This window comes from Vanellus vanellus (genome assembly GCF_965231255.1).
Source record: "Vanellus vanellus genome assembly, chromosome: 2".
In the NCBI taxonomy this organism is placed as follows: domain Eukaryota; kingdom Metazoa; phylum Chordata; class Aves; order Charadriiformes; family Charadriidae; genus Vanellus; species Vanellus vanellus.
The window spans coordinates 71,533,155-71,821,512 of record NC_138906.1 but is presented as its reverse complement, the minus strand read 5'-3'; the positions used below and the strand labels follow the sequence as shown (position 1 = coordinate 71,821,512).

Below are 288,358 nucleotides of genomic sequence, written 5' to 3'. Positions count from 1 at the left end.
TTTTAAAGGATGAATCCAAGGCCGTGTCTGAATTATGTTGTTCTGAACCAGCTGAGTTGGTTGGCAGCGACAACTTCTTTTCCCATCCTGCATAGGGATGTAGGATGAAGCGTGGAGAACCTTGATGAAGTCTGTTGCTGACATTTAAATAAATTAATGATGTACTCTGTATACAAACAAGATAAGCTGATGTTTCGGCAGTGATGGGCCTGATTAGTTTTTAATGATGATGAAGCCAGCACTTTATTGGTTTGTGTGGAGCTTTTTAAGCCAAATTTTCAGTGAGCCTGTTCACGTGGAAACATAATGCTTTTTATTGGTATATTCAGCTATGTGAAGGTGTGTAGATACTGGCTAAATCTAAAGTACGCATCAAACACATGCTCCCAGTTGTCCCACCAGCAGACTTCATTCAGGGAACAAATGTGACTCCCTGCATGCCTACACACCTGTTTCCTTCCCAAATAAACCACAAAACTGAAGATGGACAGGCAATGGCGTGCGTCTGGGTCTCTCCTGGACATGTCACAAGATGTCTAGCAGCTTTATACACAGGAGCTGAGTAGTGCCTCCAGCTCAGTTAATTTAGACATAGCCACTGCCATTTTCCTGTCTGCTGCACTCCCAATGAAGGGGAGTTTCTGTCCTTCTGTGACGGTAGCTACGAGGGAGCTGCTATTTTATGAGAGCAACTGATGCAACACATTAAGAGAGCAATTTTAAGATGGATACATTACTGTTACTCTTCCTTGATTTGTTGCTTTTCTAGCTCTTGATATTGTCAGTCTGAAAAAGAGTGGATACTTTTTGTGTGTAGAAAAAAAAAAAATTCTGTTTCCATATAGTAAAGGGAAAGTAGGAATGTTCAAGTCTGCCTGGTAGCTTCAAGAAACTCATTGAAATTCATATTATTTTATGATGCTGTGAAGACGTGGTATTAGGAAAGCATTAATCTGGACCAAAACTACAAATAATCGATTCACATGTCATTCTTAAAGCTTAAGTGACTATTAAAATGCAGATAATTTCTCTGAGTTGGTGAAGTAATTTCAAGTCCTTGAAGGGGAAATGTTAAGCCAATTAAGGGGACAGGTGTAAGCTGCTCAAAAGCCAACAAAAAGATAATGTTTTTCTCTTAATTCCCTTGCCACTCAAGTGTTGCTTGCAGCCCCTCAAAACTGGCATAGACACAAATAATTTAGATGGTCTATCATTTATATACTATTTGTGCTTATTTTTATTAAATAGCAGGTGATAACGTGGGAATTTTGATTTTTATTTCTCTATTACATCAAACAAAGGTTCCGCAATACGAAAACTGCCAATTTACCTTCCTGTCTGGAGGTGGGTAAGAAATATTTTTTGTCTCCTACTTCAACACAAAAATCTCAAAATTGTTCCCATACTCCAAAAACAACAACTAAAAACTCACATTAAGACATTGTGATAGGGCAGAAACATGTTACAAGGCCACTGTTACTCACTTTAACTAAAAGGATACTTAATGCTATCAACATACAGCATAATATCCATGAACATTGACATAAATTAAGCATGTTCAGTGTTGTACTTGAAGACCGCTCCCATAGGGCGTTTTGGTTAGAACCTGAGACAAAGGGTATTTTGTTGGTAGTTATATGTCCCCCTATTTTAAAGGCTGTGATAAAACATGACAAGTTTGGAATCAGGAACTTGTGTTTTGTTCAGCTCAGGTGAGGATAGTCATATTTTACAAAATTCTCAAGTAACAAGAGCAATGAAACCTGATTTCCTAAGGATGTCTCTTGTGGCTGGGTTCGCTGGCACCTCACACAGTGTCAGTTCCAGCTGACGCTCTTCCCATTTGGAGTGCTTGTAAAATATAGGCTCTCCCATATGGACTCCCCTGTGCCTCATAAGGGTAGAGCTCATGCTACAGTGGGCGCTCCCTTTACAAAAGAAAGAAAATAAGTATCCTTTGGTCTATTTAGTATCATTCCCATTTTCCCTCTCCCTAGCAGCAGCAGCGTACACTGACAGCTGACGCTGACTCGCTCTCGCTCTCGAACCTGCAGGAGAAAACACCGATGTTTCGAACGGTGTTAGCTCATCCTGTTCTTTCCCAGCATATCATATCACCTTCACAACTGGGAGAAAGATCCCTTTGCTTTTCACATTGAGGTACTAGGACATACATAGCATTTAAAATGTAATATTAATTTGCGGTGCTTGCCGATTGCAGCCCATTTAGCACAGGGAGAGAATACTACCTGTGTGAGTAAATCACAAATGATGTGACAGATATTTTTTAAAAGTACCATGTAACAATGCATCAATGTGTTCTTCTTTTACAGTGCATTAAAAGAAATCTTACCCTTGAACTGTTGAGAAAATAATTTATCCGGAGTTTTTTTTAAAGCCTGATTCAGTCCTCTTAACATAATTTCCTGAGCTTTGAACTCATTGAGTCTTCTAATAATGTCCTTAAATGAGGGAAGGAGGTAATTTTCTCTCTCACTGCCTTTAGGGGATCATCAATCATGCATCACTCATAAGTGTTAGCATTGCACCATGGCTGCCTGTTTTTCTGGGTTTTTTTTGTTGTTGTTTTTTTTTTTTTTTTTAAAGAAGCCCAATCATGCATGGAGAAAGAGCTGTAGAGTAAAAGTTTCTATTTATAAATTGCACAGTCTTTGTGCAGAATTGCTGTACCTCCTGCAAGGCAATTTTAGTATAAAGACTTACAGTGATTCAGATCCCTAGCTACATTTCTGTAAGAAGCAAATTCCATGGATTTTATAAGGACAGATTTATAAATGAGTTGTACTGTGATAGTGTCACAGAAGATGTGCTTATTAAGCCAAGGGACGATGCAAGTATTGAGCTATTTGAAAAGCCAAGCTACTTTTATTTAAATCCCAAGAAACAGGCACCAAGATATTAAGAACTGGTTTGACTGAGCACTTATTCTCAAACATTTGCATATTCAGTTAATTTCAGTATTAAACCACTGTCAAATTAATATAGTAGCCTTTTCCACTTGAAAAGCGGATTAAATCACACAAAATGTGATGATCTTCATCTGAGCCCTCAGCTGACTTTTCCCACATTACAAAAATCAATATTTGCTTTTCCAGAAAGAATTGCAAGTGGCAGGAGGTGATTAGGAGAAACGAAGTCTGAATACTAACTGCACCCAGTGGCAGTAAATGTACAGGAGGGAAGAATGAAAACATTCCTGAACCTCACTGTTTGTTGAAAATAACAAGCATTTCCATATTAGGCGTTACTTCTTTGGGGAAAGTAAATCAGAGATGGAACAAAATACCCCTGGCGCGTTCCTGCTTATTTACAAAGTCCTGTGTCCTGAATACACCAGTGCACAGCGAGAGGCAACGTCCCCGCTGGCCGCTCGGAGGCCCCACAGCACAAAGTGCTCGTTCGGGGTCACACTCCCAAGGACTGTTCTCTGCTTCTTTCACCCACTCTTTCCACTTTCTTCTTCCCTTACTCTCACACACCTTTCCATTCAAACAACACTCCCTGAACCTCACTCGCTCCTGCAATAGACATTTCTACGTGGCCTCACACGAACCTTTGCTGTGGGCAGTTGCGTGCCCGTGTTTTGGCATGGGAGACACTATTGTTTCATAAAGATACTCGTTGGTTTCTAAACGCTTGTGGAAAAAGAACACGTCTTTTCCCACTGTGGTTTCATTACACTTTAAACCAGTCTTTCGTGAGGTAAATATAGCAGCAGCAGCAGCAGGGAGCAGCCTACACTTGAGGCTAGCAGTCTCACAGAAAGGCTCCGCGAACACGACTCCCTGCTTTCTCTTCTTTCCTTGCAAGACTTTAAAACCTGGCACTGCCTCGTGCCTGTCAAAAGACTGCTCTGTAAATCCATTCTGAGCAAAAAGGAAAATATAAGTAAAATGCACATGTTCACCAAGTCTGTTTTTTCACCTTTTGAACTCTAGAACAGCTTTTTAAAGCAATCAGCTCTAAGTGCAAACGATACCCTGCTGCCACTTCGCCTCCTTTCCCAAGAAGCCATTTGCAAAGTATTATTTGTTTATTTCTCTCAGGACAGAAATAAGCATTAAACATGGGAAAGTTAATACACTTCATAATGATAAACCAGGGGTTTAAATGAGCACGAAAACTTGCTGAGGCAAAGCCTTTAAAATGATTTTAAAGCTCTAATAGGATCCCTTGCATGCATTTGAAACGTGTATGCACACAAAGCACTGACCCAGGACATTGTCACTGCTGTTTCTATTATCATTATGACTTTGCAAGCTGTGTCTTACTAATGAGCATTCAGTACAGTGCTTTACCTATTGTGGGAACGGCTGTATCTTCGACGTGTCCCCCCTTTTTCTGAGAACCATCCCCTAATAAGTATGACACTGCTGTGAAATAAGGTACTACGACATATAACAAGAAGCCCAGAGTGGAAGATTTCATATTGATAAAACAGTCCAGCATAACACAGAGATACCTGTGCTACCTGAATCACAGAATCACAGAATAGTAGGGGTCGGAAGGGACCTCTGAAGATCATCTAGTCCACCCCCGCTGCCAAAGCAGTTTCACCAAGAGCAGGTAGGACAGGAACACATCCAGGCAGGTTTTGAATATCTCCAGAGAAGGAGACTCCACAACCTCTCTGGGCAGCCTGTTCTAGTGCTATGTCACCCTCTAAGTAAAGAAGTTTTTCCTCATGTTTAGATGGGATTTCCTGTGTTCCAGTTTGTGCACGTTACCCCTTATCCTGTCGCTGGGCACCACTGAAAACAGTCTGGCCCCATCCAGGGTGTAAAGAACCCACCCTTTAGATATTTATGAGCATTGATGAGAACCCCTCTCAGTCTTCCCCTCTCCCAGCTAAACAGACCCAGGTCTCTCAGCCTTTCCTCATAAGAGAGATGCTCCAGTCCTCTGACCATCTTCGTAGCCCTACCCTGGACTCTCTCCAGCAGCTCCCTGTCTTTCTTGAACTGGGAAGCGCAGAACCGGACACAGTACTCCCGGTGTGGCATCACCAGGGCCATCCCCCGACCTGCTGGCCACACTCTTTTCAGTACACCCCATGATACCATTGGCCTTCTTGGCCACAAGGGCACATTGCTGGCTCATGGTCAACCTGCTGTCCACCAGGACTCCCAGGTCCCTCTCTGCAGAGCTGCTTTCCAGCAGGCCAATCCCTAACCTGTACTGGTGCATGGGGTTATTCCTCCCTAGGTGCAGGACCCTACACTTGCCCTTGTTGAACTTCATTAGGTTCTTCTCCGCCCAACTCTCCAGCCTGTCCAGGTCTCACTGAATGGCAGCACAGCCTTCTGGTGTGTCAGCCACTACTCCCAGCTTTGTCATCAGCAAACTTGCTGAGAGTACACTCTGTCCCCTCCTCTAGGTCATTGATGAATATGTTGAACAAGACTGGACCCAGTACTGAGGCCTGGGGAATACTACTAGTTATAGGCCTCCAACTGGAATCTGTGCTGCTGATCACAATCCTCTGAGCTCTGCCATTCAGCCGGTTCTCAATCCACCTCACTGTCCACTCATCTAACCCACACTTCCTAAGCTTACCTATAAGGATGTCATGGGAGAAAGTGTCAAAAGCCCTTCTAAACTTGAGGTAGACAATGTCCACTGCTCTCTCCTCACCTACCCAGCCAGTCATGCCATCATAGAAGGCTATCAGATTGGTCAAGCATGATTTCCCCTTAGTGAATCCATGTTGACCACTCCTGACAACCTTCTTTTCCTCCACATGCTTAGAGATGACATCCAGAATGACCAGCAGAAATCAGCATGGGCCAAGTATGGTACCTCCCCATGAAAAGAAGGGAGACATTGAATTACCTCTTCCAGAATTAGGTAAGAAGACTCACCTCAGGATACAGAAGAAAAAAAAAAAAGTGAAGGATCATTGTTTTTAAGCATGAAAATACTTGGTGTCCATTTCCTTTGCAGCCAGCCACCCAATCATGCATGTGGAGAGCACACACATGAGTTTTCCTCCTTGCAGAAGAGAATGGAGAAGATATACCAGTCAGTACACCAGGCTAACACTATGGAAGCACTTAGCCTGTCCAAGAGAGGTAAAAGATAGTCAGCAAACACAGTCTTGATTCTGTAAACAGATGCCACAAAACTGTGCGTACACAGGGAAATCCCCTTTTAAACATTAGATGAAGAAGTCCTGCAGCAGGCAAACCTCCTACTTTATTTTTCATGATTCCGCTTAATTCCTAGGGTCCCCAAGGACAATACAGCTCCCATTGCTCTGTCTTTTCTCATCCCAGAGGCATACATGATGCAAAGCTGTATACATGAACAGTCTGAGTTGGACAGTGCTTTCAGAGGCACAGGCCTTTTTGACTCCTGTAGCACTCTGAGTCTCCCACAGGACGGCTAATGCCACCGGCACTATTGATGCAGTACCTTGCCTGAATATGTGTTGCTTCCATGTGAAGGCACAAGTTAAAGAGGTTTCCTGGAAGTCCTAGTGTATCTGTGCAGACACTCGCATGCCTAGTCCCATGGAGGGAAGCAATCTATTGCAGATCACAGACGTGATTGGCTCCTTATCATGTACACCTTCCCAGCTCCGGATCTTTTTTTCATGCAACTTTCTTCAAATCAAGACTTTGTAATTGACCCTGCCAGCCAGAATTGCAATGCTTCAGGTTTCTTTCTTCTACCTTCAGGTTTTGTTTGGCTCCAAATTCATCTGTCAGGCAAACAAAGATGAAAAGAGAAATAATGTGAGCTGCTTAGCAGGAAACTTTATCCATTTAAAGCAAATCTTCAAATAGTTATTAAAATGCAAGCTTAGCTTTTCTTTTCTTCTGCTGCACAGAAGCAGCCTCAGTGAGGCAGTCACTATTGCCTATTTACAGAGCAGATTTTTCCCATTCTAATGTTTGTTTTAATGGCTGTTTCAAGTGCAGCAAATAACCAGTGAGCAGTTAAATTTTGTGCCTGTGAGAGGGCTCTTATGTGTTGAAATCCTACAGCATGTTCACTGTTAAGTCAGTTTCTAGGCTCTACCCAAACTCTGATATTCTTTGTTTTCCGCATCCACATTCTGATCTCCATCACACATAACTCTTTCAAGTGGTCTACACATATAAATGCTAATTGACTACTGCCTAAACCAAAACTCATGAACAATTTCAATGCAAAGACTTGCACTGACCTCATGGATCAGAACTTTGATGAACAAAAAACCTTATAATGGTAGACTCACCTGAAGAAAAACTGTCTCTGTTTAAGTTAAGTGAATTCCTTTTTCCCTAAAGCAATTATCTCCGAGTTCAACAAAAAGAATGTTAGACATTTAAAAAACATTTCTAAAAAAATTAAAGACTTATTCTTTTAAGAGTACGTGCCCTACATCAGAAAACATCTTTAAAGTAGAACAATGCTGTTTGGAAATACGAAATGAAATTTTTTTCTCCTAAGACAACGTCAATTTTTTAAAACAAATTGAGCCTTCTGAAGATGGTCAATATTGTTGGAATGTCTTCCTGTGGATACAATAATCAGTGAGCCATCATGCCAGCCAGTTTTACTGAAAGGCTCAAAATGTGCAGGATCTACTTATTAGCCACTTATGTAACAAGGTGTCAGGCTGATAGAGGCCACAACTACTCATCTGCAAATCTACGAACCATTTCTCCTAAGAAAAGGAAATAAATGAGAAAGGCTGATTACATACCTAACCAGGTCTTGCAGATGCAGGAACCCATAAAAGCATGAATATTTACTATGGGAACCTGAACAACGGAGCGCTTTTACCATCCACTAATGTGACAGTACTTGGGAGAACTATTCTTGCTCCATTTACTATTTTATAGGCAGAGACTGGTGGTTGTAACAGGAACTATCAAACAGATTTGATTTGCAGGTTTTTTGGCTTCTAGGAGTTGTGAAAAGTTAGCAAAAAGGAGCTGTTTTTCTACCTTCCTTGTTGCCACAAGTACCTAATGTAGGAACAGTTCTCAGAAACAACAGGTGCAAATGGTACGTTTTGATTCTTCTGGCTGCTACAAGTGAGTCTTGTTTTACTGGAATCAGCAAGATCACCACCGACTGAAAAATATTCTAATTAATCTGTGTTACAATAACTCTTCTCATTTTTATATGTTGATTGCAGTTTAGGAAAAAGTACACAGAAATTCAATAATAAACATTTTCTGAATTTAAAATTTAAATAATTGTTGAAAAAAATATTGAAAAAAGTGCCACAAATCAGATCTTTAGGAAAAAAGCCAAACTGCAATCAAACTAGGAGTTGCGCTTATGTAGAGCCTTGTTCCATAATGAATTAAGAGGTTTTGACTTCCAGAGAGAACATGGCATAAATGACCTTTTCTATATATCTACTTTTGTTTATGGGTAACTGACTGACTGACTGGTTCTGCTTGACCTCCCTTATTCCATTAAAATTTTAACTACTTATTATTTCAGTTCATTTGCTTTTTACCAGCTGTATCTTTCTGGAAATGTGCATAAGTAGCGTACCCATACTGTATTTCAACATCTTATTCAAAGACACAGTACTGTCATCCCCAAATAACGCACTTCTACGGAAATCTGTTCCACTCCATGTGGCTATGCTAGCAGGAGTTTTCTGTTTGCATTTTTTTTTAACACAGATCAAGTCATTCTTCTTAAAAGGAATCATAGCCTTCTGTGCTAAAGTTGCATAAATACAAAGCTAGGTACAAACAGAACATTTTCAGACAACATTAATTCCTCTACCGCCCTGCAGGAATCACCCTTTGTAAATATATTGATTACCTAGAAATATAGTGAATCTCTGCCTTGCTGAAAGGCGGAGTATCATGGCATGACTTGGCGTGGTGTGCAACTGCCATGCTAACCTGTTGGAGAGAGCTTTCTCTCCCTCGGTGAACAAGCCTGAATCTTGCAGTCTACCACCCGCCCCTGCCAGGTATCCCACCTCTTCACTCTAGTCCTTTCCTGCGTGACATTTTAAGAGATAAAAAAGGCATCATCTCACCCATCCAACTGCTCGTTCAGCCACTTCACTGCACCAGTGGAGAAGTGTTCCACTGCATGCTACAGGTACAGCACGAAATGTGAGGAGGAAGAGCAGGACGGGAGAGGAGGGCTCTGCCCACAGCACGACTGTAAGCTGGCTACAGCCTGGTTATTACTGACAAACAATTTCACCTTAGATTCGCAATGAATAGTTTCTATGCTGGTCAATCTCCCCAGCCCAGGACGTTTTCTGAGCAATAAGAAAATATAGTCTGCTGCCTCCCTGAGGCACGGGTCAGGGATATCACCAAAAGACTCCCTAGCCTGGTTCAGCCCTCGGACTACTACCTGCTGCTCCTGTTCCATGTGGGGGACAACAAATGTGCAGATCGGAGCGCGAGGATGATTAAAAGAGACATTAGGGCCTTGGGACAGTCACTAAGGGGATCTGGAGCACAGGTTATTTTTTCATCCCTACTTCCTGTTACAGGCAACAACATTGAAAGGAACAGACGAGCTCAGTCTGTTAATGCACGGCTCCGTGGCTGGTGTCACCGCCACAATTTTGGGTTTTTCAAAAATAGAATGGCCTATGTGGCACCAGGCCTGCTGGCAGCAGATGGGGGTTGCCTCACTCAAAGGGGGAGAAGGGTTTTCGCCCAAAAATTAGCAGGGCTCATTAACAAGGCTTTAAACTAGACTCGACGGGGGAAGGGGGCATTATCAGATTTGCCCGTGACCAACCAAGGGATGTTGTACCAAGGATAGAGGAATGGGGTGCTAGTCAGGGCCTGCAGCCATTCGCTCCAAAATGTGCTGGCTATGCTGCAGCATGTTCAAAGACTTACATAGAAAAGCCAGGAGCTCCTGGACCAACAGGAGCCAATGGGGAGGCACCGTTAATACACGGCATAGGAATGCCGCCTGGAGAGCAGCACAAAGTAAATACAGCTACTCCAGCCAAGTCAGCCTCAACAAAGACATGGCTGAAGTTCATCTATGCAAATGCACAGAGTATGGGGAACAAACAGGAGGAGCTAGAGATGTGTGCACACCTCCAAGGCTACGATCTCATTGGCATCGTAGAAACTTGGTGGGATGACTCCTATGACTGGAATGTTGCCATGGAAGGCTACAGGCTCTTCAGGAGAGAGAGGCAAGGGAAACAAGGTGGTGTTGCCTTATATGTGAAGGAGCAGCTGGAATGCATGGAGCTCAGCCTAGGGATGGATAAAAAGCCAACTGAGAGACTATGGGTCAGGATTAAAAGGAAATTGGGAGAAGGGGACATTACAGTGGGAGTCTGCTACAGGCCACCCAACCAAGAAGACCGAGTGGATAAAGCCCTCTATAGATAGATAGGGGCGGCATCATGTTCACAGACCCTGGTTCTCATGGGTGACTTCAACCACCCCGACATCTGTTGGAAAGGTAACACAGCCAGGCATAGGCAATCCAGGAGGTTCTTGTATTGCACTGATGACAACTTCATTCTCCAAGTGGTTGAGGAGCCAACAAGGAGAGGAGCTATGCTGGACCTTGACCTTACCAACAAGGAGGGGCTGGTAGACAGTGTCAAACTCAAGGGTAGCCTTGAGTAGAGGTAGAGACCATCAAATGGTCGAGTTTGAAATCCTCGAGGCAGCGAGGAAGGTGCACAGCAGGCTGACCACCCTGGACTTTGGGAGAGCTGACTTTGGCCTCTTGAAGAATCTGCTTGGTGTGGTGCCATGGGATGAAGCACTGGAGAGTAGGCGGGTCCAAGAAAGTTGGTTAATATTCAAGAACCACCTCCTCCAAGCTCAGGGGCAATGCATCCTTACAAAGAGGAGGGCAGGGAGAAAAGCGAGGAGGCCTGCATGGATGAACAAGGAGTTCCTGGACATGACCAAAAGGAAAAAGGAGGCCTATAGGGAGTGGAAACAAGGGCAGATAGCCTGGGAGGTATACAGAGGAATAGTTCGAGCAGCCGGGGATTGGGTTAGACAAGCTAAAGCCCAGATAGAACTAAATCTGGCGAGGGACATTAAAACAAACAAAAAATCCTTCTTTGCCAGTGAGAAAAGAAAGACTAGGGAAAATGTGGGTCCTCTCCAGAAGGAAACGCAAGAATTGGTTACCCGGGATAGAGACAGAGCTGAGGTACTCAATGACTTTTTTGCCTCAGTCTTCACTGGCTATGACTGCAGCCGCACTGCCCATGATGCAGAAGGCAAAGGCAAGGACTGGGAAAATGAAGAACCACCCACTGTAGGTGAAGATCAAGTGCAACACCACCTGAGGAATCTGAAGGTGCACAAGTCCATGGGAGTCCCCGGGTCCTGAGGGAGCTAGCAGATGAGGTCGCTAAGCCACTAGCCATCATATTTGAGAAGTCGTGGCAGTCTGGCAAGGTTCCTGCCGACCGGAAAAGGGGAAACATAACCCCTATTTTCAAAAAGGGAAATAAGGAAGACCCAGGGAACTACAGGCCAGTCAGTCTCACCTCTGTGCCTGGCAAGATCATGGAGCAGATCCTCCTGGAAACTCTGCTGAGGCACATAGGAGGTGATTGGTGACAGCCAGCATGTCTTCACCAAGGGCAAGTCATGCCTCACAAATTTGGTGGCCTTCTATGAAGGGGTTACAGTGGACAAGGGAAGACCAACTGATGTCATCTACTTGGATTTGTGCAAAGCATTTGACACTGTCCCACACGATGTCCTGGTCTCTAAATTGGAGAGACATGGATTTGACAAATGGACCGCTCAGTGGATAAAGAACTGGCTGGATGGTCGCACTCAAAGAGTTGTGGTCAACAGCTCGATGTCCAAGTGGAGAGCAGTGACGAGTGGCGTTCCTCAGGGGTCGGTACTGGGGCCTGTACCATTCAACATCTTTGTCAGCGACATGGACAGTAGGATCGAGTGAACCATCAGCAAGTTTGCCAATGATACCAAGCTCTTTGGCGAGGTAGACACACTGGAGGGGAGGGATGCCATCCAGAGGGACCTGAACAGGCTGGAGAGGTGGGCCCAAGCCAACCTCATGCAGTTCAGTAAGGCCAAGTGCAAGGTCTTACATCTGGATTGGGGCAATCCCAAGCACAAATACAGGCTCGGTGGGGAATGGCTGCAGAGCAGCCCTGAGGAGAAGGACCTGGGTGTGCTGATTGACGAGAAGCTCAACAAGAGCCAGCGGTGTGTGATCGCAGCCCAGAAAGCCAACCGTATCCTGGGCTGCATCAAAAGAAGTGTGGCCAGCAGGTCAAGGAGGTGATTCTGCCCCTCTACTCCACTCTCGTGAGACCCCACCTGGAGTACTGCATCCAGCTCTGGAATCCCCAACATAAGAAGGACATGGACCTGATGGAGCGTGTCCAGAGGAGAGCCACGAGGATGATCTGAGGGCTAGAGCACCTCTCCTATGAGGAGAGGCTGAAAGAGTTGGGGCTGTTCAGCCTGGAGAAGAGAAGGCTCCGGGGAGATCTTATTGCGGCCTTCCAGTACCTAAAGGGGGCCTACAGGAGAGCTGCAGAAGGACTTTTTACTAGGGCAAGTAGCGATAGGATAAGGGGGAATGGGTTTAAACTAGAAGAGGGCAGGTTCAGATTGAACATTAGGAAGAAGTTTTTCACTTTGACGGTGGCAAGGCACTGGAAGAGGTTGCCCAGAGAAGTTGTTGAGGCCCCATCCCTGGAGGTGTTTAAGGCCAGGCTGGACGTGGCCTTGGGCAACCTGGTCTAGTGAGAGGTGTCCCTGCCTATGGCAGGGGGTTGGAACTCAATGATCTTCAAGGTCCTTTCCAACCTAGACCATTCTATGATTCTATGAATCTATGATTCTGTGATTCTATGATCCTATGAATATTCTCTCCTACGTGGCTGAAAAGATATTTGAGAAGATAGGCTGTGCAGCATGCTGCTGTTGATGTGCAATAGCACAGCACAAGACAGTATCATTACCCCACAAGCACACCTTTGAATGCTCTCTCTTTTGCAATGGCCCCTTTGCAGTCTTACCCCCACCTTCTATTCTTTTCTTCACAACTACTTTGATTCTTAAAGTCTGGCTCATCTGAGCTTTCCATGCAGTACATGATCCAGCTGGAAGCCTTCTCTTGTTCTTGCTTTCCAAACCCCCGGATTTTCTCTAGCTCAACACATTTCTCTTTGGTCTTCTGTTTCTCTTTTTGCAGTCTAGAGTCAGGCTTCTTTCTGTTCTTTCGTACTTACTACTCTTGCTATAAACACCTTCTCATCTGTAACCTGCCATCTGAAACAGATGGACTCTTTCTCTCTGCCTCATCAATTCATTCCCTTTTCAAATTTCAATCAAAAGCATAGATTTTCTCCCTGTCCTATATCTTTTAATTTTTTTCTTTGTGTTATCGGCTTTATGCCTGAATGCCTTAATTAATTCACTGTTGAATGTCTCTACACAATGACTTTCTGTAATTTATAATCTGCTGTATCTGTGAGGGGCATTTCAGAGTGTATTATTTATGACATTTTCTGTAAAACACAGTACAATTGTATTCCTGTGGTCTGCCAATAAATCAGTCTTACCTATAACAAAGTTATGTCCTAGAAAGAAAGACTGTATATCATGTCCATACAACAGAATTAATGATTCAGCTGCCGTAGAGTATACCAAATTAGCTTGTCTTTTAAAATTTTCAAATAATATTTGGATCATCTGAAGGGTAGAACTCATTTCAGGTAAAAGCAAGGTATTCTGACCAAGTTAAATGAGTAAACATTGCTTAAGTTGTGATCAAGGCTCTCTGCTTACTTTCATGAACTATTGGTATGTATTGGAAACTGTATTTTAAATTTACTGTACATTGAACTCCAACTCCTACCGAACACCTGATAACTTCACAAGTGGCCTCTTTGCAGACACAATCAAAGGACAAAAAGCAAATGACAATGATGGAAGACATCAGATGTGTCTGACCCTGTACCTTAGGGAGCCGCTGGTCTTTGCTGCACACTGACAATTTCATGGTCAATGCCATTATGTCAGTAAGTCGCACAGACTATAAAAGTATCGTCCCAGAAAAAGTATTGTCCACAGATGGGAGACACAGAGATGTTCACACTGCGCTTGCCCACACACAAATTGACATGGGGATAGCATTTTACTTGCTAGTTTCTTCATTAATTAATCCAATTTAATTTTTTCATAGAAAGCTGAAGAATGACAAAAATTTTGGACAACTGCTTTTATATTTTACTGGATTTAATTTTGCCCGTGGCGTAGTAACTGATAAAATAAGTACTATTCTAGGTCACACTCCCTGGCAGTAATCTTTCAAGAATACATTCTCTGGGAGGGAAGCAGGAGACAGAAGATAAGGAAATCAGTTCAGCAGAAAAAGAAACCAGGCCACAACATACTTATCAGAGGCAAGAAGGTCAGATGGCTGGGCAAAAAAATGCAGGGGAAAAAAGAAGCAGACATTAATGTATATGTGGTGTGGAGAAAGGATATGCAGGAGAAGAATACCTAATCAGGTCCTGGAGACTGCTGTTAATGTTTCTCAAATGGGAAAAAAAATTGCTACTCATCTTGCTTTAGATAAATGAGGTAAATATGCTTTAGATAAGGCTTTTAGATAATTTTTTTAGAAATGCTTTAGGTAAAAGAGATAAATGTATTTATTTGTCTTCTAGTCTTAATTTACCACCCATTACTGTGGTTGACACATGGATGACATGGGCCTGTGAGGGGAAATATCCTCTCTGACGTGTGGTTGATTATCTGAAAATGTGAGAATCCCTACACAGCTCCTTTCTGCTTTTCAGAAGACAATAATGTCTTCCTTACAATGCAAAGGTTTTAAAAGAAGTGAAAGAGTGGTCTGGTCCCCAATTTGTTGCTCTGGTAATTCTAAAGCACCTTACCACCACCATGGGAATGGCATGCCCTACCATTCAGGGGAACGGATGTAACCGGTGGAAAGGACAAAGGCCGTTTGGCAGAGCCCTGTAAACGTAATGAGGACAACCAAAACAGATGCAGAGAGAAGTTTTCTGTACCAGTGCTCTTACAGCACTGAGCAATTTATTGACACACCTGCACTGACTGCGTCGCAGGGGCAGGGACTGATGGAGCTGGGCTGAAATGGGACTCCTGGGCCATGGGCAGGAGTTTCCCTCAGGGCCTTCACAGAAATAACACAATCAATCTAAAACAGTAACTATACATTAAACTCTCCATTTAAAATTTTCTTAGGTAACAAAGAAACATACACTGTTTGAGTTTCTATCAACTATGTACCACACATCACCAGCATAAAAATTCTGTCATATGTTGTTTTGAGGTATAAAATATCTAAGCATTTAGCGGTGTTTTGTACTACGTAACTCAAAGCATACACAGGGCTGATTACAGCAAAAACACTCGCAGCTGTGGGCTGACAAAGCATGCCCATGACTGTGAGAAAAACCTATTTGGCAACTGAGAGGAGCTTGTCTTAACTTGTTTTGCTCATTTTCTTTTAAAGATGATGTTTATTGTCACAGAAACACAGAATAATTATGTTTCTACAATCTGCGAGTGAACAGGCCTCAGGGAAAGAGGGAGGGGAGTCCAGCTCGCACGGCTGGAAAAGGCGGCTCCCCGCCTTCAGGAGCTCACTGAAGGAGAGCAAGGCGACTTCGATGGCTCCCAAAGAAGAGGAGCTGCTCCAGCCAGTGCCTTGCAAGGCAACTGTCCTGCTGAGTTGGGAACCCCAGCCCTGTTCTTCTCACTAAATTTCAGCACGCTTTTTTTCTAAAGACTACTCTGCTCAAGGAAGGAAAATGTGTGCATGGGCATGAGTGACCAAGCAGTAGCAAACAAATAAACAAAAGTGGGAAACCCTGTTCTGCAAAAAGTGAAACTCTCTCTCTCTCCATCGTCTTCCTGAGCAGCCATTCCTCAGGATCCAATCCTTTCTCTAAAAGGCCTTTTAATTCATAAGTTTTCCATCCTTAAATGAGGTAGCCTCCCTGACTCCTCCTCACAGCTTCCATGATGAGTCTTGGCCATCAACCTACCTAAAATATGGACTTAAAAAAATGGCTTACCTGTAGCAATACTCCATATTTTGTCTACTCTTATTTGAATAATTAATCTTCAAGGCATAACAAAGTTTCACTGATGGCTTTCTGCAAGGCACAAAAATTTCTCCTGGCATTCCCAGCCTACTTCAGTAAAGGTGAAGCTGTAGTGTGCTCACTAAATGCTCACAATACAAAGCAGAGTTTGTAATTTAATACAGATTCAAAATAGCAAAGAAAATTCACGTTTGTAGGTTGAGGTTTCCTGAGCTGCCACAGAAACTCTGAGGCAGTTATGCAGCTTTGCCACAAATGTACTTAGAACATAAATCCTGTGATTCCGCTTTCATTTTTTATTATTACGGGAATTTTGTGTATTCTCTGGGAGTATCTTTATTCTGAATTATTTTCTTTTATGGAAGAATGACTAAGGCACTTGTAAGGGCCATTAGAATTATCAGAGTTTAACAAGGATCTGTGCATGTTTGCATAAATAATTAGGTTCAGAACAAGTCTTCCAGATGAGGACTCTATATTAGCACTTGCAAAATGCTCACACCATGTTTCTAGTGCTTGTGTTTGGTTCTAATTTAAAGTTGTCTCAATTCAGTGGCATCAATTACCATTTCCAGTGACACAACTTTTCATTCATGTGTTCAAAATAATTATTTTTGCTTGTCATTTCAGTTCTGAGTCCCCATCTGCCCACCCTTACCCCCTAGAGAAGTATGATTCAGTATCCCTGATGGGAGAGGTGCGGCTCACAAGAGAGCATCTGTCAACAGGACATTATGGACGCTGGAAAACATGGACTGTTTGGCAGCTAGAAGAGCTCAACAGAGAGACAAGCGTACCGCTATGCAGGATCAACTCTACTGAAGACCCAGCAGGGTCACTTTTTATCATTCACACCATCATGTGTTTTTCCCTCTGCTTGCAATTTTATCATGGTATAACACAATACATTATACACCAGCAGACATTTCAGGGTAGTTTGGTTTATCTGGATGAAATACATGTTTATGAAGAGAGCTGGAACACCTTAGGAAGGAACTTGTTTTTCATGGATTTGTGTCCAGAATACAAAACAGGTAAGTGATTGTGGAAGTTTCTGCGGGCAACTAGTTACGTATTGTTGACTTTCCTGGCTTTTGGGACCTATAAATATCCAATGGCTAGAGAGACTGGAAAATGATGAGACGCTTTTCTTTCACTTTTCTCTCCACCCTTCAGAATGGCTCCAAATATACTTTAGATTAGGGAAAGTTGTTGGTCATGGACTATTTTTTGCAAGCACTCTCTTCATGTTGTCTGATGACCTTCTTTCTGATATCCATGCAGTGAAAGGCAAGTGAGAGGTAAGGTTTCTCTCCAACTCCTTATGGCATGGACTAGAATAGAGTGTAAGAATAGGAAAGTAAGCATATGGACAAAGATGGTGGGGATTTCCACAGAGGAAAACAAAACTGATACGGGAGGACATCAGCCCACGGTCCTCCAAATAACCACCCATCAACACAAGGAGGAAGTCAAAAACAGGGAATGCAAACAATCTTGTAGTATTTAGACCAGAACGTACTTTTGAAATGTCATTGCACTTCCTCAGATTTTTTTATTGGCTGAGAATTTTCTACTTTGCTATTTCTAGCCACTCATACTTGGATCATGGGCATAAAGGAGTGAATGCAGAGCAGGCAGAGAATGACCCTGTTCCCAAGATGGAAGCCTTAAAATGCACTCCAAAGAGGAGGAGGGAAGAAAGTGATGAAATAACAGTAAAGAAGAAATAAGAACACGATCCTAGTCCTATAAGCAATGGGTCATACCAAGTGCATGTATCTATACATGATATACAATCACAAGTTCCTAGTCACTGGAAAAAAATTATGGAGATTCTTGAATACTCTTTCAGAATGGTACAGTATCCCTTTCCCATATTTTTAGATGGACCTTCAGACTACCCATTTCAGCATGACAATTTCTCAGACACAGTGGGAGGAGGGGTGGAAACAGTCTGCAGCACAAAAATGAAATACTGGAAGTACTACTATTACTGAGATAAAGGGATAGCAATATAATGTAAACAAACAATTTGTAAGAGTTTTGAAAGCAAGCTCCCATCTGTTCTGGATACACAGAAATGATGCAGAAGGGACTACAATTTACAGAATAAATGGTAGTACTGTTAACCTCAATTTAACAGGAGAAGGAAAACTGTTATACTTGTCAAACGCCATAGCATTATATAAATGAACCACAAAGAGCAGAAAATGAAGACACAGAAATAAGCTGGTATGAGTTATTCCACAAAGAAGCTGGGGCCAGAAGTACCACCTATACAGGTATGCCTGATACGTTTTGTAAACCCAGTGCTGAAACATACTCCGTGGTAAATAAAATACAATAATTCCCCAAATTCTTCACATCTTCTGAGAAAAAAAAAAAAAAAAGACAAAAGACTTTTAAATACCTAATATAGTAAGGATTCTGTCAGTAATCCATATTCACTCTATAGCAGCTGCTGTGAATCACTGTGTTTCTCACTCATAACCCCTGTGTTTGGGAACACAGGTCCTCTCCAGCAGGGCTGTGCGAGTAGTGTGGCATTTGTAACAGCACTTAGATGATTTGGGAGCACGGGTCCCCCTTAAAGTCATGGCACAGACAAAAGAATTTAATCCACCATCACAGATGCAGGATTCCTGTTCTAAATGGATTGGTGACGAGAGCAGCTGGATTTACAGACATCAGAAAGAGTTATTTCATTCTGCTAGTTGAGAGGAAAGAACATTTTCCAGTTCTTCAGCAGAAATACACTTGCTGAAGTCATTAGGATGAAATAGGTCTTACCCTTAGGAAACTAGACCGACCACAGGGATGTGCATTTGGCCTGTTTCATAGAGGTGGCTATTTTCCTGCAATTACCCGGGAAAGGGAAAGAAAGAGAGGCTTTGATGCAAAAGGTAGAACCACAAATATTACAGACTGATTTACTGAATAAAGATTCATATTGTACATGAAAAAATAATCTTTTTTTTCTTTATTATACAATAATTTTCCTCTTAATGCAATTGTTGCAATTTTTCTGTCGATTTGTGTTACTACAAGGTAACTGTTGTTGAATTTAATGGGTGTGCCAAAAGGATGTTGCTTGGGAGGCTGTACAAAAACCTTCAAAAGGCGCAAAGGGCATTTGTACATGGGGAAAAACGGGGAAACACATTTCTGCTAGAATTCAAAGGCTATACTTGCCCATCAATAGCAAGCAGAGGTTTTACAGCAATATGGCTCATCTGGTAAGAGAGAGGTTTAATTGGGTGCCATCTCCACATTGCCAAACATTATAAGTCAAAGCTATAAAAATCATTACTTTAAAAAGAGACATTTTCTCCTGTGTTTCAAGAAAATACTTGGAACTTTCTCCACAGAGGTGGCTTTTTTGTAAGTTTTTAAAAGATTTTTTTTTGTTAAATGCTACCCAGCATTGTGACAGTCTCCACCACGCGTTAGAAACTGGCAATGCTGGTGACCTGCATCAGTATACAAGGCTCTCCAGCCTCTCTGTGGCAGCCCCAAATACATTTTAAGTGCCACGAGGGATCATGTAGAAGGTGGCTGGGCTACTTCCATCCAAAAATGGGGAGCACCTCATTTAAGAAAAAAGATTAATCTACAAATCAGTTTCTTTGGTTTGAAGTGAATATTATGAAAAAATGCAGTTGCTCAAGTATCCTGTTCCACCATATCCCTGCCCTTACTGGGACACCTATACAGCAGTGAAAGATTCTGATCCCGGAGGCTGGTGATCAGTGGCACAAAGTCTAGTTGCAGGCCAGTAATTAGTGGTGCAGGCCAAGGGTCATACAGGGTCCAGTTTAATATCTTCGTTAGTAAACTGGATGATATTTAACATCTTCATTAATAAACTGGATGATGGGGCAAAGTATACCTTCAGCAAGTTTGCTGATGACACCAAACTGGGAGGAGTGGCTGGTACACCAGAGGGTTGTGCTGCCATCAAGCACAACCTTGACAGGCTGGAGACATAGGCTGACAGGAACCTCATGAATTTCAACAAGGGGAAGTGCCAAGTCCTGCACCTGGGGAGGAACAACCCCATGCACCAGTATATGCTGGGGGCCCACGCAGCTTGGCAGAAAAGGACCTGAGGGGGGTCCTGGTGGACACCAAGTTGAACATAAGCCAGCAATGTGCCCTTGTGGCAAAGGAGGCTGATGGTATCCTGGGCTGCATTAGGCAAAGTATCAAAGTAATGCCAGCAAGTCAAGGGAGGTGATCCTTCCCCTCTGCTCAGCACTGGTGAGGACACACTGTGCCCATTTCTGGGCTCCCCAGAACAAGAGAGAGATGGACATACAGGAGAAAGTCCAGTGAAGGGCTACAAAGATGATGAAAGGACTGGAACACCTCTCCTATGATGAAAGGCTGAGAGAGCTGGGACTGTTTCACCTACAGAAGAGAAGGTTCATGAGGGATCTTATCAATGTTTATAAGTACCTCAAGGGAGGGTGTAAAGAAGACAAGCCAGGCTCTTTTTGGTGGTGCCCAGTGACAGGATCAGAGGCAATGAGCACAAACTGGAACACAGGAGATTCCCTCTGAACATCAGGAAACACCTTTTCACTGTGATTGACACTGAGTATTGCCAGAGGCTGCCCAGAGAGATGGTGGAGTCTCCCGTCTCCCTCCTTGGAGATACTCAAAAGCCACATGGACATGGTCCTGGGCAACCGGCTCTAGGTGGCCCTGCTTGAGCAGGGGGGTGGACAAGATGCCCTCCTGACATCCCTGCCAACCTCAATGTTTCTTTGATTCTGTGATTCTGTATTTATTGCTTGCCAGGAAAGGTTGGTACTATCTTTGTCTCTGTAGGTGATTTCCACTCACACCAGAAGGCTCTTATCTTTATTATGACAGTGCCATATACAATATTTCCAACTCCTAAATTATTTCAGTTTCCATGTTTACTGTCAGTAGAGAAGAACACATTGGCTTTATCAGCAAATTGGCAATGTACTTTCAGGACCTTACATATTGAAACATGCTGCTTCTAATCCTAATGGTCAAGAATTTGTTGAAAAACACACACTGCTGAAGTTTCATTAGGTTACTATATTTCATCTTAAATTATGTTTCTTTCGGGAGACACCTAGCACCCCAATGAACAATAACAGATGTGACTGTTTCGGCTCAGTAGCAGTCACTAGATCTATACAAATTCCTGGAGGATGCTTTCACCAAAACAAGATTTTGTTGTTTAATAGTAGATTATCACTGACAGTAACTGCTGCTGCTAACTGCCCATTAAATCTTTTAACACACAGGATACATACTTAGGTGCTGAGTCCTGAACAGCTTCACGTGTGCTATCTAATACCTGGAAGTCACCGAAGGAGCATGTTTCTGCTGTGTTGAGGGTAGGAAGATGCCTGAGATAATTCATTACACAAGAAAGGTGGGGAAACTGGCTTATAAAGGGTGATGCACAGGGAATGACCAAGGGGTGGTGGTGCTGGAGAAGCCAGGTGCTCTGAGCCAGAAGGGTGGGGAAGATGCTTGGGGTAGCTTCCATTTACAGGACAGATACAAGACACTGGGAAAAGGAGGTATGAGAGAACATAGCTTCATGCTCTGACAGAGGTGTCAGCAGAGCTGCCAAAAGCTGCCCAAAGTAACCACTGGCAACTTTACAAATGGAAACCGGTACATTCACAAGACGCAAGCACATGATTCTTAAAGATCACCCCATATTACTGAGAAATGTAGGAGTTTCTGAAAGACATATTCCTGTGCTGTAATAGCTATATCAAGTAATTCACACTAGATACGCCTTTCAATACAAGAAGACATTTCTCCCAGACATCTTGACAGTGAGATATAATCACCTGGCTGTAAAATGGCTAGTGCAGTCCCAGTGCTTTCTTATCAGCACTGGAAAGTTTATGTGCTAGACTAGGAAAAAAACTGATTCAGAGAAACAGTGACATAAAAGAATCAAAGCAGCAGTTAGATAAAAGACCACTGAAAATTATGTGCAGATATTTCTCTAGTGTTCCTTTCTTTTAAGGACAAACAATACAAATTCTTTAGCAGAAGACATGTAAGGCTTTATTTTAATAGGCAATGGTGATCACATCAACATAGTGTATTAAAACAGCTAATTTATGTGTATAGTAGTCACTACACCTGCACAGACTAGAATTTGCATAGTCTAATATTTATATATTTGCTTAAATTATACTAAGACCCTTAACATTGTCAGTATGGTGTAAATTGGCATCTACATAAATGAAAGTAAGCCCACTGCTACCTAATTTGCTCATGCAAAGGAGACATGCTCTCAGATATTGTCTATGCAATTAAGAACAGCAATACACATTTTGGTAAAGAAACAGTTTGTTTAGATCATATTAACTGAAAATGCAATGATTGTTTTATCACAAACAAAAAGTAGACCTAAAATAAAAAACACATAAAAAGACTATACACCATGAATATACGCCATGCTTATTCTGCATTGCAGTTCTATCCTGAAACTTTAGCACTTTGCTGCAGTATTTACTATATATCTTTTATGTTTAATGCAACACAAAGCCATCGTATTTAGAAGCAGTCCCTAGCTTCAAGACCTGATTCTCTGCTCTGTGAAATTAGGAGTACTTCAACTGAAAGAAAAATCAGTCACATAAAACCTGCATCCAAATTTTCTTGAAACCTTAGAGCTATGCTCTTGGCTCCCCTAAAGTGAACATAAAAATGCATGCTCAGTTTTCTGAAAGCACATCAGGAACATTATTTAGGCTACATGGCAAATAAATTACACTGAAGAAAAGACCCACAAGATCCTGGAAATTTTATTGCTGCAGACCTCAGTCCTGGGGAAAAAAGAGATAATTCTACTGACACATACTGAAAAAAGACCAACCCACAGTGTTTTACGTAGGGTGTGTAGAAAAGGAAGGGAGTAAAGCTGATGGTGGGAAAACAAGTGTAATATCTCATTACAAGGGAGTTTGTTATTATTACAGCCATGCATAGGCTCTTATGTGTGGACATTCGGGATACAAACAAGCACAGCATTAGAGGAAGCCCACATTGCAAGATTATTGCGATACTACCCTAAAAGAACTTCACAACAAAATCTGTGACCATAACAAAAGGGTTCAGAGAACTGTGTGATGATAAGAAATAATAGAAAAATTTGCATCTGGACAAAATAGTCCATGCCATAATTCACAAAAAAAAAAACCCAAACAAACCAGCAGCTAAGAATAAATGGAGCAAACTAAACCAAAAATGCAGTCCAGCTTTTGCATTCACTTCAGTCAGTTGATGTTTCTCTGACACAGTTCCACCGGCAATGTAATACCAGGAAGCCATTATTACAACTCCCACCCTACACCACTAGCCACGACCGCAGGTTTTCTCTCATACTGCTGTTCACAAGCTGGTATTAAGTGGCTGGTAATCTACACATTAGCTAGCATATTAGCAAATAGTGAGGTGCGATAGGGGCAGATCTATAGAGCCAAAAGGTGGGTGCTGAGACCTGCCACCCTGCAGTATGTGTATCTGGAGGCTACTACTGTGGCTTACCTCTAACCTGGTTCCAAGGGCTAATGCTCATTAGTGTCTGGAAGGTACTAGGTGCATTCCTAGAGTGCATCCTTGGGCTTACTCACTTACAATTTACTTCTGGAGTATCTGCATATAACATAAATTCCTGAGCTCCCTACAAAGATGCTATTTTTCATAACAGTTAGGGTACCTTTATGAAGTGCAATTTGATGCCATGGATACTCAAGCTGTTTCTGAATTAACTAGCTCAGGTACCAGCTACTCAGGCCCTTGCTTGGATATACAACAAGTAAATGTGAAAATGCCTTTCATTCTCTGATTAATCCTTGCACAAACTCCAGGAGAAATCTCTGTCATAGTGCTCTGGGAGGATGACAGTTTCTTCTCTCATGAACCACCAAAGCTGTTTACCTTTTTGAATAGGAGACAGAGCAGGGGAATAGACAGGTAAGATTAAGAAAACTTTGGGACTCAGAAGACTTAGGCTCCAATGCAAAACTGTCTCCAGTTCTGTTTGACTTTATTATAACTGTAGGGAATTATTTTGCTGCATTATTTTGTTGTAAAGTAGTGTGTTGGATCTATTTTTGACACTGGGTAAGTACATTTCACTGTTAATTTGGAAACCTCAAGGAAGCGTGACTCAGAAATGGATCTGTTTGATGCTTTTGGGCAGCTTTCATGTACTCTTGATGAGAATATTTGGATCTGGGTAGAGTCTCAAGTAATTTGAATAGGACGTTTTATTTGCCTGATTATGTAGGCTCTTCAGAAAAAGATGCAGTAGTTCAACTTAGCTCCATTCAGTTCCACTCCATTAAAAAAAATAAACAGATTTTTAAGATAAATAATCCCATGACTACAAGATCAGTCAGCTAGCAGGTTCTACACCATTCAACACCTAAAATGAGATGGTGGAGTTCAAGTTCCTTACGGTGGTGAGTAGGGCACACAGTAAGCTTGCTACCCTGGACTTCAGCAGAGCAGACTTTGGCCTCTTCAGGGATCTGCTTGGCAGAGTACCATGGGATAAAGCCCCAGAGGGAAGAGGGGCCCAAGAAGGCTGGCTAATATTCAAGGACCATGTCCTCCAAGCTCAGGAGCTATGCATTCCAATGAAGAGGAATTCAGGCAAAAATGCAGGGAGGCATTTGAATAGATGAACAAGGAGCTCCTGGACAAACTCAAACAGAAAAAGGAAGTCTACAGCAGGTGGAAGTGAAGACAGGTAGCCTGAGAGGAGTACACAGAAATTGTCTGAGCACCAGGGATCAGGATAGGAAAGCTAAAGCCCAGACAGAATCAAATCTGGCCAGGGATGTCAAGGGCAACAAGAAAAGCTTCTACAGGTACATCAGTGACAAAGAGAAGACTAGAGAAAATGTGGGCCCACACAGGAAAGAAACAGGAGACCTGGTCACCTGGGACATGGAGAAGGCTGAGGTACTCAACAACTTTTTTGCCTTGGTCTTCACCAGCAAGTGCTCTAGCCACACCACCCAAGTCACAGAAGCCAAAGGCAGGGACTAGGAGAATGAGGAATTGCCCACTGTAGGAGACCAGGTTTGAGACCAGCTGAGGAACCTGAAGGTGCACAAGTCCATGGGACCTGACGAGAGTCATCCGCAGGTCCTGAGGGAACTGGAGGATGAAGTTGCCAAGCCACTATCCATCATATTTGAGAAGTCGTGGCAGTCCAGTGAAGTTGATGCCGACTGGAAAAGGGGAAACAAACCCCCCATTTTAAAAAAGGAAAAAAAGAAGGCCAGCAGAACTACAGGCTGGTCAGTCTCAACTCTGTGCCCGGCAAGATCATGGAGTAGATCCTCCTGGAAACTCTGCTAAGGCACATGGAAAATAAGGAGGTGATTGGTGACAGCCAATGGTTTCACGAAGGGCAAATTGTGCCTGACAAATTTGGTGGCCTTCTATGATAGCGTTATATCGTTGGTGGATAAGGGAAGAGCAACAGACACCATCTACCTGGACTTGTGCAAGGCATTTGACACTGTTCTGCACGACACACCTGTCTCTAAATTGGATAGAGACATGGATTTGACAGATGCACCACTCAGTAGACAAGGAATTGGCTGGATGGCTGCACTCAAAGAGTTGTGGTCAGTGGCTTGATGTCCAAATGGTAAGCAGTGACGAATGGCGTTCCTCAGGGATTGGTACTTGGACCAGTACTATTTAACATCTTTGTTGGAGACACGGATGTTGGGATTGAGTGCAACCTCAGCAAGTTTGCCGATAATACCAAGCTGTGTGGCGAGATAGACACGCTGGAGGGGAGGGATGCCATCCAGAGGGGCCTGGACAGGCTGGAGAGGTGGGCCTGTGCGAACCTCATGAAGTTCAACAAGGTCAAGTGCAAGGTCCTGCATGTGGGTTGGGGCAATCCCAAGCACAAATGCAGGCTGGGGGATTAAGCAATTGAGAGCATCCCTGTGGAGAAGGACTTGGGGGAGCTGGTTGATGAGAAGCTCAACATGAGCTGGCAATGCACACTCACAGCCCAGAAAGCCAACCACATCTTCAGCTACATCAAAAGAAGTGTGGCCAGCAGGCCTAGGGAGGTGATTCTCCCCCTCTACTCTGCTCTGGTGAGACCCCACCTGGAGTACTATGGCCAGCTCTGGAGCCCCCAACATAGGAAAGACATGGTCCTGTTGGAGTGGATCCAGAGGAGGGCCACAAAGATAATCAGAGGGCTGGAGCACTTCTCCTATGAAGACAGGTTGAGAGAGTTGGGGTTGTTCAGCCTGGAGAAGAGAAGGTTCCAGGGAGACCTTAGAGCAGCCTTTGAGTACTTAAAGGGAACCTACAGGAAAACTGAGGAGGTACTTTTTACAAGGGTACGTAGTGATAGGACAAGGAGGAATGGCTTCAAACTGGAAGAGGGTAGATTTAGAATAGATATTAGGAAGAAATTTTTTACTCTGAGGGTGGTGAGGCACTGGAACAGGTTGTCCAGAGAAGCTGTGGAAGCTCCATCTCTGGAAGTGTTCAAGGCCAGGCTGGATGGGGCTTTGAGCAATCTGGTCTAGTGGGAGGTGTCCCTGGCCATGGCAGGGGAGTTCGAACTAGATGATCTTTAAAGTCCCTTCCAACTCTAACCATTCTATGATTCTATGATTCTATGATAAAAGTATAAGATCTGTAGGCATTCTGAGAACTTGTGATGCAAGCACATAATAGTGGATAATAAAGGTGAAAGAGAAATCCGCACTGCTCTACTACCACATAATCTTCACCTCCCTCTCCACCTACAAAGAACTTGCAACCTTTATGTATGATCTCAAATTTGACTCAGAAAGCAAAGACAGGATTTGGGCTTCCTCTCCCAGCCAATGTGGAAATGTTTTGTAGTTCTGCTCCTTTTTTGATAAGTCCAGAAAATGACCAGACCAACTTGAGTGTGCAAACCGGCACTGAAATATAATGCAGCAGTTCTTGTGTAGTGTAATATACCTTTCTTCCCAGAGTTTTGTGAACTTTTTTCTTTATAGAAACAGACATAAATAACTGTTGCATAATAACATCTCGATAAAGCAGTCCACTTTAATGCCATCATCCTCACTGGAATGAGAAGTGATACTGTCTTGCGCTACTTAGTTTAAAAAAACCTATACTTGATGTCCTTCAAAAAGATAACCAAACATGTGGCATTTGATCACAGTAATATGGTGATACTTTGTGATGCTACAAAGATTATTAGTTACACGTTTATGAGATCCCTCTATTCCTGTCAGCAAGCAGATACCAGATACCTGAATTAAAGTTCATTTTCTAATTGGTAAACATGTGTTTCCACTGTGCCTCACATTGGCCTAATTATCCTTAATTAATTCTTCCTTGGTTACGTTGCTGAAGAGAGTGGGTATTTGCAGAAACTTTACTTTGTGCCGATTTTAAGAAAAGGAAACAAAAACATCAGGAAAACTTTAAAATAATTTTTCCAGCATAGGTAACTTATTGCTGGTTGCTGTGGCAGTTCAGCTAACTGCATTTCAACATCTAACTTTTGACGTTTGATTAAGTATCTTGTTCAGTCTTTAGGCAAAACTCTACTTCAGTCATTGACATCTAACAAGAACTTCAGAATTGGGTCATTAATACAATTCTGCAATTGTGGGGAAAACACATACACGTCTTCCTCCACAGCACAAAGCCTAACTTTGAAAAATCTGCCCTAGCAGGCACTTTGCTAAAGGCCTGTGTGTGACATTTTGTTTTTTCTTCATTTTTTTGGTGACTCAGACGGAGTGCCTGAGACAGACAGACACACAGTGTCTGAAGATGATTATAAGCCAGGTGGGAAGCATTGTCTAGAACCCAAAGCAAAAAACAGCTTATTGACTTAAATAGATAATAGTTGGATTGTTGAGATTTGTTTGTGGTTTCCAATTACAATGGGCAGAATGGAGATTAATTCTATCTATAAAATATTAATGGCACTTAAGTTCTTCAGGCAAGAACATAGTAATAACTGGCATTTTCTTTTTTTGTAGATTGTTATATTACCGATGCCCTCCAGTTATTTTGCTCTAAGTTGAGACCACCCCCCTGTTATTAACTCACAGCCGGCATTCAAATTGTCATTTGCATAAACTTTGACTGCCTCTGGCAAGAAGACAGGAGAAATGCCTTTTCTGAAATCAGCAAACAAGTACTTTTCCAAAAATAAAGGATCGCAGCCATTTTTTAGTTTCTGAAATAAATTAAGCTTTCAGCCAATGTATCAAATTAGTATACATAGAGAAAACCTCAAAGAGAGCAAACTGTATTATAAATACAGTAAGTGTTGTTAAGGGGCATTTGAATTGGCATATTAAATTGAATTAAAATGCAAGAGCATCCGGACACAGGACTAATTCTTGTAAAGGTATTCTCTAAGGACTGATGTAGGAAGTGAGGCACCAGAACGAACTTGCTGATCATGATAATGCGTTTTATTCTACCTCCATTTTTTGCTTAATGGCAAATATACATTCTTGCCAGACTAATCTCTCATTCTAAAAATTATGGGTTTCAATTAGGGCAAAGGAAGGTAGAACTGCATTAAAACATTGCTTCAGTGTACATATAAACATACGTACATATATGTACATATAAACAGTGCGCATAAAACAACTTTGAAAAAGAAATATATAGTTGTGGTTTTCTCCATGCCTTCCTTCCCAAACTACTCCTGTATAATACGTTGTACAGTATTTTAAACCTCTAAAAAGCGAATGACATTTTTCTCCATTCCTCTTCTTGTTTGCCTTTTACTTCATAACAATAAGTGCCTTTCATATAATAATAATAGCAATACTAGTAAACGCTCTTACATGTTTTGGACTGAAATCAAAGATTACAGGGCCTCTAGGTTATGGACCATTTTCACAGGCCAGAGTCTAAACCGAAAAACATTCTCTGGGTTTACACTGACATAATTGAGATGGGAATCAGATGCTGTTCTATAACTAAAAGCCCAATTATGCCAATCAAATATATCTTCAGGAAGCTGGAAAGCTACATAAAACTTGATCATCCTGCTAATATTAATATATAATTAGTTAATAAGCCCCTACAGAGGGGAAGTCATTTAAAAATTGTAGTGCGAGCTGTATTGCATTTTAAAGACTAATGTCACTTACAAAAAGGTGCATCTATCTAGGGTTTTTTGAATTGACATTGCACTACTACTTTACTTTGCAGCAAGCTTAGTAACTCATTTAGGAGCTGCAAAAAGACAAGTTCAGAGAGAGAAATCACAAGTCCATTATGTATATGAAGTCGTTTTTCATCATGGATATTTTATGAGATTTTTATCAAGCTGTAACAGATGGTGAAACTTTTACTTGGGCTAAAAAGAATTTATCTTTCAAAAAGTAGTTCTATTTGATTTCATCAAATACATTTTCCACACATGAAGAGATTACAAAACATCTTAGTCTTCTGACTCTTGAAAGCTCTTTGACATGTAATATTTTGTCAGAAAATTTTGACACAGAGTCAAAGCCAGCTGAGTAGAATCAGATTAGGCAGAAAATGATGCGTGGACTCTTAATCTATAAGAAAATCTGGATGTTTTTGTAAAATGTAATAAAATAAAAGATGGAATAAACGCATGGAAATCAGCATTTGTGTCTTATTACTAAAGAAATGTATTTATCTTGTAAAAAGGAGAATAATAAGTAGTCAGTAAACACGTTCAGTCTTTGGATGTAGTAGACTATCCTTAGTAATATGGCTATTAACAGAACATGATTTATCTCAATTAACGTAGCTGCTATTCAGCTGTCTATTCCATAAAGATGGCTGTGTGCATTCACGAGCTTCCACCAATAGAAATTCTCTTGTCTAAAGAACCCCCTTAAGAGTTTTGAACCATTTTTTCCATTGATGATGTTTTTGTTTCAAAAACTTTTCCCATACTTTCCCCAGCTCTAATAGCTGATAGAATGGCTGAAGTAGAGACTAAATCGGAGACTTAGTAGTGCCAAAATAGTCCAACATCACTTCCCAAACTGGTTCTACCATGGACAGACTTCCTCATATCTATTCCTCTCTAAAAGATGCCCTGATTTCCCTTATCCTTGTATGTCTTGCAGTTTTGAAGACACACAGAATGTTTTGTGTTAAAGGCTTCAGTATCAATATCACCGCCTCTAGTGGTGAGCCCTGGATAAATGAATTCACCCTCTAGAAAGAAATTAATTAAAACCAGGTCACAATAATTGAGAAAAAATTAGATTATAGACTGAGGGTAGGGAGGAAGAGGTAGTTAAAATAAAAGGAAGGAATCCCTAACATACTCGCAACAGCAAACCCATCTCCTTTGATGCATCCACAGATAGCTATAATACTAGCTGTGTGTGGCACAAACAGCCCACTGGTATAAAGCCACTCAAAGGTCATCTCTTTGGCATGCAACCCACAGAAAAGCAAAAACCTGACCTTACTCAAAATACTGTTAAATACCCAAAGCAATCCTGAAAGTTCTGAGATTTGCAAAGGGGAGAATTACTTTGCATCTGTGACTATTCACTTCTAGAAAATTCACTGTGCATGTTTTTACTAGAAAGAGAAAATGACTTTTATTTTTTCCTACAACAAGATTTGTCCTCACCAGTTTGGCTTTTCTCAACCCAACTTAGCAGTTAAATTGAAACACAAACATTGACTTTGCAAACACTCGAAGTAAAATAAACCTGATCACACACGTTCTTACTACTTCCCCCAAGAGAAACTGCAGTATAGAAAAACTACTCTCCTTACGACTTGTGCACACACAACGTAGTGTCATGGCAGAGAGAGACAAACCATTTAGAGGAGAAAGCAGGCACAGTACAGCCTTCTAAATGCCCAGCTCCACTTGGGCCAATGCACACCAGGAATATTCCTGCATTGCTGTTCTCTGCCCGTACTCTGAGGGAACACCACAGCCGCTCAGAGCCAGGCCAGGTACCTCTGCCTCATGCTGTGCAGTGCAGGATAGGTCTGTCACTATTTTAGCAGTTTGTTTAAAGCTCTTCTTCCTGATTGTTACGGTCACAGCCCCTTTGTGACAGAATTCAGCGGGACAACACATTTCTAGTCCTTCTGCTTCGAAGGGCTCAAAGATCCAAGGAATTATTTTCAGTTCAGCTCAGCTCAGTTCTCTCATTGCCGTGTAAACCTACACAGCTTGGAATTCTGCATTGCAGCTCACGCATCCAGTGAAACACCACAAGCACTGAAGTATTTCCATGAACTTGACTCCCTGTTCTTTTTTCAAAACAAATCTGTAAAAGAGGATAAAATCTTGCAAGAGAAAGAGACCCGAATCCCACCCTGACAAGTTAAAATATATCCAGCTGTAGTTTTGAAACTCTTAAAATCACACTCATTTCAGATATTTTAATTTTTTTTTCTATTGATGTTAAAAGTAGTGTCCTCCATAGGACAATAGTGTCCACAATAGGCTTTTAAAACTTTGCTGCTTTACAACACCTCTAGGGTAGAGAAAAACATTAGTAGCGTAGATTAACCAAGTGGATGGCATCCATGTCTCCACAAACACTTGAAGTACCTCAGGCTAATGGAAAATTGACTTAAAAAATGAGTTAGAATAAGCCATATTAAAAGGCTAGTAAAGAAAAAAACGCATCATCCCCTTGCCTATCCTTGCAAAAACAGACCCTCTGAATGTTCTAAAAGAGAATATTCACATGGGTAAAGTTACTCATCCTTGAAAGTGTTCAGAGCTTCTAGGACATTTTATTTTGTGAAATTTAGAGTGCTAAGGGTAAGGCTGTGTTTTCTGTTTTCCCTTGGTAGTCACTTTGCTCTCTTCCTGCAACTCCAACAAAGCAGAGAGAAAAAAATACATGATATAGAACATATGAGCTGAAAGGCCCCTATTCACAGTGAGAGTTGAAGAAAAGTGTAGTAGCCAAAACTGCACATCTGCTTGCAATGCCTACATTTCAAGTTGGCAAACTCCCTATGAAGGTTACTCTCTAAATATACTGGCCAAGATTTTGAAACACTGCTATATCTGCCTTTAAATTATGCTTATTCACAGGTTCAGGAAGGATTTCTCATTCAAATAAAAAGTAAGCATGTATTTAGACGCTCTTACAATCCCTACATGAAGTTCTTTTTCAGATTTTCTAGTTTAGCAGTGTTTATTTTGTCTGTGCCTAGTTTTTACTCTAGGTCTGTGGATTTTCAAGTGTGCAATCAGAGATGCAATCACACTGCAGCCTTTGCCTCCACATGGGACTAATAGAAAACCACTATAATAACCCTGTTAACTCCTTATGCCTCTGCTAATCTTATCCGAAATAAGAAGTACATTTTAAATTATTTTCCTTCGTATTCCTCTCATTGTTTATGGGACTGAGCCTTTCCTTTTGTTTTGTTTTATGAATGTCATGTTTGTTTTATGAATGATCATGGTCATGTTCTCTTTTCTGATCCTATCCTCTCTCAAACTTAGCTGTACAAGCTCCTGCACAGTTGGTAGACCCAAAAAACCCCCTCAGGAGATGTTGCAGTAGGGAATTACAAAAGTCATGTTCTTCATTAGAGTTTCTGCTCTGGATATGTTTGTTCCTGTACATTGCTGAACAGTTTGAACAAAATCCTTTCTTCGTAATATCCTTAATTCACACTCTTTATATTTTTACCCCCAACTCCTAATCCTGTTGTCTCTTTCCACTCTCTCATCTTCCTTTATACAATCATCCTAGGACAATTCAACCTGACAGATAAATTGAAAAATACCCCCTGTATTATAAAAATGTCATGTCCTCTGCAGCCACATCTTGGCCTATAATAAATTGTACTACTTCCTTCTCGCCCTTTCTTTTTGTTTTCTGTTGAGAGCGTGAGATCATCAGCTAAAAAGTCTACTATACCGCCTTTACACAATGTCTGGCACAGTGTGGCCCTGCTTGGAACTGTCCCACAAATCCCACACTAATTAATCCTTTGGTATCTACCTGCTAAGCCCACAGGAATCAATAGTCCTATTGATAACACACTCGGGAGAAGAAAGCACTTCACCCTCTGCATTTAGAATGCAGAGGGGCAGTGACCCAGGTATTCTCTTTTCTTTACTACCAATTTCTGAGTTTGCTTGCTCTGAGGCTCCTTTTTGAAGCTACCTGAGCGGTTGCCTTTAACTCCAGCAGGTAGTGACAGATAAAACATGGAAAGTACATGATATTCCTGTTCTCTTTGATCTGTTACCCTGAGACACAACCTTACGTACTGGGGTTTGATATCACTAACCTCTCCCTGACCTGGGGCTGACATTCTTTCAAAATTCTGCTTATTTATAAGTCCACTGAATGTGGAGTTTCACATGCTGTCTACTTGGCATCTTCCACTGAGCAAGTACAGCCATCTGTTTTAGTTCGTCATCGTACCAGTCAAACATTATAGACAACTTTTTTAACATTAAAATGCAAAGGCCTCCACATAGCAATGAGGAGGAAGAGAGAATAAATTAGGCAATGCTTAGAATAGGAAAGAGAGCAACCCTCAGATAAGCTATAGATACTACATTTTCATTTGAATGCTAGCATGTCGCTAAGGAGGTGGGCAGGAAGAGAATTTGGAAAGGGTATCTACCTTAACAAGCAGGGTGAGAGAAGCAGGTTGCCAGCTTCCCATCAGTCAGACTTCGGTTCAGAACTGAGGACAACATCCAAAATACAAGATGATGTTTTTTATCCCAATCCTCAACTCAAAGCATCTGGGATACATTCTGGGAAAGTTAAGTAAGAAAGACTGAAGATCTGTAACATAAACTCACACATAGATAGAGAGAACTGAAAAATTTGCTTCAGGTCACCCACCAGATCAGGAGATGTAGCAATGCCTTTCTTATCCAAATCAACCACCATGTTGAAACAAATCTAAATAGCTGCATTATTAAATACTTGCAGGATCGTGTCCACAGATTGCAGCCGTAGAAGCAGAGTTGCTCCACGGATACTCCACACAGAGTCCTCTGTTACTAGATTGTCATACTTCTGCTAGAGGCAGAACGTGTAGGTGTGGTGCTGAGGGACATGGTTTAGTGGTAACTTGGCAGCGCTAGGTTGACGGTTGGACTAGATGATCTTAAAGGTCTCTTCCAACCAAAACAGTTCTATGATTCTGATTCTAATACCAGAAAGAAAGCAAACAGCAGTTACAATAAAAGCTGCTGAAAATTCCAAACTAATAATTTAATCTCCCGTAAACAAAATTCCTTCAAAATGAAGACGTTTAGAAATAGCGGGCTAGCAGCCCTAAGCATGCTACCGTCACCACCAGAGAGCTTCATCCTCTGGGGAATTAGAAGTACTCATCTATGCTTCTTGCATTATAAGCCAATCTCATTATGCCTTCCTGCTTCATAATTATAGATCTTATTAACAGAGATGAATTTGATTAAAAAAATAGGCATTACAAATAGCACAGTTTTCAAAAGGAGAGGGAATAATTTAGTTTTGGATGCTAGTGAGAATGTTTCTTCATTTACCTCAATCAACAACACCTTTGTTATTGTTAATATCATTAAATTAGATGATTTAATGAGAATGTCATTAGTGCAGACCATTTCTGAGAATGTAGAAAAACTCTAGCTAGCTAGAAATAATCAGTCAGATCTTAACCTTTTCTAGACAACGCTGACTTCAGTAGAGCTGTAAAAGTTCATACTGGTTGAGTGTCAGGCACAATCTAATATCCAACGACTTTTGGATAGATCCGAGCCTTTTCTATTAAGTTTTCCATTCTGAAAATGGCTAGTAATAGCAGGCTGCAGCTTTCAGTTTTCATTATCTAGTAGTTCACCTACTTTAAACAACTGTGATTTATATTGAAAGCTCCAGACAGTGTGTAGCTACGATAGCCCAAGTGTCATATAACCCCTCAAAACTATTTCCCTGTAGTGCTTGCAGTTTGTACCTCACTGGCGGCTCTGATTTTGGCTTTTTTTGAAAGTGCCTTAAAAGAAACAGGGGGAGAATATTCACAATTTCCAAACTCTTTATTGAAACTGTAGTTTAGTTAGAAAGTTTACATTTAGTTAATCGCCACCTACCTAGCCTCAAATTCCTTTTCAACCGTTCCGTTTGTGGAAAGTGGGACAAGCAGCATGTTAATTATGACAGGGTGATGTCCAGGTGGCTAGAGCATGTGGTCTGTCAAGTGCCACCACTGCAGTGGCACATCAAACAGCCCATCTGTGCCCAGAAAGGCCACAGCATTTGCCTTCAATCTGTAGTGAGCTAGGAAGCTTAGAAGTACATAAGGTCCCAGTGCATGTACAAAACCAGGATGTGACTAGTGCCCAACAGCAAGGTGGGTTGGGGGAACAGAGAGCGGCTTATCAAGCCTACGAGAAGCAGGCCTTGTTCTGCTGTTTTTTTGCTATCATAGCTCTCCTTGAAGATAGTGAGAGCTATGACCGTGTCTTTCTACCTGTGGGCCCCTGGGCACAGTATAATCTCCCTGAACTCCTCAAAGAATTCCACATTTGAGTCTGTGGGATGGAAAGGGATCATTTACATAGTGACAAACCAGTTGGTTTTAAACTTGTTAAAGAAATGAACTGGCAGAGTTGGGAACTGACCACAGCTTGTGGTTGGGTCCCACTTTTGAAAAGGAGTATCATACAAAGTCTTCAGCCACTGAGAGATGGAGAACAGGAACTGGGAAGTCTCTTAACATCAGTTCTGAGTGACTACCTTTACTGTTACAAAGAGTCCTGGCCACACCATGTATAATATTGAGATTATTCTGATATACAGTTATTATTCTTATATACAGTTATGGAATCATAGAATCATAAAATATTTTGGGTTGGAAGGTACCTTTTAAAGGTCATCTAGTCCAACCTCCCCTGCAATGAGCAGGGACATCTTCAACTAGATCAGGGTGCTCAGAGCCCTGTTCAACCTGCCCTTGAATGTAGCCAGGGATGAGGCATCTGCCACCTCTCTGGGCAACCTGTTCCAGTGTTTCACCACTCTCATTGTAAAAAGTTTCTTCCTTCTATCTAGTCGAAATCTATCCTCTTTTAGTTCAAAGCCATTACCCCTTGTCCTATTGCAACAGGCCCTGATAAAAAGTTTGTCCCCATCTTTCTTATAAACCCCCTTTAAGTACTGAAAGGCCACAATAACGTCTCCCTGGAGTCTTCTCTTCTGCAGGCTGAACAACCCCAACTCTGTCAGCCTGTCCTCATAGAAGAGGTGCTCCATCCATGTGATCATTTTTGTGGCCTTCCTCTGGACCTGCTCCAACAGGGCCATGTCTTTCCTGGGCTCAGGACTCCAGAGCTGGACACAGTACTCCGGGGAGGGTCTCACCAGCATAGAATAGAGGGGCAGAATCACCTTCCTTGACCTGCTGGCTACACTTCTTTTGATGCGGTCCAGGATACGGTTGGCTTTCTGGGCTGTGAGCGCACATTGTCAGCTCACGTCCAGCTTTTCATCCACCGATACCCCCAAGTCCTTCTCCACAGGGATGCTCTCAATCCCTTCATCCCCAGCCTATATTGATACCAGCGGTTGCCCTGACCCAGATGCGGGACCATGCACTTGGCCTTGTGAACCTCATGAAGTTCACATGGGCCTACTTCTCAAGCCTGTCAAAGTCCCTCTGGGTGGCATCCCATCCCTCAGGCGTGTCAACAGCACCACTCAGCTTGGTGTCATCTGCAAACTTGCCAAGGGTGCACTCAATTCCACTGTCTATGTCATTGATGAAGATATTAAACAGTACGGATTACTGGTATTTTAGTATTAAAGGAAGGAAAAGAATAAGAAACTGTGTTTGGTGTAAATGCAAGGCATTGGTACCAGGGGAGTTGCAGGGGTGGTCTCTGTGGGAAGAGGTGAGGGACTGCTCTGTGCTGGATGTGCTTTTCCAGCCTCCTCAACAACAGATTCACAACAGGTCAAAGCTGTACCCATCAGTAAAGTTGTTTCTGGTGCAAAAACATATTTACGAAAGCGCAAAAAATGCTGGAGAGGCACAGGAAGAGGGAACAAAAAGAGTGAGAAACACCAGAGGAAACACCAAGGTCAGAGGAGGAGGAAGAGGTGCTCCACAGTGCTGGAACGAATATTCCCAGCAGCCTGTGAAAAAGCCCACATCAGAGAAGATTTTACTGGCAGAAACTGCACCCTTTCGAGAATTCATGCCAGATCAGAGGAAAAGCGGGAGAAGAAAGGAACGGCAAAGAGAAAACCACTGTTTACTGACTGTAACACACCACCCCATCCTCACCTGCACCCCTCCAGGACAGGGCAGAGGAGCTGGGTGTAAAGGAGTGAAGTTGAGCATGGGAAAAGGGGGAGGAAAGGTGTTACAACATTTGTCTTTGTTTCTCCTTAGTCAAATCTATTTTAATTGGCAATAAATTTAATTGATTTTCAACAAGTTGAGTCTGTTTTGTCCACAACAGTAACTGGTAAGCAATCTCCCTGTCTTTATCTTAACCCACGAGCTTTCTTGTGCCTGTTCTTCCTATTTTCTCCCCCTGTCCTACTGAGGAGGGGGGAGTAAGTGGGTTGCTGGGTAGGAGTTTGGTCCTTAGCTACAGTTAACCCACCACAGAAACACACAATTAAAGCTCTTTAATCCCAGAAATCAGCAGGCATCCATTACTTCAGCTCCAATCATTTCTGCATGTCTCTGAAAAGCTTTCATAATAGTTATTGTGCCTTATACTCAAGATTGTTTCGATGAAAGACAAATTGCTTTAGGTAAGACAAAGCATAATTTTCCTGCTATCAACAAGGAGTCCAGCTTCAGTATAGCACAGACAACTGCTACAGTTTATAGGCAGTAAAGTAATTTTGTTCAAGTGTTTATGAATACTGTTCAAGTTTTGTGAATATGTATATCAATGTCCTGGTTTAATCTGGGAAAGAGTTAATTTTCTTTCTAGTGACTGCCCTGAAAGAAATGTCAACAATGCATATTGTTTTAGTTGTTGCTAGGTAATGTTTATGCTTTTGAAGGACTCTTTTCAGCTTCCCATAGAAACTGAGAAGGAATATAGACAGAACAACAGAATGGCCAATAGAATATTCCATACCATAGGCTTCATGCTCAGTACATAAATGGGAGCCTGGAGGAGAAGGGTCCAATCACTCTCTGGACAGTGCCAATTCACCAGGTGCTGAGAGTGACTTGTGTCATGATTATTATTGTGATTATTTTTGTTATTTTCCTTTTCCATTATTGTTCTACTAAACTGTCTTTATCTCAACCCATGAGAGTTGTTTTTTTTTTCTCTTTTCCCTTTCACCTCCTTTTCTCCCTCTTCTCCCCACCCTTCTGGGGGAAACAGAGGTGAGCAAACGGCTGCATGGTCCTAGTTACTGGCTGGGGTTAAACCACACCAAACAAGTAACTTGGACAGCTGATAAATGGAATGAACTCAATCAAGCTCTACGCTGTACAAAAAGAAGAAAATGAAACATTCATTTCTTAAAAGAAGGCACCACAAGAAATAAGCAAATTAAGGATAATTAATATTCAACTCCACTCTTTTTCTTGTTTACAAGAGATGGCTGGAAAATTTCTTGAAGAACAGGTTTCAAATCATAAATGCCGATTTGACAGAATATAATTGGAAGAATGCATCTATTCACTGGAGTTGCTCAGCAGGAACCTTGTTCAGCTGTCAGACTCTGCAGGCCAATGAATTTCTGCTAGATGGCTCCCCTGCTCCAGGGAAGAGGAGGACTTCTGCTGTGTCTGAAGCCTGCAAGCTTCAGACTTTCAGGTCACTGAGACAGTGAGAATTCCTTCTGCAATGTCTGGAATGTAGCATCTTGAGATCACTTAACACAGATGCAGTACTGGAAAAAAAATAACACCACCTTATGTACACAAAGACTCTCTAGGTGCAAGGTGGCCTTAGACAAAAATGTGTACTGCTTTGACATTTCAGGTCTAAATGGGTTCCTTAATGAGAAGAGTTCTGTTAAGAAAAATGCCTTGTGCCTGTTTATCAGTGGCTCTGACCACACACCACCTTTGTTTTTAACCTCATGCAACTTCAAAAGTCCTTGGAGAGATGCAGCTGTTAGTTCATAACTTGAGTATTTTGCTTTGCTGCATCAGGATTCATCCTTCACTTGCTCTGGAAAAGACAGTATAATAGTATTTTAAAACCATATTCCATTAAGTTACACTTACGTAACCTCACTAACTTCAATAGGGATCAAAACTTTGCAAATGGTTCTCCCTCTAATGATGCTACAAAATTAAGTAATTCTGTTGCCCTGAGTAATTTTATTCAGAACTAATGGTTCTGATAATTTTATTAACTTTGATGGCCTTTCAGATTCTTTTTTTTTCTGATATGACAGTAACTTTGAACCTGATTTCCCAAGGGAGTGAGGCTTACGCAACTGTACCGTGAGGCCTCCCCTTCCAAAACCTGTGAGTCCACTGAACGTTTCAGATTTCAGAAAGGTACATAGTTCTCCAAGACAGTAAATTCCTATCCATTTTGTGAAAACTGATTGCTAGAGATGGATCAAAATTAGCGCTACCACTAAGGAAAAGCCTGTTGCCGTTCAGCCAGTTGGCCAATCACCATGGATATAATGAACAGGCAATCAGCACATGATTATTTCAGCAACACCATATGTTGCCACATTCTCAGCCAAACTGGCAAAAGACATGGGAAGGAGCTGGAAAAAGTACTTGAGCACTGAGGACGGGAAGGATTGAAGAATGTGGAGAAAAAAATAATTTAAAAAACTTCATTAGTTCCACTGTCCACAGAACAAATTACTTTGGTATCTTAAAACTGTAGATTTTGCCTTGGATAAAGGAATGTATGAATCTCTTTGCAGAAGATGTATATGTACTTCAGCACAAGCGGTCCCTGCCTTTTAGTCTGTATTTCTTTAAGTGATGATTTATTTATAATAAGGTGCATTTTACTGGAGAGAAAAGAGCCTATGTTTCATTTCTGAATGGAATGAAAAGCAAGTTGTTCTGCTTTATAGTACCACGGAAATGTAAAGTGAGAGCTGTTGAAGAGGATTTTCAAACAGGAGAATGAATGGAAGTAGGTAATGCATTCTTATTCTGGTAATGACAGAATGGACTAATGGCATCATCAATATGTGTATGTAAACTCAATTCATGTGAACTCAATAGAATCACTACATTTTAGTAAATAAAGTTGGATTGTTTTTCATCTCCAAATATCTGTTCTTCAACCTATCTGACAATTTGAAGACACTGAATGGCCTATTTAAAATAAAATAATTTATTGAAAAATAAAATTAAGTTTCTGGTATAAATTTGATAGCTAAGATTTTCTTCTGCTACTGCAAAAATGAAAGTATTATAGTCGTGACATTAATTTATACGTGTATACACATGTATACCTACATACATAAAATATGATGTATATTACTTTTTTTTCTTAGTCATATTTAGGCTTTGCATGGGAAAAAAAGCATGGAATCTCATGCTGAAATAAATCGTTGGACTAACATGAATATTTAAGGATGAGAATCTTGATGAGACCTGATTTCTAGTTATACAACAATTCCATCAGTAATTGTTGAATATTTAAAATCTCGTATGTTTGTATGCATTTGAGTCTTCATTTACTGATGTTCAGAAGGCATTTTCAGAACCCTCAGTATCAAATGAGCTAATTTGAAATTACTGAATTACTCCTAGAGACTGATGATTTAGTGGAAACAAAAAACATAGCACTGCCTGATTAAAGCAATACAGTAAAGGTATTACAGTAAGAATGCTATTACAGTACGAATCAAAGAATCACCATTGTAGTTCATTCTTCCACATAAAATCTGGGGCAACCTCTGCTTTCAAAGATTTGTGTCTTCAGTGAACAGGCTACTTCCAAAAGTTCTACATATGAGTAAAAAGGAAGTACAAATGAAGTCATAAATGGTCATAAGCTGAAAACTTAATATGGTATTCCAAGATTACACAGACATCACCAAATCACAAAAAGGTTGAGGTTGGCAGGGATGTCTAGAGGTCATCTGGTCCAACCCCCCTGCTCAAGCAGGGCCACCTAGAGCCGGTTGCCCAGGACCATGTCCCCACAACTTTTGAATATCTCCAAGGAGGGAGACGGGAGACTCCACCATCTCTCTGGGCAACCTCTGGCAATGCTCAGTCTCCCTCACAGTGAAAAAGTGTTTCCTGATGTTCAGAGGGAATCTCCTGTGTTCCAGTTTGTGCTCATAGCCTCTGGTCCTCTCACTGGGCACCACCAAAAAGAGCCTGGCTCTGTCTTCTTTACACCCTCCCTTGAGGTACTTATAAACATTGATAAGATCCCTCATGAACCTTCTCTTCTGTAGGTGAAACAGTCCCAGCTCTCTCAGCCTTTCGTCACAGGAGACATGCTCCAGTCCTTTCATCATCTTTGTGGCTCTTCACTGCACTTTCTCCTCTATGTCCATCTCTCTGTCCATCTCTCTCTTGTTCTGGGGAGCCCAGAACTGCACACAGTGCTCCAGGTGTGACCTTACCAGTGCTGAGCAGAGGGGAAGGACCACCTTCTTTCACCTGCTGGTAACACTCCTCCTAGTGCAGTCCAGGAAGCCGTTAGCCTCCTTTGCCATAAGGACATGCTGCTGGCTCATGGTCAACTTGATGTCCACCAGGACCCATCATGTGAAATGATATTCATAAAATATATTTTCTTCCTGTTCAACATATTGTTTAAATACGCAGGGTGACTTTGCAACATCAAGGCAGATAATGGAATCACGGAGTTTTCAGAGTTGGAAGGGACCTCTAGAGATCATCTAGTCCAACTCCCCTGCTAAAGCAGGATTGCCCAGAGCACATTACTCAGGACTGCATCCAGGCGGGTCTTGAAAATCTCCAGAGAAGGGGACTCCACAACCTCCCTGGGCAGCCTGTGCCAGTGCTCTGTCACCCTCACCGTAAAGAAGTGTTTCCGTGTATTTGAACGGAACTTCCTGTGTTCTAACTTGTGCCCATTACCCCTCGTCCTGTCACTGGGAACCATTGAGAAGAGCCTGGCTCCCTCCTCCTTCAACACACCCTTCAGATACTTGTACGCCATAATAAGGTCTCCCCTCAGCCTTCTCTTCTCCAGGCTAAAGAGTCCCAGCTCTCTCAGCCTTTCCTCATAAGGGAGATGCTCCAAGCCCTTAATCATCTTAGTTGCCCTTTGCTGGACTCGCTCCAGCAGTTCCCTGTCCCTCTTGAACTGGGGAGCCCAAAACTGGACACAGTATTCCAGTTGTGACCTCATCAGTGCAGAGTAGAGGGGGAGAATGACCTCCTTTGACCTACTGGCCACACTCTTCCCTATGCAGCCCAGGATTCCATTGGCCATTTTGGCGACAAGGGCACATTGCTGGCTCATGGATAATTTACTATCTACATCTAAAGATGTGAGCTATGTCTTTAATATTACTGCTATGTACTGACAGTGCTAATACGAACAGCAGCGTTTAAGTCTGTTTACGGCTTACTCAATAAAATTAATTTCCTAGGTGAAGCTGCTGGTTGCAGGATATACCTAAGCAAACAAATAACTTGATATTTTGTGAAGCTAACAGAGATTCAGAGATGGAAGAGCAAGGGAGTCTAAGCTAAACTTTTAAAGCCAGACCTTGAATACATATCTTTGGACTGAAACAAGTTTCTAGTTTGAAGACCTGAGAGCAGTTCATAGTCCTTGTATTTCCCTATGATACTGCTGGAGTCCAAAATTAATCTAAACAATAATACCATGCTGAAACTCTTAGTTTATCACATAATTGTTGGAGGCATGCTGCAAAAATGCCACAGAGCTGCTCTATGAGAACAAGTGGATATTTGGCTACTAGACATAGAATCATAGAACCATAGAATGGTTTAGGTTGGAAAGGACCTTGAAGATCATCGAGTTCCAACTAAACATACATAACATACATGGATAACGTACATGCATGTAACATACATGTGAGATTGGGGGGTTAAAAGTTGAATGCATGAATTATTGAAGCAATATTTGATACACTGTGCTGAAAGAACGTAAATAATTCCTGAAAGAAGTAAAATTCCTTGTTCTAAGGGAATGTTGGAAACACTCTGTCTTGGTTTATTTTTATTGTCCTTTCCCAGTAGAAAGGATGTATGATATTCTTAAAGCATTTGAAAGCCTGGAACTGTCTTAGAAAAGTATATGCATTGGGGAAGTTTTCTGGTTATGAATAACATTTACAACTCTTCTGAGAACAAAAATAATATTTTCAAGCCTTACTCTGCCACAAACATTGTTTATCTCTCCTACTGGGAAAAGGCAAGGTTTCTGATGCATCTCTAAAGGTAAAGTATTTTCTCTGTCTTGGTTTAATACAGACATTTTGCTGAAGGCTCTTTAAGCCTCCCACGCATTCCATGTCAGAGGTTTGGTCTGAACATTAACCTCACTCTCTCTCATCCATGGAAAGTCTAAACCGTTAAGACTTCCTACAGAAGCCAATACTATATCTCACAGCAGTATGCCATCAACAAACAGGTCCAATCCATTTTTTTTCCATTTTGCCTACTGGGATATACAGGCCAGAATCAACAAACATAGTGCCTTAAATTTGGCAATGAAGTGCTCTTATTTTCAGATACAGCAGAATGTGCACACCCCACTTTTAACAACCTCAAAAGCCAGGTCCGTAACTACAGGCACCTACGTACAAGAATTTGGCCTCTCTGTCTCAGTGTTTTTCATATGAACAATGTTTGCCTATGCAATGCACCCTGATATCCAGCAATGACAGCTAATTTACAAATGAAAAGTATAACTAAAAAAAAAATAAAATTGGGAGAGAGCAAGTGCTTTAGATCAGAACTTGCCTATGTAATTCTCAGGTCCACCCTGAAGCTATGTAATTTGAAATATGAAGTACTTTCCATGAGGATGAGGTACTTCTGCTGTAGCTAGTAAAGCAACTCTGAGTTGTCACAACAACTGTAAATAGACAGATAAAATAAATCAAACTGACAAAATGCACTGTGATAAGGAAGTTCTGCAACAGTATAAGAACCATTATGACTATTTCATTTCATTCAAACTGAATTATGCTCAATAAATAAAACTTAACATGATGATTAAAAAAAAGCTCTGTCTCCAAGCTAGTTACAGCGTAAGTGGATTAGATTCTACGCATAATGGACTAGTAAACAGCAGACCCATATAAACTGAGGAAAGAGAATTCCATTTCAAATGCTGAAACAGTATGAAGTTGACAATTGCACAGAGTTATTAGCCAAATGCTAGGCAGTCAGCCAGAAGGCTTCAACAAAAATTGCCTTAAGTAAGAGCAGCAAACAAGGGGAGGAGCTAACGGTAAAAAAAAAAAAAAAAAAAGGCAATTAAATTAACTCATGGGATGATATTTGTCACCAAAAAGGCCAGAATAACAGATGACTAAGATCTTGTTAACTGAAAAAAAAAAATCCAAACCCCAAAAGCTGATTTAATGTAAGAGGAAGTCAGTGAAATTAGCAGTTTAGTACCAAATACAAATCTAAAAACTCCTCCATTAACAGCAAAGGGACAGCCATTTTATTCTGTTAGTCTGTTGTAATTCCCTTTAGAGTTCACTTGGCTAATGAGCGATTAATGTCTGCGTGTATAAAACCAAAACTGTGTGCTAATTGGGTTTGGCTGAGCTAATTGCCTCTGATCAATAAAACTGACGCATAGTATGCTTGTCCTTCAAGAATCTCACTCTGGGCCTCATTCCACTTCCCTCAAACCATGCTTCTGACATCCAGGGGAGCAGAAATTGGTCACATTAATAGAAAACGAAAAGTAATACAGAGGAACTTAAATAGAGCAGTAAGCACTGGGGAAACGTGTATTTTATTTGACTGAAACCCCCTTGTGCTTCATGACACATCCCATCCACTCGCAGCAGTTTCCTAGCGATTTTGCAGTCCTTTCTCTAAACATCATTTCTGTCGCTTCACTTAGACCAGCACAGAGACACCAGTAGAGCCTCCTAGTGCTGACACAGCTTACAGCAATAGAAGGGGAGTCCCTCCCCGAACACCTCCAAAAGACATAGACTTTGCTAAAGTTCTCTCCTACCGCCACCCCCCGTAAGTGGAGCTACTGTCACACCAGCATTTTCTGGCACTGCAATGACAAGGAAAACACACGACTTTTTCCTCAAGCAAACCAATTATGCTTTATGGCCTAGGGGAACATCTAATCATACGATACAATCCCTACTCTAGTAAAATTACACACAAGAACAAAAAAAAAAAGCAGATGCAGATGACACAACATAACTACTTAATACTACTCCAAATATTATTGTACAGCATTCATTCATTCATTCATACTTAATACATCTTTTTAATTTCCTCGACAACAAGGTAAAGATTAGTTACACAAGCTATGCAGTTTTTGTAAGTACATCTAATTAACAGGCTAAGCCTGCCTGATAGAGGCAGATCATGGGATCCTCCTCCTGAAAACACAGCAGCACAGCATCTTTTGAAATCAGCTTTTATGAGGTGCATCCCCTCAGATCATTTCAACAGTAGTGACAATGTAAGAGAGTCATCAGAAACAGCATAACCTAGTATTTTGCTAGAAGGCAATGTGAGGCTCTTCTCTCTGTTTTTTTTTTTTCCAAAGATCATCTGCATTGTCCACAAAAATACAAGTGAACAGCATAACACAGATTTCCTCATCCTGCTTAACCAGGAGAAAGGAACTTATGAAAGCAACACTGTGAGTATGTCAGATACCAGGTGGCCACTACATACGGAGTCTGATGCCATTCAAACCGGTAGTGGTTTTTAAGGTGTTCTTCTGAGATGAAGCAAGCCATGAACTGTACTTAATACATTATCAGTAGTATTTTGGTCATTTAAGATACATGCACTTTGAGAGAAATGAATACTAGTGTATCTCTATTTTGTTTTTCTATACACAGCTGTGCCCTCTAGTGGAACTGGCTAATTCACTACGTATTTTGTCCTTTTCTGAAAATCGACACATACTATCTGAACTACATTCAATAGCTGGAGTTATGAACCTTGCTTTTTTTTAGGAAGCTGTTGTATTAACTCCAGATAATTTAATTATACAGAAGTTTCAAGATACTGAGAGAATCCAAATTAAAATGTTTTAAATAAAGTCCTCATTTTGGAAGTATCCTTCTTATTAGTTGTCATTTTGATAGAAGAAAATCCTGTTTTGTGGTCTTTTAGATAATGTCACAGATATGGTCAATTCAACTAATTTGGGAAGAGACAAAATGAATTGAAGTAGTCTTGAGCCATTGCTGATCTATTCCAATGACACTTTCTTAGCAAAAACACATGAAAAAGACAGAAAACTTCCGTAAGAGTAGAAAATACAGTTTCAGACCCAACTTTCATTTGCAAGCTCACTGGTGGAGAAATAGCCAGAGCACACGATCTTATTACACAGTACCACACCTGACAGGCTTCAAGCAGCAGCAGGTTTTGTCTTTGGCTGTCTCACTGACAACTGCAGCGCTGAGAAGGGGATGGTCTTGGCTGGCTATTTAAAAAAAAAGCAAAGAGATAAAAGACTAGGAATTAAGTGAAGGCAGAAAAGAGGATGTGGGGAAAGAAAGATAGCAGGAGCCCATGTCCTGCATTCTAAGTAGTTTTCAAGCTCTGCCAGCTTCAGTGGTGACAGCAAAATTATTGTTCCCATTTCTGTGACTGAACACAGCCATGAAGGAAGATTAAGAAAATACAAAGTCATGAACTAAATCCCGGTGGGTTTCAGAAAAGGAGAGGTACAGCAGCCATGTCGATAAGGTCACTCCTTTCAGGATGTGTTTTCCCACTATATGCAGTCAGGTATAACTTCAGGCTGCCCCTGGAAATGTCCATCCCCAGGTAAGTGCTCCCTTCCCCAATTACCAGATTTAGCAATGAAGATCCTGCAGAAGGGATCTGTTTAGCTTCCTAACTCTGCTAAGCCACCAATTCCCCCTACCCTCAATTTTTCTCTACAGATCAAAAAAGTAGCAATTCATCATGTGTTCAATCACCAGATATGATGCAAGGACAGTGGGAGATGAGGACCACGGAATTTCACCATTACTTATCTCTATCACTATGATGTGCCCCTCTCCAAAGTCTCTTTCACAGAAACAGGGAAACTGAAGTAACATGTTTTGATTATTTGTACTCCAGTTAAGACTCATTTCCAACACATCTATCTATGGACTTACCTATGGACCTGTTGGCATGAGTCCAGAGGAGAGCCACAAAGATGATCAGAGGGCTGGAGGACCTCTCCTGTGAAGACAGGCTGAAAGAGTTGGGGTTGTTCAGCCTGGAGAAGAGAAGGCTCTGGGGAGGCCTTCCAGTATTTAAAGGGGACCTATAGGAAAGATGGGGAGGGACTGTTTATCAGGGAAGGTAGTAATAGGACGAGGGGCGATGGTTTTAAACTGAAAGAGGGTAGATTTAGAGTAGGTATCAGAAAGAAATTCTTTGTTGTCGGGGTGGTGAGACACCGGAACAGGTTGCCCAGAGAAGTTGTGGATGCCCCATCCCTGGAAGTGTTCAAGGCCAGGTTGGATGGGGCTTTGAGTAACCTGGTCTAGTGGAAGGTGTCCCTGACCATGGCAGGGGGGTTGGAAAGGGTCCCTTCCAACTCGAACTGTTCTATGATTCTATCTGGCCTCACCAATTCAAACTCCATTTTATTTTTTTAATCATTACCTTAGTGCAGGGTACTACTGTCACGCCCCACTCACAAGAGAGGGGGGGAAGTGACTCAAATTCGCAAATCCCCAACAGTGTGGACTAGGTTGAGACAACTCTCAAGGTCCGTACAAAAACATTTATTAGATTCCCACAGTGATTAATATATATCTTAACTACGTCCACGATAATTGGTTAGGTATATAGCAAATTTTTGCAAACGATAAAACAAATTATGGCAAGTGGTAAAGTATGCCTTGCGTTACTTCACAACAGATACATAACAAATTATACCATGAATTCTAGCGAGTGGTAAGGTATGCCTTGTGTTATGTACTTAACTTCAAAAGAAAAAGAGAGGAGAAACCGAGGGACAAAGAGAGAGAGAGAGATAAAGAGATCACCAATCCTGGTTCCAGCGTTGGTCCAGCCAACAGGGGTTTCTGGTTCGTAGGAGTGCTCCTCTGTGGATATCCGGGGAAAAAAGTCTCCCTCCAGGGAAAAAAAGAGGTCTCCAGGGGCACTTTCCCGTTTTATGTTTGCGGTATCAGTACGACCCGCCCCACTGTTATGATGCTCAGGTTTCTCTCCCCCCCCCCCCCGCCCAGGTGGCGTGTAGCATGATTTGGGTGGAGAGATGAGTCCTATAGTCATGCATGTTTAACATGATCTCAATAATCTTAATTAGCATATGCAGGGTGTGAACTTTAATATGCATTTCATGGATAATGAGGCAAAGGTCATTATCAGACATGGTAGCCTCGAAAACAAAGAAACTAACAAGCTTCACAAGTCGAGCAGAAAGCCTTGTCTTCACAAGACTTCCCCCCCAGACGCATCCTGTGCTGTCCAGATGAGTTTTCTCTCCTGGGTCACACAAGAGATAAGAAGGTGTTAGCCTTGTCAGTTCTTTGAGCACAAGGCCTACATTGTCCAGACTCCACATTATCCACCCCTTGGCTACAGCCATATCACAAAGTCCTTGCGAGTGTTTGAGACATTTCTCAGTGAGACTCAGAGGGCCTCCCCCGTCTTTTGTCTCTCACCATTTGTTTCAGGGAATTTACAAGTCGTCTCTTACAACTACACACACAAACTTAGTTTGGACTAAGCCAATCTTCAAATTTTCCATTGAAAAATATTAAATATAGAAATATAAATATCTTTCATGCTGTCAGAAAGGTGTTCCATTAAAAAGTTAACATCTGAAACAAGTCTTTGAAGATACATTAAGCCTGGAGATTAAGTCCCTTACCTGTTCTTGTGTGAACTGAACTAAGAATATTTTTTACTTGTGGGACAGAAATTATTCTTCCAGTTCTCACTAGGATTAGCAATGATTACTGTCTATATCTTCTTGTGCTAGTTTCCAGGAAAATTAAAAAAAAAACAACCCTCAACCAACTTGCTCTATAGAGATAAAAAGATATTGTCTATTCATATAACATAAAAGCTTTGTGTCAGCTGCAGAGACTTTATTACATCACTAAAGCCCCAAGAGTTAGTATAGGTAAGGGCAGGAATTAACTCTTACTAGGAAGCTAAAAAGATTAATTTGGAAAAGGGAACTCTTAGAAGCTGCTAGAAATGGCAGAGGCCTCAGGGTAATTGAGACTATGACAGACAGTTCTTCTGATGTAATGCTCAAATTTAGTTTCCCCTTATGTCACGTGACCCTGCTGAAGCTTTGGGGACATAAAACTCTTTGATAGATACCAACCTTTTTTTTCAGCATGCAGTGGAATTGCTGCAAGAAATGCTGAATCAGACCTTAATACATACTTTTATTTTAGGCTTTATCAACGAAAACGGTAGTAGTAGAGCTTTAGAATTAAAGCTTATCTCAGGTATTTCTAACAACTTTTAAGCTTTGTATCAGGACAGAACTAGCTAGAAAAATAAACTATATATAGAGTGCAAGAGATATAATGTCCACTAGTCAACTTTTAACCATATTCTACAGATCTTTAAAAATAAAAAAAAATATTAAATTTGCACCCAAAACCTAAAGACAGATTGTTAAACCATGCTTATGGTTTAACTGTAAGCCAACCCTCCCATATTTTTAATTCTCCTCACCTATCCCACTGCATGTGTGATAATGACAAAAGAAGATTAAAGGAAGTACTGTATCATTTGACACAAGCTGTTTCTAGAGAGCCCCATTGATCAACACTTCAGTAAACTTCCCTTGCCTCGTGTTAAAGCCTTGAGGGCACTTAATGGCCCTGACTAACCCCACCTTTGGCTTCTATACACACCATATAACTATGGGCCCAGGAACCCCTCCTAAGCTTAGACCCGGGCCTTCAGTCTCTGCTTGAGCTTTGTTGTAGGAGTGCTGGTCTCCAGCAGTGCCCTCACCCGACACCTTAAACCATTCACAATTGCATACAAAACATTTTTACTAGTTTTTGATGTGGGAAGCAGAAGTTGGATTTAAACTCATGATGCATGTATTTCTGAAAAAGAAGCAAAGGAGCTAATATTTTGTTCTGATGCAGAAAATCTGAGCTTTGCTCCCTGCTTTAATTGAATGGATGTTGTGTGTTATTTTGCACCACTTGAATTATTTTGCAAGAAATTGAAAACTGCACCAAGAATGAGAAAAATGTTTAATGAGAGCAGAATTCAGTTCTGCTGGACTTTGGTATATCTTCCAAGTTAAACAAGGTCTGATATAGCATTTCCACTTCAAGCATTTAAAAATTATATGAAGGCCAAAACAGTTTCTACCAGCAAGACTCTGAGAAGAGGACAAAATTATTTCCACAAACCTGAGAAACTTTGAAGGGCAGATAGTTTTGTTTACTATTTTTAGCCAGTTTGGAAATGTCATATTGGAGGCTATTGAGCTAACCACACTCAAAAGAAGAGATCAGGCAGACATCTAAACAAACTAAATATCACATCAGATGAGCAGAATGGGGAAGTATTTAAACTCATTTTCACTGCAGAGCTTAATGGGGATGAGTCTAGTCTCTTTGCAGTATCACTCCCTCAGAACAGTCTTAATGCAAAGTCAATCTAAATCAGAGTCACTAAAGCCTAGGAAAAGGTGTGATTGTGCAAAGGCAGGACTAGGGATGACTTTAGTCGGCTTAAGGTGTTACAGAAATGTAGCCTAGCATGCCTCTAAGGGCTACTGATCTAGAAAAGTAAAGAAATCTTCACTTGCCACTAGGGTTATCCAGTCAAATATATTTCTGTGCTTTTTGCTTTAAATATTTATTGCTACCAACTAACATCACTGTTCTTTACAGATGTGCAAAGCACAGAAAGCTTATACTTTTCTTTTAGAGACTGGTACAGCCACTTACAGAATACCTGCGCAAGATTTTACCTGTGCTAGTATCAGAGAAGCAAAAGAATAAACTAGGAAGTCCTGGCTTAAATTCAGGTCATAATGTCAGATAACCAACTATCAACTACTTAATTACTAAATGAGCACAATAGGTCATTAATATTAAAAAGTTATTTAGCATTAATTTTATCTCTAGAAAACTTCATCCAAAGCCCCTGACAGAATTTTAGGTGGCACTATGTTGAATTAACACCTGAAGGATCTGTTCCTGTCCCAGAAGCTTGCCTTGCTGTCTGAAGAAGTAATAATCTCTGTTGTCTCAAGGAGATGAACAGTTTGTTGTCCCAAATCTGAGTTCTTTACCCGATGCGTAAGCCAATAACACACAGAGCAGAAGTATTTCCAAGTTTATTCCATTAATGCGCAGAAATGGGGTGTTTGTCCCAAAACAGGAGCACACCTCAGTTTCAATAATCTCCACTTTTATACATTCATTATTACATATTCAAACAATACATATTCGTTGTTATTTCCTTTAATGATTGGTTGAGATTTCTTCACTTTCTATGTGAATTAGTGCGCAGACTCAGTTTTCTTCTTCCATTGTTCTCTTTTGAGTAAGTGGTATCATTTGGGTAGGTGGTCAATGAGTCAGTGGTTGTGACCTCCCCCTGCCGAAATTACCTTTTACCTGCTTCTCCTCTGATCTTGGCAGTTCCAAGTGGTTTTCTCAGTTTGCTGACCAGGCCTACAGTTCATCACTCTCTTGACAGGAATAGCCTGTTTATCAACAATACTACATTGTCTGGTGGTTAGTTCCTTAATTGAATCATAGATAAATCATGTCTAATTGCTATTTCTCTATTTTAATATTAGGTAAATAATTAAATAGGGTTGGGGCAGTACAGAGGAGTTGAGCAGCAGCAGGTTTCCTTGGTTGCTCCAATTACATTCATTTTCCTAGTTTATGTCAATTTTACTACAACAAGCTATCATGTCACATAAATGCTGTTTGTTAAATTAATTACTATTGTATATTAATATTAATTAATTTGTATAAATATGTAACTTGCGTAGGGACCAGAATGAAGCCATGTAATTCAGCTTCACTGATGGAAATGCTAGAGCTCTGCATTTTCTGGACAATCTGCAGAATGTCCAGATCAGACCAAAAAGAATAAGATGTTTGGAAAGTAACTACAAGTTTAAAAAAAAAGAAAAAAAAAAAAAAAAAAGGAACCAGGAGGAACCAGGCTTACTCATTCTGGAAACAAAAAAGATCACACTAAACATGTGAGCTGATAACTTAAGGAGCTTGCAGAACCTCCTTCCTTTGAAGTTCCTAAGAACCAGTTAAACAAAATTCCACATAGTGTATTCATAATTCACCATGGCCCTTAAGCATAGCACGTGCTTTTAGAAGTCTCTTCCACCCCTGTGTTTCTAGGATTACTGTGACTGTTCACACTATCTCAACACATTTATTTTCCGAGGTTCTACACAGAGATAGCAATGGAATTGTACAAGACAGCAGTGTTTGAATAGTTTCTTCTTAACTGCAAAAGAAGCAATGGAGTCCAAAAGTGTTTACTCACTGTGAATTATTAGAGCCACCGCTGGCAAAAACACTCACAAAAAATTGAAAATATGTAATACAGAAAAAATTCCTGTCTTCTCAAAGGAAAGGTGAAAATCAAAGGTTAAAACACCTGCCTTGTTTTCGGAAAACTTTAACTCCCAAAACATATATATTACCTAAGGCCAGATTGCACAGATTTTGTCAGCATTTGTAATGCACGTCTGTGAATACATCAAGAAAAACTTGTTGCTTCAAGTCCTTCCCCTCTTAGTCTGGAGACCTAACTATCCAGCGAAGTCTCTACTTTCAGGTATTATTGTTAGGCCAAGTAAGAGAAAAATACTGTCTAAATGTCATATGCTCTTTTACAGAACTTCATATGCAATCTGCCATGAAAACAGTGTTTCTGACCTCAAGAGGAGGCAAGTTACATCAGTTTCAATGCTTGGAATGATCAACCCAATCATTTTTCTTTTAGCAGGCATTTAGCTCTTAACTTGTATTAAGGCCACAGAGCAATACTGGTTTTCAATAAGCCACATCAGAAACAACCTACAGGTCCCACATTCTTCTAAAAGCCCACAAGCAGAGAATAAATAAGATTATGATGTCAATTTTCCAGTGGATTGAATAGACTTCTGCAGGATTGAACAACACACCCAACAGTCCCCCTCTGCATACATGCTCCTGGTAAGAAATTATTTCACTGCTCTCCAATTATTTTTTTTAAACAAAACTGAATTGGTTAACAAATAAAGTGTTTTAACTTTGAAATCTCAACTTTCTTTAAAAACTGAAGTCTCAAATAAAAGGAAATTTAAGATTTCCCAGATTCACCTAAATACTGGGTCCACATTTCTCAAACATTAACTGAAAACACACAGGGTGGGAGACTCTTTTTCTATTACTGTGACTATAAATATAGTCATCTGGACAGACTGGCCAATCGTTCTGAAAAGGTCCGATTCTACTTCAAGTTGTCTCAAGATCAGTTCAATGCCTCACAACAGTTACTATTTGAATAGATAGTACCAAAAAGCTTAACTAAAACTTTTTGCTGCATTATTTAGTATTTGTAATAACTAACAGCCCTCTTTTTTTTTTTTTTGTCATTCTTTTTAAGAACCACTAATATCCACACAAGCCTGATAGTCTCCAAATAAAACAGCTGTAGGCTGCATACAAACTCACAGTTCAGCTACCTGCTCTGCAAGGATTTTGAAACCTGCCCCTTACTCCAAGAACTCAGCAACCCCGGGGAGAGACACAGTGTTTTTGCTTTCCATACTTTTTTTTTTTTTTTTTTTACATTTTGTTGCAAAGCCCGAGTTCACTCCGACGCGACTTTCGCTGATGTCTAAACCATTAAGGCGAGGGTCCCCACCTGCCAAGGAGCTTACTGCGGTTTATTACAAGGCCTCTAGCTGCAGCTTCAGGGATCCAAATGCGTCTCTATCCTTGAAGAGGCCCGACCTTTGAACGTCGTTCTACCCAGCCGCTACTCGCACCCCGGGAACGCAAAAACAAAGATCCCAACTCTCCTCAGCAGCCCCGCGGCGCCCCTTACTTTATGAAGCGACCGGCGCCCATTACTCGGCTCGCCGCCGCCGCCACCTCCTCGCGCCAGGCCCTGGCCGGAAGCGAGGGGGCAGGCCTTCCGCTGGGCGCGAGGGCGGTGGTTAATCGTCGCCGGCTCCCGCACGCGCCTGGTACCGCCCACGGCCTGAGGCGAAGGGGGGGCGGGAGCTGAGTCCCGCTCCGCCCGGCCCCGCGTCCCGCCCCGCACCCCGCCCCTCCGGCCCGGCGCTGGCCTCCGCAGCCGGAGAAGGCCGGGACGATGCTGGAGACGCTGCGGGAGCGGTTGCTGAGCGTCCAGCAGGACCTCACCGCCGGGTGAGTAGCGCTTCCGGCCCGGCCCGGCGGGGCTGGTGCGGGAGGGGGAACGGGAGAGGGACTCGCGCCCCGCGGCCGGGTGGGGAGGGGGAAGCAGGTGACCGGGGGCTGAGGGGGGGGAGGGGGAGGCGGGGGCTTGGCCCGGCGGGTGGGAGGAAGAGGAGGAGACTGGGGAGGTGGCACCCCTGTCGGGGTCCTTTCCGCTAGCCGCGGCTGCCCACTGCCGGCGGCGGTGTCCCGCTAGGTGCCGGGAGGGGCTGGAAATGCAGCCCCTGGGTCTAATCCACGTCCCTAGTCCTTTCCCGCCGGGGTTGGGTGGCTCATGGCGGGAGGCTAGCGAGACCCGGCAGCTGCGCGGCAGTCTGCAGCTGCGGTCGGGAGCCGAGGGGAGGAGGTGCCGTGGGGGAGGAGGTGCCGTGGGGTTCGGGAGCCAGCTGCGGTCTGGGGAGAGAAAGAGGGAGAGAGAGACTGCTGTTGTGAGAGAATGAGGGAGGGAGATGTGAATGGGATCAGCTAACGCGCTTGAATTTTTTATGAAGTAACTGACCTTCAGAGTTTTGTAGATTAACGTGCTTGCGTAAAGAGCATCGTTGTACTCTATTCAGCATATGAAAAGCTTTTCTTTCCTTGGAAGATGAGTTACTGTCACTTGGGGAAAAGAAGCGCAGGAGAAGCGGAAGGAGCAGTCCCTTGCCTACATTAAAAAGTAGAAAGATATTCTTCCTACATTGCCTCACAAGGCTTTTTTTGGAGAGGCCCTGTATTAATGCTGTTCTTAGTACGAGCAGGTGGTGCAAATGAGCATTGCTGGAAAGTCAGTAGATGGCCAGAGAACAAGGTCATATCTGTGCTGCAAAACTGTTGGCTCATAATGAGCCACAGGAGAGTATCGTGTTGTAATCAGTTTCTTTTAGAAATTATGTTATGGCTGCCTTATAACACCCCGTCATAAATATTTATATATAGTGATGGATGTGTATATACTCTAGAAACTTAAATACTTTATAATGGCTCATTTGCACCAGTATATGATGGTCCAGAGAAATTGATAGAATAAGCTACCAGTCAACCAGATAAATTGTTTATATGCCATCTGTTTCAACAAACAGTAATTGACTATTAAAATGTCTTAAGAGTACAGACTAAGGCATTGCTTTATTGCTGTCTGTCTTTCTGTTTTGCTGTTATTTTTAGAAACTCTCACAGGGTTTGATGCATCAATACAGTGTAAGGTTCTTTTGAAAAAGGGGTTTTTCACATGATGAAAGAAGACAAGAGAAAGGTCATAACATGCTGGGTCCTGTGGTCCTTTAACTCTGTATCTCCATGTATTGCTGCTGTGGAGTCAATGTTTCCATGTAGCCTCTAATTTACCTTCCTTGTATTGCAGTGTTTTCTCTTTTGAGAACAGTCTGATTTCATCATTTCTATCTTTGTGTTCTGGCAGCTCCATTAATGTGCCCTTCTTGGAGTGTCCCTTCTTTAATTTTTTTTAATCTGGGATATATTCTTTGTTGCCATTGGAAACCTCTGTCTTGGAGCCATAGTAGCAAAGGCTGTGGAGAGCATCGGGTTTTTTCCATCCCCATGGATGCATGCCAGAACATGACTTGCCCCATTTTGCCTCTTTTCTCTTCCTAGACAATGCAACTGCAATACCATAGTGTTTTGGATTACCCTGTTCCCTACACTACCAAAATGGTAATAAAAGTAATTTTGTACTGTTAGGGCTTTAGCTCAAAATGGTCAAAACCCAGAGAAAGTATTTCAGGTGTCAAGAATGTTGGGCCAGTTGTGGCCAAATTGTTAACTACACATGAATGGTTGCAAAGTGGAATAGTTGGACTTCTTGAAACATAGAGAAGGAGAAGCTTTTCCAGGGCTTCTAAGGAAAGAATATCCCTTCCAAAGGAATAAGAAGATGTTTATGTACAGCTGAAAAAGATTAAATCTGGGGTTGCATAATCTACAGAAAGAGCAGTTTAGGGTTATTCGCCATTTCTGTGTACAAAGAAATGAGGTCCCCTTTTTCCTGCTCAGCTGTGTCTCCTGACTACTTCTGTATATCCTGTGAGTGAGGTATCTAGATTTTGACCTGTTTACCTGCAAGCAGTCTTCTGCAGGAGGAGGAAAAAAAACCCCCAAACAATAGTGAGCTGTGTTTGTCTGTGCGAGGGCAGTAATTTGTGCACTTCTGCCAGCTTGAGTGATGTGGCTCACAGTATCTCTACTTGGTACAGAGAGCACTGCTGGAAGGGAGCCAATTGTGTAGTCTAGTGATAAATCCCTTAACCTTTACTTCTAACTGCCTGGCAGATATTCCCGTAAGAGAACTGGTAGTTGTGACCCAACGTTTCCCTGTATGAAGAGGAGTACTGCTGTTGCATGCTGGGGTGCATACTGGGGAACGTGTCAGAGGAGTGGGGCAAATTGCAGAGATTTCTGCAACAGTGTTCTTCCTCAGTGTGCTGTGGTTCTTGCTACTTGACTATTATGAAAAGCTGTCTAACAGGGAGTGGAGACCTGCCTTAGCATGTCTTTTCTCAAATTGCTAGCCACCTATTTTGCTGTAGAGCTTTGAGGTTTCTTCTTTGAGTTCCTGGAAATTTGTGGTGGTGAAGACTGGGGGAATGATTTGGATTACCCTAGAAGCAGCCTGAATAACTATATTTTAGGGTGTTTCGTAGTCACTGGGTCACTCAGGATTACGTATCTGTGTGTCACGTCTGCAGGTTATCTATCTCATAGTTCATTTCCATCTTGCTCATGTCTGTATGTCCTTTATTTCTTCCTAACCCTTGCTGTCCTGGATGGCTGGGACTCCAAAGGCATAGAGGCTGAGGGTATCCATCATTTTGGTGGTCAGAGAAGAGCAGGTTTTGGTTCTCACTCTGCCATGCCAACTTGACTAGTGTATACGGGTTGACTGAAAAAGAGTAGAGTGGAAAAGAGCTCTGTGTTGTGTGGGAGGGTCATTTGTTGTTGGTTGGGGTTTTGTGTTTGTTTTGTGGGTTTTTGTTTTGTTTTGGTTTTTTTGTTTTTTTTTTTTTTGTTGGGGTTTTTTTTAGGAGAAAGATACCAGTCAGTTTGAAATTCACCATAGGTGAAACAAGCCTCAGATATGCTCAGTGGCAGCACACTGGTGATGCTGCTGGAGATTTTGATAGTTGATGGAAGAAAAGTTGTGCTTGTGCTAGTTTTGTGTTGGCAGACTTATGGCAAGTGGGAAATGTCTCTACGACAGCCATGCTTTTCCTTGGCACATACACCTTCTTGTAAAGGGTGTTCTTCAGGACTGGATTGATTATTTCTATGCAGATCTTTAATACCTGTCTGCTAAGGAAACAGTACTGAGAGCTGGATGACTTGGATGTATAGCTCCCATTAAACTTTTCATACCAATTTACTTGATGCACTTGTAGGAAAAAAATCTCAATTTAGAAGCAGTGTATGTGGAAATAATTTCATATGATAGTCTCCACAAAACTAAGTGAAATTTGATTTATTTATGAAATAAGCTGAAACAAAATTAACTATGACAGACTGGAATTAACACATTATGTGTTCAAACAAGTTGTTCTCTGTTTTTGGTGTTGGAAATATCTGATGGTTTTGTTTTGATTTATAGGTTGAAGACTTTGGGCGACAAATCAAGAGAAGCAAAAAAAAGCAGGCAGAGGTACTTTGGAACATCTTAATGTATAGCATTGATCTAGAGTGTTCTTGTTAAAGAAGAATTTGAAAGTGGCTCATATATATGAGCCAGTTACAAAAACATTTGTATGTAATTTTACAGAATATTTTTTTGATAACAGAAAAGCTTAACCCTAATATTGAGGAAATACTTTGCTTAATAGAACTTGATTGATAGGCCTAAGTATTTTCTGATGACATCAATCAATTTATAAATGACTATTGAAATGATGTGAATATTTAATGTTGTTGTAATACTTTATAAAGGATTCAGGTTGTAGTACACTGAAATGTAATTATTTACAATCTCTGAATCTCCTACTAAAATTGTAATTCAGGTTTTTTAGTGCAAGAACAGAACTGAGCCTTTATATTGTGGAAAATATATGTGTAATGGAGTACTTCAATTATCTGTTTTCATCTCTGTTGCAAGATCTAAGAATTGTGGTGGGTTTTTTATCCTCTTGTGTTTTAGTATATTGTTCATTCTTTCAATCTGTGTAAACTATAGTGAAAGACTACTATCTGTAAATTATGTCTGTGAATGTTGCTTCTTCAAATAAGCTCAGATGTTTAGCGTAAAGCATGTTCTTACTAAAACACAGTGTGTAGACAGAAATTAGTCTTAAAACAAGCCCTGACCAAAAAATAAGGCATCTGAAATAAACTGTATTAAGTTCTGAAGCTTAGTGTTTGGATGAAAAGGATTTTTTAACACAAGACTGGTTGTATTGACAAGACACAGAAACTAAACTAAGAATAGGTGAAAGTTTGAATAAAACTATTTTAGGCAACTGCCTTCTTTGTATCTTTCCAGTCTGTAATGTTTTGGTTCATCTGATGTACTGTAAATATCCATCACTTTTTCAGAAAAGCACTGAACAAACCAATTGGATCATCACAAACAGGGGAATGTTGGGGTGATTTCTGTTTTGCTGATAAAGTTCTGGGACAACTATAGCTTAGCTTGATTGTAAGGATGGCTGAGAGTTTGTGTGTCAGGATCAAAGGAGAGGCCAGTAAGGGTGCTGTTGCAATGGGAGTTTGTTACTGACCATCTGATCAGGGAGTGGATGATGTCTTCTCTGAACAACTTGAGGAATTCTCTGTATCGTTAAAACCCCATTCATGTGGGGGCCTTTAACTTCCTTGACATCTGGTTAAAGAACAGCACTACAGGATGCAGTCCAGAAGAATTTTGGAGGGTGTCAGGGATAACTTTTTAATACCCTCCTCATAACTTCTTTGGCATGCAGGATTAGCCTTAGGAAAGCCAGAGCTCACCTGCAATTGACACGAGATGTCAAGAACAAGAAGAGCTTCTAGCCCTGCATTGGTAATAAAAGGCTGAACAAAGAAAATGTGGTATTGTTGATACATGGGGTGGATGATGGAGTGACAGCATATGTAGATGCAATTGAGGTACTGAATTCCTTTGTTGCTTCAGTCCTCACAGACAAGGTCTCCCAGTCCTCTGTGCTTAGTGAAAAGAAAAAATTGATCAGTAGTGGATGAAGATCAATTTGGGGAACTCAATGTATAAAAGCCCATAGGACCATATGCGCCAAGAGGTAGTTTATGGAATTCAAGAGGTACAAATCCAAAGTCTTTCCCTGTGAAGAAAGTATCCCCTGCAACAATACAGACTGGGGCTGACTGACTAGCTGGAGAGCAGCTTTGCTTGGAACGATCCTGGGAGTCTTGGGAGACAGCAAGCTGAATGTCAGCCAGCAGCATGCCTGGTAGCAAGGAAAGCAACATCTTCCTGGGCTGTATGAGCAAGACCACAGGCAAGAGGATTGAGGGGGGTGACTATCCCCTGCACTTGGCACTCCTTAAATCACATCTAGCTACTGTTTTGGGCCCTGATGTAAAAAAGACATTGATAACCTGGAGCAAGTTTAGTGGAGGGCCACCAAGATGGTTTGGGTTGGAACTCTCTGCATATCAGGTTATCAGGGAGGTAGAGCCAGACTCTTGATACTGGTGCGTGGTGGCAACACGAAAGGCAATAGGCATAAGTTGAAACAACTGAGGTTCATACAGGAAAAGGCTATAAGGTAAAGCTTTTTCCTCATGAGGGCAATCAAGCAGTGGAACAGGTTGCTCACAGAGCCTGTGAAGTTTTTGTTCTCTGAGGTTTTCAAGTTGCAACTGGTCAGAGCCCTGAGCAAGCTGGTCTAATCCCATAGCTGGTCCTGCTTTGAACAGGAGGTTGCACTAGAGACAGCCTGAGGTCCCTTCCCACCTCGCCCATTCTATCACTTTTCCCTTGGTTTAAGGAAAAAAATAAAAGGTTCCATTTACGGTATTTGGTTTTTTCCATTAAAATTGTTTGGATGACAATGCAAAGCAGTCTATTTTGGTAACATCAAGATCTTCTCATAATACATCCTTAAAAGTGCTACACTGTTAATTTTCTTTAACTTATGATAAATTGCCTTTATATTTTGAGCTGTTATTAATGAAAAATGTATGCATTCAATAGGAGATCATTAGAGCATTAAACTGGCAAAGCTTCTTTAGCTTAGTATTTATTTTTAATGCAGAATACATTAAGTGCAATATCTTTATTGAGAGACATAAAGAACTTGTGTAGTAGTCTTATTTTCAGAAAATTTCTGTCCCATTTTAAGTTAAAAGAATGTTCATCCTGCATGTTTGTTAACTGTACTGGGAAATTATCTCATAAAAGTTGTTTTTAATGGACATAGTAGAAAAGAAGTAAGAATGGACTACCTTTAAATAGCAAGGGGAAAAAAAACAATCCTAGCTTTGGAATATTCTTGTAAGATACACTGCGTAATGCGTTTTGAATCAGAAGTGACAAAATGTTTGTGGAAGTCAACAGTAGGGAATGTTTCTGGGCTCAGTATATCTGTCAAATGCAGATGTGTGTGCACGCATGTTTTATAACAGCCTTCTATTCATTAACAACATTTGTATAATTACTATTTGTTTTATAGAACTGTTCAGTGTTTGCCAGAGTTTTCTGCTGGACTGGAATTACTGAGCAGGTATGACCTTCCATTTCTTTCTTAGTGTCTGCTTCCTTTAATTTCAGAAATAACTTCATTAGGTTAAGAAAATTAGAAGAAAATGAAGGTGTTACTAATACCTTTTTTGGATGTTCTGCAGTGAGTAGAGTGGGGTTTAAAGCTTGCCCATTTCTTAAGTGCTGTCATATTAGTGAAACAGAAGTTCTGGAGGAAAAGCAACATTTGAAAGGTGCCTTTAGTTCAGAGTCTAATGCACAGGGATGAAGGAAATTTTCATCCCTGTGGTTTTAATTTGACGTTTTATAACTTTTACATATTTCATATGGTTTCATTCTGTTATAATAGAGAAAGTATGCCTTTCATTGCCATGAAAAAATGTGTACTTAATCATATTTTTTCAGAGTAACAGATGCTATTTGCATTATAAATTTCCTTTGTATTTTTATCTTTAAAAAAAAAAGTATTTTCTTTTTTGGGGGGAGTAGACTTGTGATTATAATCTTCTTAATTATTTTCATTTTCTTAGTGAACTTGGGTTCCAAATAGTGCTTAAGGCTTTTATGTGTAGTCTTATAAATATTGCTGGGTCCATTTAGCTCTTGATGTAAGCTAGCAGTTTAAAAAACATTAATCACTTTTTCTTTGAAAGAAATTATTTCTTACTGTATATTTCTTTCTGATATTTACTGTTCTACCAAGATAATCACACAGCATTTTAAACTGTTATTTCTGATAGTCCCTGTAAATATAAGCACAGTGGCATCTGTGAAACCCTCTTCCTTTGTAAGGGGAACACAGTAAAAAGAGTCCTTTGTCTTTCTTCTCTTCAGATATGAAGATGCTTGGGCTGCCCTTCATAAAGGAGCCAAAGATTGTGCAAAAGCTGGAGAGGTAAGAAAAAATAACAATGCCACACCTGAAATATTTTAAAATGTCTGAATAATTTTAAACTAAAATTTTTAGTACCAGTGTACTGGGTTGACCCCCACCACTAGGTAAGCACCCACACAGCCTTGTTTACTCCCTCACCAGTGGGACATAGGAGAGAACAGGAAGAACAAAAATGAGAAAACTCACAGTTGAAGATAAAGACAGTTTAATAATTGAAGGACAGAGGAAAAAGCAAGTGGTGCAAAGGCAGTCACTCACAACCGCCCGCAAGCAGACCAGTGCCTAGCCAGTCTCAGAGAAATGGTTACCTTGGAAGACCAAACCCTTAGTTTTTATTGTTGACCATGGTGTTACATGGTATGAAATATCTGTTTGGCCAATGGTCAACTGTTCTGGCTGTGTCCCCACTCAACTTCTTGCCCAGCCCTAGCCTACTCGCTGCAGGAGGAGCGGGGACAAGTGGGGAAGAGAGAAAGCCTTGATACTGTACAAGTACACTGTTCAGTAATATCCAAAACAGTGGTCTGTTATCAACACTGTTTTGGTCAGAAATCCAAGACACAGCACCATATGGGCTGCTATGAAGAAAGTTAACACCACCCCAGCTGGATCCAGTAAAACCAGTATAGTGAAAAAGTAATGCTTCATATTGCTACTTGGGAAAAATGCCAAGTTGCATTGTTTTTCACTGTGGTTTTAAGATGGTGTTTGACAGGCAGCTAATGGAATGGATCAGAATGTCCAGTTCCTCTTGTTTCTCACATCTCTTCCAGATTTGGTGGTAGTCAGCCTACAATTAATATTCCTAAAGCATTAAATATAGATATTGTAAAAATAGAAGTTCTCTGTGATCGTGTTTCTAACAAGGTATCATCTAACAAGAATTATCTGTATTTCATTCTCCTGTTTACTTTCTGATATTTCCATTACTATAACAAACATTGAGTGTGAAATTTCCTACTACTTTTGAAGTACTTTTCAACTGATACGTTGACACCCAGAATTTCTCATCTTCTGTCCTTTTTCAGATGGTTGCAATCACTACTTGCACTTAAGCAAAAAATATTGATTATATCAGCTTACTGTTTTTCTGTGGGATATGTTAAGTATAGAATGATATTAGAAACATGACTTTGTCAGAGTGTGACAAGAAGGTGATGGTAAAAATAAGACACATCCAGAAGTTCAGGTGGTCAGTTTTTGCACTCTTCTGCCATTATTTGAAAGATTTTAAGTTAGCTGGGAATATTATTTTGAGACTGCTTAAGACATCTTAACATTGACAATAAATGGCAATGTAAACAATAATGTAATGCAAACATTAAATAATGTGATTCAATGTAAACAATTGCCAAAATGATGCTGCATGTTACTGCTGTAGCTCTTTAAAAGCACTGGAGGGGACTGGGAAAGTACAGAATGTATTTGGGGTTGAGGCATGTAGGTGGGTTAGTATCAGGGTAGGGCTGTTGCCCGACACTGTTTGCTGCCCTCTCCTAATGGACAGGAAACAGCAAGGTTTGACTTGTTTGGCTGAGGAAGTGTCTGTTCTTTCTCCTAATTTTGTTCAGCTTTCCTGCCCTGGAAGTAAAGTGACAAGTTGTGTGGTTTATTTCTGGAATGAAGGGAAAGGATCAGTTGCCTTCTCTGGAGATTTTCAAGGCTCGCCTGGATGCAGTCCTGAGTAATGTGCTCTAGGCAATCCCCTTTAGCAGGGGAGTTGGACTAGATGATCTCTAGAGGTCCCTTCCAACTCTGAAAAAATTCTGTGATTCTGTGAATTCTGTGATTCTGTGAAAGGAACAGTCCAGTAAGTGCTATCAATGCATTGATCTGCTGTTTTGGATGTCTGCACCAGACTTTCAATTTCAAACCCTGTTGTAAGGGGCAGACAGTGTAAGCTGGGTGGCCATGATGCAGAGCAGCACTGAGCTGTGGGGTTCTCTGTCCTGGCTGAAACCATCGCTTTGGCAGGCTGCATCCTCCCTGACTCTACTGGTTTCCTTAGGAGTCTTCTCTGTATCTTTTTCCAATAAATAAAAAACTCAGTGCTTAATGTATTTTGAAGAGGTGCATTTAGAGTAAGAAAGATACTATTTGATGTTCTTCTTTCTCTTGTTTAGTAGTGTGGCCCACCTCTTCCACGCATTCCACTGAAAACATTCATGTTTTAGAGATTAAGTTCTCTCTGCCAGCATTGCGTGTTTTACTGCTCATGATGATTTCTTTTTTTAGAAGATATCTTAAATGACTTGCCTACAATTTTGTAATACTCACAATAGTTTGCTTTAAAAATTGTAGTTCTGAAAACTGTGAGGTTTCATATATATAAAACCAATGTAACCTTAATCTCACATATTATGACTGCTTGAAATGTTAGAACGAAAAACTTCCAAAAAGACTTTGATATTTTCCATGAAACTCAGATGTTTACTTTTGGGAGAATCCAAAATATGTATTGCTTCTGTTTTTTTGTTTCTTTTATAAAAAAGTAGACAATACAGGGCTCAATAAAATGAGAATTGTGGAAGCACACAAGATTGGCTGTAGTATATCAGACCTAAAGGTCCACTTGTCCAGTATCCTATTTCTGGAACTGACCGGTAGCAGATAAAACTGCTCGTGCTGTCTTATTTATAAATGTTGAATAGAGAAAGGAAAGTGAAAATTTCAAGCTTTAATTGCTGCCTACAGTCTTACCATGTTAAATTGTAGATGCAAGCCACCAGTCCCATCTACAAAATTGTCCTAAAAATACTGCTTTTCGATTATTGTAATTTTAACTGAATTTAGTTATCTCTGGGCTGAAATGTTTTTCTGGTGTTTGCCCCCATCTTATGGTGAATTTTTTTGGGGTGTGCTTTACTTTTTAACTGCTATAAATCCAATAAAAATATATAAAAATATAAATCTCATTCTCAAAAGTAAACTTGGCTTTATTTGAATAAGGACGTTGGTCTTCTGAAGTGTTTCATTATTCACTGGGGTTTGGAATAAGTTTTCTAACCTTGTCTGGTAAAACAGGATGGCTTTTTGACAGGGATAGGTCACTGGAGGAACTGGAAATGGGAGAAGTTGTCATTCTTCTAAAAGAATCTCTCTCAAGTGGGTATAATTGTAAATTTTTGAGAACTTCCTTTGCCGGTTGCTCAGACTTTTTCAGTTTCTGCAACTAAATTCTACAAAAACTGAGGAATTCAGAATGCAGATAACAGCCATGTGCTGCAGTTGTGTGCAAGAGGAAGAATGGGTAGTGGAACTTAAGAGCAGGGAAATTAATTGAATCTTCTCAAGTATCATATATAAGGGAAACATCTGTTACTTAAGGTCTCTTGATCTTGCTGTTTTTCATAGACTCTGACCTATATCAATAAAACACTTCAACAGTGTATTCTCTTCTCATTATACTGTTGTATAATAAAACTTAGGAAGACTCAAACAACAAAGATTGACTAATGTAGAAGTGTGTTCTTAAAGACTTGCAACTACTGCAGTTAAGTTTATCAAGAGCAGAGCAGCAAGACTGTTATAAAGGCAACTTATTTCAAATGTCATTCCTTTTATTTCACTTTCTTGACTATTTTGAATATGCAGTTTTCAGTTTTGTTGTTAAAATTAAGTCAGTATGACTAGCAACATTAAACTGTTACTGATCTAAATAAGCCTAACATTGCATCACTGCAATGTTGTTATTGTGTACCAGTGCAACGCTGCTGTCAAAATGCCGGATGCATGTTATTTAGAGTTAATAAATTCCATAAAATATTTCCTGCATTGATTAGTATATGAGAAATAACTTTTAATCTTGTTTTGATCAATGCATTTTGATATAAATATTTCATACTACAGGGGCTTTCTTAAGCGCGTTGTATATTTACTTGAGAAGTACACAAGTGGCAGTGCTATAGGCTTGCTATGCTGACCTTATGCTTGCAGATGCATTAATTCTAAAAATTAGTCAAGATGCTCATAAATAGGTACATAAATTTGCAAGTAAAGAACCTGTTTGTTTCAGCTGGTGGATAGTGAAGTTGTGATGCTTTCTGCACATTGGGAGAAGAAAAGGAACAGTCTGGTGGAACTACAGGATCAGCTCCAACAAATACCTGTGTTTTTAGCAGATCTGGAATGCCTCACGGCAAACCTAGGTAAGGTTTTATAGACATAAGACATTCAAGTCAGTACAGAAGATTAGACTGAAGTTCAGCTGTTGTGAATTTTGCAATTATAAAATTTAATTTTGCTTCCCAAACACATCTTTCTATTGTAAAACAGTAGTTCTCAAACAAGCTGGATTTGTAAAAGAGCAAAATTGCTAGTGGTTGCTCTCGCAGTAGTTAAAATGTTGTATGTGTCGTCATTTGGAAAAAAAAAATTGTGACAACTATATGTCTTGCTGTAAACAGTTGAAAACTATTATTCTTGAAGCCTTTTTAAATTTCTAAGTGGTGTTAACACTCAGGTATGTAGTTGCTTATCTTTGATTGAGTCTATGTCATTTTATATAATAGTTGTTTTAAATCATCATGGGGGGGAGGGGGGAAATTTGCCTGGTGTGGGACGCTTTCAAGGCAGAAAATTTAATTTTGTTGAGAGTAATTGTTGGTTCCAAAGCTGGTTTCCAGAGTTTAAGTAAGCTATTCTGAAGTGATACCCAGCTTTTTCATAGGTGAAACTAGCAATGCTACATATTAAGGTGACCAAATACCTCATGTTTGTTTGATGGCTTCCAAATGTTATAAGTTTACCAAATGTTAACCCGTTGATTTAATTTTAAAAACGAAAAGATGGATAGATGAATGCTTTAGTGGACTACTTCTGGAAACCTCTTGTACAAAACAGTTGATCCACTGTTGAAAATGAAATTAGGAAAAACTGTTCTTGCCTCTTAGTCTCTGAAAAGGTCTGGTGTTACTGAACCTTGAAATGGGCATGCAGCGTTTGACAAGTAGCAAGCCTTTCTGTCAACAGTAGGCCTCTTGCCTCTTGCTGCCTCCATGAAAATCTATTCAAGTTGCATCAAATTAAAGTTTTGAAAAACTGCTGTCTGTGCATGGCTTTTAGTAGCAAAGTTCCCCAGGGACTCTGCCTGCACTATTCTTACACCAGCTGGGAAGTATGCAGAAATTCTTCATGTAATTGCACCTCCTGTTTTTTGTGGAGTGGGCTGGATTTGTGTGCTGGCATCTGATGTGAAGAAAAGGAGGGTTCTTTTCTGTGTTCAAAGGCTGATTTCTCATTCTTCTATGGTCAGTGGATATGCACAAATCGGCTTTTGTTCCTAAGTAGGCTGGTAATAACTTTGCTATTTCTTTCTGAACCAAGGAACATATTTCATTTTTATTGCAATTTTCTTATACCACCTTGTTTAGTAAGGCTTTATCATAAGGCTTTATCATAAGGCTTTATCATAAGGCTTTATCATAAGGCTTTATCATAAGGCTTTATCATAAGGCTTTATCATGTGTGATAACCATTTAATGTAGGCTTTTTGAAAAGCTCAATTATTTTCTAAGGAAATGTCAATTCAAATAATGATTTATTTAAATACTGATTTTAATAATATCATGCACAAAGTGATGCAGTCCACTGGTAGACCAAAGACAAACAATATAATAAAAACGTAATGGAATTGTCTTTATAGTTCATCACTACAAATGCTATAAATCCTGATGCATTGGGGTTACCTTCCCATTCCTAATGTTATAGTTTTATGAACCAGAATTAATCACTTTTGTGGAAAAAAAAATCACTTTTGTGAAAAGAAAAGTAATAATTCTGTGTTGTGACATGGTATGCTTCTAATAAATCTATTAATGCTTTCATTTTGAAAGTAGATAGGGAACCCTAGCTGCTTTTGATAAAAGAAGTTTTAGATAATGGAAGTGAACCTTTTTAGTGTCCCAGTTAAAACTGGTACAAGTCATGTACAGATTCTTCAGCTTTCGCTGTGTATTACAAGACAGATTTTCATTAGCACTTTATAAAAAGTCCTTTAATGTAGGTACTCACACTATCAGTCATCCTTCATATCAAGTAAAAAGTCTGTGTCTTCATTTGATAAATTTGTTGTATTACGCAACTACTTGTAGCTGCTGTTGAAAACTTCGACAAAAAAAATCCTGTCATGTTGAAGTGAAAAGGTCAGTTTTTTCACTTCCAAGAGAAGTCTAGTATCTGAATCATCATTTAAGCCAATTTTTATTTGAGATGTTGCAGAAAACATCTGCTTGACAATATCTGATATACTTGTCTTAATATGAAATATGCTTCATCTTTGAGTATGTGCATGTTGCTCAAATATCTCTTTTAATTTCAGCAAATCAATGCACACAAACCTTGATCCAAAACCAATTTCCACCCCCCCATTTTTTTTTTAAACATCAAAGCATTAACTTGATACTGGTTTCAGAAACCAGTGGTCGTGAACATAGGTGACAGATCTAATGTAGGGTGAAAATATTTAGATAGGTGAGACTGGGAAGAAAATAAGGCTGGGTATACAGTAACAGAGATAAAAGCCATTGCTTCCTTATCTTTAAAAATATTTTTTTCCAAGTATGGGTAAGATGAGTGTGTAAATCCATTAGGGGAACGGAAACTTTTCTTGCTGCTTAGAGGAGGTATCCTTGTTTATATCTTGAGAGAAGGACATGCTTTATTTTCAGATTGTGTATCAAGTATGAAAGTTGCCATTTTCTAGCTTTGCAAAATTCAATCCTGTTTGTTCAGAGAAGCACAAGTGTGTTGCATAAAAGAAAAAAAAAAAGGCCATATACCCTTTGTTTCAGAAGCAGGATTAAAGTGTTCTTAATGGCCTCTTTAGACATTAAGGAAATGTAGTAAAACTTACTAAATGTCACAGTGATTAGAATATCTTTTTCATTAAATACAAGATTTTGATTTTGATAACATTTGAACTACTTTAAGAAATTAATACCCCATATTTTAGGTACATGTTTTGCAGCAAAATAGTATGTTTTAATGAAGTATACTTATTTTTTAATTTCTTGATAAAAATGCAAAAGATTTTTCCAGTTTGAATAATGCAATATACTTCCAGCAACATTTTGTATTCTGAGATTATAGAATTTAATTTTTGTTCATTTCATAAGTTTGTAGACAATCTCTAAAGCAGTAATTTTAGGAGGAAAAAGTGTAGTAACAGCCCATAGACTTATCTCTTTCGGCAAGACATGAGTGTCTTTGGGGAAGATATATTATTAGTTTAGTATTATCTGTTTATTAATTGTGGCTTATGTCAGGATTTAGATACTAGTAGGTATTGGTCAAGTAAAAGGGAATTTAAAACCAGACAGTATATTAATCAAGATTTTTCACAGAGCTGGCATTTGAACTTGTACTTCTGAATTGCGTTTGGTTACTTAAATAACAGTTTCTTTTGCGTTAGCATCTAGCAGTTGATAGCTCTTGAAAAAAAGCTGGATAAATGTTTTATAATGCAGAAGTCTAGAACACACATTCCATTAGAAGACTAGGTTTTACTGGTTTCTTTTTTATTTTAAAACTATTTTTCAAGTTAAGAGAGCTGTAAAAACTTTTAGTGTAAATGAGTAATGATTTGCTGTTGGGAAAATGTTTAAAGAAAGTAATATTTTATTTATTATTAATACTGGTTGACTAGTTGTTTAAACACTGCTGATACTTTTCTTGCTTTCGTGAGTTTCATTGAGATGAAACAGCATTTATCTTTTACTGAGAAAATTAGGGAAAATACTGGGGGGATGTATGTAAAACCAGGGAATTTTAATAATATAGTGTGATGATACCTATGTTCAGCGTTTTTTTTTTCTCTTTTGTGGGGCAGAATGCTTCAGTGGAGAGAGTTGTATAAGGTAGAACTGTATATATGTATATATATAAAAGGCATATAGTTTGGTGTTGTAAACTTGGGAATGTCTCTGGCTGGAATACAAAAGGAAAAATATCCTAGTATACTTGCTATGTAGTTTCAGCAAAGAAGCTACTTCAGCTTCATGTGAATGGTATGATACTAGCTGGACTTTAGATAGATCTTTTTAAAAACAAATCAAAATTGAGAGCTAGTAGAACTGTAATTATGTAAAGATTTTTTTTCACATGTTGCAGCTGAATTGAGCTCTTCCTGTATATATATGTCTTTCACTGCTCATTTTATTTAGAGCTTAGTAATCTGCATCCCTGTCTGACCTAGAGGTAGAGGGCATTTTGTTAACGTAATTGTTTTCATCCTTTCTGTTTTCTGCCTTTTTGGCTTTTAGTCAGAAAACAAATGAACTTTGTAAAAATTTCTTTCATACTTCTTGGTGGATCCTGTTATTTTGGTTGCTGGGAAAGTGCAGGAAGGCTGCATTTAAAGTGATAGTAGGAAAAAATTGAAAACTGTAATATTTTCTGGTATACAGCTGTCAATTAGCTTTTCCAGCAGTTTTTGTACTACTGCAGAACTACAGGTTACATAGATTTCAGTTAAAATAAATTTTATGCTGTAAATTTAAATTAGCTAAACCTTAGAAAGAAAGTGTTTTCAGGAACAAAATTGGGTTTTGTGATTCTTGAGTTTTAGATAAATACTTCAGTACCTGAGTAGCTGCAAAACAGCGTATGCGGATGGAAGATAATTCAATCTAATGTCATCTGATCAGACATTAGCATACTTTAAAAAAAATTAAAACTAAGAAATAAAACTTGTAATAGTGTTATACCTGTGATAGTGTAAGAAATACAGGCCAAACTAATATAATTGGAATGATGTCACCTGAAGAACAGCTATCTAATAAATATTATTTCTACCAAGTGTGGCATATTACTATACAGGAAAATTCTTAATCTAAAGGTACAATGGATTTTTTCCAGTCACCATAAAAATATTAAAAGGAAGAGATGTTTTTCTCCTTCATAGCAATGCTGTTTCAAAGTGAGATGGTGATTGTTGCCTGACCTGTTGATTGTGGGATTTGTTGAAGAGCTGAAAAAGAAGTAGTAATCTTGCAGGTATTCATCAGAACATTAGCTGGCTTTCTGGGGCAGATTCATTCTAGGTGCCACTGTGAACTATAAACTGGACATGAATTTATAGATTTCATTATTTTTCTAAATACCTTTTTAAAAGAACAAGCTTATTTGTGAATATAGATAAAAACTGTTCAAAGCATTATGGCTTAAGTTTCAAATTGATTAAATATGTAGCTTTGTTTGGAACTTGCTTTTTATGCACACGTTTGCATTTAGGTAGTAGAGATGTTAATTCACAGCCGTAGCTGATGCTATTGCTATGGAGCTAGTTAGTCTTCAGCTTCTTATGTGAAAGCAACTAAGTTTTCTTTCATTTCAGAAAGAAAAAATTCTAAACCCTGTGTTGCAGTAAAGTGGGACTGTTGTCTTCTGGAGACATCTTAGGTATTCATTCCTGTTCTTCAGGAGCAGAGTGTTTTCTTAAATTCCCACTAGAGGCTGCTCAAATGCTAGGGCTAGGAACCAGCTGCCCTCTAGAATTCGCTTTTATTCATCCTTTTTATTTTCCTCTTCTTTGTTGTTGCCTTTTAATATTATTTCAATAGCAAGTACAGCAAAGCAGGTGGTGGGGTTTTTAAGTGGAAAAAACAGTAGTTGTTGATAGGTACCTCAGTAAATTATCTTGAGCCCTGCTGTGTTTGTGAATTTTGCAAATTAATAAGTGAGCAATCGTTCTGAAAAGCAAGTTAGCATAATACAGACATTTGGATTTTAATGCACTCAGAAAAGTCCATTTTTTAAGCAAAAAAGGACCACCAGTCATAACTGTAGTCATTCTATTGCCCTTTGAATACATCTGGATTTTGTGAGAGAAAGTTGAGTATGTGGCAAACAATGCATGGTAAACATCACAGTCTGCAGACCTGAAAACTTTTTTTTTTTTTCATCAAACTTGTTTCCACATTAATTGTAAACTGCTTCCCCCTCCCCCCAAAGTGATCTGTAAACAGATAAATAATTTGAGGAAATATTTGCTGATTATATTATTCATATTTCCCTTTCTGACTGTTGTGGAGTAGTACCTTACTTGTTAGGGCATAAAGAAATTGTGTGAAGTAATAGGAGCTGAACATAAGAATATGCATGCTAGGAGATTTGTTTGTGATGTCTTAACTTTTACTTTTCTAGGGGGACCACTAGGATAGCAATTTCTAATTGAGTAATGGCTAAGAAAGTTGAAGTTTTGTGTACTCCAAGATAGGCTCCCAGTAGAATGGCCAAACCAGAATTGAAGATTTGACTGATGCCTTCAGCTTGCTGTTTCCTTCTTTTGAGCATCCAAAACAAATTAACTTTAAATCACTTTTTTCTACCTTGAACTTAATTGTTCTTGTCTTGCTTTATGAAGATTGTGTCTGTCTGTTACAGGCAAAGGTGAAACAGCTGTTTGCCAAAACTCAAGAGTTGCTTTAGATTTTCTGCTATTTCATTCCATCGTCTGTGTAGTTCTTTGCATTAACAATCATGTTCATACACTGCAACAGATGAGTGTATGTCTTCCAACTGCAAACTCCCTTTTGTTCTTTAGTTTCTATTTTCTTTGTAAAAACGTGATTTATCCTTCCTCCTGCAATTTACCTTCCCTGTGGTATAGGAGAAGTCCTGGCAAAAGGGTGAATAATAGTTCTGTATTCACACAGCTCCATCCCAGAGTGACTAGCTGGTTAGAGTTTGGGAAAATAGTTTTTCCACTTTGGCATCCTGAGGAGGGACATGGAGTCCAGCATTAATCACCTGCAGGGAGAGTGATCCTTTGATAAAAGATCCACATGAGATAATTCGAGTCAGAAGGAACCTCAGGAGTTCTCTAGTCCAAATTTCTACTCAAAACAGGGTGAGCTATGAGATAAGATCAGTTTTCTCAGGGCATTTCATAGGCGTGATCTCTTTTAAGTTGAGACTCTGAGCAATTATGGTTAAAGAGGAGATTAAGAGGTTTTGCATGATTTTAAGTGCATGGGTATCTAGAGGTTTGCCTATCAGTATATGTTGGGTCTTCAGAGTAAACATTCAAAGTCTATATTTTATATTATCATCAGGTTATGTAAAAGTTAAAATTCTCCCAGTATGCTTTACTTTTGCTTCATTTGAGTAATTTAAGATTAGTACTGGTTTTGGTGAGCACAGCTCTTATTCCTCAGATTGGTACCAGGCAGGAGGGGCTAAACTGGTAGTATGCCCAAGAAGCAAAATTAAATTATGTGTTCTCGATCCTTCTTTTCATGAAGTATGGACCACAAGCCTCTGAGACCAAGGTGCTGGGGCAAATATAGTGGTTCAGCATCTTACTACAAAGGGAACCTCAGATAGATCTCCCTTAACGTGGCTCTGCTGTCACTCTTTACATATGAACTGAAATTTGTTTATCTTTCTGAGCCATTTATATATGTGTAATTATTACTATATTAATGATGTACTTCTATGAATTCCTGTTTCTGTTCAGGTGAGCTGTCCATCTATTGAAACAATTTTATATTCATATAAGTATTTCTTATAGCCCAGCTAGAGGCAAACTTCGAGGAAATGGAGAATCATCTATTGTGTCTTGAGGACCTGTGTGAAGAGTGTGAGTTGGAAAGATACAAATGTATGCAGACATTACAGCTGGAAAACTACAAGAAAACAAAAAGGTAAATAAAACAATTTCTATAAATATAAGCATAAAGTATAAGACTTTTGCGATTATTTTTTCCCTGTATATAATATAATCCCTTGTATTTTCATCTTTTAAAGAAACCATGATCATTGACAGGAAGTTGCAAATTTATTAATGGATTCATTGAATGTCAGTCTAACTTGGTGATGAACAAAGAGTGTGTGTCTTTGGAAAATTATCACTACATTGTTGTTAAGAAATAAGTGGTGCTTATTATTGGCTACAAACAGTTGGAGTAAGGGCTAGTGTTAATAAGCACCAATAAATTGTTGTTTCTTTTCATCCCTTGCCCTGGTGTTTGGATTTCTTTTTTTTTCCCCATGTACTTGTAAAGTTAGGAACTGTATTTTCCTCTGTCTTTCAGTTCTATCCTATACTATGAGTACCTTTCACTCTGTGTGAAAGGTATTTATCTCCCACTGTTCTCTTACTTGTAAAAACAGGGCATTGCTACTTGGAATCAAAGTTCAACTTGTAGCAGTATGTGTGAAAAGTCGGAACCTCGAACTCTTGAGGTTCATGTTTACCTAAAAGATAAAGTAGCAAGAGATAAATGTTAAGAGCTTAAATAACTTAAACTGTTGATTTTCTTTGTTTTGTTACTGACAGTGCCAAAAATAACCTTACTGAAGGAGATAAGAAGAGCAGTATTAAGTCCATTATATAAATGAGGAAATGAGAAGTTCAATTGAAGCAATTTGTCAAAGGCAGTCTCTGACAGCCTTTGTTAGGAAACAGTGGGTAGGTGCCAATGCTGACACACCTGGAGCCAGCACTGACATGGGGATAACCAGGTTACTTGATCTATCCAACCCCGGGTGTGCTCGTGCTAGCCAGGGGAAGCACCCTCACACCTTCCTCTCTTCTCTAGATTGCAGAAGCAAGTTTGACTCATGTGGTATGGTCAGAATGACTGGTTTGGTTTACAGTCCTAATTAGGATGTGGTGATCAAGGGCGGGACTGTGCCAGACAGCACTGGTCACAATTTGTGTAGCTTATCTGTTTCCCTCTTTCTTGACCCTCCTTTTGCCATCCTTGTAGCTCTTTCTTTTTTTTTTTTAATCCCAGTCTCCTCTCAAATAAACAATCCACTCCTAATTACTTTTTCCCTATTAGTCCTAGATTTGCTACTAAAATGGTATTTCTGATACTGTTATCTTGGGAATCTTGGCCTTCTGTGGTGTTACAGCCGGTTAATGAAGTACTGCTGGTGTTGCAAGTTCTGCCTCCCAGCAGGTCTCCCGGTACCTTAAAGGTCCTCCTTCAATTTTCTGTGAAGTTTGGCTGTCTCTAATTTAACTCCCCTTTAGCCATGTATGAAATCCAACTATCCCTCATGGTGCTATCTGTAGCTTTTGTCAGCTTCTTACTATGTTATCTGTCACGTGCAGCAATTTCTCATGTCATGTCCTTTAGTTTTTCACATCCTGTTCAGTTAGCTTAACCTCAGGCCAGGGCATTGGCAATGGTCTTGTCATTTTCCTGCAGCCTGGATTCTCTCTTTCCCAAGCCAGGGCAACACCATGTTCTCTCTCTCCAGGAAGAGTCAACAGTAGTCGGTATGGCTGATTATTCACTCATTTGGACCTGTTTAAGTAATTAAATATTTAATAGTAATAATTTCAAAAATCTATATATGTGCTATTCAACCAAATAGCACACAAATTTAAAATGTGCATAAAGCAACAAATTTATACCCCCTAAAATATAGTAATCTTTCTGAAGTTTTCTGAGTTTTGTTTGCTGTCTCTGCCATTCTCGCTCCCTCTTCCCCTCCCCTAGCTTCTGCTTTCAACATCAAAATAAAGCGTTAAACTGTTGCCTGCTCTGCTTAGCAGCATCTAATCTAATTCTATAAATAGAATACTAAGCAAACTACTTAACGTAATTATAAGCTGATTACATTTGGTCAGATCTAGACAAAACAGGAAAAATGCAGGTAATTTCTGGTTGATCATTACCACTGTATTTATTTAGATAAGAAATTAACTGCTAGCTCATTACTAGAAGGACACTTGCCAATGTAGATACTTGAAGAATGAACAGCCAGTTAACTTAATGTGAGTGTGATTTGCTGTGTATGTTTGGGACTCATTCTGTCTTCCTCTCTTTAGTGTTTGGGGGTTTTACTGTGATACCAGCTACTGAAAGAATCAAGTGGGGGTTCAGGAATCTATGCTCTCTTTTAAACAAAAAATATTTTCCAGGAGTGAGTGGTTTTGTGAAGAAAAAAAATATTTCCTGTGTTTTGACATTATAGGGATGAAAACTGAGATGAACACAAACTCTAGGAACTGGTTATTTTAAGCATGTAACAAAAAGTAATTTTATTGTAAAGTAACTGTAGAGCTTAGGCTAGAAGCTCGTGTATTTCAAGTTTTTTGAAAAATCTTCCTATGTGAAAGATTTAGAAGAAAGTGCTTTAGGTCAATATTAAACCTTTGAAATGCAGCTTATGGTAGCTATGGGAACTGATTTTCAGAAATAGGTCTCCCTATTAAATAGAGCAACTTTATTTCAGTTCAAACAGATCATTTTTTTCCCTTTTGTCATTGTTTGAGCACTAGTTTCAAAGTAGGTTCATCAATCCAATATATTTTTAAAGCCTGGTGTTTGGGGGGATTGGTTGTTTTTCTGTGTGCTTATCTCTGGATTTTTAAGATTGTCTTTTTTTTTGTTCTTAAATCCATTGATCAGGGTATTGTTGTATGAAGTCTAGAAACCCTTGTTTTCTCTAGTTAGTCTTGCTGCAATTGTTTGCGTGTATGTTAGCATTTTGATTCCTGTCCTGTTCTCAATCAAGCACAATTCTTCTTCCCTTCCCTTCATCCTCTGACTGAGGATGTACTGTTTCTGATTGCAGAAAACTCCTTGTATCCCTCCAGTCTCCTGTGTCAGTTCTTGCATTCCCAGGCAGCGTGCACTGTGTCCTTTAGGAAGCATGGTCAGGAGCTCACTTTGGTCCCAATTTTTATGTGTACCGAATTGCAGGCTTACGGAGTAAGATAAAATGTTTCTGTCCTGAGGCTGTACTTCCTATGTAGCTCTTACTACCATTTGTATCCATTTCAGAGGGATCACCATTTTTCGAAAAATAGAAACTCCTGGTTATTTTATCAATTAAAAGAAGCTGCCCAACTGCAACATTTTGTAGGAATACTTTGGAGATAGCAGAGTCCTCGTCACTGGAAACAAGTGAATACATTTTACTCTGTGTATTTTGACTTCAAACTTAGTTGTTTGAATTTTCATTTTTTTAGGATGTCTTGTTTAAGAATCCTTTCTGGTTTACAGTACTTGTCTGTTTTGAGAACTGACATAGAAGGAAAATGAATGAAGAAATCTAAAATCCTGAGTCTGAAGTATACCCTGATGCTGGGGTATACTTCCGCAGATGCATGTTTAGTAATATTGCAAACCTTAGTGGGAATAATTTTTTTTCCTCTCTGGTGAGATTTAAAGAAATGCTTTACCTGAAGAGAAAATATGTTCTTAAAATGTCTATTTATTCCTAATTGTTGTATTTTAAAGCTTTATTTATTGTCAATGTGTAACCCTATGGTTTCTTAATTAGTGCAGTAGATGAGGAGTTGGGCAGACTGTCATAATTCTTGTTAGAGGCATTGCCATGCCATGATGGTGGTTTTATGTTTCTGGAGGAGAAGAATGTTTGATTCACTTTCTCATTCAGAAACATATAAGATTTAGTTACCCCTGTTAAGTTTATTTCTTCTGTATGGTCTTCAGTTGGTTTTACCCTTCTTTCTAATTGCTTTGGGAACATAAGGGACAGTAAGGATTGTTGCAGTTAGATACAGCGGCTTATGTTAGGCCTGAGCAACATAACATTCAAAAAGTAAATACCAAAAACTACTGTAGACAATTCAGAGCAGTCTCCTTTCTGAAAAAGTTCCTTCTACCTTGGGCCAATTAATGGTTATTTATTCACTAACATACAAAAATATTTTGTATTGTTATTTTTTTGCTGTGTTTTCTTTCAGCTATTATCTATCTTCTGCAATATCACTGTAAAAAGCTGTCTTTTTTGTGATGTTTATTAACCTAAATTAATTAATTTTTTTACCAAGGTCAAAAGAGAGAAGATGGAATGGGTAATATACTGCCATACAAAAACATGTTGCCTAAAAGACAACTTCTGTGTAGATCTTGTTTAGATCCCATAGCATTCCCCAAGTGATAAGCTAAAACAGTACACTGTACAGTACATAGTCTTCAGTGAGGACTCCCTCCCATCTGGCAGTGACAAATTTAAATTGTACCTCCATAATTCTTATAAGCTTTACATGTAATTTATCAAATTAACTTTTTATATGTTAAAAATACACTCATTTAAAACATTTGCAACAATGGTATATTTTTTTCTTTCCCACATTAAATGTACTCTGAATTAGTTCTAAGTCTCTAGCTACATGTTTAATAGCTCTCATCAAAAATTTCATCAAAGTAAGGTTTCATGCCATATTCTTCTTGATCAGTCTTCTGGTGCTATAGGCTTTCAGCTGCTATACCTCCATGTACTTGGTTACATAAATAATGATTTTGCAAGGGTGGATACAGAACTCTTAATATCTTCAGGACAGCTTTTACGGTAGACATGCAGTTGACGACTGGCTTTGAGTTTTCTTTAGACACTAATTGTACAACTGTAAGTTTCTGTGCTCAAAGCAGAGTTCACATTGCAGAGATCTCTTCCATCCTGCTGTTCATGAATTTGCATACAGCACAATCAGTAGCAAGTGTTTTTATGGTGATAACTGACTGGAATTAATTTTATGGCCATCAGTTATTGCACTTCTTTTGGACAGACACATGGAATGAGAATTCCAAGTGATCCTGAAAAACTGGACCTGCAGATGTTTTGGAAAAGTTCTCCTCATAATTGTGCTTCCTTTTTTGTAATTGTAGGGCTCTGAACTTACTTTTGTTTGCAGGAATACTTGCAGTACAGTATTCTGTATGCTTCAAACCCAAAGGAGCGTGCCGCTTCATTATTAGTGACTTTTATTCCCGTCAGTGCTCCAAGTATTTGAAAACATTGGGCAAGACTGAATACATAGCAGATCAAAGGATTGTAGGGGGGTTGGCAGTTTTTTATATTATTTGCAAAGTGTGAATGTGCAGTATAATTTCTGTCACTTTTAAGTTGATTTAATTTTGCCCTTCTTTTGTGGTGGTTTGTGCTTGATGCCGAGAGATAATGACATTGTTATAACGAGATTCGTTATGTGTCTTCTCCTTATAGTTTTGTTTTCTATTGAATAGGCATATAACAGATTTTTTCTTATTTGGCTTTTGTGACCTGTGATTAAAGACTGAATGTTTGTGTTGGATCCTCTGCAACTAACAGCACCTTTTACTAATATTTTCTAGAAAATGTTAAACATTATGTCAATCCTGCATAACTTTTCTCTACCTTTATGTAGTGTTGGTTACTGGGCATAATCTGCAATCCTGTCAGTCTGTAGTGCCAGCCATTCTTTGTCCAGACTTATACCAATAATAGAAACAGATGGTTTGGGACTGCCTTAATCATCATTTTGTACTCTCCCTAACCTCAAAACTGCATTATTTATCAAATTCATTCATTCATTGTGGATAGTGGCAGGAGAACAGGGCTTAGGTGTTTGTCATTACCATACTAAAATCCATTCTCTGCTTTTGAGCAAGATACTGTGCCTCCTGATAAATTCTGTCTTTCTTCACAATGAACATTTTTCCTGAGATCTTTAATAATTCCTTTTCATTTACATCCAAACCCAATTTGTTTAAAAATTGTTGAAATGTGTTAAGTGTGTTTATTGACAACTCCTCTGTGAGGGAGATTTTACATTCCTGTGTCAAAAGGATGTGTTGAGGATGCCTGAAGTGGTACAAATTGTAACTTCTATCTGCCACGATTGATTCATGCTGTGTGGAACCACGTTCAGCATTTTAGGTAAAGAGTGCATATGGGGTTACAAGCTTTTTTTGCTTTGTTTTTCTGGACTTCTGGCATATTGTATGTCACTTAGTGAATAAAGTTTGGCCAGTTTTTGAATAAAGTAATTGTTTTTCTTTTAATACTTATGGGGGAAATTGATGGCCAAATTAAAAGAAAGTCTGGATTTTTGTTGTGTGGCTGTTTAGCAAGAACCCTTTTTATTTCTAGGAAAGCCTAAAGATGGTGGAGTTGGTGGAGGTGGCCTTTGATGTTGGAGTTGCTTCTACCTTCTCTTAAACTTCAGCTTCTCTTAAATTTTGTTGTAGCTTCTTAAATTTCTTTGCAGCTTGCAGTTGTTTGTAACTTCTTTTAAATTTCTTGTCTCAAATTTCAGTTTTAAACTTTGATTCCTAAACTTTCGGTTGTATGATAAAAATAAATAAACTGTGCTGATACATGTATCTTTTAGTGATCCAATGACATTGCATACTAAGATAAAAGTTAAAAAAAAAAATAATTTAAAAACAGTCCCCTTTTTTGATAGCGACAGGATGAAAGCAAAAACGTAAAAACTGGGTCCAGTGCAAAATCTTACGTCTGAAGGCATAAGCTTTTAGAGGGAGCTAAGGATTTATTCCGCATTTCAGATTCCGGTTTGGAATGGTTCCAATGCTAAATGGCCTGTATCAGTCTCTTAGCAGAGGACAACACACTTGATTGCTTTTAATGATTTCACTTTTACCATTTTCTTCTGGTTTTAATGCCATCTCCCTCATTTTTACTGTTCTTTTGAATCACAGAATCATTATGGCTGGAAAAGACCTTTAAGATCATCAAGTCCAGCCGTTATCTAACTCTACCAGGCCCACTTCTAAACCATGTCCCTGAGAACCATATCTAGATGACTTTTAAATACATCCAAGGATGACAATTCAACCACTTCCCTGGGCAGCCTGTTCCGGTCTTTGACAACCCTTTCAGTGTGGACGTTTTTCCTAATGTCTAACCTAAACCTCCCCTGGTGCAACTTGACGCCATTTCCTCTTGTCCTATCGGTTGTAACTTGGGAGAAGAGACCAATGCCCACCTCTCTACAACCTCCTTTCAAGGAGTTGTAGAGAGCAATAAGGTCTCCCCTCAGCCTCTTTTTCTTCGGACTAAGCAACCCCAAGTCCCTCAGCTGCTCCTCTAAGACTTATTCTCAAGACCCTTCCACCAGCTTCATTGCCCTTCTCTGGACGTGCTACAGCACCTCTGTGTCCTTCTTATGCTGTGGCGCCCAAAACTGAATACAGTACTCAAGGTGCAGACTCACCAATGCCGAGTACAGTGGGACAATCACTTCTCTAGTCCTGCTGGCTACACTATTCCTGATGGAGGCCAGGATGCTGTTTGCCTTGGCCACCTGGGCACACTGCTGGCTCATGTTCAGCCAGCTGTCAACCAACACCCCCAGGTCCTTTTCTGCTGGGCAGCTTTCCAGCCATTCCTCCCCAAGCCTGTAGCGCTGCATGGCGTTGTCGTGCCCCAAGTGCAGGACCCGGCACTTGGCCTTGTTGAAGCTCATACTATTGGCCTTAGCCTATTGATCCAGCCTGTCCAGGTGCCTCTGAAGAGCCCTCCTACCCTCGAGCAGATCAACACTCCCACCTAATTTGGTGTCATCTGCAAACTTACTGAGGGTGGCCTCAATCCCCTCATCAAGATCATTAATAAATATATTAAACAGGAGTGGCCCCAACACTGAGCCCAGTGGAACACCACTTGTGACCTGCCACCAACTAGATTTAATACTATTCACCACCACTCTCTGGGCCCAGCCATCCAGCCAGTGTTTGATCCAGCAGAGTATATGCCTGTCCAAGCCTAATGATAGCACCAGAAAGGTGATGCCCGATGTTCTTCAAGGTACATATTTGTTTCTTTTTTTGAAACATCCAAAGAGAAATGCTTTCACACTACCATGAAACTGCTGAGTATATTAGGGTAGTATTTGGGTTTAGTTGTATTTACTAGGTTGATTACCAGTTAATGTTTGCAATTTCTGTTAGAAAATGGTGCTTTGATTCGTTTCATCTTCTGGAATGAAGTTGATTTATAAGTTTTGCTGGAAGACATGGAGCAACTTCAGCTACTTTTATAGCTGAATTTGAATATGGATGTAAAAAAATCTCAATTGAAACATTATTTAAATTCCTTCGTTTTTTGATCTTCTGTTTTAGTAGATAAAATTTCACATTTGATGGTGAGGAATCCTGACCTGTCTTCAGTGTTTCTTCAGATAAATAGAAAACCTTGCCTGCTGCTTAATTTCAACAGTGTTTTATTACTAATTTTAGTTTTTATGGATTTTTTTTGTTACTTAAAGGCTTTTCGTTTCAGTCTCAGATGTTTCAAAGTAGTAGTTGGCCTAAGTGATTTGAAAAGGGTGCTCAAGGAATCTGGGGGAGGGAAAACATTTTTGTGTCACTGTCATAAGAGCTAATCCTAAGTATGCAAAAAAACGTACTTGAATTATTTCTATGCACCATGCAGGTGACATAAGTTTTGAGTTCCCAGGTTTTTGGCTTTTACTTCTGATGATGTGCAGAGGCAAGTCCCTCTCGTGGCTTTTTAGGTTACTGAAGCTTGAATCGGGCTATGGAAGGAAACATTTTTTTGTATCATTTTGAAAACTTACCTGTAGCAGACATAACAGGTGAAATGCAGTACATCTCAGGTTTTGGTTTGGCTCTTGTTAGGTGCCAGAAATATTTTTAAATTAAATTGCACATAAGCAGCTATACTTTCATTAAATGTTAATTTTTGTTTGTAAATAGTATTTATAACTGATTGTTTATAAACACAATCTTTCATATTAAGTCCTCAATTTTTACTATCCATATGATGTCTTGAGTTTGTCTTTTGTTTATGCATGGGTCTAGTAGTTTGAGTTTATTGGCTGTTACTTTCAGAGCTAGTATTATAAAATTGTTCCTGACATTCATTTATGACTTTGTTATTTTCTTACCTGCCTACTCTTTTCTTGAAGATAAAATACGGGACTGTCAATTCTGGCTGCTGGCATCATTGTAAAGAATGTGGTGTTTCTGTGGTCTCTAGGTATTTAACTGAATTCCCTGGTGTTTTGTTACATTCGGAAAGTTGATCTTAGTGTTACAGCCCTTTGCAAGATACAGTAGAACCTGAGAACTTTGTCTTACTTTTGTTGAACAAACTAAATTCCCATTGATTTCAGTAATTAAAAGCAGGATGGTTTTGACTCCTTCTCCTCCCATATTCCTCTTTCTGGATTTATTTTTGTTTATCAGTGACAACCAATTTAATCTTTGTCCAGTGTGACTAAAGCAGGGTTAGTCCAACAGTCTTAAGTGGGGAATGGGAAGGTAATTGGGAATTTGTATTTGCCTTCTGACTATTCTTGTAAGTTCTGGTTGTGTCAGTTACTCTGTTGGACTAGTTACATATTGTAGACAGTTTGTTTCACCTGTTATCTCCAAAATTATATTTTTTTACCACAAACCCTGAAGCTCAACTTTTCTGTAAATGGAGAAGTTGAGATCACTGATAACATGATCATCAGAACATTCCAGGTAACTTAAAAGAAAGTAATTCAAAAGACACATCCTGTCTCAACAGAGCTTCAAGGCACTACAGTTTTAATTCACTTCAGAATTCATTGTACTTCTTACAAATAAAAAATTGTATAAAGGTATACTTCAGACTAAAATGGAGTATTGTGGTTTTTTGATGTCTGTATATATTTTTTCCTCTCTACCTGTGGCTCGGGTCTTTTTTGATGAGATGTTTTAGGGAAGTTCTCAAGGGCATGTCTTGCATTAACAATGCTTTGATTTAATTTCTTTAGTTTATTTTGAACCACGAGACATTATTGGCTGTGCCTGTTTAGGCATGGTGCATAGAGGGTTTATAGTCAGATTTACCTATGTCCCTCATGCTCAGAAGGAGCCGAGAATCTGATTAGTGTGTCTCTTATGGGGGCATTAATATATACCTGAATATCATCTCTATCCTGACTTAAGTATTATCTTGAAAAAGCAGGCAACCAGGCTTATGCAATTGGGTTGTTGCTGACAATTGTTGCCCTTTACTGGCTGCTATCGTGTTGGTCATTTTCATCAGAATTTGAGGAGTATAGAATTTCACAGAGTAATTAAGCCCCCGCATCTGTTTCATGAAAACAAGCAACTGCAAAGGAAGAGATGAAAATTATTGCCTATACGTGTGGCCAGGCAGTTCTCATGGGCCTAACTTCAGTGTAGATGGAGCCTGTAGAGCCTCTTGCTCCGGAAAGAAGCTGGGCTTCTTAAGTTGCACTGTACACAGAACAAGATTACATTTAAAGTGCCTGTATTCCTTTATAGTCCTATTATTTTAGCCTTTAGTCTGTTATTTTAGCCTTTTTTTCCTGCTCAGTGGTACTAAACTTTGTCTTTCACTGAGAGGAGGTATTTATGTTATATTATAATACAACTATTAATTAAGTCCTTTCTTCTGAAAGCTTACTGTTAACTGTTAAAAAAGTAGAGAGTATTATTTGTGTAACTAGCCAGACTTGTTGGCACTAACCTAAAATTTAGTAGCTAAAGAAAAAGGGCATATAGTCAGATGCCAAATAGTAGGTTGTATTGATTAGTGGTCAGGCTCGGCGTGGGAGTTTCTTTAATCCTGGATAGACGCTGAGCAGCCCACACTGGGCTTCAAAAGCCTTCATGTGTAGTGAGGCTAGGGGCAAGGCAGATGTATATTTTCTGTATACTAATAATGGAAAGGATTCTCATCCATCTATGAAGTGCACGAATGTTGTTTGAATGAAAATTCTGTAAAATCCAGGAGCAGTTCTCTGTGGAAAGCTTTCAGTTGTATTAAACTAATTAAACAAATGGGCTAGAGAGGAAGGCTAGCCTTTTCTTGAGGAAAACATGTATAGGGTAATGTACGTTTGAGCTGAAGCAGTTGACAGAACTCTTCTGCTGAGATGATTCATTATACTGCAGTTTTGTCTCCTAGTATGATGTTGTTAGTAAGCTATCCATCAAAGGCTGAGCTCTGCTGCTGCAGCTTTTGTATAAACCTAATGTGAAAAATAATGTCAAAGAATGAACAATTTAAAGTAGAAGAAAAACAAATACAGAAATGTAATATATAGCATCAAAGCTGGTAATTTAATATGGCAAGATCTAAAACAATAAGAGGCAGCAGTCCTAGCTACTCATCCAGGCCTACTTCCAATGCAAGTTTTTCCTCCTTCTTGCGTTTTAACCTTGTTTTGAAGATGACTGGTTTACAAAACTGTTTTCAGTTTAATCTCTTTTGTTTTAATTACTCAGGCTAACTGCTTTTTCTTTTATGGAGTGTCTGTGTTCCAAATACATAGTTTCCTTCTTAATGTAAGTTCAATGTATTTAATTCTGCAGATGACTTTTTTTTTTGTCTCTAGACTGATAGAGAAGATAGCTCCTATATCTTCTTCCTTTCAGTTTATCGGTGAATATAAAAATAATTATTTACTTACAAATGGGAGGAGATATGTAATACTTCGTAATACATTTTTTTCTGTATGTCTGTCTAGAACTTTGTAATTACACATCTAGAAAATGTATTGATATAATCGTAGAATCCTAGAATGGTTTAGTTTGGAAGGGACCTTAAAGATCATCTAGTTCCAACCCACGTGCCATAGGAAGGGACACCTCCCACTAGACCAGGTTGCTCAAAGCCCCATCCAGCCTGGCCTTAAACACCTACAGGGATGGAGCTTCCACAACTTCTCTGGGCAACCTGTTCCAGTGCCTCACCACCCTCAGAGTGAAAATTTTCTTCCTAATGTTTAATCTAAATCTACACTCTTCCAGTTTAAAGCCATTCCTCCTCATCCTATCACTACATGCCCTTGTAAAAAGTCCTTCCCTAGTTTTCCTGTAGGTGCCCTTCAGATACTGCAAGGCTGCTATAAGGTCTCCTTGGAGCCTTCTCTTCTCCAGGCTGAACAACCCTGACCCTCAGCCTGTCTTCATAGGAGAGGTGCTCTAGCCCTCCAATCATCTTTGTGGCCCTCCTCTGCACCTGCTCCAACAGGTCCTTGTCTTTCCTATGCTGGGGGCTCCAGAGCTGGACGTAGTACTCCAGGTGGGGTCTCACCAGAGCAGAGTAGAGGGGAAGAATCACCTCCTTTGACCTGCTGGCCACACTTCTGATGCAGCCGAGGATGTGGTTGGCTTTCTGGGCTGCAGTTGCGTGTTGCTGGCTCATGTTGAGCTCATCAGACAGCACCTCCAGGTCCTTTGCCTCGGGGCTGCTCTCAATCCATTCTCTGCTGAGCCTGTATTTGTGCTTGGGATTGCCCCAACCCACATGCAGGACCTCGCACTTGGCCTTATTGAACTTCATGAAGTTGGCATGGGCCCACCTCTCCAGCCTGTCCAGGTCCCTCTGGATGGCATCCCTCCCCTCCAGCATGTCTACCTCACCACACAGCTTGGTATCATTGACAAACTTGCTGAGGGTGCACTCAATCCCACTGTCCATGTCATCAACAAAGATGTTGAACAGCACTGGTCCTGGTATCGACCCCTGAGGAACACCAGTTGTAACTGGTCTCCACTTGGACATCGAGCTGTTGACCATAACTCTGAGTGTGACCGTCCAGCCAATTCCTTATCCACCGAGTGGTCCATCTGTCCAATCCATATCTCTCCAATTTAGAGATCCGGATATTGTGCGGGACAGTGTCAAACACTTTGCACAAGTCCAGGTAGATGATATCATTTGATCTTCCCTTGTCCACTACCATTGTAACCCCCTCATAGAAGGCCACCAAATTTGTCAGGCATGACTTGCCCTTGGTGAAGCCATGTTGGCTGCTACCAGTCACCTCCTTGTTTTCTATGTGTCTCAGCAGAGTTTCCAGGAGGATCTGCTCCGTGATCTTGCCAGGCACAGAGGTGAGACTGTCTGGCCTGTAGTTCCCTGGGTCTTCCTTATTTCCCTTTTTGAAAATAGGGGCTATGTTTCCCCTTTTCCAGTCGGCAGGAACCTCACCAGACTGCCACGACTTCTCAAATATGATGGATAATGGCTTAGCAACCTCGTCTGCAGTTCCCTCAGGACCCGTGGATGTATCTCACTAGGTCCCGTGGACTTGTGTACCTTCAGGTTCCTCTGGTGGTCTTGTACTTGGTCTTCACCTACAGTGGGCGGTTCTTCATTTTCCCAGTCCTTGCCTTTGCCTTCTGCATCATGGGCAGGGTGGCTGTGGTCCTTGCCAGTGAAGACTGAGGCAAAAAAGTCGTTGAGTACCTCAGATTTGTCTCTGTCCCGGGTGACCACCTCTTCCATTTCCTTCCTGAGTGAGCCCACATCTTCCCTGGTCATTCTTTTCTCACTGACATAGAGGGATTTTTTTGTTTGTCTTGATGTCCTTGGCCAGATTTAATTCAATACGGGCTTTAGCTTGCCTAACCTGATCCCTGGCTGCTCAAACAATTTCTCTATATTCCTCCCAGGTTACCCGCCCCTGTTTCCACTCCCTATAGGCTTCCTTTTTACTTTTGAGCATGTCCAGGAGCTCCTTGGTCATCCATGCAGGCCTCCTGGCTTTTCTGCCTGCCACCTTCTTTGTTGGGATGCATTACTCCTGAGCTTGGAGGAGGTGATCCTTGAATATTAACCAACTTTCTTGGGCCCTTCTTCCCTCCAGTGCTTCATCCCATGGCACCATACCAAGCAGATTCTTCAAGAGGCCAAAGTCAGCTCTCCTAAAGTTCAGGGTGGTCAACTTGCTGCGCACCCTCCTCACTGCCTCGAGGATCTTGAACTCCTCCATTTCATCATGGTCACTGCAGCCCAGGCTGTCCTTGAGCTTGACACTGCCTACCAGTCCCTCCTTGTTGGTAAGGTCAAGGTCCAGCATAGCTCCTCTCCTCATTGGCTCCTCTACCACTTAGAGAAGGAACTTGTCATTAATACAACCCAAGAACCTCCTGGATTGCCTATTCCTTGCTGTGTTATCCTTCCAACAGATGTCGGCGTGGTTTATAATCTTAAGCCATCTGTTTTTCCTGTGTCTTTACAAGTCATAGTCTCCCTTCTACTTTAAGTTTAGTGTCTGGTTCTTACCAAATCTGATGATGAACAAGATTCAGGATTAAAATTTAAAAAGTTTAAGTTTTTATTTGGCTAACTTGATTAAATTAAAAAAAACAAACCTCCATGTTGGTGATGCAGAGTGTATTTTCAATGAGCATATTTTTTAACACGTGTTTCTAAATGTATGTTTTATTGTTGTTGTGAGAAACCACAAGATATGATTGATTCATTCATGTAATCTAAAATATAAATAGTAATCAGTCTTTGGATCTGAATTTGTATGAGGATACTAGGAAATGCAGTTCCTTAGATTCCCGATCTGAATTTTTACTGTATGCTAATTGTAGATATTTTAAATTTTTCAGAGGTATGTGTTCTAAAAATTAAAAAGTTTTGTCAAGTATTAATTTCCGGCTTTCTTAATGAATAGCAATTATATATATGGATGTAATGACACCCTAAAAATATTGGTGGATTTTGAAAGGGAAAATTCTGGGGTATTAGACAACAGGAATGAATATCACTGATAGGTGGTTACTGTATTACCATCTTGTTTGCTAATCTGTTTGAACACAATGACAGTAATTGTTTTGTCTTCCCTTTTGGACGCAAGTGGCATAAGACCTCTTGATTTTAGGTGCAAGTAGCGTATTTTTTTTTTCCATTTACTTTCACAAGATGTTTCCTTAGTGTGGTTTTGTTTCAATCTGTGGAAAACAAACATTTCCTGTGATTGTTGTTTGCTCAGTTGTATGCCATTATTAAAAAAGAAGGAGTTCAAATTGTGAGAGTGTTTAAGAAATTTGTAATTATATTTAGAGTACACAGGGTAGGAAAAAATTATTAGGGTGCGAACCCGAAAATCATAGGTGTTGTGAAGAAGCTCGCTCTCTCTGGTAGAAAAGGGAGAAACTAGCTCAGGAAAGGGATGGAGGAGAAGCAGGAAGGGAAATAGATACTCACAGGAAGTTACAGCTAATAGGCTTCTGTACTGTAAATCACACTATAGCTTATTTCCTGGTAAAGCACCCATTCTTTCAAAAACCTGTATTTGGTGACAAAAGTGGGATGTTCATTGAAAATGTGGAGGTAATTCTATTCTCTTGCTTCTTTTAGAATACTTTATCCTGCTTAGAAAATAAATTGTTTCAGGCTTGAAACAGTTTTGTCCGTTCTTGATGCAAGAATAAATGCTGAATTGCATCATCTGTTAGGGAGGAGAAGGAGTTATGGTATAGCATATGTATTGTGAAACTGTGTATATGGTAGGTGACAGTAATGACTGAAGCATGCTTTAGTCTATGGATAGTGAATAGAATCATTTATCTGGGCAACTGTTAGTTCAGTCTTCTTTTAAATTTATTTTTCTTATAGTCACTTTTGGTTTCAAAATTCAGAATCTAACTAGGTAGTGTGCAAGGCACAGGCTGAAAAGATGTTTGTTATAAATGAGCATTTTGTAAGGAAAAGGCCAGCATTCTGCCTAACCTAAGCTATTACTTTGATTCTTCTTTAGCCTCTAAATTCATGATAAATAACTACTCTGTAGCAATGGCAAATGGAGCATTTTGCAATTTCTTGAAAACAGAGAAAATATTTATCTTGGTTTTATAGTGATTGCATTCAGAATTGCATAACTACTAAATGTGGAAGGTGGTCTGGTATGAAGGAAAAAAGATACTGTTGCTGTTGACTTCATTTCTTACCTTTCTGGTACATGAGTGTTACAGGTTTTCTGTCACTTTCTGTACTTTAAAATCCTCTCCTCTGAGGAATGTCACTATATGGCTCCGTTGTCTTTAAAGTGTGTTGTAACTGAGTGAGTGATAGTGTAAAATTTTTCTCCTTCACTGTTGCCAAAAGGATTTTGTATAGCATTGATGAAAATGGAACACTAATCATTATTCACTGTGCTATAAATTGGCAAAGCTCTTCTAAGCAATGGATGTTTTATTACCGAAAGCCTTAAGAAGTCTTGGTTATTGTTGCAACAGTGTGTCTAGAAATTATGTGGGTAGATATAACTATGCAATATTTGTATAATTGTACATGTTTATAAATAGGTGGTAGCCTAATTTCTAAACAGGTGGTTAGTGTTTGCTTTAGATAAACACATGTAGTAATATTACCTTTATATGATGCTAATCAAATTCTTTGTTTTTCATCTATTAATGAGTCTTAAACCATGTAAAATATCTCTTGTAGTTCTAGATGTAGTATTTCTAATATTTTAATTTTTTTTAATTCTGCTTTTCTCCCACAGGAAGGAACTTGAGACCTTCAAAGGTAAATTCTATTTTTAATTTTCTACTTGAACATTTGCAAGAGTTACAGCAGTTCTTGTATTAAGTGAAACTAGTAAGGAACTGTTACAGTTCTATATTTGATGATGTTAATTTTATGTTGACCCAGCAGGCTGTTTATTTTTCAGTTTACCTGTTCTTGTTACTGGTTTCTTTGGAACAGCCATAAGTGTAGGAAGAACACAGATGGTTCTGTTGTCTTAGCTAGGTATCAGAGATTATGTATCTAATTCAAGCCTTTCCCTTAGTGTTCAATTTTAGAAGGTAAGGACTTTGTCTTCAACTAGTTGATGTCTTTTCTAGCATGAATGTGTTTTTGACATGTGTCGCAGGCTGTTACTTGTTAGACTTTTGTCTAGCTATTTCTAGGAAATTTTCACAGTATTATGTTACATCAGACATTCAATTTTTGCAGCTCAACTTGTTGGGTATAGACAATGATTTATACAAATATCTGTCCTAAATCACTTGGTCTGTGGTGCGTAGATGGAACGCATTACCATTTTCAGTAAATCTTAAGTTCAGGCTTACTCTACCTACTAATGTTAGTGTTTGATCAGCTTGACAATTGCTATTATTTTTTGCTTTGAATAAGGTGTGACTGTGGCTTTGTGACTAGGCTTTATTTATGAGAATGAAGTCAAGTACATTGACTTATGTCAATTAATTGTCTCTTGAAATTGAAAGAAGGGATGCAAATTTCTATCAACAGCATTCCTCTTTGCCTTTTCAGTTCATTACTCTCTGATCTTTACATAATGCTAAAAAAGGAAAATAATAAAGCTAACATTAATAGACAAGCAACATAGATTATGTAAAATGTCACTTTATCTGTAGCTTACCATAACGACCCTTTTTTTGATTGATTTGACAGCTTTCAACACAGCTCAATACAAAACCAAAGATAATGCTAAGCTCATTCTGTTCCAAAGAAAGCAGCTACTTTGTAGTATCTGATGCTTGTAAGAATTGTGAATCCTGGGATTTTTTTGTTTGTATTTATTGGGCGGTTTAAGTGAGTTTGTGGAAGCCAGGAGGATGGTTTCCAAAGTTATTTTTCTTGGCCTCTTGTTTTTCTAGTAGAGATTGTAACTTTACTTGAGAGTAAGTATTTTACAAAGACAATAATTTTCATGGAAGAGGAAGGTGTTAGCTGTGTGACCTTGAAATTTAACTAAGTAACTGGTTCTGTAATGGATACAGAGGCATACAGATTTCCAGTACTAGTTATGAAAGGCTTGTCTTGGTAGCCAAGAGAAGGTTTTTAGTTTACTACAAAGAGGGAAAATTGCAAGTAGTTGCCAAGGAAAAAGCCAAAGTCTTTGCATGTTTCTTCACTGAAAAGTTGAATTGCAGTCTGACTGATGCAGCCAGTATCAACGGGAAAGGAGTAGGATCTCATGCTATACCAAGAAAAGTCTGGGTTAGAGGGTACTCTCGGTTTGTTGATCAGTTGGTTCAAAAATGTCCAAATTTATTTTACAATAATCAAAATAATTGGTAGAAGCTATGGAAGGCTGGAAAAACACAGTGACGGATCTTTAAAAATGGGTATTAAACGTCAGTCAGCCTAATTTCTGTGGTTTTTTGTACGATGAACTGATGGACAAGCTTGTGCCTGACATAAGAGAGAGGAGTAATAGATAATGAACTTTCAAGAATAGTCATATTGAGCAAGTCTAAATTCTATAAGATGACAACAACATGCTTTAAAATAAACAACAGATACCCAAAATAGGGTAACAACTTTGGCAACAATGTTCACTGTCTTGCCTGACATTTTCCCTGGAAATTGAGATTAAAACACTAAAAAGCAGGTGCATGGCTGATTTGAAATGCATACTTGGAGAAATGTTTTTATGGTTTCTTGCTTACGAAGTTGTTCTCTCTCAGATCTGATCCTACTCAGAATTTTTGTTGTTAACCTGGATTGTGAAATAGAGGTGTTCATTAGATTGGATTCAGTCAGTCTTTTTCCAGCCTTTTGGACCTTCAGCCAATTTCCGAGTATCTAGCATGTATTTCATCAGCTGATTAGAAACAGGGAAAAAGCTTCCTGGTCATGAAGGATTCATGATTACATAGTGACAGTTCTACAGCAGCTTTGCCCAATCTAACTTATGGCTCCTTCTTGCATTTTTCTGTTTTAAGCTATTTCCAAGGCTCACTAGATTTGTGCAGAAAATAGTCTGTCATTTGGTTTAGTTTCGGTTGATGAAGCCATGCTGAAATAACTCAGTAGACGGCCATAGAAATCCTGGCACAGAAGAAGCAAAAGGTAGCAGCAAGAGCAGGAAACAGGTCTAAGTTACCGATGTAACACAGTCATCTAAAAAGCAAATACTTCTAGTGGTACATTACCAAACACATTTTAAGGTTGAGGTGAGGAAGCATTAGTATCATTATGTAAAGCTTTTATGATAAGATCTTACCTTGCTTATACCTCTGGTTTGCTGTATTCAAGAAAGGTTGGTACCAACTGAAATATGTTATGTAAGTAGTTGGGTTGATGATTCTTTACGTTTTTATACTGCAAGTACAGACTGCCTCCTCAAGTAATTCATCCTTGCATAACTGTCCAGAGTGAAATGTGTTCATAAACATTCAGTTCATAAAACACCCAGCACAGGGCCTAGGAAAGAAGAACTGTTTGAAATACCTTTATATACACTTGGATCTTTCAATGTGCAGTTGAAACCATTTCATAATAGTAACTTCTATTTGTGAATTTGAATACCATATGCTAAAAAGTATTGGTTTCCAGATTAAGAATGATAAATGTCTTGTATAAAAATGTGTTTCATCAATACATAAGTTCATTCTATCTGAATCTGCAGAAATTGAAGTACCACAAAAACATTGCTTAAATATGTTTGCTAGAAGGGAGTAAAAAAAGGGTTCTATGCGTATTTTTCAGTGTCCAAATGTAACTCTCACATTCACCAGTGCTGAGTTCTCATGCCCTGCCCAAGACAGAAAGTAAGTTTTACTGGAATTAAGAAACTGAATGGTATAGTCTGAGGGTCAAAATAGTACAGCACTGGAAGCTTGAATTCAGTGATGCATCCTATCAGTTTCACAATGAATACAGCAAAAAATACTATTTAGTATATTCTTTGAGGATTCCAGGTGCCATGAAGAAGGGGCTCAAACAAAGCTCAGTGTATATACCTGTTTGGAGCAATGAAAACTGTTGAGAATCCACTAACACTCTTGCTCATTGATGTTATTACCTTCAAGTAGCATGAAACAAGCACGTAATAGTATTTTAAGAAATGATGACTTATTTTTTATTTGTCAGTGGAGATACTGGTTTAGAATTTGTTCCTGCCTTTTTTGCATTTGTATTACAGATTATACTCTCTTTCATCATGAAAAGTAGATTTTATTTTTCTTTCCTTTGCTTTAAGACTATTTACAGAGCCAGACATTCTCTTTTGTTGTTTGCTGTACCCATAGTGTATAGGTGCAGAACAAACCTCTCCAGTCTCTTTTCTTCTAACCTCAAGGGTTTTCTGTTACAATGTAAACATAACATATTATTTAATAATCTGTGATGCTGAGAAAGTGAAGGTTAGAAGCTTTCCTGCTTTTTTATATTAAGCATCTCTCTTTGAAGAAGGCAGAGAGTGAGTGTGTGGTGTCCCTGTTGATACTGCTATGACACTGGCATTTGTGTACCTGAAGTGTGTGGGTGCACTAGGACAAAACATCTCAAGCGTTGTCCAGTTTATCTTTTTAGTCATTTATCTTTCAGAGAGAAAAGCTCTTAAAGATGATACCTTTATGGATGAAAACATTAGGTATGCCATATTAAGTAGCCTGCACGTTTCTTTCCAGTGTGCATCAATTCCAGTGTTTGGAGAACTGCTTGCAGGAGCTCATTTATGCTCTGTGCTGTCCTGTCCTGGCCGAGGCTTATAAATCTCCAAAAAAAAATTTCTTGCAATAGTAGAGTTTATTTTAGTCAATATTTGTGTGAATGTGTATTTGTTTTTAATATTTGATATATTGTATGCTTCCATAGTTTATAAAGGGTGTGTATTGTTTTCATTTTTACAGCTGAGAAACTAGAAATTAAATAGCAAATATGTGTTTATTTTCTCTTGATACTTGAAAGCTAGTGCATTCATGACTGCACTGAGATTTGAAATCATTCCACCATTCTTCTAGGCACATGGTACAAATTTTTTTAATATATATATTTTTTTTAAAGTTAATATTTCTTCTCTTCCAGCATGGCAAGACTATGTAAGTAAATATTTATAGAATACTGTTAGTCTCTTTACAAGATGGAAGAGTGAAGCAGAGCAGTGAGGTAGATAATGGGAAAAAAATAAAGTTATAAAAGTAGTAGAATTGCACAATGGTCGTAACACATGCTGCTGAGTTTACTTCAGACTTTGTCCAAATGGGAACTGTGTATGTGATAGATTTTAAAATTGCTTCTAAAAGTCTGTTTTTATTTAAAGAAAAAAAAAGTTTAGGATGAAATGTTTTGACTTTGTTTCTGGCAAGGAAACTAAAGCAAGGGAGTCCATATAGAATTAAGCAACACAGCGCTTTTGGACAATGAAAGGTGGCAGAAACTTTGTAAGGGCAGATATGCACGTGGCTTTGGCTACTGAGTCATGCATATTTCTAAGCTTTAACAGGATTAGTTTCATTCAAGATCAGGGAAAGTGGTCAGATGACCATTTCCAGCATTTCTATTTACAATACAACAAAATATGTTTTCAGCTTTTTGCATCAGAGATCTCTCCCAAACAAATCCCGATAAGTTTTAAAAGCTCTATCAAAATAATCTTTCTGAGAAGGAGGCTGGTGAAATAGAGGTGTTTTTTTCTTGCTTTTCACTTCTAGGTTAAGTCATTGGGTCATATTTGATATGCAGACCTTTTGTCATCCCTCTTCATGTATCTGAGATGCTTCTGTTGAAATTGCAGTTTTCCAGTCCTTTTATCAGTAACTTAAATATGTTTGTATCTAAACTTTAATTTCCTGACTTTTACTGTTCCTTTCTCTAAGAGTATATGATATTTGGAGGAGTCTGTTGTCACCATCCCTTTGTTCTCCTTTATTTGAAATCTGCTCGCCTCAACAGAGAGTGTCAAACTGATTTTTTTTTTTCTTTCAGTCTAGGGATTCTCTTTATCATGCTGTATTCTCATGGCTGTCAAAATAAACAACTTTTCCTTAATCTTCATATTGTCTTCCAGATGCATGGGCAATATGCAATGGAGATCTTTACAGCTTGTGGTTGACAAAGCTCATACATTCAATGAGTTGCTTTTCTAGAAGTTGTGCTGTAATTTTGAGCACACAATTCTTTTTCTTCTGAGCAAGAGTAGACGATATTGTGGTAGCAAATCATACCAACCATGTGGAGTTTGTTTAGTTTAACATTTCCAAATATAGTGCCCCGGAGCCTGTCACATAGGGAACATTCAAGATGTTTCATTACTGCAAAGAATTTTTTGTTGATGAATTGTGTCCGTAACCAAGTTGGTTAATAATGAAAGTTCTAATTTAATGTTGTATTTTGTGATTTTGCATTACAATGATTCATTTGAATATGGGAGGGAGAGTGTCTGGTTGGTTGGGTACCTCTTCCAAAACATGCTGTGGGAGATAGGCAGTGCTTCTGCTATGTGTGTTTCCTGATTGTTTTGGAATTTATTTAGGTGACCATGGTCAAAAACTTCAAGATTTAAACCTTGTAGCACAAATATAAAAGAAGACAACTCTTGTTTTGGCATAGCAGGAAATAGCTGAGAAATAATTGCTTAATTCTATTGTAATAAAGCTAAGATGGAGTTAAAATTTCAATGTTATTCGTGTTTCAGGGTTTTTACTCAGTATTTTCCTATGAGCTGAAAATAATTTGATGATTTCTAGTTAATAATGTGCGTTACCAGCTTCTTTCCCATCCAGGCTATGGGAGAAGAACCTTGCAGCTTTGGATGTCCTGTATTGTCTGTGGCAAGAATTGACCAAGACTCCCATATATGATAACTATTCTCTTGAGAATGGAAAGATTTGAGACTCGGGCACTTCTAGTCAAACCTTGAGTGAAAGGCAAATAAGTTTCATTACTTAAGTCTTCCGTTATGGTGTAATAGGATAAGACAGATGGAGAAGAAAAACAAATTATAAAGTGTCCTAATAGCTATCTTGCTTTTGATTTTGCTTTTTGAGTTTTCAAGTTTGCAGACTCTCACATCTGTTTAACACTCAGGACACGTTTTAAAAGTTTCTCGATCTGAATCTAGCTATTTGTAACTTCTGTCCTCCTTTTTGCCTTCCTTGAAATAGGCATGGACTTCAGGTCAAGCCTTTTAAAAAAATAAAATAATAATAGTTATCTTAAATCCTTTTAAATAGAGAAATTTAAGGAAAGTTCAGTCTTGATCTTTTACTGATTTCAGTCCTCCCTAGTAAATAATTGAATCTCTATATACATCAGGGCAGATATCACCAGCACTGAGTTGTAAAATCTTTCACATGTACATTTCTGTAGCCCACAAGTGGATGGTGCTGAGTTGCACACAACTGATTGTATTTGGCTGAGTTATCAGACTTAATGACATACTTTCATAACTTGTTCTATGTAAGAATACATATCCAAGAATAGTGGAAGCTTTCAATTTTCTGTCTTGAAAGAGACTGCATGTCATATTGCCCAAAGCAATTGCTTGCCTCTTGCTGACCCCCTAAACGTGACCCTTTTTTTTTTTTTTTGACAACACTATTGTATTGAACATTAGGTGTAGTTGAAAATGTATTAGCTGCCTTTGACAAGACAACAAATCGCTTGTTGGATTAAGTATTATGACTGGGGTGAAGCAAACTACAATGGGTAGTATCTTATGTATGCATTTATTTTGCAGATGACTGGAAATAAATTTGTTACCTAATAGGTTAATGTCTACAAGTGTCAAGTCTTCAGGACAGACAATATTTTCTATACAAGAAATAGAATTTACATTTCAATGGAAGGGGGAACAAAAAGGGAGGGTTTAATGTATTTAAACTGTGGAAACAAAATTATTTGCAATTTTATCTTGAATCGCTACATCAGAACGCTGTTTCCCATTATTCTTTGCCAAAAGGTGGGCTGCACTGTCAACTGGATTAATAATCTGATATGGGAAATTATTTCCCCTCTGCCCGTTTTTGCTTAGTTTTCAACTGGTGAGGGAAAAACAGAGCTGCTTTGATAGTGGCAATACAGGCTTGGGTGGATCTTGGTCAGTCATAAAATGGCATCCATTTCTAAGGTGGTTATGGGTCCGAATTTTCAAAGCTGTAAATAGGGAGTAGAGTTTCTAAAGGAAATCTGAAATTTAGAAAGGGATGCTACAGAGATACCAGATTATTTATGGACAAACTAGATAATCAGATTTCCTTGGAACAAATATTGTGTGCCCTTGCAACTCAAACCACTTCTGATTTAATGCTTTAAATGTGGTGGGTTTTACTTTTTGTTTGTTATGTGTTTTGGCTATAATGTAACTTTGTATGTTACAAATTTGATAGTGCTGCTTGCTTGTTTGTAATCTCTTTGCTCAAATAGATTTCAGGATTTTATATGATGGCTGTCATCTGAAAGTAGTATTCAGACAATGAGTTAATAACACCCACAGAATACTAATGTTACAGAGACTTCTGAAACCTTGTGTTTATCTGGATTTTTTTAATGCTAATTCTGACTGGGAGAGAATGGATTGTAGGAAACCTTTTTTCTTTTTTTTAAAATTCTGCTTCATGTATTTTTAGAGAATCTTGTGGTTTTTTAATGTGGCACCCTTATGCTCTTTCATCCTGTCTTATGTTGCTTTGTATTTTGAGGGAGCTAGTTTATGTACCCAACAAATTTTAATATTGATGCATTTATGTGGCTTTCCTTGAGTCCTATTTTATTTTGCATTCTAGTGTTGCACTGGGTCAAAAGTCCTTTTGGAGGTCAGATGTATCACAATAATTTTGACATCACTGGAAGAGGGCAGGTTTAGATTAAACATTAGGAATAATTTTTTTCACTTTGAGGGTGGTAAGGCACTGGACCAGGTTACCCAGAGAAGTTGTTGAGGCCCCATCCCTGGAGGTGTTCAAGGCCAGGCTGGATGTGGCCTTGGGCAACCTGATCTAGTGGGAGGTGTCCCTATCTATGGCAGGGGGGTTGGAACTCGATGATCTTCAAGGTCCTTTCCAACCTAAACCATTCTATGGTTCTATGATCACTGCAGCTAGAAATAAGATGGCTCTGGGATGTGCAGGTACAGCTCCTGTTGGCTGCAGTAAAAGTTGGCCCTGTGCTGGAGTCAGCCTTGCAGAGTCCTGGGTTTGTAAGGAGTGGAGGAAGCCAGTGTAACAATAGAGATTTTCTGTGGCTATTGCCAGGGTGAGTAGCTAACAGGGTGTAGATAATTGGGAAAGAGTTCAGGGGAACATAAGTCCTGTCATACTCAGTTTGTGTAGAAAAGAAAACATTTAAATGTGTAATATTTTAATTGTCTCTAATGCTTAAATGATTGATGTGGAAAAAAATAGAAGCCTATTTTGTCTGCGGCTCTGATGTGAATTCATCCTTTAATTACCGAAGTCCAGACTGAAGGCGGGATTATCTCGCGATTATTATCATTCTTGTAATCTTTCCCATAGATAATTTTGGTGTTGTTTTCACCAGTAAAACAAAGCCGAGTTTCCTAGGCCCACACATTCTTGGTAATTTTTCCTCTAATGGTGATGATTGGAGAAATATTTGTTACATAATTCCCTTTTGTCTGTACGCTGTATTATGAAAATTCTCATCAAGGAGCTTCTCAAAATGTGATCTTTTTAAGTAAAAGAAATGAATTGTTATGGCTATCATGGTTTCCGGTGGCACTGTGCACCTTTCTAAACTGAAGGGGCAACATGTGCCAGCATTCCAAATTCTAAGCAATGCCTTACAATTTCTGAAACATAAATGCAGTGTTGTGTAACTGCAGCATTACCATAACCAAAGATTCTCGGTCATATGCTGTTTCCGTAATTTTTTTTAACTGCATAACCATTTTTTGAATTTTTTATGAAAATGTAGTCTGGATATGTAATAAAAAAAATCAATTTTCAGCAGAGAAAGTCGCTCCTAATTTATTTAAAAATGACATCTGAGATTTTTTAATATTTTATGTGTGAAGTAAGAATAGTATGTAATCTGGTTTGTGGGGTATCTGAGCCATGTTAAGGAAAAATACTTTGAGGGGAGTGCCTTATGAACACTGCCTAATTAAAAAAAAAAAATCAGAATCCTTTCTTACCTTTTCCTTGCTTCTAAATAATTTTAAAATGCTTCCAGCTCCCTGCCAAATAAACACATGCAGTTACAGCATGTCATCAGATGATAACCCGCTGGGAAGATTTCTGTCTTTGTGGCACCCCTTTATTTAGCAGCATGTGGTACCTTCCCAAATACATGCGTGCGTTTCTGGTATAGCCCAGCTGCTGGTAGCTTGTGTTCAGGTTCTGGAAAGGCGCTGAGTTGAAGTATGCATGTGTATGCATCTGTGTGTGAGTGACCTATAGAAAACTGGCCGTCGCGGTATTACAGCTTTGAAAAAGCAGCCTTCTAGCATCAGTCTTTGTTCTGCATCAATGAAGATGCACATCCGTGGAGCTGCTTGGTAACTGGAGCTTTCACTTGACCAGTACTGTGTTTCTTTTTACTTGCTTATTTCTTACTGCCATGTCATCTCCGGGAGCCACTGAGAATACTCAGAAGAATTCATGTAGGTGGAACTTTATTATCATCTTTATTATTTGTCAGCTTAATTTGCCAAGCTAATGTAAAATGCAACATGAAATTAAAGTTAGCTTAATGAATTTCCTCAGTTAACACTGTTGCCTAATTTGCAAAGGGTGTGCTATAAATGAGAGGTTAATTATCAACTTGATTTAGCAAATTTGAAAGAAATGGTGACTTAGTGTCTGTTTTCTCAGAGCTTTTGTTTATTGCTTTGCTTTTGTGTGTCGTTTTGCATTATTGTCAAGGTAATATTAATCGGAATTAGTAAAAGATTACAAATACATGGATACTTTGTTAGCTAAAATTCAAGCAGACTTGTCTAAGGGTGGGGTGGTATTAGAGGATGAGGGAAGACAGAATTATTATCTGAAGAGAAAAGCCGAATATAAAAAATCAGAGCAGTGAGTTCATTAGTGTAGATGCAGTCATGCTAATTCTTCGTTTCCTTCAGATAAAATAATAAATGATAAAACTGTATATTTTTAAATGAAGCAATTAGTGTTATTAATATCAAATTGAGCACCCTAAGTCATATGAAACAATGTTCTTAAAATTGCAATTGATAATATTCTTATGCTGTTAATTTGTAACTAATGATATTTAAAACTGTACATTAATTGAGATAGAAATAAGATGTGGATTTCTACTCTGATTCTTTTTATGTTCTTTTATATAACCACTGAAAGAATTTTTTTCTGTTACTGTTCATGTGAATTTTTTCAGTTGATGTCGAGGACCAAAAGATAAGAGTAAATTGAACTATTATATTATTTTAATAACCTGTTGGAGCATGCCTTTATCAAGGCTCTACCTTTGAGTTGTAATTCGGACTGCTAAATTTGATGTTCATATTAAATGACAATGTAAAGTAAAGTTGAATATTTTGATTTAAATAATTCATTTGGCACGGGAGTGCTCTTTACGTTTGTATTGATTAGAAATACTTCATTTATCAAAACAGTTGTTTTCCATAAATCTAGACAGAACAGTTGACTCTACATAAAGATGGCAAAATTTACCCTCTGTTCTGCTAAATGTGGTGTGACCACTTTGCACTCAAAATTGTCAGTTTTGCAAGCAAAATATATAGTACTGGTATAATCCATTCTGTATCCTTAACTACTTTGTAAATATTGACAGAAGTTGTATTTTTTTTCTTCTTCTTGTTTCCTGAAATTGAAATGGAAGTATGATGAACTGGGGCGCAGCTGTGAATCTTCCTTCTTTTCCTTATTTGCAATCATATCCTGGACAGTAGAATAGCTATTTTGCATTTGGGCGGGGGCCAAGCTTGAAATTATACTTCTATAAGGATTAGAATATGGAATTGGAGAATATTTCTGAAATGTGAGCTTTAGCAATATCAGTCCTTCAACTACTGCTGGGAAGAGGAAGCAGTAAGTAGAAGCTTTAGTATCAACATTAATTTTGGAAAGGTTAGTACCTTTCTGGTAACCAGGATTATTCTAATGGTTTTTTTAATCACATTTTCTTCTGTAGTTTAGTGACAGCAAAAAGTAATGCAAAATTAAAGATGGCCTATTATATCTTTATGATAATCTGTTTGTTCACCATCCATGTAGGCTGAGGTTAATGAGAAATTAAGAAATACTCATCTACCTGCTTTTAAAAAGATTGCTTCTCTCTAACAAGATCAACAAGATCAGATCACCTTTTTGGGGTGCTGAAAGACGAAATGCTCTAGGCTCTTGCGGCCTTTTACTACATCTTGGTGTGAATGAATTTTTGAGCAGTTTCATAATGACAGTATTCTTTCTTTTGCGCTCTTCTTCTATTTTATTATATGTTCAAAATATAAATGTAGGTGCAGGCATTTCATCAGTTTGATTTGTAGCAAAATAAATGTACAGTAATAGATTATATGCTTTTTATATTTCTCCACATGGCACTATTTCTTTCTATAGTAGTACTATAAATATGATACTATTCTGGTCCTTACAGTGTTCAGAAATAGTAGAATTGTTTTAAAAGCTGCAGTAGAAATAACTTATTCCTTCCTTATAGCATATCCTCACATAAATCTCAGTCCTGCCTCTCACAGCAGTGTGTTATTAAACTACTTTTTCTGCTCAGGTTTTAATGATGCAGATAGAAAGGGCGAATGGCTGAGGTGTTCATGTGGGCTTGTAAGAATTCCGAATGTTCCTCTACTCCTTGTCAGTAAATGGAACAAAAACGTGGATATTCTGGTAAACAATTCTTCCCATTTTATTTGCGAGTGTTATGTATGCCGTGTTAAATTGTATCAAGGCATTAGAGCTGAAACTGTACAAACATAATTCTTCAATATTGTAGCTAGTGTGACGTCCTTTTTGTGATTTATTTGTTTTTACTGAACAGGTGAAATAATATTCTTTTGGAAAATGGCATTGAATAAAAATAATGAAATATTTTAAAGTGAGCTATTTAAAAAATCAGTAAAACATTTTTGTATGTATGTAATATTTCTAAATTGTGTGTTTCTAATAGAGTATGTGAATTAAGGCTGAAAGAGGTTAAGAGACAGTTTTGACTGAACACATTTTTAATCACTTGGGGTACTCCGTGGATTTAGATGAAATAAAAATCTTGTGGAGATGTCACTCAGCCCTTTTTTCCTTTTATGTAGAAGCCAACTAATGCTATTTTGACATTGCATAAATGAGACGATCAAAATGTAGTTGGCTGTGTCTCATTTTAAATCAAACAGAAATGGTGCCGTTTATAGGAATAAGTTTCTGGCTTAATTAGGTGATTATGTAATCATTCCAGACCTCGCGCACCAACATTGCCATTGGCTCAGGAGGGTTTTAACTTGGATCACAATCTTAACCAGAGAAGAGATAATAAATTTATGAGGATTTATCAAACACTGAAGTGGAAAACCCACGCTTCATGAAGAAGACAACTAAAAATACATCAGCTGGGTTTTCAGTGTATCTTGTGCATTCACATGGGTAGGAAATGGAGCTGGCGGTACTTGATAAGCTCAGGTTTTGTGGCCCACTGGTGATGTGGGAATTGCAATTTTGCAGACCCAACTGTTCTAAGCCTTAATCATAGGTATAATGTAATATTTTTAAAGTCTGTTTAACCATACAGTGGAATTAGAAGAATGGGGGTTTTACCTTTGTTTTAAAGAGCACTAGTTAGTTGTCCATGTCATTAGTCTCATGTACAGGGTAGCTTCTGGCACTTGCTGGAGAGCAGGATCATCAGGAAGGGCCTGCAGCCTCAGCTTCTGTCTCCAAAAACGTATGTGACTGGGGGAAGACTATCCACGCTAGGGGTTTGGGTGACATATGTATTTTCCCTTTTTGCTCGTTGGTACACAGAGGGTTTTGCTGCCAGTCACTAAGTATCTGGTTCTCATCGCACCCAAACATGTTTTGGATGCAAAGCTGTAGGAAGACTGACAGAATAGAAAGCCAAGTCCTTGGTTTTCAGCACATTTGGAGAACCATAACTGGTACAAAAACTTTCGCTAGTTACAGCATAGGAAGAAGTCTGGCAGAAGTACTTCCCTCTCCCTGTTCCCTTCACCCCCCACCCTGAGTTCAAGGTGCTTTTGTACCACTGAAGATTTCTCCTGCATATCAGTGATCATTCAGTCTATTTGTCTTAAAATTCATGAAGTGAAAATGAATATGGGAGAATTGTGGACTAACTTTACAACAAAGGAGAAAACAGAGAAGATTTTATCTAGCACAGACTAAAACAAGGATCTATTTTAAGTTACAATTCACAGACTCGAAGAAATTTGGAAACTTTGAGGATTTCTGAGACAAAAGAAATCAATGATTTTAGAAGGAAAGTTGTAAAATGCAAGACTATGTCTGAAGTTATTTTTAATGAATTATTAATAACATCATGAATGAATTTCAGAAAAGCCAGGATTCTTACTGTATAGTCCTCTTTACGGTCCTTGAAAGTTCAAGATTTCAACTGAGGAGATAATCATCATAAGACAACATTTTTATTTTAAGGTACTTTAAAAATAGATGCTTTTTGAATTGATATTGTGAGTACTATGGCAATTTTAACATGTATACCACTGCTTTTTGAATGAAAGCTGTAGTCCAGTATGCTTCTGCATGCAAGGTATTCTTTAAGTATGATGCCTATGCTTAAGAAAGATATACATTTTATGTATATAAAATAAGTGTGTATATATATGTAAAATGTGTATCTTAAGAAACATACTTATATATATTAAATGTGTATCTCAAGCATAAGAATACATGTGTGTATATAGAAAACTTTAAGAAAGACTTCCTAGATCTGATTCTGTTTTGACTTGGGCATTCTGTATATTTTTGGGGTAGGAGCACAAGTATGAATGTTAACTTTTGAGAACAGGTGACTTTAACAGCAGCAGTGAGGATAGGTGACTCTAACAGCAGTAAAACATGCAGAAAATAAAAATAATTTTATAGGTTTTGTCCTCTGGTAGTTAATAGCAAACAAAAAAGTTGTGCAAGTGGCAGGTTATTGAGAGAAAATTATTTAGGAGGAAAACAATCTCTGTCATTAAGTTGCGCTTGAGAAATGAACTATTGAGATTAATTCAGCTGTGAACAAGATAAATAACATCCAGGGATGGATCAGTCATGAGATTTCCAGTGGACAGCTGCAAATGAGAAGAGGTGTTAGAAAAACAATTGAGTTCTAAGAAGAGAGGTTATTTCACAAGATACTAGGAGAGCTTGGCTCGCTTGATGGAGGGTAGGCAAGGAGACTTTTACATGTAAACATGTTGAAGGAATTAACCTCATGAAAAAGAGAAAAAAAAATCTGGAAATGCCAGTGTGTATTGCGGTGGGGTGGTTTGGGGATTTTATTTTGTAGTAATTAGTATGCCTCCAGCTAATTGTTAATTGTGTTAAACTGTTCTAGTATTAATTCGGCAAAGAGGCTTTCTTAAATCCTATCAGCACTGAAAATACTGTCTGCCTCTGTTGTGATACTGTTCAATGTTTTATTTTGTCTAGTGTCAGTTGTTTTCTGACTTACCCTAGTCATCAAATTACTGGGAAGGAGGAACATAGGAGTATCTGAACAACTTTTACCGAAATCTGTGGGGCAGAGAAGCTTCTTTCATAAGCTGTTGGTTTTGTGAGTTTCTTGGAAACTGCTGCTCTTCTGTCTACAGAGGGTGAGAATTAATAGTTCTGTGGTATAAATTTAGTCATTGATGACTAACCTGAAACTTTGTTATATAAATGTCAATTTTGCCACGTTCTGTTAATTGGATCCCTGTTCCAGTGATGTCTTTACCCATCATTCTTAGTTGCTATTTTGATATAGAAGGCAATATGGCATCTGGCTGCTGGCAAAAGCTACTGTAAAGAGTTTTGTGTAAAGCCACAAGATTGTATATAACCATTAACTTTGTTTAAAAGAGCAAGTCTGAGAAAAATGCAGGGAAGCTTTTTGATTTCCTGAAGACTTAACCGCATCCGAAGTCCCAAACCCAATTTGCATCCCTTCACAGATGACAAAAGTTCCAAATATCACTTACTAACTTTAAAACGCTCTGACCTCTAACTCAGTCTAGTCATTTCTGTGATGAACATGCCTTTTTGTATTTGAGCATAGGGGACAGGATCAAATTTGATAAAAATAAGGAAAATATGTCTGATTTGTTCATCTCTTTGTTAAAAATTAAACCTTCCATTTAAAAACATCTCTGTTTTCAAGAACAAAAATATATTGTTTTACCCATGGTTTTCAATTCCATGTAGTATGTGATATTTTCTCAGTTTTATGTTTTGCTCAGCTCTGTGGAAAGTGTTAGATAAGTTGCGTAAACATGAAGTTTCTGTACAATGTAGCATTGTTTTTAGAAGTGCTTGCCTTTTTTCTGTAAGTACGAGTTGCTGACTTCCCTCTGTATTTGTAAATGGAGCGTTAGTGGACATCAGTGTGATCTCTTATGTCATGACCTAAAAAGAAAATTTAAAAAGCTGCATACTCTCCCTTCCAGAGTCTTGGACAATTGCCAGAACTTTGCATTAAAGCCCACAAGCAGTGGTACTGGGACAGTTTTTGCCTTAAAAGATAGGTGGAGTTACATGCGGATCACTGAGCTAGCATCTCTAGCAGGATGGAGACAGATTTGCTCTGACAATATAATGCGCTTTGCAGGCTTCTATTTTAAGAATTCTTTGCGCTGTGACTTTTTTAAGACCATATTGGGCAAGTATTTTGTTTCTCTTAGGAGTCTTACACTTCAGGAGGCTCCAAGTTCATACTGGCATTGTTAAATTCTGCAAGTCAAAAAGTGCGCATACTTAGAGAAGTGTTTTTCATGACATAGCTCTTCTATGTTTTACGGTTCAGCTACTTCACATTGTTCTTTTGTACTGTTACCTCTTGGCTAGGTGCGATCCAGTCTGTGTAACACCTGAAAATTGATTTACTGCAGGACTGTTTATTTCATCTCTTTACAAAAATCTTGGAGTGATCTGAAAATTCTGAGTTTTGCATTCATCTTCAGGATGAGTGCAGCAGGGGCAGTGAAAGTGCAAATGGCATGTCTGGGTGCTGCCTTACTTGATAAGCCTCAGCTCTGACTTCCAGATCTCTTCTTGAATGAGAAGGTAGCTCAGTTCCTGGGTTCTTGACAGTTATTCTTTTTTTTTTTTTTTTTTTTCTTCCTCCTTCCTCTCCTAGCATTGAAATAAAGGTATCATTGGTAATGACTGAGTAGTTGAGTAGCTTGTATTTTGGGAGGCAGGGAAGGAGTGGTATTAATTTGGTGTATCGGTTTAACCTCAGTGACTTAGTGCATGTGTGCTTCCAGTACTGCTGATTTGACTAGTTGACTGCTGCCTTTCTCTCAAATCTGTTTCTATAGGTGAATAAAGGTGAAGGGTGAAATCTTTTCAACTACCTAGAGGTTTTGAAGAATATTTAGAGCAAAACTAAATGTGAAATGCCCTGCATTGATGTCTCACTTTAAATGTGAGCAGAACTCACCATCTCCTGATCTGATCATGAGAGGTATTTCCAAATAGAGAATGGTCAGATGTGACCTATACTATTATAGGGTGGTTCACTGTAAATATATGTTCTTCATTTTACCTGTGGGTTTAGGAATAGTATTTCTTGGTTTAGTTTCTAAATACTTTACTATAGGTGCATGCTTATAAAATGCAATCTCTCTTAGTCTTTTTTCTGGTATTTTGTCCCCCAGGCTGAGTATCATCATTCAATTTACTATTTGGAAAGTATAAAACTAGTGTTAGAAAAATCAGGCCATCGGTCTTTAATAGCTGCTGACATGATTACAGTTTTCACTTTAAAAAATGGATTATAGTAGCAGTATGCAAGTATATAATTTCTGACCTATTTTAAACAGTAAGTGAAAACTGCTACCTTGCAAACTTCTTCAGCAAATGCAATTCATTCTAGCCCTTTAATACTTGCAGTGTTCATATGTGAAACTGTAATACATTGAGAGCAATGCATTTGTATGTGTGTAGTTTTACATCTATCTTTATTAAAATTGACTTAGGAGTTTTGCATCTGTATAGATATTTTAATATAAAAATTAATTCATTAAAATAAACTAATGAAATATATACACATATATTTTATTTAAAACAGATTAATGTAAAAAAAATCCCTTGTTCTGAATATATATAGACAAATTAGCATTTTACAGACAACCTGATAGTTTGGATTTTTGAGTAAAAGGAAGGAAGTAATTAATGCTTCATGAAAACCTATAATCTTGTATATATTTTGTGGTTGGTTGTGAAGAACATTGCTTTCTTGAATCATGCACCAAATTTATCAATTTTATTTTGAAAATATAGTTTTGCTGTATTGTCAAGTCTTACTGCTTTTTTTCTTCTCTCTGGACCAAAATTTCAGCACTTCATGGTTGGTTTCATCTCTGTGTGATGCAGCCACTGTTTGATGTTGATACTGCATTTGCTGCATATATAAACACATGTATTGTCAAGGGAACTTGTTTAATATATGACATGCATGAAAAATAGTTTAAAAGGAACAATTTCAGCAAATGTATGTCAAAATAGGAGGCTTTTTACCAAATGTCCACAGTTTTATAGAGCATGAAATGCTAATAATGATGTTACGTTCATTTCTTATGCATGCTTCAGTTCTCATTAGCCTTGGATAGTCACTCTTATAAATAGATTTGATAGTTTGTAAGAGAATCATGATAGGTTAAAGTTCCGCACTTCCTGTACACCTTCTTGATATATCATTCATTCAATGACGGAGAGAAAATACTTGTACCAAAAGAACAGGAATGCCCCCCCAGTATTTCTTGGTTGATTCCTACCCCCACCTCAAGCCTTGTTTATAATGTCTGGTATATTCAGGAACTGATATCGGGGGTGGTGCATGCACCAGATGCTGTCCTTGCTGTGTTTCTCTTGGAAGAACCCAGAGCTGTGACGCTCTTCATGTTCCAAAGGTCTCTTGTTAGCCAAGCTCCAGAACAGATCAGATTCTTGCTGCGTTAAAGACTTGCGAGGAGTTTGTTCTTTAACTGCCCTTCGCATCCCATCTTGCCTGTCTCATTTGTGTTCTAAAACGCATCCCAAAGTCTGAGCATCAAATGTTTAGATCCCATAATATTCTTTGTGACCCACTTCCATCAAATTTAAAAAATAAATTTTGGTCTTCATGACTATGAACTAAATTTTCCCTGTAGGAAGCTGGTGAAATCAAATGTGGTATCATCTGTTGGAGTCTACAGCAGCAGCTAAGAGATAAGAAATATTCTGCCTCAACCTCTCTTGAAAGCTTAAATCTTAAACTTCATGATTTTGTTTCTGTGTTAGTATCAAATAAAAATACTGTTTGTTGCTCTAAAGAAGAGGGAACAAATCTCTTTGCCCATAGAAATTGGATGCTGTTGGGGCTGACAAAGCAGATGTATGATGACAGGAAGAAAGAGAAGGAAACAGGGCAGATATAATGGTGGCCTGAAGGCAATGTTTTCCCACTGTCATGCCGAATGTGTTATGAACAAGTAATTCATATTTAATAAAGGCCATATTGTGTTCTAATGATATCCTCGTCTAAAATTAGTGGATGTTCAGCTTTTGAGAGGCACCTTATGCAAGCTTAGATATGAAAGTGGGGAAAAATTGGCCACTGAGTAGGATCAGTGGCACCTCTGCTTACAGTTTATCTTAATGCTTTAAAACTCAACAATTCTACTTTCTTTTTCAGAATCACTGTGCAGTTCCGTAGGGACTCTTTGAATTGTTACGGGTATGGGTGGCTATACCTGTTGTAAAAGTATAGCGTGTGATTTTCATTGCTATAGAAAATGGCACCTAGTGCAGAGAGGTGCTGTTTAGAGAAATAGAGTAATAGTTTAGAAATTTAACTTTTTCAGAAATCAACTGCATGTTTACGTTACACAGGAAATATGCATGCATTTTGTGAGGTATAAAGTACTTGTGACTAATTGCTGCTAAAATATTCTAAATAATAAAATCAAAAATGAAATTAGTAGGGCCTTATACATATTCAGGAGATAAGGAAAAGATTGTAATTTAAGTATTCTGTATTTTTAGTTGGCCTAAAGATGCCTGTTTTTAAAGTGCGTACAAACGGCAGAAGTTGATTGATACGGATGTCAGGGGAATTAATTACTCATTTTATACTGTATTGCAACACAGGCACAAAGAAGTGCTTGCTGTCCCAAGCTGTGGCAGGAGATGTTGAAGACTCGCGTGGCATCTGTGCACTGGAAAAAAAGAAGGTGGGAGGAGAGGGTGAGAGAGATTTCAAAAAGCTGCGTTATTGAAAGGAATGTTCTCATAGGAAGCGTATTTTAGAGGTTTCACAGTCCTAATTATATTGACTTCCCTCTTCAGTCAGCCCCGTTCCTTTTTCCCTTTCCCCGTGTAAGTGCTTTTATCAGCTTCCTGAATTTCTGCTTTTATTCACTCCTCACTGTCACTTTGATGTCTATGCATCCTTTAGGTGGGTTTTCTTTGTTTGCTTGAATAAGATACTGTATCCTAGGTGTCATCTGTCAGTTTGTTTTTACTATAGGCATAGGGTTTAGTCATTAATGGTCATGCGGTATGTGCTTTCTCATGCACTTGTAATTGTTCCTACAGTCTCTTGGTTTTTTGTCTGGCAGAGTAGCTTCGGTAGTGTGTATTTCTTTTGTAATGGCTGACCTTATTGCAGTGGCTTTTTGTTCTTGGTGTTTGGTTTCAATATGGCAAAGCCTTTTGTGCCTCTGTTTTAAATTTTTTTCTCCTGGCTAGTGTTGTTTTTCTCCTCACAACTTATTTAATCACTACCAGACTGGAGAAATACAGAATAAAGGGTCACATATTATTTATTAGCTCTGTTCGGCAGTCTGCATTGTTGGTTGCCCTTCCCCTCCACCCCTGCCACATCTTCATTTCTCTTACTTTGTATCTCCTTTCCTTTCATATTTCACTCTCGTTTAGTGCTCCACCGATGCATTAGTAACATCACACATCTGCTCCATTCTCTCCTTAGTTCGCCGTGTGGGTGTCTCTGTTATACATGCATTGAGGCGTTGGGCTAAACAACTGATAGACCTAGTAAGTCTTATACTGCTTTAGTGATAATGATTTCTCCTAATAAGAAGCAGGTGTAAAACTGTGAACATTAAATAAGGAAAAAGTCTTACCTGTTAATCACGCTCTTTTTATGAGGATGCAGATGACCCCGTTACTTAGTTATGTTAACCAGTGAAACTTGCCTAGCTGTATTTAATCCCAATAAGTTAATCTATTAATCTAAAGGTATTAAGATCTTCGATATCACACACCAGAGAAAAGACCTGCTAGTTTTTTGCACAAATTCTTTAAACCAGCCTAACACAATGTGTGAAAATTAATGTTGTAGTCAATTAAATCCATTTGACTCTGGCTTGAATAGCAAAATTTAGAAATCAATTTATCTGTTTGCAAGCTAAACCAATATGAGCACAGGTTAAAATTACACTGTTGCTTCATGCCTGATGCTGCCATTAATGAATTAGTGGCTAAACAGCAAAACCAGTTTTGATCTGCATCAGGAGTGAACACAGTTGCCATTATGCTGTTAGCTGGAGCTGATAATACGGTGGCTGTTGGTTTTACACCTGATGTCAGTTCTATGCCAGCTGCAGGAGGACAGATGATGGCTGATCTTTTTTGAAAACAGCAATAACAACAACAACAACAAAAAAAAACCCAAACAAACAAAAAACCACATTTCTTCTTTGGAATTGGTCTAGAAGAGTTACTTTTGTACTTGGCCACTAGTTCTTCCTTGGTGTGGTGGTGCCAATTTGATCTAGTACAATAAAACCAGGTTTATTCTTCAGGGGAATGATTTTGCCAACATTAATGGACAGGTCCTTAAAGAATAAGCATGGTAAAAACTTGAATGTCAAAGTAAAAATGGGAAAACTACTGATATGTTGTGGCCTGGTAGCTTCCCTTCCTATTAATAGCAAATACTGGCTACCATATGGAATACAGAAATCCTGGAAGACTTAAAGTATGAGACATTCCTCAGGGTTGAACATAGCAAAAAAAGTACCCAGCCACACTATTCTGTCATAGTTTACAGACTGTGAGGAAGGTAGGGTTTTGGTTTACTTCACATCTGCCAGTGTCACGTGGGTTGCTCTTCAAGGTTTGTCCTTAAATGCTGTTAAAAAAATAGACATGGCAAACTATTATGAATTACCAGTAAAATTGTGGAAGTGCTTTGACACTATATATAAAGATGACCTTTATTCTACCTTCAATATTTAAAATTGCAAGTTTGAACGATTTAGAACAATTCAGGACATGGACCTGTTGGAGAGGGTCCAGAGGAGGGCCACAAAGATGATCAGAGGGTTGGGACACCTCTCCTATGAAGACAGGCTGAGAGAGTTGGGATTGTTCAGCCTGGAGAAGACAAGGCTCCGGGGAGACCTTATAGCAGCCTTGCAGTATCTGAAGGGCACCTACAAGAAAGCTGGAGAGGGACTTTTTACAAGGGCATGTAGTGATACGATGAGGGGTAATGGCTTCAAACTGGAAGAGGGTAGATTTAGAATAGATATTAGGAAGAAAGTTTTCACTCTGAGGGTGGTGAGACACTGGAACAGGTTGCCCAGAGAAGTTGTGGATGCCCCGTGCCTGGAGGTGTTTGAGGCCAGGCTGGATGGGGCTTTGAGCAATCTGGTCTAGTGGGAGGTGTCCCTGGCCATAGCAGGGGGGTTGGAACTAGATGATCTTTAAGGTCCCGTCCAGGCTTAAACCATTCTATGATTCTATGAATGTGGCACACAAATAAGTCAGCAAGCCAGTGGGAGCAGATCATCTTTCAGAACTGTTTTTTCTCTAAAAAGATTTATCTTAAAAAAAAAAAAAAAGAATAATAATCCAGATCATCAAAAGAATTTTATTCTTACAGCTGAGCTGTTTAAAGACTGCTAGTATTTGGCAAGTTGGAACTTTTGTCTGGCTGCTTTTTTTGTTAAAATCTGTTATTTCTGAGTTATAGAGCATTTATTATTCTGTAAAAAAATAATAAAATGAAGGAGCAAGTGGAATGGTCTTGAGTATGTGAAAACTAGATGTATGGAAGAAAGCTTAAAATGTTTAATTAAAAATTTAAAACTTGATATCCACACTTTAGAACTGACATACAGAAAATCGCCTTACCTCTGAATCACAATCCGTGTCCTAAGTTGTTTTTCTCTTTTACATACGCTATTTTGTTTTTAAAAATAAAAATGTTCAGTGGAAAGGAACACACTGATGTATATTTCTGCACTTATCATAAGATGCCCTTTCTTGTTATATAATGCCTTTCCATAAAAGAAAATGACGAATTTTAACTGTGAAAATAGTCATATATACTGAAAATATTTTTTTATATTCAGCCACATTTTTCTCTTTGAAACACAGTATGATTTTGTTGTTGTCTTCCTTTTATTGTGCCTGTATAGTTGTTACTGTCCATTTGACTGAGTTTAAAAGGAACCCATTAACTGAACAACACTTTTGTAAGAATATTATAATTTTTTTTTTAAGAGTATTATAAAAAGCCTGGAAAATACATGCAATTGCTAATGTTGCAAATTAGTTTTAGTAGTAAATAACACTTTTAAAAGTTCAATTTTAAAAAGAATGATGGCAACTTTGTTTTGCATTTGAGAATAAATAGGGATTTTTAAAATAAGCTGGTGTGGCATAACTGATAGTCCATGCGTAATGAATATGCAGGACTGCATGTATTTTAAACTTCCCCAGCTGGTAACACATCCCTAATAGCTGTCTGTTAGCAAATTAGTCCCCTCTCATATTATTTTGTAGAAAGTGTTTGGGTGCTCCTGGATGGTCGTTTGTTAGAGAATGGTGCTTCAGATCTCATTTTCCTAATGATATCAAGCAAAAGTGTTTAGTCACCACTCAGATTTCTAAAGGTGGTCTGTAGTGTGACTCATTTTTGGGACATTAACTGAACAGCGCTGTGCTGGACTGGATTATGGTCCTTTTTCTTCTTGTTGACTTCTAAGAGTGAAGATGTAAACCCAGTAGTAATAGGATGAACTATTAGCATATTTTTTTTCTTGTATTTCAGAAGTTGTTTTGACAGAAATGGAAAAGGAAACAGACTAAGTTGTCGAGAAAAAATAAATATTTCAAGTATTCTGTGTGTGCTACTGATATAATGATTGGCTTATGGTCTTTTAAAAATATTATTGTATTTGAAATTTTGATATTGTAAATAAACTAGGCGTCTCCATGTGGAAGAGAGTGATTTCACTGGCAGTCCTGCAGTTCAGACTTCTTGGACATTTAGGTTTAATTTGTAGAAATTTTCCCCTGTTATACTTAGCTTAGAATAGAAAGCAATTGAAAAAAAATCCCAATGCTTTCTCCCATTTATTCCTTTTGTAGTTAATCCCTGGTCCTTTCATTTTGATTGAGCCCACTCCAAACAGGTAGACACGCATGTTTTAGCTTAAGTATCTCATGTGCATCTTTGGACACAGAATCTTTCTCCTGAAATAAGGGAGATATTTGTCGCTTCTTTGAAGTGTAGAATTTAGGCTCTATTAAATTTTAGTAACCAGGCCCTAATGTTCTTAATGCTAACAGAAAAGCACTGGTGATAATTGAGAAGCAGATCTTGCAGTTGATTGCAGTAACACTTCTTGCAGTTGATTGCAGAAAGCTTTGTGCTTTCAGAACTTTAGGTTGATGACCGATTCATATGAGAGAGGACTGATGATTTGGAATGGTTTCTTGCATCAAATACTTCAAGCATAATTTGAATTTGCAAAATGGTCTCCTTCACTATTGAAGAAAAATGTTTTAAGAGTTCTGATGCATGTAGAAGTTTCATCATTTTACAGTGTTATTTGCCACACGTTTGTAAAGCACATCTGTTATCAAATGTGGTTTACATAACGCATAGTGAAAGCCTTACCATGTGGAAGAGATGTGAAAAAATCAAATTCTCATTCAACCGGTTGCATAATTTTTTGTGGAAGGTAGGGCTTTTTTCTTTCCTGTTTCTGACTGAGCAATCGTTGCTTGTGTTTACCTAAGACTTTTATAAAAGTATGTCTTAAAAACAAAAAAACCCAAACCCTCCTCAAGTCTAAAATATGTCACTGTCAACATAAGGTAAGTCAGATTAGACTAAACCATACTGAGATGATGAATCTACAGCTCATTCCCTTTGGCTCTGAAGCCTGTAGGACTATTTGGCAGGTTCTAGCTCTCCCTCTGGAGAGGGAGGTATAAATTGCATGTTCAGATCAGAAAACTGCTTATTCTGAAGGAACTATATGAAGTAAAACCCTTGTTTTGTTTTAGTGAGTAGGAAAGAAGACAATCATTTGTTCACCTTTAGTTTTTTGAGGCAAGCTTTAGTTACGTGCTGAATGGTGGTGTTCTGCTAGTCTGCATATCTGAAGATGGTTATAGTGTGAGTGAAGAATAGTTTCACCAAAGCATGAGTTCGGGGCTTAGTGTTATTCTTAAGGACAAGTAAAAGCTGATACCTGCTGACTTACTTGCCATGTTGTGGAACCCATATTTTCAAAATATGCACAATGTGTTATGACAGCAAAACAGTATCTCATAATTTATTTATGTATCTACACATGCACATAATTTGATCTAGAAGGCAAATATCTCAGAGTCGTGCAAAGGTTAGGTTTAGCACTGTTCTAGGAGCAGAAGCCGTTTGCCTGTCTTTGAGAGCCTTCCAGTTCCAAAGCAAAGGTGGTTATCTTTTTGGAATGGAAAATAGCAATTAAATTGTTCAATAGATCAATTTGTATTCGGATGATGGGAAGTTATTCATCTTGTTTGGGACAGTTTCGTGGACTTGCACAAACCTGAATTAGAATACTGCAATGCTGTGGTTTCTATTTTAAGTACTTTGGGTTTAGATTTGCTATTGATTAGTTTTTCCATTTGAAAATGAGTATTTTGAGGTGAGACAGAAAAAAAAAATAATTGGAGTGTATATGCATTAAATACAACTTTTCATGACAGTAGACTAGTGCTGAGTCATTTGAACTGTTTGCAAGCACAATTTATGTAATAGTGGGATTTTTCTAGAGTGTATGGCTAGATTTTTAAAGCCAGATTGTCTTTACAAATAAACCTGTATGTCCTGCATAGACATGTGACATTGTCAGGTTTATTTATAGTGAAAATAAATACTTTGCAGCTTACAAACAGAATTGTTGTTCTTACAACACCTTAAATGGTGGATTTATATGGAGGCAGGAAACAAGCATGTGAGCTCAGATGCTTGCCAGTTTGCTTATTTTGGACTTAACTCTCTGTGCTAGGGAGGTTCAGCTTAATGTTATCGTTTCCTTCTCACCTTCTCTTTCAGTTGGGTAGAAATCTGACTAAAGGAGAAATGGAGGAGTTAGAAGACCCCCTTCCTAACAGAGCCCGTCCTGGTGCAAGTTGAGGAGGGTTTGTGGTACTCATATCCCACTTATGTTGCTAAATCCTCTCTTCTAAAAAGACAGATATTGTCACTTAGTGGTCTTGGGACCATAAATGAAATTGAACCAGGAAACTGGAAAATGGTGGATTGTAGGTTTGTTAACCCAGAAGTAGTCAAGTATGGGCATGGAGGAGAGAATTTTCCCCCCTGAAGCTTTTGCTGTAACATTACCATCCTTTACAAGACATACATTTGCACATCTGAAAGTAGGAAAATACTGAAGCAAGTGTGGAAAAAAAACACTAATGTGCTGTAGGACAGTATATCCATGATGATTTTGTCTATAGTTAAAACCAATTAAAACAATTCTAAAATTGTTCGTGATTATCACATTTGCAGGCATGAAAATATGTCTGCTCCTAATTTTAAAAATTCAAGAAGTAGGCAAATACACTCAGGTTTCAGGATGTTTTTTATAAGAAATTAAATGGCCGAAAGCTTTCTTTTTCTGAACTGCAGCAGATCTAGTTCTAAAACAGTAGTCCATTATGCTGCTGTGGACCACCTTGCAGAAGAGTCCTCACCCTACTGTATTTTTAAGCTTGCAGAGACTAGAGAAAGGTGAAAGCAATCAAAAGAATATGATGTGCCATATGGCTGCTATGTAGGATGTTCTGTTCTTTTTATTACAAAAAAGCACAGTTGGGCAAGGCAGGATTTAAGCTTATATATCTTATATATCTTTGGATGCTCTAGGCTTGTCTGAACCCCTAAATTAATTACAATGTGGGCAGTATTAACTGTTTAAAAACTGACACACAAACTGGGTGCAGTCTGACCATAGCTCAGTGTATTCTCCTCTGCAGTAGCAAGCCATTGGTCTGCCTTAGAAAGGTCTCATCATACTTTACAAGGTCTTAAAAAGTAGGAGAGCGCTGAAAAAAACCTGTGAAAGTAAAACAAATGCAAATGCAATAACCTTTTGTTTAGCTGACTTGAAAGATCCAAATTCTGTCGAGCTCTAATATTCTTCTCACACACAGTGAGGCATATGATTATAAAGTTCATGTGATTATTTTTTCTTAATCCTAGATGTATTTATGTTTTTAGAACCCAATTGATGCATTGGCTGTTTGGTGGAGAGTATTTTTAGTATCTCTTAATTGTGATGATTTCCTGATAGCCAGATAAACTTTGGAGTTACGTGGAAATCTTTTCCTAAGCTGTGTTTCCTGTCGCGTTGGTCGGAAGTTGCTTCTTCCTCCAGGTGCTGCTTTAGTAACCAAAATCTTGGCATATGCAGACAGTTATTTTCAGTAGTTTATTCTGATATTTATTTAGACTTATTCTGTATTTTTCAAGGGTCTCAAGTAAGCAATTTGTTTGTTTAGAGGGAATTTGCGAAGTAAGCCAACTCGTTGAAACTGCGTATTGGACAACTTAAAAAAATAATTTCTCTGCACTGGTAAAACCTCTGCTTTTCCTCTTGACTAGATTATTTCTGGGCTAATTAGAATTTTCTTATTCTGATGCAGTCTATAAAAACACTAGTTAGAAGTTATCAAGGAATAATACAGTCATTTTTAATGACTGATTTTTTTTTAATTAAATATTTTAATAAAAATAATTTTTATAATCTTAATTTTGGTAAACATCTCAATGAAAATGCAGGCTTTTGAGAGTTGTCAGCCAGTAAAGCTCATTAGCAATGATGTCTATTTTTTACAACAGAGATGATCTTTCTGTCACCGAAGTCCAGTGAAGTCCTGCTTTCACGTTCTAGGGAATCAGGACTTAATTTTTTTGATTGTAAATATTTGAATATACCTTTGGTTAAAAAAAAATTACTTTGTAAAGAAACTGTTACATCAGAGTTTAAAAACAATTAAATCTTGTAGTTTTCACTTGTTTTCTTTTCACTCCTATTTGGAAGAAAGACTGTGCACCTAATTTACATATCTTACAATTTTTTTTAAATTTTGCCAAGAGTCTTTCCCCACTTGTCAGCAAAGTAAAGTGCAAGAGTGCTCTGAACTTCTTCCCTCATATCAAAATGTATTCTAAATTCCGTCAAGAATAATTTAAACATTTTTGAGAAAAACTGCATTCTTTGAAGCACTCCCTGGTGTCCTGTCTTGCTTTGATATTTTTACTTAAAAGAGTATATAATGAGGCAGTTGCAAGCATAAGTTGCTCAGTTATAATGCACTTGCAAATTCACTTGGCTGGCTGGCTGTCTTCTGTTGTTTGTTTTTATTGCTCTGATTTTTGAAGGCTTTCAGTTGTTTAGTGAATAGCCAGTTTACTAATAGGTTTTGACAGTCTTTTCTTGTAGCCAAATTATGATGTTACAGCCTGGACGGATGGGCAACACGATGGATAAATAACTGGTTGTCTTAGAGGGTAGCAGTTAATGGGTCATACTCTACCTGGAGGGTGATAACAAGCAGCAGACTGGTCTTTCCTGGAGGAGGTGATGGAGGGCACTCTCACCAAGTGTGCAGGTGACACCAAATTGAGGGGATCAGTTGATTCGGTGAGAGCAGGGCTGCCATCCAGAGGGACCTAGAGAGGCTGGAGGAGTGGGCTGGCAGGAAAATTATGAAATTCAACAGGTACAAATGCAAATCCCTGCACCTGGGCAGGAGGAGCTCTCGCAGCAAGACAAGCTGGGAACTGACTGACCGTGCAGCAGCTCTGCAGAAAGGCCCTGGGGGTGCAGTGGGCAGTGAGCTGGGCACGAGCCAGCAGCACACCTGGCAGCAAGGGAGGCCACATCCTGGGCTGTATGAACAGGAATGTGGCCAGGAGATCAAGGGAAGGGATTATCCTCCCCCACTTGGCACATCTACATGCTGTGTCCAGTTTTGGACCCCCCAGTACAGGAGGAACATCAGAAACCTGGAGTGAGCTTGGTGAAGGACTGCTTGAAACTGCAATATCTTTAGTGAAAGCAAAAATCCCTGAGAAGAATACTTGCGTACGTTTTATGGTCTGGTTGAATAAGTCTACAAAAACTAGGTGAACTGTAGAGTGGGGGTGGGGGAGGGCATTTAGTCTAAACTCCAGGTTTTTTATTACTCTGTCTTTTCCTCTTTAGAACCAGATACATTTACAGATTCTAATTCACATGAGAGCTCTAAAGTAATATCATAAATTAATTGAAGGAAAGTAAATTGATTGTATAATAGAGTGAAAGCACCAAAACCCCATCTCTTTGGACGACTTGACATCTTTCACGTTAGGTTTAAGGGATTGTGTCAGCAATCAGTCGATCTTTTTTTTTTTTTTTTTCAGTCGGTCTTTTTTTTAGTAGTCATGCTTCTAATTTGAGATTTGGTTCTGTAGCCATACTTATTCAGGAGATCTGAGTATAACTGGAAAATGTTTTAGATTAAAGTATAAAACAGTCACTTAGCTTGCTGATTGGATAGAAACTTTAGCTACTGTGGCAGAATTTTAATTTGTAGGAAGAGTCAGTCAGGCATATGAGTGATATAAAAAAAGGAGTCCTTTATACTTGAGGTATGTGGTTATAAGCTATTGTGATTTGTTCCTTTGGAGTTTGGATTCTGCTAGTGTCCGCTACAAACGCTTCAGATACAAGGGGGAAGTTTTCCCAGAAATAGAGTACATTTGTAGATGAAAAATATTTAATAAAGACATTAAGAAAGAATCTATCTTGAGGTCCTGGCTTTAATAAATTAGTCTTGTAATATGAATACAGTGTGTGGTTAGCACACATTCTGACTGCAGAAGGATATCAGAAATGTAAATTAAGATGTGAAAACATGGATGTTGTACCAAATAACAATATTGTGCTCCTAGTCTTGTGGGAGTTTGATTTCTAAGTCTTTGGCCTATTTGTACAGCTATATGGTGATTTTTTTCCCAGAAGAAAGGTTGAGGGGATGACCGTCTATAGGGAAAATCAATGCATTAAGGACTACATTCCGGGCACTGAAATATTTATTTATTTATTTATTTTCCATTGACCTTTAAGGGCAGTCCTTTTAATGACTGGAATTAGCTGTTACAGCTTTCCATGTCCCATTAGCTGATACAGGCAGAATCCACAGGGGCAGAAGCAGATGAGAATTACAGCTTTTTCTCCTGCTGAGTGGAGAAGTAGAGTAGCAAATGTAGCAGTTCAAATGTAGCAGTTTGGCTTTGCTTAGCCAAAAACTGAAAACTTCCTGATGAATCCTCACCTGGCTAGGGGAGGTGAGGCCAGTGTAGCATCTCAATAGGGCTGCACGCACATTCCCGGAGGCTGCTTCAGGCTGGAGTGGCTGGTTCCAGGGTAGAACCTGCTTCCATGCTTCGGTGCCTGCATAGCAGCTGCGATGAGCAGCTGTAACAGGTCAAAAGGTAGGCGGCTTGTGAGGAGAAGGGCAAGGCCAGAGAGAGCGCGTCGTTCTGCAGTGTTGGAAAGCATGAGGCTTTGTAGCAAATGGAAGTTTTGTGGATGAGTGCTGCTTGGGCTTCAGAGGAGGCAGGCCGTAAGTTCTGCTGTGGCTGTGAGGGAGGTGAGCTGTGGGTTGGCCATGGGGCTGTTCCTGGGCATGGTGCAGAAGACTGTATGTCAGCACTTGAGTTTGCAATTTTTAAGAAATATTTTGCCTCCCGTTAGTTCTGTTCTCTTGAAAGTCATAGTTGCTGTAGAATTCAAGTTGGCTTTTATTTGGGTTATTGTGGCAACTCCTGTAAGTCTGCATCTAATTGTGAATTAGCATTTTCTGTGTAGTCTGTCTGTCTTTTTTTCCTGTGCACGGCAGTGTGACTGAGAAATAGATGCAGTTACTAATTCAAAGGTACAATTTTATGGTGAACAGAAAGATGCGGTAGTATTTTAAGTGTGTCAGGTCCTGGTTTGCATCCTGGGAATAATTCATATGTGGACATCAACAGTGTATGATGATATATGGATGATACTTTTGTCTGTCTTAGAAGTCCTTTGGTGCTGGCTCTATTGAGTGTTTTAGAAACATGTAAAAACTACACTTGGGTTATAGAAAACGTAATTCTGAATGGCTTTGTAAAAGAAACAGTATAACCCTTTTTCTGTTGTTTCGGGTTTGACTGTTAGCTTCATCTAGCCATCCTTAGCGTTTCTGACAACAAACTCCAAATGCAGCAGTTTGGCTTTGCTTAGCCAAGCAACTTTTATTATACCTGGCAGAGCGTGAAATCACACAACAAGGTTCTTGATATTAACTCTCTGTAACTGACTTCGGAGAACAAGCCCATGACAACTCTTCAGGTAGGATATTTTGAGTTTCTTTAGAACATGTCAGCGTGGCAGGCAGCAGTTACTATTTAGCTTTGGCCAGTGACAATTTTAATAGTTAACAGGACATTTTGGGCAAAATGAAGAAAATGGAGGGTGCAGTGCTAAGAAAGAAGTCATATCAGTCTCATATGTTGTTCAGATACTGTCTCTGTTCTGGGGTTAAAAATATCCTGAAGTACCAATATAGAGTGCAAAACTGTCAGAATATATTCTGAGGAAGACAGGAAATTTCTGTTGTCAGTGAGAGCCGCTGGCTTTTATTATTACAATTGAGTAGCATTTCTGCATCATACACAATGATATTAATAGTCGCTCATCGTTCAGGATGGTAGTAAAGGAGTTGCTTCAAGGAACATGGAGTCGTCATACACCACAGTGTAATTGATAATAAAGATGTATTGACTTAAAGGAAAATGCTTTCCTTATTATGCACTGATGTTCTACTTCTGAAATTTGCTTTAAGAAAAAAATTTCCTTTTATTTACTGATGTTTTAATGGATATTTGGTGCGTCAGTCCAGTTTTATGGCTCCTTTTGGCAACTATCACAGCTCAGTTGCTTCTGTGTGTGATCTGTGAGCTTGATGCAGGCAACAGAGGGAATTACTGCTCTCTGATGTTTTTGCCTGGTTTAATAAAACATGTTCTGCATTTGGATAATGGTCTCCGTAATGGTAAATGCTTTTAATGAATTTCCTTATTGTGAAATATCATTAACTTAACATTTTCCCTGGAAGACTGGCATGATGCTTGTCCTAGAAAACCTTACACCCTTTCAGCATTTATCCCTGTGGATGCCATATCTAGCTGTGTTTATCTGGTGTGTGGAAGTTTGGACATTTTTTATGCAGCAGTATTTGTTGGAGCTTTCCTTAATGGGTAGAACAGCCCAGACCAGCAGGTCTTCTCACCACCCCCTCCTTCCCATCAGCAGCTCAGCTAGCAAATTCTGTTTTTTATTGTAAGCAGAGAGCTCAGGTTTAGAAAAATGGACAGAGAACTCTGAGTGGAAGGGTTCCAGTTTATATATTCTAAACCATATCTTAATAGTGGTCTGGCTAGAGTTAGTACTTCAATAGCTACATCTTTTTATTCTAGAAGCAGTTTCTCTTCAATAAACAGGACAATTATTTTCTTTGTACATCCTCTGGCCAGTCATTGACTCCTGTGGAGCAAAGCAGGAGGGAAGGAGATTTTCTAATGAAATTCAGTCTTGTACTTCTTTCGCTGTAGGAGGAAAGAGGAAGTTCTAGAGACCCAGCATAGATAAGTATAAGCAAATTCAGTTGTCACTGTATGTCTGTACAAGCTATACAAGCTGGCCCTTTCTGCTTGGTGTCATATGAGTAATTCATGGCAGTTGGCTCTGCTCTTTTGGTGTCAGTATCCTCCTCATCATCTGGCACATTCTTTGCTGCTGTATACAGAGAAGACCCTGTATATTGACGTTCATGACTGTGTGGTATCACTGAAAACAGTATTGTTTACCTACCTCCTGTCGACTCGGGCTGCCTTCACAGCTTCTGTGGATACGTACCTACACTACATGCAGGGTATTCTTCAAAGTATTTTTCCAGTCTGTCTGGAGGCTGACAAAACCAGAATCTCACATGCATGTGTGTACACACACATATGTACGTGTATTTATATGTAAGTACATATAGGCATACGTATGTATATATCTCTCCACTTGTATTGTGGTGGAAATGTGCTGCAACACTCAAATTAAGAGTATTACTTTTGTGTGTATTAAGTACATATGATAGCAGAAGCATCACTATCGGATAACGTTTTTTGGCAGAATTCTGAAATTCTGGATATTGATGGACAGTGCTTTCAGGTGTTCCTGTTTATACAGTTCAAGAAATCTGCATCTTGCCTCGAGATAAATAGTTATGAGGTCACTTTAATGTGAAGGTTGTGCTGCCTAATATAGTATTCTTATCCCGTCAGTTTCAAAATACAGTTGCAAAGTGCAGAAGCCTTCTTTTATAACAGCCTGTGGTAACAGTCTGTCAGTATTAAACTGGTTCAGTAGCTTTTGAGTTCTGAGAGTCAGGGGGATATACATGCAATATTTTATTTGTTTGTTTGTTTTACGCTCAGCTGAGCTAGATGCTGAACATGCACAGAAGGTTTTGGATATGGAGCACACCCAGCAGATGAAGCTAAAGGAACGTCAGAAGTTCTTTGAAGAAGCCTTCCAGCAGGACATGGAGCAATACCTTTCTACAGGATACTTGCAGATAGCAGAGAGGCGAGGCAAGTTTTAAAATACCTTCTGTGTAATCCACAAATTCACAATTTGGAGAACATTGTTGAGGGGTCAGAGTCAGCGATGGTTTTAATGCTTACAGACGAAGCATTGCAGTGTCGAAATTCTTCCTCAGTGGAACTGAAACTTCAGATAAGCTCTTTAAAAGAACTTTGGGTTCCAGGGGAACTAGACACCTTAGAAAATCGGTCAGAGTCTCGGCTCGTTGTGTGAGGAAAAGCAAAGCACTGTAGTACATCTGGAACAGCCCTTTCCTCTGCAGCTGAAGCATGCATCCGTATCTATAAAGCTTCTATCCAATGGAGGTCCAAAGCCTGGGCACGTCACCTGGCAGGAGGTGCCTCAGAAAAATTTTAAAACTGCAGACAAATGCTCAGTGGTGTATTTCAAAACAGTTCCCAGGTGGTAGATATTTCCATTGTCTGAGTAACATACAGACTATGTGATTAGGACATGGGAGATCAGATTAAGCTCCCTCCTTATTGCGAGATGACTCAAGTCTGGCATCTCATGACTAGTTAAAGCACAAGGATGCCATAGACTACAGACACTTGTGTGGGAGGTACCCATCTGTTGGGCCGAAATGCCGGGATTGTAGGACCAGAAAGAAAGCAAGCAGGAGATTACGTCACTCATGTGGCAGAATAACATGTAGAGATTCGGTCCCTTCTCCAAGACCAGTTCTGCTATCTTTTGTAATGTCAGAGCAGGGAATACAATTCAAGACTTCCATTTCTCTGCATGAGGGCTATAAACACTTGTCTGCAAGATGCTCTAGATCGGTTGCTAGGACAGCCTTCTGAGAAGTGGAATATGTAACTCTAAATTCCTTTGGTCTGGGAAGGAATTGAGTTTGGCTCTCCTGCTTTCTGCATATGTATAGTCCACTAAGAGTGGACTTTGTCACTGGCTGGTACTGAACACACGGCTCTGTTGGAGGGTTGGGGTACCTCACTTTCTGCACTTCAGCTTTGCAGTGTAATGCTGAACCCGTGTACATCAAAGAAACTGTTTTAATGAAAGACTTGATCCTGCAGCACATGTAAAACTACAGAGCTATGGCATATTTGGGAAAAAAACAATCAAATTATAGGATTTCACATATGAAGGCTTTTAATAGTGTAGTTGTTAAATTTAGATAAAGCATTAAACTGTTCATTGTAGTACTTGATGTTATACATGCAGCAACTCGACTTAAATCTGAGTACCCCTGAACTTGTTCTGTGTTTGCATGTTTTATTGTTCAAGGAAGATGATATTCATCAAAGTATTTAATTCCCTTGCAAATTGTCAATATTGTATTGACGATAATAAGTAATTTGCTGGAGTAGTTAATAAAGTGAAAACCCCACGCTGAGAGAAGATATTGGGCACCAGCCTAGGTTTTACATACTACTGCCATTTATCAGGCTGACTGAATGAGGAAGGAGAATGGCTGCTCTCTGTTAACATTAATCCTTATTTCTGAATTTCCACATCCCTTCTGTATTGACATTTAGTGATTGTGTGCTTAAATGGGTTTGCTTTTCGCTAAAAAGACTTTTAGTTGAAAGAATTGGAGTGTTGAAAATGGAAAGTTTCAATCTTTGCCCCTGAGCCCCATCCTAGCCTATTTCTGACAATGCTATTGCTGTAAATATTGTTGCTAAAAATGTTTTGTTTTACAAAAACGGTAATGGACATCAGTTTCACAACAAAGATTGCACAGAGTGCTTTTGGATTTGGGCTGAGATTGCTGCTGAGCGGCTCCTGTGGGTGTGCTTATTCTATATCTGGTTTAATTATTACTAATGCATACAATTATAGCAGCTATTGAAGCCTTTATAGGTAATAACATCATGTAGTTGACTGTCAGTTTGCTCATTGCACTGTTTTTACTACAGAACCGATTGGAAGTATGTCTTCCATGGAGGTGAATGTGGACATGCTGGAACAGATGGACCTAATGGACATGTCTGACCAAGAAGCACTTGATGTCTTTTTAAACTCAGGAGGCGAAGACAATAATATGCTTTCTCCCATGCTGGGTATGATACTAGTAATGACAGCGTGCTTAGAGGCAAAGTGATAAAGCACCAAAATTGCTCTGATTTGTAATGGATTAAGTTATCTCATAAAACATTGCACTTTACGTAGATTGAATATTTTTCATTAGTGGTTTTCAAAATATTAACGTTTACTTGCAGTACAAGAGGGCTTGCTGCAAAACTACTTGGTACTTCTGGATAGTCTCTTTTTTCATCTAGTTACTCCAGCTTCATGTTATATTTATCACGGTATGGATAGGTGATGTGTAACAGACTGCCTTTAAGGTGCATTTTTCTCTATATAAAGTTCATAGAGGACATTTTAACAAACATAAACAGAGAGTTTGCAGTAGTTCGGTTTTTATTTTTAAGACTGCTTTCTTAGAATTTGTCCAGAATGTTGGCATTTTGAAGTAGATTCAGACCAGTTGTATAGTGGGAGATCTTCGGTGAGAGAGATTCAGAGATGTGGTTCAACATAACAGTTCATATTATAAAACAAGACAATGTGTTCTGGAAGCTTCTAAATAGTGATTCTGATACTGCAGCTCTTTCGTGTAGCCTTCTTACTGCTAGTAATGTTGGTTAAATTGGATTAAATTAATCTTAATCCAAAATTTTGTTTACGTGTTCTGATGAACAAAACCAGATTTACGTTTTGGCAAGTTGCAGCATGGTGAGGGATCTGCTTAAAGCAGGGAGTTGGTAATACTGAATACTTTATCCATGAGGGAAGTGTGCTTTCTTAATCAAAAACTTATTTCAGTGCTAAAATGCTTTTCCCAAGAGCCAAAATAAGTGTTCTTGGAGGAGATGATGAAGCTCCTTTAAATGTACTTAGATTTCTTTTGAAAATACAGGTTGAAATATTTGTATAACACTACTTAGAGTGAAGAAATAGTGTACTTTGAATTCTATCCTATATTTTGGGATATGGAAAGAAAAATGTTAATAATATCCTGGGGTGATTTTTCTTCCTCCCTATGCAAAGGTGATTATTACCTGCTGTGAACATGAAAGGCTTATGGTAAGAAGTAGTCAAGGCACACTTAACTACAGGTTTTTGTGTTTTAGTGCAAAAACTAAATTCAGATCCATGGTTTTGGATAGGCATCCAATTCATGCATTATTAAAGAAGTTGATCATTCTTTGAGCATGCAAGTGATTACAGAATCTAGGACTGTTTTCCCCGTGCTGGGTCTTTGGCAGATGTTGGACCAAGCAGCTTTGTGTCTTAACAACAAACAGCATAACTGGATTATCTAAGGAAGCGTAGAAACTACTAGGGGTAGTTGGTTTTTCCTGACTAGATGTAAAACTTATTAGCCTTTGAGAAAATTATATTGTTTATTTTGTGCTGTAATGTAAGTATTACAGTGTGTATGTATAGTCTATATATATTTATTAAGTATATGTCCCTACACTGAAATATAATGTACCAGTGCTGCAATGTCCCAGCACTGTAACCTTAATGCAGAGGTGGGATAGGCTTGCAGCAAGACTTACTCCTCTGCGGTTACTACTACTACCGTGTAACAGTCTTGTCAGTCTTACTGTTGTGGTCCCAGACAATTTTTTCCCCTCGAATTAGAAGGGATTTTTGTGCTTGCTTTAAGGACCTTGCACCCTAGTATCAAGCCAAATATACAATAGTCTTCATTCTCAGAAAAATGAGATGGCTTAAAGATAACTCTTCGTTTTGCTGTCAGTGAAGAACTGGGTTGGTCAGGGGAAGATTTGTTTTACCGTTTTACTGAACATCACAGAACGCAGGTAAGTTATTTAAGTAACTGCTAAAAATGCAAATCAGCTCAAGACATCGAAACATTTTTAAATTTGTCTTGCTATAAATGTTGCCGGCTTATGGGCACTGGGTTTGCAACGTTTCATGTTAGTCGGTAAGTTGAACCGCAAAATTTACTCATCTCTGCTACTCCAGAAAACTCCTCCTCCGTGTGTGCTGCGTGGATTAATCTAACGCGTGCTGGTGTGCACGGCATAAAGCCAGGTCTCTTTAGAAACATCTTCCTGGTATCATGTGTGTTCAGTATGAATTAATGTACTACCTGATGAAGCAACTCATTAGACCTGCTAGACACCCTGGACTGACACAGTCAGTTGGAGTGGCAGGGTGCTTTTGGTCCAGGCAGGTTGGGTGGGTGGCTGGCAGGCAGAGTTGTGAATGTTGTACCAGATGTTTACCAACTTGTGTTTGAACTGGAGACCTGCTGAGGGCATGTTTCCCTCTGGAGTTCCTGTGTCTCAGAGAGGTTCAAACATACAGGGGTACTTGCTGTCCAAGTTTAGGTCCAGAATTTAAGGTTGCGGCTAGTTAGGGCAGGAAATGTGCCCGAGGAACAGCTAGTGTGTCTTACAGTGTGTAGTACAACAAGCTTCTGTGGCCTCCAGATGCTGTTATGACTCTCGTTACCATTTATCTTGGCTACTTGGTAAGACTATGGGGACTGGTCATAGGGCAATGTAGTGTGAACTACTCTGCAAACAGCCTTAGCAAAGTTAAAAAGTGTAGCTATTAGCTCATTTCCATCCCACCCTCTTGAAACCTTTATATATAAAATCCCACAGGATTTTCAGAGTATCTTCTCACTGAGGTTACTCAGTGCTAAAGCTGGGTGCCCTGACTATGGAAAAAACCCTTCTTAATAGTGCAGGGAAGGAAAAAATGGCTTTACTTGGCAGATTACATAGAAATAATTGTTTAGATGTTTCCCTATTTTTCCATCTTATTTACTGCCAGGAAGTGTCCAGAAAAGAGGATCCAAGATAATTTTGAAATCTGAACTCTCAAACTGGAAGCAAACACCATTACACTGAACTTGCTTTGAAGAAGTCTTTTTGCATAGCATATGGAGGAAGCATAGTCTTAAAATCCCATTCCTGTGCACGTGAGCTACAGCACAGCTTTACCAGAGGAATTCTTTCATCCTGTGGGCAAGAATTTGTTTTGCTTTTGCACCTTGATTTTTAGTCAAAACACTATTATTGCTTTTCTACCGGTTGTTGTGTTTTTTCTTCTTTTTAACTTCACCCAGGTTTATTTGTATCATTCTGTTGGACAGAGTTTGTTTGGAAGATTTTCCTGTTGGTGATGATTCTCAGCACGTGCTGAGGTCTGAATGGACTTTATCGAAGTCAAAGTTAGGAGGATTGAGTGGTCTTGGCTAACAGGCAAACTGGACATCAGCTATGTCTCTTAACAGAGTCAGGACCTCATACTCTTGGAATCTTACCTCATTTGATCTCAAGCATTAGCAATACTAGAATGAGAAAGAGACATACAGACTTTCAGAAACAGATTAAAACCAGCTGTGGCTTGTATTTGAAATGAACTTCAGAAAAGCCAAAAGGCAGCTTTGCGTTTTGGGAGGGTGGTTTTTTTTAATGGTGTTTTGCTTCTTTTGCAAAACAGCCTGAGTGGAACTCATTAACCAACGTTGAGCTCAGTTAATATACTGACTTCTCAATTCACTTGCTGAGCCACAGCCTGATTTTTTTTGTTGTTGTTCTTTTTCCAACTATAAGGGCCCGACTCCAACACCTACGTGAATGAGATAAGTCTTCAGGTACCGAGCCAGTCTGAATTACGACAGAAACTGTCTTCGCTCTCGTCAACCTGTACCGATTCTGCCAGTCAAGATGCAAGTGAAGGAGAGTCTCCAGTTATTCAGTCTGATGAAGAGGAAGTTCAAGTGGACACTGCTCTTGCTGCTGTAACTGAAAGAAAGGGTGCTTCAGATGTTAGTGATGAAAGTGACTCTCAAACTATTTGAATCTTAAAACCATATCCTTTAAGAATGACTTCTGAATGAATGAACAAGTGAATGAAGAGCTTGCCTGTGTAACAATTTGCTAACCAAGCATAACAGCCAGATCTTTTTACTTAGTAATACCGCCTTTTTACAAAATTGCCAGTCAAGTGGAGGTTGGTTTTTAAAAAAAAAAAAAAAAGCCTAAAGCACACACACTTTAACAGTAGTCTTGGGGCTCAGGGGAGCAGTAAAACTGTTGTATATACTATGTATAAGAGAATTAAAGGGGAAAGATACAAGTTACTTTGACCACTAACCTTTAAATGGCTGATTGGAAATACTTAAGACTTGATGTGTAATACTGAACCCAAATTGTTCCTTGCATGTTTTCAGCTGCTGCAACTGAAGATCTAGGATCCAAACCACAATGAAAAGTTATTTTCTACTCTTTACTACCTACTGTCTGCCTACTGCCTTTGTCTACTAAAGCAGCAGTGTCTACTCTCTCACACTTCTTATTCAGGACCAACTTAGTTATCATAGGTGTTAAGAAAAAAAAAAAGAAACTGAAAAGGAGGAGAGATGCATATTGAAATGTTACACTCCTCGTGGAGCAGATATCTTAGTATTGTATAAACTTACTTACTCCTCTTTCGAGATAAAATAAAGTATTTCTATCCCAACCATGTCTTTTACTTGATTACCCAAATATTTTATCCATGACAGTGAACAGAGGAGACTAATTCAGCAATCAGAAAAGTATGGTTATTTATACCGAGCACCAGTGTAATTTACTTTTCCGTGGCAACATCTGTTTGACTACACTGATGCAAGCCAGCAATTTAAGGGAAATAAACCTGAATTAATTATAAAGTGTGTATATTTTATAAACTTTAGGACCTATAGTCCTCCCCCTCTTACTGCCATTTTTTTTCTGCAGTCATTTTTCTCTCTAAACTTGAGGTCTGAACATGTCTAACACCTGTTTCTTGTCAAGTCTCATGCTCTATTTGCAGGGACCTGCTCTCCTTTGAGAAGGCTTCTGGCTCCTGCTCTTCATGCACAGAAGGAAGGAATGTAATCAGAAACAGCGTAAGTAAAAGGAGGAGCTGTGGCGTAGATCCCACAGTTGATGGCCGGGAATGAGGCATTGCCTGCTGCTCGCCAGCTGGGAAGAGGCCACTTTCCTTAAGGAGTCACTCTATCTCCTGTTACCTGACAAAGGGTCTCCTAAGCCCTCTCTGGGAAATGAAAGCTAAAAGCTCACTACCTACAATTAGATATTTACTATTTAACCAGGCATCTGTTGAAAGAATTTTTGCTTGAAGGAGCTTATTTTACTCACTCACTTTCCAGAAGACAGACAAAATGTCCAAAAAAGTTTTGTTTTTTTATTAAACCTCGTAGTACAAACCTGGAAAGTAAACAAAAAACTGGCAATAAACAACATGAAGTCTTTCCTTACAAGGAAAGAGAGCAGAGCAGCGCTAATAAATTAAATGTCAAACTGTAAGCCATAGTCAGAAGTTTACTGTCAAGAGGGAAAAGTACACAGCAAGGCCATAAAAACCAGACAACCACATTTGAAAACACTTGACTCTGTTTATGTTATTGTTAAATATTCCAAAACAGTTCAGTCTTCTGCAACAACAACCAACAAATTGTATTATAGGACTTTCCTGACAGTCACCACTGGCAAGCTCAGTGCAATATGGGTAGCTACGGTATTGTTGAATTCAATTACGAAACAAAACAGTTTGTGAAAACATTTTCCCTTTTTTATTCCACACATACTGTACACACAACCAGAAAAGGGCAACAGCTACTCCATTATTATTTTTTGTTGTTGTTCAGTGATGTAAGCAGCACTTATAAATGTTACAAGAAAAACCCTGTAAGCATCCAATCCAACCGATGAAGAAAGTGAAACGTAAGGCTTTTCTTCATCTTGTCTCTTTGCCATCCCTCCCCCCACCCCAAGAAAAGGCTCAAGTATTTAAAAAAATTTACAGGCATATGTACAAAAGGTGTGATTTTTTTTTTTTGTTACAACATGAAGAGAAAAAATAGACAAGATGAAAGCAAATGCATTTTCACATTCAAAAGAAATATGCAGACCTGCTAGTGGCTCTAAATGTGATCATATAACGAAACAAATTCAAAACAAAAATTAATGCTTGACTGTGTAAAGGTGTGAAAAACAGCAGTGGAATGGAAATGGAATGTTAGAAAGATTGCACGTCTGTGACAAAAGAAGCACTTATGGCTTCAATCACTTTTTTTTTTTTTTTAAAGGATGCTATTGAAGGGTTTTTGATAAAGTAGCCAACAGCACCAAAAAATAACAGAATGGATTTCCTAATGAAATCAGGCACAGTTTTCCCTCACATGACTCCTCAAGGCAGGCAGTCTTTTTTCCTCCTTTTTTTTTTTTTTTTTTTTTTTAAATTTTTATTTTTCCCCCTCAAAACAGATGCATAGTGATGTGCTGGTAAAAGAGAACATACTCCAAATCTCCTCCTTTTGCCTACAGTTAGGAAACAAAGTCCATCTTCAGCTGCCATAACCTCCCAAAGAAAGTGTGTATTCTCCAATTTAAAAAATTACAAAACTCAGCTTGCTGTGACAGAATAAAAGACAGCCAAAGTAAAGCAATTTCTTTCAAGTTTTTGTCTCCTATCCCTTTTCTCTCTAGAAAAATCTGCTCACATGACTGGAGAACAAATTATAAAACACATCAAACTTTAACCTATTCAAAAAATGGGTTAAAAGCCTTTTTTCACAGTTACCAAAAAGGCTTTTTATTTTTTCAGCCATAGGGACAATACAAATTAATATTTTATCAGCCCCTTGCCGGTTTTAAAACAGTGAACATACGGCAGTTTAAAAAAATCAGACTGCTGTATCTATCTATTCTAAGTACAAAAAAAAAAAAATTCAACAGTTTAATGCTAAAACAAAATTAGTTCTCTAAAACCAGAAGAAAATCTTCTTTAGAGCTAGTGCAAAGACAGCTTGTATTCTACAGCAAGTACTCCAAACTATGGTATAATAATTACAAAAAATATATATAAATTGACAAAATGAGAGTGTTGGCATCTTCAGGATTAACTTGAAGCACTTTTGGATGAACTGGAGGATGAAAGCCTAGATGATGGCACGTCAACTGTCGCTCTCTTACGAGGTCCTCTTTTTGGTGTAGGCTTGCTGATACAGTTCTCAATGCTGCCGTTTTTACCAGATACTTTTCCACAGATTTGATTGACTAGACTGATTATTTGTTCCTGTTCAGGAATTGGGAAAAACAAAACACAAATTAGCACCTGCTCTTTCTCCAGTCACTTCTGATGGAAAGAGATGTAACGCTGCCTTTTTGACGGAAAGCATTTAAAGTGGGGGGGAAAAAGAACATCTATATATTCACAGCCTATGCAGAAGCTTCGCTCATATACTGCATATTGACCAGGAGAAGTTGTGTAAAATATACTGTGTAGTAGTCCCAACACTGCCCTTGCTGAAGCTTCGCCCCTCCAAACTTAAAGACGGTAACCAGCAGAGCTAGAAACGTCTGAGCTCTGGCCCCTAAGCAAGACTAAAGCAGCTGGGCTGCAAGGTTACTTCACTAGGGTCACAAATATTTTTACATACAACTTAAAATCTACTGCTGAACAAAGTTATAAATGCCATAAATTTAAATCCACGGTAACAGTGCTTATAATTTACTATTTAGTAAAATATTTCTTTAAGAAAAAGATTCCACTTTTTCATTGTGACATTGTTGTCATTGGTTACGGGATGCTACTTTTGTTTAATGCTTTTTAGGGTCTCTGGGTGCCCAGCCGCTCTGAGCCCATGCATAGAGAAAGGCGGCTGCTGCCATGCAGAAAAAAGGGCTACAGGTCCATGGATGAGCAAGAGACAGGAGTCCTTGAACTGCGCATCAAAGTGTCTTGGCTAAAATGCCACTCCTAATTTCATTACATTCGGGGACTTGCTGACGTTTGGGGTGTGGGAGGGAAATTTTTCTGAACTGGCTATCCCATCCTCGTAAGAATGTTGAGAAATTATTTCTGTGCAAAGTTGAAACAGCATCTTAATTAAGCCTACCAAACAGTTAAAAATAAATAGGTTTAACAACTGCCATTTGACATTCAGGTTCTTTCCCCATCCACAGCCCTCAAAAAAAACCCCTGTAATAATAACCAGGCGTGCAGTTAGTAGCCTTCAGAAATATAGAAACTTTGTGAACTTGGGGGGAAAAAAAAAAATCATCATCATCATCCATTATTGAAGGAGAGGTTTTCCTACCTTTCCTGGCGCAGCTTAAAATAGCTACTTGTACCAGCACTGATCTCTAAAAGCCGATTATAAATTTCTCCTACTTCTTCACTATCCTCAACTTGAGCTAACAGTAAAATGCTGCCTCACTATTCCCTCACCCATCCCCTCCCACACACTGGCTGTCCACATGTGGAGCCAACTGGAGAGGTAAAGAGGCATGACCTGACTGTACTGCAGTGTAGCCCAGAGCCCAGGCACAGTCCTAAATCGCCAGTTTGAGTTCTGTGATTATTCACCATCCCGTTTGCTTGATGCCATTACCGGACCTCTCATCTACAAGTACTCCACAAGTTTGCCTTAAATAAGGTTCAGGTTGGACGGGAGTAAGTCGGCATGAACTTTCAGTTATCGACAGAGAGAAGTTATCCTAAAGTACAGAACTTATCATAAATTACCAGTCAAAGCACAGCCTCACGTTCTACAGCACCCCAAAGCATTAAATGGCTTCTCTGTTACTTCTTTGTAACCATGTTTCCCCGTATTTCTTTTACTTGGATCACAATACAGCACTTTCTTCCCACACCAAAAAAAAAACCCCAAGGAGCAAAGCACAGTCTCCTGAGGTCTCAGCAGGACAAAGGCAGAGCTAAGTCTAGTCCCAAGTTTTCAGTCTCAAAGCTCACCGGCAGCACAAAGGTATATCATACAGACCTCATCGTAACGGTACATCATTTTCAGTCCCCGACAAGACTTCTGTTTTTCCACATGCCGAAGGGCACACTCCAAGCAGAAGACAACATTTTCGTTCTCCTGTACAACCTATAGAAATGCAGAGGCGGAGGAGAGAGAAGTGCAGTGAGCTCCAAATGGTAGCCCTGTCACGCACACAGTATTTCCCATTGCAATGTGTGAATTACTAAACCTGTATTTCACTACAAGTTGGTGCAAGGAGGCGTAAGCAAGAAACATTACACATTGTGAAGTGGTTCAGAACGTGTAAGAGGAAGAAAGTACATATACCATTTTTGATGCTAATGTTGGCAACTACATACAGGGTTTTTTTAAAAATCACCAATAGCAACGAAGGTCGAATCCAAATAATGATAAATGCATAAAGCTTTATTGGTATCTAATATGTAGCCTAAAGGTTTCCCTGAAAGCAGCTGTTTCCTGTTACTTTAAATGCTGTCTTGAATAAGGATAGAATCAGAAGCTCAGCCACAGGATTCCTCAGCTACCGTCTCATTCAGCAGAGGTCCCATTTGCTCTGCTGGCTGCCTGCCAAGCCTACAATTTCAGCCTGGAATTTGATAACCAAGTTGACTTCTTGCCCCTTCTTAACTGTTAAGAGTGACAAGGAAAAATCCTTCCCTCGATTACTCTTACTCCAGAGCAAACGGACCAGAATTAAGTTTTGGTTGGGTGGTTTTTTAAACAAACTCATTTTAAAGTTATTTTAAAGTTACTTCAAACTAGTGCTGCTTAAACATGTCTTAGCTGCTCAGTGGTGTAAAGACATGTATAAACTCAGCGTATTCTGTCCTGGGGGGGAAAACAGCTACATCTCATCATTTAACAGTTACATCAAAAACATAACACTTCTAACCAAAAAACCCCAAAAGATGTCAGAAAAAAAGGACTGAATATGGATTCACACACACTGTGTTATGTTTATTTAAATATCTGATCTTGGAATTAGGTAGTACTTTAAGGTTGTGGGAGGGGCTTTTGGTACTTTTAATGAAATTGCCATCCTTCTGGCTGTTCTGCACACAGCTAAAAACCTGAAAGTGTCACCACAGTGGTTAGCACACCTTCAAAAGCCAGTAGGCAATTACTTCCAAAAAGAGAGAAAGTTTATGGGCATGACTTCTATTTTGGAACAGACAGGTTGGCAAACAGCATCTTGGCTTGACAGCTAGGATACATCTACCCTGTAATCTGGCTTGCAGGGCAGGCTTGCAGAATTGCAGGGAAACTGTCGCAGCAGGTGCTGTAGCTGCATGCCCGAGACTCGGGACGTGGTATTTGAGTTGCTAGCGCCCATCCTGAGAACTCTTCTGCCAGGACTTGCTACTACTGGCAACCTGCAGGTGTCTTTGTTACCCCTTCCTAGTGCAATGCAGACACGCTCGGGGGCATCCAAGAGCAGCTGAGTGACTAGTTTATCCCTTCCCTGCAGGGGGAGGGAAGCTGGCTGACACTAGCCCTTGTCTTCTGTCACCGCTGCCTAAGGTCATAAACAAACCAAATCAACATCTCTGCGTCTTGTGTGCAGTGCATGAGATGACTCTGTGGTCATGTGTTGTCTCTCAAGTGCTTATAGTCCATTACAGTATGTTATAAACAAGAGGGGAGACAGTACCCCACCGGAGGCAAAGGATTTTGCTCACCATGGAAAGATAGCACAGGTGCTGACAGATCTGACATCTCCTCTCTGACGTTTCTAACTGCAACCACTTTCGAGGCTTTTTCTTTCCATCCATCCCCGTGCTGCTGCTGTCGTGGCTGCCATAGCGGGCTGAAGAATGGAGACCTGCCTCGTAAAGCTGCCGCCGCTGCCTCAGCTCCGTGTCCCTGTGAATGTTATATGCAATTAGACATTGCCATCGCCTCGTACCACCACAAAGCCATACCACCCTTTTACCACGATCATCGCTGAAACCTTAACTGCACACAGCAAAGCCCTGAGTGTTGCTGGAGGATGGTGCCATTCCCTATGCATGGTGAGAGACATCCAGCACCACAGAAACGGTTCCCTAATTCCAAAAGCTATCTCTGGATTTTAACAGCGACCACTGTATCAAGCCGGTGGTTCTCAAACTGCTCCTCAGAGAACTGGGGACCGCCGAGTACTTCGTGGAGGTCGATGGTGCTCGGGGCCTTGTGGAGAGTCAGGAGATGTGGCTAACATGACTGTCATTCCTGAAGTTGCCAAAAGCCACCTTGAGGAGGAAGAGCTGTTGCTGTCAGGAGTAACATAGCCACCTTCATCAGGAGGCAGAGATGAACCAAGGACCTGCTGCCATGAAGTGCTTCAGACAGGAAAGGGGGAGCAGGGCAAATGACTGTGCCAAAAGGTGAGGATCTTGCTGTACACCCAGGGGAAAAAGAAGGAGATGTCAATTAAGACTAAAGACTAAGCCCTCCAGCCGCCCTTCACCCACGGGGTCCACAAGGTGGACAATACTTCCTATTCTGAACTATACAGCATTAGGACAGCAGGTCGGGTTGGAGCCGAGTGGAAAGCAGCAAGTGTGGAGTAAGCTGAGCAGATGGAAGGGGAGAATAAAAAAAGCTCACCACCAGACCCAGCTGAAGATGGGTGGAGAGCCAAGCTAAGCAAACGGCATGGGCAAACTGAGCAACCAAGGCAGACCAGGAGAGGAGGCAACAAAAGACACAGCACAAACAAGCAAAACAAAACAAAGGGAAAAAAATATGGTACGCTGTTCCACTTCGGTTGTTTTTTTTCAGGTTTTGTTGTTTGGGATTTTGTTTTACATAAGCAGCCACAGGAACGACCGATAACCTCCAGAGAATTCCAACCTAAGCATAAGAACGAGTTTGAGAACCACTCTGATAGAGGTCGATGTGATCGTCTAACAGCAAGCACCAACATTTCTGTTTCACCTTTTGCACTTGCAGAGTTTTCCTCTTCAAGGGAAAAAAAAAAAAAACAAAAACCAAACCAAAAACAAAAACATGAACTCGGAAGTGATTATTCCCACAGGGGAACCAGCTGCAGGTAAAGCAGTCAGCACGCATCTTTGTATTTCTTTCTGAACACTAAAACAACACATGGGCTGTTTTCCCCTCCAATATGTCACTGGAAATTTTCCAAATGAACATGCTAGTTAGTTAAATACAGTTTGTAGATTCCATTCATCAAAACTTTCTTGACATCTCGAGTACCAGTTGTCACAAACTTGAAAGATAGGTAGGAACTACATGGTAGGGAACAAAAGAGAAGATCATTACACAGGAAGCCAGGCAACATTATATTTTCTTTTTTTACCTATCTTAAGAGAAACCCTAAACACGTTTCCTTAATACTGGAGAGAAAAAGGAGTGTGAAGTTTTTTTTCCTTTAAATGTTCAAGTTCTAATGCAAGATGTGTTTGTTAGCACCCATGCATAAGCTGCTCACTTATTCAGAGGGTTAAATCAAGACAACTTTCTCTATACGAAGTACCTCCTACAACTGTAGAATAACAACCTTGCTGCTGAAGGCAAGGGTTCCTGGTGCAAAACCCATGACAGGCATGGATTGACAGCGGCTACTGATGCCAAGAGGTTGAAAAACTGAAGAAAGGCATTTAACCGCTTGGCACCATGTAGCTCGCCTAACGCATCAGGAAATCTTGACTCTCAGCACCAAGAATCAACAAAATAAAAACCCAAGGCAAACTGTAGTTTTAATTCTTTGATGGTGCCCGAAGTAAGGAATTCTTAGAGTAAGACATCCTAACCATGGGCACTCTCACATCAGACACAGCCAAGGAAACTGCTTCTTCCACATGTGGCTGTCTTCAAGTATGTTTGCTGGGCTTTTGCTTGGTTAAGTAGGTGCAAGACATGCCTGAAATGGTTACTTACGTCATCCACCTCTGGAGTCTGTCAATGAAAACAAAATAGGTCCAACAGGCCCCCAATTCGTTACCTGAGCTCTCCAAGAAGTGATGATATCGTACTCAGAGTCGGTCCATTTTCCTTTTTTGCTTCTGCTGTTGCAATCTGATAAAGCAACTTTTCCATTGAAAATGGTTTGGCTATACGTCGTCTCTTCATTTCCTGGGACAGAAATTGCAAATTAGTTGAGCAAATTTGAAAATAACAAGTTACAAAGAATTAATTCAATGCAGCAAAAAGTAGCACTTTAAAACAACCAAAAGTAAAAGCTTTCCATAGTCCAAATTAAACAAAATATTTATGTTCCAGCTTACATCCTGCACTAACTTCACACTGAAATAAACGCTAATTAGAAACCAGTCCTTTCAGCGGAAGGTCAGGTGCCCAAGTGCTTCGCTGAATTGGGTCTTCCTGTTGAAAGGACTATGAGAGATTATTTTCTGCACGTGCTTCAGGTGAACCAGTGCCACAGAACAAAACTTGAAAACCTAAACCAAACGCCTGCCACCAGACAGTCACAGTCAACGGCTTTCTTGGAGAATACTCTAGTGCCTGTTTTATCTAACATTTTGTTTTTATTCAGAGTCACCAGCGGAGAGCAAAAGAGTGTCTGCAATGCATGATGGCATATATGCTAAGAAATCAAACTGTATGCTATCTTCTCCTAATATGCTTTACTGTGAAATTTAATCCAGAGAAAAGGTAGGCTAAGTCTGCATGTAAGAAAGAGAATGAAGCAAAATGCAAGTACTCCAATGTCACCACGTTTCAGGTATACCCTTTTTTCAAAAAAAGAAATTAAACTTCATCAGTGGAAAAGACCAGGATAGGAGAGTTGTCAAGAAAATGAGAAAAATAAAAGAAGGATGCCCAAGCGTAGATTAGCAGGCAGTTCACTGAAGCGGAGGAACCAACAAACACCTCAAAATTCTCTCCCTAAAGATTCATTTTTCCTGTGGAGGCCGACAGGAGTAACCCAATCACTTCAGCTCAGTAATACGCTATTTGCACTCTCTATTCTGACCTGCTTGAAGCCTAGGACTGCTGTTATTTTGCAGCTTTTAAAACATCAAAAAGACAACTACTAGCAAAACAGGCAGATACCAGGGAAAGAGGCAACAGGCAAAAGAGGGGGTTTCAGTTCTGCTCAGTTTTGCCTGTTCCTGCTCCTTCTCTGTGTAAGCTTTCAAAGGTGCGTCTTTCAGTCCTGTCAATATGAACTGAGTGATTTTGGTAGCTTAAGCCCTTTTGGTAATTCTTATGTAGGCAAATTTCTCGATTTACTGTGCACCTGGGAAAAGTCTAGAGTTTTTCCAGTGTCTGAAGAGGTATGTTTCGTGTTATATAGACTCAGAGAGTTTTCATACGATGCTAACAGTGGAGTGTAACGTGAAGGTGCCATTTTGGTTTGGAGTTAAGCCCACCAAATACCTACTTGGCACAAAGAAAACCAAAGATTCATCTTTAACCTTAACTTTTTTTCACCCTGTTTTGTAACTCTAATTAGGTACTCTTGGTATTTCTTTTATCAGAACCAGTATATCATAAACCTCATAATTTTTAATAGCACCGATCGCATGCGTTGCAGTGGTAACTAATATATGTATGTCATAAAATGGATTAGTAACCTTTGCTGACCAAAAAGCAGACCAAAAGTTCTTCAGAAGGTTCTGCTAGAGCCTGTGTGGGGTCAGAACAGCTGCGCTTTTAGGAGTGGTACGAGAAGTTTTGTCGCACGTTAGATCTGCTTCGCATATTGTCCGAGGCTGCATAAGAACAGCCACTCCAAGCCAGATCAAGAGCCCACAGAGGCACCCCATGCAGACAGGATAAAAGGCCACAGCGGGTGGCTGGGGTAAAAAGCAAGGTATGCTCCTGCTGGCTGGCAGCTCAGGGACCCCCTGAGCCCAAGATGGGTCTGTCCCGCGTTTAGCACAACTCACTGGATCTGTGCATTTATCTGAATTTCTGAATCCATGTACATTTTTCTCTTCCATACAGTACTGAAATCCACAGACAAGTATTTTAAAACAGACTTGTTTGCTTTTGACCTACTGCCTAATCATTTCTCTTAATGACATGTTTTTCAATGTTACGAAAGCCAGTGAGCATTCATCTCGTAATTATCACCCTGCCACTTTTGACCTGGTCTTACTATCGTGTACGTCTCTCGATGATCTCTTTTCCAGGCTGAGTAGTCTTACATTTAATACAGAGGCTAATTCATACCTTTAATCATCAACCTCCACTGTGCTTTTTCTAGTTTCTCTACATTCCTTTTGCAATTAGGGATTCAGTATTCAAGCCATAGCCATAGCAAGAGCTTAGGCAGTGCCATAGCGACGTTTCTGCTTTGTCCTCTGTTCTCTCCTTGCAGTTCCTAACATTCAGATTGGTTTTTAAATCTGTCCAGAGCACTTGGCTGGCAGCTCAACAGGAAGGCAAAGACTTTTTTTTCTCAGCAAGAGCTTGTTTAGAGCCCATCGCTCTGTCTGTCAAATTAGGATTAATTTTTACTCCTGAGTAATTTAACGTTTCTTAACACTGAACTTCATTACCATTTTCTCACTCAGATCACTCGGTATCATGAAATCTCTCTGTAACACCTCATGGCTTTAATTTTTGCTGTCATTAACATTAATATCCCCAGTATAAAGGATTAGTTTTGCTATTCACTTCCCTTTCCAGGTTATTTACAGACACGTTGAACCGTACTGGTCTTAGAACAAATTCCTGAGGAACACAGTAAGAGACCTTCCTCCGTGAAAAAACCTGACCATTTGTTCCCATTCTCTGCTTCTCTTTAAATCAGTTATTTTTCTGGTGCATAAACTTTCCTTCTTAGACCATAGCAAATTAATGTCTTTAACAGACTTTTCTGAGGAGCCTTGCCAAAAGTCTTCCAGAAATGCTCACAGACACTATCAACTGGATCTTCCAAAAGTTTCAGGGCCTGGGGGCCATGACCTTGCTGCAAAAGCCACATGGATTGCCCCGGTCTCACTCTTTTCCACACTAATTTTTTGCTTTTGGCCTTTAGGAAGTTGTTCTTCGAAATCTCTTTTTGGTCTGCATTTGTGTGTATTTACATGCATCTTGCTAGAGTCATTGTTTTACTTGCATTTTCATCACAAAAGGGATTTTTTTGTTTCATTTCAGGCTCTTTCTCCTGCTGTTTAGCCATGCCAAGTTTAGTGGGGGGTTGCCTTTTGGAATTTTTTCTTTGCTAGGCAATGTGCATATGTTGTGAGCCTCTAACACGGCATCTTTAAACAATTTCTATGCTGCACGCGAACACTTAACCCTTCTTTCTGCATTCTCAATTTAACAAGCTTCCTCGGTTTTATGCGAGGCTGCCTTTTGAAATGAAACACCACAGTAGTGGATATTTTGCGTTTTACTGCGCCTTTCAAGGTTCTTAACCTCTGCTCACCATCACAGCGCAGCTATTTGATAGTGATGTTTTGAACTGGGCTCCACCATTGCTGAGAAAGAAGCGAGATGACAGTTTCTTCTCCTCACACGGATTTCCTGACTAACTGCTCCCTGAAGCCATTTCGGTTCTGGCATCACACACCAACACAACCGCTATCCGGCCTAGGGGGAAGAGACCAGCATTTCCCATTATCGTCGTATGTCCTGCTTCTGAGCTTCTCTCATCTCCTTTAGTATGACACAGGCTACATCTACACACCATCCACAGTATGACAAAGCAGGAGGGGTGGATGTGCAGAGTGACATGGTTGATGCTGAGGACCCAAACAACCACCGGACGTGTGCGTGTGTAAAGCCAACGGCCTTACTTCAGAGCAGTCTAGCCTGGTTCTGTGGCCACACTGCCACCGGTGTTTGGAGCGTATCAGGTGCGCTTCTGGAGCGCCTCTTCCCATCTGGTGTCATCTGAAAGCAACCCAGTCCACTCAGGCTAAGACAGCTCTGTGATAGGAACCAAGGAGTGGTAATTGTATGGTGTTTTAAAGGCACGTTTCTCACCCAGACTAACACCTGGGGGAAGTGGTGCGAGGGGGGGGAATGCCTATAAAGTGCCTGCCAGCCTCCCGGTTGGACTGTCAGGAGCACAGTGCTAACACCATGCTTTTCCTGTTTAGGATGGGAAGATCAGTGCACCGAGATTCTGTCACTGGTGAGAGAGTTAAACGTGGCTGGTTTGACTGTAAGGTCTCGTCTGTGCACAGCAGTGCTGCTCCAACAGGATGACTAATCCCATCTCTCCTATGTACTTCTTCCTCTTGTACTATGGTAGCGGCCGAGTCTCTTTTTTCCACCAAGCTTCTGGTAGGCCCTATACCACCAAAACCCTCCTTTAAAACCAAACATTCCTTCTTTCCAAACCTCTCGATCAGTGGGCATTCATTTGGTCCAATATTCTGCTTTCCTCTTTCCTAAGTGAGTTTTACTGACTTTGCCCAATGCCTTGTTTGAGGACATGGAGTTACCCCTTTGCCATTCCAAACACACGCTCTTCCACCACACCTGTAAACCTTCTCCTCATACTTAGTTTAAAATTCCAAGAGCTCTTAGGGTGTTTTTTATAAGCCAGCAGCCTGGTTCCATGTACGGTTTAGGTGAAATCTGTCTGTCCTTTTACGCAGGCTTTATACAATCGCCTTTATTGCAACAATTATCCCAACTCCTTATAAACTGAAATCAATGCAATTTCAGATGCAGAATTTCATTTTTTCCATATATTAAAGGAGATTGAGCAGTCATTCAATACATGAAATGAAACAACATTGTTTAGTAATATAAAGAGAGTCACTATAAAAAAATCAGGTCACAGTATCACAGAATGAAAACAAAGTTAAGGTATCAAACAGCTGAAAACTGTCAATATTGCTGTCGAGAACAGACAGACAGGAAGGTACAGTTGTTTGTTAGAGAGTTCATTAACAGTCCAAAAGGGGAACCTTGCTCATTACACAGAACATCTCACAGCCTCTGAAAAGCACAATCCTGGCCAGCCTTTGAAAATGGCAAATTGCCTTGTCAAAGTGAAGGAACCAAGGAAGTATTTCCAAAACTTAAGGGAGTTAAGAACATAGGATAGTTTGAGGAAAGAAGAGGTGGAAAGGAAAAAAAAAATAAAAGAAGGAAAATAACAATGCAGTAGGTGTTTCCAGAGTTATTTTCATATAAACACATATCTGTATATCTGTGGTTCTTGCAAAGTTTGTGAGAGTTGTGACTTCGCTTTCCAAGGTAGGTTATCATAGATTGGAATAGGCTGCATTTTCAGTCAGCTTATATTTACCCAGTGCAAAGCTCTTTAAAATTAATCAAAAGAAACTGTTCTTCAGAATGTGAGGCACCAATAAGAGCTTTTTAATTGCTGCATAGTGATTTCTGTCTCTTACAGGAGTGGCATTTTCACAATATCAAACAAGTGTTCAGTAAAGCAATAAATACAGCATATGGAATTAATATAATTGTGTACCTTCAGACAGAAAAGGTTAGCTCAGAATTCTCATTCTTTACCTACACACATATACAATTCCCACCTTCCCCCAAAATAAATCTGTAATAAAATAACCTTTTATTTCAAACTAAGTTAATATACAGTTAGTATAACCAGGCCGGAAGAATTCCATTAACCCTAAAGAAGCAAAACCTAACTGTGGACGTATTACATTTTATTACTTACTAACCACTTGGTCTGAAGCTGTAAATGATAATTTACTGGTGGCTTAGCTATAAAACACTACCAAAATAGCATCTGTAACCCATAGTGTATTTGAGGAGGTTGGGAACACAATTAGTGACACATATTCTTTGTCCAAGAACAGAGAGATGTAGCCAAAATCATGACGACTGGGCAATTCACCTGTTTGTTTCTTCAGACAACCTTCCTCAGTTGTGTGAAAAGGAAGTAGGAAGTTGGTTTTATTTACAGGTTAGTATTGGATGGGCTGGACAGTGAACCTAAGGGTTTTCAAGTCGATTAAAATTGAAATTGCCCTGATCAACAGCTTTTCCTGAATGAAGGGGCAGAGAAAGACAAGCAATACAGCTGTGAGTATTAATTGACTCTGCCTATCATAGGAACTAACAAGCACAGTTATTCAGATATTTGCACCTGAGATTCTAATGGTTCTAGAAAACACTTAGAAAAAATTAGTAAGCATAATACAGTGTATTATCATTAGCTCTGAAGGGATTTTTGAAAAGCTTCCTTGCAAACTGGTCTGCAGGCATAACAATCTTCTGAATTTTTCAAATATACAGAAGTTTTTAGCTATCAATTAGTACCTCTGTCGCTTTTCAGAAAACACTGGATCATCTTATGCCTTGCAGAACTTTTTCCTTTTTTTATTTAATAGTTCACAAAAATAGATGTAGTTGTACTAGTCTCACAATACTATCAATCCTGGAATGTCTGGTTTGCTGTCGTTTTAGATGGCAGGGCCGTGAATCCATTTTAACTCCTTTTCTCAACTTACCTTGGCTGTTTTAAAACCCATACTTGTCCACTGGGTGGTAGCAAAGTGCACTGTTTCAGAAACACTATAGCCACAACACACTTTAGACACAAAGGATCCAGGAAAACAGACAACAAACTGCCCGCTCTGCTGTACAGTACGGTGCACCCTGATCCCCTCCTTACACAAGATTTCTGGGGAGATCTAGAAAGACATAAAAGCAAACCAAAAAAATTAATAAAAGAAGCCAAAAAAAAAAAATCAATCAGAACTTTCTTTTACAGTTAAATCGCCTCCCTTGCTGGTGATTGCCACATGCTACCATGGAGAAAAGCTGTGCTCTGCTAACAGCTCAGCTCTGTTTGCTTTCTCTCTTCCCTTCTGCACATGCTGAAGCTTAGTCTTTGGAGTGAGAATTACAGAAGTGGCTCTTTTGAAACCAACAGTTTAAACTTTCACTTGTCAAACAATCTCAAGCACAAAGCCTCGAAACAATACTATCATCCACTACAGAAAGTAACACAGGCCGTTCCGTTTTCCATCTAGATCTTTTCAGACTTGGCATTGAATCCACCTTGCTACCGCACTTCTGTTAGAGAAGTTAACATGGATAGCTGAGGGGGTTGTTTATGTTGTGGGCTCCCAAATTTATACTTAAATGCACTAAATAGAAATTGTTATCCACAAAATAAACAAGGGAGCCAAAAAGACTTTGAAATCCTTTGAAGCATTAGGCTTCTCATATGCATGCTGGCATCATAAAATAGCAATTATGGCAGATTAATTGATTACAAAACACTCCCTTTGTGGGGTTAAATACATTATGGACAGTCCTAAAAATGGACATTTATTGCACTGCCACATTTATTTTTATTTCAACATTTTAACGTGTGAGCCTTGTTAGAAAAAACCCAAGTGGGTAAATGCTGCAAGTAGAAAGTAGCCAGATTTTAACAACAGCCTTTGCATCATTGTAGTGCAAGACAAAACCAAAATAAATCCCCAAACAACCAGCCTTCTGATTAGCCTTGGGTTCTCAAATGGGAATACCTCTCCCAGTATTAACCTACCATTACATTACTTTCAAGCATTTCCAGCCCTGGAGTGCCATTGGCTTGCAGCAGGGTATGTACCACATCGTCAAGTTTGTTCTCCTCCGCAGCAGGAATGCAATACCTGTTGTTTTTTCAGAAGAAAAGAGAAAGATTTACTGTGGAGTAAATAATGGTCCACAGCTACCCAGTAATAGGCAGTTCAGACCAGGACATTGATTAAAAGAAAGACATTCAACACAGGTTTTCCCACACAGTTCTTTTTGGTAAAACACTGAGGATTCATGGAAAGCTGTTTATTTAGACTCAGTCTGATGGTGTTCACTAGGTGCCAAAGAACACAAAAATCCCCTGAAACAGAAATATGAAAACTCAGTGCTCTGCAGAATCAGAGGAGAGAAATCAGCAATAGAATGATGTTCATTTTAATGGCACCAAACCAGCTAATTATGAGCAAAAGTTTGCACCTCATGAGCAACATATATATGTTCTGTTACCTTTATCCTAAATGGTTGTATTTTTCACCTGTGCATTAACCAAAGGATCTTTTTATTTAATAACATTCTCTGTTCGTAACAATCAAGAAACCACAAATCACCTTTACTGTTAGTACACAAACTAGCCTAAGACCTTCTTTGCCTTGCTTACTAAACAAATCTCACATCCCTCCCCTCCCTTGCAACAAAAGAAAGATCTGACTAAGAGCAGCCAAAGCAGCAAGAAAGATTTAAAACTCTGCTGGGTATGTGCTGTGTTGCACATCGTCCTCTCCTTTAGAAGCTGCTGTCCTCTGTGTGCTCACTGCCAGCAGTGCTCCCTATGCAGAAGTGACAAGAAATAACATAGGAGTCTCAGGTCTTTGCTTCATACATCCAGAGAACTGCTATTTTGCTGGATGCCGGGAGGCGAGATGGTGACAATTAGCCTCTACTCTTGTTTGTACCCTGCCAGAAGGGTAATGGTTTATGTCCACCCAGGAGACACCTGTTCCCAGGATCTGGTAGTTGGTACCTGACACCTGCGAACTGAGCAGCACAGCTCAGTGGGAAATAGTGCAAATCCTGGGATTCCCACACCTGTCTTCAGTTGCTGCCACGCTGGGCTTTATCTGTGACATTACTTTATTTGGATTTGTTATGTTCAGGCAAATAAAAAGCATCTCCAGATTTATAATGACTTATCTCAGTTCACTTTAAGCAATGAGACCTCAATCTGGATCCCATCCGCACCCATGCCAGACACACACACACACACACACACACACACACACAGACTTTTTCCAAACTTGGCAACAAGAGAAAAGAAAGAATCTGGAAAGATTTTGGTGAAAGGGTGCAGTTTTCTTGACATCCATCCCATCTCTCCACCAGTTTCATAAAGCTTTCTGCTGGCCTTACAGACCTTGTCAGAATATTTGCTTATAATACACACTAACATTAACTCTGTATGCATCATACAGAGTTATCCTGCTTGATTAGTCTGTAGGAGGCTGTACTGCCTATGATTTGAACATCTCGTCACTGTTCCCTGTACGGATGATGACTTTGGTTTGTCTTTGTTCAAGCCGAGAACCAGAAAAGATGACAGTATCTACTTGTACTGCTAATTGTACCCACAATAAGGGCTCTAATGAGCTGGCTGCCCAGGTGTACATAAACTGAGTCCTTACATACATATTGACAATGATTAGGACCTTGCTAAGAAATCCTAGGGTTATAGAGGGGTGAAGTGGAAGAACCTCATCTTGGTAAGGATCAAGTCCCAACAGCAATTTTAAATGCATGCTGTGTATCAAATACTTTGCAGTACCTGCACTGCTAACAGCAACAGCTGCAGAACAGCTGCATATGTGTAAAGTATTATTCTAGTTACACTATAATAACAGATTTTAAATGGTGATGAAAATATTTTTCATTCAAATCCAGAACATGGCAGAGCCCACTCTTTTCTTTTAGAATCAGAAAATTTAGCTGGAACAGCTGAAAGAGTCAAGCGCGCAGTCCCTCAGAAGATTGGCCCAGGAAAAAGCACAGGAAGGATACGTGAAGAGGAAGGGCATCACAGAAGTGCACGGGACCATCTGACTACTGGCAGGACTGAGGCGTATGCTGCAATTTCACTCACTCACAATTCTTCCTGTACCTCTAAAAATGGGAAGTGAGCAGCCAGCATTGACTTCCGAGTGTCTTCTTTTAATGGGCACTGCGGATGCTTCCTGAATAAAAAGGTTAGGTCACTGACTTGTGCCCTACATGAAAACTGAGTTCTCCTGTGTTTCCTCTTCAGGAAGTAAATCTGAGAGATTACACAGTGACCTAAGCAATCTACAGGTAAATGAAGTACCACTGATTTTAGCACCACAGGGATCTGTGGTGCTGGAAGAGAAGAATTCTGGGTGCTGGGTGGACTTGGCAAGACAGAGAAGAGCTTTGGTGCCCAGTCGTCTCCTTTGTTATCACTGAAACAATGCTGTCAGGGCTACTCCATACACTACACCAGATGTTATTAGATTAATCTTTTCCTCAATAAAGTTGGGAACTTTATTGCAATATGAAAAGTTGTAATGAGTTAATAATGCATATTAGCCTGACACTTCAGCCTAGCAGCCTTGCTGAAAAATAGCTTTTATAGAGAAAGAAGTTTCGCTTCTTCCTTCTTATGAGCTCTTCCTGCTTACTATCCATGTTTCATCAAGGCATTCATCACAAGCACACCTGAAGCTATGTACTTATGTAAGTAAGCCCATCAAGAAAAAGCAAATGGCTTCTTTGGTTTTGTTCGTCTTGGCTTCGAAAACCAGAAAGAGTAGTCTTTCCCAAAACTCTGTCTGTCTGCATTCAGGTCTTTTCAATCACAAAAGACATATGTTTTGACATGCACAGTACAAAGAGTGGCCTCAGAACTTAATTACGGGATTCCTGAACATCATCTGTTTGGAATTTACTGTCATTTAAGACTAGGTGAATCTCAGAGAGAAACAGACTCACCTAAGGTTGAGGACAATGTAGCTTGCTTAGCAATTTGTTCTGATAGTATATTATTATAAAAGATTACAGATTCCTGATTCACAGAAGAGGGGGAAGAGCCCATGACAGAAAGTGACAGAAACTCCCAAGTCTGTCGTATAATCCAGTGTTTACCTTTACCCTTTGGTATCACCACAAACACTTATCCAACTTAAAATAGAGAGAGGAGCTCCTGCTTTAATAATTTCCTCCAAGATTTCAAATCCTTTTTTCTGGGCTATGTGCTTTCCCAGTGACAGCTGAGTCAGCACTGCTGACATCAGCGCCAGCTGAGAAATACAGGAATTAAAGGTAAGGGCTGAAGTGCACACTTTGCAGGTGAATGAAATGCAGTTGACACTGCCACTGCTACCATGGGGACTGCTGGATGCAAAGGGGGTCCTGCAGGTCTCCCATCACATGAGCTGAGGAGCCACAGGCTTCCGTAGCTCAGGGTTCAAAAGGGGAACTGCTGAAAGGGAATCAGCTTCTCACCTTTACAGGGGGGGCACCATTTAAACAACTTTTCTTCTCCATTTATTGTATTTTATCTGATCAAGAAACACAGTTACATTGCTTATCATTCATTGTTCTCACTGATGATCCTCTTGGGAGGTGACACCAATATCACAGGAACCTGGCAGAAAGGCACGTGACATGCCAGCAGCACCTGCTTCCTCTAATCCCTCCTTCAGCTGTTGTACTTCCGTTACAACCTAACTGATCATCATCTGTAGCAGTATGTATGCACTGAATTCAGGAAGGATTCACTATGTTCAAAACCACTGATAAGCTGAGTGTTAAGTCTATTTGCATGAAGTGTCTACAAAACATGAAATGTAGCTAGCAGCTAACTGGTGATGTCCTCATTGAGACACTAGAATGATGTGTATAATCATTATCAGATGAAAATGAAAAAATTCATACACGAGAAACTACTATGGACCTGGTAGATACCGAGTTCAAGATATTTTGTGTAAAATAAGAAAGCAGTGCCTATTTAGTCAAAGCACAGATTCAATCATTTTACAAGTGACAACATGGAGCTAGATTGACAAGTGCGTCTCTGTCAGCCTAAGGAAAGCCTACCTTGACTAGCTGTCATTTGGCTTCCATGTCATGAAAACTTCCCATAGATTAAACCCTATGTCAAGCAGGAACAATTTATTGCTAAATATCTCAGAAAAGAGCATGAAAGATAAAGTGAAACTCTTTTTCCAGGAAAGGGTGTTTCATCACTTAAGCTTGTGCTACATTTTCCCATTCAAACTGTAATCACACACACTGGACCTTCTAGGTGAGATTCATTCATGCAAAAGGTACTACACAAGCTGCTGTTAACACCAGCCTACAGACAGCCACCGTGGAGAATGTGAAGAAAACAAAACACAGGAATACCTACCAAATGCAATCAGCACCAGTGTGTAAGTAGTCAATGTATGGAAGGTGATTTTGGTCTCGAGACCAGCATGAGGTAGAAAAGACCATGCCAATATTTAGCCAAGGAATTGTCACTCCTAAAACAAAGAGATTGAAAATGAGTTTTGAGTAACTGCAGTTTCTAATTAAAAGACAGTTTGAGAGGGCATTTCAGTTGAAAATGTTGTTATACCTGCGAGCTGACCCTTAAGTTTTAAGTCTTCCTACCAGAGTGAATAATTCACAGAGAATTTAATGAATTTAGCATTTTCCACTAACAAAACATCTACCAGCACGTTACTGTGCCCTTGAACATATTTGTTTTCCAATAGCTGTAAAAGATCTTGATTCTTTAGAGAACTTACAAATACCCATAATTCAAGCTCAATGCCATTAATCAGAGGAGGTTGCTTCATGTTGTCAAGTGTACATGTACTTGTAAACAGATATCCTGTTTCCCGGCTGGCTTGTTCAGACTCAACACCTGCACAGGAGACTGAATTATGCTTTCAGCTAATGTTTCTACCAGTGAATTGCAATTGCACATATGCAGCTGGAGCACTCGTGACAATTCATTTAGAAAACTTGTGTGCTGCTACCTTGTCTGTAGCCCAGCGCTGCAGACTAGGTTTGCAAGTCAGGAAGTTGCACGGCTCTGTCCTTCAGCAGCCTGACATAAAGCAAGAACACTGATGTACTGGCAACAACAGAAAGGGATACTGCAAGTACAACCGGTTCCTCCCAGGTATAAGGTCTCAACTATTCATTAATTCTTTATCGGCACGCCTGCCTTCATTCCTTTAAATGCCTCCTGCTACATACAACTGCGTGTCTACCCAGTCAGCTGGTGAACAGAGGGGCCAGAAAGAGGGAGAAGAGTTTGGTGACTACACCACCACCTTTAGAGGACACTTACACCTGCTGGAAACTTAAAAAAGAGACTTGCTTACCAGGCACAGCACCAAGATGTCGCAGGATGGATCCTGTATTATTAGGAAGGACTGTGAGGTTCCACCCATGCCTGTTTGAGGGGTGACACAGAGGCAGTCACATGTCAGTGCACGTTCCTGGTGCCAACGTCCCCAGCGCCGAGCTGCCCTGCCAGCCTCGCGTCCCCACCTCCACTCAGCACAACGGGGCAGCTGGCACAAGCTGATAATGCAGGTGGATTTGGTGATCTTACCTTGAAAACGGTTCAGATTTTCCCACGGGGAAGCCGCTCCCATGAGTGTTAGTATCTACTTTTCCACAATGCACTGCTACGTGGCAATCTTTCTGTTCCACTATCCGCCAATATTCTTGCTGTGGTAAGAGAAAGCAACAATGCATTTTTAATTCACTGAACAACATTTCTGTCATTGAAATATAAACCCTAGAAATTTACAGGGCTTTCGTGACCTCAATGTAATTCAACATAAAACACGCTTAAAAATAAGAAGATAAGTATTTAAAATAACAATGAATTGGGAAGACAGAATTTAGATCCTGTTCGCTCCTGTGCTTCAGCACACGACAGATTAAGACTTCTTTCTCTCCCTCAGTTCATCAACACCTTTATTAAAACTGTCAAAAATTTTTAAAAGGAAGAATCAGTACCATGTCTAACTAACCATTTATTTTTCTCCCACTCTAGACAGCCCTAAACTCCTTATGGCAATGCCTGAACGTCAACTATACTGAATCCCCATACTCAATCCCCTGAAATAAAAACTTTTACCACCCCTTATGTTGGCCTCACCTCTACTTCAGCTACCGTAGGCTCCTTTGTGAAGCACATGTTCATGATGTTCCTTGCTGTTCGGTAGAACGTTGTTAAAGAAACAGACCTACCCTGTGGAAAAAGAAAATAAAATTAAAACTGAAAATAAAAAACTGTGCCTCCATTCCCCCTGCCCTCACTCTTTTCCTTACATGCTCAATCCCAGCTCACCACAGGGGGAAAGAGGACTATGTCTTCAGAACACATGTGGGTCTAAAGCTCGTTTCTTATCTGAGGGCAAAATACCGCAAAATATACAGACATTTAACCACGCTGACTCACCAAACCAACCATCTAAGAGGCCAACGGAATGTTCCCAGAAGGCCACATACACTGCTTTGTCCAGCACGACACTCTGTGTTTGATAAATGGAGAAGACGGACATGGCCCAGCTTTCTGTGACAGGTTGCAAAGGACCCAGTAGGCAACCCTGCCTACATTTTACAATCAAATTCGGTACGTGATCAAAGGACCATGTGGCTATGCTCTTTACACACAGAGAAACAGGTGAGAAAGACTTAGGGAATTCACAGAAATGTTCAGCATCAGACTAGCATTGTATGTGATGGAAGGGGGTCACAAAAAGTAGAGTTTACCAAGATTACTGTAATCACCTGCTTACAAAAACTAGTTACGCTCAATTGTGTAAAAGCAGTTCAAATGCAAGGAACTAGGACCCGTTATTACAAGGCTGAGAAAAGTAAAACACAGAAAAATTGCCAAATGAGTGTGCTCTTTCTTGGCACTGATGCAGGAGCTGTACGAGAAGAGGATCTGCCTTGGTTTTCTGCTTAAGCTATACCTAAGTTTCTGGATATCTGCCTTCACACATAACCATAACACCAGCTGCTCGGGCGAGCATCCTCTGAAGGCAGAAGCATGAGAACCCGCGTGCTCCTTTCAGCCCAGACATACTAGTATGCCCAAAGAGGGACACCCCTATCACCTTCTCTGCTCCAGGGCAGAAGAAACATCCTGGGAAGCTGTGAGCCACGAGAGCTGGCAGGTGCCACACTAGCTGCTGTGGCCATGCTGGTTTGCAGCCATCACTGCAGGAAGAGACTAGCATTGCTCTGCAAACATGAAGTTGAAAATATTTTTGCCCCCCTCGCCAGATCTAATGGTCCTTCCTTTCACTCCCATCGTGTCCACTAGTTGCCCATCTGAGGAACCACTGACTTAAAAACTCCACATAAAGGAGCATTTTATTACTTGAACTATTATTACCTTTCCAGTTTTCCAACTACGAAACAGATCTGCCAAACTACCTCCGTCTTTTCTTGTGTTTAATTTAAGAACTATGCCCGAGAGTAAACTAGAAACAACTATATAAGCAGGTTTTCCCCCAGAGGCCAAGTCTATCACTTTGACATGCTCCTATGGTTGTAACATTGTCATTTTTTTAATTGAACGCAGCATAATTAGCTGTAACAAAAAAGTTTGTGAAATGCCCAGGGCTCGGGGCCCTCTGGTTCCCGTAAACTTCAGAGTTGGATGCTCTGTGATACAATATGCAATTTCCTTCATCTTTTAATGCCCTCATGAATCGTTTACGGAGGCAGTCTTTTACAACAAAACCTCTCGTAAAATGCAGGGCCCGTACCAACAGCTGTCACACTTGAGCTTAGACTTCACCACTCACAAACCAACACAAGTTCTGCAGCAGCTTCCTCGTTTCAGTTACTTGCCTCTTCCTCTCATCTTACACAGAAAAACAAAAATAAGGACTCATCTTCCAAGATTAACCACATCTTTTAATTTTTCAGATATGTGGCAAACAAGAAAAAAGAAAGCAGAAAAACTGAACAGTTTAGCCCTTAAAAACTGCATATGCCCATTTCTTCCTCTATCAAGAATCTGGCATTTTTTGAGTCTCCTAAAAGTTGTAACACAAAGTAAACAGTTGAGGGGGTTTTGTTGTCTGGTTTTTGTTGGTTTGGTTTTGGGTTGGTTTTTTTTTTTTTTTTTTTTTTTAATCTGGGGGATCTCGTAAAATTTTGTAATGCCAACTCAGAAAATAATTTAAAATGCTGTAATGGAGCATTTTAACCTGAACACAAAATGAATTGCTGAAGCATAAAATACCCTTTCAATGCCCTCACAAATGTCTCAACAGTTCAACAACTGGAAGCTTCAAGCTACTAAGCAGAGTTTCTGTTTCTGCGACAATACAACAGAGGAATGTTTAAGGGACAAAATTTCCTATTTTCTCTCCTAATTCTCCACAGCCTCTGTGGTGGCCACAAGAGCCAACCCAGAGCATCATCACCATCACCACCATCACCAAGCCTGCAGGGAAGGCATGGAAAAGGACACTGCAACACTATGTATGTTAAAGACGTTAAAGCAACCATAAAAATGAGCAGAAAACAGAGATTTCACAATAGTCACAGGAAGGAAGGAGGGACTCCTGTTAAGCAGAATCCAAAAATGCCAAGTCCCCGGCTGAAGAGAGCTCAGCATGGGATTTCCGTGACAGTTTAATGTGAGGGCTGGCAAAACTTGCGTTGGTGATTTCTTCTACGTGTCCCTCTAACGGGTCTGCTAATAAGCCTTCAGTTTGTTCTGTATGGAAACAAATGCTGTTTTCAGGCAGTTCTGGTACAGATTTTTAAAAATATTTTCAGAGCTAAAACTGGGGAAAGAAGAGAAGAGTGAAAATCTTGCAAGCAGATCCTTCTTTGATGACAGCAGTCTCCTTCACATACTTACAAACGACAACGTTTTATTAGTCAGGTAGGAAAGCTATACATTTTAGAGTATGGAAAGCAAGCGCAGCAGCCTGCAGCACACACTTAAAAGCACAGCAGGCCTTAGAGCCTGGAAAGGAGCAGCAGAGAATAATTTGGGAGCCCTGGAAGAAAGTCAGCCAAACACAAAGGTAATTTACTCGAAGCTTGACATGTGATACGGTGGTAACTGCTCCTGGATGAGACTGGATGTCTCTTTCTAAAAACATGTTTCAGCTCAAGCATGTGCTAACGGCAGAAATTACTGTGCAAAATCCTGAATACATGGCCTCTTCATGGTCTGAAGTATAGAATTTATGGCCTAAACTGGACTACAGCCATATGATTACGATGTTCTCCTCCAGCCCTCAATCTATTGATTTGGGCATTTATCAAAGAGGCGGGCTTGGTTTTTTTTGTTTTGTGTGCGTTTTTTTATTTTTAATTATAATTAGCAATGTGCTTTAAAAAAGAACCATTGCAATCCCATCATCTGTGGAAACTGTAACATGATGATGTGTTCTGTTAAACAAATTTCAGGTTTTCTCAGAAACACGTTAATAGGTAAAGAACACTCCTCCCTCCAGACACACGCACAGAAGCACACCATCATTCAAGAAAAACAGAGAATGCAGCAGTAAAAGGCTTGTTTCATAAAATGCCATGAATTACCCTCTGCTTAAATCTATAAGCCAGCACCACCTCACCTCAATCTTATTAAAATGCCTAGTGATGAACTATAGTCATTTTACAAGTCTTGTTGGTTATGCTGGTGCACCAAGATTGTTGCATAATTTCTTATTTCTACGTCTTGAGGCTTGCTCTAAGTGACATAACCTGTTCTCACGCATCAGTCCTTCTACAGGGCTTTCCCTGCCAAGTGCTGTGAAAATGAAGCTTCATGCCTCTCTGCACTCAGACCGACCAAGCATCCCACGGGGTACTCCACAGCAGGGATCTCTCCAGAAACCCACTGTAGATTTGCTTCCCCCTGTTTGATCCCTGGTCCATCACCTGACTACTCCCCAGTCTCTTCAGTGCAGATGAGCATGGGATGGGATTCAAACAGGCAAGCCCCAGTGTCCGGGAAGCTGCTGGCACCACGGCAGACAATGCGAGGCATTGCCTGAGCAGCTCCGTGTGCTGCAGCTGCTTTGGTGGGTGGGGAGAGCGCTGGCCTGCTGGCTCAGCGATGCTCATCTCTAACAGCTTCTGTGCACAGAACAAAAGTATTTCTACTGGGTATTGCTGGACTCATACAGGGTCTGATGCTGTCAGTACTGCCAGTGCTTTCTGGGCAGCAGCAGCAGTTTGGGAGCTCTCAGCCTTTTGGGGGTAAAGGTCTGGGGCTCAACAGACACAGGCTGGTTATATGAGCTGCACTTTGCTTGCTTGCCTTTTTTTCATTTTCTAAGTCTGATTAGGATACTTATCACAAATCCTAATCTTGCTTTTTGAGTTGCTTTGTATCTTCTCGACTTTAACTTGGGACATGCACCAGAAAAGAAGATGGAGGCATTTCCCCACTAAGTTTGAGGTTGTTCATAGAGCACTCAGGGTAAATTGTATCAAATTTTTCATTTAACATCTTTAAGCACAGGATATTAAGCACAGAAATGCCACTTCACTATTCACAAATGCTGCTGTCATTAGATAAGCTTCTCTCCAACAGCTGCATGGCAAAGAGATTGCTTTTCAAAGGTGGGATGGAGGCTGGAGTCCCCAAATAAAAGAATTTTGGGGCTGACAAATCATAACAGGCTGCAAAAGAAACCTGAAGCAAGCTTTTAAAGCTCGTCATGAGCTCATGCAATCCCTAAATAGCTTAACAATAAGCCACTTTGGGCTATCTGGCTTCATTTCCTGGTGATGGAAGTGAGATTGGAAGGGGAAAAACAGCGTATTCCTTTACTGGGCACAGACACTCAATGCTATATTTCTCTCGGAGCACGGCTACACAATTCAATGCAACTCAAAATTGCACTGTGAGTTGCAGTGCCAGCTCCTGCTCCAGAGTAGAAGACTGCCAAATAATACAGTGAAAGAGTCAGCATTCCTTCGTAAATGGGTGTACCTGATATGTGGAGGACCAAGTGTCCATGTGACTGTTCGTGCCGAGCAAAATCTGGCATCGTGGATGAAAATATTGTTTGCATTTTAATTTGCCCTTTCTAAAAGTAGTAGTGTTTCTAGTGATGTTAGTTTTGATGTGGAGTACGACTTCGCTCAACAAGAAACTCGCAAGAAGCAGGAACGAGAAAGCAGAATATTACTTTAAATGTCAGTAGAACATGAAAACAAAACCTGTGTCTGCAAGGATAAGTGGACAGAGCTATCCAGAGAACTTCTCACAAGGAGACGAAGGGGGGCAGAGCCCAGTGCAATCTCATTATGACAATAACACCTTCCAGCTTTTCCAGACATTCCGCAAAAGCCAGGCAGATCAGGACAAAGCCACCAGACCACCCAGCTGTGATAGCCGCTGGCTGCGCTGCTACCTTTGGGGGCAACGCAGCCCATCGGCTCTCCCCAGACGGCTGCATTTGCACCCAGATGCCACCCAGACGACAGCATCATCAATTCTACAAAACAAAATCGGCAGAGCCTGCCTCGTTACCTTGTATATACACTTGTGTAAGTCGCTAAGAACTCCCTCCTCCTCCTCCTCGTCCTCCTTCGTGGTCTCCTTTTCCTGAGCAAAGAGCCGCCGCCTGCCTGTCTTCAGTGGGACGTCGACTTCTTTTAACTTGTTGCGGAAGCCATTTTTGTGAACCACGCCGTTGATGAGTCCGTTTTTGGGCTCAAACCGGGGCAAGGAATGGAACTTGTAGGCATTCTCCAAATGTCCCTCCAAAGGTCCTTTCCTCTTCTCCAAGATTTCCTTTTCCAGCAAGACCTCCTTCTCCAGTTTCTTGTGCTCCTCTGGGGAGAGGGAGTCGTAGGAGAGCAAGTACTGGCAGTAGGCTTCTTGCAGCTTGGCCAGCCTGTCCTGTGCAGTTTTGGGGATGCGCAACATGTCTGCCAGCTTGTTCCATTTCTTGAGGTCAGTCACTTGCTGCATCCCCCCCATCTCGTTGATCAGCTGGACAAAGCAGGCCAGGTCGAGCTCGCAGCCTCCTGGGGTCCGCATGTGCCGGGCAGCAGAGATGGGGAAAGGAAAACACAGGAGCAGGTTAGGAAAGCTGCGGGCAGCTCACGTCAAGCGCGCTACCAGGCTGGGCCCATATGGGACATACCACCCATACAGCTCTGGTCACCTGGGCACCAGAGCAGGACTGTCCCTACCTAATATGCCGCCTGCTAAAGACAGGCACGCACCACTGCTTTGCTAGATTAATTCATTCAGCAGATCATGTTTTGCTATTTGCAATAGCCTTCCCTACGGTTAAATTTGCTCTCCTCCTTGAGTTTCATTCCCTTCTCTTCTCAGAGCACCCCCAGCTGTCTCCTGGGGCATCTTTCCCCTGGTCATTATCCAACCGTCACGGAGATAACAGTTGCCCAGCTCTTTTAAAGCCCACACACTGCCACCCTCCACTCGCCTGCCACCAGTCCCACGTCTGGTTTATACCAGCAAGAAGCTAAACAAGTGTCAAGATGGGTACTGGCAATCAAAAAAACAAGTAACTATCCTTTCTGGAGGTGAAACGTCAATTATCTAATGTCTGCACAACACTTTGGATATAGCTAGTATTAAAAGGAGCACAGTTACATCATTCATTTCACTACAGGTAGAAAAAATCCTTTAAAAAACCCAAGGGAAGCGAGGGTTTGTTCAGGGTTGGTGCCTGCAACTGCATAAAAACATGCCAGACCCATTATTCTTCTAGTCTGAGGCCATCCATATTTTATACTCCATTATGTTTTTGTATATTTTTTAAGATGACTAGCACATTTCACACTCCAGCCAAAAAATAAAAATGGAGGATTATACAAACTGCAGTGTAAAAAGCAGCCAAATGGATGAGAAACAATAAAAGGAACATCAGAAATACACTCAAAGCACAGAAATAAATCATCAGTAGAAAGAGTGAAGAAACGGACCAAAGACCACCTATAATTCAACAGGGCACTGCTGAAGGAAAAAAAAAGAATTAATACAAAACTTGTGTCAACATTGCTGCCACCACATTGTCTCTCCTTCCCCTTTTTCTTTGAGAAAAGTAAGAAAATCATTATGCCGTAGCTATTTCAGAGCACTTACAAATGTATTATACAACAGAGAAGTGCAAGAAGTAGCCTTATGGTAAATATTTACTGTCAGATGCACAGCCACAGCATCTTAAAGGCCAGTCATATCATCGTGCTTGCTAGTGCAAGCAGTCTTTCTTCAAACTACCCTGTGTTGCATCTCATGCACTTCATAGCTTATCTCAATTTTCCTTCTTCCCTCTGCTTTCCCCTCTTCCACCACTTGCGCCAATCCAGTGCGGAGGGAGGCTCAGCAGCATAAACCTGCGTGCAGCATTTTGGGATGACGACAGTTGCAACCGAGGCAAAGCAGTGCCAGAGGCTGCTTGCTAATGCTGCTTGCACAGGGCTGGGCAAAGGTGCGAAAACAGGGGAAAGGTTTTTGGCTGTGGTCAAAAACAAGGGGAAGGCTTTGAGGAGTATATGACAAGGGTTGAGGCAGGGCCACAGGGCAACAGGTTTATCCAATTTAGTAATTTGGGGGGAGGAGGAGGTGTCAAAATGGTTAAGTCTTGAAGGTGAGAAAAGGCAAACACCATCAGAAAAAAACCCACAAATTTCAAAGGTTTTCATTCTTTCCTCTTTAATCTTCCCTATAAAAAGATTTTCAAGCTGGCCTCTATTACAGGCTGTTACTTTTTTGGTATAGTGTTTTTTATGCACAGTTCACAAATAAGCTGAAGGCATAATTTAAGATGGCCTTCCATCCCAACAGATTCAGCGACCTACAGAAAGTCGAGTAACACACTACTAACTTCGAAAAAAGTGTGGTCCAGGTTTAACATTATATGTGCTGTCCAGTGGGACAAATAGCGCACACCCAGCTTAAGGTCCTAGTTTAAACACTGTTTATAAGATATTTAAGAAATGTGATTTTCTCCTGCATCGTGGAATGATCCCTTATAATCACTCCGCAATATTAGAGCTATAGAAGCACATCATTCAACCGAAGCCTCACATATCTGGCAGATCCTTCATAGGGCCAGCTACAGCTAAGGTTACAAAATGGTCTCAATTATAATTCCATTTCACATAGTCATAACTTTTGGAAGCATTTATATCTCAGGCTGATGTTTTCCAGGATTGACCTAAACATGTTGCTTCAACTTTCCTTGAAAGGCTGAAGAAAAAAAAATAAAAATAAAAATTTTTAACCCCATTTATAAGCACCTATAGAAAAATGGCTTAAATAGGAAACCTAGCACATGTTATGAAGAAATAGTGTCTGACTGTTTTTTTTATAATTGTCTTAATTTCACTAAGTTAGGAATATTTTTAAATTGCCTAGTGAGCAAGCTCGTTTATAAAAAAAAAAAAAATCTTCAGGTATGCATTTAATACCAAACGCTGGGATTACACAAATCGTTGGCAAAACTCCCACTTACTTCAATGGAAATGTGACTTGGCCCTGAAAGGAGGGGTATGTACGCATGTCAACTTAAGTAAGTGCATTTATCACCACAGATTATTTTATATTTTTTCTGCTGGAACCAACAGATTTTTCATCTTTGTACACTTATTATCTCCAGCTTCTTTTCTCCATTTTGTTTTCAATTGTAAACACAAGATAGGTAGGAAATTAACTGCAGAAAGGATGCAAATTTTATGAGACCACTGTTTGCTCCACTTATATGGCACCCAGCAGAATAGAATTCTTGCCTATTAATTAGGCTCTTAGGTGCTTAAATAATACAAATAATTAACAGTAATGCCATCTTAGTGCCGAGTTAAGGTATTTCATTAAAAAGTTAACATTGTTCCACGAGCGTTAATCGAGCTGTCTTGCACATTTTCTTCTCTCTCTTACCAATGTAAATTTAATTCATTATTCTTCTCTATTAGCATACAACCATTGCATACATTAGGCATACAAAATGTTCACTTATTGCTGCTTGAGTGATTTTAATTTTCAGATTTCATTGAATGTTTTCACACGGCTATCGCAACAGAGCACTAACCCTTGTTTCTTCTCCTTAAATTCTGTCCTTTTTTCTGTTGTGCCCTGCACTGGTTCACCATAAGCTCTGCAATCTCTTTGTGTGCTTTTACGCATTTTCACTCACTTACCATACGTGATATAAAATAAAGTTAGGAAACAATGGAGGGGGGGGGGGGGGGGGGAGAAATGTTGTGAACAGTTTAAACAGAAAGTGTGTCCTTTAATCCAAGTAGTGTTGATAGCTGCTTCTGATCGGATAATGCCTCAAAGGCAAAACTCTAGCCTCAAGTTGCAACATGCAGGTCCTGTGAGCTCTGACTCAAAACACTTCAAAAACAAAGGGGAGGGCTAACAAAAATTAAAACCACAAGTTTGTTACTATGTCACGGCTGCAAAGGCAGTAGAGATGGAGGTGGCTCATTCAATGGTTCATTTGTATGCTGCTGTTGTCATGTTTTTACAAACTATTGTCACATTTTTGTCACATGTCATTTTTGACAGCAGACCATAAACCAAGAATTCTGTTAAATAAGTGATTCTCACTCAGGCATTAGCCCTGGCAGACACCTGCTGGGAGAAATAATGAAACCTCCATTTTGCAATCAACCACATTTTACTGCCTATTCTTGACACTTAATGGTTGTTAAATGTCAGCAGGTCACTGCAAATTTGTGATTTTAAGTGTCTGAGTACCCAAATAGAAGTCAGTTCCGAGAGATTTTCTTTCCCCCTTGGTTAAATGCTTTGAAAGGAAGAGGCAAAAAAAATATTTGCATTCAAGCTTGGCAGCATTGCGACCTATTTGGAAAACATCTTTGGAAAGGTCCGAAAAATATTCTGAGGCAACACTTAAACTGAGGCTATCAGTATCTGTAGTTGTACTACCTACAATAATAAACAGCAGGGAAAGGAGAACACCTGAAATCTAGAGACCAAGACCCCACACAGCACTTCTTTCCCTGGGTGAAATAAAGAGGTGGCAGGAGGAAGGTGGCGATATAAAGGCTCCCGGGAAAGCTCTCCGCCAATCTACCTGCATCGTGCCTGACTGATGGATTAAGAGAGAGATCCAGTGCTCTGCAGTGTTAATTGAACAGGGGGTTGGTTAAGCATAAAGGCAAACTGAGCATAAAGTTGCATACGGACGCTAACAAGCAGCGGCAAAAGGCCAAGGAAACCACAGCCCTTACCTATGAGTGGGAGTTCGTCCATGGTAATGCCCTGAGATTTGAGGTGCTTCTTGATACAGGCCAGCCGCTGCACGTTGGGTCCCCAGCGCCTGCCTAGCTTGTGTATGTGCTGAATCTGTGTCACAAACCGCATTTCATCATTTAGCTTGCACTCAGGTCTCCAGTCTGGAGGAGGAATCACCCTGCACATCCCATACTTCTCTACCTGAGCTCGGACTGACTCAATGTATATCAGTGGGTCATGAAATTCCTTGGTGGAGGGCCTAAGGATGGGAATCTCCCCCAGCATCCCCCACCCAGACTTACTACTGCCCTTTTCGTGCTTTCCCATTGAGTCTTGTGGCTTGTGCAAGGACTCCGCTTGAGAGGTAGAACGATTTTCACAGGAGGCATTTTCAGTTTTGCCATGTGCTTGTTTCCCTGGCGTACTCTTTCCAGCAGTGGCTCTTTTCGGCCTATTTCTTTCCAAATTCTTCTCTGGCACTTCCTTTTTAAGGTGTCCATTCAGCAAAGGCTTTTCTACGGCTGCCTTTTTGCTGGCAGCTTCTGCCAAGTTGACGGCCCCTTTCATTCTCTTGGTGGGCGACTGTATTTTGTCTATGTGATTCATCTCTTCCAGCCTCCTCTTCGAATTGCGCAGACCCTCCCTTAACTGTCTCCCCACCTCCTTAGTGCATGTCTTTTGGTTCAACTTGCCATTGACTTTTACACCATTAACAGCGGTATTGTTAGACTTGGATGCTCCAAGGGATAGCACCTGTTTGCGGGTTTTTGCATTGCTACTTTCTATTTTCCCTGAGATTGTGTGGTTGACAGGTGAACTGGGTTTGTGGTGATTTAGTTTGGTTTCCTTGACCAGTTCTTTCTTGGCTTTGGTGTATGTGACAGTTCCCTTTGTCACTGTTGCAGTGTACTTCACAGTTTTGGACGGTGAAGGTCTGACTTCTCTCATCTTTTTGGCACTGGCTGCATTTGCACTCGGAGATGACATTCGAGTGATCCCGTTGACTTTAGAAACCTGCAATGCCAGGAGTGTTGCAGGGGCAGCAGAAGGAAGGAAACAGAAAACAGAAAAGTAAATTAATAATGTTACCACTCAGCTATAGTGTCCCAGTCACTGGACAACCATATTCTGCAGTCCTGACTCCTGGCCCCTTTGTACAATCTTCATATAATTGTTTTCACCCAGGCATAGGGAGGGACTGGGCATTTGTAAACAACAAATAAAATAGAAATATTTTTTTAAAAAATGAACCAAAAAGCCCCCCAAAAGCCAATCTTGCTTTCGGAGGGTACGAAGCCTCTGGCATTAAGAAGGGTGAGGCCCCTTGCTTGCACTACCCCCTCCCTTGTCTACCACAAAGCCTGGTACGGTGCCACAAAACACAGCTAGTCTGATTTACAAACTAACACTTTCATTATCTCCTTTTCTGGTCCTCAGACACTATCCCTCTCCCATCTATCTTCCCACACACAGTTTACTACTTCTTAGCAGACAAACTAGACAGCGTATACTACCTATTCTAGCAGGAATGGGCACATTTTGAAAAAAAAAAACACACACTGAGATTCAAACCAACCTCCTGTCTGTACATACATACATATAAAAAAGAGATATTGAACACATTATGCACCCAACAGATCAGGACAGCCATGAAGGATCCAGTCTGTCATACATATTAAACCTTGGGAGGCATCTTGTTGCTGAAGTCATTAATTTGAAATAAAAATGTATACAGTAGTTCAATAATTATTTTTTTTTGAAGTTTGATATCTGGGCAGTTTTGCTGACACACATTTTATTACATCATATTCATCACTAATGTGTCGTTGCAACCTAGAATTGCTGGACTTCATTGCTTTCTGTTAGGCACTTAAACCCAGCTATGAAACTAAAATTTTTATTTTAACTATAAGACAGGTTAAGCACCGACAGCAACCCTCAGCTTCAAAGGGAATTGAGATGGCTCAGCACTGCCAAAGCTAAGTTCCACTAATGAGAAAATGAACCTCAAACAAATTTTAGCATTTAAACAAGTTTAAACATTGTTTTCTCACCTCCTCAAACTACTGCGAGTGCACAAAAGCACATCAAAAAATCAGGAATACTGGTAAAAGTGTTCAAAGTGAAAGCATACAGTACAATCACCTCACATCAGTGCTCGGGCAAACACCACCATTCCATCAAAGTTATAATACTTCCCTGTGGGTTTTCAAAATACTTGCCAAATTAGTAAGCATGGCAGCTTCTCTCAAATAAAGGCAAGATTTGTAGTCACTTATAAAGTAGGGATAAAATGTTATAAAATAGGGATCGAATAGACTGAAAAGATCATGCTATGGTCTTGCATTGTCACTTGCGGAAGAGGAACTGTAACCTGGGGATTCTGCATACACACATACATGTATGTGTATACACGCATTTACTGTGTGCATTTTCTCCTCTGTGCTCCAGAAGCTGGAGCAGGAGTAACGCCCTTTTAAAACCCATCCACATTCTTGTTCTTCCCGTGCTTCAAAGGTAGGAAACATTTAAGGAAAATCTAGTTAACTGATAACATGAGTTTTTTCCTTGAGCCTTCCAAAGACGCACGAGATATCATCTGGAAAGCAAACACTTGCTAACAGAAATGCATTTACCCATTTCCCTTGAAATTTAGGCAGTACTCTGCATTTGAAATGGAGGTCTGGGTTTGACATCTGCAGAGCTGTACACAACAGACACAAGTAGAGAGCTGCTGAGACGTTGCCTCCTGCCTGCAGCAGGCAGAACAAGCGCTGAACATCTCTGGCTTTATAAATAGCCAGGAACATCGATTAGATATTTCATCTAGACTAATAGTGAAGAATTGATTGAGAATTGGGAGGGGAAGGTAATCTGGGTGACAGTGATCATGAAATGAGTTTTCAATTCTAAGATGTGACAACAGTACGGAAAGGACAACAGACTTAAAAAACAAACACCACCACCACCACCCACCCACCCACCCCAAAACCCCAAGAACCTGCAAAAAACCCAAACCAAAGCAATTCCCCCTCAGAGGAGAGGCACAAAGCACAGGTCATTATGCCTGTTCACAAAGTTCCCTAATGACTGGAAAATTAGAAAAGAATCACAGTAAAATGCTGAAACGCAAGTGTGTGACTAAGGGCAACTATATCGGAACAGCAAAAGCATGCTGGGGTAAAACGAGAAAAGCCAAGGAGCCAAGGAGCTAAAGGAACTTCAGTTAGCAAGGGACATAAAATGAAACAGAAAAAAATTATAGACACCTTAAAAATACAAAGACAACAAAGAACAGCAGAAATCAACCATCACACAAGGAAGGAAAACAAATGCAACAGTTTGGCTAAAGTGTTTGTGCTTCTTTTGCATTAGCCTTCACCAAAAGTACCACTGACTGAATACTTACCAGATATATAACAACCAATTTCAGCAAAAGAGCTAGGAAGGCAACCCTAGCAAGATAAAGTGTACCTAGATGACTTAGGGCATAGCTCTCGGAGAAAAGCGTAGGGCAGGCTGAGTCTACCTAACTTCAAACTCTAAAATCATGCTGGTACAAATCACCAAATAATTTTTAAACACACAAATGATCAATAAGATAGTGTTAAAACCAAAAAATATTAACCCACCCCACCACCCCCCACCACCTCCACCCCGCAAAAACCACCTACCCATAGTTTTGCCAAAATAGCACATCAAGCTAAGTTAATCATCATCTGACTGAAACCTGGCTGAACAGGCAAAGAAGCACCTCCACTTTAGTAGGGCTCCAGTCACTGTTCCATGTGACATTCCATCAAACAAGCTCCTGTGACATGTCCTAGACATAATGACTCTAAAGTGGCTGCATAAGGGACTGAAGAAACTCATCCTCAGAGAAGTTATTGTCATAGTTCACTGCCATCCTGGGAGAGCACTTCAGGTGACTTTCTGAAGGGACTTCTCTTGGCCTTGGTTCTACCAAGTACTTCCATCAGTAACTTGGATTATCGTAAAATTTGCCAGTGACATGCACCTGGAAGGGGCTCTGGAGACAAAGTCAAAATCAAAGGTAATCTTGAAGAACTTATTTCAGAACATTTCTACAATAAGAGGAAGTGCTATTTTTAGGAAGGACAAATCAAATACATGTAGGGGAGGAATAACATTTGGGGACCACTTTGAACTGCAAAACGCGACAGTGGTACAAAGCACACAGATCTCCTTCTGAGACCTATTACCAAGAACGCTGAAAACAACGGACGGGTACACAGGCTTTCCTATGCAGGGCTGGATCCAGCATTGGGCCCACACTGCGAGAAAAATTTAGACAGTGGAGCAAGTCTAAAAGAGCACGGAGTGCTCAGATATTTGGAAAAATACAATCTTTACTGAAAAGCCACAGGAGCTAGGCTTGTTTAGTCTGAAAGAGAAGACTATGGGACAACTCTACAACAGTGTTCTGATGCATAAGGAGCTCCTATGAAAAAAGACTGTAAATGTTCTTTCCATGTTCACTGTGAAGAAGGGGGAAAAAAACCTCTAATTGTCTACAAAGATGATTTGAGGCACAACTAGGAAAACTTTCTAATGAGTAGAAAAGGAAAATGCTGGAAGAAGCTGTCAATGGATGTTGCAGAGTCTCCTCTATGGGAGTTTTTCCAGAAGGTTTCAAGGAGGCCATAGCTATATTACTGTGCTGTCAGGTACAGTCAAGACAACACCTCGGAGTGAGCAGTCAGCCTGTATGGAGGTACCTTGTCACTCCAGTTTTCCTATGAATTTTTTTTTTTTTTTTTTTTTTTTTAAGAAGTTATCACCAGAAGCCTGCAGGGCTACCTGAGGCACTACTTCAGCAAGAAGTGGTGACATAGGGCCTGAGAACAAAACACAGTCATGGAGAAAGTGCTCATGGAGAAAGGCAGGATCCTCACAGTTCCTCCTTTTCAAAGGAAAACATGCTACCAGCACCATCAGCTTTAGGCCAGAATTAAAACTGCCAAGATACAAACCTCTGGAAAACTTAATTAATTAAGAAAACAGCAACTTATCACAACTGTTTAGAGTTGTTAGAATACCTCCAACACAACAAAAGCTTAGATCTCTCAGGGCCAAATCTTGAACTGAACAGGTACATAAGCTTCTGCTATCTAACCTCCAATCCTACATTACAAGCACACTATTTTGAGTTTCTTTTCAAACTTAGTGACATTATTCCAATGACAAACAGGTCCTGAAGTAGACAACACTTGGCTTTGAGAATACTATAAGGAATTCCCTTCTCTCTGGTTGCTAACTAAGGATACCCCACAAGAAACAAACACTGCTTCCTCAGGACCATCCTCTTTTTAGAACAGACACAACATGATGGTTTTCAAGTACTTCTCCCTCTCCCCTCCCCAAATGCCCACAGGTATCTTGAGTGCTTTCAGAGATGACAGCATAATGTTTAAGATACAGCAGTACTATATAGACCAGAAGAGACCACGCTTCAAACAGGAATAGGCTGCAACAAACATCTTCCAGCTGGAAACAAGTAGAACAAACAACGTGGTCATAGCCCACCATCAAAGCAACAGGTGGATTCAGGATTTCACATTGACAAATGTGAAATTCTGGCTGGTCAGTCATTACCTACGTGTTCCTGGTCTGTACTTGTCTCTGAGGACCCATCAGACGATTGGAACCAAAAGAAACAAGAAATTGCGGTAGGCATTTTCTTACCTTTCTACTGTTGAAATGTCTCCCCCCAAACCAAACATACACACACAGAGTCAGCCTAAAAAACTGGCCACACTGCCAGGTGCGCAGGTTCACCAAATGGGGGTCTATGCCACAGCTCCATCCCGAGGCAGTGCTTACACTGAGCACATAAGAAAGAAGTAAATTTAATTCAAATAGTAACAAAGTGCTTGACATTAGCCTTACATGACTCAAAGTCTTGAGATAAAGGTGAAACTAGGGATACGAATAATCTTATCTTTGCTTTTCAGCTATCTTCTTAGTTTTGCTGACATATATTAGTCTTCAGACCACTCTTTTCTCCACTTTACTGAACACTTGTCTTGCAGTGAAAGATGATACAGCAGATTTTAAATTTTGTTATTTTTTAAATATTGTTGTCTTTTAAAAGGCAAATGGGACCAGCATAGTCTTGCAGCAATGTGTTTGTTGGATTTGAACTGGTCTACATACACACCTCTGTATAGCACCTAGGATCCATCCTCCAGACACATGCACACGTGTACACACAAAACAAAGCCAACAAACAGCTTGTTAGATAACAACCACAGTAATAACAGCAACGTTAGCAATACCAACAACAGTTTTGGTCCCAACCAAATTCAAGTTATGCAACTAATCTCAACTTCATTCATAAAAATACTCTGTGTTGATATAGGTTTTGCAGAGCTAAATTACCATGTTAAGCCAAGAGAGGGCCCCATTGAACTACATTTCCATTGCCCACAACCCCTTTGAAGTAGGGGACTGGGGAAGAGAGCAAGGGAGGAAGAAAGAGAGAGAGGGAACACATGACAAGTGCAAGCACACACTAGAAAAGGAAAGAAAGAACGAGAGGAAAAAAGAAAATCTTGGGTAATTTCTAGCGTTCTGCTTTTATTTTCTGTAAGACTGAAGAAAACAAAACCACACACATAAATAAACCATGTAAATGCATGTGAATGAGGAGCAAAAACATACTGGAAGATGGAAGAACATGTGTGGCTAGCACCCCGGGCAAACAACTGCCCTTTCGGAAAATACTGAAAATGTCAACAAAGACTCAGGACAAGGGCAGGAAATTTAGCATTGTCACATAACTGGTAAGTCTAAGGTTTTGCACAAAGCTAAGTCCTTCTGTCAGGCAAAACAGATAATCCACCTTTAATTAGTTACAGACACATTTTCATTAAAATTGGTAAGAAAGTACTTATGTTACTGTGGGTTGCAGAAGAAAATTTAAATGCCTAAAAAAAAATAAAAATCATAATCTGAATTTACAGACCCCTTATCTTCTGAAGCTTGAGGACCATACTCTGTGAGGTGTCTGTGTGGCATGACTGTTGGTTGTACTGCGTCACTTTACAATTTCTCTCCATTTTGCGTAGCATGATTGAAAACATATAATACTCTACAAAGCAAAACCCACTTCGATCGTGGACAAATTCTTCTATGCCTGTCTTTTCCCTTCTCAGAGCTACCTTCACAAGTGACGGCAGTTGACTATCACAAGAATTTTAACTATCCATACTTTGATGATGCAACTATAACACACATCACACAAGTGTTCCAGTGAGTTAAAAATAATTAAGTATGAAGCGCATCTTTACACTTTGGAAAACTTGTTCAACATTAAGAGCTCAGGGCAGAGCATGTCACAGCAAGGACCACAGGATGCTGGTCGTCACAAAAAAGAAAGCTCACAGGATGCAAAAGAAGGTAGGCATTCAAGCTGATGACTAGATAAGCAAAAATTGCCACAGGGGAATAGAGAATGGAAATCTTACAGAGGTACAGAGAAATATACTGTAGATAGCTTTGAGGATCTCAAATTTGATTTAGAAGGTAATACAAATCCAGTGGAAGCATTTCAGGAGAAGCTAAATACCACAGGGCATGGAAAATTTCCTCAGCAAGGACACCACTGTTTTCTTTTTTGCTATTTTTAATTTCCAAACCTATGACTGAGAGGTGCCATCTAAGGCCTTGATAGCTCTACAAGACGGCAATTCCAGCTACACTGAAATCCAGGCCAGCCTACTTAGAAGAAAAGCCTTTAGGATACCAGCAAATAAAGACTGTCTTTAACTGGCTTGTTGAGAATTAACCACTGGAAAAAAAAAAAAAAAAAAAAGAATATAAGGCGTAAGTGCAGCAAGCTTTCCTTCTGTACTGCATTGCTCTAGCGTAGGTACCCTGCTAACCCAGCCCCAGACTGAATAAGGACACTGACTGGGGATTTTTTAAATTCTTTTATAAAAAAATTATTTGATAGTTGCTATTTTAGGATCCCTTTGATGCAATCATCAAAAATAGATGGAGACACATCCTGCCCAAATGCCAGTCACAAGCTCCAAATGATTGGTCTGCTAAAATTCCACACGCAAGTGCAAGTCAGGCTGAGACAAGCCTCTTGCTGATTTTTTTGCCAGTTTTCAACCAGGTAATATGAAAGTCTGAATTACTCCCCACCTGGTACGTCCACTGCGAAGGAGGCAATATCCTAGAGCACCTTCTTTATGCATCAGGCAAAACACTTTTCCCGGACTCCAAGGTTTGTGTTGCCCACATGCAATACAAGACACCTGAGCGTAACGTCAGCTTCTCTACACCACCAGTGAGCCTCTAAGAGAATCCGAGCAGACCAGCTGTACACAAAAGGAGTTCATTTTTCCATGTGCTGCCAGTCTTGGCACTGCCAGCAGAGAGGCCGACAAGAGTGCCAGTCAGAAAGGTTTAATAAATAGTGATGTGAACTTTACTCTTTCATATGAATACGCTGGATAATATCAAGACAGGGTTGTACAGTATGCTTTATCATAGTGACTTCCCATGTATGCATCACTTCTCTTTTTTCTTTCTTTCTCTCTTTCTCTCTCTTTCACTGAAAATTAACTCCCTGCAATCTCCAGAGCATGCTTTTAAGGATCGCCATGTTTGCTCTATGCCAGGCAGTGGAAAATGGAGCTAGCACCTTAAAAGTCTGCATTTTCCCATGTGTCCACAGTAGAGTACAATTCATTACCTGTTTCCTTAAGTCCTGAGCCGATCTATGAAGAGTGTGGTGGTTGTTAGCAGTGAGCCCTTTCGTAGAGGAGCCAGTGTTTGTAGTAGGATGATGATTAGCAGCAGCCTGATCTTTTCGGCTCTCAGCCTTATGTTCGCTGTTCCTCTCCTTCCCTGGTGTGGCCTCTTTGCTTTTGTGTTTCTGAGCAGGTTCTTTCTCCTTCGATGATTTGCTGGACCCATTGAAAACTGAGAAGAGAGAAATACAGACTATTAAGGAGGGAAAAAAAAAAATGTACAAGACCAAACTGTTCATTCAAAACAACTTTCTCTGCTGTCAGTGTTGGATATTTAGTGAGTGTCTTCTTAAATCTAAAGTAAAATCAATACAGAAATAGAAGCACTATTTTGCATATTTGTTTATATGAACAGATTTACTAAAGTATTTCCTTTGCTTGTTAACACACATTATCTTCAATATCCAAATTAAAACATACAAGTTATATATTACTGTTTTGATTGACCTAAATTTAGACTTATCTGTTTGATTTTTATTTATGACAGTTTTAATTAACTTTTTGCTGTTGCAGCGATGGAATTCTAAACATAACCTAAACAGAAAAAGGATTTATTTTTTTTACATTAATGTAAAAGAAAGGAAATGTTCCATGAAAAAGCATGTTTTGTTTTCATTGATATCTAAACTGCTGAACCAAACTGACAGCAGTTTGCCAATAGCAGACAAGCTGCAAATAGAAAGAGGTACTCCTGCAAAGAAAGGAAAATACTAAAACCATTTCAGAAGATGCCATATAAAGTAATGCTGGGACCTATGCTGAACGTCTTAGCCTTCTGCTGAAGTGAAGGGATAAGAAAGCACAGAACAGAAACCATACTTTTTGTACAATAAATATTATGCAAATGTATACAAGAGTATCTCAGCAAGTTTTGTTCCTGTCCCTCAGCTGAATTTATTTAAGAATAATCACTGCTCTATTGTCATCAGGGCAAACGAAAAGCTGAGGTTAAAAAAAAAAAAAACAACATGCCACATTTCTCTGTTGGTTTGTTTGTTAATCAAAAACGTGGTGAATTTATGTCAGTGCTGCCTCCTCTTCAGTGAAGCACTTGACAGAGGTCCGTGAGGCTTGTGATCCAACACCCACAGTGGCAAGTGTCCTCCTGCCTTCTCTATTCATCTACTCTTGGTTTTTACCCTGCCTTTTTTTGCCACGGTTTAGGAAAGGATGTAAATTAGAAAATTCATAAATGCTTAACAGCACAAGTATCTAAAAATCATACTTATTACACACAACACACCATCTGTTTGGGAATATCAACTCAATTAAGTTATTGTTTTCTTGTGAAATGAAAGCCTTCTTTTGTCACTAAACATGATGTACCTATCATACATACCTTTTTATCTAAATTGTGAAGCTTAGCTGTCTCTACAGATGTCCTGTGGTATTACAGTAGTAGCAGCAGTAATAATAAACAACCAACAATTCTGCTGGACAGCAGAGGGGCATCTAATCTGCTTTTCAGTAGACGCCTACCTCCAAACCTTCCCAACCAGCTATCTACCTTCCCACCACACCACCGAAAGCCAAAACTCCAGCAAGATATTGACAAATTTGTTATTCAGGTCACTTATCATATTCAGTCGGTCATAAGTGTTGAAGCAGATTATGTAAAAAATGGCAATTGCTCTTCCTCCTCTCTTCCTTCCCTCTTGCATAAACTCAGTAAGAACAAGAGAAAAGCTGAAGTCACCACAAATTCCCCCGTGGTTCCGTCACTCCTGAGTTCAGGAGCAACGGGCGCTGCCCCAGCCAGCCAAGGATTTCTCAGTGATTTCAGTGAAAGTCATGTAACCTCCATGTCTCATTTCCAGTGATGGAACTGATAATAATTGCCAACCCCGCTCGGGGAGTTCACGACAATACATTTGTCCTCCTTTGTAAGGAGTTCTCACATCAGATGGAAGGCGCTACAGATGCACGAAGCATGACTATTTATTTTTAATAAGACATAGCACACACAACCGTTGGCAGCTTTGTTAATATGTATTTCATCACTGCGAGCGATATTTTCCTTCGGAGGGAACAACTTGTATATACTGATCTGCTCATATGGAAATGTTAAGTCAGAGAGATTAGTTTTCTAATTCAGTTGCCACTTTATAAACCAAAAATTACTAAAACAGAAAACACAGCCAAAAAGCCAAAGTGTGCACTTTTATGGTTCACAAAAAAAAAAAAAAACCCAACCCAGTGAACATGAGACAAGGTATATTTTATATGCAACACCTCATTAATTTTAAGTGTCGTGGGAACCCTGCCAGTTTTACCCTCTGAGTAATTATCTTTTGTCTTAATTTGTAGGATTCTTGAAAGGGGGAAGAGAGAAATGGGAGAGAAAAAAATGTTCAGTCTCACAGGAAAAGCTTAAAAAGCTTAAAGCCTGAAAACACAATAAAAAGGGAGAGACGTAGATGCAAAACAGTCCTAGTCAAGCTGCTTCTAGTTAAACAGTAGATGGTATCAGTTTCTATAAAAAAATCAGTGTTTATTTCTTACAACACCTAGAATATTGTTATATCCAGCTAGACAGGTACAAAAATTTTCTGCAATAATAAGTTCTGCAAAATTCATGAACATATTATGTGAACAAATATCAAAACACTACCACAAGCCAAGCATTTTGGGGGGGGGGGGGGGGGGAATGTCATGTCACCTGGATTATGATTTTTGATTACATCTGAGTAAAAATTTAGAAGTAAGTTATTTAGAGAGAGTACAAACAGGATTAAACTCTGGCCCAAATACCTAGTAAGACAGTTCAGTGAAAAGATGAAAAAAAATCTTGTTGAAGAATAATTGATAATAAGATTGAAACACACACTTCTCAAAGGAAAGAAAACAATAAACCCCCCAAAACCCTGCTTTAAATATTAGAGACCAAATCTGATTTAACAATAAAATGATTACTAATTCTTTTGTGTCTTCTTATGCAGCAAATTGCCTTCTCCTTTATGCCTGCCACCTCTTCAATATTTCTGAGGCATTCAGAAAAGCAGAAAAGGTGTACCTTATGCTTTACTAAGCCCAGATGTAGACACATCCCAGTTGCAATCTCCCATCCTAGAGATAACTCTGACATGCACAATATGCAATGTTCTGCTCCCTGTTTTTTCCCTTGTGAAAGGGTAGTCAATAAAGGTTTCATCCTTGAAGCAATAATTTCATTAAAAATCAGAAAGACAGAAAAAAAGCCCAACCCACGAGTGGCAAAACTCACATTATTAAAGCAGAAATCTTTTGTAATCTTGAATTATGATTATTTTATGCTACCTTAATCAGCTCTATATTTCCAGAACAGCCTTTAGCTAAAGGTAAGAGCACTACCAACAAATAATTAAAAGTGCAAGTAAATTATTAGTGTTCAGACACTTCAAATAGAATAAATGGGTATCCTTTTATCCATATCTGTCTGAATGCTCGTTCTCAAAATGCCACGTCCTCCAAAGCAATTATTATTATTATTAAGCTGAAACAATAAGAGTCCCAGAGTGAAATACTTGTGGGTCTTTTGGTTAGCAGTGATGATCAAATGCAAAGAAACTGAACCACTACATTCAAAACTTGCAAGCACTGGGCGTTTTTAAACCACTGATATAATTTATGGCAGCAGAGCAAAACCTTATGGCAGGCGTGATCCCCTCGGATGCATTACAGTGCTCTCTACATCAGGGGAACTGGACCCTGGGCACCGATGTTCACCCAGGATCCCATACAGGGACTTTGGGGTACCTCATTTGAAACTGTGATAAAGAATCCCTAGGCAAACCAGTGCAAACTGTGCAAATTGCACATGTACTAGGTGCAGCTATAATAATGGTTACCAAAATGTTTGATGAAGTAAAGCCATAGATGCACTCAATTACTACAGAGTAACTAAGCGTTTAGGACAGGAATTGACACTGAAGTGAGCTATAAAAATTTATTGTTTTCACCAATTTTCTGAAGTATTCCTACAAATGAATTTGCATGCAAATGTTTTATAGGATAAATCCAGCCAGCCATTTAGAAGCCAATTTATAACACGTACAATAATCAGGCTTTCACTGTGTCAGCAGCAGAATTACTGGGCTGGGTTCAGCCAACAGCTGACTCCATGGGCAAAGATTTCTCTCCCAAGCCTTCCTGGAGTTTAGTCCTGCACCAGGTACACTTTATACTCGGGATACCGGGGGACTCTGTTGCAGAGACAGCAGAGTACTGATGTATGAACCCTTTTGTTTGATACCAGTGTCTGGAAGATAAATGCATGGACCATACATGCACACATATGCCACATGTTGCAGAGCTCGTGCCACATAAAGCAAGCGATGCACATTCATAAAACTATCCAAAACAAAGAGGGAAGATAAGAGTGAAAGGGAGAAGTTTTGTTTTTAGAAGGAGAAAAGGGATCCTTGCCAATGTTGTGAACCCGAGCCAGCTATTCCAATGCAAACCTCATGTTGTTACATAGATCATGTTTGGGAAGAGATGTAATATTAATCAACTTTCTGGCATTAAGTATCCGTTACTGTACAAAAACATTCTTGTTCTGGCTTTAATTCAGTTTTAAGTCACTGTGAAAACATTTATGTGGCTCTCAAACTGCCTTAAAGGACCCAGGCAATAATTCTTTTCCCCTCCCAGAGGAACTAAAACAATGATCTACTTCCATATAACAGAGCATTTTAATACTGCCGATTGTTTTCCTTAAGTGTTGGGTACGTTCAGACTTCTATAAACCGTTTCCAGAGATAGAAGCTGTCTTCTGGAGCCCCCCAACACCATCTACCTACTTGGGGTCAGTGGCAAAGGCATACTTCTGGAGAAAAGGACACCATGACATTGTAGGAAAACGTGTGGTACCACTGTTTCCGCACTTCTCCGGCCCTCACCCAACACTATGCAATTTGTCAGTGGACAACTCTGCAACAAAATTTCCACAGCTACAGAAGACAAACAGGAGAACCGTGGCAGATAACACTGAATTTCTTTTTGACACTATCAATAAAAAAAGCTCAAAGCCCTACATGTACAGGAATATATTGGGCCACTGTTATTGGTATGAGACACCATGTCACCGTTTGCAAAAATTCAATACCAAGTGTCTCGTCTTAGCACAAATTCATTACTCTCACCTAACCATTATGACACAAACAACATCTAAAGGGTCACTCGCTAAGCAGCAAGTCCATACAAGAAGTGTCTATCTGTTATCACAAGTCTCTCACCAGGATAACAATTCCATTTTTTTGAGCAACTTCCAGCTCCCCTATTCTTCTCCACAGGTCATACATCTAGCTACTGAAAATCCGCAAATCCCCAAATGTGTTGTGCCTGATTTGCATATCTAAATATGTAAATTACCACAAAACGGGTAATTTTCATGTTACATATTTTTGCAGAAAAATTAAATGTGCAAAAATGTTTATTGCAACAATTACTGGTTCCATGGTATTTCAACAAAAGGCTGTAAATCATCAAAATAATTGCCTACCCATTAACTATTGTAGCACTCTGCCTGAAATTTTCTCATTCTGCATTTTAGCTGGATGCAAAAAATATTTTTCTTCTAGATGTTTACCTCTCTTCAGGGTTAATTTAACTAAAAAAGATGCATGAGTCTAAGACTGTCTTATGTACCCACCCACCAATATCAAATTCAGTTAAAAACAAGACTAAATATAAAGAATTGCAGCCACCAATTAAAATTTTCTCACAACACAAACAGTAATGTATGTAAAAGATATGCCATTTAAGCCCAAGATATGCAAACACTGCATTGAACTATATCCTGAAATAAGAAAGAAAGAAAAAAAAAAAAACTATCAACAATCTTTTCCTGCATCATCTTTGTTACTGCACATGTAAGGAAACTACTCTGCTAAATTATCTATTGCAAACTGAGAGGCAAAACATTCCGCTGTATTTCTGGTAAGCGAGGAAGACGGCACTAAAGCAGAGTATAGTATTTCTAGTGATGCCTGCTTACTATGCACTACTGCCAGGTCTGTTTTGAAATTTGAGCCCCAAGAAAAAAAGGCAGTCTGTACAATTTTCTCCCCTGCTCATTTCAGGCCAAAGGCATGCAGAGTAGTTTTTATCTGACCATGTAAACAAAACACAGCACGGACCAGTAACTGTTTCTGATCCAGTAGGTTTTCTAACACACTGGAGCTGGTTTGCTCCAGCTAAGGAAACATGACTCTCCTTCATTAAGAAGTCTGGTTACAAATAACGAAGGCTAACTCTGTTTTCCTAAATGTAAATTAGAACTTAATTGTCCATCTCAGGCATCCAAAGACAAACAGGACATTCCCAGGTATGCTGGCCCAGATGTGCACTCCTCTCTACCTCGGAAGTGCTGTGCTGGTGTGAGAAACGCTTAATCCTGCAACCATCCTTCGTGAGGAAATTAGCCAAGCGTTCTTAGAGGAACTGTAGCCTGCTGCGTGCACTTTCAAATTTGTCTACGCAACTGTATCTGTGTACACTGCTCCTCCTGAGGCCCTTTTCCAGTCCACAAGCCCTTTCAAGTAGAGTAACGCCTATCCCCTTTTGCTCTTGTGATGGGACCGATAACCCAACAATTCCCTAATTGCATCTTCCCGCTCCCCATCCCAGCCAGCCTAGCAAAACACTGGGCACCTGCAAACATTTTCCTTCAGGATCCTACAGAGGAAACCTTCCGTCGTGCCACAGAATGAAACCAAAGTAGGATTTTAGTCATGAGGAATTCAAAGAATTAGTTTTAAGGAAACAGAGACCTAAGCCTACCCTCTTACCTACAACTTGGGAATTTCCTCCAAGCAGCGGGGAGATGTAATTTAGATTCGGTACCTCCCTGTCCCCCAGGGAAGCAGAGTACAGCTTGCTTGCAGAGAACCTGCTTTCCCTGCACGTCAGCCCACAGCAACTGATGACTGACACCCTCTTCCCTTTGCATAAGGTCAGTTTTCTAATAGATCAGTGTCTCTCCATCTCCTCCTCCATGTTGGCAAGACGCCCTATCATCCAGGCTGTGGTTGAGAAGTTTCTCCCCACACCTGGCAACTACACTGAAGAAAAAACACATTGTTTAAGCCAATGCTCCTGCCTGGCTTCTTCCACCGAATTCCTTGTGTTCAAAGCCGTGTAATAAGTCTCAGATAGTCTGATGGTCATTTGAGATGCATACAAAATGCAAGCTGGAAAATAAGCATATCCATCTGAGCAGCACGCAGGCATCCTGTGGCTGGGTGTTCTGGATCTAAACTCCAGGAATTATGGGGTTCCTACATCCACACTCAAAAGGGTCAGTAACAGGGCTGCAATTACAAGACAGTCATCCAAACCTCTGCTCTATCTCTGCTGCAATATGCAGCACCACATCATTCCTAATTTTCCATATGTTAATTTTGAAATTCCCCACAAACTTACTTAGAAGGTCTGAAGATAAAAGGGAACTATGTGCTTTAAAAAGATGAAATCTTTGACTGAAACAGCACGAGGGATTTCTCTATTCCAATTAAATGTTCATATGGTTTCTTAGCTGGGAAAAACATCCTTTTGACGTCAGTAGCCATATGAAGACCAAGTGATTCAGTTGATTAGTTTCTGGCCTTTCACCTTTTTAACATCGCTATAAATCCTAAGTCAATTAAAATCATTCTGATTAGGACCAAAATTCCACATCAAGTTTTAGAAAGCTTCTAAAATCTCCCCCTCCTCAAAAGACAGATATAATTAAAAGCACAAACCTCTGCCAATTTTATTGCTGAATTTGTCAGAAAAGTTATCAATGTTATTTTGCGGAAGCGGTAAGACTAGATGACCTCCTGGGGTCTTCTCTGACCTGAATTAATCTATGACATATACTGTGAGATCATACCTTAATCCACAAGCAAGTAAGAACAATTCACACATTTTACTCTACGTTACAAGAAAACAGTTCTCTTGCAAACAAAAACTGAAAGTCTTTAGACAGTATCCTCTCTTAGTGAGAATTGTTCATTGTAAGTTTAAGCACGCTGAAAAAGACAGTAACGGGAAGAGTTACATGCAGAACATCCCACACAACATGAGAGATACCAGAGAGATCCAGAACTAATGAAAGTTTCTAACCAAGGCACACAGCACCACCAAAGACAACCAAGTCTTTATCTGCTGTTAACTTAACATACGTCAGACCTGGCCTAAACAGCTGAAGTTTGGCAACGACATGAAACCAATTTTTAAGGCATGGCTCTACCGTTTTCCCTTGTGTCAACCACAGCAATACCTTAGAAAATGATTTAAACGTGAGACTATCACGGCCTGCACTAAGTTACTGCATGAAGGAAGGACTTGTGCGTTGCTACATATCCCTTTTCCACACTCCCATGAAAGTGGGGGTTAAACATTTCTCCTGCCAAATATTTTACTTTGCTCTTTAACAGTTGGATATGCATGCAGCACATCAGAAGTACTAAGAAAGGAGGCTGAAAAGGCACAGGTTACCAATCTGATGCTTTACATATATCTATGTAAGCAGTAAGGTTGGAAGGTGACAAGTCAGTTGAGCTAATTACTTCAATTCATGCAGCAAGCTATGCCACGTGTTATACGTGCTGCTTATTCATACTTAGGCTTTTTCGATTGAGTTAGCTGTCCAAAAGGTGGCTCAACAAGCTAGATTATAACAAATAGTTTGGTGTGCAACCCTAATAATGCCCCATATTGGAGTCAGAAGAGGATATTGACAAATTACTTTGCCCAGGAAAGTTATCCTGGCCCCCATTTAGCAGAAAGCAATCATTTGACACTGTCTAATGACATTAATCAAGCTCTGAACCTTTGTTGTTGTATGTCATAGCAAATGCTTAGCATTTTCAGGTCCAAAGTGCTTGACTACACATTGTATATTAAAAACAAAAGACTTTAATTCATTAAAAGTAGACTCTCACGCTAGATTAAGTTCATTTGCTGCACCCGTCCCCGGTCTGCTTTGTGTGTGGTCTCATTTAAACAGACAGACATGAACCAGAACCTACTTTATTCACAGGAAACAAAAATACTATTGGCTGTCAACCAAAATAACAGACACTAAAAAATGGGAATACCCCTGGGTAAGGAAATTTTAATTATTAAAAAAAAAAAAAAAGACAACGACGAAGAAGAAGCAGCTGTCTTCTCTGGGAATTCCTGTTTCATCACCTTTGTCAAAACATCTCACATTGTCTCCTATGTATTTTATGAAGGTCTTTTGCAGATCTATTAAAGCAGCAGCTTCATTTATGCTCACTCTGATCTATATTGATAAAGATTATGAAGCCATTAGATGGCTCATTAAGTTTGCCTTTACTTACCCCCAATTAAGATTTCAGGTGTCTCTGGTTTTAAGCTAATTTCAAAGTGGCTGCCATCTGGGACACTCTCAAGGAACACAATCAGCTCCTTTTGTAATGATGTATCACATTTACAACTCTAAGGCAGCAATTCTGTTACGCGAAATCACATTTTCCATATGTAGAGTTTTGTGCCCATTATCTTGGGGGGTTTATTTAGAAATCAATCCGAAGTGCCAAGTTTTGATCCATGTCTTTTACAGCATTAAAGTTCCTGCACACAGTTGACAGTTAAAATGCTATTAGGCACATCATCCCCGTGTACTTATTCACAAATCATTCACAAAAAGAGTTTTTGAGCTTGGGTGTGCAATAACAAATCAGATTCAGACGTAGTCATGAAAACTAATTTTGGTATATGTAACAAGGGCACCCTTTATAGAAAACTCCCTTTTGAAAAGCATAGATGAGGACCAGCACAGTGAGGTAATTGTAATCCACTAATCTCTTCTTCAAAGCAGAGTAGCACAAAAGAACAAAAAAAGGCAGGCACAGGTCATAACCATCTCTCAAAAAGTGCACTGCAGAGACACTTTCCTCTCAGTCCTCCTCCTAAGAGGAGGAGAGCTGAACGGGCAGTCACCAGAAGGAAAGATTTTCATGGTAAGCTAACACTGAGGAAGTGAACAGAGAAGCACAGGCTCCATTTTGAAATTATGTCAGGCCGAGACGGCACAGAATTGTTATGATACAAGAGCTCTTGCTGGAGAAAGAACCACATGACACAAGACTTTGGCAGTGGAGCTCAGAAAATTTTCAGTGTGGCTTTTAGGTCTTCCATTTCACACTAGGTGATGTTGCAACTTACATGGATCCATTTATCAAGACATGGCACAAGGACATCATGACAGAAATACTGTAATGTATGCAGCTGTAATGAATGCAGCTTTTGTTGATTTGCAAAGAAATAACTGACTTGAAAATGCTTCTTCCATAAAATCTTTCAATCAACAACATAAATGCAGTATCTTAACTTACTGCAATTGTGGTATCAATACTGCATGTGAGAAATTAAGTGTTGCCCCTGTCACACATTTTGATAACACTTATATTTAACTTCAATAAAATAAAATCATTCTAGATTAAACATCAGTCTCAAAAAAGCCAGAGAATGACTGTGTGTCTATACATATATACATATGTGAGTGTTTGTGTGTGTCTGTATATAACTCCACTATATATGTGTGTGTATACATATATAAAAATATAAAAAATTCCAGCCCTGCAGTTATAGTTCTGCCACAGACAGAGTTCAGACTGTCAGGAGAAACAGGTTAAAACAGAAGATACTACCTCTACATTTCACTCTGTTTTCCCATTACTGCCTGTATCCATCCCTTTTTCTCTCAGATCCAGAAGGATGGACAAGGATTAAGCACATTCAACCCGTAAATGTCTTTACTAGGCAGTGTAGGAGAACAGCACTATTTAGGACCTACCTTGCCCATTTGGTACATGTTTATGCGTTTTTCCTTTCCTGGGGGTTGACTGGCATGATGATGAAGCATTGTTTGTGGCTGTTTTTGTGTCCTCTGTCTCTTCCTCCTCCTCTTCTTCATCCTCATCATCCTGAGAGCTTCCAAAATATACCATGTTGCTGGGCAGGGCTGGAGAACCTGGTCATTATAAAGAAATGGCTCATTAGCATCATTACATTCACTTACTGCACTAACCATATCCATCATAACCCACTTTAGCGCTGTGCATAGCAAGGGAAGAGGGGGACTCAGAGACTGAAGGTGACACCAGTGCATGACTAACTGGAGGTTTGTTATGTTTGTTTGTTATAAATTATTATTTATTAATTTTTACCAACAGGATACATATGTGCTTGAAAAGCAGGGTCCCCCCCAAGCACATTCTATTCATACTTTAGACAATCAGTCTTGCTACAAGCACTAATTAATAGCTTTGAGTATTCAGAAAAGGACTAATGCACATGCTTAATTTCAAATGCGTGCTTAAGTGCCTTACTGAAGTCTTAACGTACAAACTAGAGGCTTACCGCTTTTCCAAACAGAAGAAAAATGAGCATTTAAAAACCTGCACACCAGTAATATTTTTAGGTTATTATTACCTTAAAATATTAGCGTTTAAACTTCACAATGCTCTGCAGACCTCTACAGTATTGTACACAATGCTTTGCAGTGTTCTGTTCAGTTTTAAACAAAGAGAAAAACCAAGCCACGAAGATGCTTAAATTTGCCTAGCAGGTCCCTGGCAAAGGAGAGAAAAGAGTAAAGGTCTCCTGATTCCCAATGTGCTCCTCTTGAGGATGTTGCTCCGCATCTCTTGCTTACTTCCCATGGTGTTCCCCCTAACCTGCCTTGTTTGTGCAAGGGTAAGATACAACATGCAATTCAGTGAGAGAGAAGTGAGGATTCTCAAGGTTAACAACAATACAGGGTTGTAATTTAAATGTAACTCTTGCCCAAGATTATTTTTTTTATTTATTTTCCTGTAGCTAAATAAGAAAAAGGACAGAGAGAGCTGGGCTACAGACCAACAACACAAGGTAGTGGCTATTTGGCTGATGCTTCCTTAGGAAACACTTTTGGCTTCAAGCTCTTCAGAACAGCAATTCTGTGGTTTGTTTGCTTTTGAGCTGTTAGTGTTGCCACTGCCAACAACTAACTAAAGCTTATTTTTGGGTTGCATGTTTTCTGCTCCCACCAGGTTTGTACAAAATACTCTTAACTACAAAAAATACATTTTAATGAATGGGTACCTAAATATGGCACAAAAACTAGGACAGGCTGTTTCTGCGATAAACCATCGTTTTCTAAATGTAATGGTTTTGGTTGGGATGGAGTTAATTTTCTCCCTAGTAGCTTGCATGGTGCTGTGTTTTGGATTTGTGAGCAAAACAGTGTTGATAACACAGAGATGTTTTAGCTACTGCTGAGCAGTGCTTGCACAGAAACAAGGCATTTTCTTTTCCTGTTTCTCACGCTGTCCCACCAGCAAGCGGGTGGGAGAGGGCACAAGAAGTTGGGAGGGGACACAGCTGGGACAGCTGGCCCCAACAGACCTAAGGGATATTCCAGACCATATGACATTGTGCTCACCAATAAAAGCTAGGGGAAGAAGGAGGAAAGGGGGGCTTTCAGAGTAATAGTATTTCTCTTCCCAAGTCACCATCACATGTTATGAAGCCCTGCTTTCCTGAAGGAAGTAATGAATGAATTCCTTGTTTTGTTTTGCTTTGCTTGCACTCGCAGCTTTTGCATTACCTATTAAATTGTCTTTATCTCAGCCCATGATTTTTGCACTTTCACCCTTCCAATTCTCTCCCCCAACCCACTGAGGGGGCAGCGAGTGAGCAGCTGTGTGGGGCTTAGCCCCCACCTGTAAAGACCTTTGCTCTTGGCGTCTGTAACGGCCCCTTTGGGACTGCGGCTGCCTTGGGGAGAAGCAGAGAGAAACTCCCCACTGGCACCCTGTGCTGTGCATCGGGTAGCCCTGGGACAGCCAGGGGAAACACTGCAGCAGCACCTAGGGCGTGACGATTCTTCCCCCTTGAAATAACATACGTATTAATTCATCCAACCTAGACGTAAATGTATGGACACATATGGTATCCTAGGGGAAAAGCCTTTTGCATGCCACACGTTTCATACTTATATAGACTAATGATCAAATTAAGACTGCTGACATATTTCAAGGCATGGGAGTTGGAGCAACTTACAGGAACAAAAACCTTAGCATTTTTCATGTGAGCCCAGAACTTTCTGGCACACTCTGAGCAATCAACCATAGTAGGTAAGCGGTGCTGAGAGGCACATTAATTCTTCTGCTTGGAGGGGAGCTTTAAGTCTCAACAGCAACTAACTAGAGGACTCCAAAACAGCTACTCTAGGACAGTGTTGCCTGAAAAAAAATTGTCTTTTTTCTTCCATCTAGGTACCCAAGTCAGTACTGTGCATCAGTTCAAATCAGGATCTGAAGTCAGGCACCATCAGTGCATTAATGCATTGACAAATGATGGCAGTAAAAGAAACTTACTGCTAGGAATCCTCAAAATTAGATTCAAACACAAACTGGAATCTCTCTATCGTAATTAGAGAAATAGTCAGAAATTTTATGCTTCTGAGACACTAAAATAGGAGACCAGATATAGCATCTATTCTCTAAGCCTCATCTTCCATAGGGCTCCACAACCCTGAGCTTTTCTGTCAGCTGTTTTCAACAGCAACCAGCAAAGAAATTATCATCTGCGACACAAATGTTGTTATTACAATAGCAATCTTTTTTCCTTTTTTTTTTTTTTTTTAGCACAGAATAAAATATAGTACTGTGTCACTCTGCTTAGAAAAAAGGGAGGGTCTAACCCAAGTAAGAGAACAGATACAAACTTCACCTAACCCCTGGTATTCAATCATTGTAATCTCAGTGCATAAATCTTTGGTCAGAATGACATTTTTTTAATTCTTTCCAATCAAGAACTATGAACAATAATGGTTAAACTGCATTCCTGAGACAGCTGGGACTGTTTGGGAAGTACATTTCCAGAGGAATTAGACTAGCAATGTCCAATAACAGAGGAGAGTCCTGCTAGCCCTCACTTTACTGATCTAAGTGCTCTGCAACATGAGACCTCAGAGAAAAGCTGGTGCTCAGTCGGGCCGTCTACTCCCCTCCTCCTCCCCTTCAGCTTTTTCTACATATTTATTAAAGTTGACTTGCAAAACTGAAAGAAAGAAAAAAAGGCTGGACTCGCGCATTTTTGTTCTATTCAAATATTGTTATGAATGGAAGACACTGAAAGAAATCTAAAAGCTTTGAATTTTCTTGCTTACTTTTTATATTATAACCATTCTTATCATAGTCTTTTATATTAAGGTTTCAGTTCCGGAATAGCCTCAAATACTGAGAATCTGTTCACCTCCAGTTTGAGCTGGTTAAAATCACTTATACTTTAAGTCTATGTAGCTAAACATATCCAAAAGGCTGAGAAAACTCTAATTTAAAATAATGAAACAGGCTGCTCAAGCTCCAGATACTGCAAATTCCCTTTATGGGCAACCTGAAGGGAAGACAAGCCTGTAAGTACACTGTGATTTCATTCAAGCTAAAAGAATGACAATTATACTGATTAGGCAACACCTAATGTGCAAGTGTGCGCGCAGCTGGTATGCACTTGTGGTTTACACCAAGCAAAGAGCTAAGAGAACCCCCCAAAACTCCTCTTATGGAACTAAAACTCAGACTTCTTATGACTGAAGAACTAATGAAGCTCGTATGAGCGAAGCTGCACTGTTAAGAGTGGAAGCAAGGTGATCAACTCACCTTCTTATTATAATAGATTCCTGTCCTAAATATCTCTCATCATCTCTGAGACCAGACAGGGATGTGTACACGATACCATAGCCTACCTCTGCAGGGGACCTCATTTGTTACTCAAAGCTGCTAATTTATATAAACAAAATTTATATTTAAAAAATTTAAGTAGTGCTATTGTAGCCATGAATGTCTAAGACAATTGGAGACATGGAGAAGAATGTGCGGTCAAGAGCTTGTTTGTTTTTCCCAGATGTATCAGCTGGTCCAACAAAATATATTGCCCTTCCTCATAAATCTGACCTGTCTTCATCTCAAGTTAAGAACATGGTGGCTTTCCTTACACAGAAACTTTGTTGAGAGTTGTTGCTCTCAGGTTTCTCCATGTATAACAGATATTTATAATGAAAATCATGTATGACAGCAAGATGATAAAAACCCTCCTAAATGGCACAAGAATAAGGAAAACTGCAGGTTCACCGGACACATACATAAGCGTTCACAGAACATATATTGTAGGTGCTTGCTTGATTTTTTTAATTTAGACACTATTCTGCACATTTTTGTCCTTGCCTGGACACACTCAGGAAGAGAAACCCGTGAGGCAGCTATGCCAGTTCATTCTTGCACATATTTTGCCAGCCCCACAGCAAGAGTAAAGATGAATGTCCTCTTCCTCTTGCCGTCCCCAGTACCAAGGCCGGATTCTTAAAGCCTACCCAGGGCAATCTAAAGAGCGGCATTAGAATTTGATTAGTATCCACAGCAAAAGAGAAGAGCTCCAATCTTCCAGATAGCCGTCAACATCTGTGCCTGGGAGGTGGTGCATGCCAGGTCTCAGCACTCTAGGTATGCAACTCCCTCCTTCCTCACTTTTCATCCCCAAGAAAACAGCAAAAAAATCTGCCAGAGAGTTACAAGAGCCTGTGGCCGTATTGAATTTTACAAGTCTCCCCCTGTGCCAGGAGCCCCCAAGTTGCGCAGGCATCTGCTACCACAGGCGGTGGAGTGGATGAAGGGGGAGAGCAGGAGAGCAGACCTCCAGCACCTGGGAAAAGCATGCAAGAAGCCCTCCTCATTAAGAAACCCACTCTGCTGTATGCCTGATAAGCAGGTGCCTGAAAAACCTGCTCACTCAGCAAATCTGATGGTAATCAAGAAAATAAAGTTTGACTTCCCACCACTATTTAGAAGACATTTCATATAAGGAACCATACAGACTGCCTGTGGCTGCACGGACATTTTTCTTGGCATCAAAAAAGGTCTACAGAGCATCTACCCCCATCTGGCCACTTGTTCTTACTCCTGTACCACCACCTAGACTGTGGCGGTATAATTTTTTTTGTGGGGCCATGTGGTGAATCAGATCAGGGAACTGATTCAGATTAAAATCCCAGACTAAGGAAATTAAAGTCCATTAATAAATGCTGTAACTGTAATGTAATGTTACAAGCTCTCAAGGAAAGATTTGGAAAATTTCTATGCACACTTTTTCTTATTGAACGTGTAGCTTAATATATCGCTTTATGTTATTAAACAAAACATGAAATGCAGTATGTTTCCAATCTCATGTAGGAGGCTTCATGTTTTACATTCTGTCCTGATGATGTCTAGGCACACACTTCCTAAATGCCCCCCCCCCCCAACAGTTGATTTGTTTTACATCAGTATTTGCATAAAAGCACGTGCCATCACCAAAGAACACGACGAGGCAATCGCAACATGATGGGCAGGAAGGAGAAGCCATGCCAGAAGGAGCAAGCTAAAAGAAAAGGCATGCAGCAGCAGCAGAACAGAAGAAGAGAGGGGCTCAAACGTGCTGGGGCTGGAGAAAGAGGCGAACGGCGAGAGATAAGTTAGCAGGCCGACACAGAGTGTAGGAGCAATGGGAGAAGGAAGATGCTGACAGAATTACTGACATTAAATAGTTAAAAATACAGTAAAGCAGGTAGGACACTTCGTATTGAGCAGCTTTAACAAGAGCATTTGTCTGATAGCGCTGTTGACCTGCTGCCCTGATCTGGACGCGTGCCACTCACCTTTTCCCGCTTAACAAGTTGCTGTTAATTCACAGTCGAGAGCAGAAAAGCTATGGCCAAACCCAGGCAGCAACCTGGAGGGAACTTCCCAGCCCTCTTCCCCCTCCTCCAAATCACTGTGGTAAGGCCAAATCACCAAAGCTGGCCCTTGTTGTGCGACTTTGAAAGCCTAACAAATTGCCATGGCTGACAAAGGGATGCAAGCCACACAGAAAATTCAGACAGCTGACAAAACCCCGCGTACCCTCTCCTCACCAGTATCAGGAGTTACTGCTCCTGTGATCAGATACTGCTGTGCGTGACAAATTTTGAGAAAGTCATTAATGGTGATTTTTCTCGTTTAAATTCACTCATCATGGTTACAATGAACTATGAATTATTACAAAAAGGGAGGATACTCAGCTCTTTAAAAAATGAGGTTTGAAGTATGTTTGGCAACTGTTTCCGTCAGTTATCTGCAGTTTCATTATTGAAATTCTCTCTTGAGTATTTTTGTCTTCCCTCCTATTGTGTGAGCAACACAAAAGAAAATTTAACCATATAGGAAAAACAATTACCACAACTATACACAAAGTGTAGCCTAATGCATATGAAAGGATGACAAATGTATTTTATGTCCTCTGTTATGATAATTTGATGCTTATACAACAATAAGTACAAAGTAAAAGATGGGGTTTTAAGTCATGATGCTGCTTTTAGCAGTTTTCTTGGAAAGATGTTACCCTTTGCATCTGCAATATTCAGGCTTGCTACTAACAGCAGGCAGAATTGACGCTTGCGTAACCTGTACATACAGATGCGTTGACCTCAGCAGCAAGTGCCTGATTAACAGAATAAACTATACTCTTTTTCAGCCATTTTATTTGACTAATGAGGTTATTAAATTTTTTTTTATTTGACAAATGCGTAGTTTTCCCTGCTAAATTATGGTATGTTTTGTTTCTCATTAAATTACATTAACTTTTGTCTTGGACCAGCTAAACATATTTTAAAAACTCTGAATTTGGATCTGAAGAGTGGAATCAGAAGTACGGAAAGTGCACACGCTTTGCCAAAAGCACTATTTCATTACTCTTCAGAATTAGCTGGCAGTGTTTCTGCAATATTTACTGAAGTACAAACCAAATGTTTTCATCTGGACAGGATTCAAACCCTGGTATGTTACAACCACAACAAAAATCATCTCAATCCAAAAGCCTTCTCTGTAATTTGGGCTGTGGTTTCTACAAAATTGGAGGATTCTTCTCCATGAATTATTTACCAACTCCCCCTCTAGCTCCTGTCTCTCTCTTTTTTTTTTTTTTTCCCTCCTAAACAATTAAACGTAACCCAGATGTGCTTTGGGAAAAATCTTAAAGCAATTTAAGACATCAGAATGATTTAAGCACACGGCAGGTCAAGGTATGCAGGACTTAAGCCTGCCTGATAAATACACGGCATGCCAAGCCCTGTAACGAGCCACATCCAGAGGTTTGGCTTCTCCTCTGACACGCGGCCCCATTTTGGGGCTGTGTGCAGGTGGAAAAACCTTGACTCCCAAATGCTCCCAATGCACTGGCATCTCAATGCTTAAAATTTAGGGCCTGCTTCTCATTTATTATATGTCCTACTTATTACGTTTTGGCAGCACAGCACCAAGTCCCTGAAGTGCAAATAGATGTAATTTATGCCCGCACTGTATGGTCGTTTTACGGAGCAAGGCTAAGAGAGAATGAACTGCATAAACTCTATAGGAAAGAGCAATGGTATCTTACTTGTTTGACTACACCTGCAGGAACAGTCCCAGAGGGAGCTCCCCTGCGCCCAAGCGAGAGGGAGGAAAAGGCCATCCCAAGTACAGAAACAAAACAGAGCTCATAAACACACCAATGCTCAAACTCTCCTTTCCTCTGCTGTTGTACAAATCACAAGATGCTTAGTGTTACGGATAACTTATCGGCTAGTGTAGTGACATAAAACCCATTTTCTTCTTGGTCCAGTCTTCAAAGCAGTAGAGCTAAAACAAAAAAGCCAAAGAAAATCGTTCCTTTTTCAGGGAAATGGAGTAAGCATGGGGAAACGCGTGAATCTTCAGGAAAAAAGGTAAGCCTTACTTTTCAAAGTCAACAAAACACACACCAGAGTAACAAACTACTGAATATTAAAAAAAGACAAGTATAGTGCTTCTAAAATCTACAACTCATATCTGACAATCTCAAAGCAATTTACCTCCGTTAACCTGGCTAGATTCAGAGGCGAACCTCAAAAACAACCCCTCCCACATACATTTCAACCCCCAACTTTATCTTCCTCTCCACCATGAACAAGACAAGTCTGCAAATCCCAAGCCACTGTGCTGCCAATCCCAGAAGGCTGCCAAGCTGTGTTTCATACCCAAGAAATCCTGACCCCCATTCCTAGCACAAAATAAGCCTTTCAGGGAGCACTGAACCTACAGCAGTTCACAGGTTACAGAAGCAGACTCACAGGTTTCTGGTTGGGAGGGAGGGCAGGAATTGCCTTTGCCAGCATACTTTATGTTGCCCACCTGGGTGCCGAAAACTGTGGGCACTGAAGTTTTGAAGCACTGCTGCTGCCATCAGAGCACTTGGATTTTATGCCAGTAGCTCATCCATAATCAATGTCCAGCTATGTCAATACCGATACACAGAGTTAAATATTTCTCCTCATTTTACAGAAAATCTAAGCAGCTTACTGAGGAACTCGGAATCCGTGGCAAATACAAAGGCTGAACCACAAGATTAGTCTCCCATTTCAACGAGCTAATTTCATCCTGTGGCTTTTTGCAGGGGCAGATATTGGAATAATTAACATCAGAAAGGGGCCCCAAAGTGGGAAGATCAGGGTAAAACTTTGATTCAGCTGCAGTACTACACACACACACACTACTCTTGCACTCATCAGCTCCTGCAACCTCTTAAATCTCCTAGTAGGCACAAACCGATGTGAAGATGCACCCTCTGCCTCGTGCCTGGAGGGCAATTCCAGCAGCGCCTCCTTTCCCAGGGAAGGAATACTGCGATGGCGTGGGTTGTCAGGCTCCTTCTGAGTATTTCACACATGTGCTTTTCACTGTGAACCCGCAGATCCACTTCTCCATGCCAACACTGATTAAATTACTCTTATCCTAAAGCATTGTGGGAGTGAGTTACCAGCGCAGAGCAGTATATTCCACAGGTGGACTAAATGGTTGCATGTATGAGATATACCTCTTCTACACTTCAATGTTACTCCTAACTTTAAAAAAAGAATTTCAAAATTGCGAGATTACAGTTGCTGCATTCAAACTTATTTTTATTAAATGGTTTGTGTAATTAAGATTCTACACCTCGAAGTTTATTCTTTTGTTTTCAATCCATCCTAAAGTTCCAGTCTCAAACATCAAATGATTTAATAACAAAATTGATTAAAAGGCTTCCTCCAGTATTTTAAACAAATTATCATAATGTTTTAGTATTATTTTGAAATTATAAAAACTAACCTGGACTGCAAAGCAGCCCATATTTTTGGACAGTGCTTTCAGTGCTTTGCTTCCAGCCTAATCACGTTGCTGTGCTATTTAACATGCTTACCCTGATCTGGTGAGCAAGTCTCCATGGTGGCAACGTGCTCCCTTGGAAGGCTGGGACTTCAAGAATGTGATTGATGCAGTCGCCGGCTCTCATAAAGGCCAGCATACCTATTGACACTGAATTACCAGGCAAGTGTACCTTCTGCCTTGTTAAAAGCTATGCAAATTAACGGTCATTTTCTAACGTGCCCAAAATTAAGAGTTCCCAAGGTTTTGTTTTTGGAGCCCCTCCCGTTGTAACAGAAAATCTCTGTAGGTATCCACTGGCACAGACAATACAATACCTCCCATTAAGACATGAGAGAGAAAACCCGGATCAAAGGCCCCCAAGCCTATCAACTAAAAAAGGTGTTTAAATGAAAAAGCCTGTTTAAGAAAAAACTGCAAGAGGACCATGGCACCGAGATTTTAAAGTTACTGAAGTTTGGAAAAACGTGCTATAGTAAGTTTTTCTATTTTGGTTTTGCCCAGTTGTAAGAAATCATCATATTGTTAAGTCATTGCAGTACTCAAAGAAAGCGGTTTTGCAGAACAGTTGTTAGAAGACCCTGAAAACCCCATTTGTGAGATCTCAATTAAACCATCTTTATTTAGGAATCCCTGAAATTCTCTAGCATGTAACTCCCAGAGGCCCGGCTTAATTAGAAAATTGATCATGGGAAAACTTCTTAAAATGTAGGCTCCTAATCATAGCGTTCCTGTTATCATCTTTTGCCAAAGATCCATTCCTCACAGGGAGTTGTTTCTTCTTCCCCCTTTAGCCCTGTATTATTCCACTCGCAATATTTTTAACCTGTAAATAATTACAGAAGGTAAAGGTAACTTAAATGCACTGTAACAGAAAATAGTAAGACAAATTTGATCAGAGGCAGAAAATACAGTAAAAGTGAAAGCTGTTGTACAACCGTACGGAGATGACACACTCGTATCCAGCACGCTGCTGAAAGATACTAATTATGCCTCTGGCAAAGGGCATACAGGCTCCTTCAAAGAAGCTATTTAAAGATAAGAACACTGCAGATAAACACTTCAGAGATATCTGTGCTATTCCCTTCCTTCTTGTGTTGGAAATTCTAGGTCACAATTAAAAATAAAATAAAATAAAATAATAGAAAGCAGGGAAGCCTTGTCAAGTCTGGTCAGTGAGATGTATTCCAGGGTGCTCAGATATTCATCAACTGTTACAGCTTTTTCATTCTGCTCCGCTTACCTTTAAAGAAATAATTAGTACATTGTATTATCAAATCAAGGGTTCAAAAAACAAACTAATTAAAAATACGTCTAAAGCCCCTAGCATTATGGATAATGAAACCAAGCAGGTCATCTTGGTTAAATTATCTCCCTTTGAAATTACAGGATGCTAAAAAATAAATAAATGAATAAAAGTAATTTGAATCATTAGATTTTCTGAAACATAGGAGAAGGCTAGGTATATGGGAATCCTTTTCCTAAATATAAGGCCTTACACACATCAAAGGTCTTTTCTCCACATCATTACGTGATAGTACTGCTCCATCGCTCACAGAATTCAGCTGCTGCCGCTTAAAATACACACCACACCACCCCTCCAGAATACTGAAGAGTGAACTTCTAGCAGTGACCTGGATTTTTTAATTTCTCTGTATAAAAATAGAAAATGAAAGTGAATATTGACATGGTTCTGCAAATTTACAGCATGCTTCTGCCACTGCCACTGGGTGCAGAGGGACAAGGACAGAGACATGACCACAGAGCTGCTTTCGCATTGGTCCTGGAGAAGACTCCCTTGCTGAAGAAAAGCTTTGACCATGAATGCAGGGACTATATCATCAGAGCATTTTTAAGGACTAGGACCTAGGAGAGTCCCAACTCTAAAAAAGATTTAAAAAAAAAAAAAAATCAAAAAAACCAACCAAACAAAAAAAACCCAACGCAAACCAAACCACAAACAAATACACATACACAAACATGGGGATTTACTGTCCTGGATCATATCGCTACCATGCTTACTACTAAACAACTTTCAAAGTTCTGTGCTTTTATTTTCTATGTAATTGTGTGTCGCATTTCATTATGAAAGTGCAAATTGCCAGGGCTGGACAGACATATCTGGACAGAAATCAGAAAAACCACTTCCCACCATGCAAGCAATTTTGGATCCCTCAACACTTCAATAAATAATAGCACAGAGGTTCAAAACCAAAACAAACCCCTTCCAAAAAATCACAAGTCTTCCCCGCGCAGAGTTTAAGTAAGCTGCTGGCTCTTCCCTCTCCAGGCTCACTGGGTACCACCAGAAGAGCAAGACCAAACTACACCTGTCAGTGCCCTGGAAGACCACTTGTGGGACCTTTCTGGAGCTGAATGTACCAGCATGTTGCTACAGGTACTCCCTGCAAGCATATTAAGAAACAGCTTCTGCCTCCTTCTTTCCAATGGGCACATCAAGAGGGACCACCACCACCTGGAGCTAAACCACCTGAGGGACCAAACGGGCACAATCTCAGGCAGCCAGGGCCTCCTGAAGGACACAGCAGTTCAAATGCCAAACCATGATAATCACAATGTCAACAACCCCACTGTCTCCCCATCCAAGCCACAGCTGTCCTCCTGCTCCTCCACAGAAAAGCATCCAGGTAGCAGATGTACAAGAAGATTGTCCCCCACCCCCCAATTTTTACTGTCTCTTCTCAGGCTTTATACGGGGGTGATGGAACAACAAGCTTGTGGAGGTGCTGAAACAGAGAGCTGAGAGCTTCCCCTTTCTGCTTTTCATCAGCCTGTTTAAGCAGACCAAGAACATGCCGTGTGTGGCACTCAGAGCAGATTTTCCCTCGTGGTTTTTAATATAATTGTAATCGGGATCTTGCCGTCGGAACGCACGTGTTGTCTGAAATATGTGAGTACTCCTGCATACTGAAGAAATTAGGAATGAATTGCAAGTTCTTAATTGACAGTACAAAACATCAATTATTCTACAGATGAATAACAAAGAAAATTACAGGTGCAAGAGCTAAACAGCCACTGATTAAAAAAAAAAAAAAAAAAAACACACACAACCAAACCCTCTGAACGAAGCACTGGAATAGGACAAAAGTACCCATGCTTCCCATTTGCATTGTTAAGGCAAAATGCTAAGAGACAGAAGGAAATAAAAATGGAGATAAGTCACATCCCCACACAGGTTGCCTTTCTTTGAGTGCAAGTGCCTTCAAAGCTATAAATAACACATGCTTAGTTAGCAAGTAGTGGAAACAAGTGTGTGAATGCAGCCATGTGTGCTCACACACATACACACATACACCCCCCCACCATCTGAATTTTCCCACCAACAACTGTGGCAGTTGGCCCAGATCACAGCAGTGACATGCTGCCAACAGACTGATCAACCTCACAGCAGACTAAATTAGAAATACATTTCCACAGATTAAATTTCAGAGGGCTGTGATGCCACTTTAAACTCCATTAGATTCTGCTCCTCTCAATCCTTTAAGCAAACACAAAAGCTAGCAAACCACCCCCCTCCATCCCCTCCACCCACCCACTTTACCAGAAGTCCCAGCGGGATGGAGGCTCCATATTGGACCAGAGTCAAGACAGATGTATTAGCAACCAGTCTAAAGCTACCACTAGCCTAAAATCTCAAAGAAGAGAAGAAAAAAGAAATCAAACCATGCTGCATTATGGTGAGAAAGCCTCAGCAGAAAGCTACGGGTGGTGTTGACCAGTGCTGCTCATAGATGCAATGGAGTCCTCAGAACTGGAAAGGGGAACTCAAACACAAGCTTTGAAGGATTCAATCCACTAGGTAAGATTTTTGCAGACAAGCCCTATCTGTAATAAATGCATATCCTTTCAGCAGGTAATGGGACAAAACAACAGCAAGAAGCACTGTTCCAGCACATCAAGGATGGAGCAGTGACCAGCTAAGGGGCTGGGGGGGCACCTGCCAAAAGAGAAATATACCACAAGAGCCAATACGACACTTGGGAGATAGAACTGAAAAATGCTATCTTCAGTACATGATTTGGGACACAGGGCCATGGAAAGGCCCGCGAAAAATGACCACTCAGGTAAAGTCTCCTTCTTTAGCTTAATCTGGACAGTCAGCTCTATCTCACGCTAAGGTCCCCAAGTCTGACACACAGGATTGCGGACACACACCAGTGATCCTCCCCCCCCAACATACAGCTCCAGCCAGGCTCAGAGACCTCTTACTGTGAGACAATGCAGGTCTCCTGCCTTGCAACTTCAGATGCCTCATCTGCGCTTGGGTTGCAGAGTGGAGGAGCTCACCTGTTTTATGACTATGGGAACAATCCCATTGAGGCAGCTAAGAACAACGGCAACCCCTGCACCAACTGTCAGATGAAAAGCCTCACTCAGATTGAACAATAAAGGCCAGTGAGTAGGTAGAGAACGGGAATTTCCAACCAGATTTCTCCTCTTGCAGGAACAAGTACTTAGGCAAGTTAAGCACTTCTTAAGTTTATAGTCAGACAAAACAAAGGAGGATGGGGAGGACTCGGGAGATAGACAAAAACCCATTCAAGGATAACAGAGTGCTAAGCATAAAAGAAATTTCCTTTTGCACTGTTACCGGCCTCATTTTATAGTCTTTACAGCCATGAACTCGAATGCTCCTGCTGCAGCTACAGTCAAATTGCTCAGAGTTGAAACACATGCAATATATTCAAGTGTAGCACCAGTACATTTGTCTAGCTACTATTCAGTGTGTGGTGCTATGGCTTGTTCCTTGAATGAGACTGTTCCCCTAGGCTGCTGCGAGACTCCTACCTCGAAGACAGAGGAAAGTGAGAAAATCTTCTGTCTTGGGCTTCCTTTTGGAGAGGTCAGAAATCTGAGTGGCGGGAGGGGGTAACAATGGCTCCACTATCTTTATTGGAGTTGTGCTGGGACTGTTTGGCTGGGACTGAGCAAACTTCCTTTGTGCTTGCAGCCTTGGCCTGTGGAAACAAGAGCATATCAGAAGCATGTTAGGCAGAACTTGCAGGACAGATGTCAGAACATAAAAATTCACTGTTAAAAAAAAAAAACAAAAACCACAAAAAAAGACAGACCCAAATCCATCTCCCACCAATATCATATCCCTACCTGGGTCAACCGCGAAGACAGTATTTTATTTGCTTTACCCTTCGGTATCTTCTGCGGCAATTTGGAAAACCAGAAAGGGAACATCTTGACTATAAAATCTGTGACTACTGTTTCATATGTTCCAAGTATTTTCTTGCACACCATACAATTACAGCTTACCATTCACTTATTTGGAAACTAAATCTGTATGTCTCTTTTTTTTTTAAAGTGTTAGCATTCTTTGCATCTTGTTTTTAATTAATTTACAAATTAGGTTTATTTTAGCCCCATTAAAGTTTTAATTTATTCCAATCTGCTAGAATCTCATTTATACGGTAAAATATATATTAATAGATAAGGTATTTATGTTAGTGCTCAGTTCTTCAAAAACAAATCAAAACCTTTAGGGAAAGATAATTCTGACAGGGAAGATATCAGGTAAAAGTGGCCTTTTCCCTTGGCCACAGCCTAGAAGACAGTAAGCAAGGAGGTCCGTTAACGTGGGGGTTATAGTATTTGTGACAAATTTGTAAGAATGAAGGACATGCATGGAGCAAGTTTGTCATAGTCCTGGTACTGGGCTATGGACTGACACACTCTGGTAAATTTTAGAGCATGCCTGGGTACAGCTGTAGGAAATGAACGGGATGCAGGTGGTTTTGGCAGTCAGGCTGCAAATTATTTCAAGCCTATCTGAAGGCTCTGATTAACTGCTAGGTGGCAATGAATATGATTTTCTTTAATACGTCTAGAACGCAAATTGGTATTAGGGAAAGCGCTTTGGGGCAGGACAGATACCCGGAGGGGGTCTCACTGGGAACCTGACTTGGCTCAGCATTTAAGAACATGCTAATTTCTCACTTAAGCAACTGGGATTCTAATTATGATCTTTATTATAGCTTCAAAAAGGAGAGAAGCTACTGAAAGAACTTAAAATCTCATTGAGAAAGGATGCAATTTTATGTCATTTTCTTCCCTAATAGCAGAGTATTTACATAATGTCAAACTGAAACACGAATCAGTAACACTGAAGGAAAAGCCAGGTCTTGTCACTCTAAAGCAGGTTTAACTGTTATGACTTAAGGAAAGCACAGTTATCGTTCAGTGTGGATGAAACACGTAATTGGCAAACCTCTTCATTTGCGTGGCTATTAAACTTAAATAGTTGGATAAGAAGAGGTTTGTTACTGTATTTTAAACTTCCACAATTTTGTGGCTAAAATAGAAAAAAAAAAAAAATATTGAAGATCACAGCTGTGTTTGTATACATAGTTACATGTCTCCTAATGACAACAGAGAACAAAAGTAGCATCAGCAATTTTCTCCCAAAACTCCACATAAAATTGTCCATGTCCTCACCATCTCAACTCCTACCCTCCCAAACAACAAAAACCACCAGCCATTATTGCTGCTTATTTTCATCTCCTTAATGGCAAATATCGCAAGGTGTTTATAATTTTCTTTTATCACGGTGCTTCTAATTCCTGAACTGGAACTAAAAGACAATTAACACACATATTCCCTCATATCTATGAACAATTATCTTTCCAGAATGAAAGTGTTGTATAGATCTGCCTGTATATTCTCAAAATTACTCAGATTGCCTTGCAAAGCTCTATTTCTTCAAGCAGACGGAGGACTCCTGCACAGGATGAATGTGATTTCAATTTCAACCAACTACATTTCTATCACCAAAACCACACATGAGGCCAGAGAAACGTGCTTTGTGTTGGCTTTTGTTCTGCACAAAACGTATGCTCTCTTGCCAAAAAACAGACTATAAAGGTTAGCAAGCAACCCTGCCTGCTGCTCTCAGCTGCATAGCGATTTTTCCCCATCTATGTGCTTCTTCAGCTTGGCTGTTAAAAACATACGCTATCCACTCACTGCATCTCTGAAACTCCCTACTCAAATCTCATGTGATCAAAGATAAGCAGCGAGGAGGACTTCACAACCACCACCACCCCAAAAAGTAAAGGTTAAGCCTGTTTCATGGTTCAAAATTAACCCTTTGCAGCAAGGATCGGCCAGGGCTGTTTGCAGCTTCCCTATTATCAGTCCCCAGAGCACTGAAAGAGGATTAGGGAATGACTTGAAGTTCGGCATAGACATGAAATGAATTAGTGAATTGAAAGTACTTTTGGTTCGGTCTGTCTTTGCAAATACACTCTCCGCTAGCCATCCTTTCCCAGTACAAACAATTCCCCACTCGTTTTGCTTGCCCGCTTCCTGCACGGCACACAGCCTGGCCTGGCAGCATCACTGGCTCTTCACTACCCATCACGTTCCCGCAGTGCCCTCCGTTTCTGTGTGGACAGCAAAAATGCCAAACCTTCCCTCCACCCAGCTTCAGGCTATGACCGTGAACGTTTGCCGCTTCCTGGGGAGACGGTGGAGACTTGCTGCTGTATCTCAGATGTGTCTGAGACGCTTCTCCTCTCACACCTCTGTAGATGTTTTCTGTACTTTCTGCTGCTTGGTTTGAACTCATCAGTGCCACAAAAACAGGCCTGCTCCTTATGAAATACCCGTTTTTTATTAAAACCCGGAGCAGTTACAGGTGTAAGCATCACCAATTCTATTTATGAACGCTAGTAAATGAAGACACCCTTTTGTGACAGCAGCATCCTTTAGGTTTCTGCAACTACTGTTCCTTGCATGGAGAGGCATGTGCTCCACAGGCTTCTATCTACTTCAGTGCCTGAGGGTGTACAGAGTGAGCCACGAGCAAGAAACAAGCTATTCCACAGCTACAACACATCAAGATGAGGCATCCAGGTAAGGAAACAAAAGCCAAGCTTTTAAGCAGCCTTTGCTCCAGATTTGCGTAAAGATGACCGGTTTCAAAGGTGGGCCAGCAAAGGAAAAACATACACATTTCAAAACACGAGCAACAACTTAAAACTGTTTCCTTGTGAAGGAGTGTATGAATCTTAATAACCTCATATGTCCCCATGAAAACCTCTAGAAGCATAAAACCAATTATTTCGGGTACGGTTTCACATTACACTTAATCCAATATAAGTGTGAAGCTGCTGCCAAAAAAGGAGGTTACATCAGATCAAGCATAGCAGCCCGTTGTACTCACTTACCCACCACTTCTGAGCAAGGCAGAATAGGTAAGGAAGTGATAAAAGTGCTCAGAAAAACCTTTTGTGTGTAATAAACACATAATACCACCAGTATGGCTTTGCTCTTTGCTTGTTAATGCAACGATTTCTGCTGGAATGACCTATTTAGCATGCATTTGGCAACAGAAAACAGATTGGCATGACTGGCAAAAAGAACAACAAAAATCCTGTTTGCATCCCCAAAATAAACTGCTCGCTCTGTCCTCATCGAAAGGGTATACCCTACATAAGGGTTGCAAATATGCAAACAGAAAAAACTTTGTGAGAAGGAAAAGGACGAGGGAAGAACTCAAAGTAATACCACATCTAAACATCATGCAAACACCCAACAGCAGCCAGAAATATCCAGACTATTTAAAAATAAGTAGTAATTCCCCTTCTCTCAACAGAATGTTATTTTCCTTCTACTGCTTTTGAGAGACTTTAAACACTTAGCTATGACACGAGGTCCAAAAAAGCCTCAAGCTTAAGGAAGCCTCACCTCCCTTTTGGTATGCTTCTCATCTACTGAACTGACTGTTTAGGTCCAAGACAGAGCATTACAGCCAGAGACTAAAACTCCACTAGAAAAATATCTCAGGTGTACAAACTCAGACTAGGCTGGAAAACATTTCTCTCCAACACAAAATATACTTTTTGAAGCTTTTCTAGACTGGAATTTATTTTTAGTTGAATATTTTAAGCAAATTGCATTCTTTAGACTCAAAACACTACAGTTTGCATTAGCTAAAAATACTTCAGAAATGTCTTTTAAAATAGAATAACCTAATACCATTCCTTCAGCTTATAGAAAAAGAACACGTTTAGGAAGAAAATACATACTACACAAAGGTGGTCTTTTCTTTGCAAAGCAAAGGTCAAGCTAGTAATACCAGTCTGCAGTAAATTTAGTAAACATTAATACTCTAGACAACAGCACATGCTGTTAGCAACAAACCAAGTATTAAATTATCAGTATGCAAGATTTAGTTGTACATCAGTACAAAACTCCGACTATTTTAATTTTATTACTCCGTAACTCCTAAGTGAAAGCAAAGCATAAGTACTATAAAACATGCACAAAGAACAATATGCACAATTTAATTGATAATATATATGTATTCATACTAATCTATTTATAATAAATTCTGGGGTTGAGAGGCTGTCCTTGTATCTAAGCATCTCAACTGGGAAGAGACTTGCAAAACAATCTTTCTCAAACATTCTCTAATCTCCAGCAATCTGCAGGTTTTCACAAAGCTTCCTGCTTGTTATACACTACAATATTTGCTTGCTGTTTGGTCCCACAACCTTTTGCTTACTCCTTGAACTTCACGTTTGCCCTCATTGTTTTCTGCTTTTCTGTGACCTGATGTTTGGGGGTTTTTTGGGTTTGGTTTGTTTGTGTTTTTTTTTTGTTGTTGTTGTTTTGGTTTTTTTTGTTTTGTTTTTTGTTTGGTTTTTTTTTTAATAACAGCCCCACTGGAGTTAAGATTTCCTATATAGGAAACAGTAGCTTAGGTATCTGCTTGAGTATCAGTGTTTCATGATTAATTCCCATTTTCCTTTTCAATGCAGTTTTTCACTTTCTGACCTGCTAACAAGAAGCTAAAACAAAGAAATCTATGCCTCGGTCTTTTTAAGAGCAGCATTGGTATTTGGTTACTTTGTAGTTTCTCAGGAGGAGAAGTGAGGAAAGCAATGTAAGTATTTGCAGATACTTACCTTTATCACATTAAAATCGCTACTATTAACTAGCGGCAATCAGCTAGTATAAATTTTCACTAAACACTGCGTAGATAGTTAGGAATACAGACCCGCTTAGTGCCTGATCTAAGGCTAGCTGTTGAGGAACCATCCTCTATCAAAACACATCTTTAAAACAGGGAGAGTTTGGGTTTCTTGTTATTGCTCAATTAAGCTTTGCAGCTCCCATATCTCTTTCAGTATTACACCTTTCAATCTGGGAAGCAGAAATTCAGTGCACCAAATATTCACTTTTTTCCATTCAGGGGTTTGTCCTTGCACGGATAAAGCTGAGCTAATTTCTGTGGAATCTTTCCCCTATTGCTGTCTCAGCCTGACCATCCCATACAGCTACACACAGTCACCGCTAAACATTTCGGCTGTCCTTCCATCAGCTGCTAGCACCCATTACATGGAGGGCTCTGACACGGACAGGCGCTCCACCTCACCAATTTTTGCCTTTGTGCTGACCACTCTGTGCTAATATCATTATAGTTTCCCCTCTACCATGTACCTGGCTTATTTATTTCCTTACTATGACATTCTGCTGGCTTGGTGAAACAGTTATCTCTTGAGTTTTACTTGTTCCTAGCCTGATCTAGATCAGGTTTGAAGCACGCCATCTTTTGTTCCCATCAGAGCCGATACGCAATTTACACGTTCGGTTTAATTGCACTGTACAACATGACACTTGATCTAGCACACGAACATGCCTGTATGCAAAGATTCGTTTGTGTGTGCAGCTTCGTTTATTAAGGCAAACGTACATGAAAGTGATAGGCTGTAGATATGTTCTGGCCTCATTAAAAAAAAAAAAGTAATTTAGGCTTTAATAACCAGGCGTCTGCTGCAGATCAGATGATTATCAAGTGCGTAATTTCCAGCTCAAACAAAATCAACCATGTGACAGGCACTTCTAGGCAAGCCCAAGGTGAGCATGCAAAAGTTGGTCCTGGAGGTATCATTCTTCACACGACAACTGGGAAATCCTTATCACTATTGCATGTGCCAACTGGAAGCACAGCTAAGCTATATTTCACCCTTTCACTCCTGAGAACAAGCCAGTACATTCCCTCCAAATAGTAACCTTCTAGAGGATCACCAGTTTGTGAGGAAAGGTGTCCAGAATTCAAACCAACAAGTTGTCTACATCAACACTGCCAAAACTTTAATTTAACGATTTTTTTCCCCCCCAACTGTGAGGGTAAATGTTACTTGGATAACCAAAAAAAATGGGGGGGGGGGGGGGGGGGGGGAATTTGCCTTCGGACTACAAGGAGATCTTGTTGGCTTTTCCCTGGAGTACACTTGAGCGTTAGCTCTGGTAGTACTAGGCAGCGTTTCTATGTGTATGAATTCACATTCCACTGCAACCACTGTGTCCCAAGTATACAACATCAGGCAAATAAATGGCACCACACCAAGAGCAGAAAGCAGGCATACAAAGGAGTCCTTTGAACTGTATTTCCTCTTCCACATCCCCTTAAGCTTCTGGGGTAGTATTTTCTCCCTATTTCAGTGGTATCTGTTGCTCATTTCAACAACATGCCAGCTTGGTCGCTACTGCCAGCAAGTCTGCGGTAGTGGAAATTGAAATTCAGTGATCATCTATGTCTCCACACCTGTTTGCACCAGGAAGGAACTATAGGGTAAGAGACCTGGTCACTCCCATCCACGTAGACACCATGTGCAGGTAACCAGTGCAAAGCTTGTGGTCACTCTAAGATGTGACTCCTTCAAAATGACTTGCAAAATCATGTAATCCAAGGCACAATCCAGATCTGTATTACTAGGTAAGAGTATAATTCTTAAACCTGTTATCTGGTTAGAAGAATCTGGGTTAATTTTCAGTGAAGAAAACTTTCCAGTAAGGTGGAATGCAACACTTTTCAGAAGTTACTTTTACTGCGCCTTTTATTCACTCACTCTTCTTTACCTTCTACGGTCCAAAAATTTAAAATTGGGCCTAAATTAATAATATAATTTCAAACCAGCCTTAAATTCTCAAGTGAACACATCAAAGTAAAGTGCTAAACTCACCTCCATTCAGTCCTTGATTGTTGAGCTTAACGGGGCACATTTCCATAACTAACACTTCTTGCTCTAAACCTTTAGCTACAATGAATGGATGCACATGTTCCTTTGGTGGTTTTTTTGTTGTTGATGTTTGTTTTAAATGGGAAAGAGTTGGGTTGTTTTAAATGGGAAACAGTTGGGTTTCTGAGAACCTCCACTCCTGCAAACAATGGAAAGGTGCTTGGGAACATTTAACAAATGATAGTTGAGCTAAATCATATGCTTAATGACTAGTTCAAAGTACAGCTGGCAACTTAAACTTGTTTGCTAAAAACTGCTCAAATTATCATGAATTCTGGAATCGCCTATTTTTCCTGACCATGCTCACTGATCACTGATCAGGTATTTGCAGTCTCCGAAACTGCCTCACTTCATGCAGCTTAGCAGGGACATTTTCACCTGCTAAGTGAAATAGCTGGCTGTTAAAACAACGTACAAGACAGCCTTGGCCAAAGCGGGAGTTCTTAAAAGCCGCTGGACACTGTTTACTACCCCCCACTACACTAACTGTGGAGGAACTGGACAACTCGAGCCACCATATACAAGCCTCACATATACTTCACCTCACACATAGGAGCAGTCACAATGACATAGGAATGCAGACCTTGCCTGCTAGACTGAGGTCCATACTAGATGGTATAGAAGAATTTGTGGAAAACTAACACTGCATTCACATTTCAGCTATGGATCCAGGCAGTTCAGGTGTTTCAGTGGTATAGATAACTTTGAAAGGGATGAATCACACTGGGTACTAAATACCCTGGGTTTTTGTCCTGAAACATCCACAGCGGACAGGAAATTTTGATGCTGCCCTGATGTAGCAGTAGGATTTCCCAGTGTGAATTTGAGTCTCCTCCATAGACCTCAGGATACACAGAAGTAAAGAGCAACAAGGAACAACCCCCCAAAAATGAAAGTGTAATTAGTCAAGCTTGCAGCCCTTCTCCAGGAACATGGGTCTCCTCTCATCCTACTGCTGCAACTGGTTTTAGTTGGACCTGATGCAGGAACAGTCAATGCTTATCACACACAATTTGCAGCACTGCAGCGCTGTACACAGGGTTGCAAGCTCTCGTTATGTTCAGACTAAAACAGGACCCTGAGTTACCAAGGTGTAACTCCAGCACAATACGATTACGAAACCACACATCTACCTTCAAGCATCTCAACGATGGGATGCTTCCAGCCCAGCCTTCAGCAGCTGTAGAAAAGTTGATTTAGATTTAAGTACATTAATTACTACCAAATACTCGAACACTTCCACCCATCCCATGTGCTGTGGCAAGCACAGGAGGTTTTATCAGCTGCCTGCCAGGGAGAAGGAGCAGTGGTAGCATGACCAAATGAGGATATGGCAGCTGAATGAAGCTCCCAAGAAGCTGCTTTCCTACAGTACCTGCCTTTGTTTTCTCATCACACTATAGCAACCGTCCTACAGACTGCCCATAAATCCAGGTCCAAAGGCTTATTCCTCTGTAAGTGTAGGGTCTGGACAATCTATTTCAGCAAGACAGTGGCTCTCTTACATCCACTTTCTCCAGGATTGTCCCACCTGAGATTGAACAGGAATTTTTTTCTCCTCCTTATGGGCATGTGGTGAGCTGTACATGGCAATAGATGGCAGAAGAGATCCTTCTGAATACTAGAGACAGGTGGTGCCACCCTTCCTTTGTCCTGCAATGGTTCTTAAAAATTCCCATTTTGGAGTAGCTTCATGGGAATCTAACAACAACACTGCAGAGACTTCACTGTAGGCCCTACAACGCTCCTTCCAAGGTCCTGGTTATTGCTGACACCTTCACCACCACAGCCAACAGCATTCAATTAGGCAAGCTCAGATATGCTCACACAAGCTACAAATGTGCATAGTAATGCAAAAGCATTCCCACCGAGAAGGGACAAGAGACTGGAATGTAGGGCAGCAGTCTGTTTTGGAGGGGGCTGTGTCTTAGATACATCCCCCTCCTTGCTGTTCATCAGGCTATGCATGCTGCAGAGATTGCTCACTAGAGACAGCTTATGATACTAGAAAAGACAGGCAAGTTAACTCTACGGGACTAAGTTACAGTGGGAGTCACCACATTAGTGCAGATCAGTACTGAGTGCCATTTGATGAGCACTTATTTCAGCAGTACCCATCAGCTTCAACAGCTTCCGACTCCTCCCCGCGCTCCCTCCTGTACAGTTTGCTTCTGCTCCCGTGACACGGTCTGGAGCCATTCTTCTTCTGCAGCATTTCTCATCTACATCTGCTACTTGGTTCTCTTCACCTGGGTGCCCCACAAGCTGCCTACCAAGCACAGCTGAGCATGGATACCTACAGAAGTGTACGGCAAATGGAGACTTGGGTTATCGGTCCCTCCCTCCAGAAACAGGCGCTCTCCCTCTTTTCTGGTAGAGTGACCCAAGAGTGACTCTATTTCTGGATAGAGTGACCCAAGACTCCTACTTCTCCGCTTAAGCCAAACCCACCACCCCATACCAGCAAGTTCTACGGGAAGCACATCACCAAGTAGTGACTTTAGGCTAGGCCTGCCATTTTGTGCCATGCTGTTGCACAGAGAAGAGCATCACCACATGTGAGAAAATTAAAATGCAAAACCAGGGCAGCATAAAAAAAAAAAAAAAAGGAACTTGTTCACATTTGCTTGCTTTTTAATAATCATTAGCAGATGTCTGAGCAAGTATTATGTCCTGATAAACTCTTCTTCAAGGAGAAGCCTACAAAAATGCATTTTTTTTAATCTTAAACCCTGTCCCTTGTGCTGAAGGTAAACAAGGTGAACTCTACACTAACAAACACCTTCTGCACTGGAAGGAGGATGTAATTTCCAGTTCACTTGCACGGTCTCCACCTACTGGTAAAGAACCGGCAAAGTCCTGATGCCTGGACTGGCTGCAGATGGAAGAGCAAAGCAATCCTCCTATTTTTCTGATACTCAGTAAATAAAACCAGGGTGGGGAAGCCTAAAGGCACAAAATGGTCTCCCCTTTCACTTCACCTGCTCTACAATACCATCCTTCTGTCTGCATTGGATGACACGTAACAAGGACCTTGTTATCTACCACAGATATTTTTTTCAAAAGCCTTTTTGGCACTACAAAAAGATTTCCAACTCTACGGAAGAGAGCCTACAGAATGTTAAAATCTGCCCATTTTCATAAAACTTGAGCATTTCCCCCCTATTTAATTACACCGAAGTCAAAGCCACTTTTAGCAGAACACTCCGTGCAGCTTCAATATTCTTCTAGTATCATTTTCAGCATTCTCAGACATCGGAGGGACATCTGCAAAACCTGTTTACTTCCCAGTTCCCAACCAGGAGACATTAAACAAAACCAGCACAGTTTAGATGACATAGCTCCCCACTTCCTTACTCATGCGACGCCCTCCGGCACTACCCGAAACCCCAGTTCCTGATAAATTCAGTGCTGTCCTTTGTTCCATATTCCCCTTCAAAACTGTTGCAGATTCAGACTGAATGGTGAATGATATGCCAAATAATACCAAACATATCAGCAGCTCCCTCCCTAGTAATCTGACCAACTGCTAAAACTCAAGAGGATGCAATATCAAAGCCGTGCAACTGAAGGAAAATTCTTTTTTCCCTTTGAGCAGCCTTTTGCAATTGTGCTCTTTAAAAAAAAAAAAAGTAGTTATTTTACAGATCATTTCATTCTTGTTTTCCAATCTCAGAAACATGTCAGAAAGACATGTTTACCTCAACTCTTGCAATCTTTCAGCCTCACCCTAAAAGCAACTTGCACCAGCCAGAAAGCCAGAGATTACTTCTGGCAGAGATGTCAGAAGTAACAGTGTATGGATCACTTTAGCCATCATCTGAATGGCTGAAAAACTTCCTGTTCAATTAAGTCCTCCATTAATCCCTACCATTTGAATAAAATTTTCCATCTGCTGGCAGGAAGTGATAAAAGTCACACGGTCAGTAAGTTGTGGGCATTTTAACCTCTTGCAGAGGTTGCAGCTTGCAATTTAACCACCCCTGAAACCAGATATCTGCACTTCCCATAGGGCCAGCCTTTCGAAGGCTCCTCTACCATCTGGCTATTACCAGGGACTCAACATGTCTCTTGTAAAACTACAACATTTAGACACACAGTGAGGAAAAAAATAAAGAGACACAAGACATCCTATATCTGCTGCAGAAAAGTGATCACTTTTGCATAAAACACCTATCAATCACATTCACCGTTTTGCCAAGAAAGATTACTACACCCAAAGAGGGGGCGGAGGGGGGGGATAAAAGGATAAAATAAACATCAGTATATTCCATGATGTTAAACTTGTACTATCCTTATATAATTCTGAAGGTAAAAAACTTTAGCAGGTCCCATCTGCCCTTCTTGGTCTCTTCTCTTTTCCTACACCATTGTAATTTTTTGCATTAAGTTTCTCTTGGAAGCAAACCACAACCGTCTCCAGGCTTCCTCCCCAGGAGTCAAACAGCCCATTCTTGCAAGTCAATCAGGGAGACGCAGTCAATTGTCCCAGTAGCTCTGTTTGTGCCTTCTTTCAAGCCATGCCACATCCTGCTACCAGTCAAACTGGCCTGAAAAGGAAAGGGGCCATTCACCCTGCACCTCCTTTTTGAGGGATGCTAAATCCTATGAGTGGGGGCTGGCTGGACTGCCAGAGCATGCCGTCTTTCTCTTCCTCCTGAATGCCAGATAAAGTAGTCGGGAACTAATGATATGGACGGAAACTATGGTAACAATTCCTGTGCACCACAATCTATAGACTTCCCCACAGACTTACTTTCTTTATGTGCAGTAGTAGGTACTCAATACTCTTGCTTCTTGCCCCATGTGTCACACCCCCCTGCCCTGGGACACTCTGGTAAAAAGATAAGGTGCATATTAAACTCATGTTGGTACCAGGTAACCACAGGAAAAACACACACACAAAGTGTACGTACACACCATAGATTTGTCTGGGAAGTGACAAAAATACAGTCCCTCTGAGAAGGCTTTGTTCACAGAAGAGTGAGATTTATTAATGCTTTATCTTCCCTAACACCCTCCTTACTTTTACTCTTAGGATATGGTGGTACGTGGAGTGTGAGCAGCAGGATGTCTGACATTTCATGGTACAACCCAGACAAATTAAGAGCTTGCTGATGGTGGAAGGGAAAAGTTATGTTCCTTCTAGTCCTGCATCCCACTGAGGGCTCGCACCAGGAAGGGATGGGAACACACCGTCCAGGCAGGAGCAGGGCGAAGGGAGTGGGACCATACCTTTCTACAGCAGCAAACCACTGCATTGCCTCACCTGCATCTTTCTACCCTAAACGAGGGGCTCAGTTTGGTTTAAACTGATCTCAGCAAGGGCTGCTGCAGGAAAAAAAAGGTATGGTATATGTTCCTCCCTTCATCGCCAGACACATGTTCCTGCTCATGCCAGCACTAGAACTCCTGAGACCCCATAATCAGCTGGCTGAGGAAGTCAATCTAGCTGAAAATTAATTTATAGGTTGATTTTTTTCTTTGTTGGGTTGGGTTTCATAAGCACAGAAGTGCTGGTGTTGGCACAAAAGAGGTGGCAAGAACTCACGGGAGGGAAGGACTGCCTTTTCCAGTAGCAGCTTGCATTAAGATCACCCTAAGCTGACTGAGAAACACATTAGTTACTGAACTGTAAAATCTGAATGGAAAATTGTGGCAGCAATGCCAGTGTAGTCCCCTTTGCTGTCAACCCTTTTGCAGCAAGGAACCTAGTCTCCATGAAGATTTTGCAGCAAGAAAGCCAAATTTGGGTGGTGGTTTGGTTTTGGTTTTGTTTTTTTTTTCCCCCGTGATAACCTTGGCGGTTTTAAGGTTTTTGTTTTCTTTTTGAAGCAATGACAAGGTCCAATTTCCTGCAGTTCTGCCCCATGAGCAAATCACCCACCACTCTTCCCTGTGCTGTCATAAGCAAAGCCCCAGCTTACAAATACTTAAAATAGGAAGGAGAGGATGGCATCATCAGCGACACTGAGTGAAAGCCGGGCACTTGCTGATCTAGGTGCCCCATGGGTGAAGCATCCTGCTCGGTGGTGGCCGGCATGCTGGCTCACACTGGGCTCCTCTGGAAGTGTCACTGAGGTGTGGCTGCCCTGCCCTGGCCTGCACTGACTAGCTGTGTCTAGCCAGCATCTCCTGCCAGCGCTCATCCCAAGGGGACACCTGATGGAAAGAGTGAAGGAATGGCCCAGAGAGCAGCCCACTTGTAATTTCCAGGAACACATGCTTGTGACAACCTTAGGGTCACATTCAGTAGGTGTCTCCATTAGTCTAAACACACTCTGATAATTAATTTCATGCTTAGTGAGAAGACCATCTTTAGCCATTTTAACCTGCTGGTAACCTGCCCTGTGACAGGCAATGAGATACCTTCCTCTTACCACATTGCATTACAAACTCAACTTGGCACTTAAGTACTTCCCGCTGTATATGTACATACACACACCAGCCTGCTCTACACCTCTCACACCTAGTCTCAAGTGTGAGCTGAGACACTGAACCTCAAATATGATAGCCTCAGCGCACACCTTGCTTCTCGCTACATCCCAGCACTTTTATTTTATTTGCAACCTGATTCTCTGTAACAGATGGCATACCTAGGCTTAAACTCCTTCCCAGATCTGCATTTTTCACAGAGCCTCCTTGCAAGACAGAAGTTACCCCCATCTCTCCAGCTGCCCATGCCCATCTGTTGGACCTCACCGGAGTCAAGACTGCCTCCACCATAGCCCATCGATAGCGTTCGCTGGACCCTGTCACCTGTGGCTCCAGCTCTGGGGCACAGGAGGCCTCTCAGCAAGGAAATCCCACCTCACTAAGCAGTCTTGTAAATCTGACCAAAAAGGTCCAAAACCCTGTGGTGCTTCCCCATTGCCACCTCTCCTCCTTGACAGCACTGAGCCAACGTCTGGTCACTGATTTACCAGAAGTCCTCAGGAAAATCACTTGGCTTTCCTGTCTCCTTCCCAAGCTGAAATTAGATGTTGACCAAAGGAAGCCAGGCAGAAAGATTAAAATCCTATGAAAAATGGTGTGTGCCTGCACCCACGCATGTTTAAATCGGATGAGGACCCGAGGTCGGTTTGCCACATGGCCGTGCAATAGGTCACAGCAGAGTGCTCCCACTCAGGAGCGGCAAGAAATTGGCAATTACTTCAGCTGGGACTGCCAGTGAACATTTGATGAACTCTCGGCACCAGTTCATTTAGCTCTCAAAAGCCGTGCATCTGAAAGGCAATCGGTGAAAACGCCACGCGAAACCCCGCTGAAGAATGAAAGAAGTAAAATTGGAAAGAGCACTTGAGCAATAACGGAAAGCAGGCAATAAGGCCAGTAGCAATAAAGAAAGTAAAACATTGCAAGGGAGTGCAAGAGCCGTCAGTACGTTCACAAAAGTGGAAGTTACCTTAAAATAAAATGGAAATTCCGCAAGGACCAGACAACTGAGGAGAGAACGGCAATGCATCCGACAACATGCCTGATTAGAAAACTGCAGGAATCCGACAAAATACACTATCCTTTTCATACCCAGCCAACCACTGAGCCACAGGTAAACACATACGTGGAGGATTTCATAAAACCCCCGAGTATTTTCTCTATTTTAAATTATATTAATTATGGGTTCAGTAGCTAGGGATACTGTTCAAAGTAACAAACAAATGCAACCACAGTGGGTTGTGTAAGCGACTGCCCTTAGCACTAAAGGAAATCTTAATAGCTTGAAGGTGAGAATTAAGTCAACAAAGTCAACAAATAAAATAAATGCATCTTTTATCACACCATTACCAAGGGAAGAAAATGCCAAAAGGCAGAACTAGAGATGCTTCTCCTGAGGCCTTGCTGGCAACACAAGATTGCCCCAATTTAATTAAATAAGTTTTGTTAAATCAGTTCAAATCCACGTGGACTGTTATGGGTTAAGAGTAGGTTAAACCAGTGGCTTGTTGACAGAAAAATCAAAAAGACAGCCTGTCCATACAGCCTCTTGCATCGGTTTAACTTCATTAATTTAAAAGCTACATCTTAAGTTAAATTAACATAAGCCATCTAGAAGTCTCAGCAAAGCACCACTACTAAGACTTGAATGATTTTGGACCAGTAAATCCAAAATCACTTCTAAAGCTATCCTAGACTCCAGCCCACCTAACTCCATGACATGCTGTCTTTCTGGGATGGCTTTCTACTGCAGGAGGAGGCAGATTTTGTCTTAGGTAGAAGTTTAAGCCACAATTCCACATCTAAATATTCAAATTTCATACTTCGGAAAAGGTACCAACTCCAGCTTCACATTTTGAATGTATATGGGCAATATTAAAAACACACCAGATGGAGACATCCCTGGTCTCATACAAGGTTCAGAATCTAGGTATGAGTTTTGCCAAATGTGCTAATCTATACTTTTTTTGCCTTCACCAAGGCTCTCCCCACCCACAGGGGACTCCTTACAGCCAGGCAGCTTTAAAAGTGTTCCAGCTCTTCCATGCATCACTGTTATATAAATCTGCAAGATCAGAAGCTACACTAGAAATAACTGGCTCACTAACAATATCCCTCTTCATAGCCATTGAATGACCTTAGCCAGCACAACATGACTGATCTGGTTCACAAAGCTTTAAGCTGAATAAAATTAAACTATATAGGTAAGTTTTACTTTAGTCAATGTTTTATACATGCATCTACACGCACACACACACGCACATATACATATATATAATCCGCAATAAAAAGCAAGGATTAGAGACAAAGATCAGAAATATGAATAGCTGATTTTTAGATTACTCTAATAAGCTTTGCAGAAGGTATTTCATAATTTAACGAGATAATAAACCATCATAATTAACTGCATTTTACATACCTCTCTCCTTCCCTGAGGGGAAAGAAAAGCTTTAAAAGCAATCAAAAAACAAAACTCAACACTCCAGACTTAGGAAGGAACCCATCCTACCAAACTGGTAAACCAGACACCATAATACCTGCAAAACATGCCTCTGAGGGAACTGGGAGGTTAAGCCTGTTTCCAGCTCTAGCCCTTTAAAGAAGGTTTTCCAAATCCAAATGAAACCAATGGAGTGCCATCACCCTCAAAGTGCAGATGCAAAGCAAAGCAGCTGTTGTCGCTCATGTCTTAGCCCAGCATTAGCAGTGTCAAATTAAGGACTACTCACTTTTACTGAGCAGTTTCTTTAGAAGGATTTAGCAGCCAATTATTACATACAATCTTTTTCCTGAAGCTCAAGGCGAAAACCAGCGAGGTAGGGGGAGGGGGGAGATAATGAGCTATGTCTTCTTCAGAGGCTCAAGAGAAGCAGAGATCATCTGTGGTGTCAATCCCCACAGCAGCCATGAGGTTCCCTGGGTCGTATGGGACAAGCAGCATGTTAGGACCGCTCTTACTCTACACTCCCCCTTGGCAGATAGCAGGGAACTTTCAACAAGTATTTCTTGGCAATATTTCCATCCTCCCCATTCCATTTAGTGAAGGAAAGTCAGGCACAAGGCACAGTCTTTGGATCAGCTACTAATGACGCAGAACACCAATCTTCCCGATATAGACAGCTGCAATGCAAAGTGAGACATATCAAAAGCTAGGGTTCATCGTTATTTAAATGAATCACTTGAACTCTACTAGTACGAAGTGCTACTCTCTCCTCTACCTCAACTTGTCACGCTTCTAGACAAGAAATACAAAGAAGAACTATGGCACCTTAATTTATAGGATCTCAGAAAAAAAAAAAAACAACCAACAAAACAGGACAGGCTGGTGGGTCTACAAATGTTGTGCACATAGCAATATAAACAGGAAAACTGAATTAATCAGCTTCATAACACAGTAGGGTAACAGCAGTTACAGGAAAAATGTGGGCTAAACCCAAGTTTCCCAGAACTAAGAGCAACTTGGTGTAGAAGCTGTGATAACAAAGCGAATCTGCTCATGAAGCAGAGGATGTTCATGGCCTGGGGAAACGAGAGGGTGGGATGCAGTAGGGAGTCGGGGCTCTTCAGGAGAGGCAGCAAGGGTCTACAGTGTGTGAAATGCTATTCCAGAGCATGGCAGATGTTATCAAGGGGGATAACTGTTATCAAGGGGGAGTTTAGATGGCTAAAGTAATCAGTTATCCAAAAGAAATGGCTATAGCTTTTAATACTGTCTGCAAGAAAAGAATGGCTATTCCCTTATTTCCTATAAGAAATATAAATATGCAATTAAAAACAGAATCGTAGAAGCGTTATGGCTGGAAAAGACCTTCAAGATCATCAAGTCCAACCTTTATCTAACTCTACCAGGCCCACTTCTAAACCATGTCCCTGAGAACCATATCTAGATGGCTTTTAAATACATCCATGGATGATGATTCAACCACTTCCCTGGGCAGCCTGTTCCAGTCTTTGATAACCCTTTCAGTGTAGATGTTTTTCTTAATGTCTAATCTAAACCTCCCCTGGCACAAGTGGACACTGTTTCCTCTTGTCCTATCGGTTGTAACTTGGGAGAAGAGACCAACGCCAACCTCTCTACAACCTCCTTTCAAGGAGTTGTAGAGAGCAATAAGGACTCCCCTCAGCCTCCTTTCCTTCAGACTAAACAACCCAAAAGTCTCTCAGCCACTCCTCACAAGACTTATTCTCAAGATGCTTCACCAGCTTCGTTGCCCTCCTCTGGACATGCTCCAACATCTCAATGTCCTTCTTATACTGTTGCACCCAAAACTGAACGCAGTACTTAAGGTGCGGTCTCACCAGTGCCGAGTACAGTGGGACAAGCACTTCTCTAGTCCTGCTGGCTACGCTATTCCTGATGGAGGCCAGGAAGCTGTTGGCCTCCTTGGCCATCTGGGCACACTGCTGGCTCATGTTGTCAATCAACACCCCCAGGTCCCTTTCTGACGGGCAGCTTTCCAGCCACTCCTCCCCAAGCCTGTAGCGCTGCATGGGGTTGTTGTGCCCCAAGTGCAGGATTTGGCACTTGGCCTTGTTGAAGCCTTGGCCCAATAATCCAGCCTGTCCAGGTCCCTCTGAAGAGCCCTCCTACCCTCAAGCAGATCAACACTCCCACCTAATTTGGTGTCATCTGCAAACTTACTGAGGGTGCTCTCAATTTCCTTGTCAAGATAATTAATAAATATATTAAACAGGAGTGGCCCCAACACTGAGTCCTGTGGAACACCACTAGTGAACAGCTGCCAACTGGATTTAACTCCATTCACCATCACTCTCTAGGCCTGGCCATCCAACCAGTGTTTGATCCAGCAGAGTGTATGCCTGTCCAAGCCTTGGGAAGCCATTTTTTTTTTTATGAGAGTGCTGTGGGGAATAGTATCAAAGGCTTTACTGAAGTCTAGGTAAATAATATCCACAGCCTTTCTCTTGTCCACCAAGCGGGTCACCTTGTCATAGAAGGAGATCAGGTTTGTTAAGCAGGACTTGCCCTTCATGAACTCGTGTTGACTGGGGCTGATTGTCTGGTTGTCCTGTACAAATAAAGCACTTTAAGGAGAGGGAGGGGGGGGGGGGGGGGGGGGGGGCACAGCCAACCCCCAACCCCTTCAAAAACTGCAACTTTCACAATGGGAACTCCAGCGGCGATTCTGCGTAACACGTGGCACAGGAGGGCTCTGGGATGCCACTAGTCAGGGGCTGGTTGCTGCAGATGTCAGTAAGCAGTTCGTTTTCATCAATAACAGAAGATGCCTGTAGCATCAGCAGTTTTACTATGTTCGTTGTTTACCAGAAAACACAACCATCTTATCCTTTATTAGCTGGTATTTCTCAAGGTTCCCTCCCTTTATTTTTCTCTCCCTGGTATAAAGGAGCATATTTACAAATAATATAGGCTACAGAGCTCACACTGTGGGATGTTCATTGTGTGAGGCTGGAAAATTTAAAGCGATGATAAATGCATTAAGTTACGTTACACGTATCATTAAGTAATGCCGAATTCTATCCTTAAAATACGCGACTTGATAATGCAGCCCTCCTAACAGAGGGGCGATCCCCCGGCAGACACAGTGAAGCGCCGCGCTGCATTATATAATAACATTTTCCAGAGGAATGAGCAGAGCGCTTTCTGCGATGCCCGGGGAGCGTACAAGCTGTCACTGTGCACTCAGCAGCATCTTCTACAGGGACCGTGTAGCAGAATCAAGTAACTCGTGGGTGTACTACAGGAAGAGTAAATGACATTCAAGCAACATCCATGTTCTGAAATGCAGGTAGTGCCTCTCATCACTGCACTGCCTAATTAAAATCCACATGAACTCAAAGGGACACCCATCCAGGGGTAAATGACTCTCATGTATGCACCTCAGCTGTTACCTTTGCCTACCTATCGAGCTGGTAGAGTGCAGCTCTGCACTGCAACACCCCCCTTCTGCAGCAGCTAAATGCCACTGATTTATATGTGCTGGCATAAATGTAGAGGGAGGGGGAAAAAAGGGAGTCGGGGGAGAGAAACAAACAAACAAAAAAAAATCTCATCTCATCCCATCTAAGAACTCCCAGGGCTTATCAGCTGATGAGGTGTGCTGCTGGCATTGAGTATTGCCAGTGCTCAGACCTTCTTGCTCCACGTTTCAGCTACCCCAGCAAAGTATCTGAAAATCTTCATAAATCCTCCCTCTAATATTCAATCTGGAAAATAACCACTGTGACACAATGCTTTGGAGCTTTTCATTTCTATGCTCATTAAAATAATTAAGGAACTGAGACTGACATTAGGTTTTTTTGTGGGGTTTTCCATGTCCTCGTTAAAAGGTTCCACGGCTGACATGACTCAGAAATTTAGAGCTCATTATACAGAACCACCTAAATTAGTATTCCGTTCATGGGCTTAATAGGTATTTAAGCAATGTAAAAGACAGGTTTTGTTTTGTTCTTTTTTAATTGATAGAATAAACTGTATTCAAATGCTCAGAAAGTCTCACTTGTCTGCAAAGAAGAGAGAGATGAATTAGCAGAGCACAAACAGTCCTAGGACCCTTTGTTGCCAATAAGGCAAATGAGACCAGTGGGTTTCCTCCTCCATCTCCAAGCCCTTTGTAATTAAAGATAGCAGCTCACCTAATGTTCAGGAAACGCCGTAAACATTTGTTTTCATTAAGGCTTATATTGGGAAACCACGCAGATTCTCTTGAATAAAACCTAGCAGAAAAACACTTCAGTAGAAAAGATTGGGATGGTCTGAAGAAACAGCAGAGTAAGGAACAAACAAGCAAGAAAACAAAGCAGAAAAGTCAACAATTAATTCATGCATCCTGGACTGTCTAATGATCACTGAAGTAGTACAGAGAGGAACACAAACAGGAAATGGATTTCTGTTTTAAGGACTAAAGGGTTTGGTGCTTTTCATATAAAATTACAGCAAACCCTCAGAAGACGTCACCTCAGAAGAGCAAAACATTCTTCATACTATGTTTAAAACAAGACCCTGAGTACAAAAAGCAAAAGAGACTCTGCTACCCTTATTAAGTATTATTGGGAGGAAGAAATCCAGGAAGGCAAGAGAAGACTTTCTTCTTCCGATGTTTTATTTGGGACCATGAACAACACCGCCCTACATCTTTCAACAAATGCCATTGAAGTCCTGCCTTCTTGATATCTAAACACTATAATATTGAAGGGGCAAGTGGGGAAGGAAATTTCTGCATAGACACTACCCTTGCACTACTACTTACTGGAGAAAAAAAATATTTTTTCTTCTGGAAGCATGTTGCTAGAAAGCTTCCCATAATTTCCAACCCAAAGAAAGGAGTTTGAGTCAACAGGGTATTCGATTTTGTAATAGAAAAAAAAGGATTTCTGAAGGTGCGCATGTCCTCCAGCCTCCACTTGAAGTTTTAGGCAGTTTGCTTTTTAAGTTGGGAATGTCAAGTTCTAAAAGATGTGTCCCTGAGCAGTGAGAAGAGTCCTGAGGAAAAAAAAAAAGCGCACCCAGAGGACAGGAGAGATCAGATCAAGCAGATAGTATCAGGGTCTGCAAATCTGCCCAGATCCTGAAATATTGTTGTCTGTCCTCATGTCAAACCTGACTTCAGCCCTAAGAGCCTTTAAAAATTGTTATATGAAGAGACGGTATATGAAGATTAAATTCACACTTCCTTTTAGAAGACAGAGTAACATGAACTTCTAACAACCCCCTTTTAACTTGCCTTTTTCATGTTAAAAATTTGAAATAATGATGTGACAGAGCTGCATTTCTAACAACATCAGAGCTCTGTCTCAGGAAAAGGATTTTCCTCTCCAAGAGCTGAGAAGAAACAAGAAACAGCAACAGGCCCAGACCCTGCCTTTTTCACCCATCCCAGCCCAGAAACTTCCTTCCTCCACGGCAAGCAGACCAAGTATTTTGGCAGGGACCTGTCAGTGTTTTGTAGAAACCGGGAAATTAGCATACAGCTGCATCCCCAGACTGGCAGAGGGCTTTGAACGGCACGTAAAAACCTGATAGAGAAGCAAATCAATCTGAAGCCTTGACCTGAAGACAGCATATAACACTGAAGAATGAGAGACACACACACCCCCACCCACCCCCAAACAGCTAAAGCAGTTACATTTCCTGAAACTGGACAGTTTCAGCGTAGGGGGTGGGGAACCAGTGCTCAACAAGATGCAACTGAGAAGCTGAAAATAATTACCATAATTTGGAATGAAGTTCCATATTGGGAAGTTCCTATGACTAAAATAGGAGGAACACAACATGGTTTAGGAAACATGGGGTACTTTTGTTATCTGAGCTATTTTCATTGAATTACCCTGTAACACCATATAAAAACGTAAAGGAGAGATGATTCTATTTTTACTATGATTGGCACATACTCTTTGTACTTCCATTGAATTAGTAATGCTACACATAAGCTGTAGCTTCAGAGGACAAGGTACGACGTAGGACCTTCAACACCAACACATACTTGGCACAAAAGGCTTTGAACGAACAATCCTGTGGGTGAAGAGGATGTCTTTCTCTGCCACTAAAATAATCAAGTACCCAACAACCCAACAGATCAGCAGCCATCCATTCAATAAACACTTAATTTCTCAGTTTATGCTGACCAACTTAACAGAGGCAGCCAGCTGACACAAGCCAAGTAAGAGCCTGGGGAAATATATGGTAGACAGTACGTGGCATCGCCTTCTGATGGCTTATTCTGTGGTGTAAAACTCCAACATACATAGAATAACATAATTGAAAAGGAGAATAAACAAGACACTTTGCTGAAGAATCTGGAAAAACAGAAGGATATTAAGCAGGGCTACTCCAAGTGCAGTCAAAATCTGGGGCACTTAATTTACAGCATTCTTCAGCCTGCAGACATCTTAGGAAAATGTCTGACTCACTAAAAATCAATAACAAATAAGCACTGTCTTCCAGTGGATCCAGGAGTTAACTCTTGTTATTTAAAAATGTATTTGAATGCAGTTGTGCTGATAAAGCACTCTCAAAATCCTCCTCCCAGAGATAATTTCTTTTTTGTTTATTTATTAATTTCTGTGTTAATTTAATATCCGAATAAGGAAGTGGAGACATAAATACATAAATCAAAAATAGACACATATATAAACAAAACATGTAAATAAATAATATATTTTTACTTTAGTCTTCAAAACAATAAACAAATATTACTCCGATCTTAAATCCCTCAAAACTCTGCTAATTAATTTTGAAGATGGAGGAGAGATACAGCGATTAAGTGATGTGCACGGCCACACAGTATGGCAAGAATCTGAACACGCATGTTCCCTGCCCTGTACCTACAGTAGTAGGCTACTAGGCAATACTGTGGTTTTATTGCACAAAGAACAAGAAATGTTTGAATTCATGTTCTAGTAGGATTCTGTGACTAAGCTTCAAGGAATAAACAACCTTTTTTTCACGTGTTCTTTTTCTCAATTACTCCAGTTAATTCTCCTGACAAGAATAGCGTGGCCTTTATTCAAATGCTATCTCCCCTATTTTTCCATTTCTCATCTGATTCACCTTTAAAGTTTATTTTGCAGTCCATCTGGAAACTGGAAGCAATTAAATACTCTTAAACTGGTACGGCATGTAGCACATGTATCAAGAATAAATTTGACAACAATATTTCTACATAACAGAAATTAAGTAAAACAGATAAAAAACAAACCTTGATTGCATGGTAACATTTGCCTAGGTATGACTCAATACTTACAATCTAATTTTCAGGTAATGAGAGGATTTCATAGGCCTAGAGATAAAAAAGTGAGGTTAGAATCATAGAATCATAGAATTGTCTGGGTTGGAAGAGACCCTTGGGATCATTGAGTCCAACCATCTACCCTACTCTACAAAGTTCGCCCCTACACCGTATCCACCAACACCACATCTAAACGTCTCTTAAACACATCCAGGGATGGTGACTCAACCACCTCCCTGGGCAGTCTATTCCAATGCCCGACCACTCTTTCTGTGAAAAATTCATTCCTAATGTTCAGTCTAAATCTGCCCTGTTGGAGCTTGAAGCCATTCCTTCTTGTTCTGTCATTAATTACCTGTGAGAAGAGACCAGCACCAACCTCTCTACAGTGTCCTTTCAAATAGTTGTAGAGAGTGATGAGGTCTCCCCTCAGCCTCCTCCTCCTCAAACTAAACAGTCCCAGCTCCTTCAACCGCTCTTCATATGATTAGTTTGCTAGGCCCTTCACCAGCTTTGTTGTCCTCCTCTGCACTCGCTCCAGCACCTCGATCTCTCTCTTGTATTGAGGTGCCCAAAACTGGACACAATACTCGAGGTGTGGCCTCACCAGTGCTGAGTACAGGGGCACAACCACCTCCCTACTTCTGCTGGCCACGCTATTTCTAATACAAGCCAGGATGCTGTTGGCTTTCTTGGCCACCTGGGCACACTGCTGGCTCATATTCAGCCGCTTGTCAATTAGAACCCCCAAGTCTCTTTCTGCCGGGCAGCTTTCCAGCCACACTTCCTCAAGCCTGTAGCGCTGCCTGAGGTTATTGTGGCCCAAGTGCAGGACCTGGCACTTGCCCTTGTTGAAACTCATACCATTGATGTTGGCCCAATGATCCAATCTAAGTTTCTCTGTAGAGCTTCCCTATCCTCCTGGGAATCAACACTCCTGTTTAACTTGGTGTCATCTGCAAACTTGCTGATGATACACCCTATGTCCTTATCAAGATCATCAATAAAGATGTTGAACAGAAATGGTCCCAACACTGGGACAGAAATCTCAGAAATCGTGCCACACCTGGTTTGTCTTCTTGTTCTCTTACAAATCAACCGGGTGGGTTGAATTAGATTTCAAGAAAAATCAATAGCGGTCAATTTTTCTGGTGTAAGACAAACATAAAAAGACCAAGCACACCGAGATATTGCAATTAGCAGGCCAGTTTGGTTTCAGGCTTCTGACCTAAGAGTCAGGGAGGCTGAAAGATTTCTCAATCTCTGTTAAGAAAACTTCATGATTTCCAATGTGCAGGTGTAAAGAAGACAACACTAAAAATAGCAGTAATCAAGAAAGTCCCAGCTGCTCACTTTCACAGCAAACTAGAGTATGCAAAAGAAAAACATGAGACTCCCTTCTAAAAAAAGAGTTGATTAAAATTTTAGAGTAATTTATTTTTAAATACACATTTTGCTTGACAACGTGCAGAACAAATTGTCACAGGGCCAGGAATAATCTAAGGCATAATAAAAGAGCACAGAAGACAAAAAGTGAAGGGTTTCAGAGTCTGTCCCTCACCTCAGCAGGAAAGAGGAATGACCAAAAGAGACAAGATGTTTGCTTGCTTAGGATAAAAATGAGAGGAATGTTACCCAGGAGGGCTGAGCTGATCAGGGCAGCCTGCCACCACCCAGAGGGTTTGATGCTCGTCCTCTTAGTCTTTCTGCCTCTGGCCACCTCTGCTGTGCTCACCGAGGTGCCCAGGGGACCTGTCCCCGAGACAAGGCCCACTAACCTAGCAGAAAACCATCTGCCTTTGCTTTTGCTAGGTGGCAAACCGTGCCAGAGCCAGCACAAATGGGGTCAGGGGAAGCAAACTCCTCCTTATCATGTATCCCCTGGCTGCATAGCGGGCCATTAGGCTGTAATTTCAGCCCAGCTCTCAACAGGAGGCAAAGTGATTTGCATTATCTGACCAACAGCCCAAGGTAGGGTATTTATGCAGTTGTAAACCAAAGGGACTTCTCAGTAGGCTCCTGATTGTGGAAAGCCACAGATGACAGTGCTCAGCAGGCCAAAGGAAAGCAGTGCAACATTGCAAATTATCATAACCTACGGCAAGACCTCCCTAAAGAAAGAGGGAAAACCTCTGAAGATGCAGCTACCATAAGAAACTAGCGTCCATCAAAACAGCAGTGCAGTTACACTGGCTTTCTGGGCGGGATGTCCCCTCAGCCAGTGGTTGTGGTAGAGAGAGCACATTTCAAATATCTTTCTAAGTCACTCAAGAAACCACTGACACCATGTGAAACTACGCTTCCCCAAGACAAGGGGTTCAGAAATACAATAGTACATGTGCAAAGGAAAGTATCCTATCTGTTGCAGAACAGCCGACTACCCAAACATCCATGTTTCTCTGTTAAAGCTGGAATATATAAAGCTGTATGAAGACCTATCAAAATTATGATGAGGTGCAAAGAAAAGTCTCTCAGACTTAAAAGGCTAACGACGTGTTGTCTCAAGTTTTAATTTCTTCATCAGAGAAATTTTAACTTGCACCAGAACATGTTTATATAGAATTCCAAAAGCTGCCATTTAAAATAAATAAATTCTAAAAGCTATCCTAGACACTCAGCATACATACACACACAGACGTTACCAGTTAATTCATTTTGCAGAATTATGACTCCAATGAACAGCTCTTCAACTGTGAAGAAAGACCAAATCAGATAATAGCTCCGGGAGTGACCCTTTTAACTAAGGATCTCCTCACTCTCTACTCATACCCCAAATTTTTCATTAATATAAACGAGTATCTACAGAATTTCATGAAAATGAAAGCATTGCAGGCAAATGACATGTTGCAATAGAAGAGATATTAGAAACAAGGTCTGTACAAAATCTACTTACTTTATTGAAAAGATAAATAACAGCTGCAGGAGCTCGAGAAAAAGAGGAGGGCAAGGGAGAAGAGGAAGAGTAGACAGTCATCTCCATAGTAACTACCACTATGAAACTCAGGGGAGAACTTGTCTGAAAGCTGAAAGAAGAATGCTACCAGTGGAAACAGACAGTAATACAACTGGAAAAAAAAACCAAGAACAAAAAACAAAACAGAAAAAAAAATTGCAAATAATTTGCCACATGGTCAATGATCCCTTAAGCTTCAGTTTACTTAATCAGAGCCAAGAACAAATACCAGGAGAGAAAAGCAAAGGAAGAAAGCATAAAATCAAAACATAATGATGACATGGCCATTACTGTACAAATTATTTAACAATAAACATACCATCAAAATAGTAAAAAAACCAAATGTTCAGGTTAAGAAGAAAGAAACCAATTAGCTTCCCTCAGGAAATCCTGTGCTACTGGATGCAGCAATAGAAGAAAATGAAGGAAAAGCACTATACCAGCATAAGCTAGGCCATGTACGTAAAATGTCTGTGATTTTTTTATCAATACAAGAGACCTGAAAAGACTCCAGAGAAGGTATTTACAGTAAAAAAGATCTATGCTTTTCAAATTCAGTTCAGAGCTAGAAAATTCTTACAATCCCAAGCTTCAATGCTGGTGACGAGGACTGCCCTGTTTCTGACCACCACCCCAGACCTCTCTCATCCATCAGGGAGTCTTGAGACCCACTCCCTACTTGGGAAAATCATCTGTTTTGATCTGAGCCATAACAACACTAACACCCACACTGCGGTCAGTTTTGGTGAAATCAGCAGCAGCCCACACTCACACGGCCGTTTGCAAGGAACGCAACAAGAATATATTCCTACCACTAACACATTGTCCAGATCAGCCACAGGAATAAATACAGAATAAGATTTCCTATAGTTTAGTGTATGCCAAACCAGCATACAGTATAAGTACAATCTTCAAATACTTATAAAAAATAAAAAAAACCCACCCAAATATACTTGAAACTCAATGTTAGGATACACTTCCACTTTAAAATACTAGAATGGTACTCTCTGGTTTTTAATATCATTATCTTTGCAGAGCCACAGGACAACGTTATTCCATCCCATGCTGGCTTTTAACTGGGCACACATACAAAACACTTGGGTCAGAACTGTAGCAGAAACGATGTTGTATGCAAACAGCCCATGGTAAGTCTCCTCTGAATGTCCATATAAAAGAAACTAGATGCTTCCATCACCAGTTTGCTTATACATTAGTTAAAATACAAACTAGGTCTTACAGCGCTTAGAACCAAGATCTTCAGAGATCATGTTTGGAGACTGGAGAAGCTATAGTAATGCAGCCTACTAAATCATGTCCAGCCTAGCACAACAAAATGTAAAATTTCTTCCGGCAAATCAGCCTTATATTCCAAATGTCAGACTGAATTAAAATATTAGGAGCCCGCTTCTACTACAAAGTAGAAAATAGCAAGAATCTTCAGACCATAGTTCCCATATTCCTTTTGTTTCCTAATCCTTCAAAAGACCACTTAAAAAAGGCCTTACTTTGTAAAATTGTTACTAAATTTAACCTCGGCAAACTACTTACTGCCAAATATTACAGCATTTTACATCTTTATTTCAGGAACAGTTTTCTGCTTCTCCAATCTTGGCCCTTTATTCTTGCTAGAATTATTTTTATCTGTTGACATCTTTTTAAGCTCAAATTTTAATTATATGCGAGAAAATGAATCTGTTTCATTTAATTCTGAAATCTTACTCATACTTGATGGTGCCGAATGTTATCTCATTAAGTAATCACTTCTTTTCCAAAAGAATAAGACCACTGCAAGTGCTAGGATAGCTAATTTCTAAGAATCAAAATTTTAAAACAGAATCCCATTCTTTAAAAAAACCTAACAGACAAAAAAAACCATTGCTGTAATCTTAAAAATACAATTATATGCATTTTTTTCTTCCTGTCTTTGATTTTAAATTCTTTTGGAGGGAATTATGAATAGAGGAATAAGTGGAAAGATGCTAATTTGTGATACATGTGAATGTTTGGGTTGGGGTGTCCCCCCCCACCATTCACGCTGCAGGATCATGGAAACTGATTCATGGAGTGAGCAGCCAAGGCTGTCGGGAGATCTCATGGGCCTCAGTGTTAGTTTGGTGAGGATGTAACATTTTACCTAGGGGTAAACACAACCCAAAGCAAAAAACATATAGATTTCAAGTTATCTATGTTTCCACTATTTAGGATGAGGCAGCCTGGCTCTGGAACAGCAGTGACAGCCAGAAACAGCTAAGGGCACAGCAACAAGTCCATAGAATCATAGAATGGTTTAGGCTGGAAAGGACCTTGAAGATAATCTAGTTCCAACACTGCTGCCATGGGCAGGGACACCTTCCACTAAACCAGGTTGCTCAAAGCCCCATCCAGCCTGGCTTTGATCCCTGCTGACATGACAAAATCCTCGGGAATGCCCACCACATGTAACATTTCTCCTTTGGGAAGAAAAAACACTCACTGGCTGTCCAGATACAGTCCTCTATGGAAAATGGTTATACCAACCTGTCTTTCTGAAATGTCACCTAAGTAGATTGTCCATAAATGCCTTACTCTCTGGACAGGAGAGTAACAGAAAGCTAATTTTCTGAGAAGAACAAAGTCAAGAAGGTTCTAAAAAGGATCAAATCAGACAGGTGGCTCATCTCCCCCAGATATCAGCAGCAGCAGTCTGGGCACTGGGCTGAACTATCAGTCAGTAGCTGAACTGTACAAGGTAAGAGAAGGCCAAGCAACAGCACAGATGCATGTGGAAAATGACAGAAGAAATCAGATGCAGCAAAGTTAACCCAAATATCAGGCCAGAGTCTTATACAGACAGTGGCTTATGTGCATCAAAAAATCCTCTTTCGCATTGACACACAAATTTGCTTGGAAAAAGGCTCTTTCAGTACAGAATCAATTATTACCTACATTGGTTCAGAACAACCTCTCCCTGTTATTTAAGCAGTCAACATCTGGCCTGTCATACACAGGGGTGAGACATACGAATAAAGTGAAGGACAGTAGGAATGGGTTATCAAGCAGCTGAAAGAGCATTTGCCATACACAGAACCCACAGAAACAACTGCACCAGTCCAGTCTGGCTTTGGAAACTCCCCTGGTCCCTCAGGGGATGAGCCCAAGCTCAAGATCATGAAGACCTCCTCCAACTCTGACTTCTGAAGACAAGGTGGTAGATGAGGACAAGAGAGCTTGAACAGGACATTGCTTAACACTTCTCAGCTGCTATAAATTGTACCTTCACAATTATTAATTCACTACTTGGACAAGTTGTTTACATAGCTGTCTACCCACAAAGTTGAAGTGATCCCAGATTCATGCACCTTGTAATATCTTGCCTGTTGGATAGAAAAAACATGTCAACAACTTCTGTTTGTTCGTTATGAAAATACTGAAAGAAAATTAATCACCTGATTTTTTTTTCTTTTCAAACTACATAAAATGATCTCCTTGACTTCCATTATAAAGCACGTAATCTGTCTTTTTACTATTCCTGTGCAAATTCACTCCAATGGACTGTTACTGTTTTCTTTATAAGGCTTGTTATTTAAATAGAAATGTGCTGCACTAAAAATATATTCCACTCATATCAGAATTTCCAGAAGGGGTAAAAAAAAAAAAAAAAATCAAGATTATGATCCATAAATCTTACTGCCACTTTGGGTTTATTGTGGATCAATGTAGTTCATCATAAGCAAACAACTAATGCAGATTTGTATAGCCTACTGAAATTAGAAAAAAATAATAGAAGCACCTGGTTTATAAATGGGATTACATTATGTAGTAGCAGGCAACGGCTGAAAACAAATACATTACATAGTGTTTCAATTAGTGAGAAGACTATTCACTAAAAAGGTCCTGGAAAAACACTTTGATACTATGAGCAGTCTCCTGCTTTCACACCTGAGTCATAATACACCGCTCTTTCTATCACCTACAATACTGAGTAGAAATCCCTCACAAACTTACATACGTGGGAACGGGATTGACCTTGTTTTACGTCTTGCATGGTAGGTGCTAAGTCTAGTGCTAAAGAGACTGTTCATTATTAACTATCAAAACAATTTGACAAAAAAAAAAAAAAGGGAAAAAGAAAAAAGAAACCAACCCTAAGTCCCCTCAATCTTTTGACAGCTCTGCTGCAAGAAAATCTTTTGCGGCTCAAGTTGAAAAGTAAATATCACTTAAAGAAACCACTTAAATTAGCAGCTTGCCTAAGACACAGAAGCTTGCCTACCCTTGACTGGCGTCTTTTGTGCTGAGGGTGCAATACAGCTCTGCCAGCCTAGCAGCTGTGCGGCCACCAGCCAAAGGAGACCAGCGGACATGCCTCCCCCACCTTGGCCACGTACTCCCACCGTTTAATTTGACAAACCTTGACACTCATCTTGCCCCACAGTGAGCCAGTTCAGGGAGTTAAATTGGCAGGTAAAAATTAAAAAAAGACAAACAGGAAAATGCAGCAGGGAGCCAGCACGAGGCGAGGGGCAGGACCACACCCCATGGATTGGCCTTGCTGTAACACACAACCACACTTCTGATTGTCACATGCTTGAGACCGTTAGCAGAAAGCTGCTGTATTAATTAAAGGCCTCAGAAGATTCCTAATAAGCAATTTCTGGCCAATCTAGTTGTGGCAGCTTAAAACACGACTGCTCCCCAGTGGGTTGTCCCTTTCTCCTGCTGCCAGCAACCTTCCCCATAGCAGAACTGGACAATGTGTCTTCTGGGAGCTGCACACACCCTTGGTCCAGGGGGAAACACGCATCTTCTCTGCCACTCCTGCAAGGGGGGGATATTTCTTCAACCCTATTTTCTTCTAAACTAAACAAACCTCTTTGTCCCCCTTAATGGGGAAAATAGTCTAACATTAAGTAAAAATATCAAAATTAAAGCTTAACAGCTATTAAAATCAGCCAACCTCCTCCCACTTCTCACGGCCTTCTATTAACAGAACTTTACACTAAGAGATAAACGCATTTGTGCATGTGGCAATTCCTTGTGTGCATTTCTGGGAAGGGGGTCATGTAAATTAGTAGGCACCTGATTAGTAACTGGAAACAAGCAATAGCCTACTATCACCAAAGATTAACATACTGGGACATCAAGCCTGCTCTGTACACGTCTCTTCTTGGGTAAGATGAGCAAGTGTTGCTAGAAAATATATAGCTGTCTCTGCACACTGTTATTAATTGCCAGCGGTTGTAGTCTTAAGAGCTGCCCATAAAAATGTACAAGCATCCAGCACAGTGACTCAAACACCTTTGGCCTGTTCACTATCGACCTTCTCAACCGAGAATCATAGCTGGAAATTGGAGATTCATACCAAGAACATGCAGCTACACTGAAGTTACACTTCTCCTCCAGCAATTACCTTTTTTAGGGTTTTGTAAATGAACGGTCTTTACTCGGTGAAGACCATCCAGCCCGATAGTTTATCAAGCCTGTATACCAATGCTTGTGTTCATCTCTCCCCAAACTATTGAACAAACTGGCAACTGCTCTCACTTACGTGGCAGTTTGACAGCAACCCATTGCACAACAGATTCAGCGTAACATTAGAATGCTTAGCTTTTTGCTGAATGTTAGAATAACACTGACACCTCTTTACTGGCTGAAAATAGTATTAACTACTCGGGATTAACCCTCTGCTTCCCCACAGACCTGGTCAATTGTAATAGACATAGCTCAGACCAAAGCAAGTATTGTCCATTCTTTGAGTGGAAACAAAAAAATCTAAGCATTTTGAAGCCTGAGCTTACCACTGCCAATCCTCCTTAAACCCCATTTATTCTTTAAGTAGGGCTTACAATTTGTGGAATGATCTGGAGATTTTGCAAAGGCAAAGCTGTACATGTACTTCTTTTCCTCCTTACCACCACCAAGCTATCACAGCTGAAACCTGCAGCATCACAAAATGGCAGGTTGCACACTTTTAGTACTGTTGCAATTTAAAACCCAACACTTAAAAAGAAATGGAGATGGAACTTTCCCCATTGGCTGAAAACCTGGCTGTGTAGGAAGGTTCCTCCAGTCCCTGGATAGCAAAGGTGTTAATTACTGACAAAGTACCTCCAAAGACTAGTTGGAGCTATTTGAAGCCTAACAGCACTATGTCACAGCGTTCAAAGGCTTGGTCCACCAAACAAAGTATTTCAGTGAGTTTGTGAAAAAAAATCTGCTGCGTTATATTAAATCAGCATACTTTCACCAGAACCGCATCTCTTTCCTCCCATCACGATGCTCTCTTTACAGCACACGTGGCTCTTCAATCAAGTTATGTTACTAGGAAAGGGTCTGAAACTGAAAAAAAAGTAGATGTGATAAACCTGACCCAGTGCTTGTTTGGGGGTTCTACTGTTGTGTTACACAGCTTGGCATATATGTGTGAAATAAGGAATATTCCGCAGTAATCCCTTCACTGGTCAACAGGCAGGCTGGTAGGGACTTACACACACACTCCCCCACTGCAGACGCTTGTCAGCACTTATCTGCAACTAACTCCTCTGACCAGTAGCTCACTGGGAGCAGCCACTGCCTAGTTTTGACCCAGAGATGGTTGGCATAGTGAGACCACAAGGCAATGCTACCTTCTAGCAAACTCACCCTCTACTCAGCTTGCTACAAGAATTGGCATTTGCTATTCATCCAGTCTCTTGTGCAGATCATCTCTGAAAAGGGAAGAGTTTGGATCAACTACAAATGCAAATTACACACACACATGAATCTATCTCCCTATCCCATTTATATAATGCGACCTGCTCTAGGATGGGGGAAAATGCTGCCAGATCAATCCACTGAACTCACCAACCTGGGGGCCAGAAGATTGCCACACACGACGACTGGGAAGAGGAAGGAAGAAGAAACTGGGAAGGGTCTATTTGCCTCCACAGTACCAGCCTGCCATTACACTGAAGAACTGCGAGCTCAAACCAGAGCCTTAATTACCAAAACTGGAGCACCTTACAACAGCTTCCCTTATTTACTATGCTTACTGCTTAGCACTCTTTCTGTTTCCATCACTGGTGTGAAATACAGGTGACCTATTCCTCTAGAAGATGACAGGTTCCATTTTCCAAAAGAAACATTCCTGCCACACACCAAAAAAATCCTCACCAAAACCTCACAACCCATAAAAAACTAAATAGTAGCTTGCATATATGCACAGTTCAAACACCACAGGAAAACTTGTACTCAAAACTCACTGTATTATTAGAGCAAGTTCCAAACACATACGCTTCATTAAATGCACCAATCCCTAAAACCGTTTTACTGCATATACCACCAGCTTTATACCACAGTATTTCAAAAAGATAAATACTCATTCTGGGGAAGGGAAAAAACTGCATGAAGTACATGCTAAAGCTACAACGCTTAATTGTGTATTTTAGTACAGGAATGCCATTAGTTGTAGGCACAGCTGAACAGACAATTGAAAACTTTGATTTTGAGGAAGCCCAAGGGGAAGACAAGGAGGGCACAATTTCTCAAAACTCGATAAGCTGAGGCAGTGTACGCATAGATCCCATTTCAGTCCCACCCTCCCTCCTCATCCTTCTGCATATCCTTTGTCCACCCTATATTCCTGGCACAAATCTTTGTGGGATCCCAAGATGACCTGGACTGAGGAAACATTACATATTCAGCTAAACAAAACAAAAAATCTGAAAGGAAACAAGAGGAAGACATCAAAACACTCAACATGCTGCAATACAGCTTAAGAGAAGGAGCCCAGAAGAGGTCTGGCTGCAAAGAGGAAGCCAGGGCAGGAAAAAAAAGTAGATACAAGTGTGTGTTGGGTCTAAATGGAAACAAAACAGTAACATTCTCCTTCACAGCTACTGCAGCAACAAACACAATATTATGTCAACAGTTCACCATGCATAAAGAAGAGTTGAAATGATGCCTTGTCTTCCACAAAAGCCAGAAAGATATTTTTCATCTTAGCTTCTGTTTTGTTTGTTGGTTTGGTTTTAACCCAGAGAGTACCAAAGGGCACCGAGTTCCCTAAGATCAGGGCTGAACCACCCAGCTGCTTCTCAAGTGTCTGAATTCCCACAGCCCCAACCTAGCAAATATTCTTAAAAAAAAAAAAAAAAAAATTCCTGCAATACTCAAATGCAGTTTCTTGGGATGGTGATGTAGCAATCCCACTTATTTCTGAAGCTGGACTGCACAGGGCACCAGAAGGAGGGACAGCATAAGGGACAAGCCCTCCTGTCCCTTGCCAGCCCCAAGAGAAGAAGGGGGTGCCCCCTCGGTTGCACTGGTGGCTGCTCCTGTGGCTGTGCTGTGAACAAGGGATGAAAACTCGTGCAGGTTAAAAATAAAGAACCCTGGCAAAAAGTATCAATCTGTCTTCCTCTCACTATTATTTTTAATCCTAACCAGCTCCTTGAACCTACTCATGGTGTGACCCTGCAAGCAGTTGTGTCAGCACAGAATGAGGGGACAAAGCAAGTGTGGAGGGCAGCAAAAATTCCTTAAGATAGCATGCAGGCAACAGTGGCAGCACTGTGAAACAATGACCACTGTCTCCCAGTGTCATACCTATAGTGGATGCCACCTAAATTTCTACACAGAAATAATTTTCAAGCCTCTGTTATATCTCACAAAGCCAAAAATAAATACACAAATATTTTTCCCCTGACCGGTAGTAGCATGCAATAAGCCTTACAAAATTTCTATCAGTATAGAAGATAAAACAAATTTTATTCTGATACATCAGAACAGCTATGCAAGCATATTAACTAGACTTTGAGTTTGTTGCTCAGGGGGTAGAAGAGGTTGTGGGGACCAGAGGTGGGGGATGTGGGAACAGGAACAGGGGGACGTCCAGGAAAGCACTGCTCTCCTCACCCCAGTGGGCTTCTCAGAAGAATCATAAGGTCATGCAGAAAACAGGAATACTTCTTTTGTTTGACAGCTAAATTCATTTTATGGTTCATTTTGGCTTGTGACTAGGATGCGAGGAATGTGGAGGAAAAAGGTTGAGAAAGCACTTTCCGTTCCTCTCTTTTAAATGGCATTTTTCAGACAGACTGTTTTGGTTCTTACTTCATGCAGAGGACAACTCCCAGCCTCCTGCATTCTCAGCATATTTTCTGTAATAGATTGGCTTGAGTCCTACGATTTTAACCCACATTTTGCACATTCAGGATAAGAACTTGTAAGAGTTCACCAACGACCTCATAACTGACTTCTAGGAAAGAGGAGGCAGCTTGCTACAGCAGTATCTCAAAGCAGTCCTTTGCAACTGTTACCCACCACACTGCCTTACTATACAGTTTCTCTTCTCAGAAGCATCTGCTTTAGTCTTTTTTTTTTTCTTAACTTCACATGGTTTCATTCACAGAATATGAAAAATAACAACAGTAACACTAACTATTTTAGTGATGCTTTCCTTGAAATTACACACACATGAATATTGCCATGTCCCTGAGAGGCCAAAGCCAGGGGAGGAGGAGGGAGGGCAGGAGGGGAGAGAGTCTAAAGGCATTTAATTTAGCAATCATTTACTGCAAAACAGCAACTGCTTTTCCATGCTTTCCAAAACAACAACAAGAACCATCTATACCGATGAATGAAGCAATCCTCACTGTTACTAGAAGGACTCCACACTGGCAAGTCTGTTTATGGTAGGGCAGTATGTGCAACCATACCATACTGATAACATAATCACAACCTTATAGCACAAAAGGGACAAAGCAGAAAGGCTATACTTTAATCATAACATACTACTGACCTTTTCCTTGAGGGCCCTTCTTCAAAATCTGAAGAACTAACATCGTTGCTTGTTGAGGACACTTGCGATGCATCGTCCTTCTCATTCTCCAGCTGTTCCGATACCGGTCCTAATCCTTTAGATTGGCCATTAGTGAGAAGTCCTGCAAACATGACAAAGTAGTACACAATATTCAAAACCTGCGTTACCAGTGCCAAATGGATTTTATAAAAATTCACACGTGACACTAACAGTAGAGTGTTGATGCCCAAAGCAACCATCTTGCAAAGAGATATGCTGATAACATTGATTTTGCACGGAAGTATCCACTAAGAACCTGCCTGATTGTTTGTTTCCAATTCGGGTAACCGTAGGCCCCCAGTCCCAAATAACTACACTACAGATATTTACAATCATATTTATAATCTTGTCACATCCCTTACTCAAAAACAGACACAGCTTAGAGTCATAAACTCATCCCTCTTTTACAGAGCCCCTGTTGACTGGCATAGATAAGAGCCTTTTGTAATTCTCTGTAGATCAATATAGAATTAAGCTGTCGTTTGGTCAATTTGTTGTTCTCTTGCTCTTCATTCTGCTGCTTCCAACTATTGCAATTTATGGTCCTTTTAAAAAAAATTCCTAAATCCCAAAGGGGTGAACATCAAACATCTGTCTCTTAACTCCGATTCTTCTAGCCAAATGTCACTCAACTACAGAAACTGCAGAGTTGCAGCAAAGGTACACAAGGCAGGGGAAATGTCTGCCACAGCTGCCTTCCCTTTTGTGCTTTTTCTCTCCTGAAGGAATACTACAGCAAGCAGAGTCACATAGATGGAAGAAAGCATTGGGCCCTATACAAGCATAGCGTTTAACAAAATTTGCATAGTCTACTCAAATGAGTAATATAATTTGACTCTTACAAACAATAACAGACAGATAGTAAAGCCGCTCAGACTTAAGGAAGAATTAAAATAGTAACATATTCTTCAGTAGGCTTTGGCATGAAAGGGAGGCAAATTACTAAAAATTTTATCAGCTCAGTATTTACTCAGTGTTTTAAGAACTTATTACCAGAGGAGCTGCAATTTTATCTAGGAGAATGCTTTCCTACCTCTCCACCAAAATACTTTAGCAAATAGGTAACAAAGCTTTGTTTCACAGCTTTATTTCCTCAGAGGGCACACTGGTAGGACTGCCCTCCCTTGATCATTTCAGCCCCCCTTTCTATCATTGCACCATAGAAAGAAAACAGGAAGGGGTTTGACCCCCTCCAAAATAAGCCAGGCAGCAAGGCTTAAGAATACTAAACCAAAAAATACTTTCTAATAACAGCAGTTCAAAACTTGCCACTAGCACTACATCAGTGCTGTACCATTTCAAACCTCTGTTTTCAGGAAAATCACCGTTTAACACCATCAATGCACTTACTCATCGCATAACCGAGCATTCAATCAAGCCCAGCTTCGAACAGACACCGAAACATAACCAGAGCAAGAGCAAGGCACCTCCTCCAGCAAGCTGTCTGCTCCAAGTACTGACGCCTCGGCCAAACACTCCCTCCCCACAAGGTCATTTATTCAGTGCTCACTTGGGCACTATGACTGAGTGCGATACATCCTCTGCTAGCGGGCTCTCGAACCTTTCAGCACTTCCCGATTTCAAACTAATGGCTCTGATCACCCATTTTTAAACAGCCTAATCCAAAGTCTGCATCATATCATTACATCATATCGCTCCCTTCTTTTTCGAATCAAAGTTCGCTCTTATTCATTCTGAACTACACCAAATTTCTCTTGACTTGGAGTCAGAAGTGGCTGCATGGTGGCCACATGCTGCAGTTTTTGTACACTGTTTTTAAAATACTACCTACAAAGCAGAAGCCGGGATTTTTAGTTGTGGGGAAGATGAAGTGAACTGCTAGCTTAATTTTTTTCTTCCTAATATGGAGCCCACAAAGCAAAAGTTGAAACTAAGCATCACCAATGTTTGCATTAAAATGTCTCTTCTAGCCAGCCTGAGACTGGCAGGGAGAAGTTAAATGACCCGATTTACATTTTCACTGCCCTTTTGTTAAATTCCTTTCGATACTTCCTTTCCATTAAAGAGATGTCAAACTGTGACCCAACAAATAATACAAATTTCAGTATCAGCACATGATACTACAACAAGGTTTGTAACGTAACACAGTGATACAGCATCCCTTCAAAGCATTCCCGAGGAAATGAAGGCAACCTTTTAAAAAACATTAAATAGATTCTATTTCTATGCTGAATTCACCCTCACTGGAAGCCCTAGTGCCCAAGTTTATTCTTAAAAGTTTCAACTTTTGCTTTGCATTTTTCCATGAAACCACTTCTGATAAAATTTACAATTTTTAAACTCCAGAGAAGTCTAAATCAAGCATATCATTTGAGGCCTAATACTCGGTAACTTAACTCTTATGGCAGAATTTGATTAGGTTTTCCAAAAGCAATATTTGTCCTGGAGACTTGCCATACGTAAAACCCAGCAACCTGAAGCATATGAGTCAAGAAAATCACCTTTTGGGCTGTCAGCTAGCACACACTTGGAAGGCAATTTTTATTCATCCTTTCACCCTGCCAAACCATCAGTGCACTTGGAAGACAAGCGTGATTTGTGTCCCTTAAGGAAAAATACAGGTTTGTCTACTATTATTCATCATAACCAGCACTATCCCAAAACGCAGTAATATTGCGGATAACTGAAGTTAGCTGTCATCAGCTGAAACCAATTAAAACAAGTGCCCTAAAACGGAGTCATAAAACTACAAATGAGAGATACTGATAAATAATGGGAACGGGTGTCATGTTCTACAGGTTTTCAGGGCCAGCATAATTGCAAAATCTGCTCCCAAGTGATGAAAGGCACAGACAGCCACAGTCCACAGCCTCCTTCCAAGCACTAGAGAGAAAGCACATGCTGAAGTAGGCTGTTATAAAGTTTATTGCCACTCAATCATTTTTATATCAAACGCATTCAGTTTGCCCCCAGATACCTTTTTCTTCAAACGCCATTCCTGCTATCTCTAACTGCGAGAAACCACATTCTTTTCTGCTGTGCATCAGTTGAGAGCTTTAAAGGGTCTGGAGGCCCCAGGATGGGGTGGGGACCCCACAGTTTTGTGCCAAGTGACACTCGGGCGGCCCCATGACCATTAATGAGTTGGCACCGGTGCAGCTGACGGGACATACAGGTCTGTCTGCTGGTGCACTGCAGGAACAGAGTCTGGCACACGTCCAGTCACGTGTGTTGACCCCCCAAAGTTAACCAAGGTACAGGAAGCAGCAGGCATTTGTGTTTCTTAAAAGCAACGTACTGTAATTTTGTAGGTATGTGAAGAGGGAAAAGCAACCAAGCAAGAAAATGGTCTTCTGCATAGTCTCAAGAGCTGAACCGTTCTACAGTCCTGGCTACTTCAGAGCACCCAGCAGCAGTCAAGGAACCAGCAAACCATCAAAAGCCAAATAAAATCAAAGGGACAAAGAGTTCCTCTACTGCTTTTCCATGACTGTGCCCTTCAACCTCTAAATCACGATGCCAGCAAGCCCTGGCTCACAGCAAAGCCCGTGACCGCTTACGTTCTCAGCTGCTGGAGAGCTGGCAGCGGCTGCCTGCCCCTTGTCCACTGGGCTCATCTCAGTCCCAGCTCTCACTGCCTTCTCCCCTGGCAGCTGGACTTGTGACCAACCACTAGGCCTGAATAACCAGGCAGAATGAATCAGCGTTGATAAAAATAAGCTTTATTCCTGTAATATAAAGCGTTTGTTTTAAAAGTCAAATTAGATTTTTTAATATTTTTAAAAAACTAAGCCTCATTAAAATTAAATTTGAAAGTATAGCAACTTGGATAAGTCAATGTAGGATTTCATATATTAAAATTACTTTCATGAAATAATAATTTCTGTATAGAGTGAAGTAGTGCATATTTGCTGCCAAAGTTTAAAAGGAACTGAAACACTGAACGGCTCAAAGTCACTGAATAAACACTGCTTTAACTAAGTCACTAATAACGAATTATTTAAGTCATAAATAGAGGAACTTGCATATCAAATGACATCTGTGGTCCCTTAAACACACCATCCTCACTGTAACTGATCAAGACTAGATACTTTAAAAGAAAGGTCGATTACTAATTCCTAGTAGTTAAAAAGTGTTTCTTAAAACTGAAACACGGAGATCTTAACATCCTTTCTAAAATATATCTTAGCCACATAAATGACTACTTCACAGTTTTGCTGAATTCTTTTTCAAACTTCTGTGTAAGCTGCAATAACAAACTGCAATTTTAGTTACAAGCTGCTTAAAAAGACAAAAAAAAAAATCCACTTATCAGCTTCTAACTGCATTGAGAAAAAGCAGCAAACGAGAATATTACGTCTACTCTGTTATAAGTTGGGAAAAGCAGAAAAGCCCTTTCCGCCCTCTGCACCCCAGTCATTATTAAAGAGACTTCTGTCCCCTCTTTTTATTTGCCTTCCACACTCTGAATGTCTCAAATCTGTCTGTGGCTACAAGTTTGTTTGTTTTTTTCACATGCAGGAAGGGCTCTGCAATGAGCTAAACTGTACCCTCTAGGGTGATCCAGACAGAATCCGGATATCATGGCTTTACAGCCTTTGCAGAGCGTGCTCCCTCTTGTTCCCACTGCATCTCACTATCCCCTTTGCTTCTTGACTGTAGTTGTTAACTGAGCGGAAGTCTTGCTGAGCCTTTTCCAGCAATGGCTATACCCCTTTCACCAAAAACAGTGCGTGTAAAGAACATTTAAATCTGCTTAAATGAGCTTACTTCAGGGGGCTTGCACTGACTGAAGTGAATCACTTTTCATAATAGCCCAACAAGACTTACTACTCCAGTGCAGGCAGGGCTTAATTTATATTGGTACAGATTTGCTAACCTTACCATTTTTGGTGATACACACGCACACTTTTAGCAGCAATCTACAACTCTATTCTCAAGCCAAGATCTAGCCCATCTCTGGTCACCTGGAGAGATGGCTGACAAGCATGTGCAGGACAGCTCTTGGGAGCACCTGAAAACGTGATACAAAAATCACAGTGCCTGGGAAGGCACCACACAATAAAATACCATGTAAGTAAAAGTACATAGGATGAAAACAGGGAAAGAAAAGGGAAGCAGAAAGCAGCAACCTAAGAGCAGATGGAAAAAATGCAAGGGAGGGTTTGGGGTTAGTCAGTCAGTCAGTTTTAAGAATAGATGAGATTACAATTACTGATATGTTCTTCATTATTAAAGTTACTGAATAATCAGGAAACCAAAGGGGAGCATCTGAACAAATCTCAGTATCACGTGGTTAGTTCAACACAGTGGTTGGGTGAAGGGACTTTCACAATGTTTCCAAAACACTATTTCTACATCGCTTACTCTAACGCCAACAAGGTATCTGAGCATGAACATTTCCATGTTCCTACAACAAGACAGCAACACCTATTTTAGTTCGCTGTTTCCCAGTCCTAAGACGGCTTAGGAAAATAAATACGTTCAATTGTATTTCCAGTCAGTTCTCACAGTCAGAGGCAACCCACAAAGCCATCACATTAGAAAAATCAGCAGTCAGCACCACACAAACACAAGCCAAAGATATTAAAAGCATTAACTGACCTAAATAAGGGGGATTTCACTGTGACCCATATGCACAGCTTTCTATATGGTATGAACACCTAACATCAGCCAGCTGGTCCACACAGTCCAGGGCAGGGAAGCCACACTGCAGATCTCAGCTATACATGAAATACACAACTCTGCTCTCAGGCGCTTCTGGACCACACCGGGACACCCACTTCCCACTGCCAAGAGATACTGGGTTTGCTTCCCCCCAGCACCCTCCTCCTTGCATTCTTGCCTGATCCCTGCAAGCTGAACCGCTCTGGGTTGGTACAAAGGCCCAGTTTCCAGGGCAATTGGCAAAACAAACAAACACGAGTTACAAGAAGTTACAAAAAGTGGATTTACTCGAAGCAGCATTCTCACCACACTGGGACGACAGTGTTATTTATGAGAGCATGCAATAGCCCAGATTGTAGTTATGTAGGCATGGAGCTAAAGTTTTGTTCTCTTATGGAGAAACGTACCCGTCCAAACCAGCTGTGCAGTCTTGGGAGTTGCACAGGAAAGCCTGGTTTAAAAAAAAAAAAAAAAAAAAAAGTTGTTTTCTTCTTTTTGCACTGTCCCTTTTAGGAAAGCTGCTGCAAATGCAAGATGGAAAAAAGCACGGGGGTTAACCATCTCACACCATGCTCTAAGGAGTTTGTGCCACCTGAACATGGAGAAACTCTTCAGTACAACCACATGGTGGAAGACCACCAACATGAGTTCTACACCTAAAATATAGAGGGGGAAAAAGTTACTACCTCCAGCTCTGGCCCTTAATTTCAAGCAGGTAATATTTTGTACGAAAACCTACATATGACGACTCACCTATACCTCTTGTTTTCCTTCAACCTAAGAACTACAGGAATTAGTGTATTATGAGCTATAACTTGATATATGTTTAGTTGCAAAGTATCATTGTTAATGAATAGCTGTCATCAATTCTCCAGAAGTACACAAACAGCTGCAATACAATATAAATTCACAACCCATGGTCTGTAACCCTAAATGTATCTTCTACCAAAAACAGCCTTACTTACCAGAATACATGCAGAAACACTACCAAAATCAAGGTAGGCATATTAAATAAAACCATTAATCATTTGATGCCAAGTTAAAACATCCCAGTATCTCCAAAACATCTGCAACAGTCTGCATTAATCAGCATACTGTACAAAGTTACTGTATTTAGCTGGTGTATAGCTATGAACAAAAGATAATTTTGTTTTATAGTGCAAATGCCATCTGTCACATTGTCACAGCATGACAAGGTATCACATTACATATTAAACAGACAACACGCCTCAAAAATAAGGCCTATTTTTATGCCATGGTTGTCTTAGAGACTAAAGAACTGGATTTTCACGGTAGTAACATAATTTAAAAACAAAACAAGCCAAAACATTTTTCTCTGAGATAAGATATACCTATTCCCTGTCCATATTTTTAAGGATAGCTGTCATAAAGAAAACGCTATTTTTATCTCATTTGGTAATGCAAAACCACAACAGTTTTCTGTCTCTAAATAAAAAACTACAGCATGAAACAGTCGTCGTTTATACCACACGATGCTCTGTGTTGCCACCATGATGGTAATTAACAGTACGTGGGCTTTTCAAATGACAAGCCACTGGGCATTAGGTTGATTGTAGTACGTAACACAGCATATGCATAAAGCAGTACTGTTATGCCAAAAACTGTTTGCAAATAGCTTGTACAGTCTTCATAAATGACTAGAAGAGTGCTTTTATATGTAGATATACATCATTACTATGGAAGCCAAGCATGAATGACATTACAGCACAAGATGTGTTTGTCAGCCTGTCAAAAGACACGATCACCAAAGAGAACTGATTAAATAATACAGGTTGAAAGAAGCTCCTTACTCCCATTACATCTCCATCCAAAATTGCTATTAAGCAACCAAAGACTTTTATGTGACTTTGTTTCCTGCATATGAGCCTATTATCAAGTACCTGTTAGCAGCATTAATTGAAATTATATTGTTCTGGTGTTTCAACACAACACTTTTAAGGGTGTTTTGTTTTGGTTTTGTTTGGAGGGTGTTGGTTGGTGCGGGTAGTGGTATTAAACTGGTAGAAACAAGAATATAACAGTCAAAAATGAACCTAATTCAATTCTGCCAGGAAACCACCCCAGGCCATAGAACATACTTCAAGCCTCAGTTTTATTTATGAAATATGCATCTGGAAGACATTTAAAAAAAAGAAATCTACCAATGCCTGTGACATATCATACACCAAGAGAAACCTCATCTGAAGTCTATACTTCTGTTATTTTAGATTTATACAATGAAAAAAGAATATTCAAAGGGACACACCTCTCTGATCAAAAGACATTTCTCCACTTTTAAGGACATAATGAAAACTGTGACACACACCCTCCTGGTTCCCCCTGGGCAAGACACACGACCCCTCTGGCACCTTATTCTTCATAAGGCAGAAGGGGGGGGTCATCAGCCTGAGCTCCGTGGTGGTATGGCCTGGACAAGGGAGGGGAGAGGAGTACCAGACAGGCTGAGCAGCAGGGTAGGTATTCACACACAGGTGGAGGAGATAGCAACAGTAATGCTGACTCCAAAAAAGCTGGGGGAACAAATAAATCTCTCCTAAATCCCCTTCCTACAAATGCAGAGAGCTGACTAAGTCAGAGCTTAAAACCACAAATAGCTACCTTGAATTTTCCCAAGTTTCTTAAATTTTAAGAGGGGAAACAAAGAAACCCAAGGGACAGTTGCCCAAAGACCCAAAAGCTAAGGCTGTCCTGAATGAAGCAGAACAGAGCATGAAAGAGAGCTGATGGCCACCACGTTATTATCAGCTGCTACCTACCTATATAGGTACCACCATGCTATTGAGCTCCTACCAATTGCCCCTGGAGCTGTATTGTAAGGGGGGAGCAGCAGCTTTTCTACTAAGTAGGTACCAGGCTGTATAAAGGTCATTATGTTTTGACAAACAGAAATGCAGTTAATTTTACAGTAGCATATGCACTCCCTGTTAGCACTGTGAATAGGAGGACCACGTATTCTTGCTGCACGTTGCCAAGGAGTCACAGTATTTGATGTCTGAAGCTTGCATCCACCTCTGTTCCCCAGCCTTCCTTGACTGCAGCCAGAAAGTTTTGGAGGAACAAGAGGACTCCAAATGCGAGATCATAGCTATAGACCTTTGCTGTTCAGAGAGATGTGGGCAGAGAAGGCACAAAGCCCTTTGCAGAAGCAAGGGAACGCCACCACCAGGAAGAGAGCTCGGTTAGGACACAGGGACCTGGACTCTGTCCAGATGCAGCCACTGCCCAGCAGGTGACCCTGGAGAGGTCACCTCCCTGAGCTCACCCACCTGTAAAATACAGGTAGTGAGATCAACCACCACAGTGAAGTGCAAGGGAGGGGTACAGATGGTAAGCATTACATGAGATGTGGGGTAATTAAAATCCCTCAGTGCTGTGTGCCTCGTGTTGATTTTGGCGCTGGACAGAGTGGCTTTATTTCTCCCTGAGGAGAAAAAGTGCCCTTTGATTTGCAGCTATGCCAGGGACTTCTGTCCTACAGGACATCTTCTCTTCTTTGATAATAACATGCAATCTGGAAACAGAGTTAAACATGCGTTTTACTTGAAGTTACAGGCACAAACAGATTACAAGCAGTGTAATTTATCTCTATTTAGTTCAAGGATATCAGTGATAAAAAAATGGGCATAATCACTGAGAGAAAGAAAAGTTCTCAGATAGTAATAAAATTATCAGTGACGTACAAGTAAATTATTTTTTTTGTTTTTATGCCAAAACTATCATGACTTGTTTATTCTGCCTTTTCTGGAGAATGTTATGGCTGAATGGAGAACCAGTAGGGTAACATCCCATGAGAGAAGAGAGTCAAGGAAGCCCTTGACACGCCTGTGAAAGAACACATATCCTTTTTAAAATGTTTTGTTTCTTCCACTTTTATTTGGTTTAAATTTTTTTGACAGTTATTTGGAGAAGAGTTACTGACTCCGTTTCCAAAGTATTTTTGCCTGTTCTTCACCAATATCCCCTCCTGTGAGGGAGAGAGCACAGATTATTCTGGTAAAGAAGAATCAAGTAAAGCAAGCTAGTCAGCATTTTTGGTCTTTGTCACTTATATGCGAGCACCAAGTGAGGGCAATTCCTCCCCCTTCTGAATCACTTTAACAGATCCCTCTTAACTGTAATACACCACTATAGCAGTCACAATTTTTAGTCAATTATTTCCCCCCCACCTCGGCATCACTGGGATTTGCTTTTAGACTCAGCAACTCTGAAACAGCTAAGGTACGTTAACCTTCCACTATGAATGGATGGACAAAGGAATAATAAACCCACACTTCAAAAATACCCACACCTTGGCACCGAGAGACTAGACAGATTAGTAAAAATGAAAAGAAAAAAAAAAATTAAACACATTCTGCTATTTTAAGTAACACGAGAGGGAAAGCTATGCCAAGAGCATGTCTCCAGACAACAGCTATTCTACACTAGAAAGTAAAAATTAGCAATTGTGTCTCCACAGAGTATAAACAAAGAAGGAAGAAAGAAGGTAAAGGCAAACACAGTGAAGCAAGGAAGAGCCTGCTAATTGGAAGAAAACACAACATATGAATGTGCAAATAAAACAACAAGGGAAATAAAAAGGCATGCAATGTCTCACTGCTAGCAATGAATACTTGGGAGCCCGAAAAGGGAGAGATGTGCAGCTAAAACCCAGAGGCTTAGCAAAGCTTGGCTATATTTGTTAAGATTTCTAGGAAACCCTTAGAGGCTGTATAATATGAAAACAGTGTATCCGCGTGAAAGCGGATACGACAGCAAAACAGCATCTTGATGAACATTTGCTACATGCTTTTCCTCCTCAGCTGGAGGTGACAAAAGGCCCATTTTTGGAACTGGAGTCACGGTCAGTCAACATCTTGGGCCTGTGAAGGCAATCACTGGCAGGGACTGGGCCAACCCTCCGCTGCACCCATCTGCGTAAGCCCAGCCCTTCAGAGGAGCAAGAACAGGCTCCTGAGTTAACTTCCTTCTCATGGAAATCGAATGACTGGAGAAATAAATGTAGGACTTGATTTCTACATACATCTCAACAGAGAGCAAAACATCAGACAGGAGAACAGGAGAAGGATTCTAGCATAGCAGTGTACTGTAAGAAAAAGGATGGGGAAAGGAAGAGAGAAGTCCCAGAAAGCCCTTTTGGGGAGGTTATCCTCTGCTTAATTGTCTCTAATTCTGCCCCTGTGTGACAAAAGCCATGAAAGGCAAACGCTGAATGACATACTTCTAATTGCATAGTCCCATTTGATATTTTAATGCATGTCATTGAGGATTTGCCTTTCATTACTTTTGCCAGGAGCATGGGCAGTCCTCCAGACAGAGAGAAGAAATACTCCCCCCTCCGCCCTCATGTGACGCGAGCTATGAAGATCTTGTTTGCTGCAAGAACACACAGCCCAGTGATGTAGCACCAGTGACCCTCCCACGCAGCCAGCAGACATGGGTACAGATTCAGCCCTTTCTTCACTAGAGATGCTTTGAGCTTTCAGTCAAAGAAAAAGAAGGAAAAAGTCCTTCTTCTGTCCTGGGAAAAAATAACTGAGCTAAATGCTAGACGTTTTACAAGAACTCAAGTCACATATGACAGATATTTGAATTAAACCATTTTAATTACTTTCACTCCACATTTTCAATGACTTTTTAGTGAACATGCCCTCCCTAACTCTGAGATCATCCATCAGCCAGCTCCAAGAGTCAAGCTGTCAACCTCTTTCGCTGACAAGGATTATTTTATTTTTTTTCCTGGCATGGCACCTCCTTCTACTAAGCGCTTGAATTATGATCTCTGAGTTTAGAGCAATTAAATATCCACCAACTCTAAAAAACAAAAACAGGCCACAGTCACTTCTAACTTGACACCCTAGCCTCTTCAGCAACATCCCAGAAAGCCCTCCCCTGCCCCTGGAGGTCGGGGCAGCCTGGCTGGACCGCAGGCAGCCCAGGCAGCATGGCAGGGAGGCAGGCTGCCTCCTGCAATGCTGGGGATGCTCCGGCACCGCCTGCAGCCAAATTTCCAATTCCCTGCCAGCCTGAGCGCTCACATATCTGTTGAGAGCCTTAATGTAGGCTTGACAACTATGCCAGCATAAGGCCCCATGACATCCCAGGAAGAGGGGAGGGAAGAAAGCTGCCTAAGCAGGTCTCAACACTTTTTTTTAATCCATTGGTTTCCCAGGCTTTTGTCTGTAACCCTAAAGTTCATCCACGATGCTTGGCGCCTTGCTGCTAGTAGGGAAAGGTGATTCTCTTCATAGCAAAACCACCAGCAGCTGCTTTTCCTGGGAGTGAACCCCTTCCATTCGACACCATCTACCCTGTGTAGCATTTATTTCCTCTCCTTCACAGAAAGCGGCTACAAAGCACTGTAAAACAACACAAAGACTCAAACATCTGGAATGCCTCCAAAATTCAGCCTTTGAACTCTTGGGATGCCTTCCTCCTTGTCACTTGTTTTACATCTAGCTTGCTAAATTAATTAAAAATATACAATTTTTTGTAAAATACTTGGCATGATTTTAATGTATGAAACAGCAATGTGGCCATAAAAAGATTAAACCTATTTTCAAAATCAGGTTGCTTAAAAAAAGCAAAACAAACAAGCGCCACCTATCTTTCTGTGAAATCTGTACTTGCAGAACTCTATTCACCCCTTCCCAGGGGAAAGGTTTGGGTTTTTTTCATTTTTGGTGTTTGGTTTTTTTTGTTGTTTGTTTGTTTTTTTGTTGTTTTTTTTTGTTTTTTTTTAGTGGGGGTGGGCAAGTATCATTTCCTCACTTTCTTAAATTAAAGGTCGGAGGAGTACACTTCATGCTCAGGATGAAGAGCAGCTCTCTGCTCTGCTGTTTTGACTCAGCCCCCTGTAATCTGTTTGCAGAGTTATTGTCAGGGGAGAGAAGGCTCGTGACAGTGACAGTAAAACGTTTAGACCGACCGCCGCAAACTGAAATCACGAGTGCAATATGAAAGCCCGACGCAAATGAACAAATTGTTCTGCCATATGCGTGCACGGGAGCAATGACATTTCACCTCTATTTGAGCACTGTTTGCCTAAGGTAAGGATCCCAGCCCATCTCCTATGCGATGCCAACAGCGACAGCAGGGGCTGGTGGAGTGTTTCTGATGCACAGCAGCCGTCTACCTGTTGGGCACGTGCAATGGAAAAAAACACAACGGGAAATAAATCTGTAGCTCGAAGATGCTTAGGAGAATCCCCTGCCCTCCCAGACTGGCTCCAGTGCTGCAGTGACTGGAGAGCAGGTGAGGTGACAAAACAGGTAAAGCCCATGCTCGGCTGTCAGCTGAGTTCTGAGTATCTCACCACAGGAATGACGCACAAGCCAAAGCAAGAGCGACTCAAACTCAAAGGCATCAGATAACGTAAACTTCAGCCACCTGCCAGAGAGTACGTGGAGACCATACTTATTTTAATTGGGGGGACAACCGATTCTCACCAGCATTAATGCAGTTTCCTGAAGCATCAGCATATGAAACGTCAGCGCTGTAACAGCCTTTGAGGAAATGCTCCTCATACGCCAAGAAATTTCCATCTGTATTTCTAGCTCTTGAGACCAGCAGCTTAACCTTACTTTCACCTCCCTTTTGTGAGCTCCACAGGCGAACAACAGGGGGAAGAGATGAGAGCTGGGGTAGGGGGCCAGCCACTTGAAAACCTGATGCTGGAGAAAGGGCTTCTGAAATGTTAAGGAGACTTCCCGCCACACCACCCCCCGGAGGAGTTAAAGAAATTTCACCGGCATGAAATATTCTGCTGCTATTAAACAGCTTTTCTTGCTCAAGTTTCGGGGCATCAGAAAGGGAAGTGAAACAACATTAGCTGCTCTCTGACTTAATAGAAACCTTGGAACAGCCATCATCACACAGTTATAGAATCAAGACTATACAGTGATGTGTATTTAAGGATTTTATCTCTCCGAGTAAGCAAAACAGATAAAGTACTATCTTGTCATTTTTAAAGAATACTGATTTTTTTTCCCCCTAAAACAAGAATTCATTGCACAGAGTTTTCCTTCCATCCCTTCATGTAACCAAAGGCTGATACCCCTTAGCATGTTTCTTATTTTAAGTACAGCATCAGAGAAATAGGGGCAAGGGGTGGGAGGTACATGCAATGAACAGCATCGAAATGCAGGATGAAAACAGTAAGTGAGCTTTCAAAATATACCCAAGAGGCTGCTTGTATGCTGAAGTTCACCATTGTATCACTACAATCAGAAAAAAAAACCCAAACAAACTGATTTTGGGCCAAAAGTACATTACTGATATTCAAAAAAGCCCTGCATAACTTTATTTCAAGATGATGTGACAACACGGAAGGGGGGTGGGTGGGAAACGAAGACTGGAATCCCTCTGTACATTCCCAGTAGCCCTATAAAAAGCGAGAGAGATATTAAACAGAAACAGTTAAGGCAACAAAAGTCTTCCTAGAGTTAGAGAACTCCTTACACTGTGTTTCAAGGCATCTCTAAGCCAAACTCAAGCTACAAAGACTATTAAATAGTATTAATGTTTAGCACACACTTAGCACTTCACCTGTTGAAAGTGCTAAACAAAAACAAAAAAACCCCAAACAAACAAACCCAATCCACCCCCAAAAGTCCCATACTGAACCAATGGGAGAAGAATTTTGCCTATCCTCACACAGGCCATGGCTATAGCAACATTTATTCTGCAGTGGGAGAAAGCATCCTGCTTTATAACCGTAGTCCCACACGGTGGGATGATGCAGAAAGGATGGCAACAACCACGTTGTGGGTATTGGAGCCACCCTCCCAGCAGGGGAGGATGGACCAATCTAATGGGAAAGCAGCACTGCAGGTATGCCGTGCTGTGTTTTGGAAGAGGGGTGGTACACAGAGTGGGAATCACCGTTGTCAGTGTCAAAGCTGGATTTCAATTAGCCCATAACCTGCACCAGCTGCTTGATGCACTGACAGCCTTTGCTTCTTTGCATGCCTGGGCCACCCAGGTCAAGGTTTCACTCCCATGGAAAACTGTTTATTGGTAACACCAAACAGCTACACAGTAAGAGTCAGAATGAATGGGAACAAAACCAGCATTTTAAACACCTCTCCCCCCCCCCCGGAAAAAAGTCCCCCCCATCACGTTTTAATGGTAAAAAGAAATTGTATGAATGGATCCCCAGAGGTAAGCAGGATATGAGAAGGAAGGAGTCAATTTTTTTTCTCTACCGGTATGTAAAATCAGGAAAGGCTTTGGCAGAAGCTGGATAGATAAAAGTAGACCACTTGTAAAGGAACAGGGTGGACTTTTTATATTTAATTTCTTTCTGAACTTAAAATCTGCCTCAGAGATATTATGGAAAACACTTTCAAGTTAAAAAAAAAAAAATGTCACTGGGGACATGAAGGCCTCATTGTTTTCCCCAAACTTTATATGTCAACACATACACATGCATAAAATCCTTACCTCCCTTCTGAGACATTAAATCCACACAATGTTTCTTGGAGAGGGTAAAAAGAAAATGTAGGTCAAGATGTTGAGATAGGGATTGCTTCTGAAAGATGAAAGCATAAGAGGACTAAGCTTTCATTCCTTATGTTTCTTTGAGATTTCAAACAGAGTGTTATTTGATAATGGTTCCTTTCAGAAAATTGGAATTTAATATAGCTAATTATAAGTTGGAGAATTAATGTACAGTCAGTACTCCAACTGAGCTGATATACCACGCTGATGCTTTTTACCAGCATGTCCCCAGTGCTTATTATAGATCTTTTCTCCAAATACTAAAGCCAAGCTGCTCTCACATTAGGCTGGATAGCCCAGGAGTTTGTGGGAGGAGGGGGGGTAAAAAAAAAAAAAAAAAAAAGAAAGAAATCTATGATCTCCACAGCTGTAACACTGAGCCTACAGCAAGCAGCCTGGAGTTGTCCTCACGGCACGGCACAGCGCAGGAACAGACCTTCCTGCTTCAAAGGGAGCACAGAAAATAAGAGGACAAAGACAGAATGAAAAACAAGTAGCTGGAGAGGAAAAGTACGCAGAGAAACAGGAGAACACATTTTCCTCCTTCCAATTAGAAGGGAGGGAAAAAGCACAACGACAGACAATGAAGAGTGTAGGAAAACAGAAAGAGAGGCGGTACTCCTAATTCTCTGGTATTAACATGGAGGTATCTGAGAATTATTTGTCCTATGAGCAATCATAAGCTAAAAATCCTGACCTACATTTCACAGGGAGCAAGCAGTATAAATAGGAATATCCCTCATGACAGGCACCAGAGCAGACACAGCTAGATTTGGACTGGGAGCAGTTTCTTTGCAATTTGGAAAAAAGCCATGCATCGGTGTTTCAGAGACATATGCAGGTTTAAGACGCTCTGTTTCTAGAGATGGCACAAAATGTGTTCAGCAACATCTGCTGCACATCACTGGTTAGTACGTAAAGTAAAACTGTATCTTACATAGTCTTAAACATAGATCGTACTTGAGTGAATTTTGAGGGGAAAAAACGTGCATCGTGGGAAGCTCTGCAATTCACAATTTTCCAGCAGCTTTCCCTTTGTTTTTCACTGTAGTTTCTGACTGAATACTAAGCCAGCATATTTCTTTAAGTTCTCCGATAGGTGTGTGAGCTCCTGCAAAGAAGTCCTGTCATTGACCGAGGCATGAGCTCTGTGTTAAGGTCTCAATCAGAACGACCATACCCATTTTTTTCCTCAAATTGGTACCTAGGTTCAGTCAAGCTGTAAGCTTCTGGGGGAAAAAGGGACATGATTTTTACATAATCAGTACAAGCGTCTTACATGTGAGCAGATTAATTCCTCTGAAGTCATAGTTTCATTTCGCATGTCCCCACCTGGGTTAGAGCAGGACATTCCCTATGAAAGTAGGTGGTACCATCCAAAATATTATTCTGCTCCCAACAGGCCACATTGGGACAAAACCTGCCCCTGACAGACAGTACCTCCCCCCTCTTCATAGTGAAAGAATTCCCCAAATCCTTCTACTGAACTTGGCACTACCACCCAATCCCAAACCTTGGGGTTGAGGAGTACTCACCTTTCTTTAACTTCTTCCTTCAAGCTGCAGAATAGCATTTATTTTTAGAGAAACAAAAACAAATCAAAAGCTTAGTGAGGTCCTTCCTACTACATTTAGTGCTTTAGGGAACTGAAGTCTTCTCATGACAAGAGGACACCAAAACAGTACTTTTCCATTACTTTCAACCTGAGTGAAGGGAAACAGAGCCAACATGGAAAACACCACCTCCTTCAGTCTACTCTGGTTCCTGTTGCCTGAAGAAGAACCTACTGAGCCTAGGGCAGGAGGGAAAGTAGCCACTGGATAAAAGCTTGGAAACCTTGGTAAAGTTTCTGAGTCCTTAATCTGTACTGGCAGAATTTCTCCTGAAAGTAGGAAAGCACAAACTGAAGAGCAGTCTATCTTTCTAAGCATAGCCTGTTCATTTCTAAGTTTTCCTGCAAATTTAGTTTTCATGAGACTACCCCCACTGAGTCCAAGATGATTTGAGGAGCTTTAAATAGAAATTTACTTAGCAGTTATAATTTTGATCCAGCCAGATGGTAATCTAGCACCATCTCAACATCCGACTATGCCAGGGAAATTGAAGGACTGCAAAACCATCTTCCCCATAAACCCCAATATTCAAGTTCACAGACTCCCTTTTAAACTGCCTTTTTCCTATCAGTCAACTATTCTAAAAAAACCATCTGCTTCCCAGGCTGTTAATGGCAGACGTCTAGATCCATAACAGAAAGAAAGGCGGTTTTCTGCACTAAGCAACGCCTTAACTAACGGCACGTTTATCCTACTTTATAAGCAGAGTATTTGTATATAACCCTGTGTTATGCTATGGATGTTAATCAACCTTCAAGACTTTGCATGCCAGTTTTATTGGAGTGCCTTCTATGCTGGCATAGAGGGGACTTTGTACCCAACAGTATTCCTCCAGCCTAGGAGAGATCAACATCAGCTTGTGGCTCAAAAACCTCTCCTTCACAAAGAACTTTTACTCTTCAATTCTGGTCTCTTGTTAATGAGACTTTAAATATTTAAGAACATAGCCATACTGTGCAAAGGTAATCTATGAAAGAGTGCATTTAAATCTACAATTGCAAATGGGCTGTGTTTATCTACTTAGCTAAGACAGCCTTGTCCCTTTCAATTAGAAAAGGTCATTTTTGGGTAAATATAAACTGGCATTTGAAGCTCATCCCTGCAGGACAATGAGATGAGGTAAAGCTTCTGGGACAGGTTTCCATCTAAATAAAACTTGACAAGTAGTCCCTAACCACACACCTTGTTACATTACAAAAGGCCATCCTTCAATTGATTTTGGGGAGAGAAGAGTAGCAACAACTATGTTTCAAGAAGATTTGGAATTCAAGCCACATTCTGGTAACTTCTATACCTTATTCATGGCTTCCACCTGGAGGTAATCACTGCTGACCTCCCAAGATGTAAAGAGGCAGAACAGCTCCTGTAGAAAGCACCAGATTTCATTATCTTGGCAAAACAATAGTTGTTTGCTTACTGTCCTGTCAAGTAGATTGTCACGTTAAAGAGAAGAGTTGGGACTTTTCTCCTTGGAAAAGAAAGCATGTTCCTGGACAGACGCACCACAGGAACCAACAGGGGGAGAAGGGCAATACACATAACAGGAATATGCCTCTCTTCAACCTCAGCCCACTCCATACAACACCTCAGTTTTGAGGCTCTGCACAACCCTACTGCTTTCTTCTGGCATACAGGGTTAGTAAGTGAGACAGCACTTGAGGCTCTGAAATTAGGTCCCAACATCACAGTGAGAAAGGAGGGGTCAGGAAAAAACTGAAATTCCTCTTCAAGCCTCTCCAAGCCTCTCCATCCAATACATCTCCATCTGTATGCTTCAGTACAACCCAGATGGCCTTTTCTCAATGTCCTACATGAGATGACACACTTCTGCCATTGCTCTAGCAACCTCTTGCTAACATTGTGACAGCATTTCTGCTCTGAAGTGGAAAGAAAATTCCCATGTTGAGAAGAAAGGAAGAAACTATACTCCCCTTTGTGCCATTTTCATCACTTTTAAGCTTCTTTCAATCTCTCTACATACGCAGCAGGCATGACATAAAAACACTGGGGTGCCTTGCAGCCACAGTAAACAGAGCAAAACAGTTGGCCATGAAACGCTTTCCCCTTTCACAGCATTAGAGGAGACAACCACTGTCTGAGGGAGGTGTTTTAGGAAGAACCTGCTTTTGAGGCAACCTGGCTGAAACAGAGAACGTGAAGGTGTGATTTACCTCTAACATGTCTGTTTACACACATGCGCACAAAGACCAGGAAGAGGCTGAACTGAAATATTTTTAAGGTCGACCACTACTGAAGCTAAGCGAGGGATAAGCAAAGGAGAAGAAAAATGCAATTAAATGCTGGTGCAGTCTTTGGGCATTAGTCCAAAAGGCTGGCTGAAGCCAAATCTTTGCAGGAAAAGTGGCTTATCTTCCGACTTCCCAAATTGGACCAGAGGTCAGCTGAAGAGGTTTCAGGAGTTTGCCAGCTCTGTCCCTCTGTGGGATCCTTGGCAGATTGCTCCAGCTGGGCTCCTTCCAGCTCTTCCCTTTTTCCATTTTAGCATATAGCTTGAATAAAGAAAACAAGATGAAGGCTTTCAAAGATAACGCAGTCTTTCACAAACAGATGCAGAACAAAGCACAGGAAATTCTGAGCAAAGTAGAAAATGAATGTTGTCTGTTCAAGGCTTATCTGGAACGAGTTAGCCTCTTAGTGGACAGATCTGAAACATCACACAGTCCCAACTGCAATTGCAATGCACACTAACAGTGAGGGGAGAAAACAGGATGGATAAAGGTGGAAATTCAGCAGCCTTTAGCTCTTGGGAGCTGGAAACTCCTTCAGATGAACCTGAAACAACACTTGTGAGTCAGTCTTGTCATTGTTATCCCCTGTTGCCCTAAGCACAAGGCTTCCACATCTACACCTTTGACTGGACACCTCCTTCACAGTATTAAGTTCATTTAAATTGGTAAATAAAATACATCAAAGACAGGTTATCGAAAACATATATTCATCTAATTCTGGATACAACATCATGTTAACGGCATGTAATAAATCTGCTAGTCAGACACACAAAAAAGATTTAAAAATACATGTGCATGTATAATTATGTAGAGCAATCTGCTATGACTTAACAGTATACGTCATAAGCTATACTTATTTTCTGGAAAACAATCACCCACGAGGGCTGGGAAGTATCTACTATGTGATGAAACTCTCATCATCATCAGTTATCAAAAGACAGCATTTATTTCAGAACAGTTTCTTGGAGATTTTGAATCAAAAAGATCCCACCGAAACCAAACTGAAACGTGGAAGCATGATCTCAGAACACAGACCAATCTCCCAGGCTGTTACAAGCCATGAAATCAACATGACTAATTCCTGAAGAGTTTTGTTACTCAAAAAGCAACTGATTTTCTTGCTTTTTGCAGCAGAAATTCTATGTTCAAATGTGGGTTGATGACACCTAAAAATAACACAATACCAATCTACTGACATTTTCAGTTTATTCCATGTCACTACAAGGATCCCCAAATCCATTTTGATTGGCAACCCATACACATAACAAGTCAAACCCTGGGAACACCCGTAATGAAGGGTATTTGAGATGAAGAGTAAGGTGCATTGGCAGCTGTGTCAGGCAACTTGCAGAAGTGGCTACTGTGCCCAAGAGCAGTTACAGCCATCTGTCACTAATCTCTACTCTTTATTTTAAGACCAGGGTTGATACAACAAGGTTCACAGCACACATGACATCTACTCTGATTAAAAACAGTCTAATGGCCTTAAGAATGTCCTGCTGGACCAAATAGTTCTCAAATTCTTCCAAAGAATCACAGAATCGTTAAGGCTGGAAAAGACCTTTAAGATCATCAAGTCCAACCATTATCTAACTCTGCCAGGCCCACTTCTAAACCATGTCCCTGAGCACCATACCTAGATGGCTTTTAAATACATCCAAGAATGGCGATTCAACCACTTCCCTGGGCAGCCTGTTCCAGTCTTTGATAACCCTTTCAGTGGAGACATTTTTCCTAATGTCTAACCTAAACCTCCCCTGGCGCAACTTGAGGCCATTTCCTCTTGTCCTATCGGTTGTAACTTGGGAGAAGAGACCAACACCCCCCTCTCTACAACCTCCTTTCAGGTTTCCACTCTTTCAAACAGCAAGCCATTTCTAAAATGCCCCCCACATCAAGAAAAAACTGCTGTGGAGGTTGTAAGACACAAGACAGGTCCTTAAAGACTGAAAACATATTCTCTCTAATACTCTGAAAGTGTTCCACAGAATGTAGTCTTGCACTAATAACTCAAAGCTATACTGTAAAAATAATTAGCAAAAGCCTTATTCAAAGCTAAGCACAGACAGTTTCAGAAAATACAGTTCCCTAGGACTGACTACAGTAAACTGTATTACACAGTCTGTGTCTATGACAATCTTCTCTCTCCTTTTATTTGTGACACTGATTTTATTTCCTGTTGCGTTCCTATTTTCTTAATAAAATAGAGTATGCTATTTCAATGACTGACTTTTTCTTTCCCTGCCACTTTTCTGGTTATATCCCTTATTATCTGTACTTAAAATTAAAAACACTAGTTATTTAATGCACAGTTTCCTTCTGCCAACCATTGGCAACAGGGAACAACAGAAATACTGAAATTTAAGCCCTCTTTACAACAGCAGCTATGTATTCCAACCTGCAGACCTTTGGTCTCCACTAGACCATTTTAATAAACACTAAAATAATACTAAAGATAAAAATTGGGCATTGGACAGAAAGCGGTAAAGTACCTTTCTCTGCCCTCCCATGCCTTCGAGAACTATTGCTCTAAAACAGAGAAGCATTTTGCTCACTTTTTCTGCACATATTGCTGGATTGTTGCCTTCATCTCCATTTTGTGTCTGCACTTTGTGCAAGTTTTCCATCTCTTTCAATAGCACAATCCACCAGAAAAATCATGCTGTGGAACTCCATCATTTACACCACCTTTAACAGCTGTTTAATTTTGGTTTGATTTCTATGTAAACCACAAGTTATCTCTTTATCACCTCTTAACACAACTTAGCAGCTGGAGAACGTGACCAGCACCAACCACCAGTTCTCATCTTAGCAGGTCACCAGAATGAACTTCATCCACCTCAACCTGTTAATTTGAAAGACAATGCTCTAAGCAGATCTCTCTGGTTCTTAACATCCTGATAAAAATCTAGTAATTTAAACAAAACAAAACAAAAACCCCCAAAATTTTAAACTTCTTTATCTGCCAACCAACGAAATGGTTGAGTTAGATGTACGCTTTGGATTCTCACTTAAAATTACAGTCAAAAAAGCACGGTTTTCTAAGTTATGTCTTACTCTCATTTCTAAAATAAGCAAACTAGAATTGACAAAAGGTATAATTTTTGACAGAGCTGGCAATTCTATAAGGTAAAACCACCACCATCCTTTTGGCTGTACATGCTAGCCAAAAAGATGCCAGCGTACAAATTTAGGCTGGCTGGCATTTTATGGCTGCCAGGGAGAATGAAGCAGTTTGCTTGTCTGCACTGAAGGGTGCTCTCCAAACTGCTGATATAAACAATAAATCCAAGGCAGCAGCTATGCAGAATGACCCTGAGTCAAGGAAAACAAAGTTGTTGTCCTCTGTTGGGATTAAGGCAAAGTTTTGTTTCATGGACAGTCTATAGAATGAATTTCACATCAGTGGTGTTTTGGCTGCTTTTTTTTTTTTTTAAAGAAATACATAAATCTAACACCTACACTTGTGAAGGACTTTTAACAAATTTTTAAACTGCATCTTTTTTGCTCCTATTTCTAGCAACTGTCATCCCTTCTAGCATCTGAGGCTGTGGTTAGACTAGAGGACTGCACCAATCCTAAGGCTGTGGTTAGACGAGATGACTGTGCCAACTGAGCAGCTTACTACTATCAAAAGGGATGAGCCTGGTCTCCTCCTCCTCCAGCTTTCAGTCGAGGTACACTGGCCCCTCATTTCCACCAAATGAGCACTCATGCTCATACGACCTCTTCATGAACCTGTGTAGTTCATTAAACTAGAAGAAAATTATTTCTTTTCTTAAATCGTTTTTCTGGGCTAGTTTTCTGCCACTTTAGTTCACTGAACAGGTGCACTGCATGGGCAGACAAATGGCAGAGCCAGCAGAAGACAGGAGGTGAAAGGAGGGGGACCAGACCCATCAGCTGCTGCTGAACTCTTCCTTACCTTTCCTCACCTTATTTATTTTAGACTTGCAATAATTCAGTCTCCTACAGATTATGCACGCGCCTCTGCAGATTCTTCATTGCCGTTTTCATTTTCCATTACCTACAATTAGCAATATGCAGGGAGGCAAGATTATTTTTAGAATTACTTTGACTAGAAATGCACTCAGGGGCAATAGCAACTCTTCAGATGGCCATGAAATGAAGTTTTAAGAAAATTAATTAAACAAGTCTTCTGTTTCTCCAGTTAAAAAAATATCGCCTGTTATGTTTGAGAGAAAAAGGATGATGGGTGTCCTGTGAGAGAAAATTTTCTGGCAGTCTTGCCGAACACTGAAATTGTATTAAGACAAGAGCACAATTTGGACATAATAGAACTGGGTAGAGATCACTGAGAGCACAATTTGGCCTGCAGAATTTTTATAGTGGTGGTGATGGAAAAGGCAAAAAGAGCCTGTGTCAGACAATGAACAAGCAAGTCTCTGGCAGGCTTGAAAATTAATCCCGTTCTAAAAAACAAAGAAAGGAAAAGAGATTTGGAAATTTTCAGGGGAGCCCAACCCCAACATCCTGTTATTTATTTGTTTATCTTTAATTTCACTTGACAGCAAGCACCAAAGTGAAAGTGATGTTGAGTGCCATGACAGATCTGCTCAAATGTTTATTTTCTGAACCTTTTAGTTAAAACCATCTATATTTAATCACAGTTTAAAACTAGCCAAAAAGGTTGTTTACTCTGAATGGAAAGGGGAAATACTGCAGAGTTGAAAAAGGTATTTCTGTTTCTGTAAACGCGTTTTAAAAATCCACTTACAAAGACAAGGGTCCTTGGCACACTTACAACCTTCTACTAAAGCTTAGGAGACAGACAGACGTTACCCACTGTCAACAAATGCGATTTCACATCACTGATGCAGTGAAAAGCTCCCTAGACAAACGTTAGCATAAAACCTTCTTCCAGTATTTAATTGCAGCCTTCAGAAATCAGAGAGATTAAGTTGCCAGTATATTTGAACCATCACAGTGAATGAAGAGGGCTACTTTCTTGTTCAAAATTAAAGGTGGGGCAGTGGTCCAGCCTACATGTCTGCACCGGGGAGGAAGAAGGCGCGTGCTGCTGTGGGCACGTAGGGACACAGCTGAGACAGCAGCACTTCCCTGAGGGCTGCTGTGTTTTCATCCGCACAAGTGGGAAGAGAAGAGACATGGCCTCAGCCCAGAGAAGACATGGCTGCCCTGCTGCCAGCTGCTGCCAGCTGCTGCCACCCCCACATGGTTGGCTTTTGGCAGATAATGCACAGCACCAAGCTAAATTATCCGGCTTAGTTGTGTTTAGGCATTTCTACCACATCTGTCACAATTTTTACACCATGTCTGGGGTATCATCTACACAGCCAGGGAAAAGAGGTTTCACCAACAAGTTGGAGTCGAATGAATCCAGCCCCACACCACCCTACCACTGGGCACCTCTGTTTTGACATAGCCCACTGGAGAGTGTCAACATGAACCCCCATGCAGTGAGCAGGAAACATTTGAAAATCTGTGCAGCGATGACAAAAATAGCTATTTCCAGATAACACTACTGCCTGCCCCAGCCAGCCTAGCCAGCTGACACGGCAGCCAAGGGATGGGTAGACCCAGATGTCAGAGCAGGCTGCTGCTGCTGGGTCCAGCACCGCATTCCCACCACGAGCTGCCTCGGAAGCTCCTACCTCTCTGTACCAAGACATCGTCATTTTTGGAAAAAGCAAACCTCCAACAAAAGTCACATGAGGTTTTGTGTAGGAACGGCTGAGGGCAGAAGCAGACAAGGGAGGAAGAGGCACCACAGCCATTGGTGGACCGACCACCACCTCCATCAAAGTGCTGATATTATTCCTTCTCTGTTTAAAGAACATCATACATAAATGAATAAATGACTTTAACCACCCTAAATGTAAGGTGAAATCTCTCAGAATAGCAAAATTACATATTTTCACTCATCTCTTGATTTTTTTACTAAATGAGCAAGACTTCCAACTTCTGCCTTGAACCAAAGCACTCCCCCACGTACATTTGATTTCCCAACTAGACCATGTTTGCCACAAGCTTAACCTAGCTGGCACGTTTGGAAATTGCCGCGACACCTCTCTCAGATAAAGTATAGCTGCTGGTAATGCCCTATCTGCTTGAATAATTCTGACGTCTGGTTTGTCATCTGTGTAGATTAACTAACCACTTTAAACAAACAAGCAAACTTTGGCATTTTATCCATTTGCAAAACACTAGCACTTCTTTATCACTAATTTCTTTATCACAAGTTTTGAAAAACAGAATTTAAACCTTATGTCACAAAAATTTGCTTTATGATATACTCTTTTGAGACTACTGGATTTATTCTCATAAATAGAATGCAAGCAATAATTACATCTTTCATTGCCTTTTTTACAGCCTTATCTCGCATTCTAAGCTACACAAGAAGAAAACAATTTCCCAAGGGAATTAGCTTTCCTTTTAGATGAGGATCTGTGAAAATTGGTATCACAATTCCAAACACCAATCCCTATTCTTAAAATGCTAACGCAAATGACAGGCAGCCGTAATCAAAATCACTAAAGAGGTCCCTCTGGGTTTTCCAGCACACGACCTTGTTTCCATAATCAGAGTTCCAGTATCCCATTTAGGGCTGCAGAAGGTTTCTTGATTACATGCAGAATCATCTCCTTCAGATTTTACATTCCCACATGCTTGAGAGGAACACATAGCAAACAAAGCCATACTGTAGTGTGTCATTCTATACTGTGTGAATATCTAGAGTCAACATAAACATGCATGCAATATATCCACTGATACAATAGCCAAAATACACCTGCTTGCCTTCCTCTGAAATCCTAGCTTGGGGTGGGAAATAAGAATAAAGAAAGCACAAAAACAGTTAGGATGAAAAATAACTGGCAGCACAAACCTGTAAGCAGAAATCATCAGGTGAAAAGGAGATGTAAAAAAATGTAGGAGTAAGGAGACCTGCAAACACACCACCACCCTCAAACAAAATCCCTCTACTTTAATCAGAACCCTCTAAGTAACAGGGTTTCAGCCACTAACTGAAAACGGCAGGATTGTTTTCAGGGTAACAAATAACTTTAATAGTGAGGCGGAGACAGCCAACGTATTGTAACACATATAATCTCAAAAGGTAATTTGAATTTTTTATTTTAAATTTTGTTTTACTTTTATTGTTCAGAGAAGCATAGAAGTTAATTGGCTCTGTGCCACCGCCAGCCCATCTGTCATGGTTTGGGCCCTCAAACCAGGACACCACCTTAGAGCTTGCAGAAACTTTAGTGCAGAAGAGACTCCTGTTAATGGGTTCATCTCTCACATTTAAAATGGACTTGCTTTTTGCACTATCAATCAAACTCTATTTAACTGCATGCTACTTTCTAGAGTATCTCACAAGAAACACTGGTTGTGGCCTGCATGTTGCAACAAAGCACACATACAAGGCAATATTTTTTACTCCAACAGTATGAAATCATGAATCTAAGGCTCACTTTTAAAATATTATACTTTCCTAAATTCAAAATAGCTTGGTAATTTCTTGGGATGACCTGCTGTTTCCTCAGTCCACAGAGACCTGCGGATTTGAAAATACATGGCTATATTTTTTTAAAAGATGTAACGAACAAATTGCATGTTTAGATAGATTTTCCTAATGGCACCACACAGTATCAATCCTCCTCCCTTTTGCAAAGATTTTTTTCTCTGTATAATGAAACAGTCTTCCAAATATCAGTGGATAAAAAAAGCTTTTGGACAGTGATGTTGAAATAGAGCAGTGCTGAGATAGGACATTTAAAGAATCATTTAACAAACAGAAAGAGTAACACAGAATCATTCTGGCACCAAGAAAAAAAAAAAAAAAAGAAAAAAAAACCAACCCCAAAACCTCAAAACTCCCAAAGAACTGATCACCTAGTTCTGTGAAGGAGAAAAAGCACCGAATGCTACAGTTCTTAATGTGAATGGCAAGCTCTGAAGATGCAAGCCATGCTGCTGCCAGAGGAAGCCAGTGGCATACTCTGTGTCTGATACCTGCATCGACACAGCATTCCCAGCCAACTCACTTTTCATCTAAGCTGCCTTTGGAGAAACTAGACACCATAAAAACCTCAGTCATCCTGTAACCTGGCACACTATCAAAGCTTCCTAACACACAATTACTGTGCTTCACGCCTTTAAACTTTTTTCCTTTGACTAAACAAAACCCCCACAATGGAATAAGAAACTTTCCAAGAGAAATTGTGTTTGACAGAAGATCAATGATGCAGAGGTGTCGGAGGGAAAAAAGCCAGCGCTGTTTTGTGTACACCTCCAAGCTTATTAATGGCTTGCTGCTAAAGCTAGATGCCCCTTCCCATCAGATCAGTATTTGATATTATTACTGAACCGAGAAGTCTGAGGTCTTCTTTAATCACATTAAGGAGTTTGCAATTGCTTACGCAATACAGTAAATTTATCATGCTGCCTGCAGTTATCCATCCATTCCCCTAGGTTTTGGCCTTGTCAGCAATAACACTCAGTGAAAACGCAGTGAAATTTGACTCACCATGTCAAAAATGCAAGCTACATATAAATATGAATAACCTACCAAGTAAGCACCCAGCTGCTGCTTTAATGCATTAGCACATGTATAGTTATGCACATGCCTAAAAGGAACTGCCATAAACCTCCATAAAGAAACAAATAAGCTCTTGTGAGTGAACAGAAAACCATAAGCCTGCCCAGAAATCTGAATCCTGCTAGTCATCACTTTCAAGGCTCAAGCCAGCATGACAAAGCCTTTTCAAGAAAGGGTCCTGTGTCAGGGAGTGAATCTGAAAGAGACACGCTGGCTTTTTTAAGAAAGCTGTAAGGGGGGGGGGGGGGGGGGGAGCAGCAGATAATAATCAGCCAAAGCATTAAATAGATAAAATTAAATGTCTTTCAAGCCCCTGTCATCTAGGTTTGTCTATATCTCTTTTTAAAGCCTTTAAACAACTGCTCCATGAACTAGGGGACTCTTGACATCCCAGCGTTTGTCCCCTAAATCTTTTTATGTAGGTCGAATGCTACTTCACTTCTGGCCAATAGACAGCGTGGACTGAGATCACTCCAGAGTCACAGATGCTGGTTAGCCAGTTTCTTGCATCTAAACAACATAGAACTGTTAAATTCTGTTCAGCTGTCCTTTCTCAAGATAACTGAAGCCAATCACCTTTAAATGGATACCATCTCTGTCAATAGACTCAACACATCAGGTAGCAGGTCCATCAAAGGAGCTTCCTTCTCTACCGAACAGCAGCCTGCCCCGTCCTCCTGCCTGACACATACCCTCCACCCTGATTCCCATCTCAATCAGTTCACCAGAAACTGAAACATGTGGATTGTTCAAAACGGGCATTTTAAGCACTTCAGAAACAAGTTCTTCTGTGCAGATCAAAAGGGCACGGTGCATGCCAGATGGTGCACTGGTCTCCTTCCTCACTACAGCAGAAGAACCACATTGAAAAGGACTGAGTCATTCCAGCGGTACTGTACCACAGGGGCAGCTCACCATTCACTGCCTTGAGGCTCCCACTAATGCCATCGCCGTGCTGCCGCTTCTGTGCGTTCTTGAACTCCTTCAGAGATAAATAAAGGACCTTCCGCACCACCCTCTCCTCTGACCAGGGAATCCCATCGCTGTCATCCTAAAGAAGGAAGAAATGGAAAGGAGACATTAGTTGCATGCATCTGAAACAAAACCAAAACAAACAAAACCCAACAACCCAGGGCCTACACAGATTATTTGTAATTAAAAAAAAAAAAAAAAAAAAAAGAGAAGCTGAAAAAAAAATACTATGTAACAAAATGCAACCTAAACTCCACCAGCTCTAATAGAGAACAGAAACATAACTACTGTCATCAAACCAGAGCATTAGTCCCTTTAACCCTTTATCCTGTAAAGAGCAGTAGCCATATACCAGGTGCTAGACAGGAGGTGAAACTTATTTGTTAAAAACCTCATAATGAGTCCCTTATGGAGAAATTTATCACAGTCAGGAAGTGCTCTCCCAGATAATTAAGGGAGGGGGGCGGGAGGGAGGGGGATTGAATGTTGGAGAAATTGAAGAGGTAAGTTTCGTGAACCAACTTCTCTTGTTGCCCTTTTGGCCTTGGTTTGTGCCTCTTGGCTAAGGATTTTTTTTCTCTGGTTTAGTGATTTGCATTTATTGCAGCGTTACAATGAAGTTGTACATTGATAACAATGAAGTTATTCTGAATTTATCTCAGCATAAAGCAAAGTGGAATTTTGCCCCCGGGGCATATGTTTTCTACTTTAAGAGACAAATGCTATATTGTCAAAAGGAATACTAGTGTATGTCACATTTAGTACTTGCTTTAGTTAAAAGATTAATTCCCTGGAAAAGCATTTCCCTAAAGCATTTAGCATTCAAATAAATTAAGTCAGCAAATTGATATAAAGACATAAGTGAGATCAGGTAAGTCATCATATTTTCATAAGCCCTATAATTGTCTTGGGGTCTTTAAAAATCACTATTTGAGCATTCTTGCCCTTGAATTCCTCAAGGGCTACATCACTGCCAAGCAAAAAGATTAACATTTCTAGGCAGGCCTTATTTAGGTAAGCGTACTACAGCACACTGCCACACTCCACTGGACAAAAAGCCCCATCAGCAATCCACACCAGGAGGCAGGAGACTTTATACCATCTCCTGTGTCAAAGTGACCAACACCATCAACTTAAAAAAAAAAATAACCATAGTTTGGAGTGACCATTTCCTTTGCTCCTCCAATGAGATACTGGCATTCAGCTGCTGAATTGTGATCAAAAACAATTCCCCCCCCCTCAAAAAAAAAAATGTTAACAAATTACTGGGGGGGGGGAGACAACACAATGAGTGCAGTGAAGGCAGCTGACATTTTGGCAGCGGGATGTGCATTTTGCACGAGGGACAAGTTACTATACTTTGAACAAGGCTGAGCTATGCCCAGGGAGCTTTACAGTGCAGGCAGCTCTGGGCCAAGAAAGCAAACTTTGTAACTCAACACCCACAGCAACCAAAAAAAAAAAATCTCCAAGCAAGCATTTTAAAAGGACTAGTGCATCCAGTTATTTTGTCAACAGAGGTTTACACAAACAACTCTGGCTTCCCATTTTGTGGCCAATACAACTTCAGCCCTAACCAGAAATGACACTAAATATGTGAGGCTTGTAGCCTGCTCAATTTTAACAAAGCTTGCCCGAAGATGCCCCATTTATGTTCCCACTGACCAGTAGGTACGAAGAGGAAACCTGGAGAGGAATGCCACGGACAAGGGCTTGGCAGGATGTCACACATTTCTCTTGTCACAGAAACTACTTATTAGAATCATAGAATGGTTTAGGTTGGAAGGGACCTTAATGATCATCTAGTTCCAAACCCCCTGCGATGGGCAGGGACACCTCCCACCAGATCCCTCAAGGGAATCATGCTCAGTTAGGAAATGGTTGGAAGCACCTCTGGCACCCATCTGTATCCCGGACACAGGCCTGCAGACCCCACTCGCTGTCTTCACTGACATTTCTGCTACACAGAAACCCACCAAAAGGCAACAAAACCATCACCCTGTATTTTTATATACTTTAAGCCAAGCATACACAAGACGCGTGGAACAGTCGAGCCCAGTTAACGTAAGCCGTACTCAGAGACATGCCACTTTCCTTAGCCCCTGTGAGCCCGAGGCCGCCTTCCTGTGAAACAGCAGGCCCGTCCTGAAGCCATGAACAACCCCTGCCTCAACCACAGCCTGCCGTCCCCGAGGAGCTGCAAGTTGCACAAAAAACACCCATTGGCTCCTGATCCCACTGGCCCCTTTATCCCTGCTAAAAATGCAACCCCCTCAAAAAAAAAAAAAAAAAAAAAACACAACAAAAAAAAAACCACAAACAAAGAAACGAACCCCACTTAAGCCCACTTTGTCATGACAGCTCACTGCAAGGAGCACATGGAGGCGTTTGCCATGTCAGTAGCGACAGGGTGAAACCCGCCAACGGGGCTGATCTTTAAATTGGCAAGTGCTGACCAAGGGGCCAACTGCAGCGGGTAAAAGACCTCTGGCAGGTACGACCCACGCCCTGGGACACGCCGGTTGCAGTCCCTCCTGCAGGAGGGAAGGAGATGATGACCCCACACCAGAGGCCTCTGGTCTAGGCCATCCTCTCTAAGTATTTCTGTGAACGGCCTGAAGTCATCTCCCTCTCCTCAGATCACGTGCTGGACACGCAAAAGGATGGCGTGCAACCCGGCAACCTATTTTCTGATAGACAAGGCCGCCAAGATGCCTTTCTGGTGCCAGCTGGAGGCTCCAGCCCTGCTGCAGGAGATGCTCCCACCTTCCCACCAGCTGCCTGGGCCACAGTGCCACCAGCAAAGAGACGGGTGCCAGCAGGCAGGAACAAAAACCTCCCTCAGTAAAACCCCTGAAGCAACGCAGTAACATTTCACACCACTGTAGAGCTCGAGGTGAACCATATTGCCTTCATCCCCACCCCAACCCCCCCATAACAGCAGCGCTGTTAACAGAAAATGCACATGGGGGAGTCTCTCCACACCAGAGCTCCCACCAGTCCAGTCGTGCCAAGACTGCAGCCACTGTCCTGCCTATACCACTCTGTTGTGGGCTTTCCCTGCAACCATCACTTCACTTGGGAAAAAAAAAAAAAAAAAAGTCCTCAATCTCCCCAACACCATGTTATCCGAGGTCAGCAAAATAAGGGGCTAAGCCACTGCCAACACCCGCATTCAGGCGGCTCCATATGCAGGAGCAATAAAAAGGTTTCACAATCGTCGACGGCATCTTCCCCCGAGCCTGCGGCACAAAAGCAGCTGCAAGCTGGAGAGCAGCTGACTGGGAGCCCAGCTGAGCTGCTGCTCCGCCAGCAACACAGCTCCAGCTCCCGACACGTTTAACCATAATTACATGGGTCAGATGGGCTCTGCCTTGTCACGCCAGTGGAGGGAGAGCCGCCGCACGCCCCACTCTGCACTCATACAGCCAACAACTGCAAGAGTTATCTCACTCTAGCAAAACAACACACACACCCCCACCCAGAACCATTTAGAAATATCCTCAAGTGAAAGCCTTGAGGAATTTAATCTATGTAACTTCTCAAAAGCAAACAAGAAAAAAAAAGGAAAAAAAAAAAAGGCAAAAAAAAAAACAACCTCAAAGGGACTGACTTGATCGCTGCCTTTAAATATTTCCACAGGGAGCAGAAATTCGATAATAGATGGCTCTTGAGGCTGGCAGAGAGGGGTATAATATCATCCAACAGCTGGAACTTGAATTCAGAAAAATGTAAAACAGAATTAAAGAACAATTTCTGCAACTGTGCAAGTAATTAGCCATTGAAACGACTTAGGGGGAACTAATGGATTGTCCATAATTGACTTAGACCCAAAAAGGGGCTGAATAACATCTTAAACTGTAGGTTCATCACCACAAGCCCACAGCCTTCACTGTGCAGGTGAGCCGAGATGATTTCTGCCTCCCAATCTGACAATATGATTAGCTTATAAACTCAGTAAAAAAGTAACAGACGCAAACAACCAGAGAAGCCCTGGGGTGGAATTAAGAAACAGAACTGCATCATTTCCGTTAAACTGCTAAAAAAATTAATCATGCCACCTTCTTTGTTATGCCATTTCAGGGAACCACACATCATACATTTACATCTGAACGTCAGCTACCAGGGCAGCCAAGCAACAGTTCAGTAAGTTCAGTCCAAGGGGAAGGAGAAGAGGAGCACAACCTCCGTTTACCTGTGCAGTATGTTCCTGTACAGGATGCTACCTCGCAGACAGAAGAGCATCTCTCTCATTTTTCTTTCTCTGCCTGGCTGGCAGCTTGCTTTCAGCTCTACAGTTGTAGAGGTGATGGTTGTAGCAAAGTACAAGAGGCTACTGCCACATACTGCTAATTTGGGAAGAAATATATACGTGTGTGTGTGCGCGTGTTTTTGTTATGTGCATGCTAAATGTATATAATACATTAAATATACAATACATATATAAATATGTGTATAGAAACTAAAATATATACATATTAATGTCTAAAGCATACATAAACATAACTATATAGAGATATCTATAACTAATGCACATCACTATATAACATGTCTATATTTGCAATAAAATCACCTGTACCTTTCACCATTCATGTACAGCTTAGGTCCTTGTTCACTGCAGTTCAGCTGCCCCTAGCTTGCACACGTGGCCTGCACGCAGCCTTCCTATTTCTGCAGTTATACACAAATCCTCAAAAAAAAAAAAAAAAAAAAAAAAAAAAAAAGGCAAAGCAGGCAGAAGCGAGAGGCAGCCTTCATGCTGCCTCCTGGGTAGGTGAAACGTCAGCCTGAGTAGCAGGCGCTGCTGCATGCTGCTTTACTCCACGAGACGCAGCAGAAGCATACACGTACACACGACTCGCGCTTCTCCATTCATTCATCATGAGATGTGGCATTCTTCAGCCTGGCCTGGCCTTGCCTTAAGCAAACAGGAGTCACAGTTCACGGGGTAAAACAGAGCTGGAACAAGGGAGAATGCATGCAGCACTCCATGCTATTTGTTTTACTTTTATGTAAGTACTTTAACAGCAGTGATGGTTTTATTTGAGAAGTCAGTACTTTGTAAGGTACAAAAATACTTATAAGCATGTGTGTTATGACTCAGTGTGGCTGGCGTGTTTCCAGCTCTCTCTTTGGGTCTTTCCCAAGCACGCATCTCCTAACCCTATTCTTCATGCCAGGTTGCAGAAAGCAAAACAACAAAATACAAACCTCCTCTTTTTTCTTTTTCCAGCGCTGCAGCCAACGTTCAGTTAAAATCACTGTGGCACCCAATGCCCTAAATGAATATGCTTTCATGGTTCAACAGCCCCCAGAGAGTCTTTCCCGCAGATGTAAGAAGGTCATTTTGAAGCAATGGGAAAAATAAACCACAAGCTTCTACCCTTTCCTCAAGGATATTTTTGAAGGAGAACTATTTCAAAGGGTGTTTTTTTTCTGTGTTTAGTTAGCAACAAAACAAAAATCTGTCTTTTGCATGAAAAACAGACAACACATTTTCAAAGATCATATAAATTACTTCTCAGTTGAAGGACCAAAATGGAAATGTTTGTTTACTAGACTCAAGACTTGCAACAGATATTGCCCTTTGGCTGTATATTATCAATGGAAAACAGTTATACCTGTTTTTCTCTAAAAGCCAGACCTAAGAGCAATTGGAGCAAAACCTAGATATGCCTATCGAGGCTGAAAAAGATCTTCTGTGCAGTCTTGGGCAATTTACCACTAAGTGCAATTAGCACGCTTATTCATTTACAAAGCCCACTTCCTCAGTATACGCATGGAATGGTGTGAACCTCATGAGAAAGTGCAAAGTCTTACTACTGTATCAACACATGTACTTCCCTCATTATGTTAGAAAAGGTCTCCATTGTATTGCGAAGTCCCATCAACCTTCTCACCACCCTGAACGCACATCCTACTCGCAGAGGAAAACCCCAGGGTTGGCCCATTGGTACAAACTCCCTCTCTACATAACTTGCAGGAGCAAGTGAGCTGGTTCCACAATCACGTGGCAGGAGCTCTTCTCAGCAGAAACACCTAGCAAAAGTTTGAACTTCCAGGGTAATGACTTGATACCAGACCCTAATGTATTCAACTGAAGTTATATAAATGAAGATTTTTGGCTCGTTCTGGCAGCTATCATGCTGCTTGGACTTCTTACAGCCAAGCACAGCATCATGCAAATGGGATATACCCATATATGCCCATGGTAATATCCTTGCAGTCTTTTGCTTACTATCAAGGTCCCTCCACCCCCTTCTCCTCTCAGAATAAAGTTCACGCTTATTTAATATTTAACCTTTTAATCAAGTTTAACTACCCAGAGAGGATGTAGCAGTTTCTCATTTAAAACAAACTGCTTATATTCAGTGAGAAAAAATAAAACCTCATGAATGGCTTAAGTTGATGAAGATTGATATGGCTTGGAGACTTTATAGTACAGTGACTCATGCCTTCTGGAAAATGTAATCTGTTCTGTCTAGTTTAGGAAAATAGGTCACGTTTTAAAAATGTGCTAACTAACATGAAGAAAAGGGAAATTTTCTTTATTAATGGTTCTGTTGTAGCATTTAAGTGCATCTGGTAATTATAGCAACTTTGTCCCTTTTACTTCCAGAAAACTTCCCCAAAGAACTCACATTACGTTACAGCTCCTGACTAGCAGAACTGATGTTAACATCGCAAAGAACAGATGGAGGAAAACAAAAATCTCTCTTCTTCCTGCTTTAGCACTTCTCCTACAGCTTTCATCCCCTGCAAACTCCCGTTGGTTCGCACTCATTTGCCACCTCCTGCTGCGCCAAGGATTCTGTTTCCTCCTTTCAAACCAAATTTTTCTATGAGCAGCATAGGAGAGAAACGCTCTTGGTTTTGGGTCACTAAAGGCCTCAGGCACTTTTGAGCCCAGTGAGCTTCAACCTGCTCTTGCAAGAGTACATTAGGGTAGAAGAGTTACAGTCGAAATTTCCAAACATAAGCAGCTGGTGTCTTCAGACAGGCTTCCAGAGTTAGGAACTATTTTTTATGTCTCAACTTTATCTTAGGCCTAATAATGAAACATTTAAAAAACAGCTGGTTCATGTGTTAATCATTTCTTTTACGTAAATTCAGAGGCCTTGGTGATGTTTCTGCACCTCTAGAAAACTCCTACTCAATACGAAACTAGTGAAAGCTTACAAGACATCAACTGTTTCCCATGTTGGTCTGCCAAGATAAACACTTTAAAAACAAGAGGCTAAACACAAACAAATTCAGAGTAAAGCCCTGTCGAAAGTTTACTAATTTATCAACTTACAGCAGGACTTCAACTCGAACCATCTCTCACCGACAGCAGTGACTCCACAGCTACAACTTTCTTAGGCCATACCAGGAATCTAATCAACCATTTTGCAAACAGAGTGCCAGAGTTTCAGACTCTGATGAGAGCCAGCAGCACGCAGAAGCAGGCCACAAAAAGCCAAGGGTGGCAGAGTGCTGGAAGAAATAGGTGAGAAGGTACAAGACAATTATTCAGACTGGGGGAGCAGTTTTCATTACCGGCTTAAGTGAATTCACCTGCCGCCACATGTGATGTACCTACCCCAACCCTGATGACAGCACTAGCACTTATGAGGCCATCTGACCAACTTGATTGGGGGAGAGAGTCAAAATCTCACCCCAAGACATGAAAAATTACCATTTTGAGACAGGTCAGCTCCCTTATTACTATCCACGTGGCCATATGGGAGCTACTGCTGGGGCAGAGAGAAAGGCAGAAGTGCCCCTTTTAGCAGCAACTCGTGCTTGGAAGGATACAAGCCCATCACGACACCAGATCATGACGGTCACCATAAGGAAGGGAGGGCACCGCAAACAGTATTCAAGGTATTAAAATCACTTTGGTTTAATGTAACTGTTGTAAACCTCAAGGATCTCACTGCATTCAGACAGACCATACCCCCTTTTTCCACAATGAATAATTTACTTCAGAGAAGTATAAGGGAAATATACAGGGGGAGCGTCTTTCAGAAGGACGAGGCCTGGAACGTTTCAGATAGGTCACAGCCTGATACAGTACAATCTTCTGTTTCACCATCACTTGTAGCCAATTTATGCCTGAGCAAAAGCTCTGACTTGATAAATAGGCTCCTTATTTGGTACTCTCTTCAAAAAAAGAGAACACCTCCTAAAACACACGTTGAATTACCTTTGAAAGCGTATGCTGTATATAGATACATGCCTTCCAGGCAGAAACCAAAATAATTTAAGCATCATTTCCCATGCAGGTGAACAGGTCTAAACCCTTCTTAAAAGAAAAACAAACAAACCAACCTGATGGAGGACACACGCTGCACGTCTTCACTTCTCTGAAACGCCATGAAATAACGTATACTATTCTTTGATTACAGACTACTAAAAAACTACAGCTGAAATTGGATTAGAAACTTCTGCTGAAAAACAATTTATTGCATAACACAACTCTGACAGCCTGGGTTTCTGGCCACCAACTGAGCCTTTATAAAAATCTGCTGGGCAGCTGCCAAATCAGCTCTTTGAGTCTTGGCATGTCCGACATCTGAGACAGTAGTCAAGGCAGCCACATGTCCTATGCCATCCACAGACCTGCTTTTTTATGGTTAAATGGTACCGTCAAAGAACAGAGTAGTACGAGCCATTAAACACACAAAGGTAAAAATCTCCTGCAGCTGTGGATCTGACAACTCTGATCACGCTGTAGAAAACCGAGAGCCACAGCAGGATTTTTTTCTTTTTCAGGATCTGGTATTAATTTGAACATAAAAGTAGCTTATTAAGAAGAGGGAAAAAGAGAAGCGAGAAATGGTAGTGAGCTCCAAAAAACCTCTGCACTCCTAGCTGAAAATCACTGCCATTTATAAATTTCATAATCCAAATATTCTTACTTTGTCTCCAGTTCTAATTAAAACTCTCCACCAAGTACACTTCAGACAGACACATAAAACCTAGTACACACAAAAAGTATTCAACAGCTCAAGATAATTAAATTCAAATATATTCTTTCTAATTAATTTCATTTTGATTCAGTTCATATTTTTATAAGGTGTTCAAGCTCCAGTATGCAACCATATGAATATGGTCCAATAAAAAGTGATTTCTACAGTTTAAATGTCTGCTAATAAGACCTACAGATGTGAAGTTTAATATGGCTAATCCGATCCTACTACATATTACTAATTATCTGAAGACCTTTTTTCACCTTCAAACAGAAAGCCTGATCCTTTACTTGAAAAATACTAACCGCTTTTGCATGCCAAAATAGTGTCAAGGTAGTAGGGAAGAGAGAAGGACACAACTGGTGTGTTATAAATTTGCCTTCACTATTTCCATGGGAATTTAAAGAGACACAATTTTTTGGCATCTCACAGCATCTGAAAGATTAGTGGTATCAATGTTTTAGAGAAGCTGGAGTGCTGCTGAAACGTTTAGCATCTATCCTTACAAGTGCAACAGGAGGTCAGTGCTCACATGATTTCTTTGGTAGGACTTTGGTACCTGCATGATGAAGCCTTGCCTATAATAGGAAAAGATCTGCTCATCTATCTGCTTTCTAGGATTATAGTAGTATATACCAGCAAAGACATGCATCTGCCAATATATCTTATTCCTCTCTCCTTTAAATAAATAAACTACTAGTCCAAATCGTTTATAGCTTAGCTATATTATTAAATATAGTTGCACCCATCAAGAACAGGTTATTTTCTCAGGTTCAAGGCCAGGGATAGAGGTCCCCTTGCAGGCTTGGGAAGGTCACCACACCCCTGCGGGATGACCCTGTGCCAAGAGGAGGGTCTCACTCACTCCCATTTAAACCTTTCCAGAATAAATGGGTTGGGATGGTTCAAAGACACAAAACAGGAGGTCTTGGCCCATCTGACCCGCTTCGATGGCACTGCAGTAGAGCACATTTGCATAAGTAACTCCACCACCAACCCCCTGCAAGAGGACCATGGCCAGCAGCAGGGCAAGCGGCATTGTCAAAGCTGGGACGTGGCAAACTCTACCCACAGGGTAACTTGGACAATGATGGACCTCCAAGTTTGTGTAAATCTGACCCAAAGCAGGTATGGCTGACTCAAGAAGTCCCTTGCCTTAGCCAGCAAATATATAACTCGGTTTTCTCCTCTTTTACATCAGTCTACAGGATGCCCCTCAGTCAGGCAATCACCAGGTTTAAAAGAAGATTAAAAAAACCCAACCAATCAAGCCATCTTGCCAAACTTTAAACCCAGGAGGGGGTAATGACAGAGCCAAACGTGCTGAACCGATTGCTGGGAAATATTGGGGCCTGAATGAATTTTACTGAACCAGGTGGGGAACCAAATCAGTTATATCGACACAGGCTGCTGGGATGGACACACTGATGCGGCACTAAAAGCATGACATGTTGATTTTGCTGGATGTACTACCCAAAACCTGAGATTTTTATCAGATGCTTTTTTTCCTTATTTACATTCCCGACTGGCAGCATAACCTTCAAAGCTGGGGGATGGGCGGTGGTGAAGTAAACGAAATCTGTACCCTTCACTTGTAATCCAATTAAAGACGACATATGAGGAGGAGACTCTAAAGCTACTCTAAATGTACTTTCAGGTCAGTTTAGTCACATCAGCAAATTTTCTACACAAAGATAAGCTATGTAATTGGTGAAAACCTACGCTCTAAAGCTTTATCAAGCTCACTCTTCAGTATTAAATGTATCTGACTTCCAAAATACTACCCAACAAACAAATTATGTTATTTTAGTAGCACAGGGAAGCAAATAATAAAACTGGCATTTGCTCTGTGAGACAATCGTTCAGTAACAAATCAGATGAATGCACCCCAGTAACTTCCCAGAAGGCCAGCAAAACATTCTTCCAAATAACCAGTGCCAGAGGAGGGTAAAGGCCATTACCTGCAACTGAAGTTGCAGCAGATTGCTCAGGGTACGAAGTAAAGAATTTCAGACAAAGCTACGCTGAAGCACTGCTCTGCCATATGTAAGCTTCAATTCTTGCTACAATTTAAAACATGAGGGAAGAGGAAGAGCTAATAGCTACTGGTAAATCTAAGATCTGGCCTGACTTGTGAAACCACGCTATGTCTCCCCTGAACAGTTAAATTAAGAAGATAATGGGCAGCTGGGAGGCTTTGTGGGGAAAAGGAAGGGGGGGGGGGGGTAAGTGCCTTCTTATGGAGATAGCACTTTCCTAATTGCACACAATGATTTTTAACACACAGGTGTTTTGCAACAAATAGATCTGTGTTAAACTGCTAAGAAAAAACATAATCAAGTTTTGTCCTTTTCATGATCTTTTCCGTTTGTTTTTGTGGTTTTGTTTTTTTGTTTGTTTGTTTATTTGTCTTTTTTAACCAACAAGTCTGTGTGAGACCTTTCAAAATAATGGCACAATCATTTTTTCCTTCTCTTTTACAAGTTTCTCGGCAGGCAGCGCCAGGCGGCACAGGACTGGGGCAGGGGACGATGTGCAGGCAGGGTGCCGGGCGCCCACGCTGGCACAGCTCATGCGACTGGGGGTCTGCAGAGAACAAGTCCCTCTGCTCTGGGAGAACTGTTTGTGTTAGCGTTCAATTCCATCATCCCTCCTCCGCTCCCTGATCAATGGCAACATTCAAACTTTACTGAAGATATTAGAAGCACATCAAAGACAACCATTAAGCTTTTAAGTGCACTAATTGACATTTTAGCACTTACAAATCCATCTATGTGTTCTATCACTCAATTTAAGAGACTCGCTTCCCTGGCTGGTAAGAGTTCCCCATGTTTTTAGCAGGCAGAGAAGAATTTTCAAAGCTTTTTTTTTTCCTCAGACAGGATTTTAGAGAATTCAAATTACAAATATAATGCACTTCAAAAAGTAACACGTTTCACAAATTTAAGAGCTCTTCCATAAAAGCTGTAAATGGCATCACAGCTATAACTCACAGGCTTCTAAGCTCCAATGAATTCTGCAGCTGTTACGGCACGTCGAAGCCAAATCATTGTTACCTTCACACCACCACAACTGAAAACCCCAGCTATGATATTACGAACTGCATGGTGCTACATGAAAAAGGGGAGGGGAAAAAAAAAAAAGAAAGAAAGAAAGAAGAAAAAGAACCCAAGGGTGATTTTGCAGCTCCTTCTTTCTTCCTTCCCAAAGTTAGCACAAAACAGATGCTAAAACCGTGAAAGACTGCTTTAGAGTGACTATCCCACTACAGGATCCAGGAAAGCATTTCAGAACAACCTCCCCATAGATGCTGTAAAATTAGAGGATACAGCCCTCCCCACCCCCGGTACACCAACGTACAGCAGATGAGCCCCTACCCAGCGGCCAAGCCCTGCCTCCGATTGCAGAAGAGCATCTCAATGACAGCAGGTCTGGACCCTTCTTCTATTACTGTCGCATACCAACATGTTCACCTTCTGTTCTGTTAGAGAAATCCTCATTCAGTCCCAATATTTAAAGCAACAAGAAAGATCAAATTAAATTCTCAGGGTTTTGAACCATTCAGTTCATTGCTAGATCTATTTTAGGGTCTGAGGCTGCCATCCACCCCCACAGAATCTGCACGCTAAACAAGGCTTTTGACAGGCTTGTTTATGCCTTCTGCAGCAATCAAAGGCAAAACATTACAAATCGAAGAACCAGGAGACAAATACAGCACTGTGCATTACAGAAACCTCAAAAAGCTAGCCAGCAGCAAACCTGCTGCTCACCGAACCCTGCAGAGCAATACATGTTAACGCAGGAAAACAGAAATGGATGGTTCAAGTAAGAACCTGTGTTCTTATTCGTGCTGTACATAGGCAAACATCTGCAGGCAGGACCTCTGAAGCAGACATCCAGCAAAAGAAGCGGATGGCGGAGACAAGATGCGAGACAAGGAGCAGACAAAAACCAGTCATTTTCCCCAAAAGTACCATGGCAGAAAGGTCATAATTAAAGGATTGAAGTTTAAAGATTGCTGGGGACTTTAGATTTTTACTGGTATCAGAAAAACACCCAAGAAAACAAGAGGGCATGGACAACGTACAATATTTCCGTGGCTGGGATTTAAATGGAAATGCAAAGACTGCATTTTGGGACCTAGGCAGTTATGCTACGCAAGGCAGTTATCTCCAGTCTATGGCTTTCCTGAGAGAAGGCAAAAATCACATTTTCTGTTCAATTCTTCCCTATGTTGAACATGTGATAAGGTGGAGTCAGTTTTACTCGGTGACACACAATGTGAACTCCATCACCCATACTTTAGCAAACCCACCACATCAGGGAAGCATCTAAGATGTACGTTAAAATTACACCCAGAAGAACTTTAGCAGTACGCCTTTGCTACTGTGTTCCTTTAAACCTTTCACCTCTTAAACTGTGAGTTCAATGTCAGATTATAAACATCATAAAAGCTCATAAAACCCAATCATAAAACTGCCAGCTCATTTCAAGATTATTTGCTCTTAGCCTTGCAAAAACATCATGAGCAGTAAGAGAATTGCATCATCTCCCTGCAAACCCCAACCCCTCTTCGTTTGCATCAAGCTACGGTCACTGCATTTGTCCTGTTCGTGTCACTGGGACAGGCAGGCGTCACAGCCTTACCTTGAAGGTGGACCTACGCAGGTGAACTTCACAGCACATCACCCACCTGCTAAACGATCCTGAGCAACATCCCCGACATCAGCTTCTGACAAAATCACCTGCTGCTTCAGCATCCTCCTGCAAAACCTAGCTTTGTGTATCACCAGCACAACTGACAGATATGAAAACCTCCTGCAGCCTGAGCAGCAGCAAACACCAAGTCAGGATTTTGGGGCATCTCTACAGGCCCCTCCACCCCATGCAGCAGTGTCTACCTCCAGCCTTGCCAGAGATTGACCCAGGCAGCACGGCAGCTGCCTAGAGAATGAGAAGCAGCACAGGCCGATAGATACCTTCCTACACATCGTTAGCATCAGGTGCTGGTTGTTTGCATTAGTCTGCAGTAGGAGAAGAGGCGGCATTTGGTTATTTGGGCTGGGTTTCCTGCATGGCCAGCCACATCATTTCACTCCTCTCTAGGGAAAAGACTGTGAGCTGGACAGAAGCTATTAGTTTTTCTGTGGACGAGGACAGTTTTAGTGAAATGAAACTGTCGTGGGGGTCTAGGCAGAGCAGAGCTTATTAACAACAGGTTTATGCCAAAACATTGCAGGAACTGGCTAAATCATGTTTAGCATAACTTCAAGCAATCCCACAGTGAAGTAATGGTTTTGAAGGCAGATCGTGATCAAGTCTGTGATTTGTAGGTCAGAGCATACCCACCCCACCTACAACAAGCTCAACCCAATTCTCACACTTCAAGCACGCACCAAACCACTATGTTTTTTGGCTTTGCTGTGCACTTGCAGAAGGCAAAACAGGGTAGCCGAAGGGGGGGGGGGGGGGGCGACGGGGACGACAAACCCAAAGGCTGGATTAGAGAGCAGCAGCACATTTTTAGGCATGGATCAGCTCTTGCAGTCTCTTGGCAAATGAGGTGGCAGCAGAGAATCATCCAGACAAGTTTAGGAACTCTGTTTCTGTTTATTTTAATTTGCAGTTCTATTGATTTTACTATTTTGTGAGCTCACTCATGAGTAACAGTGGAACTGGAGGCTGAACGCAGTGATGGACTGGGCAAGGCAGATACACCCACCCAAAAAGAGCATCTCCTCTGCCACCAGCCTCTGCTCCCAATAAAACAAGCGAAGTGGCTAGAGAGCCCAGCGCTGCTCCTGTGACTCTGCACGCAGGCAAAAGATTAACCATCCATCGTCACAGTCCATTGCAATTCCTTATGAAATCTCCCTGACAGATACAAGGAGGAGGGACAGACTAGCAATGATTACACTCCCTGTTGTGGGCAGGCACGAACTTGGTAGCTCAATTTTGCTACTGGAACATTCTTAGATGCACCGGGCACGTGATTACATCCAGTCACGTTACACAAACGCAACAGCCTCTGAGAGCGGCGGCTCCAACAGGACGCAGGGATGGAGTTACATGTGCCTCGGGAGAGCAGATCATGCTGAACCCTAATTAAATTAACAAAAAAAAAAAAAAAAAAAAAATGGTGTGACTTGTTTAAATGCCTTTGCAGTACTAGGTGACCTACTCCTCCATGTGACTCCTGCGTCCTAGCCATCGCAAGTCGCTGCATACAGATGTAGCAGCAATAGTACGGCTTAATCAGTCAATGTTTTCACAACACATATTTCAAATATTAAGCACTTATTGAAGACTCAGAAGTTACTGTGTAAATATTTGTATTATATTATACTGCTAACGCTTCCTCGCCAACTGTGGAATTTTAAATCTATCTCGTCTGATAAAGCTTTATTTACATATCACACTGCTCTCGATACTCAACAAAGTGAACTGACTAAATTTACACCAACTCCATTCAAGGAGTACATGTCAGGAAAGAGCAATTCAATGATTTTTTGTCTCTGGTATGTGACTAAACTAAACCGCAGGCAGTCACAAGGCTTGTTTTGGGTTGACGTTAACTGTTTTCACTAGATGACAATGTTCACGGGGAAAGCATCAGAGAAATGCACCTTGCTCTTGAAATACCCCACAACCAGTATGGTCTAACCGAGAGCTATATACTCCCAACACAGAGTCTTGTAGTAATTCTCTGCTCAAAATTTGAGAAGCCAGTGCTGCCCACAGACCTTACATCCACAGCACTGCTGTGGTCTGCTTTAGCCCTCCGAAATGCTCCCAGGATGCTGTGATGCCCCCACAGGCAGCATAAGAGACCCAGGGGTACCGAGCTATTTCCAGAGGGGAAAGGCAGGATTTCATCCACCCGTTTGACATGGAGGCAAGCGGAGTTTCTGCCTCGTTTATTTGGGTCAGATTATCACCTCCCACTATTTTACAAGAGGAAGGCCGTGAGAAGCTGCTAATGCTCAGACAAGCAGCTAATGCTTGGGAAAACACGATCAAGACGCAACCAGCAGCAAACGCAAACACCATTATTAGTCCCTGACAAAGTACCTTATGTGGATAAAATAACAGCCACTAAAATGGGGTGAAGTTTTTCACTATTTCTGAAAAAGAAGACAGACTTAAATGAGCTGTTTTTCCACACATGCATTAGGAAATACTCACTGTGCAAACCCCCTTTTTCTTGCCCCTCCTTTCCTCCCCACAAAACCCCCTAAAAAGCACAAAGGAGACTTATGGAACATCATATCGACTCCGACAGTTGATACCAAGTTGATCATCACATCAGCTTTGAAAAATCTGTGCGTCTAAAGCACCGGCTGTATTGAAGAAAACCCCGTAGTGCGATAATCTGTTTACTCGCTGAATCCAACTCGCAGATTTATTCTTTACTTTACATACTGAATGAATATTTACTCTCCAATGAATTTAGTTAGACTTGCACAATCATATGTTGAAAAGGGGAAAAAAATGGAGTTGAAGTCGCATGCTACCTTTCGACAGCTCTGCCAGCTGGAAATATGCCATCAATTGTCTGTTCAGTACGTGACACGAAAGCAGAGAAGTCTGCTTAATAGAAATTCACTCAATTTCACCATGTTTACTTCGGGTTTAAGAAAATGGCCATGAAGAAGACAGATTAAATATTTTTCTTTTTATGAATATCCTCCTGTCTTATTTTGTAACAAGCTTTTCGCTTCATACCAAGTTTATGACATTTCTAATTTAAAATGTTATGGAAATTGGAAGAACAAAGTAGAAAAGGAAATATTAGGCGAATTTTCCTTCATTTCAAAATCTGAACAGTATCATACTAAGAAAAAAAGTACATCCAAGCATTCCATATGTGTTACTACCAAGCTATGCATTCATTACATATATATGCATTTCTGTTCTGGAGAAATACGTCCCACTTCTACAGAAAGTCAAAGACATACAGAAACGAATAGCAGAAAGCAACGATTTTTGTCGGCCGGCTTATTCAAGAAAACCAAAGTTCAGTACGTGGCGCTTTGCACAAGTCCTTCCCCTACCTCTTCTATGCACAGGAAAGGACAGACAGACGTACAGACAAAGAAATACATGACATGTATCACCCGTGAGTTGCAGTGTCTCAAGCGTCAGGCTGCTGAGCTCAAGCTCGCTATCACTCACAGCCCCGTGACAGTGGGCCAATTTACTAGCCCCAGCCTACTACAGATAAATAAACAAACAGCACGTTGTTCACAGACATCTGTCTTATTTCCCCCCCCCCCCCCCACTCAAGAAATGCTACTAATACAACAATTACTTAACCATATAAATCTGAGGTTAATAAAAAGACCATGCTTTGAGTGACAATATCTACTTTGCCATCACAGAACTAACTCTTTATTCCCTATAAATAAATGTTATTATCCCGGAATTGAACTCTGAGTGGTGAACTAGTAGCTTGCTTTCTTAGATGCTTCAATACATTAAGTGCTTTGCATTACGGGCAGATCAGTTGCCCATTCACTAAGAAAGGTTACCAAAGTGATGCTGTAATCTCATTTAGCTCCCCCAGTGTTTATCTTCTATGGCCAGTCTTGGATAGCAGGAGAAAATATGTGCAAGAATAAAGCTGGGACATTCAAATGTGGAAAGGGAAGAGGAAATATTTACCCTCGGTAAGAGATCCTTTTGCTCCGGCTACCTCACCAAAAAGGTATGGTGTCAAAAGTATGAAGAGGTAGAAAGTGATTTACAGATCGGAAACATTTTGATATGTAGATGAGAAAGAAGGAAAATCAAAATGCTGTGAGTAACTTAATTATTAAACAACCTAGTGCATTTTACAACAAATCTCTTTGGGTAAAACCTCTGATCCATGACCAAAACTACACACGTAAGATCAAGGCAATGAAAAGGAGGGACAAAGGTGTCAACCACAAAGTCTGGAAACAGTCCTTCCCTTTGCTCCTGTGTTTTCTGTTTCTACCCTGTAACTCTCAGCAGTCAGTAAAGATCCCCACAAAAAATCCTGCTTCCTGTAAAAATAGAACCCCTCATTCCTGTTGCAGAATGAGTTTCTGACCAGAAAACTGTCGTCACTTGAAAAACGGAGAGGGAAAAGAAAAAGCTCAAAATTCACCTCCAGAAGGACTGAGAAGGAAAGAGCAATAAGAGAAAAAACAAACAAACAAACAAACAAGGTTACTGGTGCAAAAAGAACATATTTTACCTCAGCCAGATAAGAAACATGAAGCATTAATGAAAGAAAAAATAAGTTAAGAGAAACAGGACAAAAAACAAAAAAAAAAAGGCAGTGACAAAAGTCTGACCAGAGCCTTTGGTTTAGGGACAGGGAACTGCTGGAGCGAGTCCAGCGAAGGGCAACTAAGATGATTAAGGGCTTGGAGCATCTGCCTTATGAGGAAAGGCTGAGAGAGCTGGGACTCTTTAGCCTGGAGAAGAGAAGGCTGAGGGGAGACCTTATTATGGCGTACAAGTATCTAAAGGGTGGGTTGAAGGAGGAGGGAGCCAGGCTCTTCTCAATGGTTCCCAGTGACAGGACGAGGGGCAATGGGCACAAGTTAGAACACAGGAAGTTCCGTTCAAATACACGGAAACACTTCTTTACGGTGAGGGTGACAGAGCACTGGCACAGGCTGCCCAGGGAGGTTGTGGAGTCCCCTTCCCTGGAGATTTTCAAGACCCGCCTGGATGCAGTCCTGAGTAATGTGCTCTAGGCAGTCCTGCTTTAGCAGGGGAGTTGGACTAGATGATCTCTAGAGGTCCCTTCCAACTCTGATAATTCTGTGATTCTGTGATTCTGTGAAAACATCTACCCGGGGAACAATTTTTACCTTTGGACAGTAACAAGCCTTTGGTGCACGGTGCACTGTAAGTGGATGAGCGGGGAAGAGCGGGAGAGCAAGGCTGGGTGAGAGTCCAGCACAGCACTGGGAAACCCAAGGCATATGTCTGATCGTGCAGAACGATGAAGCATTCACAGATATCAAAGTATTTAATATTATGATGTTGCATACAGTAAGCCACTGCTGAACGCCATGTCCAATTTCACCCACAAATTAATCATTTTTACCTGGACTTTCTGGAAGCTAATGTGTAATGCGTGCGTGCATACCTCTGCTAAAATCACCCCTTTGCTTTGCCTTGCAGACATATGTAACTAGAAAACATGGTTGGTCCAGGATAAGCGGTCAAGGACACAGCACCATCTGTGATGCAGGTGACACCCCAATCAGGGTCTACAATAAACGTTATTTTAGTTAGAAACCGGGTTTAAGATCCCAGAGACATTAATGAACTGGGATTAAGCGACATTCAGGGAAAGGGACCCATCCACTGCATCTGCGGGCATTAGCATCTGCGTGAGAGGATCCTGTGCACGGGGTGGGGGAACTGCGAATGGGCCAAAGCTCAGGAGAGGACCAGCGGCTGCCCAGGCAGTGGGAAGACTTTATGACAGTGACTGGCACAGCCAGAGGTAGTTGGTGTGGGTGCTCATGCTCACATTGTGGAGCTGCCATGGCCAGGGAAGGAGGGAAGGACAGGCATCAAAACGGACATCCAGAAAAGGGGGTTCCCAAATTGTCCCCAGTCCTGGAGACGAGGGTGGTGAGGCTGCAGCCAGAGCAGTGGTCCTGGACCGGGATGAGGAGACATCAAGCACAGAGGGATATCGAGAAGACGACAACCCATGTGGCTGTAGAAAAAGTTCCCACCATTTTCCCCCATGGTGCATCTCAGACACTTTAAACAGGTTTATTCCCTCAACTTGATGCAACAACATTTCTCTACTTACTTGAAAGAGAGGAAGAGACAAAGCGTATTTCTACTCAAGCTGAAACTCAAGTTGCTAAACTACCTTGGTAGCAGGTTGGCGGGATTTCACTTCTCGGGAACTAAGACTTGCTCATCCCCTCATGCCTTCACGCAAATTCCCCAGCAAGCCACGAGCTCCAAGGGCCACCGAGTCTGAAAAGCCACCGTGCCCGAGCTCCAATAACCCATCCCACTACCCGACCCCAACACTGCTCCACTCCTGAGGCTGTTCATGTGGGGTGAAGAAGAGGCAACAGGCAGAGCACCCATCCCCCTGGAGCACTTGCTGTTGGGGAGGGAGGTGCACACAAACCTGCCCTACACACAGACAAGCCCACCCGCAGGGATGTCCGAGCCAGCACGGGGGGAGGAACCAGCCCAGAAAGGAGGAGGCAAAATGGCTTCACTTGCATTTTGCTTTGTTTCCCCCCTTCCCCCTCTTATCTCTATTGCTACGGGCAGCTGAAAATAAAACCATTACAGAAGTTTGAAAGTGAGGTCAATTAGTAAATGGAAAGAGCATCTCTCCATTTTAGCCAAGCCTCTTACAGGGCCCAACTGCTGCATTTGAGCAATAAAAGCAGGGCTGTTTGTTTAATTACTCATTTATCAGCATCAGGCTCTGGTGCTGCTCTGGAAACACGGGCACTCTCCCATCCACTGGTGGGGAACAGGCAGGGCCGTGCTCTCAGAGCAGCTTCCCCCGATACTGCACTAAGCGAGACACGAGCAAAAGATTTATCTTGCACACCGTGCTCACAGACATAAATTTGACTTAATTAAAACAAGTTGCTCCAGGAGCAGCTGAACGGATGAGACCTGACTGCGTGTGGACTCGTGTGCTCGGCTCCCCTGGCACCACTGGCCGCAATGCGGCACCCAGCGGCCAGCTGCTGCCTGCCACTCCTCCAGGAAGGACCACCAGCTTCCCTCCCGCTCCTCGGTTCAACCATGCCACCTGCAGAAATCATATTTCAGACTCCTACTCCTCTTTCCTATTTCCTCGAGATCTGCATTTACAGGAAGTTTCATTGCACTACGGAAATGCTGAAGGCCTTTGTAGCAAAATCAGGATTCATCTTTCAGTTACGACCGCTCCAAACACATGTAATTTCAGCAACACTGGAAATGTAAGGGAGGAGTATCTCAAGGAGTCACGCTAACCATTTGACATTCAGCAACAAACACTGCAAATCACCAGGAATCATTTACTATAAACTCAAGGAAGCAAAACAGCTAGCTACCTAGAAATACGTATTTTCCATTCTGTACAAATTTTGCTGTTTTCATGTGTGCATCTTAAGTTTATAAAAAGGATGAAAAAAAATGATTCCATAAAAATTTAAAATCAAGAACCATCATGTCCAGTAGCATTCACTGAAACATAAGGTTTTATTTTTGAAAAAAATCAGAAGTGTCTTTTCCTAATAATTTTAACAAGAATGACTCAAAACATCTAAAAATTTGGGGGGGGGTGTGGGGGTGTGGTGGGGTGGGGTGTGTTGTGTGTGATCCAGCATTACAGACAGACAGCTGTATTGGTCAACTCCCTGATTTGGAACTTGGACCAGTTACTGGTATAATTTAAAACCATGAGCTAACACCTAACTAAAGGTTATGGGGAACTTTTCCCAAATAATTATTTGGTACGAAATTTATTTACAAAATGCCATTTACAACCTTGTAACGTCTGGAAGACATACTGTGAGTACTTCTAAATCCACGGAGATCTGTAGCAGAGGAATACAACACACGATGACACAGGAAGCACAATTAACAACTGAATTATGCATTACCAATAAAACAATTTTCCTGGAGAACTGACCTGATCCTTGAGAACCTGAGACAGGATCAGCAGTATGTAAGAAGGTAAACAGCATGGCTTAGGCATTAATATTCTTGGAACACAAGAGCCACGTTAATAACTGAATAGCAAGATCAGGAATCAACTGGGTAGTATCACTGGAGAGACAAGTCAAACAACAGTTGGACTTAAAGTGGAAACAAGGGCATCCATCAAGGCTAGAGAGAAGACGACATTAACTATTGCCTATATGAAGGTCTCACTCCCTTCTCTTCTGTCCCCAATTCCTAACACTTTGCTTCAGCTGCTCCCAACCAGCAACGGTTTTAAACTACGAGTACTAAATCTGATTTCACGCTGCTACTCCTGATGGAGCTCAGAGAAGTTCACGGCAAACCTCTTCTTCCTTCCAGTTGGAAACGTACTTGACTCCAAAGAAAACGCAGAACATTAATCTGGTCTAACATGAAGACCGAGTCCTACATCTACGCAGAAGCCAAGGCACCCAGGGGCTGAGAGGGAAGATTTCTCCTTCAGATGCAAACTCAGCTCCCCCCGGACGCAGCTGTATGGAAAACGTGATCTCTCACTCCCTGCGAGCAACCACCAACTTACTTCTCACAGTCTTAGCTGAAGGAACCTTTGCGACAGATCTTCACGCACGCCTGTCTAATTTTGTAAAGGTTTTTAAGTAATTTAAGTAAAAGCGGCAATAAGGATGTGACGGCACAGCTTCAGCCTCAGCTATCAAACGACCACCACCTATTTTGGGCATCCCCAGAGGGCTGGTATTCCAGTTGTTTGCCTGAGCTGAAACCCACGCTGTTGCACCCTCACACATTTTATCTCCAGGTATTTATCTTCCAGGTATTTACACCTCTGCTGCTAGGTTAAAGCCAGAGCAGACAACGCCTATCCGTGTCGAAATCGCACCTTCGTGTTATTACACAGACACACATCATTACAAATGCAATCAAGTCAGGAAATGCAGGTAACAGCAGCCCAGCCTCTCGTGTAAACAGGACTGTAAGTCAGCCCCGGTAATCAACCTCGCGTTTAGGAAAAGGCTTTTTAAAATCTCAGTCTGGGCTTGCCCGCAACCGTGGTCCCATGCAGAGCGGGGAATCTCCAGCCTTAGCACCGAGGCTGGAGCGCGGCAGTTGCCTCCAGCACGGGGCTGAAAGCCAGGAGGGCTACAGAGCTGCTCAGGATGGGCCAAGGTACGCGCAAGAGGAGCTGGAGTTGCCGGGACGGCGAGAAAAACGATGCACGTCTGCAAATCTGATTAATGTCCCTGCCCCCGTTAATAGTAATGCAAAGCCATTTCTTCCTGTGGAAACAACATGGTTGGGGAAACAGAGGAGCCTGGGAAGTTAAGAACCAAATTTAGGGATTTTTTGCAGAGTGGTTTCAACAGTCTGCTAGTACCTTATTGCCGAACGATCACCGGCACTGCTAGGATAACAGACAGACAGACAAAACCAGAAGTTTGTACGTATGATGCAACAATTCTGTATTGTTACACTTTAATTCACCTGCAAATCCTTACACATGGTATAAAAATAAAAACCCCACAGGCACATCAACTACCACACACACACACACTGATCACCTTAACAGCTGGGGGAGGGGGACGATGTTTTTCAGCCTTTTAAAATTAGAAGGCATACACATCCAGAAAGACACACGGTGTAAAATTATAGACTCTTTGGAAATCAAAGGCGGAAGTCAGGGGTATTTTCATCAGCTGAGGCTTTCACCGAGAAGCATATACCCCCCACGATGCCAGGGGAAGCGGATTTGGCAGGTATACTTCAGTATTTTAGCAGAAAGTCAGGCTGAAAGGGAAGCAGGTAAAATTTAAAAAAAATTGCACTCCTACACTTGCAAAAAATAAAAAAAATAAACGCAACGATTAATTAAAAGGATACCAAATGCATTTTCTCTGACCCCCTCCTGCCCCAGAAACCAAGCTGGGCAGGAAACAGCCTGTTGCCGAGACTGCCTTCAGCAAAAGGTGCTCAAGGCGGCCGCCGGCCCCCTCCTCGGAGGGGCAGCACCCAGACATCTGCACACCCACCCAAGTGCGCGCGCATCCAGGAAGACCCACTGACTGCAACACGCCCCGTATCTCAATTACTCCTGACTGATGTCTATGGTATGGCTGTACGCGTTCACACCGCAGAGCAGCACTTCCTTTAGGTCTGCAGGGGAAGCCAGAGGGGCAGAGAGGAGTTCAGCTCAGGCAAAGCTGTTAATGCTTTTTTTTTTTTTTTTCTCTTGGCGAGTATGACTTTATCAAGCGAACTTCGTTACATACAATTACCGCCACTGGAAACCCCGTGCGCTTTAGCACTCGTAAGACCTCTAGGTGTTGGCAAGGAAACACAGAAGGATGCACAAGATTAAAACCAGAGCTGGAAGTTGAAAATTGCTTTTTGAGTCCCTTGCATATTTTTTTTTTTCCTTTGTTTAGCTGATCCAGAGCTGCAGTCTGCAGAGGGGGAAAAAAAACGAAGTGTTGGCATTTTCTTTGCAGGCTTAATTTCCCTTTATGGTATCCTTCCTTTCATTCAGCTGTTCCACAGGAGTTACTCTTACGTCTGGCAAGCCAATACCTATAAACTTTGTCCAAAACTACACTTCTAAAGCCGACCGGTGCCAGAATCCAGCTTTATTTCTATGACAACTTTACTCTTCTTACTTTTCTTACTTTAAACCTAACCTTTACATTGAACTACTTGCTGGAAATAGAAAACTATTTCCAAAGAGGATACATTTCATCTCAAGGCCTTTCTTCACCAATCCACCAAATTAGGTAACTTATTACGAGGAATTAACCAGAAAAGCATGGTCAGCTAGAGGGCTGGGTTAAAAGGAAAGACATCTGGAATCCGTCTGGTTCTTCTAGAAGTATTCTGAATTTCCCCCCAGGCTTCAGTACCTCCAGACACTGCTTTATTGAAAATAGTACAAATCAACCTTTAAATTTCTTTACCTTCCATCTAGCACTTTCTGCATAATGCCACAAGAAAGTCCCCAGGAAGTTCCATGCGAAATGCTTCTGCTAGCAAGTCAGGAGGGCCAGTAACCGTGTAGGACATGGACATCAGAGAGCCCAACAGGTAGGTTGGGAGGTGGTGGCACTGCTACACGTTAGGGCGAGGAGGCTGAAACTCATAAGCTGATGCGTAACTGTCCCCCAAGCCAGACCACAGCATGTAATGGGGAAAAACCCATTAAATATCATATTACCTCTGGAAAGATTGGTTTGTCTCGATTTTTGCAAATACTTTCATAACTGATCCGTGGAATAGAAAATACAGAAAAAAGGTTTTTTTTTGTAAAAGAAATCTAGTTTTGGATGGTGGAAGCATTTAAAAAAAAAAAACCTGCTGGATTTGCAACTGACACATTGTATTTTTGACACTAGAAAGAACAAAATAATCTACTTAATGCCACTGCCTAAATTAGTTGGAAGGAGAAAAGGTGATAAATAGATTTTAATTTCAATCTAATGATTCACAGTTTACTCCCCCCCAGCCAGATCCAGCCAACCAGAAAGGTCACCCATTTTGGGCACCGTATTATGCACCCTCTGTGACAGGGTTAGCTTTACTTAGCAGCCCTTGAAACAAGCAGGACAAATACATTCGGCTTATTACTAGAAAAACCTTGGGGATCCATTGTTTAAGATCACAAATACTTTCAAATCTTTTTTTTTGTTTGTTTTCTACAAAAACTTGGTTAAAACATTCACATCATTGTATCTATCCATGACACATAGACTTGAGATTATTTTTCCATTCCCAAAGAGATAAACTCTGTAGATGACTACTTTTCACTCAACCTGAAAGTGGTGGTCTGTGTCTTTAAGTCAAAAAAAAACCCCTTCCACCCCAAGTAATGAAGCTAAACCTTTCCATTCAATTCTCCTTTCACCACAGCTGCTTCTCTTATCACTCCAGCTGTACTTTCCTCAGAGCTGCAACATGATGCTCAGGTCTGGAAGAGCTTAGAAATATTTATTTTTTAACACAGGGGTTTGTTGGTTGTTTTTTTTGTGGGATTTTTTTTCGGTAGATGTAAAAATACCAGGCTGGAATGAACCTTTACATCTTTCTTCCAAAACACTAGCTCTAGATGAAACACTGATTGCTGAATAGCTCTTTGTATTTCATAAATTTTCAGGACCAAAATCTCTGCCTGAGGAGGCTAAAAGACTGCAAACTTTATCAGGTAATTTCTGTAGTCACCAAAAACCCGTGACCTGCAGATTTTTTCATTTATTATTATTTTTAAGCAATTTTACCCATTCTCCGTAAGTTTCTGTGATGGAAAATTCACGACAGACCTTATGTTGCTAAAGCGTACTTAGAGTAAATAAAGGTAAAAAAAACACTGCAGCTGAAAGAAATGATTGAAAAAGTTGGGAAACCAGGCACAATTTCTAGTAGGCTTCAGAGGCTATGGGGCACTTAGCATTTAAGTTGAGACAAATGTTTCAAGAATCCTAAGGAATACAGAACATAATGGCAGTAATTTACATTTTGGAGTTAAAAGAAAGAAGGCATGCATGTTACACAGAGGGAAAACACAAAGAAAGAATTACTTCAACAGCTACGAAGATCCCTTGGGAAAATAGTATTTCAGTTTGAATGTGTTTCTTCCTATTTCTTTCCCCTTCTGGAAAGAATTACTACTTTTTTTTTTTCTTTTTAACGAGTATACACATATAATATACACGTATAAACTGCATTTAAAATTGTTCAATAAAATTACTACATTAAAGAAACCACACGCATTTCCAAGAGAATCAAGAAAGACAGACCGACCCTGTTCTCACAAACCAAAATACTGCCAGATACACAGGATTTCCCAAAGTCAGAACAAAGAAAACTCACACAGATGAGCAACATGTGGCAAACCTTTAATCAGCCATTTTTTTTTTTCTATGCGTGCTAACACCAGCAAAAGCCAGCGCCAGGAATGTCAATACCTCATGAAGCAGAACACAACCAACCCTGCCCGCACGGGAGCATCTCACGGTGCCAGCAAACCGCAGCACTGCGCAGGCCGAAGGACAAACACCTTTGAAAATCAAAACCATAAAGCGTCTTGGAAGACGCGTTTTGATGATTTGGGACCTTAAATCAATAATTTAAAAAAAAAAAGTTTAATGATATTCAGTTCTATTGTAATTCAAATAAACTAATGGCAGGCAGTCACCCCATACATAGCACAGTGCCTACAGAAGACATCTATTGAGATGCAGAGACCTTGCTTGCTAGAATTTGTTTGGCTCTCCTTCTCCCGAAGGAGGAGGACACCACGAGTCCCTCAAGCACAAAGAAGCGACAGACGTCAGGTAACTCATCCTCTTTCCCAAGGGTCTTGCCAGCCCTCACCTGTGACCTGATGGGACACACATTCCCACCGTACGCAGGCACTACCCACCCAGACAGGCACTCATTAGACAACGGAGCATCTACATTTAGACGCGAGACGCGACCCCTACTAGAAATTGAGAGGGAGGGTGGGGAGGGAAGACAGCCACACGTGCCCTCCCAAACCACGAGGCAGCACGCAGTGGCCAGAAGCTCATGAATCACCGATTCAAAAGCTGCCTGCCCGTGGTCCCCTGGTCTAGGCTTGGCATGCACGCAGTGGCTTACTGCAGCCACCTCAGAAGAACCAGGTTTGTTCCACTGGGCTCAATAGAGGAGAACAAATCTGCATTACTCGGGCAGCAGCAAGTAGGTTTGCAGCTAGGTTTGTCACCCCGTTGCATCCCAGACCCTCCCCAGTAAGGAGCAGGCAGCACGGTCTCCCCATCAGGAGAGCAAAACCAGCCAAAAGCCCACCAACATACTGGTCCTCCTCACTGGGAGCACACTGCGTACCTCCTTGGCACCTCAGTCAGCTACACAATGGACAGCCCAGACACGTGCTGCTCATTCAGGTTATGCAGAAAGGTGGCTTTAGAACAGACAAATTTTCCTGACTCCTCAAAGCCCACAGAAAAATGGGGGGTGGGGGGAAGTACTTCGCAGATTTAAAAAAAAAAAGAAAAGAGAAAAAATTTACGCTGCAAGGGAGAGAGGAATCTGTAGCCAAATGTGAGTCAAACTGGCCATGATGATAGAGAGAAATATTTCATATAGCTGCTGCTGGAACTTTTATTGTACTTTTAAAAATCCTCCTAAGGGCAAGGCTCTGTTCAGTTTTTGCTCATTAGATTTCTGTAGTTTCTACCATAT

The 288,358-nt window shown here is 40.7% G+C and overlaps 2 protein-coding genes across 2 annotated transcripts; one reads left to right on the top strand and one right to left on the bottom strand.

Moving 5' to 3' along the window:
* The first annotated feature begins 54,525 nt into the window (after window positions 1-54,525).
* On the top strand, window positions 54,526-130,228 carry DTNBP1 (dystrobrevin binding protein 1). Its single transcript, XM_082499562.1, has 10 exons — window positions 54,526-54,627; window positions 58,256-58,306; window positions 61,287-61,337; window positions 62,150-62,210; window positions 66,226-66,358; window positions 73,723-73,855; window positions 90,196-90,218; window positions 123,369-123,524; window positions 125,421-125,564; window positions 129,108-130,228. Exons 1-10 carry the CDS (start codon window positions 54,572-54,574, stop codon window positions 129,353-129,355), a joined length of 1,056 nt encoding a protein of 351 aa, XP_082355688.1. The 5' UTR covers window positions 54,526-54,571; the 3' UTR covers window positions 129,356-130,228.
* Window positions 130,229-131,756: 1,528 nt separating this feature from the next.
* JARID2 (jumonji and AT-rich interaction domain containing 2) lies at window positions 131,757-260,583 on the bottom strand. Its single transcript, XM_082498987.1, has 17 exons — window positions 260,454-260,583; window positions 231,886-232,027; window positions 195,775-195,944; window positions 181,548-181,724; window positions 170,701-170,930; window positions 161,969-162,986; window positions 157,266-157,765; window positions 151,899-151,991; window positions 151,344-151,462; window positions 151,111-151,181; window positions 150,144-150,258; window positions 145,755-145,860; window positions 144,706-144,888; window positions 138,279-138,409; window positions 136,009-136,192; window positions 134,327-134,434; window positions 131,757-132,618 (listed from the first exon to the last, which is right to left on the bottom strand). The coding sequence occupies exons 4-17, from the start codon at window positions 181,699-181,701 to the stop codon at window positions 132,442-132,444; spliced, it is 3,189 nt and encodes a 1,062-aa protein (XP_082355113.1). The 5' UTR covers window positions 181,702-181,724; window positions 195,775-195,944; window positions 231,886-232,027; window positions 260,454-260,583; the 3' UTR covers window positions 131,757-132,441.
* Between the last annotated feature and the right edge of the window lie 27,775 nt (window positions 260,584-288,358).

Excerpts from the sequence above, each read along its gene's own strand:
- DTNBP1 (XM_082499562.1), top strand. The coding sequence starts at position 54,572 with ATGCTGGAGACGCTGCGGGAGCGGTTGCTGAGCGTCCAGCAGGACCTC. Across the intron at positions 58,307-61,286 it reads GCAAAAAAAAGCAGGCAGAG|AACTGTTCAGTGTTTGCCAG; the intron begins GTACTTTGGAAC and ends TTTGTTTTATAG. Across the intron at positions 90,219-123,368 it reads GGAACTTGAGACCTTCAAAG|CTGAGCTAGATGCTGAACAT; the intron begins GTAAATTCTATT and ends TTTTACGCTCAG.
- JARID2 (XM_082498987.1), bottom strand. The coding sequence starts at position 181,701 with ATGGTATATTTTGGAAGCTCTCAGGATGATGAGGATGAAGAAGAGGAG. Across the intron at positions 145,861-150,143 it reads ACTGGTGCTGATTGCATTTG|GTATTGCATTCCTGCTGCGG; the intron begins GTAGGTATTCCT and ends AAAAAACAACAG. Across the intron at positions 138,410-144,705 it reads TGGGTTTTAAAACAGCCAAG|GAAATGAAGAGACGACGTAT; the intron begins GTAAGTTGAGAA and ends TTTCTGTCCCAG.